Genomic DNA, 288,358 nt, shown 5'->3' with positions numbered 1-288,358 from the left:
TTTCAAACTTAAAAAAAGGGCTATCAGAATAATGAAAGGGGTTCTGTGCAGAGTGTCATGCAGGGAAATATTCAAAGAATTTAAAATAATGACTGTTCCTAGCTTATACATCTATCAATGTGTATGCTTTCTAAAATCTGACCAGGAATTTTCAACATTAAATAATCACGTTCATAACCATGAAACAACTAGATTGGACAAGAAGAGAATAGAAGCTTTCGAAATGTGGTGCTACAGAAGAATGCTGAAGATTAGATGGGTAGATAACGTAACTAATGAGGAGGTATTGAATAGAATTGGGGAGAAGAGGAGCTTGTGGCACAACTTGACTAGAAGAAGGGATCGGTTGGTAGGACATGTTCTGAGACATCGAGGGATCACCAATTTAGTATTGGAGGGCAGTGTGGAGGGTAAAAATCGTAGAGGGAGACCAAGAGATGAATACACTAAGCAGATTCAGAAGGATGTAGGTTGCAGTAAGTACTGGGAGATGAAGAAGCTTTCACAGGATAGAGTAGCATGGAGAGCTGCATCAAACCAGTCTCGAGACTGAAGACCACAACAACAACAACTACCGTAAAACAAGGAATAGGGATGATTTTCACAGAGACACCCACAAAGGAGCACTCTACCAAAAAAGTGTAAACAACCAGCCCAAAATACTTTTTAGTGCATTGCCTTCTACAATAAAGAAAATTAAAGAACTTCATAAATTAAAGGTAAATCTTAAACAATTTTTACTAACACATAGTTTTTATAGCATTGAAGAATATCTGAACATGGAAAAGTAATATTATTTATATATACTGATATAAAATATTTGTATTTATTATCAAAGTTTTTGAAAGACATTAAAGATAAGAAACTATATTGTAATTGACTACATCCATAAATGTATATTGTTAATGGATGAATAAAGAGATTGATTGATTGACTCAATCACAACTTGGTAATATCCTTATTTGGTGGTACTGTATAAAAAAATGTTTCTCCTGCTGCTTTAATATAATACTTCTACATCTTTTTTATGTGTATAGATTGAAGTGGCAAGTGAAAATTTGTACAAAGGCCAGGAATCAAACCCGGGTCTCCAGCTTACTAGGCAGGTGTGTTAGCCATAAGCCACCCTGGCACAGTTGTTCACACATTACCCTGTCATTCCTCCCACCTCAATTCAAATTCACACTGATGCTGGAGTCTACTTTAAATTCCCCATTACACATGAACAGCATTGCTAAGGGTCTCCATGTTCTAGAATAGCACATCAGAATCGAATGTAAATGGGGGACCCAGCCTGAAACTCAGGTGCAGGTACTTATACAAATGAAATGACACAATTTCAGAGTCTTTACTGGATTTAGATAGATGTGGCCAGCCTTGGTACAAATTTTCACTTGCTGCTTCAGGCTACGTACAAAAAATCGTATCTGTGTGAGACCAGTAAAGTGTCTGAAATTGTGTCATTTCATTTGTATAACTACTTCTACATCTACATGGATACTCTGCAACTCACACATAAGTGCATGGCAGAGGATTCATCAAACCATCTTCACAATAACTCTCTCTTATTCCACTCTCAAACAGCATGAGTAAAGAACAAACACCTACATCTTTCTGTGTGAGCTCTGATTGCCTCTGTTTCATTATGATGATCATTTCTCCCCATGTGAGTCAGCATCAACAAAATATTTTTGCATCTGGAGGAGAAAGGTGTTGACCAATACTTCATTATATGATCCCATTTCAATGAGAAACATCTTTGTTTTAATGATGTCTACGCAAAATCCTCTATCATGTCCATGACACTCTCTCCCACATTTCTTGATAATACAAAATCTGTTGCCCTTCTTTGAACTTTCTTGATATACTCCATTAATCCTATATGGTAAGGATCCCAATTCATGCAGTGGTAATCCAAAAGAGGACGGACAAGTGTAGTGTAGGCAGTCTCTTTAGTAGATCTGTTACATCTTCTTAGTGTTCTGCCAATAAAACACAGTCTTTGATTTTCTTTCCCCACAACATTTTCTATGTATGTATTCTTTGAAATTTAAGTTATTTGCAATTGTGATTTCTAGGTATTTACCTGAATCTGCAGCATTTAGATTTGACTGATTTATTTTGTAACCAAAGTACTGAATTCCTTTTACCACTCATGTGGATGACCTTACACTTTTCTTTATTTAGGTTCAATTGACAATTTTTCTACCATGCAGATATCTTGTCTAAATCACTTTGCAATTTGTTTTGATCTTCTAATGACTTTACTAGATGATAAATGACAATATCATCTGCAAACAACTTAAGACAGCTCTTCAGATTGTCTTCTAAGTTCTTTAGATTAGATTAGATTAGATTAGTACTTGTTCCATAGATCATGAATACAACACTTTGTAATGATGTGGAATGAGTCAGGTTAATAAAAGGTGTCTATACAAGATATTACATTGCACAAAATATTACATGACACTTAATATTTTTAATTTTTTTTCTGCTGGGGGTTGGGGAAATTACCCACTTACTATATCCAAAAATTCATCTAATGAGTAGGAGTTCCCATTAAGAAATTCTTTTAATTTCCTTTTAAATGCTATATGGCTACCTGTCAAACTTTTGATGGTATTAGGTAAGTGACCAAAGACTTTTGTGGGAGAATAATTTACCCCCTTCTGAGCCAAAGTTTGATTTAACCTTGAGTAGTGAAGATCATCTTTTCTTCTAGTGTTGTAGCCATGTACACTGCTATTACTTTTGAATGCATTCAAATTGTTAATAACAAATTTCATAAGTGAATATATATAAGAAAATAAAGATGCTGTAACTTACCAAACGAAATTGTCGGTATGTTGATAGACACAAAAAACACACAAATTTCAAGCTTTCACAACCCAAGGTTGCTTCATCAGGAAAGAGGGAAGGAGAGGGAAAATCAAAAGGATGTGGGTTTTAAGGGAGAGGGTAAGGAGTCATTCCAATCCCAGGAGTGGAAAGACTTGTCTTAGGGGGAAAAAAGGACAGGTATACACTCGCACACACAAACACACACATCCATCTGCACATATACAGACACAGGAAGACATATGTAAATGCAAAGAGGTTGGGCAGAGATCTCAGTCGAGGCGGAAGTACAGAGGCAAAGATGTTGTTGAATGACAGGTGAGGTATGAGCAACGGCAACTTGAAATTAGTGGAGGTTGAGGCCTGGTGGGTAACAGGAAGAGAGGATATACTAAAGGGCAAGTTCTCATCTCTGGGAGTTTTGACAGGTTGGTGTTAGTGGGAAGTATCCAGATAACCCGGACGGTGTAACACTGTGCCAAGATGTGCTGGCCGTGCACCAAGGCATGTTTAGCCACAGGGTGATCCTCATTACCAAGAAACACTGTCTGCCTGTGTCCATTCTTTTGAATGGACAGTTTGTTGCTGGTCATTCCCACATAGAAAGCTTCACAGTGCAGGCATGTCAGTTGGTAAATCACGTGGGTGCTTTCACACGTGGCTCTGCCTTTGATCGTGTACACCTTCCGGGTTACAGGACTGGAGTAGGTGGTGGTGGGAGGGTGCATGGGACAGGTTTTACACCGGGGGCGGTTACAAGGGTAGGAGCCAGAGAGTAGGGAAGGTGGTTTAGGGATTACATAGGGATGAACCAAGAGGTTACAAAGGTTAGGTGAACGGCAGAAAGACACTCTTGGTGGAGTGGGGAGGATTTCATGAAGGATGGATCTCATTTCAGGGCAGGATTTGAGGAATCCCTGCTGGAGAACCACATTCAGAGTCTGATCCAGACCTGGAAAGTATCCTGTCACAAGAGGGGCACTTTTGGGGTTCTTCTGAGGGAGGTTCTGGGTTTGAGTGGATGAGGAAGTGGCTCTAGCTATTTGCTTCTGTACCAGGTCGGGAGGGTAGTTGCAAGATGCGAAAGCTGTTTTCAGGTTATTGGTGTAATGGTTCAGGGATTCAGGACTGAAGCAGATTCGTTTACCATGAAGACCTAAGCTGTAGGGAAGTGACCGTTTGATATGGAATGGATGGCAGCTGTCAAAATGGAGGTACTGTTGCTTGTTGGTGGGTTTCATGTGGACGGATGTGTGAAGCTGGCCATTGGACAGATGGAGGTCAACGCCAAGGAAAGTGGCATGGGAATTGGAGTAGGACCAGGTGAATCTGATGGAACCAATGGAGTTGAGGGTGGAGAGGAAATTCTGGGGTTCTTCTCCACTGTGAGTCCAGATCATGAAGACCTCATCAATAAATCTGTACCAAACTTTGGGTTGGCAGGCCCGGGTAACCAAGAAGGCTTCCTCTAAGCGACCCATAAATAGGTTGGCATACGAAGGGGCCATCCTGGTACCCATGGCTGTTTCCTGTAATTGTTGGAATGTCTGGCCTTCAAAAGTGAAGAAATTGTGAGTCAGGATGAAGCTGGCTAAGGTAATGAGGAAAGAGGTTTTGGGTAGGGCGGCAGATGATCGGCATGAAAGGAACTGCTCCATCGCAGCAAGGCCCTGGACATGCAGGATATTTGTGTATAAGAAAGTGGCATCAATGGTTACAGGAATGGTTTCCAGGGGTAACAGATTTGTTAAGGATTCCAGACATTCGAGAAAATGGTTGGTGTCTTTGATGAAGGATGGGAGACTGCTTGTAATGGGTGGAAGGTGTTGATCAACGTAGGCAGAGATACATTCTGTGGGGGCTTGGTAACCAGCTACAATGGGGCGGCCGGGATGGAACCACAACGCCATAATTCAGTAGTTAACCTATCCTCCAAACCTCTCTCCCAATCCGAAACCTCTGTCCTATGCAAAGGCCTCACCTTCAGCCCTACTCCCAGATTCAACCAAACAGCCCCCGTCAAAGATTTACTGTCCTACACTCGTACTCTCTGCTGGAAATATCACTTTGCCATGAAGAAAAATAATCCTAATCCTACTCCTAATGATCCAACTCCTGAAGACACTATAAAATTGAACCCTGCCTCGAACAGTTCTGTCCTCCGTCACAGCGGGACCCACCTCCTCTTCCTCAAAATCACCCTCTCCGAACCTTCCAGGAATTTCTCACTTCCAGCCTTGCCTCTCAATCCTTCTTAAAAAACCTTAATCCTCCTCCAAACATTACCACTGCTGAAGCCCAGGCTATCCGTGATCTGAAGGCTGACTGATCCATCGTCATTCTTCCGGCGGACAGGGGTTCCACTACCGTGGTACTTGATCGTCGGGAGTATGTGGCTGAGGGACTGCATCAGCTTTCAGACAACACTACATACAAAGTTTGCCAAGGTAATCCCATTCCTGATGTCCAGGTGGAGCTTCAAGGAATCCTCAGAACCTTAGACCCCCTACAAAACCTTTCACCTGACTCCATCAACCTCCTGACCCCACCAACACCCCACACCCCTGCCTTCTACCTACTTCCTAAAATTCACAAACCCAATCATCCCGGCTGTCCCATTGTAGTTGGTTACCAGCCCCTTCAGAACGTCTCTCTGCCTACGTAGATCAACACCTTCCACCCATTACAAGCAGTCTCCCATCCTTCATCAAAGACACCAACCACTTTCTAGAACACCTGGAATCCTTACCCAATCTATTACCCCCAGAAACCATCCTTGTAACCATTGATACCACTTCCTTATACACAAATATTCCACACGTCCAGGGCCTCGCTGCGATGGAGCACTTCCTTTCACGCTGATCGCCTGCCACCCTACCTAAAACCTCTTTCCTTATTACCTTAGCCAGCTTCATCCTGACTCAAAACTTCTTCACTTTCGAAGGCCAGACATACCAACAATTAAATGAAACAGTCATGGGTACCAGGATAGCCTCCTCGTATGCCAACCTATTTATGGGTTGCTTAGAGGAAACCTTCTTGGTTACCCAGGCCTGCCAACCAAAAGTTTGGTACAGATTTATTGATGACATCTTCATGATCTGGACTCGCAGTGAAGAAGAACTCCAGAATTTCCTCTCCAACCTCAACTCCTTTGGTTCCATCAGATTCACCTGGTCCTTCTCCAAATCCCATGCCACTTTCCTTGACGTTGACCTCCATCTGTCCAATGGCCAGCTTCACACATCCGTCCACATGAAACCCACCAACAAGCAACAGTACCTCCATTATGACAGCTGCCACCTATTCCACATCAAACGGTCCCTTCCCTACAGCTTAGGTCTTCGTGGCAAACGAATCTGCTCCAGTCCAGAATCCCTGAACCATTACACCAACAACTTGAAAACAGCTTTCGCATCCCACAACTACCCTCCTGAACTGGTACAGAAGCAAATTACCAGAGCCACTTCCTCATCCCCTCAAACCCAGAACCTCCCACAGAAGAACCCCAAAAGTGCCCCTCTTGTGACAGGATACTTTCCGGGACTGGATCAGACTCTGAATTTGGCTCTCCAGCAGGGATTCCTCAAATCCTGCCCTGAAATGAGATCCATCCTTCATGAAATCCTCCCCACTCCACCAAGAGTGTCTTTCCGCCGTTCACCTAACCTTTGTAACCTCTTGGTTCATCCCTATGTAATCCCTAAACCACCTTCCCTACTCTCTGGCTCCTACCCTTGTAACCGCCCCCGGTGTAAAACCTGTCCCATGCACCCTCCCACCACCACCTACTCCAGTCCTGTAACCCGGAAGGTGTACACGATCAAAGGCAGAGCCACGTGTGAAAGCACCCACGTGATTTACCAACTGACATGCCTGCACTGTGAAGCTTTCTATGTGGGAATGACCAGCAACAAACTGTCCATTCAAAAGAATGGACACAGGCAGACAGTGTTTCTTGATAATGAGGATCACCCTGTGGCTAAACGTGCCTTGGTGCACGGCCAGCACATCTTGGCACAGTGTTACACCGTCCGGGTTATCTGGATACTTCCCACTAACACCAACCTGTCAAAACTCCCAGAGATGGGAACTTGCCCTTTAGTATATCCTCTCTTCCCGTTACCCACCAGGCCTCAACCTCCACTAATTTCAAGTTGCCGTTGCTCATACCTCACCTGTCATTCAACAACATCTTTGCCTCTGTACTTCCGCCTCGACTGACATCTCTGCCCAAACTCTTTGCCTTTACAAATGTCTGCTTGTGTCTGTATATGTGCGGATGGATATGTGTGTGTGTGCGCGAGCGTATACCTGCCTTTTTTTCTCCCTGAGGTAAGTCTTTCTGCTCCCGGGATTGGAATGACTCCTTACCCTCTCCCTAAAACCCACATCCTTTTGTCTTTCCCTCTCCTTCCCTCTTTACTGATGAGGCAACCGTTGGTTGTGAAAGCTTGAATTTTGTGTGTATGTTTGTGTGTCTATCAACATGCCAACACTTTCGTTTGGTAAGTCATAATTGGAGTGGAAGCATTGTAGAACTAGCACCTGGAAGGGGAGTGCTGTCATGAAGCAAGAAGTTGTAGTGATCACTGATCACTGCTGGATCATACTCATGGTATTTAATGCACAGGAGGTGCAAAACAAAGTGAAACAACTATAGGAAGCATTCCATAGTGTGCGTCACGGTGCAGAAAATCATGGAATGCTTAAAGGAGTCACAGGAGCACTTATGAGGATACGTGGGACTTAGTAGAAGTTGAGGGATTAGATGACACATATTCTGGGGTTGTGCCATATAAAGGAAGAAGGAGAGTTTGGATACATGCAGGAAGCTGACTTCTGAAAACTCTTATTTGTGACAGCTGTCAAGGAGGACATCAGGAGGATGAATGGCATGGTGGAAGTGGTGGGTAATAGGCAACATGTATTCCATCCCATGGGGGTAGGAGGGTGGCAACAGGAAGGGTATCTCGCCATCCCATAAACTAATTGTGGCATATCCTCTGGCCATCCCTTAAACTAAATGTGGTAAATCCATTAGTAACTGCATTGGCCCAGCACCAATGCAGCACAAAAAAAGGGAGAATGAGAGAGACATATATCTGTCAATTTTGTTCTGTTAAGAATGACATGTTGAGTGCTGACTGCAAGGAAGTTCTGAATACAGTCACAAATCTGATCTCATACTCAGTAGCATCATATTTTGTTCACAAAATGACAGTGCAGGCTTGTATCAAATGTCTTCCTGAAGTCAAGGAACATAACATCAACCTGGATGCTGATGATGTATTTTGTGCTCTGTATTTCATGGACAAACAGAGTGATCTGTGTTTTGTGAGATCGCTATTTATGGAACCCCCATCGACTTTCATAGAAGAGATTTTTTTTCCAGAAATGTCAGTGGAATAGGCCTGTAATTGTGTGCATCTATCCCATGACCTTTCTTCAAAATGGGAATGACTTGCACCTTTTTCTAGTCACCAGGTACCCTTCATTGCTCCAGTGACCATCAATAAGCTGCTGCTGGAAGTGGAGCAAGTTCTTTCATATCATCTCTCTAGAACCTCAAAGGTATCTTATCCAATCCAAAAGCCTTTCCAATATCAAGCAATTTTTGTTGCTTTTCTATTCACTGATCACTTATCTCAACCGAGCGAGGTGGCACAGTGGTTAGCACACTGGACTCGCATTCGAGAGGATGACAGTTCAATCCCGCATCCAGCCATCCTGATTTAGGTTTTCTGTGATTTCCCTAAGTCACTCCAGGCAAATGTCGGGATGGTTCCTTTGAAAGGGCATGGCCGACTTCCTTCCCTGTCCATCCCTAACCCGATGAGACCGATGACCTCACAGTCTGGTCTCCTCCTCCACAACAACCTCAACCTCAACTTATCTCAATACATGGCATTTTGGCATTAATTTGATGATGAAGGAGGAGCCTGTAAGGAACTATGATCATATCCTTGCCAGAAAACTACTTAGCAGCAGGTGCTAGCTGGTGAGCCTTAGTTTCTAGAACTTTCTGCAGTCTCCCACCATTTCTAGTGCACAGGACACTGTCTTGTTGTGATGACAGTGTGAGATGTTAGTGAATACATGAGTCAATACTGGAGCAGACTAAGTCAAGTAAAAAGCAATGAAAGAGTTGTGAGCCAGAAATATGTAAACATGAATTATAAAATGTTTAACCCTTTAACTGCTCAGGACGAGTTAACGCATGTGCCTTTGCACCTGTCCCTGTGTGTTCTGAATGTGTTTACATGCACCACCAGTCCTTCTACCTTGTACTCTGAACATGCCTACCCATAGACACATTCAGAGAACCAGGTAGAAGGACTGGTGGTGCATGTAAACACATTCAGAACACACAGGTACAGGTACAAATGTGCGCGCATTAACACGTCCAGAGCAGTTAAAGGTTTAATAGTGCACTGGGGAAATATTTCATTGGAACAGAAATGTTGAATTATGTGTGATTTTTTTGAACTGAATAAAGTTTTAAATTTATCATCCTTCTGATGTCCTACTTGTCAGCTGTCCCAAATAGAGTTTACAGAAGTCAGCTTCCTGCATCTATCAAAACTCTTCTTCTTCCTTTATATGGCACAACACCAGAATATGTGTCATCTAATCCCTCAACTTCTCATAAGTCCCATGTATCCTCATAAGTGCCCCTGTGACTACTTTAAGCACTCCATGATTCTCTGCACCCTGCCAGACACTGTGGAATGCCTCCTCTAGTTGTTGCACCTCCTGTGCATTAAATACCATGAGTATGATCCAGCAGTGATCAGTGATCACCACAACTTCTTGCTTCATGACAGCACTCCCCTTCCAGGTGTTGGTTCTACAATGCTTCCACTTCAGTTATGACCAATAGCACAGCTATGACTAGCAGCATTTTGTCTCCTGAGGACAGGGATATCCAATACCTTTTCCTTCCTCTCAAGACCGCTGCTGTCCTGCAGCATTTCATATTGCCTACACTATACATCAGAGGAATGAGTGTGATACAATTAGGCATACCTTCCACTGTCTGAAGTTGAATAAATTAAGTTAAAGGATACCTGGCACATATTTTATGTCACAGGTATCTTACAATAATTTATGAATTAGTAAATAATTACAGTTACACCAAAGGACAGTTAGGTAGTAGTTTAATGTTTTGTGTGATCATGTCTGGAATATGTCTGATAGCCAGCTATTAGGATCACAGTCATATCTCTTAAGTCTTACAAGTGGTATACCATGTCATGTCATGATTTGCAGATTTAATAAGTGCAGAAAGAAACTGTAGTGAATTATGCAAAGCAACAATATGGTATGCACACCATGTGTGTGCAGTGATGGTTACTGACATTTGCAGGAGAAATATCATATATTTGAAATAGTGAAAACCATCATCAAGTAGAAAAGAAGGTGGATTACACTGGTTTGAGAAGACACATCACAACACAGCACCAAGTTTTGTTCTCAAGCAGAAAAATGTGTGTCACAAAAAGATTTACTGGCATGGTGGGTTGCATGTGGCTTTGTTACTGTAGATGTTGAGCAGAAGTGTATTTTGTATATGAGCTGTGAATAAACTAACTTCCTACATTACAAAATGAGAATCAGTGCAATGAGGCTACAGTAGCAAAAGTCATGTGAGAACAGGCCAAAACAGGTAGTGAACAGAATTCTAAGTTATTTAAGTTGGGAGCAGAAATGAAAAAGGTAGATGCTGATTCAGGAATCATGTGAAAACGTCAGGGACTAGGATAACAGTAAGAGTGGATGAAACAATAGGAGTGGAAGACAACAAAATAGAATAGATAGCTATACAGACAAGTAATGGAGGCCAAGGGCATTTAGACATGAAGTTGTTCTTAGCAATAATGAGAAACATGGGAGAGAACATACGCTACTTGAAGGAAATAGAGAAGAAAAGAGACAAAAACATGGGTGATATGTGATAAGTAAAAACTCACCAAGCAGAATTCATCACTAAGTGGAATGAGCAGATCAAAAAATACGAGGAATGTAGTCATGTGCATGAAGTAAGAACTCTGCAGGTTGAAACAGTTGTGAAGGTTTGTGCCAAAAATTATAGTTAGCTCAGTAGTAATCTACACACAAGTAGAGGCCAAAGAAATGGTAGTGAAAAGGGCAACTGAAAGTTATGAAGAACTGAGGCAGAAATCACTAAGGTCAAGACAGAATTATCAATGTCTACTAGCACAGTGAAAACTAACCACAATAACTTGTGTAACTGCATAATGGATATTTTACAGAAAGAAGCTGAGAACATCAATGCAGTAGTAAATAATATAGTGTTAACTGGTTTGGAAGAAGTACAGGCTTTTGATAGAGATTGTAACATATTATGACTGGGAGGAAGACTACACCAATGGCATTTTATGCACAAGCTTCAAAGTGTGATACCTGGGAAATGGGCAGACATAAAAAACATATATTTCACAGTGAGGTAGATGCATGAAGAAGTAGCCAACTGAGCAGATTCCTTGAATATAGACAGAGTATATGACAAGTTTGAAGAAACTTTCATAGAGTAATATTAGTAGCAGGAAACACAAAAAGTGCTTAAGTATGAACTGAGACTATGAGCATATGGTAGACAGACGGACGGGTCACTAGCTTCCTTACCAGAAAAGTCAATAGAATTGAATAGTATTCAGACATGCTAGTGGGAGAGAAAACATTAATAAAATGGGCAATGAACAGATTATGGACATTGTATGGAGATGTGTCATATACTCTTATGATCAAACAAATATTACCCATTTCCCTCCAATTTGTCAATTTCCAGATTTGGTGCCACTAAACTAACATTTCTGCCAGCTTGCAGACTATATTATGATGCCATTATTTTATACTGTCAAACTATCTTATCTCACCATTTTTTTTAACTCTGCTTCTCACTACAGCAAATGATGAAACTTGTGTAAATGGAATAACAATAAAAAATAATTTATTTTAACGAATACCCATGCCTTGATCCTCTTACTACAGAGCAGAGAACTAAGAAGGAGAGCATATTGCCCAAAAGCAATGGGCATCTTCATCCTCTCAACAACATGAATTGCAGACAGCAAATGATAGTGCTCAGCATAATCAAATTATAAAGATTAAAATTTCTTGTTGGGGTGAGAGATTGAGATTACATGCCATTGGCTGAAACATCGATACCCCAGGGCCCACAGAAATTGGCTGAGAGTGTGATTATGCCAGGTAACACTATTGCCCACAGGGGGAGGGGGGAGAGGACTTACAAGAAAATAATTCCACTGACATTGTGATTTCAGGAATATTGATGCTGACATCAGAAATTTCCAGGAATGCTAATGCTGATGACAGCAAATTTCTGCCAAAAACTCTGACTAATACCCAAGTGTCAAATTACTGAGGCAACCCCCATTCATGTCTGTATTCATGATTTCCCATTATTCCTATTACTATCATGGTCTTCCTGTTGCACTCTTTCTTTTGTGCATTTTAAAATGAGTTTTTCTGGGACTTCTTTCTTGAGGACAATTAGCAAATTGGTATGATGCCAAATCTGGAAACTGGCTGTAAAATTGGCAAACTGGTAGGATTCCAAATTTGAAAATTTGTAATATTGGTGGGATAGGCCAAAACACAGATGTACCAGCCAAAGGAATCAGGCACTTTATGCAGAAAAAGATGGCATGCAATGCAGATGCACATGTACAATAAATATTCGAGTCCTGTGCATTAATGATTGCCAGGCAAACTGAACTGCTGTTGTCCTTATGTTGAAGTATGACTTTATAAAATATTTGTTCGGTGAAATACAATGCACATATCAATTAGGTAGCAGCAAGCCTAAACTTGCATTTTTGTGAGTCTTAGCCTTCGTAAGAAACACTTACATGCATTTATACAGAGTTAGTGATAGCTAAAAGTACTGACTCACTGACTGAGACCTTTTGGAACCCCAGCTTGACAGGACTTACCAGTATGAAATTGTAGACAAACACTGCATCTACTGGTCAATTCAGATGTCATGTATAAACAAGCACTTATGTCACTGCATAAGTAATCCACTAAACTACAGGCCCATTTCTTCTTCTTCTTCTTCTTCTTCTTCTTCTTCTTCTTCTATGGTGCTACAGTCCAGGATGAACCTTGGCCTTCCCAATGAGCTTCAACCATCAATCTTGGGCACATGCTATCCTCCTCCAATTTGTGCATCCAAGCTTCCATAGATCTTCTACCACTCCACCTAGCCATCTTGCTTGAGGTCAACCTCACCCTCTTTGTCCTCCTGGATTACCGAAGAGAATCTTCTTTATCACCTCAGACTCCTCCATTCTTGCCACATGACCTGCCCATCTTATCCTTCCTGATTGTATGATTTTTGTTACAGGAGTATTAGCATATACAGTGTATAGTTCTGCATTGTACCTTTCCCTCACTTGTTCTGTGTCACACACAGGGCCAATTATTCTCCTCAAAACCTTCCTCTCAAATCTGTCAAGCAGCCTTGCATTGGTTTCCATCAAGGGCCATGTTTCTGAAGCATAAGTGAGAACCGGTGTAACAAGGGTTTTATAAATTATGAATTCTGTTGGGCAGCTGAGGAGTCTTGACCAGAATAAATTACTCAAGACGAAATATGCCTTATTTGTTGATATCAACCTAATCTTAATTTCAGCTGAGATGTCATTAAGGCAAGTGACTATGGATACTTGAAGCTATCAACTCTTTCAAATGTGTATCCATTCACACTGAAAGCTGATGGCATATTGGGTTGATATGCTTTCCCACAGGCCATGTATTTAGTTTTATCTTCATTTATCATAAGACCCATCTTCTTACTCACTTGACTTAAGACTGTAAAAACTTCTTTCACTGCTGGTACTGTCCATGCTATGATGTCTACATCATTTGCATATTCTAAAACCTGCACTGACTTGTAGAAGATGGTGCCCTGATCTGTAGGCCTGTTTTCCTAATCACCTTCTTGAGTGCTACATCAAATAATAATCATGCTAATACATCTCCTTGACGTAGCCCATTTTTAATTTCCAGGGGGTCTGAGTAATTTCCTCAAACTCGAATGCACCTTCTTACATCAGACATCATTTTAACCATTCTCAGGAGTTTTTCATGTATCCACATCTACTGTAAGGCATGAAACAACTGGTGTCTATTGCTGCTGTTGTATGCAGCCTTAAAGTCAATAAAGATGTGATGTGTTCCAATTCTATATTCAACAGTTTTCTCCAAAATTTGGTGCTGGTTGAAAATCTGATCTGTTGTTGACCTTCCTCATCAAAATCCACTTTTGTATACTCCAATTTCTTTATCCACTGGTGGGAATAGCCGATCAAAAATAATAGTACATAACACCTTGTACCCCAGGTTCAGGAGGGTGATTCCACAGTGGTTTCTACACTCCATTCGGTCACCCTTTTTATGTATGGGACATAATATTTCTTCATTCCATTCATCTGGTATCCTTTCCTGTCCCCATATGAGAGTGATAAGTTCAAACAGAGACTGATCTAATGTTGCTTCTCCACATTTCAGCAATTCTGCAGGAATGCTATCAGTGCCAGGGACCTCGTTATTCTTCAGTTTCCTTCAAGCATTTTTAATGTCCTATAACCCTAGGCCATCCTGTAGCTGTTCATCATCCAATCCTTGCTCACAATCATTATAGATATTCTCTGCTTGCTCTTTCTCTTGATTAAGCAGGTCATTAAAGAATAGTTGCCATATTTCCAGAGTCTGTTTACTCTCACTTACTATGTTTCCTTCTTCATCTCTAATTAAGCTGGTTATTGGGGCAAATTGTCTTCTAGCATTGTTTACTTTTATAAGGAACTTGCTTGTTTCATTCTTCTTCTTGGAAAATTCCATACATTCTATTTCAGCCTTAGTCCATTCCCTTTTCTTTCAGTGATGTTCATCTTTTCGATCCTCCTTTTCTCTCGATAATCCTCCAACAAGCTTCTTGTGCAGTTCGCCTGCAATGTCTTTTGGTTCTTTTCTTCAGTCACCCTCTTACACTATTCATCAAACAATGTGGGCCTTATTGATTTCCTCTCCATCCCTAGTGTTCCCTTAGGTGAAATGTCTGTAGCTCTTTTTATAGTCAGACATTTTTGTTCTACGTCATTACTGTCTCGCATTGTTCCTTGTTCTTGTTCTATTGTTCTGACAATATGATTCACACGTTTCTGTTAATTGCAGTCCTGCAATATTGCTGTGCTGTGCTTATATCTAACATACATAAAACATAAATCTACTCTTTCTTCTAGGTCTTAATGTATATGGACTTCTTAACACTGATTTGTCTACAACCTCTCACTCACTCCGACACACTTTCTCTTTCACTTTTTCTTTCTAGCCTGACTCCCAATTTTTAAGATAGCATTTAGACTCCCCCAAAATTGTTTCAAACATCCCACAAGTACAACTGGCATCCTTGTCGGCAACTGAATCTTGACAGTTACTGGTGATGTGGTTTCCATACCATGCAAAAAATTTCTTCGCCTTCCTGTTTGGAGTGAACTTGATAACATTGCCCATTGCTGCCTCCTTGTCGTGTGGCTCACAGCTTCTTCTTGCTTTTCCAGTGCCTGTATATTAGCCTTGTGCACCCTATTCCATATTTCCTTTATCACTCTTGCAGACTCTTTAACCATTTCTCCTGTCTTATCCCTCTTGATTTTAAATATGTTGAAAACTGACAGCATCTTATGACACATACCACCTCGTATGCTGACAATCCTGTATTCATGTGTTGCTTTGAGTTGTATACTGAGACTACACACCTTAAATACCATAGTTCTATGCTTCCTTCTGTTCTTCCGCTAGCCTGAGAATGCAGGGGACACATTCTCAATTTCTCTCCTGTCTTATCCCTCTTGATTTTAAATATGTTGAAAACTGACAGCATCTTATGACACATACCACCTCGTATGCTGACAATCCTGTATTCATGTGTTGCTTTGAGTTGTATACTGAGACTACACACCTTAAATACCATAGTTCTATGCTTCCTTCTGTTCTACCGCTAGCCTGAGAATGCAGAGGACACATTCTCAATTTCTTCACTCATAACAGCTTACACAATTCCTTGAACACATTCGATGTAAAGTTGGTTCCTTGATCTGTCACTATAATTTCAGATATTCCGAACATCAGTATCCAATTGTTTACTAGCACTGGCACCGCTGTTGCTGCCTGTTTGTTGTGCACTGTGACCATTTCCATGTATCTTGAAAAATGATCTACGCTAAAGTGTCAAAGAAACTGTTATAGGTATGCATATTCAAATACAGAGATATGTAAACAGTCAGAATACGGCACTGTTGTTGGCAATGCCAGTTGTTAGATCAGTTACTGCTGCTACAACGGCAGGTTATCAAGACTTAAGTGAGTTTGAATGTAGTGTTATAGTTGGTACACGAGCAATGGGACACAGTGTCTCTGAGGTAGTGATGAAGTGGGGATTTTCCCTTACGACAAATTTCATGAGTGTTTTGTGAATATCAGGAATCCAGTAAAATGTCAAATCTCTGATATCACTGCAGCCAGAAAAAGATCCTGCAAGATTGGTATCATTGATGACTGAAGAGAATTGTTCAATGTGACAGAAGTGCAATCTTTCCACAAACTGCTGCTGATTCCAGTGCTGGACCATCAACAAGTGTCTGCATGCAAACCAGTCAACAAAACATCATCAAGATCAGCTTTTTGAACTGAAGGCCCACTCATGTATCCTTGATGATGGCATGACACAAAACTTTATGTCTTTCCTGGGCCCATCAACACCAACATTGGACTGTTGATGACTGAAACATGTTGCCTGGTGAGACGAGTCTTATTTCAAATTATATGGAGTGGATGGACATGTACAGGTAAGGGGACAACCTCATGAATCAAAGGACCCTTCACATCAGCAGGGGACCGTTCAAGCTGGTGGAGGCTCTGTAATGGTGTGAGGCTTGTTGGAGTGATATGGGACCCCTGATACATCTAGATGTGACTCTAACAGGTGACATGTACATAAGCATCCTGTCTGATCACCTGCATCCATTCATGCGTGTGCAATTCCAGCAGGACAATGCGACACTCCACACATCCAGAATTGCTACAGAGGGGCTGCAGGAACAGTCTTCTGAGTTTAAACACTTTTGCTCAATCATATCTGGGATGCCTTGCAATGTGCTGTTCAGAAGAGATCTCTCTTACGGATTTATGGACAGCCCTGCAGAGTTCATGGTGTCAGTTCCCTCCAGCACTACTTCAGACATTAGTAGAGCCCCTGCCACATCACATTGTGGCACTTCTGCATGCTCGTGGGGCAGGTGTGCCAGTTTCTTTGGCTCTTCAGTGTATAGTTGTGAGGAAATATTTATTCCTTGAAACTATTTTGTTGAAAAGATCTAAAACATCAATCTCAAGCAATTGAAATTGTGCTCATGCTCCAGGTAGCCTCTGCAGTGGCACTCATCCAACTCAAACATACTCCCTGTCCACACAGCTACTTTCATACTCAAACCATCTGTGTTCCCATGTTTCTTTCTGTGCTAACGTGTAACCTAAAAATCAAACTCACTCAACTGGACTGCCCATTGTGTCAACCTACTGGATGTGTCCTTCAACACCAGCAACCATTTCCATGTTACATGATCTGTTATTATTTGAGACTTTTTATCATAGAGAAACACTTGAAGTAGATGATTGAATAAATAAGGCTCAATATTTTTTTTCCATCATGGAGTAATTCCTTTCTGCTGAGTTCATTTGTCTTGATGTGTAGGCTACCATGTGCTCTAGCAACCAAGTGGGTGGTTGGATGTGTTACATGACAGAATGAATTCTTTTTCAAATTTGGAAACACTAAGATTGGACTTTAAGTCAAAACTTCCTTCAGTTTCTCAACATCTACATCATACTCTGTAAACCACCTAATGGTGTGTGGCAGAGGGTACTTTCAGTCTCACTACCTGATCCCTCCAACCCTGTTTCACTCACAAATAGTGCATGGGAAGAATGATTGTTGGTATTGGTCCTAATTTCTCAAATTTTCTCCTCATGGTCAATACACGAGATATATGTGGGGGGAGAGTAATATGTTGTTTGAATCCTCCTGAAAAGTCCTGTCCCAAAATTTCAATAGCAACTCTCTCCATGATGCACAGCCCCTCTCTTGTAACATCTGCCAGTGGAGTTTGTTTAGTATCTCCATAATGCTCTCTCACCAGCTAAACAATTCCATGACAAAATGTGCCACTCTTTGTTTGATCTTCTCTATCTCCTCTATCAGTCCTTCCTGATAGGGATCCCAGATAGATGAACAATATTCAGGAATCAGGCAAACAAGTGCCTTATAAGCCACTTCGTTCGTGGATAAGTTACATTTCCTTAAGATTCTTCCGATGAATCTGAGTCTGGTGTCTGCTTTTCCCTCTATCTTTTTATATGGTCATTCCACTTAAGGTCACTCTGGATAGTTACACCTTGACATTTTATGGCCAATGCTGTCTCCAGTTGTTTGACATCAATGGTGTAGCTGTACAGTAGTGGATTTCTTTACCTATGTATACACAATATGTTACATTTATTTATGTTCAGGGTCAACTGCCAGAGTCTGACCAATCATCAATTCTCTGCAGGTCATTCTCCAAATTCTTACTATCTTCTGGTGTTACTACTTTGGTATAGACAACTGCATCATCTGCAAATAGCCTTAAGGAGCATTTAATGCTTTCTACTAAATCATTTCATATATTGTAAACAGCAATGGTCCTATCACACTTCCCTGTGGTACTCCAGATATTACCTTTACATCTGTCAATTTTGTTCTGTTAAGAGTGACTTATTGAGTTCTATCTGCAAGAAAGTCTTGAATCCAATTGCAAGTCTGCTCTGATACTCTGTAAGCTTGTATTTTTTTTCATTAAATGGGAATGCGGGTTGTGTCAAATGCCTTACTGAAATCAAGGAACACAGCATCAACCTGAGTGTGTTGTCCGCTGCGCTGTGGATCTCATGGAGGAACAGAGCGAGTTAAGTTTCTCTGTTTGTGTAACACATGATGATTTTTACAGAGGAGATGTTCATTTTCCAGAAACGTCATAATTCTTTAGCATATAGCATGTTCCATAATTTTACAATAGATTGATGTCAATCGTATAGGTCTATAATTGTGTGGATCTGTCTTACAGTCTTTCTTAAAAATGAGAATGACCTGCACTCTTTTCCAGTCATTAGGTACCTTTCATTGCTCAAGCGATCTATGATAAATTACCACTAGAAGTGGAGGAAGTTCTTTCACATAATCTTTATAGAATCTTTTAGGTATCTCATCTGGTCCTGACAACTTTCCACTACTAAGCAATTGTAGCTGCTTTTCAGTTCTGGATTCTGAGATTGGTTATCTCAATACTAGCCATTTAAATCTTCATATGATGATTGAAAGGAGGGACAGTGTTACAATCTCCCACAGTGAAACAACTTCGGAAGACTGAATTCAGTATTTCTGCCTTCTCTCTGTTATCTTCCATTTCAGTGCTGGTGTGGTCACTGAGAGAATGAATAGATGATTTTGACCCACTTACTGATTTTACATATGACCAAAATCTCTTAGGGTTTTTACTCAGGTCGGCTGACAACATCTTACTTTCAAAATCATTGAACACTTCTCTCATTGCTCTCCTTACACTCATTTTTGCTTCATTCAGCTTTTGTTTGTCAGCTAGGTTTTTACTTGTTTTAAATCTGAGATGAAGTGCTCTTTGTTTATGTAGCGCCTTTCTAACATGGCTATTAAACCATGGGGGATCATTCACACCCCTTAAAACCTTACTCGGAACACACTTGTCTAGGGCATATTGAACAATCCCTTTGAATTTTTTCCATTTGTTCTCCACATCTTTGTCCTCATCACTGAATATTTGATGGTGACTGCTGAGGTATGAAATTATATCCTGTCACCCTTGCTGAGCAAATATATCCTCCTATCTTTCTTAACATTCCTTGTAAGACCCGTCATCATATATGCTGTCACAGCCTTATCATCACAGATACCTTCCTCTACATTAACTGATTCGATAAATTCAGGTCTGTTTGTTACCAGGAGGTCTAAGATGTTAAGCTGTTGAGCTGGTTCTCTAATTATCTGCTCAAGGTAATTTTAGGACAAGACAAACAAATCACATTGACAGTCCTCTGACCAGACAAAGTTTGAACATCTCTTCAGCAGTTGTGTCAATGGTTTGGCAACATTTGCAAATCCCTTTATGAATCTTCTATAATAATTTTCGACACCAAGAAATGATTGCTGTTCCTTTGTTGATTCAGGCACCAGACATTCATTTATAGCTGTAACCAACCTTGAGATCTGTCTTAATTGCATCTCTGCTAATTATATGACCAACGTATCCCACCTCTTTTAACATAAAATTACACTTCCCTGTACTTTGCAGCACTGAGTCTCAGAAATACTTCCCCTGAGCAACTTTTAGCTAATGGTAGCCACTCCTTAAGTCCAGCATTGAAAAATACTTGCACTGGCCCAAGTAATCTATGGTTTCTGTAATGTTCGGGAAAGGGTAGGAACCAATTACTGTCTTAGAAGTCAGGTGTTGATAACTGCAACCAAACCTATATTTCTGTGATCCAACTACTGATTTCTTAGGTATAACAACAATTCCTGCCCCCCCCCCCCCCCTCCCGCCATGGGCTATTACTTTCCCCAATAATTCCATCCTTCAGCTGCTGATTGATAAATTACTCCAGAATCAGCTGCAACCACCTCCGTACTCTATATGGTTTGTAGTAAACCAGTGATTCCTTTCCTTTTGGTATTTGGTGCTGCATAATATGCATTGCTGGCAATGGCCCTCTCAGAAAAAAACAAATCCCAAAAACCTCACAGTAACTCTTCTATCCATTCCTTATCACTTCCCTTTAGGTGTTTCACCTTCCCTCATAATGCAGTTTCATTGGTGTTTGGCAATCGTCTGTGGCCAACTTCCTTTGTGTCCCACTCTTCCTTCTCTAGGATATCCATGTTAAATTCTTGGCACTAAAATTATACACAGACGCAGGTACCATTTTCTCACCATTTATCTCTTGTACACATATAAAACTTCTTTCCACTATGCATCCTGTCTGATCCAGTGCTTCATTTACTTCCAACAGTTCAACCATACACAAAATCCCTATTGTTAAATCAGACTAACATTAACTCAAAGTGATTATCTGGTACCCTTTGGTACACAATTATGTGAATCGAGTCTTAGTATGATTGCTGATGGCTTAAATGGTTGGTTGTACATGATAGACTCTACTTGTGACATCAACACATTGGCAACACTTTCACCCAAGTGAAACGTTTTTCTATCAAGCTCCACCGTGTGGTGCTGAAGATTGATTATGGCACAATGCTGATGCAAGAAATCCAGCCCCAGAATAGTGTCATAGCCCTTATTCACATGTGGAACAATCTCCACATATTGTCTGAACTGAACCATATTCACACAGAACTCTTTGCTCACCCATCCCAATGGTGTGACATCCCTCTCTCCCACTTCACACAATCTATATTGTGGGAGGTTGCTCTGCTTATGTTCTATCAGATCACTACTGCCATCTGACACAAGTGCCTCTGTGTCCAACAATATACTGTAACTATTTTTCCCTGCTATTCCATTGACAGCTCAATTTACCAATGCATATGGCTCTGAACATCTAATTTTACTGGAAATGACTGTGGATAGAATTCAGATTCAAAGTTTCTCTTAGGTGTTTAATGTCTACTTCTTTCCCAGTACCCAACTCCTAACACTACCATTACTGTTATGTTGACCTCTGCCTCTACTTCCTCTTTCATGTGGCTGGTGACATTGCATCTGCACATCCCATCTGTCCACGTCTATAACAACTTATTTTGGTTGAAAACACTGTCCATCTAACTTGCAGTCCAGTTGACAGGTCAGTTTCCTCAAACTCACCACTACTCTGACAGCTGCAGAATCAGTTAGAACCCCTTTCTAAATTCTTCAAATGTTCCAGCTCCTTTGAGAGCTGCTATGTAACTGCTGTATGACCCACATGAGCTTGTGGTTCTCCCATTAATTTTAGTTTTGATACTCTCAAAAGTTCTGCATGAGATAACACTTCCACCTCTGCCAAATTCCTAAGATCCTCCACAGATGCTTACACATTCAGTGAAAAGAACAACAAAACTTGCAGCTGACAAATCTATACTTCCCTGTGATGACTGTGGCTCCACTAGACCATGTAACTTCGTATTGTCAGCTGTAAATAGTGCTATCTTTTCCAATAATATGCAAAGTTCCCCTGGTTTTGATACATTTTGCGCCTTGGCCTTTTCAGCATTAATTTTGAATCACCAATAATTACAAGACACATAAAATAAAATACATTAACTTAGTTCTTACAACCAATCATTAAACATTTGGATTCGTGGCACTGTTTATGCAAATGCCCATAACGCTTACTTGCAAAAAACCCTACTGATACTGATTCTGCTGAATGACCTTAAAATTACACTGTGTACATCCGACATGCACTAGCCAATTGTGACTGTCATTACCTCCAAAGGGTGACAAATCCACGACTCCTACTTTTAACAAAATTCATCTTACAAATAGCATAGCAGTCAAGCCACTTTTCCATGACCATAACACTTTGACAACAACAATAAAATTTCTTGATTCATCATACCATAGGCTGTACATTCAGACCTTGTGCTGAAAATATAACTCACATTAACGGCCGGCGTGCTACTTCCCAGGGCTGGGCAGGCCAAATGTGGTCACAGCTCTGAACACTGTGATCTCAGAGTGGGCTAATTAGACACAGACTAGAGAGAACAGCATTTGGGATGGTGCCCCAAGTGTCACAGCCCCTGTGGTGTTAGAGCTGTGATACTAATACAAATGGCTTCAGCACAAAATGTCTAGGTATTTATATGCTTTCAGAAAGTGCTTGCTTGGAGTTTGCTATGTCTTGTGGCAAATGTACTGAAAACTTCCACAGATGCATATGTGGAAAGGCATCCACCTCCTTCTTGCTGGCTGAGCGGTTCTAGGCGCTTCAGTCTGGTACCGCGCGAGCACTATGGTCGCAGGTTCGAATCCTGCCTCAGGCATGGATGTGTGTGATGTCCTCAGAAGTCAAGTCCCATAGTGCTCAGAGCCATTTGAACCATTTGAACCTCCTTCTTAGGCACTGCTGTGTCAACTGTTTCCACACACACTTTGCTAGGCTGGCTGACCTTGCAAACAATAATAGAATGACAGCTTCAAAAGTCACTGCAGAACTAATGTCACACCCAGAAACCTTGTGACTATAAAACAACACTAAGGGAGCTCCTTAAGCAGATACTTACAGGACAAGCTGTAATTCCAAAAACCAGTCAACAGTGAAGAAAATACCTGTAAAAGGAAAATGTGGTGTCACAGCCATAAAACCTGAACTACGGAGCAATGGAAGAAAGTCATTTGGTTTGATGTGTCTTGTTGCACACTGTTTCCAACTTCTGGTTGGTTTATGTGTCTAGAGCAAAACACGTCAAGAGTTGGTAGTATTTATGTAGCCATATTATGGTTTCCATAGGTCCCATGGCTATCCTGCAAAATCACATTACAACCAAGGATTAAGTGACGATTTTGGCTGATCAGGTTCATCCCACAGTACAGTGTTTGTTACCCAATGATGATACTGTGTTCAAAGAGGAAAGGGCTCCTATTTAAACTGCTTGCATCATTCAGGGTTGGTTTTGTGAGCATGAGGGTGAATTGTTGTATCTTCCTTGGCCACCAATCTCTACATTTTAAGCCTTTTTGGTCTACTTTGGAGAGAATGGTGCTTGATCACTATCCACCTCCATCATTGTTACCTGAACTTGCCACTATTTTATGGGGAGAATGATATAAGATCCCACTAAAAACTATACAGGGCCTGCAAACTGTTGTGTTTAGTATTTTCAAATTTTCATTCATCCCCTGTATTTTCCCCAATTATATTTTCATCATTGGAGGTGACTTTAATTATCTTACTTTCTTTCATGTGTGCATGTTTGTTCTCCTGCTGCTACTTGGTGAGTAGGTTTCTTTATCTATCCAGTTACATTATATTATCAACAATCAGTTGGGATTATTACAGTTTTCTGAGTGGTGAGTATGACAAAACACCTTGTGAAACAATAATCAATGCATTCATTCAAGATTGCTAGGAACAGATAATTTGAAAGCCCACTCATGATGGAAATTTATTGGATATAATAGCAACAACTGTAGCTGATCTCTTTGAGGATATCATCATTCAAAATTTGTAATCAGAGGCTCATGCAGTTGCAACAATAGTTATTAACAAAGTTCAAAGGGCAGACAAAGCAAACAGAAAGATTGCATGTTCAATAGACTAAATAATGCAGCAGTATGACATCTCAAGGTGGAACTTGAACTATCTAGATCTGAACAGGAGAATTTAAAGGAATTATATTTCAACCTTAGAAGAATAGTTAACGAAGTATTGGATAGGTATGTATGTAGTAAAACAGTTCACAATGGGCATGACTGTCCATGGTATACAGCCTCTGTAAAGAAAGTGCAACTACTGCACAACAGGTTTAAAACGAAACAGAGGAGGTTAAACAGACAGATGCTAGCTGAAATACATTAGGCTATCAAAAGGCCAATGCATGAGGCCATCAATTGCTGTAGCAGAGTATTACCACAAGACTTCTCAAAAATTTCAAAGAAAGACTGTCAGTTGCACCAAAGTTAAGGTCCAGACAATCATAGATGACACAGGAACTGAAACTGAGTATAGCAAAGCAAACACTTAAATTATGAACTCCTTTTTGAAATGTGCCTCAACAAACACTGATCTAAGAGTACTACTGCAGTTTAATTCTTGCACCACAACAAAAGTTAGTTTTACAGTATCAGTATCAGTAATTTTGAGAAACAGCTGAAACTGCTAAAATTGAATAAGGACCCACAGGCTTAACAGTTGTTTCATTCTGGCTGTATTAGCACACTTGTAATTTTCAGCTGTTTGCTACTTGGAGACTGTGTCTGCAGGTGGACAACATTTATCCCTCTTCTAGTTTATCTGTGTTAGTAGTTAAGTTATTTTTTACTAGTTTCCACTTCTCCAATTTTATGTGGTGAATATTTGCGACTTAAGAGTTTCCCACTTGATACCATCAGACAGTTAATGATAGCCTTTGATTTCAAAAAGCAAGCAATATGTAAACAATTTGAGCTCCTGTCCTGGCTGTTTAGCTCACAAGTTACCATGGAATCTATTCAAGTGCCTGCAGAAGTTAGTTTGCTTTCTATTTTGATTTCTTAGTTCTTTGTTATCAGCTTTTTTGTTTTGTGTTAAACAGAAAATTTGAAGATGAATTGAAATACTCAAAAACAGGTATTAAATTATTCCTGTTACCCAAGACTGTAAGATACAATAAATGAATTTCATTACATGGTTTTACTGTCCAAGATGTTTCATATAGGTAGAAGCCAAGGAATTTATGGCCTTCCTTGTCTGTAAGTGAAATCCCACACATATTGTATATGTGTACAATATGTGAGTTGCATGCTTTGAACTCTAATAACAGGGAGTCTGTCATTTACTACATTTTCAAAAAGTGCTATCTCTTTCTCCCTGTCAACAATAAACAGCAGAGACTTCATCTCTGTGAATAACCATATGACTCTTAGGGGACTGTAGAGTGTCATTTATACACCCCTCAAATATAAATGACTGTTTAAAAATTAAGTATGTTAGAATTCCAGCAGTGGACTGGACATTGATTTCAGTTGCATTGACCTGATGGCTAATATATGGATACTGATCATGATTATTTAAATAAATAGACTGGACTTCAAATGGCATGAGTCAATGTATCAAGCCCTTACTTTCTCCAACAGAAATGTATGACTGACATGCTCAGGTGCCTTTGTGAGCTCTAAAAAGAGGCACACTGTGTTCTTTCCTTGATCATGTACTTTAAGCAGAAATTTGGTAAGATTTGCAGTACTACTGGGACTTTTCTAAAACCATGCCGTGTTTCTGCTAGTAGACTGTTTCTCATGAAGAAAGCACTGATCTGAAACAGCATCACCGAGATCTTACTAACTAAGGAAATCAGTGCTATTGGTCTGTGTTGAGATTTCATTCTTTAAATTTTCATGTGACAGTCTATATTCCTTTTAGAGGGCTCTAGGAAAGATGCCTTTTTTAATGCTCAAATTTATATTTTTATTTCATCCATTATGAAATGGTTGTTGAAACTTATAAGATGTGTTATTGGTTGAATCCCTTCATCTCACTATTTTTAATTATTGCACTGATTAATCCCAATAACTCTGATGTTTGCCGTGCGGGGTAGCTGAGCGGTCTAGGGCACCTCGTCATGGTTCGCGCGGCTGTCCCTGTCGGGAGTTCGAGTCCTCCCTCATTCGTGGGTGTGTGTGCTGTCCTTAGCATAAGTAAGTTTAAGTTAGATTAAGTAGTGCATAAGCTTAGGGGCTGATGACCTCAGCAGTTTGGTCCCATAAGACCTTACCCCAAATTTCTATTACTCTGATGTTTGTTTGTAGCAGTTTCACCACTTTGCGTAAACCTTACTATATTACTTCCTCAAATTCAAAGCCCTCAGCTGCCATGCAGCCATGTATTGTCTTGCTATGTACTTCTAAGTTCAGAATTATGGTAACAGTTGGAGAGATGAAGTGGTGGTTGAGACATTAAAAACTGTTCTTTGGTCTTGTATCAGTTACCATTGAGCCTCTAGTTTCAGGATGCTTTGTTGTCTCTTCATTGTATAATTAAATAAGTAGGTTAGATAATGCAACTATTGTTCCCAATCAGTTTGGTTGTATTTTACTTGCAATGCATTATTAATTGCATAATTTTTTATTATAGTTCTCAGCTCTTAAGCACTTATAATCACTTCCTCTATTACACCTGTTATCTTGAAATAGATCATACAGTTATGAATGCTGACAGTTCACTGAAAATTTGGTACAGGAAGTGCCTTCTGTTGACTTACTTGTTTATGGTATATGTAGTACAAGGATTGTTCAAAGTCCTTTGAAAAAGCTATAAAAACAGTTTTTTGGGAATTTCTTTTTATTTTTCAACCTAATCTGGTCAATGGCCTTGCCACAGTGCTAACACCGGTTCCCGTCAGATCACCGAACTTAAGTGCTGTTGGGCTGGGCTAACATTTGGATGGGTGACCATCCAGTCTACCGAGTGCTGTCGGACTGAGTGTACCCTTACACTCAGTCCTTGTGAGGCAAACTGAGGAGCTACTTGATTGAGAAGTAGTGGCTCTGGTCTCGTATACTGACTTATGACTGGGAGAGCATTGCGCTGACCGCATGTCCCTCCTTATCGCATCCAGTGACACCTGTGGGCAGTGACATCTGTGGGCTAAGGATGACACAACATCTGGTCGGCACTGTTGGGCCTTTCAAGGCCTGTTCAGAGAGAGTTTAGTTTAGTAATCCTCTTTCAACTCTAAACTCTAAAAAGTAGGAATTTGGAGCATCTACAAAATTGGTATCTGTTTGAGTGATGACCTCCTTGTTCAATGTTAATTTCATCTGCTGAGCTATTTTTACAAGTTTGGGAAAAAGAAACAGTCACTGGGGGCAAAATTCAATTGATGTTGTAATAATTTGAACTTTTATTCCATAACATTGGCCATCAAAACTGCTTAGGTGTACCCTTGTGCATGTTCGTGATGGAAGAGTGTCTTTTTCTTTTTCAAATGACGACTTTTTCTCTGATTTCTTCACACAACCAGTGCCATAATGATGCATTATACTCTCCAGTTGTTGTTTCTCCTTTTTCAAGTAATTGACATTAATGATTGCACATGCATCCCAAAAAACTGTGGACATCACCTTGCTGACCAATACCACCATCTTTGCCTTCTTGGAGCCTGTTCACCTTCAAAAACCCATTATTTTGATTTCTCTTTAGTCTCTGTACTGTAGTCACGTTTTAGCCATATGTACATATCAGTGCATAAACTTGGTAGGATTTCGATGGAGAAGTGCCAAACCAGCCTCATCATCAACCACATAGTTGTGTTTATCCTCCACTGACAAGGGAACATCCCCATCGCACCCCCCTCAGATTTAGTTATAAGTTGGCACAGTGGATAGGCCTTGAAAAACTGAACACAGATCGATCGAGAAAACAGGAAGAAGTTGTGTGGAACTATGAAAAAATAAGCAAAATATACAAACTGGGTCGTCCATGTGTAAGATAGGCAACATTAAGGGCAATTTGAGGCGAGGAGCGCCGTGGTCCCGTGGTTAGCGTGAACAGCTGCAGAACGAGAGGTCTTCGGTTCAAATCTTCCCTCGACCGAAAATTTTAACTTTTTATTTTCAGTTTATGTGAAAAACTCTTATGTTTTCATCACTTTTTTTGGAGTGATTATTACATCCACAAGAAAACCTAAATCGGGCAAGGTAGAAGAATCTTTTCACCCATTCGCCAAGTGTAGTAGTTAGGTTGGGTCGACAACATATTCCTGTCATGTGACACACATGCTGTCACCAGTGTCGTATACAAAATATCAGACATGTTTTCCTGTGGAGGAATCGGTTGACCTATGACCTTGCGATCACATGTTTTCGATTCCCATTGGAGAGGCACGTCCTTTCGTCAACTAATCACACAGTTTTGCGGTGCGGTCGCAAAACACAGACACTAAACTTATTACAGTGAACAGAGACGTCAATGAACGAACGGACAGATCATAACTTTGCGAAAATAAAGAAAGCAAAATTTTCAGTCAAGGGCAGATTTGAACCAAGGACCTCTTGTTCCGCAGCTGTTCACGCTAACCACGGGACCACGGCGCTCCTCGCCTCACGTTGCCCTTAATGTTGCCTAACTTACGCATGGACGACCCAGTTTGTATATTTTGCTTATTTTTTCATAGTTCCACACAACTTCTTCCTGTTTTCTCGATTGATCTGTGTTCAGTTTTTTGAGGCCTATCCACTGTGCCAACTTATAACTAAATCTGAGGGGGATGCGATGGGGAGGTTCCCTTGTGAGAGCAAACGTGGCACTCATCTTACTGAGATTTTTTTCACACTCAATTTTTTGTACAAAACTGAAAACACTGTATCTTGTGAAATGCCTGTGGCCTCAACTATTTTGCACACTTTGATTCATTGCTCATTCAAAACCATGTACTTTTTGTCAACAATTTCAGGAATGGTTATTTCTACTGCAGTCCTGATTGATGTTCATCTTTTGTGAACGTGTGCCTATGTTTAAATTCATTTACCCAATTGTAATCAATTACAAAGATAGCAGCAGATGTGCTGTGAACTTCATCCAACTCAGCTTTGATCTGTTTCAATGTTAGATCTTTTAATTAGATGTAGAAATAAACCCAAATGTCAAGGATGAAGTTAGTAACAACTTCCTGAACATTTTGAATACTGTTACACAGCAGAAACAGTAAATACTGCTCCAAGATCAACCAAAAATTCAGCATCAGTCTTGAAACATGTACTTGCCAATATCAGCAGGGAAAACTGCAATGTATAATAAGATCTTGGTCCCTCAGAGCATTACTGCCAAATAACAAAGCTGCAGGCCAGCTTGGAAAATCCCACAACACTGCATGCCTATAAGAGAATATTCTTTAACCCTAAAATACGTTCCTTTTCAAGAGCACTGGCAAACCAAACTTGGGTTCGAACTATGATGACCCCTTCATCTCAGATGGCCATTACACGCAATGTACTCAGTTATTTGTTCAATATGTTCCAATTTCTGTCTGCCACCACAGTTTTTACACTGTAAAACTACTTCTAGTACCATGGAAGTTATTTCCTGATTATATGAATGTGTGGTGTCTTTTCGAACATGTCAAAAAAAAACAACACACACTACACAAAATCCACAGCTGTGACACATATTATCTAAACTGAAGATGTAGGGGGCAAAATGAAAGGGAAGGGAAGAAACTCATGATGTCAGCTGCATCAGGACTTTATGTAGAGTCAGCAGAGAAAATGTGCACTGGACTGGGATTCAGACCTACGATCTCCACTTGTTAGGCAGTTGTGTTAAGTGCTGCACCACCCAGACATAGTGTTTACTGCAGTTGTATGGGTGTGATACATATTATGTAAACTGACGGTGGAGGGGGGGAGAAGGCTGTGGTCTCTCCATGGTATCTGTTCTTTTGGACATGTCTGAAGGAGCAGACACCACACATTCATATAATTGAGCCACCTGGATGGGCTATGAATCCACCACCTTCAGTGCAAATACACAATCATGTTCAACTTCCAGCAGGAATCTCAAAGTAGCAATCATGGAGGGACATGGACAGGGACTGCAGATAGTTGGCACTAGGTAGGAATGCGGGTTGGCTGGGGGGGCATACCGAGGTAGTCCACGCAGTTGCAATGAACACTGTGTCTGGATGGTGCAGTGGTTAATGCAACTGCCTAGTAAGTGGGAAATCCCAGGTTCAAATTCCGGTCTGACAACAGTTTTGCTCAGGGCTGCTGACTGAACATAAAATCCCAATGCAGCTGACATTAAAAATTCCTTTCCTTCTCTTTCCTTTCTCACCCCTCCACCTTCGGTTTCTGTAAAATTATTCCCTGATGACTTAACACGTTTCCTATCCTCCTGTTCCTTCTAATTCTCAGCACTTCCCAAATATTTTTTCCCTCATTAATTCTATAGAGAACCTCCTCCCCCCTTATTTTCAATGTCACTATACAGCATCAAATCTGAAAGGCTTTGATTCCTTGCTTTTCTGCTTTTCCTACAATCTATGATTGACATTTAAATGAATGTCTCTGGTGCCTTTACCTTCCCCAAGCCAAAACTGATGGTCACCTAAGAGATCCTAAATTTGTTTTTCCATTCTTCTGTATTTTAGTCTTATCAGCAACCTAGGAGTGTGAATTGTTAAACTGATTGTGCAATAATTCTTGCAATTACCTGTTGCAGCTGTCTACATAATTGTGTGGATGATATTATTGTGAGGATCTGATGGTATGCCTCCAGTCCCATACATGCTATACACTAACTTGTATAGTTGTTTGCTCACAATTTCCTCAATGATTGTAGAAATTCCGAAGGACTGTACCTTTTGTGTTATTTGATTTTAACTATTCCAAAGCTCTGTTGAATGTTGGCTGTAATAAATGATCCTTTATGTGTTCCATACCAAGATCAATTTCTTTTTCAAATGTCAGCAGACAATTTTCCACCTTTGGTATAATCATTCCTTCTGTCTTCTCGCTCCTCTGTGCTCAACAGTGGAATTTCTCCTGCTCTCTTAATGTTTATACCTTTACTTTAAATAATATTAAATAGAAAAACACTTCCTAATGTTCTGCGTAATTGTATTTATTTGCTCATGAATTTATGTTTGCCTTCTTAGATCGTTACCAGAAGATAATTACTTTTAATTTTACTGTAGTGTGTTTTGATTTTTCTATCCATTTCTTTTTTTATTTCTTCACATTTTTCCTGTAGCCATTTTGCCTTAGTTTCCCTACACTAACTATTTATTTCATTCCTAAATGATTTACATTGCTATACTCCAGAGCATTTTTGTACTTTCTTCTTTCATTAATCAGCTAAAGAAAAAAACAGAACGCCTTGAATGACTATAGATAGGACGTTCGTATTTACAGGACCTGTATATTAGTATGTTCTGCAGAAATGGTTAGCATTTTAGTCACCTCATTTCAGCTCGTGTGCTGTTGCCTAGTAGGCACAGGGTCCACCATGGGCCATGATAACTTGTTCCATGCATGATGGCATCAAAGCATATGAACTGTGAATGGTGTCCTGTGGTATAACGAACATGCTGCATTCACCTGGTTCCAAGGTTCATCTGTGGTGGCTGCCATTGGGTCACAGCACTGCACACATTGTTTCACCATATCCCACATGTTTTTAATTGTCGGCAAGTCATCTAGTGGGCTAGGGCAAAAGGGCTGACATTCTGTGACACCAAGAACACATGTGTTTTTGCAGCAACTTGTGGTTGTGTATTGTCTTCCTGAAGAATGGCATCTGGGGTGCTGTGCAGAAAAGGCATGGCTATGGGTCACAGGATGTCATTCATGTAGGTCACACTGATCACAGTGCCCTGGATACGCACCAACTGAGATTAGTGGTGGTACCCAGTAGCACCTAACACCGTAAGGCCTTGAGCTGGCACTGTATGTATTGTGCAAATGCAGTGACTGTGATGCTGCTCCCCCTATCTGTGACGAACCAAAATGTGACCATCATTTTCAAACAAACAGAACATGGATTTGTCTGAAAACACTATCTGATGCCATTCCTGTCCACAGTAACATCGCTACACACACCATTGCCATCTAACGTGCTTCTACACATTTTTGAAAGGTAGGTGGAGTAGTGGACGATGTGTACTTAATGCTTGCCATAATAAATGGCAAAGGACTGTCACCTCTGATAGTGTACGATGTGTTCCAATCTTTTGCCAGAGCTCTTATCAGAGTGAGGTGGGGCAGGGCAGGGTCTGGGTGGTGTGACCTGACCTATCTCATGATGTTCTGTGGCCTTCTGTGAACCATTTGGCACACATCTGTTGCACTACCAAAACATTTTGTCTCACATTAGCAGCAATTTCTCAGATGGATCCATTACATTCACTCATGTCAATAATGCGCCATCTTTCAAACTCACTGATATGATGGTATGGTTTGCACATACATCTGCAATGCATTCTGCACATCTAATCCAGTCCCACTAGTCCATGATCTCTGGTTTATAGCAACAACAAGAGCCGCAGGCATATTTTACCAGTAGGTGATGTTGTGCCACAATATTGATGTTGACCTTGAAACTGCAGGCCAATATGGTTCAAATCCTAATCATTTCTGCAGAACATACAAATGTACTTGTCCTGCTCATATGAACATCCTATCTCTAGTACTTCAAGGTATTCAGTTTTTTTTTCTGGACACGAGTGTATATCTCCAGTTACTCAATGTTTCTTCCCTTTATCTTCCTTGTGCCTCTATTTGTCTGTTCAACTTTGTCTCTCTCATCATGATATAATCCAGCTGGTATCTTTCCATGTTTAACTCCTGTGATTATTGAACAGTGTATTTGCTATTACCACCTGAAATTTACTGCAGAACTCTATTCATCCTTCACCTCTCATTCATACTACAGAGCCCATTTTCTCTGTAACGCTATCTTTAATTCCTTCTCTTACCACAGCCTTCGAAACATCCATGATTATTCCCCCTTCCGCCTTATATTTGTTATGTCAGCATGTGTTCCTGAATTATTGTTGTTGGTATTGATTTTCTGCCAATTTTTTTTTTTTTTTTTTTTTTTTTTTGAGAATAATCCTGTCATTGAACTGTTCAAAGTAATTCTCTTCCTGACCTAAGACTCTATTCGCAGCAAAGCCTAAATCTACATACATACACTGCAAGCCGCTATATGGAGCATGGCAGAGGTTATGTTTCGCTGCTTCTAGTTTTCTTTCCTGTCCCATAGCAAATAGAATAAGAGGAAAACAACTATTTATATGCCTCTGTACAAGCCCTAATTTCTCTTATCTTATCTTTGTGATCCTAATGTGAAATGGACATTGATAGCAGAATTGTTCTGCAGTCAGCTTCCACTGTCAGTTCCCTAAATTTTCTCAATAGTATTGCATGAAAAGATAGTTGTCTTCACTCCAGGAATTCTGATTTGAATTCACAAAGCATCTCCATAGCATTCATGTGTTGACAGAACCTTCTGCTAGCAAATCTAGCAGCCTGCCTCCTTTAATATGACCTGGTGGGGATCCCAAACACTCAACCAGTACTCAAGAATGGGTCACACTACTGTTCTGTACATGGTCTCCTTTACAGATGAACTACACTTTACATCATAAAAAAATCCATCATTACTTGGGAACATGGCATCCATGAATGGCTGCAAATGGTCTCCAAGTGGCTGAATATTCAAACGACCCGGTCCATTCCATGTAAACACAGCCCACACCATTATGGAGCCACCACCAGCTTGTACAGTGCCTTGTTGTCAGCTTGGGTCCACAGCTTCCTGGGGTCTGCATCACACTCAAACCGTAACCGTCAGCTCTCACCAAGTGAAATTAGGACTCATCTGACCAAGCCACAGTTTTTCAGTTGTGTAGGGTCCAAACGATATGGTACGGAGAGGCACTGCAGCAGCTAGAAAAGGCATCCATGTCAGTTGTCTGCTGCTATAGCCCATTAACACAAAATTTTGCCATGCTGTCCTAACAGATATGTTCTTCATAAATCCCACATTGATTTCTTGATTTCTGTGGTTGCCGTTGCTTCACACAGTGTTGCTTTTCTGTTAGCGCTGACAACTCTACGCAAGTGCCGCTGGTCTCAGTCATCAAGGGAAGGTCAGTTTTATTGTCTGTGGTAAAAGATATTGCCTGCAATTTGGTATTCTTGGCACATTCTTGACAGCATGGATCTCAGAATACTGAATTCCCTAATGATTTGCAAAATTGAATGTTCCATGTGTCTAGCCCCAACTACCATTTCACTGGAAAGTCTGTTAATTCCCTTCGTGCAGCCATAATCACGTAGGAAACCTTTTCACGCAAATCATTTGAGTACAAATGACTGCTCCAACAATGCCCTGGTGTTTTACACCTTATGTACATGATACTGCTGCCATCTGAATGTGTGTATATCGCTATCTCACAACTTTTGTTACCTTGGGGTATTTCAGATCACTCTGCAGTGTTACACTTAGATATTTAACGGGTTTGACTATGTCAGGCAGCACCCTACTAGTGCTGCTTTTGAACATTATAGGATCAGTTTTCCTACATTTAGAGTAAGCGCAGCAACAAGACATTTTCTCTAAGTCATCTTCTATACTCATACAGACACTCAACAACAACATATTGTACACCACAGCATTGTCAGCAAACAACCACAAATTGCTGCTCACCCTGTCTGTCAGATCATTTATGAATATAGAGAATAAGAGCAGTCCCATCATACTTCCCTGGGGCACTCCTGATGATACTCTTATCTCAAATGAACACTTACCATCAATGACAACATACTGGTTTCTGTTACTTAAGAAATCTTCAAGCCACTCTCATATCTAGGAACTTATTTTGTATGTTCCTACCTTTAACAGTCTGCAGTGGGGCACCATATCAAAATTGTGTTTCCATGTCCGGTAACCTAGGAATACAGAATCTGCCTGCCTGTTGCCCTTCATCCGTGGTTCTCAGGATACCATGTGTGAAAGGGAAAGCTAAGTTTTGGGCTAGTGATGCTTTCTAAATTCATGCAGGTTTATGAGATGTGTACAACAAATTCTGTTGGTGCAGAGTGAGCTGAACGCAAACAAATTGAGAAGTTTGTACTTACCTTTCATTGTGTTGTTGTTCTCCAGTTGTAGAACCACATTTTGTGTTCCCAGGTTCTAGGTTCTGTCTAGATTTTATTTTAATGTCCTCTGTTATCTCTTAAGCAATAATGTCACAGAAGAAGCTGAGTAGGAACATGATGTAGTGGATATGATACTAAACTGTTGCATGGAGGGTTGTGAATTCAAAACTCACCTGGACTGTACAGTTTTAATTTCTATATTTTGTGTGAGTATATTCTAGAAGTATCCACAAATGTCAAGAATCATTGTACTGGAATGTTCTGTAGCTGTATATATACTATATGTGTTCTGGCTGGAGGCAGTTTGCTCCGTGCTCTTGTATATGCAAGTGCTGAATAAACCTTTGTTAAGTGAACTTAGTGTTTGTCATTCACCTAATTACACCTTCTACGTGACATTATTCTGGTGGAGATGCTGGGTATTGGAACTTGTGATAGTGCACATTATCGACAACACAATGGCTCCTATCAGGCCATGACAGAGCCGCCATTTACGTGATGAGAAATCCTAGTTCAATCCATATTCAAGAGATTGCAGTCCATCAGAAACAAAGAAGAAGATGTTAAAATGACAGCAACTATGTGACACCACGTGAGATATTCTTCTGGGTTCTCTGGTGACGATGGCCAAGATCCAAACAAGTGGATGAAAGTATATTAGCTTGTAGCGAAATTTAACAAATAGCATGACACCAGGTGTGGATCCTAGAATGAAGGAGGAAGATAATGTTGCACATCTCATGAAGGGTGTTGCTGAGGACATGTATCAAGCCCTACTCCTGAAGGAAGTTTTGACAGCAGATTACATCATAAAATGGTGCCAGTATATTGAGACAGTGCATCAAAAAAGAGTTACATGCAAGAAGTTTGAACAGCTTCCAAACTTCCTATCGATGTCTGTGATGGTGGAAGCAACTGATTTCACAAGTGTTCTTTTTAAGATAGTCAGAGAGGAAGTTCAGAAAGCACTTGGATTGCACAGCAAGCAAAAAACCGATACGCTTCAAGAGGTCATAAGGGAGGAAGTGGAACAGACATTAAATCCAATCTCTCATCCTTAATTTTCCTTTAAAATGGTGAAAAAGTCGAGACCCAGGTGGAGTTACATTCCTACAATGCTGCATGAGGAACCTGTTTGGGCACCAAGGATGACTGGCATCTGGAGAACCCAAGATAACCAACCAGTATTTTTCCACTGTGGACGACATGGACATATGGTGTGCTATTATCAAGAAAGGCAGCGGATTTTTGATGACGCCTGTGCCAGAAGATGGCAGACCAATCTTAGCTGACGCCAACTCTGGGACAACGAAGATGAACAAGAAAATGTGGGAGCAGGACCCACCATCGCTGCAAGCTAGCCGCTGGGGAGGACGCTCCCCAACATGCTGATCAAGGTCTCCATCACCATTTAGAAGCTCCAGCCAATCACGTAGCCACTGTAACCTGGAAAACTAATGGGTGCAACCTTCTTTGAAGATGAGGCCACTGAAGAGAAAAATCCTCTGCACCTGATCACTACAAAAATGATAGGAAACTAAGTCGATATCCTCATGGATGGCTGACCAGCCCAAGCTCATGTAGGTGTAAGTGGCCATATACATCCCTTAGAATTCATCATCATACAAGAGTGTAGTCATGATGTTATTCTCAGATGGCACTTTTTGAAAACTTCTCAGGTATTTATAAATTGTGGTTGCTTGAAGATTATGATAGACTAGTGGAGATACTGTGGACAGGAAGATGCGCATCCGAGTGTGTGGAGACTATGTGTGCTGGATGAAGTGATCATTCCTGCAGTCAGCACTAGAAAGGTAACTGTCATGTGTCAAGCCATGCATCAACCCATGGATCTTGTAGTGGAATGTAAGAGAAGCATACCACTGAAGAATAACTTGGTAATCCCAGCCTCTGTCATCTCATTTAAGAACGGATTTGGTGAATTGTGGATAATTAACTGTCACCGAGAAGTGCAGATCCTTCCAAGACCCATGTGCATAGCAAATGCTGAGCCATTAATTGAAGAACAGCTAAGCATCATAGAAACCTCCCGTGCCACGCATGTGGGCAAAATTAGTGCTACCACTACTAGACAAGATCTTCTAGCGCGACTATCACCAAATCTCACTAAGGAACAACAGACGAAGCTACTTGCCATTCTTCAAGAGTTTTCTGAATGCTTCAATCCACAGGTGAAGAGCAAATTAGACAAATTGACGGTGAAGAACCGGATTAGCACTGGGGACCATCAGCCAATAAGCCAGAGAGCATATCGTGTGTCAGCAAAGGAATGTCGAATAATTTGTGACAAGGTAGAGAAAATGATGAAGAATGACATCATTCAGCCTTCACATAGCCTATGCTCATCACCAGTGGTCCTAATCAGGAAGAAGGATGGCAGTTGGTGCTTTTGTGTTGATTACAGGCAGCTTAATAAGATAACTAAAAAGGACATTTACCCTCTTCCACGAATTGACAATACACTGGATTGTCTGAAGGAGGCTAAGTTTTTCTCAACTGTGTACATGTACTCGGGATACTGGCAAATCAAAGCAGATGAGGCTGATCATGAGATAACCACATTCATCACCCCTGAGGGCCTGTATGAGTTTAAGGTAATGCCATTTGGTTTGTGTAACGCACCAGCAACTTTTGAAAGGATGATGGATAATTTTCTAAGGCATTTGAAGTGTATGATGTGTCTTTATTATTTAAATGACATTATAGTGTGCTCAGAGACATTTGGTGAACACATAAAAAGACTGAGGGCCATTCTTAAGTGTCTCCAACAAGGCAGACTGAAACTTAAACCAAGAAAGTGTCCCTTTAAAGCAAAAGAAATCAAAATACCTGGACACCTTGTGTCAAATGAAAGTGTGCGGCCAGACCCAGAAAAGGTGAGATCTATAATGAAATTTCCTAATACTAAAAGTGTTAGAGATGTGAGAAGCTTCCTCGGAGTATGTTCTTATTACTGCCGTTTTATCAAATACTTCTGTATTAAAGCCAGGCCACTCCAAGAGTTGTTAAAAGCTGATGCTAAGTTTATCTGGGGTGGTGCTCAACAAGATTCTTTCGATATGCTGTAAAGTCTCTGATGACTGACCCTGTACTTGGTCTGTATGATGAGAGAGCACCTACAGAACTACACGCAGATGCCAGTGAGTATGGGATCGGTGCTGTTCTGGTGTAGATTTCGGATGGAAAAGAGAAGGTTATAGCCTATGCTTCTAGGACACTTACAAAAGCTGAGAGAAACTACTCAACTACAGAAAGAGAATGTCTTGCTGTGATCTGGGCAGTGCGCAAATTTCAACAGTAACTCTGTGGAAGGCTATTCACAGTTGCTACGGACCATCAGTCACTTTGTTGGTTGACAGGTCTTAAAGATCCAACAGGATGACTCGCAAGGTGGGCACTACATTTTCAAGAGTATGACATTACCACAGTGTACAAAAGTGGAAGAAAACATCAAGATGCCGACTGTCTCTCAAGAAACCCTGTGCAAGAGTATCTAGACTTTGATGAAGATAGTGACTGCTTGCTGCACTCCAGGATTTCTCTGCTGAGCAGAAGAAGGACGCCAGGATATCTCAAATTATGCTTGCCTTAAATCAGTCAGAGGATGTGAAAGGACAATTTTAGGTAGTTAATGGATTACTTAGCAAGAAAAACTTTGATCCATTTGGAAAGAGGTGGTTCCTGAACACATGCACTTAGATGTTCTACAGAAATTCCATGACACACCTGAGGCTGGACATTTAGGATTTATTAAGGCATACGATAGAATCCGCAAGAGATTTTTCTGGCCAGGTTTATTTAGGAGTGTCCATCACTATGTGTTGCACTGTCGAGAGTGCCAGAACTGTCAAGAGTGCCAGAGGAGAAAGGCACTTCCTCAGAAACCACCTGCCCGACTCATACCAATTCCATTAGATGAAACGCCTTTCCAGCATGTTGGGATTGACCTCCTCGGATGATTTCCAATGTCTGCTAGTGGCAATAGATGGGTTATTGTTTGCACTGATTATCTGACACACTATGCCATTACAAAAGCCGTGAAAACAGCCAAAGCATCCGAGGTAGCCAAATTCATCATGGAAGATATTGTATTAAAACACACTGCCCCAAGGTTGTTAGTTATGGATTGAGGGAAAGTTTTTCAATTGAATCTTGTGACAGAGATAAACCGTTGGTGCAACATTACTCATCACATGATGACTGTCTACCATCCACAAACTAATGGGCTTACTGAACGCCTTAATAAGACCTTGGCCAACATGCTATCAATGTTTGTCAATGCTGAGCAGAGCAACTGGGATGAGGTGCTACCTCTCATGACATTTGCCTACAACACCGCCAAACAATACACCACAGGATTTACGCCATCTTTCCTGGTGCATGGGTGTGAGGCGACTATGACAATGGACACTGTGTTTCTGATACATCCTGATGACGTGAACGATGACTACATCAGCCAGGTATTAACCAGAGTTGAGGAAGCTCAGCAGTTAGCTCGACTCCGCATGCTGCAGGCTCAAGAAAACAATCGCTGAAAGTCTGACGCGAGCCAATGCTCTGTTGTCTACCAGTATGGTGACCTTGTCTGGATCTTCACTTCTGCTTGGAAGGGTGGCCTCTCTGAGAAGCTCCTCAGGCACTGCTTTGGGCCTTATATGGTTGTCTGATGTTACTTATGAAGTTGAAGATTTCAACCCTGACACAAGATGATAAAAGATCAGAGATACAGTCCACGTCCTTCGAGTGAAGCCCTATAAGAGTCCTGCAACCCAGGGTAAATTCGAAGCTCCAGCGACAGGCAACAAGCGGAAAGGTGACCAAGAGCATAGCGGCAAAATAAGTTCTAAGAAGTTCACCGCCAGGGTGAGAATCAGTCATCAGGAGCCACAGTATGCAGGACTGATGACTTGTTCCCTGACTAGTATGACGTAACACCAAGACGCTGTTCTCTTAAGGGGGGAGCAATGTTGGAGAAGAGGCTGAGTAGCACATTGGTGTAGTGGATATGATACTAAACTGTTGCATGGTGTGTGGTGAGTTCAAAACTCACTTGGACTGTACAATTTTAATTTCTATATTTGGTTCAAGTACATTCTAGAAGTATCCACAAATGTCAAGAATCATTGTACTGGAATGTTCTGTAGCTGTATATATACTTTATGTGTTCTGGCCAGAGGCAGTTTGCTGCATGGTCTTGTCTGTGCAAGTGCTGAATAAACCTTCGTTAAGTGATGTTAGTTTTTGTCATTCATCTAATTAGCACTTCTTCTATGTGACAATAAAACAGAACATTGACTTTGGTAAATATCTTCATTTATTCACTGGTTGATTAGTATTTACCCTGTATATACAGTGCAACACTTTCATCATTGTTGTGCAATAAGTCAATTTAGACAGCGCAATATTAACATGTCTGCACTCTAGAGCAAATGTATTACAAGTCAGTTTCACTTCAGAAAAATTTAAGGTCATGACAAATGCACAGTGTCAACAGATCTCCTACAAAATTACTTTCTTACACAGGTATTTGTCAACAAACAGCATTAGTGTTGAGAATACGACAGATATTAGCAATTCTCTTAAATTAATTAAATGTTGTTATATTGGTGCTTAATTATGGAAGCATCTTTTTACATTTTATTTGTTAACAGTACATGTAATTTGATGAGACAGTGAAATGTGCTACGAGCTCAACAAGATTAGAATTCATAGTTAAATTTCTTAAAGCTGTGTGGAATTTTAATATTGACATCAAGATGAATCAGTTGTGTTTTGAATATGTTATTTGTGGTGCAATTTAATTCTTATTTATTTCAATAAATCCTCAGACCAACAAGTTTGATGAATGTGGAAGGTTTCCCAAATTCTCTGTCACCTGATCTTATTAGTGATATACAGATTTCAGAAATGGTAAACAATTTTTGTAATACAAAAATTTCATAAATTAAGGGTGCATGAATTTCTGTGTTGCTTCCATTTTGTGGTTACTTTAAAGGTTATCTATGAGTTGCAGTCAATAACAGACTAACTTGAGAATCTTTGCACACTAAATTGCTTTGCCACCAATTAGTGGTGTTTTATCACATAATTTCAATCATGGTAGGAATTTAGGCTTGTCACCAAACATTGGTAATCAGAAAAAAAATTAAACTGTTTGTTATGTCAGTAAGCACATGTCAACATCCCAGATAGCATATAGAAGGTTGTTATTCCAATTACATATGTTATTTGTAGAACTATAGCACAAACATGTCAACCGAACTGCTTGATACCCAGCCCCGTCCTCCCAATGATTTGGTTCTCAGCAACCAGTGTGGTTATAAAATGAATTTGTCGATACTATGCACAAAGTGTTGCAGTCTAAAGGAAGTTTACTGTACCCAAACACAGAGCATGTGAAAGAATTCTGCAGCAAAACTTATGTTAAGAATATTGGTCTGTAATTTTGTGGGTCCATTATTTTACCCTTTTTGTGTACTGGAGTCACCTGCAATTTTTCCCAAGTGTTTGGTACTTTGTGTCGGGTGAAAGATTCAGCATAAAAGCAAGCTAAGTAAGGGGTCAAAGCCATACGAGGTGCATTCAAGTTCTAAGGCCTCCGATTTTTTTTCTAATTAACAACTCACCCAAAATCGATGAAACTGGCGTTACTTCTTGACGTAATCGCCCTGCAGACATACACATTTTTCACAACGTGATGCCGTGATTCCATGGCAGTGGCAAAGGCTTCTTTAGGAGTCTGTTTTGACCACTGGAAAATCGCTGAGGCAATAGCAGCACGGCTGGTGAATGTGCGGCCATGGAGAGTGTCTTTCATTGTTGGAAAAAGCCAAAAGTCACTAGGAGCCAGGTCAGGTGAGTAGGGAGCATGAGGAATCACTTCAAAGTTGTTATCATGAAGAAACTGTTGCGTAACGTTAGCTTGATGTGCGGGTGCATTGTCTTGGTGAAACAGCACACGCGCAGCCCTTCCCGGATGTTTTTGTTGTAGTGCAGGAAGGAATTTGTTCTTCAAAACATTTTCGGAGGATGCACCTGTTACCGTAGTGCCCTTTGGAACACAATGGGTAAGGATTATGCCCTCGCTGTCCCAGAACATGGACACCATCATTTTTTCAGCACTGGCGGTTACCCGAAATTTTTTTGGTGGCGGTGAAGCTGTGTGCTTCCATTGAGCTGACAGGTGCTTTGTTTCTGGATTGAAAAATGGCATCCATGTCTCATCCATTGTCACAACCGACGAAAAGAAAGTCCCATTCATGCTGTCGTTGCGCGTCAACATTGCTTGGCAACATGCCACACGGGCAGCCACGTGGTCGTCCGTCAGCATTAGTGGCACCCACCTGGATGGCACTTTTCACATTTTCAGGTCGTCATGCAGGATTGTGTGCACAGAACCCACAGAAATGCCAACTCTGGAGGCGATCTGTTCAACAGTCATTCGGCGACCCCCAAAACAATTATCTCCACTTTCTCGATCATGTCATCAGACCGGCTTGTGCGAGCCCGAGGTTGTTTCGGTTTGTTGTCACACGATGTTCTGCCTTCATTAAACTGTCACACCCACTAATGCACTTTCGACACATCCATAACTCCATCACCACGTCTCCTTAACTGTCGATGAATTTCAATTGGTTTCACACCACGCAAATTCAGAAAACGAATGATTGCACACTGTTCAAGTAAGGAAAACGTCGCCATTTTAAGTATTTAAAACAGTTCTCATTCTCACCACTGGCTGTAAAATTCCATCTGCCATATGGTGCTGCCATCTCTGGGACGTATTGACAATGAACGCGGCCTCATTTTAAAACAATGCACATGTTTCTATCTCTTTCCAGTCCGGAGAAAAAAAATCGGAGGCCTTAGAAATTGAATGCACCTTGTACAGTACTCCTTGAAAAAACAAATTTGGATTCCATCCAAACCTGGTGACTTATTTGTTTTCAACTCTTTCAGTTGCTTCTCTCTGCCAGGGATGCCTATTCCCATATCCTCCTTATGGGAATCTGTGCAATAGTCAAACAACTGTATGTTTGTATGACTTCTGTTAGAATGATTTCTTAAATGTGAAACTTAAAACTTCAACTTTCCTTTTGCTGTTTTCTATTGCCACACTAGATTTGTCAATGAGTGACTGGATAGAAGCCTTTGACGTACTCAGTGATTTTACTTAAGACCAGAATTTTCCCAGGTTCTTGGCAAGATCTTTATCTGAGGGATGATGGTGGAAGTTGTTGTATACCTCAAGCATCAGTTTTTTACAGATGCACGTATTTCTAACTTTTGCCTGTCATCATTTGCACACTCTTATTTTAAGCTAGAATGCAACAGTCTTACTAGACCATGGAGGGTCTTTTGCATCCTTAATCCACATACCTGGCACATGCTTTCTCTAGACTAAGGTATACAGAGTTTAAACTTTGCCATAATACTGGAATTAGATGAAATTTTTCCCCTGTGTCCATAATATTGGAATTAAATGATGTTCATTCATTGAATAAGTGAGGTGTTGACAACTGTTTGTCTGCTTTTTATAGAAAAAATGCTCTCCTTGCATTCTTGATGGATTTATAAACTTTAGTAACCATTGTCACTATGAAGGCATCATGATCACTAATCCCTGTCTCTATACAAACTGAAGGTCCCTGATTGACTCTCAGTACAATTCTCCAAATTGTCAGCACTGTGGATAGGATGAACATCCATGGAGGAAGTGAATCTGTCTTGGAGACAACAACTAAAGCAGCTGCAGAACCACAAATTTCTACAGCATCACGATCAAATTCAGTAACAACTGCAGCACCAGAAAAACCAACAACATCTGAACCAGCTCAAGCAACAAGACCAATAACAGCAGCAGCACAAGCAACAGAAGCAGAAATGGTGTCAACAACTGTAGCAGTTCCACTACAGTCACTGGCAGAAAAGAGGAAGGAAACCACAGGCATCAGCAATTACATGGCAAAACCAACAGATACTACAACAACAGATCCACCACCAACAGAAATAGTGCCAATAAAAGAATCAAAGGCAGCAACAGCACGAAGAATCCTGTCAGCACCACCACCACATCCACTACCACTACCACCACCACCACCTCCGGCCACAGAAGCAGCAGCAGCAACAACAGCAGCAGCAACAACAGCAGCAGCAACTGAACCAACAACAACAGTAGCAGCAGCAACAAAACCATCAACAACAGTTGCACCAACACAACACTGCCTAAGGAGGAGTCAAAGACAAGGTACATCTACATCATTAAATAAGGATTTTTTATGGCTTCAGACAAAGAAATGGAAAAGATTGTGACAAATCAGCAAGAAAATTTGCAGATAAGTCACAACTACTATGGAAAAAGCAGCACATTACCAGGTAATGACAAAAGAAAAAATACTTGCAAAACAGTCAGGATAATGTGTCAGAATATTCAATGCCTCAGAAACAAAGTACTAGATCTAGAAGTAGCTTTAAATAATCTTGCTGATGTCTCTTGTATTTGTTTATCTGAACACTGGTGCAAGGCTAGTGAATTAAGTCTCATAAATATAAGCAAGTTTAATTTAGCATCACATTATTGCCGAAGTGTTTTTAAAAATGGTGGGGTATGCATTTACTCTAGAGTAGGACTGCAGTTCAAAGTGAAAACAGAATTGGACCATCTAAATATAGAAAAACATTTTGAATCATGTGCCATAGAGTTAAAAACTGAGGAGAAGAGTGAAAAACTAGTTGTCATTACAGTATATAGATCTCCACCGGGTGACAAAACCATATTCTTCAAAAAAATAGAAGCAGCATTAAACACTTTTTATAGTAATGAAGTGAAATTATTTTTATGTGGAGATTTTAATATTAACCTGTTAATTGAAAGTGATGAAAAAAGACAGCTTTTGAGTATACTCAGCAGCTTCCACATGAAACCACTCTTTACAGATGCCACCAGAATAACAGAACTGACATCTTCTCTTTTAGACAATATTTTCTCAAATATGGAGAATGGTATCGCTGAGCCACTAAACGTAAACTTAGGTCTTTCGGATCACAATACATTATTAACATACATAAATTACTCTATCCCCAAGGCAGTAAAATATAAGTGGGGATACAAAAGGCACTTCTATACAGAAAAAGTAAATACTTTCATCCAGTTGTTAGCTAATGAAACCTGGGAAGATGTCTTTGCACAAACAACAACCGAGGAATCTTTCGATGCTTTTTCTAGTACATTCATGTCCCTATTTGACATGTGTTTCTCAAAAAAGCTCACAAAGATCAATGTCATGCTTAGGAACACAAGCCAGTGGATAACACCTGCTATTAGAGTATCTAGTCAAACACTAAAACATATCAGTCAACTCAAAAAAGATAACAAAGATGAACACTTCACAGATTATGTTAAGAGATACAAGAAAATTTACAGGAAGGTGATCAAAAAAGCCAAGACAATGCACAATGACAGTGTAATTGCTGGGTCAGCAAACAAATCGAAAGCTATATGGAATGTAGTAAAAAAAGAAATAGGCCCAAGCAAAAATGTTAGAAATCCAGATGACTTTGTTTTAAAAGATGATCAAGGTGTGCTAGTCAGAAATCTTACTTTAGCAAATTACATTAATGACTACTTCATAAATAGTCCAATCAATCTGAGTAAAAATTGTTCTAAGATTAGTAGAACATCAATCCCAGAAGAACAAAGTGTTAATTCATTATTGCTACCTCCCACGAACAAATTGGAAGTTAATCGAATAATAAAAACAATGAAGAATAAAATGTCCTCAGGGATTGACAAGATACCTTGCTCAGTCATGATGAGATGTGCTAGTGTCATATCAGACCCACTCTCACACATCATAAACATATCATTTTCAGAAGGTGTCTTTCCACAACGATTAAAAATTGCAAAAGTAAAACCATTGTATAAAAAGGGCTATATACATGAAGTGGGAAACTATAGACCAATAGCTTTATTATCGGTATTTTCAAAAGTAATAGAGACAGTCATGAAAAACAGAATTACAAATTACCTCGAGAAATTCAATCTATTGTCTGTAAACCAACACAGCTTTTGCAAAGGAATGAGTACAGAGTCAGCCATCACCCAATTCATTGAAAATATTGTAACGGGGCTAAATAAGAACAACAGTACAATAGGAATAAATTTGGACCTCTCAAATGCATTTGATACTGTCCAACATGATATCCTGCTAGACAAATTAGAATATGTCGGTATACGAGGAGTAGCTAAAAAGTGGTTTCAGTCATATCTCCATAATAGGAAACAGGTAGTAGAAATTGCAACAACAAACAGTAAAAACCAAAGTATTGTTTACAGATCGGATATTCAGACTGTGCCAATTGGGGTACCGTAGGGGAGTGTTCTAGGACCTCTCCTATTTTTTCTTTACATAAATGATATCAAGATTCCAGTAAATGGTAATCATATAACCCTGTTCGCAGATGACACAAACATTGTAGTAACTGACATAAACTGGGTATTGCCAACATCTGCAACCAGAGTTATAGAATATATTCTGTATCTCTCGCATAAGTTAAGCTCTGCTTGCTTTGCTTTACGCGTTATTAACTTTGTATGTAGTAGGGAATGTAGCAGAGCTGTTTACTTTGCTTATATACATTCTGCAATTACCTATGGCCTCATCTTCTGGGGTCATAGTAAGAAAAATCTGAAAACCATCTTCACTCTACAAAAACGAGCTGTTAGAATAATTACCAACAGTTCAAGGCTAACTCCTTCAAAGCAATTATTTAAACAGCTGAATATTCTACCCCTACCGTGCCTCTATATACAGAAAAGTGTAATTAATGTAAAACGAAATATTAACAATTTCCAATCCAACTCGGATCTACATACTTACAACACAAGAAAGTGCAATGACATTCATATAAAAAGAGTTAACAAGGCTTTGGCGCAGAAACAAACAAACATACAAGGAAGCAGATTGTATAACAAACTACCAGTAAAGATAAAAGAAATAAAAAAATTGTCTTCATTTAAAGAAGCAGTATTCAAATTTTTAATGAACAACTGCTATTATAGTGTAAAATAATACCTCGAATAGCTTCATACTAAACAATTATATTTATGTACTCTGTGTCAACAGTAATTTTTATCTGACTATTGCTAAGATCTAAATAAATAATATGTACAAAAGTGCTAGAATTGTATGTGTTATATCTAAATATCAACTGTGTATTCCATGTAAAAAGTCTTTCTCATACATCAATGTAAATAATCAAAGTTGTACATGCTATTTCAATGTGGTCTGGTGTTACGTAGTCTACTATGCACATCTGTATTTCGTATAGTATTGTTCACCCTATATGTGTGTATATATATACTATATAATAGAAGGAAACATTCCACGTGGGAAAAATTATATATATAAAACAAAGATGAGGTGACTTACCGAACGAAAGCGCTGGCAGGTCGATAGACACACAAACAAACACAAACATACACACAAAATTCAAGCTTTCCCAACAAACTGTTGCCTCATCAGGAAAGAGGGAAGGAGAGGGGAAGACGAAAGGAAGTGGGTTTTAAGGGAGAGGGTAAGGAGTCATTCCAATCCCGGGAGCGGAAAGACTTACCTTAGGGGGAAAAAAGGACAGGTATACACTCGCACACACGCACATATCCATCCACACATACAGACACAAGCAGACATATTTAAAGACCCATAATTGTTGGATTCAAATTAATGATATCAATATAATAGAAGGAAACATTCCACGTGGGAAAAATTATATATAAAAACAAAGATGAGGTGACTTACCGAACGAAAGCGCTGGCAGGTCGATAGACACACAAACAAACACAAACATACACACAAAATTCAAGCTTTCCCAACAAACTGTTGCCTCATCAGGAAAGAGGGAAGGAGAGGGGAAGACGAAAGGAAGTGGGTTTTAAGGGAGAGGGTAAGGAGTCATTCCAATCCCGGGAGCGGAAAGACTTACCTTAGGGGGAAAAAAGGACAGGTATACACTCGCACACACGCACATATCCATCCACACATACAGACACAAGCAGACATATTTAAAGACCCGTAATTGTTGGATTCAAATTAATGATATCAATATAATAGAAGGAAACATTCCACGTGGGAAAAATTATATATAAAAACAAAGATGAGGTGACTTACCGAACGAAAGCGCTGGCAGGTCGATAGACACACAAACAAACACAAACATACACACAAAATTCAAGCTTTCCCAACAAACTGTTGCCTCATCAGGAAAGAGGGAAGGAGAGGGGAAGACGAAAGGAAGTGGGTTTTAAGGGAGAGGGTAAGGAGTCATTCCAATCCCGGGAGCGGAAAGACTTACCTTAGGGGGAAAAAAGGACAGGTATACACTCGCACACACGCACATATCCATCCACACATACAGACACAAGCAGACATATTTAAAGACCAATATATATATATATATATATATATATATATATATATATATATATATATATATATATATATATATATATATATTTTTTTTTTTTTTTTTTTTTTGACGAAATCCATGCAATGTAAATTGTCTCTGGATGAATAAACTACTACTACTACTACTACATCAATCTGCAACTGTTTGCTGATAACACATCAGTTTACAGGAAAGTGTTATCTCTCAGGGACAGTAGAAGGATACAAGATGACTTGGACAGAATTCCTATTTGCAATGTTACATGGCAGCTTGCTCTAAATGTGGGAAAATGTAATTACTGAACATGAGTAGGAAAAACAATCCTACAGGGCCACAATAAAGTGTTACTGGTGTGCTGCTTGACAAGGTTACACCTACTAAATATCTATGCATAACACTGCAAAGTGACATGATGTGGAATGAGCATGTAAGGTTGGTTGTACGTAGGATGGATGTTTGACTTTGGTTTATTGGGATATTTAACAGAAGTGTAGTTCATATGTAAGAGTGGCCATGTACTGAAGAATGCTTGAGTGACCCATTTTTGAGCATTTGGGATCCCCAGCAGATCAGATTACAGGAAGACATTGAAGCAATTGAGAGGTGTGTTGCTAAGTAAGTTAGATCAATATGCAAGTAATATGGAAATACTATGTGAACTCAACTGGCATTCCCTGGAAGGAATAAGATATTATTTTGACTTGACACTATTGAGAAAGTTTAGAGAACCATGGTTTTCGACAGACTGCAGATCGATCCTACTCCCACCAACATAGATCTTGACTAAGGGTCATCAATGCAAGATGAGAGAAATCAGGGCTCATATGGAAGCACACACACACACATTCATTTTCCCTCTCTCCATTTGTAAATGGAACAGGGAACAAGGTACCCCCTGTCATGCACTGTATTATGTCTTGTAGAGTATGTATGTGATGTGGATGTAGATGTTGTAATCATTATAACAAGGTGTTTGAAAAGATTACTCAAGTGGGAAGTATTCCCACGTATTATTCTAACTGATCTTTTCACTGCTGTGAAGATTTTGTTTGTGCTGACACATAGCCACAGAAAATGGTGCAATAACACATTCTTCTAATTTCAGAAGTCACATCAATAACATATTGTCAAATTAAAACAGTTGCGTGCTGGCAACTGTTGTAGTGTCTGAAGAACATGAAGTTCTCAGCTCAGCCTTCCCAATATGAATACCCAAGAATTTTAAGACGCATACTTGCTTTATTACCTGGGTATTATGTCCAATAACCATTTCTTCTGGTTTCTAGCAGTTTGTATGGAAGATAAAGAAACTAATCTTCATTAAATTTATAGGAACAGAGTCAAATGTAAGTTGCTACAGAACCTCAAGTATTCTGTTGACACCAGACACTAATTTAATAGCTAGTTTATTATTCCATTAAATTGTCACCTTTCCCTCTCACACTGTTATTGCATTAGCACTTTCTGATACATTCTTGTACTATACATTCCAAGTTTAAATACAGCTGTAGCGAATATTATATGTAACCTTCCTCTCTATATGTCTCTGAGTGCAAGAAGAGCAATTTTCTCATAGCTGTTAATGTATACATTTGACAAAATCTTACAACTTCGCTTGCACAAACATAAATTGACAGTGTTTTTTTTCTTTTCTGATTAAAAGGATGTGAATGTAAAGTACAACCAACGGGGAAGCAATGTAACGATTGACATCCATAAAACAAAAAAAGAAAAAAATATTATTATAAGAAGAATAATGTGGATAGCTCCATAATGCTTGCACATGTGATGTGGTGCAGAGAGGACGTCATTGTTTTGTAGAACTGTGATAGTTATTTTTATGCTGAACTGTTACTTGTATTTTCAACGTATACTGGAACAAAATGGCGCACAATCATGTAACTGTGAATTGCAGTTTATATGCTATCAATAAATACCTGATTAGCTCTTTTAAATAATAAAATAATAATAATATTTAATTGATGTTTTTCACTCTCTCAAATATTATTAACTGTGTAAGCACCAGTTTATTTTGTTATTATACAGCAATATGGACATACTCATAAGTCTGTGAAACATTTAAAAATATTCCACACAGAAAGCATGCAACAAATTATGATAAGGCTCATTTCAATGGACAAGCAGTTATCCAAGTGTTTATAAGGCCCTCAATAATGCACTGAGCTGTTTGCTGTTTGCACAAGGAAGCATCAGTAGTGAGCTAGATATGAACAAGTGTTTTGCGAACTCCGATACAAAAGAACTCTCTCCATTGTGACAGTGTACTGGCAATTTCAAGGACAGTTTCAGAAGGCAGCACTTGTGTTCAACAGTATCAAGATATGATACCTGAAATTCCATGATGAAAGTGGTTTGTGCACAGTTCCTCTAATGGCACACCAAAATGCAAGTGTGGTGATTCTGGAGGCTGTCCATATGGTAATATTTCTTAATTGACTTCCATATTATTCATGGGTTCTTTTAAAAATGCTATTTGGGGTCTTCCAAGTTCTTTCTTTCCTTGTGTTGCTCATTCTAGGATGTTTAATAGGAACTGGTTGTGGCATATTATGTGACTCATCCATCATGTCATCCTTGCTTGACTGTTTTCCTTAATTTTAGTTTCTCACCAGTTCTATGAATGAGTTCCTGGTTGTTCTATCCACTCATTTTATCTTTAACATGCAGCTCCACTACCACACCTCAAACATTTCATGAGTTTTCATTTCCTTCCTTCTGATGATCCATATCTCACACAATTAAAGTGCTATGCTCAACATACAGGTTTTGATCAACTTTTTCCTCACTTCAACATTTCATGTTTCCCAAGCAAAGCATTTATCTTTTATTCATAAACATTGTTTTGGCCCTACTAATTCTTTGTTTTATACCTTCATAGCTTCTTCCATCGTCTATTGTCTTACTACCTACATGATCTTGTTTGTTTTATCTAGTTTTCTCAAACTTTTCTAAATAAAAGCCTTAAATATATGGCTTAAAAACTAATGGCACCAATCCTAAACTGGATCAGCATCTGTGTTTAGGATGAGTGTCTGAACTTCTGTAGTTAAATGAAGCAGAAGTTTGTGAAATTGATAGCTTCAGAGAGTCTGCCATTATTAGTGAAATAGCTGTCTGTTCTCCATTTATTTGAAAAGATGTATTAGGCACAATATGTGAATTTGGGGGACCAAAAATGTTTGTGCAGCCTTACAATGTCTGTGAGATTCATAAGATTAATGTCTTCAGGATCACTCTAAAACAGAAGGTATTTTTTAAAGAGTCTTCAGCAATAGAAATGACAACTACAACCTGATAAGCAGTCTGAACAGGTAATAACATTCATCTGTACTGAGGCTGCAAAATGTAAAAAATAAATTTAATACATAAATTTAATTTACAAGATGGTAATAACTCTTTTCTACTGTGACAGTGCCTACTCTATGTAAGAAATGATTTATTTGTTATAGGTTGGAAAAACGACTAACAGTTGTATGAAGGCAATGATAGCAACATAATAGCTGAACAAGAGTGACAGTACCTCAGTCATAATTTGCCACAGAATTGACTGGACATAAAAGATGTACAGTCTCATACCATAGGAATCAAGGGACAAGATATTGTCTGGTGGACAGTACCCTCTTTCTACAACACAACTCCACATATGTATTAACAGGGATCATTATTTACATGAACAGAAAGCTACTTATCTTTGAAAGAGTCCATGTGTTGTGGTATAAACTCTTCCATAATAGCCTTCTTGCAGACAATATCAGTGATCTTGCTATAATCTGATGCTTTGTACTGTCGTAGCCTATGACCACTATGCAATGAATGACAGATGCCAGTCAGTGACCTAGTGCCTGAGCTAGTGTCTGAGATAGTGAGCTGGTAACTGAGCTAGGAGGCAGGACAGTGGATGTAGAGATAAGCCAGGAGCTGTGACTGTGGAGGACAGCATTATTCTGGCTGTACCCTGCCATCTGGCTTGCAAGGCAACAGGAACATCCTCTGGAAAACTCCTGCCAGTGCGCACATCCAGGCCTGAGGACGTGCCCCAGGGCGATGACGGCAATGGCAATGACGGGTCCACATCCATTGGGATGGGGAGCGAGAATGGTGGGGGCGAGGGCACATCATCCGTCTGCTCTTCCTGCAGTGGCCTGGTGGCACCAGTGGGCAGTTACAAAGGCCATGCGGTCCCATGAGGTCATGAATCTGAGGGAAGAAAAGCAGCAGAATCAGGGGCAACTGACACAGATGAATTTGGTTCTTGTGGCTGCACTGCAAACTATCAGGACCTGCAATGAAGTACATAAAAGAGCCAATGCATTCCTGGATCACGCATCTTTCCCAGCATCCATGGTTACCATAAACCCTGAAAAGTACAAGATCATGTGGTGCAAAGTGATACTTGCAGACCATTGTTGGCACCAGACGCTGTGGCAGGTGTAGCAAGTGTTGCAGCATCCGATGGCAGTGGTCATGCAGAAGTTCTGCTGGTGGTCTGTCTCATGGATGGAAGCAATAGGAGGTGACAAAGAGTTGCAGCACCTGTTCCCATGTGTGGGTGTCACAGAGCTTGGTCATTTGTTGTTTAAAACTGCATACAAAGCATTCTGCTTCTCCATTGGACTGGGGGTGAAACAGAGCACTGGTTGGATGATGAATGTCATTTCGTTCACAAAACTGTTGAAAATTGCATGAAGTGAACTGCGGCCCATTGTCCGACACAAGTACTTCGAGTGAACCTTCCTGCAATATATGGAGGACAATACTTGAATGGTGCTATGTGATGTGGTAGAAGGCACAGGCACCATAAATGGGAACTTGCTAAAAGAGTCTACCACTACGAGCCAACAAGTGTTCAAAAATGGTCCTGTAAAGCCCAATGTGCACTCGCTGCATGGCGATTGAGTGTTAGGCCATGCTGAGAATGTCTGTGGTGGAACGGATTGATTTTCTGTGCACATGTGACACTGTGACGTCATCTGTTCAATATGGGTGTCCATGCCCTACCAAGTACAGTGCCATCGCACTAACTTTTTAGTGCGAACAATTCCCCAATGGCCTTGGTGGAGTAATTGCATCACGACCTTTTCAACACTTTGGGAATAACCAAACATGATTGTCCTTTCCACTTTGTTGAATGGAAAGGTTAGACTGATGTGCAAAATATCGGTCCATCACTATGTTCTGGATACTGCTCAATGAACGAGGCCAAGACGTACAAATGTAAACCAACAAAATATTGAGGTCTGGGTCTGCTTCTGTGGCCTGTGCAGTTTGTCTGTAGTGCAAGGGAAAAGCTTCCAGTAATTCAGAGTCCTGTGTGTTGATTTGGCATCAAGATGCAGCAGACACATCAAAACCAGAGTCTGGGCCAATCGGAAGGCAAGATAGGGTATCTGCATTGCCATGCTTTGCTGTACATCTTTACACAATGTCATACTGATGCTGTGAAAGTTACAAAGCCCATTGTTGCAATTTTTGAGCAGCATATGTAGGAACCGGCGTTGATGAATGAAACAAGGACTGCAAAGGCTTGTGATCTGTCACTAAAAAGAACTTTCAACTATACAAATAGTGATGTAACTTGGGTGTCACACCATACAAAATAGCAAGAGCTTGTTTTTCAATTTGTAAATGATTGCACTCTGAAGCAAAGACAATAGGCAGGTCTTGAGCAGCAATTCTATGCGCAAAGCACAACACTGATCCCATAGGAAGAAGCGTCGACTTGCAAAACTAATGGCTTGGCAGGATCAAAATGTACTAAACATCTGTCACTGAGCAAGGCATTTTTGAGTTTCTGAAAGACATCTTGGCAGTCTTTAGTCCACATGAAAGGTACTTTTTTGCAACACAAGTGATGCAATGGAGCCATGATCTGAGTGGAATTCGGTATGAACCGAATGTAGTGTGTGTTCTTGCCTAGTACGGACTGCAGTTCTGACATGCTGCGAGAAACAGGCAGGTCATGAGTTGCAAGCAAATGTGATTGGAGGGGGCACATACCCTGAATGTTTATGACATGACCTGAGTACAGTAGTTCAGTTTGAAAAAAGTCACACTTTTTGAGATGACACTTGAGTCCTGCTTCTGACAACATTTGAAAAAATGGTTCAAATGGCTCTGAGCACTATGGGACTTAACTTCTGAGGTCATCAGTCCCCTAGAACTTAGAACTACTTAAACCTAACTAACCTAAGGACATCACACACATCCATGCCCAAGGCAGGATTTGAACCTGTGACCGTAGCGGTTGTGTGCTTCCAGACTTGGCCACCCCGACCGGCCAACATTTGAAAAAGAGTACGAAAATTGTCAATGTGTTCCTCTACTGTATAATCTGAGATGACAATATTGTCAAGGTAGTTTGAACAAAATGGAACTTTTGCAGTCAGCTGTTCCAAGCAACACTGAAAAATGGTCAGTGTGGAAGCACTGCCGAAGGGCAAACACAAATACTTGAAAAGTCTTAAGTGTGTATTTACAACAAACACTTACTGTGATTCTTCATCCAATGGAATTTGCAAGTAGGCATCATGCAAATCTATTTTAGAAAAGTACTGTCCTGCACCAAGCCTGTCCATGAGTTCCTCAGGGCAAGGTAATGGATAAGTGTCAACTACTGTCTGTGGGTTGACTGTAGACTTGAAGTCAACACAAATGTGAATGCAACCAGAAGGCTTAGGCAACAAAACTAGTGGACTTGCCCATTGAGTAGCTTGAATGGGAGCAACTACATCATTATCTTGCAATTCTTTCAGTTCACTGTCTATGTGATGGGCAATTCTGTCTTTTATGGTGAGCAAACTGTGGTGTCACCACCAGACACCACACTTGCTAGGTGGTAGCCTTTAAATCGGCCGCAGTCCATTAGTATACGCCGGACCTGCGTGTCACCACTGTCAGTGATTGCAGACCGAGCGCCGCCACACAGCAGGTCTAGAGAGACTTCCTAGCACTCGCCCTAGTTGTACAGCAGACTTTGCTAGCGATGCTACACTGAAAAATACGCTCTCATTTGCCGAGATTATAGTTAGCATAGCCTTCAGCTACGTCATTTGCTACGACCTAGCAAGGCACCATTACCAGTTTATATTGAGATTGTTATTAATGTACCGTCAAGAGCGATGTACACCAATTATGGATTAAAGTTAAGTATTCCAAGATCTTCGTACTTTATTTGCAATTCTCAAGACATTGTCCTGTTCCAGATCTCACGCCAGTCTGCGTGAGCTTAAACGCCTGCCTTTCGGCTACCTCCGAGTAGCTTGGCTGTCTTGCCAAGTCACTACACAAACCATCTAGGGCAAGACTTCACTAAGTTCACAGGCCTGTTTACTTGTCTATGTGACTGTCCACCTGGCTGTGTATGTGCTCATTGTTGTAACTGCTTGGATCATGAACAAGGGGTGACTCGACCCAACAAATCGGGACCTGCTCAGACTTATTGGCCACTATGGCACCCAAATCATATTGTTCTAAGATTTGCAATACTTTCTGGTTTAACATTAATATACTTTTAATAAAAATTACACTCTTGTTTAGTATGGACTTTCTGTTCAAATTAGTAATCCTGATAATATAACTATATAGTAATATGTGCTGTCTTTTCAGTCCATGACTCATGTTAATTATCAAGTTTACATCACGCTTGCGTAGTTTGAGCTGGAATGGACTTTTAAATATCCTGCTCATTACACTGCACAAAGTTTGACAGGGAAATAACAATTTATATTCAGTAGACAACTCAACAACATCAGCACCAGTTGTGACACTACTGGATGTCTGCTCAACAGTAGCTGCTAGTAACATCTCACATTTGAATACCAAAAACCTGGTCTTGCAGAATTATACACACAAACACATCTATTGAGAGGAAGATTAGGGGCCCAAGACAATCATGTATAAGTAAGTTTTCAATGAAACCTTTTCACCCCCTGATCAAAATGTGGGGTGGAAAGCTCTGACAGAACGTAAATAATTTAGGAGTAAGGCATAGGGCATTGAGTTATCGACAGGCACACAAACAAGAATGAAAACATTGCTACATTTTGTTTTGGAGGAATCTTTTTTTCAGCTAGAGGACACACACACACACACACACACACACACACACACACACACACACACACAGAGTTACATGTGCTGGCTGAATATAAAATGCCGTTGTACAAGTGTGTGTGTGCGTGTGTGTGTGTGTGTGTGTGTGTGTGTGTGTGTGTAAGGTTGGTTGGTTGGTTTGGGGAAGGAGACCAGACAGCGAAGTCATCGGTCTCATCGGATTAGGGAAGGACGGGGAAGGAAGTCGGCCGTGCCCTTTGAAAGGAACCATCCCGGCATTTGCCTGGAGTGATTTAGGGAAATCACGGAAAACCTAAATCAGGATGGCCGGACGCGGGATTGAACCGTCGTCCTCCCGAATGCGAGTCCAGTGTGTAAGTGTGTGTAAGAGAGAGAGAGAGAGAGAGAGAGAGAGAGAGAGAGAGAGAGAGAGAGAGAGAGAGAGAGAGAGAGAGAGAGAGAGGGGGGGGGGGGGGGGGGGGTGAGGATTTCTCTAAAAGTTAGCCATATTTTCATTCTTGTTTATGTGCTTGTTGAGGTCTCAGCACCTCTTCTGTTCGGAGAGGTGTTATTTTTACTCCTAAGTTATTAATATTCTGATCAAATGTCTGTCAGTCAAAAATATATATACACCCATACAATACACCAATGAAGATACCATTGGAATTTTGTATTTTTTTGGGGTGGATATAAGTCTATTTATTTAACATTTTGTTTGGAATTTTTCTTGAGAATGGTCTAATTCTCTGCACTGGCCAATCATATATGTAAATTAAGTAATTTACAGCCATGAGGGTGGTAAAATTTCTTCATTTAAACATTTTACTGACACCGTGAAAACATATGTAGTGAAAATATAAACAAGCTATTACTTGCTGATAAACTTTCTGCAGGCCATTACATACTACACATCAGGTACACCACTACAAGCTATCCAATTTGTTTTGAAAAATTTTGGATCACACTTTTAACAGACAGCACCAACTGGAGAGAACAAGGGTTCCGTGGAGCATGCAATACATTGTGCATAGATTTCTCCTGCTGTTGCCACATTTATTTCAACACATGTTCCAGAAGACAAAAACCAAAAGTTGGAAACTGATATTCACTGGCTAATAAAAGCCAAAATTGATTTTCTAGCCCAGTGTAATATCATTTTTCTCACTGTTAGTTATTTTACACAAATGTTGTCTGCAAATCAGCTGTTCTGGTTTTCAATTTAGTCAGCACAGTGGCTGTTTCTCTTAAGTTAAAGAGAGGAGATGGATAACTTCTTGTTCAGTGTAATATTTCTTCTGCTTCACTGCACAAAAAGTCACTGCCCAGACTAGCCAACATTTTTAAAAGCAAGAAGGAATATGACAACCCAAGTGTACTTAAGAAATGGTAGCATTTCATTGGCAGTAATTATCACCCCAGCAGCCAGTGTTTACATGAAAAACCAGAAACAGTATCACAGAAATCGTTTTATGAAAACTGGGTCTGAGAGTCCCATAGAAATGCAGTGTGACAGACTTTAACACACACAATAGGGCTCCAAATCTGAGTAGTCAGCAGCCTCAGTAGAGTGGAGGAGCCCTGTGCCAGGAGCCTGCAACCTGAAGTGCTTTTGCTCATCAGTGCTCTCGGGAGCCATCCATCCAGCCAGGTACTGAACGAGGCTGCACAGTAGGAGAGGCACAGTGGCAATGATGTCAGGTAGCTGTGTCACAAGAAATTCAACAATATTCATTCACATGTGCATTCTGCTTCGGATTAACCAGACGATAACTGACTGGGAGAAATGAATGCAAAAATTAAACTAAGCAATTGCAGTTTAATTAATGGTGTGCTTTGGGGTGTTCATCCAAGAAGTCAATTCCATTTTTCTGCAAGACATTTCAATGACTGAGCCGATCATCTTCTTCAGGTGCTGTGAGCTATGTCAATAAGCACACTTGCTGCCTGGACTCCGACCAGTCAATAAAGTGTTGTTGGTATTGTGCTGCTGTATACAGAAGAGTTTGCATCCTGGAGACCTCTATGCCCTTTGATGCTCATTTGTTTTAGGAGTTAATGCAGTTACTCCAAGCACGCTTAAAAAAACAGCCCACAGCACCTGAAGAAAATAACTGTGTTGGTCATAAAAAATGGAACTGACAACTAAGCTGAACACCCAAAAGTGCCATCAACATATGACAACCCTTTTGTTAATTCTCGTCAACAAGAAATGTGTAAAATTATAGTTCAACATGTTGACTTTACCACTTGTGAAAGAAGTTTTTAATCTTGTGAGCAAGAGACACACATTCCAAACACTTTTAATTAATCACAAAAAAGGCATTAGAAAGTAAAATCCAAATTAAATCTAAAATCTAGTACACAAATATAAGCCAGGAAGAACCAAGCCACCAATAAACCTAGCTGAAATTAACATTTTACAGCAGCACATCAGGAATTAGTAACAAAACTGCAGTTATATAAACAGCAAGCCAGAAAAATTGAAACTACTTACCAATTGAGACATTTAAAATACCCTGAAAGCAACTGCACACCATAAACTAACTGAAAAAAATATGTCACTGATTGAAACGGAACATCTGGAGGAAGATATACAATGTTTATCTTAAGTTGGTCATGAAATTAAAAAGGCACATCACCAATGTCAATTTCCTGAACAAGAAAATAGACTTCAGTTATGTGTAGGAATGTAGATCACTGAATTATCAAAACATTTGTGTGGCAGAGTATACTTGCCCAGTCTGGCCCAAATCCGCCAACGTAAAAGCAGTAGATAAGATGCTAAATGAAATGTGTAGGTTTATCACACATTGTCTTATACCCATGCCACTCATAAAACTCCACCAACTCACTGGCATAGCATCACCAGGGATATTTATTGTGAAGTAGCTGCCAACTCAGTGAGATCAAATCAGGCTCATCAGGAAAACAACTCACTACATGGGCACAGTTCAGCAGCCCCAAGGTTGAGATCCAGAAGATTACTCAAGGCCATATCAGTCTTGCAAACAGCAGCAGTTACAACAAGAAAAAAAGTTGTGGATCTCTTGACTTTAGAACAACTCTTTTCCCTTTCAAAACCCTCTCACCGGGGCATGAACAGAATTGGATGATGTGGATGTTACTCAATCATCTTTGTGCTGGAGTTGAACAATACAGGAGTAACCTCCAGAAATGTCACTTCCCTGGGGATACCACCAACTGTGACTCTAGAGAACCACAGACCACAAAGCACCTACTGGGTTGTCAACCATGCCTGCATCTTGCACAGAAGTATCTTCTGCTTGAGACACAGGGTCCAACAGAAGTTGCAAGATTTTGGTCAGCATTAGTGTAGATTGGTACTACTTTCTTTTATTTGTAGTGGTAATTATCATGTGTTGTATTTGTTTTCTGACTCAAATAAATAAATAAATAATGTAGGAATGTTTGACACATTAATTCACAGATGTACTAATAGACACAAAGGTGATACGTGGAATTGCCTCTGCCAAAAAATGACAATGACTGACAGGCCAGACCCAGGAAATGTAGATGAAAATGAATTGATATGGGTAGAAAGACTCAGATACCTGAGAACAAAGAACAATGCTGCAATCTACAGGCTTGCCCATAGTACTACATATATAACACATCTTCAAGCAGTAATTTAATATGATTATTTATCATAGGTTGAAAACAATCACTGAAAAATCACAAAATATGCCAAATATACAGACAGCTTTGGCATTATGCTACAAATAATGACCATACAATAAACACAATATAGCCGAAGGCATGACTACAATAAATGGAATCAAGTCTTGTCACAAAACCTATGCCGCACGGGATTAGCCGAGCGGTCTAGGGCGCGAAAGTCATGGACTGAGCGGCTGGTCCCGGCGGAGGTTCGAGTCCTCCCTTGGGCATGGGTGTGTGTGTTTGTCCTTAGGATAATTTAGGTTAAGTAGTGTGTAAGCTTAGGGACTGATGACCTTAGCAGTTAAGTCCCATAAGATTTCACACACATTTGAACAAAATCTACGCTCTTTTATGACTTCTACTTCAACGAACGATACTCTTTTCAATTATTATTTTTAAATACTATCTAAAGGAAGAGAGAGACCAGGCATAAAATTTTCCTTTACATGTTTAATATTTAAAACTCTTGTGAGTGAAAAATATTCATTTTCGTTGAGGAACAATGCACTATGTTTGATGTGCATGCCAAAGAATGAGAAACTCTATGTTTTTCTTAACATTATCCACGTCTGCATGGTTACTCTGCAGATCACACTTAAGTGCCTGGCAGAAGGCTCATCAAACCACCTTCACACTAATTTTTCATCATTCCACTCTCAAACAGCACACAGAAAAATAAACACCTATATCTTTCCATATGAGCTCGATTTCCTATTTTATTATGGTGATTGTTTCTCTCCATGTGACTCAGTGTCAAGAAAATAGTTTCGTATTTGGAGAAGAAAGTTGGTGAGCGAAATTTCATTAGAAGATCCCACTGCAATTAAAAATGCCTTTCTTTTAAAGATTTCCACCTCAAATCCTGTATCATGTGCGTGACACTCTCTCCTATATTTCTTGATTATACAAAATGTGCTGCCCTACTTTAAACTTTCTCAGTGTACTCAGAGGTGTCTCTTTAATAGATCTGCAGCATCTTCTAAGTGTTCTGCCAATAAAATGCAGTTTTTGGTTTGCCTACCCACAACATTTGCTGCAGGTTCTTTCCAATTTAAGTTGTTTGTAATTGTAATTCTGAGATATTTAGTTGAAATTATGGCCTTTAGATTTGATTGATTTATCATGTAACTGGAGTTTAACAGATTCCTTTTAGGTCTCATGTGGATGATCTCACACATTTCATTATTTGTGGTCAACTGCCAATTTTTGAACCATACAAATATCTTTTCTAAATCGTTTTGCAATTAGTTTTGATTGTCTGATGACTTTATTAGATGATAAACAACAGCATCATCTGCAAGCAACCTAAGATGGCTGCTCAAATTGTCTCCTAAATTGTTTATATAGACAAGGAACAGCACTAACTTGTGGAATGCCAGAAATCACTACTGTTTCACTCTATAATTTCCATCAGTTACTAGGAACTGAGACCTCTCTGACAGGAAATCACAAATCCAGTCACATGAGTGAGACGACATTCCCTAAGCACTCAATTTGATTACAAGCAGCTTGTGTAGTATGGCATCAATAGCATTCTGGATATCTAGAAATACAGAATCTATGTGAAATCCCTTGTCAATAGCTTTCACTTCAAGTATGTAAAGAGTTAGTTGTGTTTCACAAGAATGATTTTTTCTAAGCCCATGCTGACTGTGTGTCAATAGACCATTCAAATTGAGGCGATTAATGATGCTCAAACATAATACATGCTCCAAAATACTGCTGCAAAGCAACATTAATGATGCAGGCCTGTAATATTGTGGATTACTCCCATTGCCTTTCTTGAATATTCGGGTGACCTGTGCAATTTTCCAGTCTTTGGGTATGGTTCTTTTGTGAAGTTAGCACTTGTATATGATTGTTAAGTATGAAGCTACTGCATCAGCATACTCTGCGTGGGGTTCTGCCCATTCATCTCTTATAGAGTGCCTAAAGGATGCTGCTTTCTCAGATAGCTACACAACAATTCAAGCAAATCACATTAATGGTTTTTTATTACAATAAAGTAGAATGACAATATTTAACTTTGGTTTACATAGTCGTGTCGCAAGCTATTGGCGAGATGCAAATAATCAATGTCTTTCACTCTATAGAATGCCCATGCAAGTAATGGATATGGGTCACAAGTGCTCTCTTCTAGTCCTGATCTTCTATGTCCATCTTCTACTGTCCAGGAGCAACACTTATATTCTATTTGCCTAGAGGCTGTTCCTGTCGTGGTGTGGTCCTAGTCAGCGAACTATTGTCTGTCATCATCTCTCAGCCTTTTCTGCTCCTGCATTCTTCATCTTCATGCTGTCGCTTGTTGTTACACCATAACACACTGAAAGGAACTTAATTGGTATACAACCTGGACTAGACGACTTGTTTTTATTAAGTGACTGAAGTTGCTTCACTACACAAAGGATATCTACTTCTAAGTTACTCATGTTGGCAGCTGTTCTCGATTCGAATTCTAGAATATTCACTTCGTCATCTTAAGTGAAGGTATTTCAGAAGGCTGTTTCTTTGAATTCAAGCCACATTGGGTCTATACTTACATTATTAATTTGGAAGAAGAAGAGATTATCTCTCAGGAATGTGTCAAGTGAATTTTTATCTGATTTTTTGAATAGATATATTTGTCATTTATTTTTTGTGGATTTGGGAGTTATTCAGTCTCTCTACAACAACTCTGTGTTCATTAATTCCTGTATCCATTTTGATGCTCGTTATTAGCTCATGATTATTTGTTGCCAAGAAGTCAAGACTGTTTTCACAACCGTTCACTATCTGAGGGGGCTCCTGAAATAATCACTTGAAAAATTTTCAGAGAATGTGTTTAGCGCAATTTTGGATGATGTTTAATGCATATCTTTAGATTTAAACATGTATTTTCACCAGCATATCAAGGGTAAATTGAAGTCGGCACCAACTACAATGGTACGAGTTGGGTATGTGTTTGAAATTAAACCCAAGTTATCTCTGAATCTTTTGGCAATTGTATAAAAGGATTCAGTTATTATTTTTTTTTTCTGATTTCCAGATAAACTACTTCTAACAGCAACAAACATACCACTGCCAAGTGTATTTATCCTCTCCTTTCTGAACACCATTAGGTTCTCCGCAAAAATTTAAGCTAAACTTATCTTTGGCTTTAGCCAGCTTTCACTGCCTATAATGATTAGAGCATCAGTGCTTTCTATTAGCACTTGGAGCTCTGGTACTTTCTCAATACAACTATAACAATTTACAACTGTTACATTGATGGTTGCTAGATCTACAGTCTTCCTGTGGTTCGACCTGCACCCTTTGAGACTGAAGCCCTTTTTGCATTTCCCCAAGTCACTCTAACCTAAAAAACTGCCCACTTCATGCCACACAGCCCCCACTACCCATATAGCTACCTCCTGCATGTTATGGACTCCTGATTATTTAGCAGACCTTGAAACCCCACCACCCTATAACGCAAGTTGAGGAATCTGCCATCTACATGGTCGCAGAACTGTCTGGACCTCTGATTCAGATCCTCCACTTGGCTCTGTAACCGAGGTCTGCAGTTGGTCCTGTAAGTGATACTGCAATGGTGAGCTCGGCTTTCATCTCAAAAGCATGACTGGCAGTCTTTACCATTTCAGATAGCTGCTAAAAATCTGAGAGGATCTCTCCTGATCCAAAGCAACACACATCATGGGCACCTATGTGAACCACTACATGCAGATGACTGCACTCTGTGTTCTACATGACATATGGAAAGACCTGTTACACATCTGGAATGACTCCACCAAGTATGCACAGAGTGCACACTGGCTTTCTTAGCTTCCTTGGAAGCCATGCCCCCAGGGGGTCCCATAATGCATCTGACTCTATTTAAGATGGCGCCGATAGGAAAGTGTAGTGACGCTTCTCTCTCGTTAAAAAGGCAAAAAATGAACAGTTCTTCGTGTAGAGAATGTAAAAAGCGTGTGATGAAGGGTATTCTGTGTATCAAATGCAACTTCTGGTTACACGAAAAGTGCGCGAAAGTAAATCTAAAGTTCGTCAGCGATGATTTTCCGTGGACATGTCACGGTTGTTTACGTGACGAAACGGCTGATCTTGTAAGTGCAGTTGATACAAAAAACGAAATTATAAAGTTACTACGAAGTGACATTGAGGCATTAAAAACCGAACTTTCAACCATCAAGAAAGAAAACGATACATTAATACAAGAAAAGAAGTCCTGTGTGTGTAAAAGCCATCAAACGGAAAAGCAAGAAGATCGCGAAAATACGAATGACCGATCGTACTTTAAAAACAACATTTCAAGTGTTCCCGTTGATGTCTCGGTAAACTCAGTAAGCCAAAAACTGGAAGATAAATATAAATGGAAGGTGGTGACATACAGCAAAAGGAAAAACAAGGCGACAGATACGCAACAAAAGGAAAATGACTTTTTAATAATTGGCGATTCGCTGCTGAAGAATATCGCTGTCCCCAATTGCAAGATCGACGTACGACCTGGCATTAGAACGCATCAACTCGGTAAACATTTTAAAAATATGGTAAATGCAAGACAAGATACTACAGAACCAGATTCTGAAACCAGACATAACTATAATGGGGTGTTTATACATGTTGGGACGAATTCGTTAAGGAGCAGCAGTGAGGAAGAAATGGCAAGCGAAACAAGAAACATGATTCGTACTGCAAGAAATATGTATGCAGGATCTCGTCTGATACTTAGCGGAATCATAAACAGAAGGTCGGTGAGTGAAAAATATATCGCCAAAATAAACTGTGCTCTTAAAGAACAATGTGATCGTCTTGGGGCAATTTTTATAGACCCAAACAAATTCCTATGTAAAAACTCACTAGCGAAGGATGGCTTGCATTTAAATAGACTGGGGTCTGTAACGTTCAGCAGAATGTTTGCAGATGTCTGCAAAATCATTAGATGCAAGGGAAACTAATATGGCCTGAAGGGGATGAAAAATCATACACTCCAGCTGGAAAAGAAAATTATAAGCACCATACAAAAAAAGACGATACTAAAGAATTTGCCCCAGAATACAGCTCACAACATGTAAACCAACAAAATAAAAATTACATAAAAGTACTTCATCAAAATATTCAATACTTTGGTAACAAAAAATTAGAAGCAGAAGTACTCCTGAGTGAAGTAAGACCAGACATATTATGCATAAGTGAACATGGACTAACTGAAAGTAAAATACATAATGTGGCAGTAAAGGACTACAAACTAGCTAGTTACTTCTGCAGATCTAAATATAAGGGTGGTGGCGTTTGTATATATATTAAAACAGGTACTCTTTCAAAGAATGTAAACAGTGAAGCTGCTACATTTCCCATAGCTAGAGAAAAAGACTTTGAAGTTACTGGTATAGTGGCAGAAGATTTTAGAGTGTTTTGTGTGTACAGGTCACCATGTGGCAATATTAGCATCTTTCTAAAAAAAGTTGCTAGCTTATTGAGAATGAATATGAAGAGAAATCTTATTATATGTGAAGACTTCAACATTGACATGGGAAAAGACACAAAAATAAGACAGGATTTTGAATTGTTAATACAGCATAACATGAAAGTGACAATAACTGCACCAACAAGAGTGACTTCACAAAGTGAGACAATTATTGACAACATAATTACTAATATGTGTAACTATGAGTCACATGTAGTTCAGACAGAAATATCTGATCATCATGGACAACTAATCAGCTTTTGCAGAAGTAATGACACAGTATCAGAACCAAAACAAACAACCAAAGAAATTAGGATCATCAGTGAACAAAATATCAACATCTTTAGAACAATGTTAAGTAAGGAAACCTGGAATGAAATCCTACAGGCCCAGAGTGTAAATGAAAAATATGATGCATTTATTTCAACAATTAAGTACCATTTTAATGTAGCATTTCCCAAAGTAAAGAGACAAGAAAGGCATCAAGATCAAACACAGTGGATTACGAGTGAAATACTAGAACAGCGAAGGAAGCTTCAGGATGTGAGACGGATGGGCGAAGCTGAAAACTATAAAATGTTAAAAAAGAAGTATAGAAAAACAATAAGAGAAGCGAAAGCAAGAGCAATTGACACCACTATAGCGAACTCAAAAAACAAGGCAAAGGCAGCTTGGAAGGCAATCAATGCTGAAAGAAAGGAAAAAGATGGGTCAAACAAAGAAGAAGGTATTAGGTCAATTAAAGTAGACAACACAGTGGTCACAGATGGTATGGAAATAGCAAACATACTGAATAATAACTATATCAGTGTAGTAGAAAACCTAAAATTGGAAAGAAATAGTCAAAAACAGAAGGGTATTAAGGTACCAAGAAGATCATGCAGTACTATGTTCTTAAGACTAGTCACGGAAGATGAATTGCGGAAAACTATACAGAAACTGAAGTCCAAGAAATCAGCTGGTGATGATGAAATATCAAATCATGTAATAAAGCTGGTATGTGAGGAGATAATAACACCACTGCTGAACATAGCAAACTGTTCTTTCAGAGATGCAATTTTTCCAGAAAAACTGAAGATAACGAAGGTAGTGCCAGTGTACAAGAAAGGGTGTAAGGATGATCCCAACAACTACAGACCAGTTTCACTGATATCAGGTTTCTCAAAAATCCTAGAAATGCTTATGTATACCAGATTAGTTAACTATTTGGACAAACATAACATTCTCATGACCTCACAACATGGTTTCAGAAAGGGTAAATCTACAGAATCAGCAATTGTCAGTCTAACAGAATACATTTTACAGTCCTTAGATGAGAAAAAGGTTGTCTCTGCAATGTTTCTGGATCTTTCAAAGGCATTTGACACCATTGACCATGAAATGCTGATACAAAAATTAAGCAACTATGGCATTCGGGGGCAACCAGGTGAATGGATAAAATCATACTTGTGCAACCGCAAGCAGTATGTATCATTAGGAAACTCATACCAATCAGAAACCCAATCCATCAAATATGGAGTGCCGCAGGGTTCGGTAATGGGGCCATTGTTATTTAATGTATTTGTTAATGATATAGGTGTTGAGGAGGAAGAAAAGAAAATATTGTATGCTGATGACATGACAATACTAAATAGTGACCAAAATATGGAACAGCTTGAGAGAAGAGCATACATATCTGCAAATGTCACAGCTCAATGGCTGTTGGAAAATGAACTGGTTATAAATCTAAAAAAGACTATGTATGCAGTGTTTAAAAACAAGGAAAAGGCTGTAGACATGGATTTAGAGGTTGACGGAACAAGGCTGGAAGAAGTAGAATCTGCTAGATTCTTAGGTATTCTTGTGGATAATGAACTGAAATGGAAAAAACATATTAATAATGTCTGTAAGAAACTGAGCTCTGTCATATTCTTAATGATGCAGCTATCACAGTATTCAGACAAGAACCTTCTGTGTACAGTGTATCATGGACTTTTCGAACCATACTTACAGTATGGAGTGACGGTGTGGGGAAACTCAAACAAACAAGAGACAAAACGAGTGTTCACATTACAAAAAAAAGCAATTAGGACCATTTTAAGAAGAAAGACCTCTGAAACATGCAGAAACTGTTTCAAGAATTTAGGTATCTTAACTTTTTCATCATTATATATATACAAAACAATAATGTACATCACAAAAGGTAGTGAGGACTGGATTACAAATGCTAGTGTACACACCCACAATACAAGAAAGAAGAATGAAGTACGGAGCATACCCCACCGACTGGCAATGCTAGAAAAAGGACCCCAGTACTCTGGTATCAGACTACTAAGAAGTCTGCCCAAAACCTTGCAAGATAGTGTACTTCACAATGAATTTACAAAGAAACTTAAAGACTATCTCATTGAAAAAGAGTTTTACAGTGTTGCAGAATACTTATGCCATTAAATTTGTATATATTGTTACTCATTATCAGTGATGTAAAAATGTAAGCTAAAGGTGTAGAAAAATAATTGATAAAGAATTTTAATACTTTGACATGTCCTATATTACACGTACATTTACTGTACATGATGTAATCTTACAGGATCAAATAAAATTCAATTCAATTCAACACTGCAGCTCCCAACTACCAATAATCCAACCCTCTATGACTGCCCAGATCTTGCAAGCTGAGAGGTTTCCTCTGAAACAGGACAAGTGACTACATCTAGCTGAGGGGCTTTGTCAGCCACAGATAGCATCTGGAACACGTTTGTCATATTAACCAGGGAGGTCTTACATCTACATCTGCATGGATACCCTGCAAATCACATTTAGGAGCCTGACACAGGATTCATTGAAATATCTTCACAATAATTCTCTATTATTCCAATCTTGAATAGCGCACAGAAAAACGAACACCCAAATCTTTCCATGTGAGCTCTTATTTTATTATTATGATTGTTTCTCCCTATGTAGCTCAGCATCAACAAAATATTTTCCCTTTCGGAGAGAAAGTTGGTCATTGAAATTTCACGAGAAGATTCTGCCACAAAGAAAAACGCCATTATTTTAATGATGTCCACCCTAAATCCTGTATCGCATTCATGACACTCTCTCCCCTATTTTGGATTAATACAAAACGTGCTGCTCTTTTTTGAACTTTCTCGATGTATTCTGTTACTCCTATCTGGTAATGATCCCACACCATGCAGCAGTTCTCCAAAAGAAAGTGGACAGGTATAGTGTAGGCAGTCTCTTTAGTAGTTCTGTATATCTTCTAAGTGTTCTACCAATAAAACCTAGTCTTTGGTTCACCTTACTCACAACATTTTCTGTGCATGTGTTCTTGCCAATTTGTTTTTATTTGTAATTCCTAGGTATTTAGTTGAATTTAAGGCCTTTAGATCTGATTGATTTATTGTGTTGCCAAAGTTTAATGGATTCCTTTCAACACTCATGTGAATAACCTCACACATTTCACTATTTATGGTCAATTGCCAATTTTTGCATCACACAGATATCTTTTCTAAATTGTTTTGCAATTTTTTTTATCATCTGATGACTTTACTAGATGACAAATAACAGCATCATCAGCACACACCCTATTATGGCTGCTCAGATTGTCTCTTACATCATTTATATAGATACGGAACAATTCCTTGTGGAATGAGGAATCACTTCTATGATCAGTTATTACAAACTGATACCTCTCTGACAGGAAATCACAAATTGAGTCACATAACTGACACATTATTCCACAACCAAGCAATTTCATTACAAGCTGCCTGTGTGGTACAGTGTCAAACGCCTTCTGGAAATCTAGAAATACAGAATCAATTTGAAATCCCTTGTCAATAGCACCCAACACTATGTGTGAGTAAAGAACTAGTTGTGTTTCACAAGGACGATGTTTTCTAAACACGTTGACTGTATGTCAATAGATTGTTCTCTTCAAAGTAATTTATTATGTTTGAACACAATATTTGTTCCAAAATCCTGCTGTATATTGATGTTTATGACATGGGCCTGTAATTTAGCAGATTACTCCTACTATCTTTCTTGAGTATTGGTGTGACCTGTGCAACTTTTCAGTCTTTGGGTACGTATTTTTCATCTAGTGAGCAGTTGTATATGATTGTTATGCATGGAGCTATTGTATCAGCATATTCTGAGAGAAACATAATCGGTATACAGCCTGGTCTGGAAGACTTGCTTTTATTAAGAGATTTAAGTTGCTTCACTACTCCGAGGATACCTATTTCTAAGTTACTCATGGTGGCAGCTGTTCTTGATTCAAATTCTGGAATAGTTATTTCATCTTCTTTGGTGAAGGAATTTCGGAAGTCCGTGTTTAATAATTGCTTTAGCAGCACTATCAACTATAGTATTTCCTTTGCTATCGTGCAGAGAATGCATTGATTGTGTCTTGCCACTAGCAAAATTTACATACAACCAGGGTCTCTTTGGATTTTCTGCCAGGTTTCGAGACAAGGTTTTGTTGTGGAAACTATTATAAGCATCTCGCATTTGAGTCCACGCAAAATTTCGAGCTTCTGGAAAAGGTTGCCAGTTTTGAAGATTTTGAGTTTGTTTGAATTTGGGATGCCTTTTTTGTTGTTTCTGCAAAAGTGTTCTGACCCATTTTGTGTATCAAGGGGAATCAGATCCACTGTTTGTTAATTTATTTGGTTAAATCTCACAATTGCTGTCGATACTATTTTTTTGAATTCAAGCTACATCTGGTGTACACTTACACTCGCTCCCCCGTGAAATCTCTTGCAACCTGTTATGCCCCGAGGCAACCTCCCACTCGATAATGGGTGAAGGGGTAGCCTCAATGCTGGCCACTAGTGTGGACCGATCGGCAGACTCGTGGGTTGTGGTGGATGTCCATTGGATAACCCAGACTGGTCTACAACAGTAATAAATGCACATCTGCTGCAGCCACTAGCTGTGCAACTGAAGCCCACACAGCCTGAAGATGAGAGCAAAGCATCACCAACTCAGTTTACATCTGTACACAACAATCACAGTTTCTATCCATGCCTAAGATGGTGGAAAACTACACTCCACAGACAAACAACAGGCTGACAACACCAACACAGCAGAGAAGTGAAGTGACAAAGATAATAAGTAGTAGTAGTAGGAGGAGGAGGAGGAGGAGGAGATGATCAAACTGCTTGCCTATAAAAGAAAGAAATGATAATTACTGTGATAAAAACACCTGAAACTTATATGATGTGCCCATAACAAAAGATATTTTTGTGTCCTACCTGATGTTAATGAATTCAGCAACAGAAAATCCAGGATGGAATGTAACAATATTATGAAAAGGATAGTTGCTACTCACCATAGAGGAGAGATGCTGAGTTGCACAAAGGAAAAACAAAAAGACTGTCAGGAAATTAGCTTTCGGCCAACAAGGCCTTTGTTGGAGATATAAAGCATGCACTCACTCACTCCTCTCTCTCTCTCTCTCATTCATGCAAATGCAACTCACATACAGGCCGCAGTCTCTGAGTGTGACCTAAGCAGCCAGAGACTGCCGTCGTGTGTGTGTGTGTGAGTTGTGTTTGCGCACATGCATGTGTGTGTGCATGTGCAAATGCATTCGCATGCTCAATCTCGAAGGCCTTGTTGGCTGACAGCTCATTTTGTGAAAGTCTTTCTGTTGTGCCTATCCGTGACTCAATATCTCTGCTATATGATGAGTAGCAACTATCCTTTTCATAATATTGTTCATGTGAATATGTCTGTGTTCTGTTGAAAGACAGTACATTTAATAATCATAAATTATTTTTAGGAAAAAAGTACACCATTAATCAACTGTGCCAAAAAAACCCGAGGCATTCCACAATGTATGCAAGTTGGATAAGCTCCAGAAGAAAAGTCAACTTCTCAGTAGGCTGATCGTCCCGACGAGGTGTTGAGATGAACACGAACATAATGTCACCAAAATCAGTCAACATATTTATACACTGGTGGCTTATAGAGAAAATTTGTGACAGCCAACAACACGCTAGATGTCATTTCAAAAGAGCTTCTTCGTCTCCATATTTATGTGGTGGCTACACTCTCTGCAGATTCTTGGGAATGGGCTGATGATACAACACTGCCACAAGCAGACACTGTTGTAACCGCGACTGTTCTGGTCGCAGGGTTGCCGAGAATAAAGCACAGTGGGACCAAACGGGAGGGGCTCATGAACAAACAAAGAACGGGAAAGGATGGACACAGACAACAACAGATGACCGAGCAATACCTGATGAACAACAACACAAAAGAAGCAATGGGGTCACAAGCGACAACCTCATGAATCCACAACGTCCACTCGTACACGGAAACAAAGTAAACACGCTGTCTGTAGGTGAGATGTCGATAGACTCACGCAAATATCAGACTGCCTTGCTGAGCAAGAGGCAGGCGCTTAAATACAGAATAGGGTACATCGCTATTGGCTGCTGGGACCACGTGATCCACCATGGCACCCTCACATTATACACGGGCCAGGAACGCGTGCAGCCACAACTTATGGCATGACGGCTGCGAGGTCCATGCCATCTGGCATGGCTACGAAACCCGCAGCACTCGGTACCTGATCCCCCCATCCTGAAACCTACGTGTAGGGGCAGAAATGCCCCAGACGGTGCTGAGGTGATTGGCAGATGGGAGAAGACCCATGCTCATCAACCACCATTAGTGGGCGAGGAAGGGACATCGGAGGTGTCCATGACAGCCGATCCAGAGGCCAGGGCGGCAGAGGGAGCCGCCGATCGACCTGGGGGCGGGGAGGGCTGGTGGCAGGTCCATGGGAAGGTAGCAACGGGGGCAGTGGTGGTGACTCGAGGACCAGGTCTGTACCTGAAGGAGGTAGCAGAGGAGCGGGCGGCAGCAGGATTCGCACGGGGGCATGCGGTGGAGCTGGTTATGATGGCGGTGCTCCAGCCCTTTCAACGTCTGCACCGACGTCACATGCCGCCCATGGGGCACAATGACCATGGCGGGCGTCCAACCCACCTTGCTCCCGTACACTTGGGTTCACACGGCCACACTGTGGGAGTAATGCTAAGAGGGCCGGGAGCAGAGGCAGGAGACGGATGGCATCAGCAAATGGAGCAGGGTCCAAGGCTGTCACCTGTGGAGGAGCTCCACTGGACTACGCCAGTCAATTGGCGTGGTGCGATAGGTGCTCAAAAACAGGGTGAGGGCCAATGTGATTGGGGATGTGTCGACCACTTTTGTCAACTGTTGTTTAAATGTGCGGACAAGCCTCTCTGCTGCGCCATTGGAGGAAGGGTGGAAATGCGAGCTACGGATATGTTTGATACTGTTGGCCTGACAGAAGTCATGGAAGGAGGATGCCACGAATTGGGGGCCATTATCGTAGACCAATGTGTGAGACAGGCCCTCTATGGCGAGAACCTGTGATAGGGCCATGAGTGTGGCCTCCTTGGTGGTGGACGTCATGTGAAAGACATATGGGTATTTGGGGTAGGCATCACCGATAAGTAACCACATGGACCCTAAAAATGGGCCCGCAAAATCGAGATGGATGAGATCCCAAGGCCGGCGAGACACAGGTCAGGGTGCGAACGACTGGGGGGGGCTTGTCTGGTGACTCGCACACACAGTGCACCCGCGGATCAGGCGGTCAATATCGCCATCGATGCTGGGCCAATACACGTGTCGGTGAGCCAAAACTTTCGTGAGGGACATACCCCAGTGCCCGTGGTGTAAAAAACTGAGCACTTGATGCCGGAAATCCGGAGGGATGACCACCTGATGGGCAACCGACTCCAGGGCCAATAGAAGGACATCACCGACCACGGAGAGCCTGTGGGGCAGGTGGCACCACGGGCTGAAATCGGTCCGCATCTGGTGAGTGATATAGGAGGGCCACCTGTGGACCACATAGCGGAGAACCTGCCAGAAGATAGGGTCTCGGTATGTAGCCATGGCAATGTGAGCAGCCATAAGAGGCAGACCATCGAGCGCATCTCGACAGGCGGAATAAATGTGAAAGCAGAGGACCTCCTGTTGGTCAAAACACATGTTAGCATGTCAGCTGGTGGGCTTATACCGGATGGTGTAAGTGTGATTTCATAAAAATAATGTCCAGAGCTGAAGACATTGAGCCATCCACTCTGGAAGGTGAGAGTGAGGTCCGAAAAGCACAACTAAGTGTTTATGGTCCATCAGGAGGGTGAACTTAGCCCCAATGAGATAGGTGTGAAATTTTTGGATATCGAACACAATTGCCGGGGCCTCCTATTCAATCTGGGAGTAGTACCGTTCTGCTGGGGTCAATGTCTTAGATGCATAAGCTGTTATGAGCCATCGGCATTCCGATTTGTGAGGACAGCCCCAATGCTGTATGCTGAAGCATCAGCCACCACAACCAAGGGGTGGTCTGGAGAGAATGGAGTAAGGCAAGGGGCAGACATCAGCACCACCCTTAAATGGAGAAAAGTCTGGTCACAGGCAGGAATCCAAGCAAAACACACGCCTTTGTGACACAAGTGATTAAGGGATTGAGCAATGCAGGCAGCCTAGTGTAAGAACTTTAGGTAATAATTAACATTGCCCAAAAACACCTGGAGTTCAGATAAGCCCTTGGGATGAGGAAAGGCCTCCATGCCCACGACATTATGATCCGAAGGGCGAATGCCATCTTAGGTAAGCCAGTGGCCTAAGTATTCCACTTCCGGTTGAAAACAACAATGCTTGTCCAGCCGACAACGTAAACTTGCAGATTGCAGAGCATGAAATAAGGTGCTGAGGTTTTGCAAATCTTCCTGGCGGGAATGCCCGGTGACTGAGATGTCATCCAGATAATTCACACAGGCAGGAATAGGCTATGTAAGCTGCTCCAGGAACCGCTGGGGAATGGCTGGCACTGAAGAGACACCAAATGAAAGGCGCTTGTACCTGTACAATCCGTAAGGTGTATTGATAACCAAAATGTTCTGGGAATCGGCATCCAAGGGTAGCTGGTGGTATGCCTCAGCCTGGTCAATCTTTGAAAAGTAGTCTCCCCTGGCAAGCTTAGTGAGAAGGTCTTTCTGTCGGGGAATGGGGTAAGTGTCTACAAGGGACTGAGCATCGACAGTAGTGCCGAAGTCCCCACAAAGCCGAATGGACCCACTGAGTTCCCGTATGACCACCAATGGTGTCACCCAGGCACTGTATTTCACAGGGTCCAGAATGCCAGCGTCCTGGTGCCGATCAAGTTCCTGCTCGATTGCCAGCGTAAGGCCACTGGAAGGGGTCGGGCCTGGAAGAAGCGAGGCTGCGCATCTGGCCAAAGTGTGATGTGCGCCTGAAAATCGGAAGCACATCCGAGATCTGTTGCAAACAACAATGCAAAAGAGGAGCACAGATCATCCAAGTCCTGAAAAGGAACAGCCGTGGAAACGACCTTAACTTCATCAGAAATTGAAAAGCCAAACAGCTGAAATGCATCCAGGCCAAACATGTTTGAAGCTGATGGATGGTCAATGACAAAGAGGGTAAGGAGCCGGGGAACACGTTTGTACATCAGTTGGACAATGAACTGCCCATGAAGGGGAATGGAACCATCTCCGCAGGCTACCAAACACTGAGAGGGAAGTGACAACTCAGGAGAGCCCAGTCGGGTATATTTCACCATATTACTCAGGGAGATGGTAGCCCCAGTGTCGGCCTGACAACAGACATCCTCAGTGAAAAGGTAGAGCACGAGGTACAGCTTCCGTGCTGATGGGTCATCCTGTGGAATGACTGATTGCAGAGCATGGACAGTATCTTGAGGCCTAGGAGGGGATGGACTGGAGCAAGTCGAGCAACTATGACAAACCGATTGGATGTGGCCCTCCTTGTTACACAGCACGCATGTTTTCCAGCAGTGGGGACAATCAGCTTGAGAATTTGTGGTGAAGCACTGTGGGCGAGATGGAAGTGGGTTGCGTGACCGGCGACAAGGGGTGACCGGAGGTGCCGATGCCGTAGAGGCATCGGGCAGAGAGGAGTCCTGACAGTGCTGGCCTCTGTCGGCTGGGCCAAGTCGATGTCGCGAGGGCGTAACTGCCGAGATGCATCACTCGCTGCCACTTGCGGCCGCACCATAAGATGCTCTTTAGCCACTTGAACAATTTCAAAGGAATGGGCAATGCGGAGAATCTCTTCCAAGGAGGGGTTATTGAGTTTCAGTGCCACAGAGTGGGCCTCAGAATCAGAAGCCTGCTGAACCACCACATCCCGGATCAGGGAGTTTGCATACGAAGACCTGCACTGCTGACTGGTGCACATAAAACTGCATTGACGGTTGAGACCCTGCAAGACTGTGACCCAGGAACGATGCGATTGACTGATCTGTTTATGGTACTGGTGGAACTCCAGTCAAGAGGCAACCACATGGTAGCGTTGGGAATAAGTTTGTCAGCAAAAGGCATATCTCCTGGAAAGAGAGAGCCACAGGATCGGACAATGATGCCAACTTGCGGAGAAGAAAGAATGTGTCTGGTGAGGCCCAAGACAAAAACAATGACCGCTGCAAGGACTCATCTGTGACTTGGAAAGCTGTGAAATGTCATTTCAGCCGGTGTAACGATGTTTCCCAGTCTTCTTTAGTGTCATTAAATTGGGAGAATAACGGCGGAAGTGGGAAAGCATTGGACACCCGAGGACTTGGAAATTGCTTTAGCAGTGTGTCCCTTGCATCAACTTTGTCCGTTAACAACCACAGCAACTCCTGTAAGATGTCTAACTGGAGCTGCTGCTGCTGCTGCTGCTGCATGAGCTACTGCTGTTGCTCCGGAAGACAGACCAACTTCGCCTCCGTGCTAAAAACGGCCACCGTTTACCTCGTCACCAAAATGTAACCACAACCGGAATGGCCACGGGATTGCTGAAAACAAAGCACGGTGGGACCAAACGGGAGTGGCCCGCGAACATACGACCGGGAAAGGACAGACACGGACAACGATGGATGACCGAGCAAGACCTTATGAAAGAAGCAACGGGGTCACAAGTGACAACTTCACGAATCCACAACATCCACTCGTACATGGAAACAAAGTAAAGTAAATATGCTGTCTGTAGGCGAGATGTTGATAGACTCAGGCGAATATCAGATTGCCTTGCTGAACGAGAGGTAGGTGCTTAAATACAGAATAGGGTATGTTGCTATTGGCTGCTGGGACCATGAGCTCCACCGTGGCACCCTCACGTTATACGTGGGCTAGGAGCGTGTGCAGCCACGGCTTACGGCGTGACGGCTGCAGAGACCTCTATTGGTAATTGAGGTCCATACCATCTGGTGTGGATTCGAAACCCGCAGTGCTTGGTACCAGAGACACTATGCAGTTGAAACCACCTGCATGCCAGAAAGGTAAATTCGGTCATTTACACAATACAGGTTGCAGGAGCCGTACAGTGATTAATCTAATTGGCAAACATCTGGACACCAATACAGTTAAGATTGATTGTAAAAGGTAAATTTCATGATCACTCCAAAAATGCTGCCAATAATACATCAACTACATTGAGCATGTTTCATCTTTGTTCACACCAGAAGCAGCAGACGAGATTTGCTGCGAAATATATAGAATGCTTACCAAAGTGCCAATGTGTCGGAGAAAGAATTAGAAGCACTTAGTAATCTGTGAGAGGACAAAGATACTGTAGTTCTGCTAATCAACAAGGGCAACAATAAGGTCCTAATGTCACACGTGAACAGCAGCAAGAAGATGTTTATAACAATAGTGGAAACTCCTGGTTGGAGGAATACATAAAACAAGGGAAAGGCAACGACTCACTTCTAATGGACTGATGCACGGAGTACAGATGAGTGGTTGTCTTTCCCTTATTTGAAGAAGACTTTTCATACTTTTGATCTTTTGGAGAACGTTGCCTACAGATGCTGATCCTAGGAATAAAATAAGGAGGGAGGATGGTGACTCTTCTCAGTGAGTCATGGCTGACACGTAACAACATTAAAAGTCTTAGAATATAAACAGCTGATCCAGCACAACTATGTGGGCTTCCTTCAGTTCATAATGCATACCTTTAAGTCTCACAGTTCATAATATTGGTGTTTCTACATACCAGCTGGAACAATACCTGAAACACATTCTCAGTGGATATATGGGGAAGCTTCCTGGCAGATTCAGGACTTGAGTCAGGAATATGTGCCTTTTGCAGACAGGTGCTCTACTGACTGAGCTATCCAAGCACAATGTGTGACCCACCCCCCACAGCTTTTCCTTTTAGCTACTCCTATCTCCTATCTGATGCTGAAGGAAGTAAAGCTTTGAGACAGGGTCACAAGCTGTACCTGGATAGTTCAGCTGGTAGAGCACCTACCTGTGAAAGGCACAGATTCCTGGTTGAAGTCCAGATCTGGTATACAGTTTGAATCTGCTAGGAAGTGTCAAATCAGCACGCACTTTGCTGCAGACTGAAAGTTCATTTTGGTAATGTGGGGAAGTGTGAATACATTTACAATTCCACTCAACTACTACTCCATAATACAATCATCCACAATGCAGCCTTCCTCTTTATGAGAGTCCAACTTTCTGGATCCTAGTAACTCGTTGCCTAAAAGTTAAATGATTGTTTCACTTTTCTCTTTTCTCATGTCAACTTATTTCCCGTTTAATGGAAAATAATATGAACCAACAAATGGTTTGGTGATGGCTAGTTCCTTATCACCTTCTTGGCAAACCTACACATGGAACACTTTAAAGCAAATGCACTAGAATTCAAAAAGTTCAAACTAATGTTTCTATTGATATATGGATGGCACATTTTGTTGTGGCCACGAGAAACTGAAAATCTTAAGAGTTCCAGGAAGATTTAAAATTTATCTTACACAGTCCAGTTAATGTGATCACCTGTCAAAAGCCTGAATAACCACTTTTGCAGCACAGACATGCAGGAAAAAAGTCACTGAGATTCTAGAAGGTACCAAAGGGCTGTGGAGCCACGTTGAGTTCAGTGCAGTGGCCATCTGTGCTGGATTTCACTGTTGAAGATCCATGGTGTGAATAACCCAGTCAGGGTGGTTCCATTGATTCTTGATTGGGTTTAAATCTGAGGGGGTTTGGTGGCCAAGGGAGTTTGTTAAACTTGTCCTGATGCTGTGTGACATGTTGCAGTGCCTTACTACTACAGGCTATTGTGCTGAAGAAAAACAAACTGCATGTAGGGGTGAATATGGTCCACAAGACAGATGCATACATGTATTGGCTGACAGCCTTCCAGAATGATGAAATCAAGGAGGAGGAATCCCACAAAATCATTCCCCAGACCATAACACTGCTTCCTCTGGCCTGAATCCTTCCAATTATTGCCACGTGGCCATACACAAAAAACGTCATCTGCCCATTGGAACTTAAAATGTGATTCATCTAAAAAGGCTACCTTTCACCCTCAGTGGATATCGAGTTGGCATGCAAATTCCGGCCTTCGTCGCCAATGAATAGCAGTTAGCATGGGTGCATGAACTGGGTGCCTGCTGCAGAGGCTCATTTGCAGCAACATTCGCTAAACGATCACCGAGGAGAAACTGTGGGTAGCCCCTCTGTTGACCAGGATGGAGAGTTGCTCAACTACTGCATAACTATTTACCCATACACATCACTGCAGCCATCATTCAGTCCTGTCATTTATGGCCCGAAGTGCACCCAGTTGCCTCAGTGCCAGTTTCGGATAGTGAATTTTGTCATCATGGTTTATTTTAACTACACTGGCACACAAACAGTTGACAGCTTAACTGTTCCCAAGGTGCTTCCACCCTTGAGCCAAAAGCCAATGATCGTGCTCCTTTGGACGCTGCATAAATTGCTCCATTTATGCATTACAACAATGACTGTACTGTCTTCTAAGTCCACCCAGACATGCTTTGCATACCTTTAACTGCTAGTGCTGCAGCTTGTAATTGAGTGGTTGTTGCATGTTGACTTTGAACAAAGGCAGCGGTTACACTAATGTGTAATATAAATTCACAATGGAACTTGAAAAAGAGGGCAAGCTAGAGCCCTCAACATGTTCGATAAGAGAAAGATAGGTAGATGCCCAGGTCACAGTGTATATAGAAAACCCACACACAAACCTTCTTGGGTGATGGAGAACGTTAAATGTATCAATTTGAGGTAAGGGATATTGGTCGAGAAATGACAGACTTGAAAGTTGTAAGCAAAAATTGTTCTGATGCCACTGACAGTGGATCTCTTCTATGGCAAGCTCTTTGCTTTTCATATTTTTGGAGAAGAAAGTATGGATCAAAACAAGATTAAACTTTCTATAAACATGGGCTCTAAAATGCATAATTTAAGAGCTATGTGCACTACTACATCTTTTGTACTGTGAAACACACCTCTTTAATTAAAGAAAGTGCTCATAGTTCTTAAGGCATGCCCATGTTTACCAGACATTCTTTTCTTGCCTTGGTCCATATTACTTCCTTCCAAAATGTGGAAGCAAAGAGCTTGCCATAGAAGACGTCCACTGTCAGAGGTATCAGAACAATTTTTGCTTACGACTTTAGACTTGGTCGTTTCTGGACCAGGGTTTCTTACCTCAAATTGATACATTTAACCTTCTCCAGTATCTCTGAAAATTTGTATCAACATCACAGAATCACCTTGTATCTCCATATAACAAGCCATCACCATCCATCAGAAATAAATTTCATGCTTAAGACTCTGGTGGAAAGAGCTCAAACACTTTCAGACAAGGAGAGCCTCACTGAAGAATTACAATACCAACAATTATGTTCTGGAAGAATTAGTATAAAGTTAGTGAAATTAAACTGCTGTTGAAGTCATAATCATGAATGTCTGAGCAAGAGGTTGAGACTGATACAAAGAAAGTGAAGCCAAGAATTGCTTATTTACTTTATGATGGTCCAGTCTCTGAAAATAATGGTAGACTCCCATCAACAAAGATAAGGTCTTCTATGTTATTTCTGGAAAGATTAAAGATAGTCTAGGTCACTGACTGCAAGACATGTACAGCACAATCCACATGAATGAGGCATGTCTTACAAGGGATTGACTATTAGAACAGTAGAGGAGTTGTCCAAAAACATCACTGACACATTCATGTATGTTATAACATCAAGTTGGACACATGCTATATTTCAAAAATGACACAACACATGTAAGTCACAGAGCTAGTAGACGACGTAAGACATGTGTACACGGTAACATTCAAATCAGCACTGAGTCCAAGTCTAGCGGCCGCTGGCTGGCTGGCCGCTCAGGTGGCGTGGCTGCTGCATGGCTGGCAGACAGCGCCGCATGTAGAAGACACATGTAACTGCGCGGCACCACTTTGAAAGATCATCGAGTCACAACACATTTCCCCCCTTTGAATTTTTTGCACTGATCTTGATGGAGGTGGCCTGTAGATTGCTAACGTCCATAGGTGGTGTTTGACCGGCCATAAAGTCCCGAGGAGGAGGCTTCCTGTATGGACGGAAGTGTCCCTGATGATAACGGGTCGAGATGACAGGAGACCTAGGGGTCGAATCTGCGGGGGGGCCGTGCACCAATCTGCCCGTTGCGGCAAGTCCAGTTGTTATAACAGGAGACATGGGTGATGTGTCGGCGTCCGTAGGAGACGGAGGCAAGTAGAGTTGCTCCGTCAGATGATGGTCATCCAGTTCCTGCATGAGCACTTCTCCTGGTGGCGTCCGTTCTTGTGCTGGCACCGAGACGATGGTGAGAGGGCTGCGTTGTGAGTAATGGGAGATGCCAAGATCCTGAGTGTCCGGTAGAGCCGAAGGTGGTGTAGTGGCATTCAGAACAGGCGTTGCTGGCACACGAGGCTGAAGCTGGTCCGAATGACACACTGCAACACCCGTGTCCGTCTGGATTTCATACAGGCATCGGCCCCGGTGTCGTAAGATGCGGCCAGGACTCCATTTTGGCTGCCTCCCATATCCCTGTACCCATACAAGGCACGGTTGCCAGCGGTGAACTGGCCAAGCGAAGGCACCCACAGCCGTGAGGTGGAAGGCCGCAGAAGATGAAGTAGCGTGTGGGGCTGTCGGCCATGTAAGAGGTCGGCCGGGCTGCGGTCGCCCATGGGGGTGAAACGGTAAGAAGCCAGACATTGGAGAAGCACATCATCAGCAGCAGAAGAAGTCAGGAGTTTCCTCATCCGAGCCTTAAATGTGCGGACCTGTCATTCAGCCACACTGTTTGACTGTGAACAGAACGGAGGGGCCGTGACATGCATGACACCGTGACGGGCACAAAAGTCCGCAAATTCAGAAGAGGCAAATTGCGGACCATTATCAGTAACAAGAGTAGAGGGAAGGTCTCCCAAAGAGAAAATGCGGCTAGAGGACTTGTGGTTGCCGCGTTGGTAGGCGACGTGCAATGGACAATGAAAGGAAAGTTAGAGTAGGCGTCAATAACGAAGAGCCAATAAGTACCCAAAAAAGGTCCCGCGAAGTCAGCATGAATACGCTCCCAAGGCTTCTCAGGTGAAGGCCACGGTGACAAAGATAACTTCGGGGCGGTGACCTGTGATGCACAAGGGCCGCAGGCAACGACTATGTATGGGATTTCAGAGTCGATGCCAGGCAAGTGCACATGACGGCGCGCCAGAGATTTTGTGTGAGAGACACCCTTGTGCCCTTGGTGAAGTAGGCGCAAGACCAAAGCATGCAAAGGCGCAGGTACCACAACACGTGGTGATGCATTATCGGTGGAAAGGAGGATAACACCATCCCTAGCCGTGAGGCGGTAGCGCAAAGCATAGTCGTTCCGCAACGGATCAGACGTCTTAGCGGATGGACGATCTGGCCAACCCTTCTGAATACAGTGTAAAACCCAGGAGAGGGTAGGATCAGAACCCGTAGCAGCCGCCAGCTGGTCCCCGGTGATGGGGAACCCGTCCACAACCCGCTGCTCGGCAACATCCAGGTGGAAAAACAAAAGTTCGTCCCTGTCGAATGCCAGATCAGAACCCATGGGAAGGCGAGACAGTGCATCAGCATTCGCATGTTGAGCCGTCAGCCAGAAATGAATCTCATAATTGAAACGAGACAAGGAAAGAGCCCAACGCTGGAGGCGGTGTACAGCCTTGTCGGGAAGTGACGTTGATGGACGAAACAAGGAAACAAATGGTGTGTGTTCCGTAACAAGATGAAATTTTGATCCATAAAGAAAAACACCAAACTTATGAAGAGCATAAATAATGGCCAAAGCGTTTTGGAGGCATAAGCAATGGGTTGTTCAGAACTGTCAGAAAAACGGTGCACAAGGACTGCACCAACCCCGTATTGAGAGGCGTCCCTGGCAAGAACAAGATGTTGGCAAGGGCGATAAGTAGCCAGGCACGGGCCCTGTTTCAGCATAGTCTTCAATTTCTGGAAAGTTGCATTGCAGTACGTGGACTAGTGAAAAGGCACATTTTTATGCAACAGGTGATGCAATGGCTGAGCCACCGAAGCCGCAGACGGTAAAAACTTGTGATAGTATGCTGTTTTCCCCAAGAAGGCCTGCAGTTCCTTAACAGATGTAGGGCGAGGAAGGGTATTGATCGCAGCGACAGTTTGCTGAAGGGGACAAATACCATCCCAAGAGAGTTGGAATCCCAAGTACGTGATATATGCCTGAAACAATTGTGATTTCTGAAGATTACACTTAAGACCGTCAGTCTGTAAGACATGAGAAAGTGTGCGGAGATTCTGAAGAAGTTCTTCAGTGGTGGAGCCAGTGACAACAATGTCGTCCATGTAATTGATACACCTAGGGACAGGGAGCAATAACTGTTCCAAGAAGTGCTGAAAGAGAGCAGGGGTGCTGGCAGCCCCGAATGGCAATCGTTGGTATTGATAGAGGTCGAAAGGTGTGTTAAGGACCAGAAACTGCCGGGAAGCGGCGTCGAGAGGAAGTTGATGATAAGCTTCTGACAGGTCAATTTCAGAAAAATACTGGTCTCCAGCAAGTTTAGTGAACAATTCTTCAGGTTGAGGCATAGGGTAAGTGTTGATGAGGCACTAAGCATTTACAGTGGCTTTGAAATCACCACAGAGACGAATATCACCATTGAGCTTAGCAACGACAACGACAGGAGAGGACCACTCACTGGAAGTGACAGGAAGCAAGACCCCTGAAGCAGTGAGATGATTCAGCTCCAGTTTGGCCCGATCACGAAGGGCCACCAGAATGGGCCGAACCCAAAAAAACTTAGGTCGAGCAATGGCTTTGAATGTGATATGAGCTTCAAAGTTGTTTGCACGGCCTAACCCAGGAGAAAAAAGGGACGAAAATGTCATTGACGAGGAATCCAATTGAGCATAAGGAATAGCATCAGAGACATTATTGACAGAGTCATCTATGGAGAACCCAAAAACACAAAAGGCATCAAAACCAAAAAGATCTTCCGCGTTACTATGGTCGACCACAAATACGGTAACAGTGTGAACGACGGATTTGTAAGATCCCTCCGCATTGAATTGTCCCAAGAGAGAAATCTTCTGTTTATTGTACGTCCGTAATTGCCGAGTGACAGGTGATAGGATTGGAGAACCCAACTGAAGATACGACTGAGAGCTGATGATGGTGGCAGCAGAACCAGTAACCACCTGCATGCAAACATCCCGACCACGGATTTGGACAGTGAGGTATAACTTCCCTGAAAGGGAAGAAGTACCATTGGCAGACAACACAGAGGCAGAATCAGCGTCACGGTCGTGAACATCAGGCATGTGGTCGGATTTGCAAATGGATGACACATGACCCTTCTTTTTGCAATTGTGACACACGGCCCAACGTTGGGGACAATCCTCCCGTGAATGTTTCGTAAAACACCGCGGACATGTAGGAAGTTGCCAGGGGTTTTGCTGTAGTTTCTTAGAGGTTTGTTTACGGTTAGGCCGAGGCTGCACTTGGGAGCATACTGCGGCCACATCGGCCGGTGGGGACACGCCGCACGCTTCGTCAACAGCGCACAGAGGTTGTATTTCCCCGACGTCACCCCACACCTCTATTCGCGCTCCAGCGGCGCAAGAAATTTAAACGACTGTGCGATGGCTAGGACTTCATCTAGAGTCGAATTTGCCAACTGAAGGGCACGTTGCCTACCTTCTTTGTTGGGTGCCGACCAGATAGTAGCATCCCGTACCATTATTTCAAAAACAACACAAGACATGTAAGTCACAGAGCTAGTAGAGAACATAAGACATGTGTACACGGTAACATTCAAATCAGCACTGAGTTCAACTCTAGCGGCCACTGGCTGGCTGGCTGTTCAGGTGGTGTGGCTGCTGCATGGCTGGCAGACAGCGCCGCATGTAAAGGACGCGCGTAACTGCATGGCGGCACTTTGAAAGATCGGCGAGTCACAACAATGTAACTGAGAAAATTATATGCCACCAAGCACTGCTGCAAGCACAATAATGAAATAAAATACAAAAAGATCAGTATTATGGTGCAAATGCAAGTTTTTGGGACAGCATAATTAAAGTGTCTATCAAAATAAGAATATTGAAAAACCTAATCAAGCAGAATGGAGTTTCCAATGTAAACAAAGCATAGGGTCCAACACACTATTTATTAAGGTCTCATTGATCAGATCATCCAGTAGAGCTATAAAATACCAAAATAAACTCATGGAAAAACAGGGTTGGCTCTGGAAAACAAGTGAGGCTCAAAGGACGTAGCAGGTGCTGAAAGTTGAACTTTGCTATAAAAACCAGTGCGAGATCAAAATTACTCCATAGTCCGGTTGCAGTTGAGACAGTGAGTATGTGTAATATAGCTTGAAGCAAAGATGACAACTATGTTGATCATTAGAAAAAGAAAATAATAAAAAATAAATAAATAAATAAATATGGAATGAACAACTCAGGTGAAATATGGAAGCACATTGTCAATCATACTGAGATACCATGAGAGAGAGTGATAGCAGTTTAATATTGTATATCTAACTGCATTAATTATCAATCAGTTTCTTGTCTGGACTTTTTAAAATAAAAACCCGAAGAACACAATTGCAAAAGAACTTTGTGCCTCATTGGAGTCTTATCCAGCTAAGTGAACTACAGTCAGTTTGATTCTTGATTCTTCTCACATTCAGTAATAATGTAGTCAACAATAAGAAATCCAAAGATAAGTAAATATCTTTTACAAACAGTTGGGACAGAATGATGTAATATCTTCCATCAACTACATTTTCTGACATTCGGAAACTCCATTTGATAGGCTCTACTGGTTATTTGAACATGACACTGTGCTAAGTTTTTGGAGTTGACCTTCCTGTAAACAAAATTTCTGTTTGTGGCACTGTTTAAATATACATTATATCTCATACTTTTGATGTTTTGTGATGAGTTAAAACTGAGTTTTGACTTTTCACAAATTATCAACCTAACATATATTTTGGAAATAAAAAAAAAATTTTTTTCCTCTTTTATTTTTAAACTTGGACTCCACTTTCTGTCTTTTCCAAGATGGGATTCCAACTCTTTTGCAAAAGTTCACATCTCTGATATTACAGACATAGTTTGAAATACAGAATGATCCACAAGACCACCACCATTGAAAAACTATTCTGTTGACATCTCCAGAGCCTGAAATACTCAAGTAGCACCAAAGGGAATCCATAAAGGTGAGTGTAAGCCAGCATAATGTCTGAACATCTCAGGAACCATGCAACGGATTTCATACGTTACAACAGTTATGGGATGTACTTGGTGACATTGCAGGGTAGAGATAATCAAGGGGAAACCCAAATCGACTTCTGCACATAAGACTAGTGTCTTGAACACTGCAATACATTGATAGGTGAAATAAATACAAATTACAGAGGGTTTATAAAAACGATTTTAATAGAAAGTAATTGACCAACAATAAAACACAAAATTAATCACTTAAATTTGAACATCTGCTACAAACATACAGTTTTGTTTACATATTTCCTTGCTCTATTAACTTCAATACAACATTTATTTAACAACACTACAATCAGGCTCCAAATTTCCATTATATATCACTGCAACATTGATAAACATTCGCGGCGAGCGCGCACGGAAACACACACACACACACACACACACACACACACACACACACACACACACACATTTTCTAACTGAATAGTACTTGGAGTGTTTTTATTATATATTATTATTCTATTAAAGGCAACAAATAAAGTGATTATCAATGATTCAGGTGACTTATTATTCTCTATTATTGAGAAATGCAGAATCACTTGTATTTCATGAAAACAGGTATCACTGTTTTTCTGGAGAACACAGTAATTCCTAGTTTTCAACAAAATTTTATTGTTCTGCATCATCACTATCGTACAATTACTGATGAGCATTTGGCTTGACATGACAAGTGTTATGGAAACTGACAACCTATTGTGTGAATTGTACTGATAGATCTCAAGATAGTTTTTATAAGAAGACTGCAGTGAGTCATCAGAAACAAAGTAACAATGATCTTTGCAGACAAGAAAATTCCATTTCTAGTGACATGGTTAACTTGATTTTTTATTGTGATATCATAAATAAAATGGGCTTATAAGGTTTAACTTCTTTTAAATATTTATTATGACAAATGAAAATAACAATAATATTTATCACCTGTATGTATTCATATTATTTCATCAACACTGTGAAAAATCCAAAATTTTCCTTCTTCAGCCCACAGTAATTTGATACTCTCTGCTGAGAAGAAACAGACTAAAAGAATGATCTTTACACTGACTAGTCAACTATGCATGCCAACATTTTCCAGAACATACCACAATCCACAGATAATGCAATATGAAAGTAATATATTAAGATTACAAGATGTTCTTCTAATGTTCACTGATCTCTTTCCTCAGGCCGTCGGTAAGGCAAACCGAGATGCAGGAAAACTGACTCTTCTGTAGGTGTGTCAACAATATGTCCATTTATGATTTTTGAGCCCTGCAACAAAAGCAATTGTACTATATATTTTTTAAATTATTTTAGTAATTTAGTTTCATTTAAACTATACATGTATTGCTTTGAAATATTTATAGCATTCAGGGATACAGGCCAGCAGTATACAAACAGCATATGGTAAAAAGCTGTACAGAATGGGAGTGGTCAGAAAGAGTTAAAATTGTTCACAATCTTAGAGAGTTATACGAGGCAGGGAGAAGTGGTTAAAAGCACTGACAGATCATAACTGCAGAACTTATATACAACTTGGCAGATGATGATGTACACGGGGGGAATGCAGTAAACGAAAATGAAAAGTACTAGTGTTTCAAAAAAAGTGTCCAATGTGAGCACTTTTTGACACGACTTGAACAAAAATTTATTCTAAAGCATTGAATAGCACATTTAGAGTAAGTGATGCTACTATCATGAGATTAGACAAATGGGGAGCTAACAAGAAAGTTCTGGAAACCCAGTTCTTGCAGCCAATCCAGACATTGGAAATGCCATTTAACTTCTTCCACATAGATATGTATGCTAATGAGGTGGTGCCAAATAAAGGCCTTTGATTTATCGTGCAGTCGACACAAAGATCTCCATAGTTACAATATACGATGATGAGCTATTCTGAATATACTTACTTCATTGAAGAACAAGCCTTGAACCTTCTCTATGAAAAATGGCACAAAAAACATTAACATAAATGTCATCATGGTGAAGACAATGCTGTCAGGTTTAAAGTCTCCTTCATGCACCTACTTTTAAACTGCAATGTCAGCATGCAAACCATAGTCTGTCAGTCCTTTTTTATTTTAGGTGCAGTTATGCAATTTGATAACTGTTATAACTGGTTTTAGCCACATGCTGGTGATCTTCAGATTCCATACATCATAGGTAGCATTTGTTCACCAATTATTAGGTTGGTGCATAACTTTGCAGCATTTTTATCTTGCATGTTGGTATTCTGGTTGCTATGAATTTATTTACTGATTGTCATTTTTCATCTGTAGTTCACTGTTGCTATTTGAATTTACATATTGTCATTTGGAGATAATGAGTGGAGCTGTGGATGCTAGGAAATGCAGTGCTAAATGAAGAAATTGGAACATTTCCAACATATCCTCCTGTTTGAGTTCAACTGAGGGGTGACAGCAGTGAAGGCAGCCAGAAATATTTGCACCATGAATGGGGATAATGCCATTGGACAGAAAACAGCAAGAAAATGGTTTTTTCTTTTTGAAGAGGATCATTTTGACATTAGTGACTCTTTACATTCAGGAAGACTTTCAGGGTTTGATGAAGATTGTTTAAATGTATCAATCCACAATGATCTATATCAGTGTACTCAAGAACTGGTAGATGTGATAAACTGTGATCATTCTGCCATTGTGCAACTTTTGCTTGCAATGAAAAGGGTTCGAAAATTGCATGTATAAGTACTGCGTGCTCTAAGCCAATATTACAAAAATCAGAGGATGGTCATATGTGCATCTCTGCTTGCTTGTTGTCAACTGGCTCGTGAACAACATTCCTATCCTGTATCATTACTATTGATGAGAAATTGTGTCTTTATGCTAACATCAGGAAAAGAAAGGAATGGTGGAGCTCAAACAAAGCAACAACTCTCTATACAAAGAACAGTGGGCATCCATAAAAGATGATGTTTTGCATCAGATGGAACTGCAACGGTATGGTGTATTACGAATTGCTTCCCTGAGGCATAACCATCACCGCTGATCTTTATTGTCAACAACTGAGATGTCTTGCAGTCGTAGCACAAGAATAATAATCAGAAAGATTGTATGAAGGGAGGCTACTCCTCGATAATGACCAACCACCTTCTGGTAGACTGACAAAAATGCTATACAAGAGATGGGTTGGGAAGCTAATCTGCACCTACCTTATTCATCTGATCTTGCACCCTTGGATTTTCACCTTTCCTGCTCTCTATCAAACAACCTTCAAGGAAATTTCTTTTCAGATGAGAATGTGCTCCAAACATGGCTTGATGAGTTCCTTACCTCAGAACCCCACGATTTCCACTATGCCGGAATCAAAAAGTTACCCCGAATTTGATTACAATCAAAGTATTAAAAATATTTTTCCACGTCTGTGAATATTAACTTCTGTTTACTGTGATTTACCACTTGTCATGCAGCTTGGTAGCAAATGATGTTACTTGCCATGTAGCTAACAATACATTTCCATCCCTCAAAACCGAATTTCACATAATCCGTAAGAGCAGCTAATGATTTATGCTTTTAATTTTGTTTTGAATTGGTAAAGATTCCCAATTTCCTGCTTTACTTTAGATATAAGCTTGCTGAATATCTACCTGTCAACGTAAATTACACCATTATGAACCATAGACAAGAAGGCAAAGTCTAAATGAAAATTATTTTTTGTGTCTCGTATTGCAAATGTGTAAATCACCGTTCAGATGAAAAGGTTTTTACTATCAACAACAGAACCCATTAACGAGTAAATGTATTTGGAAGTGAGTGTCAGAATTCCAAGACCCTGAAAATCATTTCTGTAATACTTACAGTTATCTGCTTTACACAATGTTCTTACTACTTCCTCCTGCTGAATGCGCATTAACAATACCAGGAGAAGAACAGATTGCTACTCAGCATAAAGATGACTCGCTGAGTTACACACGGGCACAACGAAAAGGCTGTCACAAATTACAGCTTTCTGCCAGAGCCTTCTTCAACAAGGAAAACACACACATTCACACAAGCAAGCAAGCACACCCCATGCACACATGACCACTACCACTAGCAGCTCCTACTGGAATGTAACTGTCACATGGAAAGCAATCTGGATTGGCGTGAGGGAATGCAGGATACAGGTAGGGAGAGAGAAGAGAGCAGTCTGGTGGGGTGTGCAGGAACTAAATGGTGGCCTGACAAGACTGCCAGGGGGAGCATCAGGAGGTGGAATCTGGAGGAGGGGAGGAAACAGGGAGTGGAAGTGGAGAGGAGCAGAGATGGTGAAAGGATGGGTGGGCGTACTGGTAGAGGGCAGTGAACAATGAGGGTGAATGACTGTGAAAAGGTAGAAGATGATAGGGCAGAGAGGGCGGAAATTGTTGGGTGGAGGATGTGCGGACAGTAAGTTACCATAGGACAAGGGCGGGATAATTTAAGAAATAGAGAATGTGTTGTAAGGATAACACCCACCTGCACAGTTCGGAAAAGCTGATAGTAGAGGGAGGATCTAGATGGCCTAGGTTCTGAGGCTTTAATTTATTTCATTAAAATTTAATAAATAATAATAAATAATTTAATTAATAAATGTTCTGCAGCAGCCATTGAAATCAAGCATGTTATATCCAGCTGCATGTTGTGCCACAAGGTGGTCTGCTTTGCTCTTGGCCACAGTTTGGAAGTGGCCATTCATCCTGATGGGCAGTGGGTTGGTAGTCATACCAATATAACAAGCAGTGCAATGGTTGTAGCAGAGCTGGTATATGACATGGCTGCTTTCACAGGTGGCCCGGCCTTTGATGGTGCGGAATAGGAAGTGCTGGGTGGATGGACTGTGCACAGAGATATGATCACTGCAGCAAGGGGTTGGGCTTGTGATGGGGAATGACAGGATTGACCAGGATGTTGTGGAAATTCACTGGACAACAAAACACCAGTTTAGGAAGGATGGGAAGGATCTTGGGTAGGATGTCTATCATTTCAGTGAATTACATTAGATAATCAAAGCCCTGTCGAAATATGTGGTTCATTTGCTCCAATCCAGGGCAGTATTGACGAAGGGGGCACTCTTTTGTACTTGGCTCTTGGGGGTGGTGGGAGCACTGCGGGCGCATGGGGAAACGGCATGGGAAATCTGTTTGCAGGCTATGTCAAGAGGACAGTGCCTGTTTGTGAAGGCCTCTGTGAAGCTATCAGTATACTGAGAAGGGAAATCTTGTCCCTGCACATACGCTGTCCTTGGATGCTAAGACTGTGTGGTAGGGATTTTTTGGTGTGGAAGTGGTGGCAGTTGTTAAAATGCAGGTATTGTCAGTAGTTGGTGGGTTTAATGTGGAGTGAGGCATGGATAGAGCCATCAGAGAGGAGGAGGTCAACGTCCAGGAAGATGGCACATTGAGTTGAGGAGGTCCAGGTGAAATGAATGAAAGAGAAAGTGTTGAGCTTGTGAAGGAATGAGGATAAGATGTCTTGGGACTGGATCCGTATCATGAAAGTATCATAACTGAACCTGAAACAGACCAAAGGTTTGGGGTTTTGGGAGGCTAGGCAAGTTTGTTTCAGATGGCCCATAAATAGGTTGGCATACGAGGGTACCACATGGGTGCCCACGGCTACACCGCAGATCTCTTTGCATACATTCCCTTCAAAGAAGATGTAGTTACACACTAGGATACAATTAGTTAGGTATATGAGGAATGAGGTAGTGGGTTTGGAGTCTGAAGGACACTGGAAATGGTAGTGTTTGACTGCAGCAAGACCTTGGGCATGAGGAATGTTGGCGTACAGGGAAGTGGCGTCAATAGTGACCAGTAGGGAAACAGGTAGTAAAGGAGTGGGGATGGTGGAGAGTCGGTGAAGGAAGTGATTGGAATGTTTCACGTGGGAGGCTAGATTATGAGCAATTGGTTGGAGGTGTTGGTCAATAAAGGCCAAAATCCTTTCAGTAGGGACACAATAACCAGCTACAAGGGGGTGTCCAGGATTGCTGCATCTGAGAATTATAGGCTGTATCTTGTAAAGGGAACAGAGGTGGTTCTGGGATTCCAGTGCCACGGAAATGTAATTTTGTAGTACCAGGTTTGTGAAGGACAAGGACTGGAGGACTCTGAAAATGTGAAGGTCATTGTGAAAAGAGGAGTGGGATCCAGAGAATGGAATTTTTGTGGCTAGGCCATTGGGGGACATTCCATGGTTTAGGCAGCATTTACGTGACAGGATGTGGGACTGAATTTTTGCCAGGAAAAGGGTTGCTTTTTTGAAGTGGTGCAGAAAGATGGTCCAGGAGTTCGTTGTGGCAGTGATGGCATTGGGGAAATGTGAAATGACATAGGAAATGGGCAAATGAAGGTGTCAAGTTGGGGTGAGAGCTGGACAACAGTAAAAGGTGCATAAAGATGCTACAGGCATGCAGTAACACACAGATTCACAAAACATGTACAACAAGTAAAAATACACAAAGACGCATGGAAATATGCACAAAAATGTGAAATTACGTAAAAATATATCTAAAAACAAAGATGTTGTAACTTACCAAACGAAAGTGTTGGTATGTTGATAGAGACACTAACAAACACAAACACACACACAAAATTCAAGCTTTTGCAACCCACGGTTGCTTCATCAGGAAAGAGGGAAAGATGAAAGGATGTGGGTTTTAAGGGAGAAGCTAAGGAGTCATTCCAATCCCGGGAGCGGAAAGACTTACCTTAGGGGGGGGGAAAGGGACAGGTATACACACTCGCGCGCGCGCACACACACACACACACACACACACACACACACACACACACACACACACACACATCCATCTGCACATATACAGACACAAGCAGACATATGTAAAGGCCTTTCAAATGCCAAAATCGATGCAGCCGTTTGGCCACAGTCGACTGTAAAATTTCGTTCATTTTTGCCAACTTGGCTAAAAATCCGGCTCCAACAACTATAACTCAAAAACAGCTACTCCAAATAAAAAATTTCAAGTTATCAAACTTGTAGAGTACGAAATTTCATGTTACAAAAGCATTTAGTTTTACAGCTTCTGGCACTATTATGCGTCCATACACTTGAAAGCCAGAGTAATTCCATTCTGTTGTTGTTCTTTTTAAGTCAAAATTATTCAATGAAATGAAATTTCCAGTGGGAAGACTGCTCTTTAATGAGCACATATGTGTTCTCTATGTATATCTTTCTAATTTTCTTCATTCATGTGTATCTATATTCGCTTTTATCCCTGCCTTAATTGGTAAGAGTGGAATGCTAAAATGAAAACCAAATACATGGTAATGGCCAATATGTATTTACGTACGAGTAATATAAAATTTGTATGAATGGAACAAATAGAAGGAAACGACAACATCAAAAAAAATTTCAATATCAGAGATCAACATTTTATCAAATTACAGTTCCATCCAGGTCATTTGGAAGACTACAGCAGGTCCTGGTCCAGCATCTGTTCTTCAGGATTCGTAGTACCACCTTCACCAACTTCCCCATCCTCGAGTGTACCTTCTATCTCCTCCTCATCCTTGTCGAGCACAATTTCTGAAGCACGTTGAGGGGCAGTTCAGTCCAGTTTTGCTACATCAACGTAATACTGTTCATCCTGTTTTGCATGAGCACGAAACTGTCTTTGGTAGTGTGTGTGGTGCCACACCTATTTTCATCCTCACAGGAAACAAGAATGACAAGCTTTTCTTCCAATACCACTGGCATGGATCAGTTTTCTTCCCCAGCCAAGATTGCACATGATGGTAGAATTGCAATGAGTGCCACCATGCTGTGTTCAATGTTGGAGGTAGCCTTTCATGTTTGAAAGACTTTCTCAGAGCAGACTTCACAAGAAGCTTGTACCTGAAGTCATACAACGTAGTGCAGTTGGAATTTCCATACAGTGCTAACATCAGTTGTTCTCCAGCCTATGCTATTAAGTCTTGAAAGACTGAGTGTTTAACAAGAACTTTGAGGTGCAGTTGTTGCTCCATAAGGTTTAGTAATTTCCTTATTCCTTGGCCAAAAAAAGAGGATATGCTATCACATCCTGTGAAGGCATGACTGAAAAAGGGTAAATGCAGGATAAAAATTAAAAGAACTACTAGAGTATCACACTCCTGCTGATTCCCTTCTTCCCGGTTTGCAGAAGTACAGGTTGTTGTAGTTGTTTCCTCGACCCGTTATGAGAACAAGCATGCCAATGTCCTCACTTACGATTGCTGCACTGTCAGACTTAGCAACTTGGAAAATAGATGTTTCCACAATTACTGAATTGGCATCATCTTCTGCCTGCAGTACTTTAATACCTCTATCCTCAAATTTCCTCAAGAGCTTAAAAATCAAGTGGTTCTTGGCCTCTTATTTGCTAGTAACTTCTCTTGTGTGACTGCAGCATTTATATCTTCATCAGAAATGACATCTGATGAAGAACCTGGTGTCTTTAAGCAACAAGATCTTTGAGAAGCCTTTGTTCCCCTTTTGAAGCATCACTTGGATAGACAAAAATTTAGACGTTGAATGTCTTCTTTCCCAACCAATGTTCTCGTCAGACTAAACAGCTGTGTATGGAGAGACTGCTATGATTTCTCCCACAAGATGGAAAGTTATCAACCCATTAATCATGCAGATGTTAAAATCGGAATTGTCAGAGATGAAGTGGATGAAGCCTTCACAGTTATCCTAGGCTGCTCAGGTTGTAGAGTCAAGGATGTCTCAGGCAGGGAAGCTTCCATATATGGAGCTGCGAATCCAACTGCACTAAGAGTGTCGACAATAAATCTTGATCCAAATCTTTGTACATGAATGTACTGAAGGCAATCAATAGTGAAGATAGAAATGACTGTGACCTTACTGCAGAAATCCCTGCATGTGATGAAGCAACACACTTTTTTTCATTTATATAGTGTTCTTTCTTACTTACAAAAAAACAACAAAATGGAATTACTTTGACTTTCAAATGTATGAACGCTTGAGAGTGCCTAAAACTGACAAGCTATATGATTCTGTAACATGAAATTTCATGCTCTACAGCTTAGATAACTTGACATCTTTCATTCGCAGTAGTCGTTTTTGAGTTAGGCACTGGAGCCAACTTTTTAGCCAAGTTGGTAAAAATGAACGAACTTTGATAACTGTTTATGGCCAACGGCTGCACAGTCACTTGACACCAAATTTAATGTACTTTCATTTTGGCAAGGGCAACATTTTCAGTAGGATGCATAGTTCCCAAGAAATAGGAAAAATCTGAAAAAAAGACCCTTTTTTCTTTTTGGCTTCAAAAAGTTGTTCCATGAGTTCTGGAGGTCGAAAACTTGGATTCAGCATACTCTCAACTACATACACAAGATAAAAAAATAAAATCTTCTACCTCATCTTTTGCAAGCAAAGGGCCTTTTTTGTGATGCTGTTACTGGACTACAGTCCACACAGTCACGTGGCCGTGTGTTGTGTGCAGGCGCGATTGTTGATAAACTGGGGCTCGGGAGTCGGGGTGAGTGCAGTTTGGAAGGCAATGAAAAAACACAAGAAGGAAGAGAATGAATGAATACTGAGAAGAGGAAACCTTTAGGAACAGTAACAAAGGAAAATCCGTCCTTACACCACTCCCAATCTCAAACCATTGCCACATTGATCACACCCTTGTGGAAGATCCAGGTGTGAGATCTGTGCAATCCATCCACCCAGCACTTCCTATTTCAGTCCTGTCACAGGCTTATCCTACCCTGTCCTAGGCCAGGCTACCAATGAAAGCAGCCCTGTTGTGTACCAGCTCTGCTGCAATCATTGCTCAGTTTTTTGTATTGGTATGACTATCAACCAGCTATCCACCAGGATGGACTGCCACTGCCAAATTGGCGAAGAGCAAAGTGGACCACCCTTTGGCAAAACATGCAGCTGAACATAACATGCTTGATTTCAATGGCTGCTTCACAACCCAGGGCATTTTGATTCTTCCCCTCTCAACTCTCATTTGTGTGCTGCCCCCTCCCAATGCCCAATTGCATTTGACCATCCTTTCTCCTTCCCTGCTCCACTCTATTTCCACACCCGTTTTTTTCCCCACACCCCACCTACCAATGCTGCACATGGCAGTCTTGTCAGGCCACAATCTAGTAAACTGTACCCTGCTATACCTTCCCCTTTCGTGCCCCACTCCAGATTGCTATTTTTGTGACAGCCGCATTTGGGTCAGATCTGCCAATGGTAGCAGTCATGTGTGCATGAGATGAACCTGCTTGTGTGAATCTGCATGTTTGTTTTCCTTGCTGAAGAAGGCTTTGGCAGAAAGCTATAATGTGTAACATTCTTTTTGTTGTGCCTGTTTACAACTCAACTGGTCATCTTCATAGTGAGTACCAATCTAACCTTTCCCTAATATTGTTCATATTCCAACCTAGAGCTTCCATTGTTCGATTTTTGTCTAATGGCTTTTCTTCCATCCCACAATCCTGTGTTATTTTCCTTTGTTACTATTCTCTAACACATTATTCTTCTCAGTGTCCGTTCATCTTACTTCCAGTATTTTTTGATTGCCTTTCAAACCATATATACTCTGACTACTCTGACTTCCAGCCCCACTGTATCAATGATCTCGTCTTCACACAACGCATGGCTACGTGACCGTGCAGATAGTTACTGCAGCATCTCATGCCCCAAATTCTTCCTGCTGACAATTATAATTATTCCTATTGACCATATTTCCTCCTCCTCCATTGCATGTTTTTGCATTTTATTTTCCTACCTGCCCGTGCCCAATGAACTCGCATTTCTCATTAGTTCCTTTTTACCATATTTTTTTATGTTTCTTACATATTTGTGGATATTTTGACATATTTTCATGTATCATGGCATATTTTTATGTATCTGTGCATGTTTTGGGCATCTATGCATGTTTTTGCATGTCAGTATGTAGTTTTATGCACCTATCACTGTTATCCAGCTCCCTTCACAACCACCCGATTCCTTCATATGCCCATTTCCTACATCATCCCCCCTCCCACCAATGCTGACCCTGAGACAATAGGCACCTACTCCACCTTTTTCCACCAGTTCAGAAAAGCATCCCTCTCCCTGGCTAAAACCTAGTCCCACATCCCGTTCCTTAAATGCTCATAAACCACTGAACTCCCCCCCCCCCCCCCCCCCTACACACACACACACAATGGCGTAACCACAAAAATTCCATTCTCTGGATCCCATTCCTCTTTTCACAATGACTTTCACCTTTTCAGATTCCACCAGTCCTTGTCCCTTACAAACCTGGTGCTACAAAAATACATTTCCACAGCATAGGCATCTGAGACTCAAATCTGCTCCCTCTGTGAGATATTGCTACTGTGCAATCTCTACTACATATATCACATCTCTGAAATTGAATCCCTTGCTTTCCAGCACCTGCAAGAGCATTCCACATGTCATCTTTATTAGTTATCTAACCTGCTGAGATCTTGGGACATCACTATTCGATCCCTGTCTTACCCACACTGTTCCTCCTCGTCAGTCCTTCATAGCACCCAGACCTGCTTAGAGGACCTTTCCAACATACCACATCCCCAAAAATTTCCTACCAGCACTCCATCAAATGCACAGCCAAAACAATCCTGGAACACTGTTGTTAACTTTTCCACCAAAATCCACAGCCCCACAGACGTTTTAGTCCTATCCAAAGGCTTCATCTTCAGCTCTTCACCAAATTTTAAGCATGTTGGACTTGTCTAAGATCTACTCTTCCCCAGGTTCCTTCCCAAGCACACCAACCTTTCAGCAGAGGAAAGGATAGCAATAATCAGTCTCAAAACCCCGATCTAGTCATCGTACCTGAGTTGCTACCTCTGCCAATTGCCTGACTCGTCCAGCTATAAACTGTGTCAGATCAATTTCATCCCAGAAGTCCAACCTAACCTCCCATCCCTGCTTAAAGTCTTAGGCTCCTGAATCCATTTTCTTCCTCACACTTGTGACACCCTGCACAGCCACCTGCTACGTGCTCCCCAAAATTCACCAACCCAACAATCCCGGATTCCCTATTGTAGCTAGTTATTGTGCGTCCACTGCAAGGATTTTAGCCCTCACTGAACAGCAACTCCAACCAATTGCCCATAATATAGCCACCCATGTTGAAGATACCAATCACTTTCTTCACTGACTCTCCACCATCTCCATCCCTTTACTTCCTGGTTCCCTACTTGTCACTGTTGATGCCACTTCCCTATTCACCAACATTCCTCATGCTCATCTAACTAACTTTATACTGACACAACTACTTTTCCTTTGAAAGGAATGTATACAAACAAATATATAGCACAGCAATAGGTGCCGGCATGGCACCCTCTTATGCCAACCTGTTTATGGGTCATCTGGAGGAAACATTCCTAGCCTCCCAAAACCCTGGTCTCATTAAGGTTCTTTATGATATCTTTATGATGTGGACTCAAGGCCAAGACATCCTAGCCTCGTTTCTTCACAACCTTAACACTTTCTCTCCCATCTGCTTCACATGGTCCTCCTCAACACAGCATGCCATCTTCCTTGACACTGACTTCCTCCTCTCTGATGGCTCTATCTACACCACTGTCACCATTAAAGCTGCCAACCACCAACAGTACCTGCATTTTGACAGCAGGCATCCCTTCCACACCAAAAATTCACTCTCCTACAGCCTGCATAGCCAAAGACAGCATATCTGCAATGACAATTACTCCCATTCCCAGTATACAGAAAGACTCACAAATGCTTTCACAGACAGGAACTGCCACCCCCCCCCCCCCCTCCTCACACACTCCCAAACAAACCTCCCACCACCCCCCAAGAACCAGCTACAAAAGAGTGTCCCCTTTGTCATTCAATACTGGACCAACTCAGCCACATCCTTCGTCAGGACTTTAATTATCTAGCATCATGGCCTGAAATGATGGACACCCTATCCAAGATCCTTCAAACACCTCTCAAAGTGGTGTTCTGTCACCGATCCAACCTCCACAATATCCTTGCCCACCCCAATGTCAGTCTCAATCTCACTCCTTGACACACGGATTGTATGTCTGTGGAAGGCCCAGGTAGGAGATCTGCCCAATCCACCCTCTCAGCACTTCCTATTCTGCCACACCAAAGGCCGTGCCACCTGTGAAAGCAGCCATGTTGTATACCAGCTGTACTGCAACCATTGCACAGGTTTTATACTGATATGATTACCAACCCGCTGTCCACCAGAGTGAATGGCCACAGCAAAACTGTGGCCAAGAGCAATGTAGACCACCTAGTGGCACAACATACAGTTGAACACAACATGCTTGATTTCAATGGCTGCTTCAAAACCCAGGCCATCTAGATCTCTTCCCCATTACCAGCTTTTCTGAACTGCACAGATGGGAGTTATCCTTATCACATTCTTCCTCCCAAAGTTATCCCATTCTCATCCTACAGTAATATAATATCCCCACACCCTCTACCCAATAGTTTCCACCCTTTCTGTCCTACCACCTCCTCCCTTTTCACGGTCCCTCACCCTCATTGTTTGCTGCCCTCTGCCAATGCACACACCCATGCTTTCACCTTCCCTGCTCCTCTCCACTTCCACTCCCTTTCCCCCTCCCCTCCCCTCAGATTCCATCTCACGATGCTGCCTCTGGCAGTCTTGTTAGGCAACAATCTAGTTCCTGCACACCCCACCAGACTGCTCTCTTCTCTCCCCCTACCTGTATCCTGCTTTCCCTTCTCCTTTTTCACTCCCCTCCATATTGCTTTTCACATAAAGACTGTCTTCCAGTTGGGGCTGCCAGTGGTAGTGGTCACATATGGATAGGTTGTGCTTCCTTGTGTGAATGTACATGTGTTTTCTCTGCTGAAGAAGGATTGGCTGAAAGCTATTATGTGTAACAGTCTTTCTTTTGTGTCTGTCAGCAACTCAATGGATCATCTTTAATGTCAGTAGAACACTATCCTTTTCCTGATATTGTTGATTTTCTAAAGTGGAGCTTCCATGTTTCAATAAGCATGTTATATGCATCAGGTGCATTACCCTATAAGGTAATTTATTAAGCTAATAGAAACTGAAAGTACAGAAAATAAGCCAACACTTGTGGCTTTAGATCGACTCAATGAGAGTTGCTTCTCAGGACAGAAATGCTGAACTGAGTTACTTGATTAGTTTATCTTAATGTTGACTCCTTTTAAACCAGTCCAGTTAGACACCAAGGAATTTTTCATGGGATGTTTCATTTAGTGTAATGGACATCAACATTTATTCCTAGTGCTAACAGATCTTTATTGCTTGTCTGACATTGAGTATTCGTGAGACTGAAACAAGCTGTTAGCTGTAATCATTTGTAGGCATTTCCAGCTAACATTCACACAATCAAAGATGAGGTCACAGATTATATCAAAACAATAATTTCCCTCATTGACACTCTTCACAGACATGCAGTTAGATTTCACTATCCCGAGGACACATTATTTCAATGCTCCAACTGTCTGCCATCTTCAGGTGAGATTTCAGGTTCACAATCATGGCAGAACTGAGGTAACATCAGATATGGTTGTTCCTTTATACCTTGGGAAAAGGCTTCTGTGCATGTGCGAGAAGTGGGAGGGCTGCCCTCTGTGAAGTGAAAAATTACAGTACCACTGGCAATATGTACTAACAAAAGCAGTCGCAAACAGTATGAATAGTCTGTCCAATACCCTTTCCACAATGACATGAAATTTTATGTACTCCAGACTTCCTCAATCCCAAGTCACTTTTACCAGATCACAAAATGGCTCTAGTTTTGGCTAGAGACAAAAGGACACCTTTAATATCATATTTACTGAGGATTTTGGAAATTTTCATAGAAATACTCTCTGCAAATGATAAAAAAAAGCAACCAATTTATAAGTTTCCATTGCTGGATCAGATGGTAGTACAAATGGGATAGCACGAACAAAAACTTCATCCATGGCCGGCTGTATCTCCAAGGTTGTATGGTGTACCCAAGGTTCATGAACCTGTAAAACCACTTCTTCCGATTATCAGCAATTTGGGCATTCCTAATTATAATATGGCAAATACCTTGCTTCTATTCTTAGTGCCAGGGTGGGGAAATATGAACATCATACATCCAACTCAACTGATTTTATTTGATGCTTGGAGTCCCTATGCATTGCAACATCTGACCAACTAGTTAGTTTTGATATTTTTTCACTTTTTACTTGGGTACCTTTGGAGGTTTCTTTTTGCGAATTGGTCAGTTTTTGAATGATACAGCTACTGAGCTGTGTCGCTGTGTATTGACATCGATTATTTTTTATTTAATGGTACATTTCTTGAACAAACTGACAGTGTGGTAGGGAGAGTACTCTTTCCTCTGTTGCCGTCAATCTTTTGTGGAAGATTTTGAAGATACCCCACTCACGACTTCTTCTCATAAACCCACATGTTTTTTGAGATACATGGATGATATTTTTATTGTTTGGCCACATGGAATGGAAGTACTTCTTCTGATTTTAGATCATTTTAACTGCCGTAATCCACAAATCAAATTTTCAGTGGAAACTGAAAAAGATGGCACATTATCTTTTTTGATGTTTTTAGTACACATAAAAGATTATGGGACTTAAGGACACACAGTATACCATAAAACTATGCAAATGGACTGCTACCTCCATGCTACTAGTTGTCATCCATCACCACAATGCATGGGTGTTTCATGTACACTGGTCAAGAGAACTTATTTTGGAATCTCATAATTTGATGCAGGAACTCAATTACCTTGAGGTTGTTTTCAGGAAAATGGATATATTGATCATCATATTGTTCATGTTTTCCAACCATATGCACCAACAATGGACACCTGTAAATATGGTTGCTATTTTACCCTTTGCAGGGAGCATTTCTTTGAAAATTTCAAGAATCCTCAGAAAATATGACATGGAAAGTGTCCTTTTGGCTTTGGCCAAAACTAGAGCCTTCTTGGATCTGGTAAAGATGTTTGGTATTGAGGAAGTCCGGAGTATATCAAATTCCCTGTCATTGTGAAAAAGACTTGTATTAGACACACTTTATGTATGGTTTATGACTGATGTGTGGAACATCAACATCACACACATTTGCTTCAGCCTAACAAACCAGTCATTGTTGAATATTGTCTCAATGAAGGGCATAAAATGGTGTTTAAGGAAACACAAATTATTTCTCTGGCTTTCCATTATTGGGACTGTGTACATAAAGAATCCATCGAAATATGGTTATCCAATGACATTATTAATATAGATAAAGGTTTTGTTTTGAGTATGACATGGAATCCTATTTTGTTAAATATAAAATTATTAGTTTCTACTGCCAACAGCACTGAAAGTCTTTGCTTCACAAGAGAGCAGTTCTTCTACTTCTTGCACAACTGCAGCAGCCTGTTCCACAGGTATAAATCTGATGTGATTGTGCACCAGCATTCTCACTTAAAGTTGGTGGCCAATTGATCTGTCAAAACATTGTGTCATCAGGATGATAAAATCTAGCTGCTTACCTGTAAAGAGCATAAACATTTATTACACTGGGAAAGTCTATGTAATCACCATAATTTTTCTTCTTTAGTTATGCCAGTACTGTATTTATGAGTTGTTCTGCCTTCCCTGTCGAGAATCCTTTATGAACACCAAACTGAGAGGCACTGTACAAGTTCTGTTTACATAACTCAGTTAATTGAGTCAGTGTTTTACCAGAAGAGGGGACTGATGACCTTAGCTGTTTAGTCCCCCTTAAACATCCCAACAACCACCACCACCATCACCAGAAGAGACTTTCTCATAATTAGAGATAGTTTGCTTATTTTCAGTTTTGTATATGGGTGTTACTACAGCATATTCAAGGCTGGCAGGAAATTATGCCTCAAATCATTCATTGATTACAGACAGATTAGGATACTTTAATCCTAGAAATTATTCACTTCTTATGTTTGCTTCTGTTCAACTTTGCTATTACGGGTTTTAGGGGAATACAACAAAAATTTCTCTAGGAATATAAAGTAAACATGATTTTTATATTACATTAATAACAAACAGGAGTAAAATTTGTAGAGGGAGAAAAAAAAATGTGAATACAATAAACAGATGCTGACAGATGTAGGTTCCAATAGTTATTTGGAAATGAAGGCACTAGCACAGGACAGAGCAGCCTGGAGAGCTACATCAAACCAGTCTTTGGATTGAAGAACATAACAGCAAAAATGACCTGATAACTTCTGTACTCTCCTTAGAGGTTCTATCTTTGAATCTATGTCTGTTTGTGGTGCATGAAATTTTTGCACAAGTAACTAAACTGCAGCTGTATCTGTTTATCACTAGGTGCTGTGTTTGCTGCCTTTTTGAGAACCTAATAAATGAACTTGATGGCCAATGATTTGAAACTGTTCCCATTTCTGAAAGAACTATTTCCTGGGGACCATATTTCATCTGAATTACTATTTTTGTTTGTCTCTAGTTTAATAGTGTTCCAAATAATTTTTGCCTTATTCTTCAAGTGATTTATTTTTTAGCATACTACAGGCATCTGGCCTTTTAATGTAGCCATGGCCTTTCACAATATTGGTGGTAATGGAGTTTCAAATCTTCATTAGTGCTTGTTCTCTGAATTACGTAAAGAGCTCCTCCCAGCACAGGATACTTCAATACTACTAGTTATTCACTCCCTATCTTGTTTCTGTTCAACTTTGCCATCATGAGTTTTAGAGGAAAACAACACAAAATGCTCTAGGAATATGTTTAAGAGACAGTTAAACTCTCTATCAATACTGCTTACTTTATAAATTTCTACCCAGAATTCTTCTCATAATTTCTTTTTAAACTTGTCATGCAGTCATTGTTCACTTTTATGTGATACAATACTTCTCTTCTATGATCTGTACCTAACCAGCCAGTAAATTTTACTGCCAACATTTTCCTGCCATGGTCAGACAAACCACTGACTATTGCTTTTAAAGTTGAATCACTGCAGATTGTTAGGTCTTAAAACAAAATGTCAGTAGCCATTGCATTACATCCTTCAATCCTCATTAGTAGAAAATTTTCTGTGGAAAATAATACAAAGCTGGCGTTCACAAAATAGGATTCTCCAGCTAAGTCTGCATAACTTTATTAAAACTGATTTTAGCTGCTTTATGAAGTTTAATACTGCTGTAGCCACCAGAAAGATCGCGGGAGGCGCACATTGGCACGGCGCGTTACGGACGGTAGTTGCTGCAAGTAGAGTCCCGTCCACCAGAGGGCACGCGAGAATTCGGACGCGACCTCTGCCGGCACAACAACAACAACAACAACAACAACAACTCCGGCAGCACAGCCGGGCCCAGTCAGTTCACATCGGGCAGGTCTAGCAGACAGTTCCCGGTCTACACTAGGTGAAGTGCGACAGAAACGTGAATCGTGTTACTACACAATTTGGCGACGAGTAGGGTTGTTCTTTCGCGGGTTGCGTCGTTGTTCTGGTTTCACAGCTTCTCCACGGCATGGAGGATTTGGTGCAGGTTGCGCAGCAGACGGAGCTCATGGCCGCCATGAAACAAGTGCTTCCGGCGTTGCTCTCCACGCCGTCTGCTCTGGCGCAGTTCCCTCCTCCCTTTCCCCCGTATGACGAGACGGCGGAGGATTGGGACGCATATGAACATCGCCTTCGGCAGCATTTCCAGGCGTTTCATGTTGCCGATGCGGAGGTATGTCGTGCTCTCTTCTTGTCTTGGATATCTCCCTCGCTGTATCACATTTTGTGGCAGCTAGCGCCATTGCAGGAACCCTCGTCCTTGTCTTTTGACGCATTGTGTTCCTTGCTGTCTTCATATTATCGCCGCCGCACGCATGTTGTGGCGGCTAGGGTCGAGTTCTATCAATGCAAGAAACAGCCCCATCAGTCTTATCGGGCGTGGGCAGCTACCCTGTACGGTCTTAGTCGCAAGTGTCATTTTGTCACGGAGCAGTCGCGAGAGTCGTATGCCCACATTACAGTACGCGACGTCATTGTTCGTTCGGCCCCTGATAGGGAGGTCTGGCTACGGGCCCTGCAGTTGGAAGACCCTTCCCTCGAGGAAGTCCTGGCCATTGCTCAATCGTATGAAGTCTCTCACGCAGCAGGTCAACAGCTGGAAGCGTGGTGCGACGTCGCGGAGGTTCAGGGCGGCGCGGCCGCGTCCACTGTGTCCGGGGTGGACGACGTGCGAGCGGTACAGTCCGGCCGTTACGGCTGCTCCCGCATGGCGCGTAAACATAATTCCGGCCGCCGGCCCCTGTTGCCATCCTGTGCGTCGTGCTATATACATCATGATCGGTCAGAGTGCCCCCAGCGTTGGGCCGTTTGTCGCAAATGTAATAAAAAAGGTCACATTGCTAAAGTTTGCCGCTCAGCCTCAAAAGAATCGAAGGAAGCAGGTACAGCGGACATGGACGTCGACATTCAGGAAGTTTCATCGGGCCAGGCCCCTGACGCATCGGCACGCATACTCTTTACTGAGGTGTCGGTTCAGTCGTGCCAGTTACAACTGCAAGTAGATACAGGCGCAGCAGTTTCGTTGTTGAATGCACAAACTTATTCCGACCTTGGATCGCCCCCGTTGGCGCCAGTTTACTGGCGTCTACGCAGTTATGGTAAACAGTTCATTCCCCTGTTGGGTCAATTCACTACCGACGTGACTTACAAATCAGTCACTCGGCCTATTACTTTTATTGTTGTCAGTGATGCGAGCTCCGCTAACCTTTTTGGCCTGGATGCCTTTCAAGCTTTCGGTTTTTCTATCACTGACACCATACAGCTGGTCTCCGAAGACGTTCCCTATCAATCATTGGAATCTTTGATCTCAGACTTTCCAGATATTTTTGAGGAGGGCCTGGGGCGTGTTTCAGATTTTGAAGCTCACTTAACGCTGAAGGCGTCGGCTCGCCCGCGTTTTCTACTCACGAGGCAGATCCCCTTGGCTCTCCGCCCTCAAGTAAAGGAAGAGCTCGACCGGCTGACAGCCCTAGGGGTCGTTTTTCCCATTTCTTCCAGTGAGTGGGCTTCACCCCTTGTTATTGTAAGGAAGCCCTCGGGAAAATTATGTCTTTGTGGCGATTTCAAGGCCACCATTAATTCACAATTGGTGGTGGACACCTATCCTTTGCCTCGTGCTGATGAATTGTTCTCCGCTGTGGCGGGAGGCCAATATTTTTCGAAAATCGATCTGTCGGAGGCTTATCATCAGATACCACTTGATGAGGACTCCAAACGGCTGGCGGTCGTCAACACTCCGTTTGGCCTTTACCAATACCAGTGGTTGGCCTTTGGAATATCCAGTGCCCTGGCGATATTCCAGTGTTATCTTGAGCATGTCATGTCTACAATCCCTCATTGTATTAATTACCTGGATGACATAATTGTCACAGGCCGCAGCACGAAGGAACACTTGCAGAACCTTCGCATCCTCTATCTCAAATTCAGGTCTGTGGGCTTGCGTTGCAACCTGCATAAGTCAAACCTTCTTCCAACCGTCCATTAAGTATGTGGGCTACACGATATCTCGGCACGGCATCCAGCCACTAGGAAGTTTGGTCCAAGGTATCGTCAACCTTCCTCGGCCCGCTTCGCTGAAAGAGTTACAAGCTTTTTTAGGCAAGATAGCCTATTACCACCGGTTCATTCCCAGGGCTTCCACTACAGCCCACCCCCTGTACTGCCTTCTGCACAAAGGTGTTCCTTTTGATTGGTTGCCTGCATGCGAGCGAGCGTTCACCTCAGTGAAGGGCCTCCTCACGTCAGCCCCTTGTTTGGCTACTTTTGATCCCCATAAGCCGTTGGTCCTGGCTACAAACACTTCGCAGTATGGGGTGGGGGCGGTCCTGGCCCATCGCAACGCAGATGGTTCCGAGCAACCACTGGCGTTTGCGTCTTAAATGCTTAGTCCCGTGCAGGCCCATTACTCCCAGGTGGAAAAGGAGGCTTTGGCCATTGTTTACACTGTTACCAAGTTTCACCCTTTCTTGTACGGCACGAAGTTTCAGTTAATCACTGACCATAAGCCGTTAATATCGTTATTTGGCCCCGCCTCTCAGATTCCGGATAGGGCGGCCCACAGACTACAGCGCTGGGCCTTGTTCCTCTCTAAGTACCATTATGACATTCATTTTCGCCCTACAGGACAGCATGCCAACACCGACGCTCTTTCCCGTCTTCCGGTGGGCCCGGATCCTACGTTCGATCGAGAGGAGATTATGTGTTTTCATTTGGATGTGGCGTCCCGCCAAGCGGTTGATGGCTTCCCGATCACTAGTTCTCGAGTCGCCAGGGAAACGGCGGCTGACCCGGTTCTCCGGCAAGTAGTTCGCCTCATTCAGCAGGGGTGGTCTTCCCGCCCACCGGGCCGGGCCTCAGACCCTCTTCGTAATTATTTTCTTCTACGAGACCACCTCTCGGTCTTGGAAGGAGTTCTCCTTCTGGCTACTGATGATACAGCTCCTCGCGTGGTTGTTCCTGCGGGTTTATGAAGGGAGGTCCTCACGTTATTACATGAGGGGCACTGGGGTGTTTCCCGTACTAAAACCTTGGCTCGCGGACATGTGTACTGGCCCAGTATTGACAGAGAAATTGAGCACTTGGTGGCCGCCTGTTCCCAGTGTGCGAGCCAACAAGCATCTCCCAGGGCAGCATTCTCTTTATGGCCGCCGGCAACCCAAGCATGGAAACGTGTTCACATCGATTTTGCGGGCCCGTTTCTCAATGGCTTTTCGCTCATTGTCATTGATGCTTATTCCCGATTCCCATATGTGGTTCGCTGCTCCTCAACCACTTCAGAAGTTGCAATCCAGGCACTAGCAAAAATCTTTTCTGTGGAAGGTCTGCCAATCACCCTGGTCTCGGACAAAGGACCGCAGTTTATTTCGCAGACCTTCCAGGATTTTTGTAGGCGCTTCGGTATTCGGCACGTTTGCTCTCCCCCCTTCCATCCACAATCGAATGGGGAAGCCGAGCACATGGTGCGCACATTTAAGACGCAGATGAAAAAGTATGTGCACGAATTTCCTGCGGAGGAAGCATTGACGTTTTTCTTTACGGCATACCGGACCACACCAATGGGAGAACGCAGCCCCGCAGAGCTTCTCCACGGGCGTCAACCTCGGACTCTGCTGCACCTCCTCCGGCCTGGTCCTCGCCAGTCTTCACAAAACGGAGTGCCTGGCTTTCCACTGGGTACATCAGTCTGGGCCCATGGGTTTGGTCGCAATCCACGTTGGATACCGGCGGTGGTCCTGCGCCGACATGGCTGCCGGCTCTATACCTTGCAGGCGGGGGACCGGGTGGTACGTCGTCACCAAAATCAGCTACGTCCACGTTCGGGCACCCACCCTCCGACCTCTCGGACACCGGCTTCCCCATTGCCGGCACCTGTGTTGGTTTCACAGGGGACATTACCTCCTCTCCCCGCTGTGACTCTGCCGCACTGCAATGGTTCTCAGCCTTGGCAGCCTCCAGTAGCCCCAGCACCGGCATCACCATCGTTCGAGATGCCACAGCGAGAGCTGGCCCCCCTAGCAGGCCCGGTTTCTCAGGAGGCTGGTTCACCTGGGGTCGTCCCTTCCCCTTCGTCCCCGCCACTGGGTCTTGACCCTCCCGAGGTGGAACAGGATCCGGCATTCAACAGCTTGTCGCCCGTTCTGTCCTGGGCTCTGGTTGTGGGACGACGGGGGCCTCTTCGTGTGGGTCACTTCCAGCCGTATTCGACGGTTCCGGCTCGAGGGTTGGCAGATCCCCTCGCCTCCGGCCATCCAATGGATGTGGAGGTCATCGCTCCGGCCCGACGCTCCACTTTCCCCCGAAGGAGGAGGAGTGGTGTAGCCACCAGAAAAATCGCGGGAGGCGCACATTGGCACGGCGCGTCATGGACGGTAATTGCTGCAAGTAGAGTCCCGTCCACCAGAGGGCACGCGAGAATTCGGACGCGACCTCTGCTGGCATAACAACAACAACTCCGGCAGCACAGCCAGGCCCAGTCAGTTCACATCGGGCAGGTCTAGCAGACAGTTCCCGGTCTACACTAGGTGAAGTGCGACGGAAACGTGAATCGTGTTACTACAAATACATTTCCTGCAGGTAGTCTGTTAACTGTCAGAGGTACATGCTTGTGTGTTTTCTGGTCCACTATCAAGGACTCAAAAATCCATTCAAAACATTATTTATAAACTTGGAGGGCATGTGACTTAACTCCATTTCTTACATTTATTGGTTTACCTTCATTCTTCTAATTGGTTGTATGATTTTAGAACAACCACCTTCCTGGTCACCGTGATCAACTATATATTTACCCAAAATTACTTCTCCTTTGAAGGCTCCACTTACAAACCAATCCATGGTGTGGCCAGGGGAACCCATGTGTCACTATCCTATTCATGGCACATCTAATGAAATCCAGAATCCCTAACATCTCATATGGTTCAGATTTACTGATGACATCTTGATATTGACATCTTCATGATCTGTACTGAGGATGGGGACATCCTATCCACATTTCTTCATAACTTCAACACATTTGCTTCATCTGGGCCACCTCAACCCAATATGGCATCTTCCTTGATGTTGACCTCCACCTCACAGTGTTTCCAGCAACATAAACACCACAAACAATACCTTCTTTATGTGGTGAGTTCCAATCTATCCCAATTGATACTCTTTTTATTGTTAACATCTGAACATTATGGCAACATACACCACTGACATTGGTTTTACAGCTAAATCACTGTAGGTCAATATCAAGATATCAAGATGTCATCAGTAAATCTGCACAGTCTATAAGTGAAATAAGGTATATGGACAAAAAATTAGAGACTGCAGACTGTGTCAAATTCCTTGGCGTGTTAGTCAATAAAAACCTGTTATGGAGTTGCCATGTGGACAACATACTGGGTCGACTAAATAGCCTTGTATATATTATGAATATCTTGTATAGTACAGGGCGTTTCAAAAAGAAAGAGCAGATTTCAAACATTTATTTCTCAAAAACTACAAATGATAGAAACACAATTCCAACGGTCCTTCACTCAATATGAGTACCAAATGTTACACAACAAATATCAAAACTGTACCTCAATATGAGCACCATTTGTTACACGACAAATATCAAACCGGTATCTCATTTCTTGCCACACACGACGCAACTGGTCTTTAGTTACCGAATTCACGGCCGCAACAATTCGATGTCGTACCTCTTGAAGAGTAGCGGGCATAGGTGGGACATAAACACAGTCCTTTATGTACCCCCACAAATAAAAACCGCAGGGAGTAAGGTCTGGTGACCTGGGAGGCCACAGACGATGACATTGATCTTGTGCTCCTGCTCTTCCAATCCACCGTCCTGGAATGGTGTTATTTAGGTACCGTCGTACAGGTTCAGAGAAGTGTGGTGGGGCGCCATCTTGCATGAAGATGAAGTGATTTGAATCTTCCTGAAGTTGAGGAAATAGCCAGTTTTCTAACATGTCCAGGTAAATGGTTCCTGTGATAGTTTTCTCCATGAAAAAGAAAGGTCCATAAACTTTGTTTACCGAAATTGCACAAAAGACGTTAACCTTTGGTGAGTCTCTTTCATGTTGAATAACGTCCCTCGGAGTTTCACTCGCCCAAATTCGTACGTTATGCCGATTAACTTTACCAGAAATGTGAAACGTTGATTCATCTGAAAAAATTAATCGTTCGGCAAAATTGTCCTCTTCCATGTCCTGTAGAATTGCAGTTGAAAATTCGAACCTTTTGTTGTGGTCGTCAGGACGCAATGCTTGCAATAACTGCAGTTTGTACGGCTTCATGTGCAGACGGTTACTCAGAACGCGCCATACCGTTGTTTTAGACATGTTTAGTTCGTGACTTGCCCGTGCCGTGGATTTTCTAGGGCTCCTTTCGTAAGCTGCACGGACACGCTCGACATTTTCATCCGATGTGCGTGGACGACCCGTGCTTTTTCGCTTGCAGATGCAACCATCTTCTACGAATCTGTGATGCCACTCATAAATTTGCTTATGACGAGGCGGCTGTTTGTTGAATTGACGGCGGAATGCACGTTGCACACCAACAATGGACTCTAACTTTGCAAATTGCAGCACACAAAATGATCGTTCCTGTGGTGTCGTCGCCATTTTCCTACAAACAAACGCCAGCGCCACTGCGGATTTGCATGGAACTTCTGCGCGGACCATTGAAAAACTTTGAACCTTTCTCTGACAAGAAACGTTTGAATTGTGTTTCTATCATTTGTAGTTTTTGAGAAATAAATGTTTGAAATCTGCTCTTTCTTTTTGAAACGCCCTGTATTACTGATTTAGCTGTAAGAAAAACTGTATATAATGCATATTTTGTTTCAGTCATTAGGTATAGTATAATTTTCTGGGGGTCTGAAAAAACAAATTTACTTAGAGCTTTTAGACTACAAAAAAGAATCATCCGAGCAATGGTGGGAGCAAAACCAAAGCAACACTGCAAACCTTTATTTGTAAAACTGGATCTAATGAGCATTCCAAGCATATACATCTATGAAACTCTCACTTTCACGAAAAGAAACCCACAACTTTTTGAGGGCAACTTCTTCTTGCATCAATATGATACAAGACATAGAACGAGCTACATGTTACCTACCCACCGTTTAAAATCATATGAAAAAACCCCATACTATATGGGCATGAAATTTGTAAATAAAATATGGAAAGATATGGATGACCCAAATATAAAAGGCACCAAAAGAGACCTGGAAAAATATCTGAAAGATAAATGTTACTATAGTGTAGAAGATTTCATGAATGGTAGCAATGCATTATAATTGTAATTAAAATACCTCTTTGAAGATGTTACACCATGTATATTATTAGTTTATTGTCTATTTTTAGTATTGTTACATATAGTGTAAAAACTGACAAGTCACCTATGTCACAATCTTTGATTGTATAAGGCATGTTATGTGATAATAAAAATTGAATTGAATTGAATTGAATAGGTTGTCGAATCTGAAACCAAACTGTCAACAGCTATGCAGAATGTCCTTTCACTCCATGTAGGGAATTTGACTGTAGCAATTGAACCAAATCTGGACATCAACAACTCTAGGTGCCCTCATCCAGTACTGTCTAAGAGAAAAATCAACATTAAAGAATGTACAAGCAATGATTTTTAAGTTTCCGTATCTCACGCAGTAAAAACAGAATGTTTTTAGGATCTTGTTGTCTGTCTGTCTGTCTGTCAAGATCCCTTTTAATCAGGAATGGTTAGAAGCATCAAGTTGAAATTTATGTTAGGTACTACAGTCTACGGTCCCTTGGCAGTGTAAAAAATTTGAGCTTCTAAGTCAATGCAATGAAAAGACCTGAAGGGTCTGGACTACATTTTTGGTACTGGTATGTATATAGCGTCCCCCGCCCCCTTCTTCTTATTGGTTCTACATCAGTATGAAATTAGCCTGTCTCCATCAAAATGAATCTGTTCAGTTTCAGTGATTTCAATGTGACACTCTCATACACACAACAAGTTGGCTGAAATTTCATCTATCCTTTCATTTTTCTGGATGGATGTGAGAAGTTAATCAGTTCTTTTTATTTTAGGCTTCTGATGTTTTGATGGAAGGCACTAAATGTATTTTCTTTAATATTCTTGGTTTTGTCCAAGCTGCAGTATTTTGTTGAGCTAGTAGCTGTTTCAACTGTGGGTATATCTACTCTGCAGCTCTATCTTTCAGATGAGTTTAGCCTAAAAAAGGCTAGAGAACACACTAAAAAACCACTGGATGCAACTGACACTGACCTGTTAGAACTAGATGCTCCTCACAATTGATTGTGCAAATAGCCTCTTACCAGGAGCACTCAGACGTGAACCATGCCATGTACGATGCAACAGAGGGTGGAGCGACACATCAATCATATCCATGCCTTTTTTTATTTGTGTTATTTACACATCAAGTTCCATAGGACCAAACTGAGGAGGAAACCTCCAAGGTCATGGAACATATCAGTACATGAAATTACAACATAAAAGTAATAACAGATAAAAATAAAATGTTTATGAACCCGAAAAAAGTCAACCCATAAGTTCAAGTAAACGCAATCAATAATGCAGCAAGAATCAGCTTAATTTTTCATGGAACTCCTTGACAGAATAGAAGGAGTGACTCATGAGGAAACCCTTCAGTTGCAACTTGAAAGTGCGTGGAATACTGATAAAATTTTTGAATTCTAGTAGTAGCTTATTGAAAAAGGATGCAGCAGTATACTGTACACCTTTTTAAGGATGTCTGATCCAAATGCAGGTTTGATTTCTGGCAAGTATTAACTGAGTGAAAGTTGCTTATTCTTGGGAATAAGCTAATATTGTTAACAAGAAATGACAGTAAGGAATATATCTATTGATAGGCCAATGTCAAAATATTCAGACTCGTGAACAGGGGTCAACAAGAGGCTCGTAAACTTACACCACCTATTGCCCGAACCACCCGTTTCTAAGCCAAAAATATCCTTTTACAATGGGAAGAGTTACCCCAGAATATAATACCATACAACTAAGCGAATGAAAACAAGCAAAGTAGACTAATTTTCGTGTCAAACAATCACTCACTCACTTCAGATACCGTTTGAACAGTAAAAATGGCAGCATTAAATCTTTGAACAAGATCCTGAACGTGGGCTTTTCACAACAGTTTACTATCTATCTGAATACGTAAAAATTTGAACTGTTCAGTTTCACTAATCATATGCCCATTCTGTGAAATTAAAATGTCAGTTTTTGTTGAATTGTGTGACAGAAACTGTAAAAACTGTGTCTTACTGTGATTAGCTTTAATTTATGTCATGATCCACACTATTTGAAACTAAGCCAATGTTGCACACAACATTCTTTACAGCCAAGCTAGTTTCATCAGGAAACAGAAATATTTCAGAGTTACCCTTAATACTAAAGAGCATATCGTTTATATAAATAAGGAACAGGAGTGATTCCATTCAGACCCCACATCATGGCCATTCTCAACACTTAGAATAATGACCTTTTGCTGTCTGTTGCTAAAGTAAGAGGTGAACCAATTGTGGGCTACTGCACGTATTCCGTAATGGTCCAGCTTCTGGAGCAATATTTTGTGATCAACACAATCGAACACCTTAGTTAAATCAAAAAATATTCCTAGCATTTGAAACCTTTTGTACCTCACAGAGAAAAGAGAATATAGCATTTTCAGTTGTTCAATGACATCTAAAGCTGAACCGCACATCTGATAGAAAATCATGTGATATAACTTTAGCAAGCACTGATGACATAGAAATAGGTCTAAAATTGTCTGTATTATCCCTTTCTCAGTTTTTATAAAGCAACTTTACTACTGAGTACTTTAATCGTTCAGGAAACTGATCATTCCTAAAGGAAAAATTACAAATATGGCTAAATACAGGACAAACATGTGCAGCGCAGTACATTAATATTCTGCTAGGCACTCCATCATATCTATGAGAGTCCTTAGTCTTCAGTGATTTAATTATTGACTCAATCTCCCCCTTGTCTGTATCACAGAGGAATATTTCAGACATCAATTTCAGAAAGGCATTTGCCAAGAGAGTGAATGTCTTTCTCCCCTTATTGATTTCCGAAGCTCTGTATTAACACTTTCCACTGAATGCAACGTCCAGAGGATACCATACCGCTCAAAGAGTGAGCTGTTCACACTAGTGTGAGAAGCATTCTCAGAAATGGACCAGATGTCACCCAAATCGTATAATTAAGGTTATGGCCCTTGCTATTATTACATGATTATCTTCACCAAGATCCTTCCTCAAATAACCTAAATCACAGGAGATATCACCAAGCCCTGCATTTGGCTCAAAAATACTAGTTGCCTGGTAATCACTTTATTCTGACACTTCTCCCCCATGACTATTACCCAGCAATAAGACTTTCTCGCTATTCTTTACACTTTTCTTTCTACACTTGGCTTGTTCCTTATGTCCTGCACTGTCAGTATACTTCAGAAATTCTTGAGATGTCTGAATGTTATATTGCTCAGTCTCCAAAGCATTGAAGCTATTTCACTCAGAATTGGAATGTTTCTTCCATCTTTTCACTGATCTGAAACGCTTGACCGTAATCCAGTCTTATGGCCTAGTACTAACATTACTACTGCAGACAGCAGCAAGCAAAACTGCCAATTCTTTTTGCTCCACAATCAAACCAGCTCACAGTTACAAGATCTCCAGAAATGACAAGCATCATTCCTCTCATAGGCCGTATTACCACACTTGTTATGAAAATAATGTTTGCAATTCTCACACTGAGGGCCATTCCTGATAATTCTGTGTCAATATGCACACTTGTCCATTGTGATAGTTAATGCATTTACTTAAAAAGTTTTGCTCAAAGAAAAACCTATTATTTACTGTAATGAGAGGATGAGGGAGAATAATAATGAAAAAATAAAATCACAAAATCAAATATACAATGAATGGATTAGTCAAATGGATAGTGAGCATGTAAGAGAGAGAGAATAAAAGGAGAAACTGGTTAAAAATTACCTCTCTCACAACATCACTCATCAAGCAATGTTCAGAAAGGTACATTCCCTTTTCCACAGCCAGAAGCCTAATTGCACGATTGAATAATGCAGAACCTGTGTAGTGCATCAAAGCTGTTGCAGTTTCAGACTTTGGGGCAACAAATATGTCAAGACGACGGTGCTGAAACAAAAAAGGTAAATTTTTATGACCATTTACCAATAATTTATGATAATTCAGTGCAGCTATAAATAAGTAACATACATACTGAGAGTGTAGAGAAAAGGCTTTACACTAAGGTCAGAGCAGGGCAGGGGGACATTTAACCAATCAAAATCTGCCAATAGTCACAACTCCTTGTTAACGCACTGTTTTGGAGCTCCAGCCATAAAACAGAACCAATCAGAAACAAGCAAGTGGAACTGTGTGCTTCTATCCTGATTGTCTCCAGCCAGTATCTGCCATACTAAAGAGCACAGTAGTTATATGAATTAGCTCAAGCTTATTAATTGCTTATGCTGAATAGTAAAAATCAGGGAAATTTCAGAGTTATAACCAAGGCTGATAGTGTGTCAGTTATTTTTCTGTGATGTTTAGTGACTTGTTTATTACATTAACTACACGAGGAGTAACACAGTACCATCAATTTACTGGCCATTGTGTTGCAGAAACAGCACATAAATGAGACAGTCAACACAACTCACCATAAGGCACAATTTTCTCAACAGTTGAATGTAAAGACCACATTCAGTAATTTTTGTTAATATACTGACAATGACCCCCCAACGAACTGTCGACATCACTGAGGTGGAATGGCTTTCATGTTTCAATGGTAGTGAGACTAGCAAATGTTTCCTGAAGATGAGCAGCAGTCATTTGAATAGTTTTAGGGGCAACAGTCTGGATGACTGACCTAACTGGCCTTGTAAAATAAGCAAAAATGACCTTGCTATGCTGATACTGCCAAAAGCTGAAAGTAAGGGTAAACTGCAGTCGTCGTATTTCCCAAGGACATGCAACTCTACTGTATGGCTTAATGATGATCCCATCCTCTTGGACAAAATATTCCAGATGTAAAGTAGTCATCGATTCAAATCTCCAGCCGGTGGCTACAAACGAGAATAATGACATGAGGATAAATGAGACTGGCATTCTACAGGTGAGAGAATTGAATATTAAATCCCTTAATTGGGTAGGAAGGTTAGAGAATTTAAAAAGGGTAATGGATAGGATGAAATTAGATATGGAAAGAATTAGTGAAGTGCAGTGGAAGGATGAACGGGACTTCTGGTGAAATCAGTTCAGGGTTATCTGCACAAAATCAGATATAGGTAATGCATGAGCAGGTATAATAATGAATAAGAAAACAGAAATGCAGATAACCTACTATAAACAGCACAGTGAATGCATTATAACTGCCAAAATAGAAATGAAACCAACATTCGCGACAGTAGTAAAAGTTATATGTCGTCTTTCTCTACAGATGATGAAGGGACTGAAAGAATCTGTGATGAGATAAAAAATATTCAGATAGTTAAGAGAAAGAAAAATTTAATTGTAATGGGGATCTGGTATTTGATAGTAGGAAAAGGAAGAGATGGAAAAATAGCAGAGGAATATGGACTGAAAAAACTGTCTGGTAGAATTTTGCACAGAGCTTAATTTAATCAGCACCAAGACTTGGTTTTAGAGAAATAAAAGAAGATTGTGTATGTGGAAGAGATGTGAGTACACCGGAATGTTTCAGACTGATTATATAATGGTAAGACAGAGATTTCAAAACCAGATTTTAAACTGGAAGACATATGGACTCTGACCATATTTTACTGGTTGTGACCTTCAGACTGAAACAATTGCGAAAAAGGTAGGGAATTACAGAGATGATACCGGGAAAAACTGAAGGAACGAGCTGTTATTGAGAGAACTGGGGAAATGAAAACAACAGAAGACGAATGGGAACCTTTGAGCAGAGGATCACATAGGCAAAAAGGCAAACCCTAATAGAAATCCCTGGATTACTTAAGATATATTAAATTTAAATGAGAAAAGGAAAAGATATAAAAATGTAGCAGATGAAGGAGGCAAATGGTAAAAAAAGGACATGTAAAAAATGAGACTGACAGAAAGTGCAAAGTGGCTGGCAAGGGATGGCTAGAGGACTATGCATGGCAGTAGCAGCATGCACAACTAGGGTAAAGATAGATACTAGCTACAGAAAAATAAGAGTAGGCCCTATCCCTTCGAGACAAGTGAAGCAGCTGTGTGAATATCAAGAACTCAGATGGCAAGACAGAACTGGGTGAAGAAGGGAAAGCTGGAAGGTGTAAGAAAAATATAAGGAGTATGTAATGGCCAAAAGAAGACACATCAGGTTGCAGACAGGCACAATTAAAAGACACTTACAGACAGCTTTTGGCCACAGCTTCCATCAGTAAAACACACACACACACACACACACACACACACACACACACACACGCACACACACACACGCACACACAAAAGCAAGCACACCTCATGCACACCAACTTCAACATCCACCAGGGCCCGAATGCAACTATCAAATGGGATGCAAGCAGCAATCTGAAGGGGACAGGGAAGGGGAAGGGATAGTAGCGTACGAGCTGGGAGAGAGATGAACAGTGTCTGGTGGAGTGTACACGGACTAGCCTGCCCATACGCACAGCACTGGGAGATTATGGGGAAAAGGGGTGGGGAAAAAAGAAGCAGAAAGGGAGAGGAGTGGGAAAAGACAGGCAGATGCATTGGCAGAGGCCTGCAAATAAATAGTGTGGTAAATGAGAATGGGGAGGAATTACAGGACAGAGGGAGTGGAAACTGTTGGATGGGGGGTGTGGGGACAGTATGTTACTGTAGGTTGAGGCCAGGATAATTATGGGAGTGGAGAATGTGTTTAGGGGTAACTCCCATCTATGCAGTCCAGAAAAGCTGGTGATAGATAAATGGATCCAGATGGGTCAGATAGTGAAGCAGCCATTGAAATGAAATGTGTTATGTTGCGTTTGATGCCGTGCCACAGGGTGGTCTACTTTGTTCTTGGCTAAAGTTTGGTGATGGCCATTCATCCTGGTGGACAGCTGGTTGGTAGTCATACAAATATAAAATGCCGTGCAATTATTGCAGCAGAGCTGCTAAATGACATGACTGTCTTCACAGGTGGCCTGGTCCTGATGGGGTGGGATAAACTTGTGAGAGGACTGTAATAGGAAGTGCTGGGTGGGTGGATTGGGCAGGTTTCTGCACCTGATTATTCCTCAGCGATATGATCCCTTTGCAAAGGGATTGGGATTGGGAGTGGCTTAGGGATGGACTAGGGTGTTGTGGGGGTTGAGAGGGGCGGCGGAACACCATTTTAGGAGGAGTGGGAAGTATCTCGTACACTACTACCCCTTCCCCTTCCCTGCCCCCTTCAGATTGCTGTTTGCATCCTATCTGACAGTTGCATTCTGAGTGTAGATGCTGAAGTTGGTGCGGTGCTCATGTGTGTATGAGGTCTGCTTGTGTGCGAGTGTGTTAGTCACATTACGGCCCTAGATGCTGAAGTTGGTAGTTGTGTATCCTTGAGGTGTGCTTGTTTGTTTGTTTGTTTGTGTGTGTGTGTGTGTGTGTGTGTGTGTGTGTGTGTGTGTGTGTGTCTTTTAGTGAAGACAGCTGTGGCCAAAAAAGCTTTATGTAATTGTCTTTCAATTGTACCTGCCTGCAACCTGACGTGTCTTCTTTACGGTAAGTAGCAATCCATCTTTTCCTACATTGCCTATACTTCAAGAATAATATGAAAGAGCATTGTAAGTGGAAACAGGGCCCTGGAAGTGGACAACATTCCCTCAGCTCGAACAGTCCACGGGTGTACTGCTGGTCTATAGTGTCCAACGGGCACAATATTTCGGTGATCAGACATGTTGCCATTGTCAGGTGTGCTGACGATGGTGACATGTCTGACCACTGAAATATTGTGCCTACTGGACGCTATGGACCAGCAGTACACCTGTGGACTGTTCCAGCAAGAAATACACCAGGAGAAACTGAAGAAACACAACATTCCCCCAGAATTATTGGGATTCTTAGAAGAGCCAGCTACGGTAAAGTAATCCACTTAGTGTGCAACATATATGACAGGTGAATACCCTCAGACTTCAGGAACAATGTTGTTGTTGTGGTCTTCAGTCCTGAGACTGGTTTGATGCAGCTCTCCATGCTACTCTATCCTGTGCAAGCTTTTTCATCTCCCAGTACCTACTGCAACCTACATCCTTCTGAATCTGCTTAGTGTATTCATCTCTTGGTCTCCCTCTACGATTTTTACCCTCCACGCTGCCCTCCAATACTAAATTGGTGATCCCTTGATGCCTCAGAACATGTCCTACCAACCGATCCCTTCTTCTGGTCAAGTTGTGCCACAAACTTCTCTTCTCCCCAATCCTATTCAATACTTCCTCATTAGTTATGTGATCTACCCATCTAATCTTCAGCATTCTTCTGTAGCACCACATTTCGAAAGCTTCTATTCTCTTCTTGTCCAAACTATTTATCGTCCATGTTTCACTTCCATACATGGCTACACTCCACACGAATACTTTCAGAAATGACTTCTTGACACTTAAATCAATACTGGATGTTAACAAATTCCTCTTCTTCAGAAACGCTTTCCTTGCCATTGCCAGCCTACATTTTATATCCTCTCTACTTCGACCATCATCAGTTATTTTGCTCCCCAAATAGCAAAACTCCTTTACTACTTTAAGCGCCTCATTTCCTAATCTAATTCCCTCAGCATCACCCGACTTAATTAGACTACATTCCATTATCCTTGTTTTGCTTTTGTTGATGTTCATCTTATATCCTCCTTTCAAGACACTGTCCATTCCATTCAACTGTTCTTCCAAGTCCTTTGCTGTCTCTGACAGAATTACAATGTCATCGGCGAACCTCAAAGTTTTTATTTCTTCTCCATGAATTTTAATACCTACTCCGAATTTTTCTTTTGTTTCCTTTACTGCTTGCTCAATATACAGATTGAACAACATCGGGGAGAGGCTACAACCCTGTCTCACTCCTTTCCCAACCACTGCTTCCCTTTCATGTCCCTCGACTCTTATAACTGCCATCTGGTTTCTGTACAAATTGTAAATAGCCTTTCGCTCCCTGTATTTTACCCCTGCCACCTTCAGAATTTGAAAGAGAGTATTCCAGTCAACATTGTCAAAAGCTTTCTCTAAGTCTACAAATGCTAGAAACGTAGGTTTGCCTTTCCTTAATCTTTCTTCTAAGATAAGTCGTAAGGTCAGTATTGCCTCACGTGTTCCAGTGTTTCTACGGAATCCAAACTGATCTTCCCCGAGGTTGGCTTCTACTAGTTTTTCCATTCGTCTGTAAAGAATTCGTGTTAGTATTTTGCAGCTGTGACTTATTAAGCTGATAGTTTGGTAATTTTCACATCTGTCAACACCTGCTTTCTTTGGGATTGGAATTATTATATTCTTCTTGAAGTCTGAAGGTATTTCGCCTGTTTCATACATCTTGCTCACCAGATGGTAGAGTTTTGTCAGGACTGGCTCTCCCACTGCCGTCAGTAGTTCCAATGGAATATTGTCTACTCCGGGGGCCTTGTTTCGACTCAGGTCTTTCAGTGCTCTGTCAAACTCTTCACGCAGTATCATATCTCCCATTTCATCTTCATCTACATCCTCTTCCATTTCCATAATATTGTCCTCAAGTACATCGCCCTTGTATAGACCCTCTATATACTCCTTCCACCTTTCTGCTTTCCCTTCTTTGCTTAGAACTGGGTTTCCATCTGAGCTCTTGATATTCATACAAGTGGTTCTCTTATCTCCAAAGGTCTCTTTAATTTTCCTGTAGGCGGTATCTATCTTACCCCTAGTGAGATAGGCCTCTACATCGTTACATTTGTCCTCTAGCCACCCCTGCTTAGCCATTTTGCACTTCCTGTCGATCTCATTTTTGAGACGTTTGTATTCCTTTTTGCCTGCTTCATTTACTGCATTTTCATATTTTCTCCTTTCATCAATTAAATTCAATATTTCTTCTGTTACCCAAGTATTTCTACTAGCCCTCGTCTTTTTACCTACTTGTTCCTCTGCTGCCTTCACTACTTCATCCCTCAAAGCTACCCATTCTTCTTCTACTGTATTTATTTCCCCCATTCCTGTCAATTGCTCCCTTGTGCTCTCCCTGAATCTCTGTACAACCTCTAGTTCTTTTAGTTTATCCAGGTCCCATCTCCTTAAATTCCGACCTTTTTGCAGTTTCTTCAGTTTTAATCTACAGGTCATAACCAATAGATTGTGGTCAGAGTCCACATCTGCCCCTGGAAATGTCTTACAATTTATTACCTGGTTCCTAAATCTCTGTCTTACCATTATATAATCTATCTGATACCTTTTAGTATCTCCAGGGTTCTTCCATGTATATAACCTTCTTTCATGATTCTTAAACCAAGTGTTAGTTACGATTATGTTGTGCTCTGTGCAAAATTCTACCAGGCGGCTTCCTCTTTCATTTCTGTCCCCCAATCCATATTCACCTACTATGTTTCCTTCTCTCCCTTTTCCTACACTCGAATTCCAGTCACCCATGACTATTAAATTTTCGTCTCCCTTCACTATCTGAATAATTTCTTTTATTTCATCATACATTTCTTCAATTTCTTCGTCATCTGCAGAGCTAGTTGGCATATAAACTTGTACTACTGTAGTAGGTGTGGGCTTCGTATCTATCTTGGCCACAATAATGCGTTCACTAAGCTGTTTGTAGTAGCTTACCCGCATTCCTATTTTCCTATTCATTATTAAACCTACTCCTGCATTACCCCTATTTGATTTTGTGTTTATAACCCTGTAGTCACCTGACCAGAAGTCTTGTTCCTCCTGCCACCGAACTTCACTAATTCCCACTATATCTAACTTCAACCTATCCATTTCCCTTTTTAAATTTTCTAACCTACCTGCCCGATTAAGGGATCTGACATTCCACGCTCCGATCCGTAGAACGCCAGTTTTCTTTCTCCTGATAACGACATCCTCTTGAGTAGTCCCCGCCCGGAGATCCGAATGGGGGACTATTTTACCTCCGGAATATTTTACCCAAGAGGACGCCATCATCATGTAATCATACAGTAAAGCTGCATGCCCTCGGGAAAAATTACGGCTGTAGTTTCCCCTTGCTTTCAGCCGTTCGCAGTACCAGCACAGCAAGGCCGTTTTGGTTATTGTTACAAGGCCACATCAGTCAATCATCCAGACTGTTGCCCTTGCAACTACTGAAAAGGCTGCTGCCCCTCTTCAGGAACCACACGTTTGTCTGGCCTCTCAACAGATACCCCTCCGTTGTGGTTGCACCTATGGTACGGCTATCTGTATCGCTGAGGCACGCAAGCCTCCCCACCAACGGCAAGGTCCATGGTTCATGGGGGGGAGGTGGAACAATGTAATAATTCTAATTCTAAAGAAGGCAGGTGTTGACAGGTGTGACTGCTACTGAAACACCAGCTTAATTAGTCATGGCTGCAAAATAGCGACAAATTATTTGCAGAACAATGGAAAAACTGATAGAGGTTGACTCCAGGGGAAGATCAGTTTGGGTTCTGAAGAAATCTAGGAACATGCGAGGCAATACTGATTTACCTTAGGAGATAGGTTGAAGAAAGTCAAACCTATGTTTATAACATTTGTAGATTTAGAGAAAGCTTTTGACATTGTGTACTGGGTTGCACTCTTTGAAATTTTAAAGATAGCAGGGATAAAATGCAGGAACTAAAGGTTTATTTACAACTAGTACCATATTCAGATTGAAGTTATATGAGTCAAAGCGCATGAAAGGGTGAGAAAGGAGTGGAACAGGATTGTAGCCCCTCTCCCACATTATTCAACCTGTACATTAAACAAGTTGCGATGGAAACTGAGGAGAAATTTGGAAAGGCAATTCAAGTTCATGGAGAAGAAATAAAAAGTTTCTGGTTTGCTGATGACATTGTAATCATGTCAGAGATGGCTAAAGCCTTGGAAGTGCAGTTGAAAAAGATGGTTAGTATTTTGAAAAGAGATCATACAATGAACATCAATAAAAGGAAAGCCAGGGTAATTGAGTATAGTCGAATGAAGTCAGGTGATGCAGAGGAAATTAGGTTATAAAATGAGACACTAAAAATAACAGATGAGTTTTGCTATTTGGGTAGTAAAATAACTGGAGATGGTTGAAGTAAGAGATGACACAAAATGAAGACTGGTAATAGTAAGAATTTCTGAAAATGAGGAGTTTCTTAACATCCAATAAACATCTACATGGCAGGTGTTCTTTTCTGAAGGTTTTTGTCTGGAGTGTAGCCTTCTGTGGAAATGAAATGTAAACAACAGGCAATTCAGACAAGATGAGAATAGAAGCTCCTGAAACACAGTGCTATAGAAGAATCTTGAAGACTGGATGAGTTGATTGAATAACATATGAGGTGTTACTGAATTGATATGGTGAATGGGGGGAAGGAGGGCGAATTGCCACATATCTTGACTACCCCGAGCACACTTTCTGAGGCATCAAGAACTTGCCACTTTGGTAATGGAAGTAATTGTGTGAGGCGGAAGGGGTAAAAACTGTGGAGAAAGACCAAGGCTTGAATACAGTAAGCAAGTTCAAATGGGTGCAGATTGCGGTAGCGGTTGCAGGGATAGGGAGACCTGCCCAAGAACTGCACCATACGAGTCTTCGGTTTGCAGACCACCACCACCACCACCACCACCACCACAACAACAACAACAACAACAACAACAACACAGACAACTAAAGTGAAACTTTATTCTTACAAGTTGGTCAGTGGCTGTAAATTTAAGCAGTGATGATGGTAGAAACTTCCCAAATTTGTGTTGTTATTTTCTCATATCACTTGTTTTAATTGATTAATACATTATAAAGCAAATCAAAGAGCACAATGTGGTCCTTGTGGAAGCCCTCACTTTGAAATATAGGCTTTCTCTTGCATTAAAACACATGGTTAAAAGGACACAGTGTAAACCTGAACAAATTAAATGTCACAAATCCTAACATGAAAAGAAACTGTAGGAAAGAATGAAATGCTGAATTCCTTGACAGAAAGTATTCAAAAGTGGACACTTTCAACTACACGTTGTCTCAGTTCTGAAATGTCTGTTTCCCAATTGCAAAGAAAAAATTGGGGCTTACGTAACATCAAATTCCACAGCTGTTGACAGTAATACTTAAGGTGTGGTGTTAAGCTGGGGGAAAAATCATTAATGAATAGCTTTTCAAACTCTTTAACAACAAGTGAAAACCAAATGGTCATGCCCCACACAAAGCATACATTGACAGAAAAAATCTGTGATTTATTGACAAAGTGAGAGACTTTAATGGCATGCTATGAGAGCACACAATGTACCCGAACAGTAAGCAAACATTAGCACAGATACAGAGAATCCAGCTAAGGAGTACCCAATTTCAAAATTCAATATCTCAAAAACTATGATCAAACAATGGAAAATCCAGGATGGAATGTATCACTATTATGACAAGGAAAGTCGCTACTCACTATATAGTGGCAGATAGGCACAACAAAAGACTGTCATAAATAAAATTTCACACACACACACACACACACACACACACACACACACACACACACACTATACACACATGACTGCAGTCTTGTGTAAGTGTGTGTGTGTGTGTGTGTGTGTGTGTGACGTATATTTTTAATGAAGGCCTTGCTGGTTGAAAGCTTATTTGTGACAGTGTTTTTGTTGTGCCTGTCTGCAACTCAGCATCCTTGATATACGGTGAGTAGGAACTTTCCTTTTCATAATATTGGAAAAAACTAAGATCGACAGACGAGTGCAAAAAAAGGTAAGTCTACTGTGAAGGCTGTAATAATTTTACACAGAAATTATACAGACATTTAAAAATAGTTCCAAAAGCTGCTAACAGACAGCACTACACACTCTTCAGTTCACAGACAGTGTGCACACATAAGCTTGCCCTCTACAAACAGTCTCTGCAGTCACATCACAATTCTTTTCAAAATGTTCACCACTTGCACCAGAGAGGTGGCACAAATGACCCATGAATTTGGCATCACATCTTGTAGTGTATTAATGGAAATGGATTAGACAGATTGCTGACACAGTGGGACGATTACAGTTAGACAGTGTCTTTTGATGTGCCCCACTGAAACTAGTCACGAGGAGTCAGATTGGGTAAATACAGGTGTTGATCCATCCCTGCACCAGCAAATGTACAATTATCTACTGCAACAACTCTATTCTCAAAGATAGCAAAACACCTGTTCGGCGCAATGTGTTCTGGCCCTATCTCATGTCAACTTCTCGGCATCTGGTCAATCCTCCAACACTAGCCAATGGTGAAAAATTGTTCCAAAATTGCTATGTAATGTTCTCCAGAGATCGTTTGTCACATGAAAAGGGCCAATGATGCCTCTGCTGCACTCTGGGAGAACACAGTGGTTTTACTTTTCACAAAAGTGGATTTTCAGAACCCCCTCAAACCACCAGTTTCATTTACTCGTGATGCCATTCAAGTGGAAGTGTGCTTCACCTGTAAATCAGGTGCAGCCAAAATCAAATGCTTCATTATTAATCAGTGTGAGAATACAGTTCGCAAACTGAGCTTTCTGTCACACAGCTTGTAAAGGTACGGCCTTGTGGCTTTGGATTTTGAATGGAAATGTTTAGACTCTGTCTCACTATTTTGCGGATGCTGGAACACTTGAAACCGGTCCATTCTGAAATTTGCTGGATGGATTTCGTCGGGTGTTGTGGAATAATTAAAGAAACCATGGTGACATGTTCAGGAATAAAACCATGCTGACATGTTCAGGAGTAACTACAGTTTGTTTGGAGCCAACATTTTCTACTAAATCATCAGCCACGCTGTCTGTCTGTCGGAATTTGGTGAAGAGCTTGAGAATAGTTTTTGCATCGGGCCCTTTTAAAACATTAAATTGCTGTTGCTGTAGGACTATGTTCTAACCTATGGCAGTCCAGTACCAGAAAAACATGTCATTCAATGAAACGCATAATATCAATCGGTACACAAATCTTTCACATTTTATTGGTGGAGCTGATCTCTCTGAGCTGTGGCACACTATTTATTGGAATAATGAATTACAATTACAGCAGCATGTTTCAGAAAATTTTTGAACTATTTCAAAACTTTTGTATGAATTTCTTACAGTTTTCACAATAAACACGCCATTTCTTGCACTTGTAACATTCCAGGATTATGGTTAGCACCGGCATTGTGTATTACTAGATCAATACTCTTATATCTCCAGCTATAATTAAATTCAATTACTTTTCGATAATAGGAAAAAGGCTTTTAGAAGAATAATAGCGATACCAAACAATAGTAGTTACAATACCCTTTGTACCATAAACAATAAAAATCAGATTCAGGAAATTAATATATAGAAAATGTTTAGATAAAATAATAATATATTTCGTTCTCATCATCTGTAAGTGGTAGAAATTAAATCTCAAGCCTAATTAACAAAATATAGATAACTGATTGTTTAGCATTGTTAGCAAGCTTATTTCTGCAATTTCAATACTAATGTGATTTTTATGTGTTTAGAAAATGTCTTAAACTTGTTCTAGCAAAGTAGGGAATATTATAGAGTGTTTGGTAATGTTGTTCAACTAATTCATATTATAAATTATGTTTTGCATTATTATAAACAGTAGTACATTGTAGGAAGAGTATAAATTCTCGGCCTCGAGTACTGTTAAGGGCAGATGAGTGCTGGACCCACTAGAAGACAGGTCTGTGCATACAGTTGAGATAAGTTCTCAGTGCATGATTCAGGTTTTGATTTACAATGGAGCAACTCGTGTGTTGGACATTGTCGAAAACAGCATATTAGAACAGTGCAGTGACGGATTATTTTGGAGTGTTAAACAGTTTGATTTAATATCACAAAAGGCAGAATGATGTGTGACTTTATATTTGTAATTTGTTGAGTATTAGTGTTGAACAATGCAGTGGACCTGACACACCCATTTCTACCAAATTACTGCATCTGGACTATTTAATATCACCAGTGTAGTATGTGCTACCATCAGTTAGCTGTAGTAGTAACAACGGGGCTTATTACACCGAAGATTGATCATGAGCTCATAAGATACAGGTTTTGAAGTGAACAAATCTATGTACCTACTTTACTTCAGTTGTGGCCTACGTCACTGTAGTGAAATCCATTATGGTGTCCTGTATTTATTGAACAAGCATATTTTAGCTCATGTATGCAGTCGTCGTGGGACACCGAAGACAAGATATTCACACCATTTGTAACTACTCACTAACTGGTGGGACATTACACACTCATCTAGTGATCTTAGATTCTGATATTTAATCTTGAATACAAGGACTCCTCTTCCAGACACCTAAGATGTACAATCATGCCCAGATGAGTTTGAGGAGCCAAGCTGGAGAATCAAAGTGTTTCAGTGCAAATTTAAGGATTAAAGGCATGCATGCAGCAACTTATGTGGACACCTGTAGGTGCCACCAACTAGGAAACACTGACAAACTGCTCTCATCAGTACAGGTGGATGCCCATCACGTGGGCGTGCGCGCAATCATAATCTGTATTTGGGAATAAATTGGTGATAATTACTTGTTTGATGTTCATTTATTTTTGCACCTCATGAACCTACTTCCTACGTTGCCTAACAAGAAGCAGCGATGTCCTCAGTCGAGGGTAATGCATTATAGAAGTGGGGTCAACATGGGATAAATTCTGGAAGTCCTACAGGGTCATTCCATATCAACTCACGTAGGCCTTCCTGCTCGACCATCACGGATTTGATTGAAATTTCGTGTGAACATTCACACCTGTCCCCCAATGAACAGTAGTAAATTTTAACATTCGTTGAAGCAATAATGGCTGAGATACAGTCAGTTTTTTCACTCCACGTGTGACTTTGCGCAGAGCAAGTGAGAGTTTCTGGTGACACTGAGCTGTTATATCTTTGGCTATATTTTGCTGAAAGAAATGCAGTTTGGCAGTCTTGTAAAATTTTACTCATTCTCTTAAGAATAATAATGAAAAAGAATTTTACAAGTCACATTCAGCAAGAAAATTTTAGGCAAATTCATCCCAAAAAAATTAAGAGTTTCGCTTCTTATGTGTCAGTGACTAAAGCTATGATGAACATGGAATTTATTAACCTAACAACACAAGGTTATCAAATATAAAGTTTCATCAATGTACCACTTTCCAATACTGAATAAATTAAATGCAAACTTGGAGAAAGGCAAAAAAATGTGGTATTTTCAACATGGTTCTGCAAAAAAAACAACTTATGTTCTATAAAATTTTCAAATCTGGGTTCATTTGAAAGACCATGGTTTTAACCAAGGAGGGCTAACAATGCTAGATAATCTGAATTAAGATTTGGCGCAAAAATTGCAAGTTAAAAAAAAGAAAAAAAAAAAAATATTAAACTTTGGGTTCTTATATCTGCTAGAGTAAATGTATGCTGAACAATTAAACTTAATACACAATATGATACTGCAATGCCTGTGGTGTTCAGAAGTATGATGCAAAGTTCCTTTAAGGGGATTTGTATCTAAATAACTGTCAAAAAAACATTTTTTTAAATTTTTGACTTAAAAAATTATCTATAGTTTTCTGAACAACAAAAAGGTTATTCCAGGAAAATGGACCACAGAAAGTACCAAAATTAGAGTAATTTAAAAGTGACTGCATGCACCATGACATCCCCATTGCACACAGTCATCTCTGTTAAAAATAAAGTTTTGCTCTCATTTGTTTTGTTTCTAGGACTTTTTGGTCCCTTCAGTTGGCTAACATGTGAAAGCTTTACAGTTGCTTATCTTTTGCTCATACAGAGAGTTTAGTCATTGTCTGCTATTGCTTTGACATGAATATTTTGTTCACAGTGAAGTAATTGTGTGCGTTTCTTATTTTATTTGTGAGTTTCTTACTCCACTTGAAAGCAGTGGAAGGAATTAAGAAGCTCGTGTTAAACTGTGGTGTCACCGCCAGACACCACACTTGCTAGGTGGTAGGCTTTAAATCGGCCGCGGTCCGCTAGTACACATCGGACCCGCGTGTCGCCACTATCAGTGATTGCAGACCGAGTGCCGCCACACGGCAGGTCTAGAGAGACTCACTAGCACTCGCCCCAGTTGTACAGCCGACTTTGCTAGCGATGGTTCACTGTATACATACGCTCTCATTTGCCGAGACGAGAGTTTAGCCTAGCCTTAAGTTATGTCATTTGCTACGACCTAGCAAGGCGCCATATTCAGTTACTATTGATATTGACATTGTGAATCATGTACCTTCAAGAGTGACGTTCATCATTAATGGATTAAAGTTAAGTATCAAACTAATTACGTCCGCTTTCTGAATTATCATTCCTTGTCATGTTCCAGACCTCACGTCAGTATAGTTCTTTGCCCCTCACGCTAGCCTGCGTGAGCTAAAATGCGTGCATTTCAGCCTCCTCTAGTAACACGGTGTTGGTTCTTCAGCCAACACAACATAAACAACATAAATTTCATGGAAATTGGTTTGCCAAATGGATTAACTCTGCTAATACTGAAATACAGTATGATACAACACTTGAATCAGCTTCAACTACTCCAAGTGCTATGGAGCCAAAACTGAAATATTTGGACAATGGGCTTGACAGTATTAATGTTGATAATACAGAGACACCAACTATTGATTCAGGTTGTGCTATTGCTGAACTCTCTGCTCTATCTGAACTAATAAACAAAGCTTTGCAGTGTAAGGAATGTGGCAAATAGTGGTGTGAAGACAGTTGAGGAGATACATGCTAGAAGAGGCTGTGCATCAAAATTAAGAATTGTTTGTAATTTTTGTGGTTTAAGCAAATGTCGTTATACTTGTGGCATAACTAAACAGAGAGGCTGTAACATAAATATTAAACTTGCTTATGCTATGAGGTGTATAGGCAAAGGGTACAGAAGTGTACACATTTTCTGTGTTCTTATTGATTTACCTCCCCCTACAAGGTTTGACAGGTACAATAAAATTATTCTACAGACTTTAGAATAAGTATCAAATGATAGTATGAAAAATGCTATTCAGTAAAGTGTAGACATGAACGACAGCAAAACATATATGTCTACATCCCTGGATGCATCCTGACAACAAAGAGGCCATAGTTTTCTAAATGGTGTAGTGACAGGTATCTCCTTGGACAATGGTACAGTCATTGATGTGGAACGTATTACCAAGTACTGTCATGTCTATACTAGTGGAACTGAAATCAGAAATGTTTGATTAAGTTTAGTGGTTATAGTGTAGAGATGGAATGTGATGGTGTTGTGAGGGCATTTCACAGGTTAGTGGAGAAATATGGTTTTATGTGTACATCTTACATAGGAGATGGAGACTCAAAAGAGTACCAAAAAGTGCATGAATCCAAACCGTATGCTGACACAAAAATTGAAAAAATGGAATGTGTTGGACAGTCCACAAAAGGTTAGGTACAAGATTGATGAACTTGAAGAGGAATTTGTAGGGAAAGAAATTTGCTGGTGGTAAGTGCATTAGTGGACGTGGTCGGCTTACAGACGAAGAAATAGACAGGTTGCAGTATTATTATGGACAAGTGCCATAAGATAAAATAAAAATGACCTTGAGGGAATGAAAAAGGTAGTATGGGCTGCCTTCTTTCATAAGGCCTCCACAGATGACAACTCATGTCATGCACTCTGCCCACCTGGCAGTGATTCATGGTGTGGCTACCAGAGGGCTGTTACTCAAGGTGAGACCTACAACCATTAAGATTTTCTGCCATTTGCTATAGGGATCTTACTGACACAAAATTATCAGAGAAATGTTTACATGGTAGGACTCAAAATCCAAATATAAGTTTCAACAATTGTATATGGGAAGTGTTCTAGTAGGACTAAATACTTTGGAAATAGGTGCACTGTTCTATGTTTCAATAACGCTGCAGTGTCAATGCATAATGCTGTGGAACTGATGGGAGTGTCTGGTGGACTAAATATGCATAGAGCTCTAACAGCCACTGACTGAAGGAGGCGCTTTGAAGCAGAAACATCAGTGTTGGAAGCCACCAAAGAAGCAAGAATAAGAAGTGTGAAAAAGTGAAGGAAGGAAGAACAACACAGGAAACAAGATGAATATGGACTTGGGATGCATTAATGCCATTCAAATTTAATAGATAAAGCAAGTTTTAACTTCAACTTTCCGAAAGTTAAATTATTTCATGTTCTGGTACACTTTTGAAGATAAAGGGCTGACATTTTTTTACAGTGTCTTAAAATATGCTCAACTAAAAAGTAAGACTACTCTTGTGGCTTAACTTTGAAAATAAAATATTGTTTTGAAGAAAAACCCTGAATTCATTTCCAAAATTTTTGATAATCATACTTAAAATTTTTTTGTACTACCGTTTATGACAGCAGCATCTTTTCAGTAATCTGCTTTAGAGATAATAGTGTAAAGAACTTACAGGAAAAGAACAAACCTTCTACTTTGTTTGTATTTTGACTAATGTGTACCTATGATGTACATAAATAATTAGCATGGCTTACTTCACTTGCAACAAAGAATACAATTAAGTGTTAGAGCTAAAGCTGTGGCTCATACATAAAAATGTTCCCAAAATATGACTTAAAAGATAGTAAGCTTTATATGGGCTTACAAATCTTACTCTTTGAGTCACACTGTTTAGAAAACTGACAATTTTTTCAAGGTTTCCCCTGGTATTCATGGACTAGGCCCCTTAAACATGCATGCATGTCTGAAGGTACAGGCATTGTTATGAAATACATGAAATGTATTCACAGTTGTAAACTTGGACAGCTGTGAAGAAATTTCATGTACTACAAAAATGGTGAGCAGCGTAAGAATGGGGACTACAAAACTCCATTTATCTACTGTTTTCCAATAATCTACGAATTCATCAAAAAGATGGTTTTTGTGAAAAGGTGCAAACAGGGTATGTTCGACACTTCTTTACAACTACTGTTCCCTATTAAAGCTTCAAAATCAGTCTCATTCGATACAACATGTTTTAAGGTGGCCCCATCCCCCCTTCAAAGAATAACTTTAATTTCCAATATGGGCTAACAATACCAAATAAATTGAAGCAAATTACCCAGAAAAATCATACTGCAAACAAACTTTTAACTTTGGCCTATTATATTCATTGATTAAAGGCATGATGAACACTAAACTTTGGACACGTACATTAGCAACACAAGGTTTCCCAATACAAATATCATTCACGCACTCCTTCCCAAATTTCTGCAGAATCAGTTCAAACATGATTTTCATAAAAATTACAAAAATACACTCCTGGAAATGGAAAAAAGAACACATTGACACCGGTGTGTCAGACCCACCATACTTGCTCCGGACACTGCGAGAGGGCTGTACAAGCAATGATCACACGCACGGCACAGCGGACACACCAGGAACCGCGGTGATGGCCGTCGAATGGCGCTAGCTGCGCAGCATTTGTGCACCGCCGCCGTCAGTGTCAGCCAGTTTGCCGTGGCATACGGAGCTCCATCGCAGTCTTTAACACTGGTAGCATGCCGCGACAGCGTGGACGTGAACCGTATGTGCAGTTGACGGACTTTGAGCGAGGGCGTATAGTGGGCATGCGGGAGGCCGGGTGGACGTACCGCCGAATTGCTCAACACGTGGGGCGTGAGGTCTCCACAGTACATCGATGTTGTCGCCAGTGGTCGGCGGAAGGTGCACGTGCCCGTCGACCTGGGACCGGACCGCAGCGACGCACGGATGCACGCCAAGACCGTAGGATCCTACGCAGTGCCGTAGGGGACCGCACCGCCACTTCCCAGCAAATTAGGGACACTGTTGCTCCTGGGGTATCGGCGAGGACCATTCGCAACCGTCTCCATGAAGCTGGGCTACGGTCCCGCACACCGTTAGGCCGTCTTCCGCTCACGCCCCAACATCGTGCAGCCCGCCTCCAGTGGTGTCGCGACAGGCATGAATGGAGGGACGAATGGAGACGTGTCATCTTCAGCGATGAGAGTCGCTTCTGCCTTGGTGCCAATGATGGTCGTATGCGTGTTTGGTGCCGTGCAGGTGAGCGCCACAATCAGGACTGCATACAACCGAGGCACACAGGGCCAACACCCGGCGTCATGGTGTGGGGAGCGATCTCCTACACTGGCCGTACACCACTGGTGATCGTCAAGAGGACACTGAATAGTGCACGGCACATCCAAACCGTCATCGAACCCATCGTTCTACCATTCCTAGACCGGCAAGGGAACTTGCTGTTCCAACAGGACAATGCACGTCCGCATGTATCCCGTGCCACCCAACGTGCTCTAGAAGGTGTAAGTCAACTACCCTGGCCAGCAAGATCTCCGGATCTGTCCCACATTGAGCATGTTTGGGACTGGATGAAGCGTCGTCTCACGCGGTCTGCACGTCCAGCACGAACGCTGGTCCAACTGAGGCGCCAGGTGGAAATGGCATGGCAAGCCGTTCCACAGGACTACATCCAGCATCTCTATGATCGTCTCCATGGGAGAATAGCAGCCTGCATTGCTGCAAAAGGTGGATATACACTGTACTAGTGCTGACATTGTGCATGCTCTGTTGCCTGTGTCTATGTGCCTGTGGTTCTGTCAGTGTGATCATGTGATGTATCTGACCCCAGGAATGTGTCAATAAAGTTTCCCCTTCCTGGGACAATGAATTCACGGTGTTCTTATTTCAATTTCCAGGAGTGTAGATGACATTCAATTTTCTTTTAGCAAATCTGTTTTCCATAATTTCAAACTAATTACGGTTGGGAAGAACATGTTTTCAAGCATCCAAATAATCATGTTTGATTTTCCAACGTGTGCTAACAATACTGAAAATGGCGGATAGATCTGAGGGAATGCACAATGGCTGTCATCCATGTTTTGTTTCATGTGGATTTTATTTTTAAATTGACAAGTAATGTCTCGCTATATTGCGCTGGTCCATGGTGACATTGTCACTACTGCTTGAAGAACATGAACCAGCAACCCCATTGCCACAGGGGCCATGCCTGATAGCTTTGAAATACCAGCCATGCGGGTTTTCTTCATCCAGGTTCCCAAGCCTGTAATTTGGTTTCTCAACCTAGTTTACAAAGTTTTGTGGCAGTACCTGTCTGCTCACAAAGCCATTAGCTATGTACATTATCTCCAATTCTCAGATCTGTAAGTGTATCTCACATAGGTAGCAAGCAAAAAGTAATAATTTTGATTTTCAACTTCTTAACATTTCAAAATTTTTGACCACTTTCTGCTGTTCATTTTCTGGAAATACATACTGTCAGCCAGATGATGGCACTGAAGGAACAGAAAGTGTGAAAATTAGGTGTTGTTCTGACACCCAACAAGCATCCTGTCTTTTGAGCCAATAAAATCGATGAAATGTGGTAGGCAGCATGCAAGATGGCGTAAACTGTAAGCAGTGTCACCACAGACCAATGTAATACAGTGAGACAGTACTTGTCAATATACATATAAAAAAATACGTGCAACAAAATATGGTCAACGGGTTGTTGAAATGTAGCCCATTGCCTTGATAAATACTTGTAAATTTCTCCATCATTTTCAAGTGTTGTTAGCATACATTAGAAAACTGAACAACATTTTCTGGATGCCTGAAAACATGCGATTTCCAACTGTGATTAGTTTGAAATCAATTAAGGACACAGATTTGCTGAAAGTAGACTAATTGTAATTGTTACTGGAAAACCTTATGTTGGTAAGTTGTTGTGTTCAAAGTTTCATGTTAATCAACGAGTATAAGAAGCCAAAGGTGCAGTGCAATTTTTCCAGCTGAATGTTTTAAATTTTTGTGGCACTGTTAGCCCATATCGAAAATTAAACCCACTGTTCTAGTAGGGCACACCCTGAAATATGTTTTTCGAATGTATAATAAAAAATGGTTTATGTAAAAGTATCAAAGATGCACTGTTTTTACCTTTGCACAAAATTCGTCATCTTTTCAGCAAATTTGAGACTAATGGAAAAAAGTAGTAATAGAATGAAATTTTGTAACCCACACCCTTGTGCTACCAGCCTGTTATGCATTTAGTTTCATCACACATTTTCTCTATGAGATATAGGTATCCGAAGTTTACAATTTTTCTCTCTTTCCTTTTTTTCCCCTCAATGCTGTAATTAATTGTTTCAAATTATCTAGCATTTTTAGCTGGCATTGAATAATCAAAAACATCTTTTTTGTGGTTAAAACCATGTCTTTCTACTGAGTTCAGTTTGGAAAATTTTTATAGAACATAGGATTTTTGAGGTAGCAAGTCAAAAACCTTTGACTTTGCACATAATTTATGCAGTATTGGACAGTGGTACATAAATGTTGTTAGGTTACTAAATGCCAAGTTTCTCATTTTCATATCTTTAGTCCCTGATGTATAAGGAGCCATACTTTGTGAAATTTTTTTGGGTACTTTTCTTTTTGGGCGATTTTGTCAAACATTCTGTGGTTGAATATGGATCGTAAAATTCTTTTCATTATTACTCTTAAGATAACGCATAAAATTGAACAAGAAGGGCAAATTGCATTTCTGTCAACAAAATATTGCCCGAGATATAATAGCTCAAAGTCGCCAGAAAATCACACTCACTCTGCGCAAATTCAAGCACGGAGTCAAACAAGTGATCATATCTCAACCAGTATTGCTTTAATGAACATTACTAAATTTTACCAATGATCACTGGAGATGTGAAAATGTTCACATAAAACTGCATCAACACCCATAGTGGCTGATCAGGAAAATGTTCCAAAATTAGGCGATTTGAAATGGAATGACACTACAGTCCTGAGGAGGTGCAGAAAATTATAAATTTCTGAGCAGGTCCAAGTCCCTGTGAGAGAGGTGGCATAATAGTGGACTGTACAGTCCACAGCAGGAGCAGCAGCAGGACCCAACAATATTGGGATGTCCAGCACTTGAATTAAGGTCGGTCTGCTCAAATTTGGACATAATATGCAAGGCAGAGAAAACACCTTTATTGTTTGCGTATGCAGTATGAATAATTTACTGAGCAGTTTGCACATACAATTTCAACACACTAATGCTCAACATACAAGGTGATAGAAGATGATACTGAGAATCATGTTCAGCTTTTTGAATTTGGAACTTTGGACACATTCATCCATGGTTAGTGTGGAAAGGAAAGATACAAAGCACTCAGACTGGTAGCTGTTGCTTAGTGGAAGCATTAAAGTGGCCAAACGGCATTCAACAAGAAGAGCACCTTGTCCTCAACATAAATGCAGAACATTACAGAAGTAAGAAGCTGGGTCACAAATGTGAGGACCTTAAATAAAAATGAATGTGTTACAGTTGTGGGAAACAGGGATGCATACTGAGTAATATTATCAGCACATAATCAGGCACATAGGTGAACAAGGAAGGAGATGTATGGTCAACACACCAATTGTTCCCTGCCTAAATTGCGGATTGCTGTTAGTTCACCGAAAATGTCATTATGATAGGGGAAGGGGCGGGGGGGGGGGGGGGGGGGGGGGGGGAAGAGGAAGGCTGCTGGGCACTTGGCTGTCAACAGCACGAAAGTTTGTGAGGAAGGTGGGTCTGGTTGAACAAGATGAATACCAACAAAGGAAATCATACCCCAAAATTAGAAATCCTGACCCCCATGTAATGAAAATGTGTGAGGAGGAGGAGGAGGAAGAAGAAGAAGATAAAATGCAAAAATTTGACCCTGAGCTTCCTTAGTAAATTGACATTGCTGTATAAATTATTGACACACCCTCTTAAAAACTCCTAATGTGTTGCACACAATTCCCACTACCTCAGCAATTTATCAAACACAAAAATAGTCCTGTGGCGTTTAACAGCATAATAAAGTCAGCCACTTCACAGAGATGTTGTCAGACTGCTTGGCCCCAATGTGGCACAGCACCATCCTGTCCGCACAAGATATGGAGAGTCTTCCAACACTACCACCAACAGCACTCACAACTATTGTAAATAGTTATGTCTAGTCAACCAACGAGATAGAGCAAAATGTCCAATCAGGCTATCTATCCAAGCATTTACCAAAAGAATGTTCCTGATGAGCACATTCACGAAAGTAATGAGACTTTTCACATGCCAACTGGTAACAGTTTTAGATGCTAAATACTCCGTGTCTAACAAAAATAGCTTCATCTGCAGACACTATCAATTCACACTGTTTAAGCTCTGGCACTCACTTGGAACAATCTTATATTTTCAAAATGTGGATCTTTTATTTACCTTAGATATGCAAGCTGTTTTTATCTGCATGATTCCAGGTGAACGAATGAGAGACACACAATTCACAAGATAGTGTGCTGATGTTGGTGGAAGACATTGTTTTGAAACCATGAGTTATCCCTTCATCAGATACTGGGATTGTCTGTTAATTCCCTTCTTATGTTGGTCTATACAAGTGTAAACAAGGAAATTTCTCCCAAACACTGCTTAGGAACTAGAACGTGTTAACTGCTGGTACCCATGGTTTTGAGAAATGTTGAGCTCACTATCTTCTTGCACTCCCAGAATTTCATCATTGTACTCTGCAAGTGATGTGTTAGACTGTTAGACAACAGTTTGTGAAATTGTTCACAGTACATGACAAAATCTAGTACACATGCAGTTAAGTGTTGCCAAGCAGAACAACTACAGCACAGCATAACAGCAGCTCAGTAAGGTAGAACACTGCCAGACCCATATGGGCCAGTTGGTTTACCACACAGTAGTAGCAGATTTTTGTCATTTTATAGCTGTGGTTCAATAACAGCAAATTTCCAACCAATGGTTAATGTACAAATTGAGCTCAGTTTGACATACTTACTCAGTTACGCCAAAGTTTTTTTTTTTTTTTTTTTCCCACACACACAATTTGTATGAATCTCAATCAGAAACCTGTCACTCACCTTTCCACCTGGTAACTGACAGATGCCAAGGTATTTCTTATGTCCTCCACTCTCTTCTATATTCATAAGGTCATCTGTAACCAGTCCTGCACAGAGAAATGTAAACATATTGTAACACAGGGACAGACATGGTTTCATAAGTAATTTAGATTGACCTATCTAAAACAAGGAGGTGATAGATGTTGAAAATTATTAACACATGAAAATGGATTCTGCTGTATATCATGCAAAAGCAAAGTGCAGGAGTGTGTCACAAGATAGTACATAAATAAATACAATGAAATAATAAGCAACCAGTTGCATAAAAGAAAGTTAATTTCTTTACTGGTTTCAGGCATTTAGGGCCCTTCTTCAGAAGGTTGTACCTGTCACATTATTTGCGAGTGCCAATAATAAAGTGCATACAGCAAAATCCCATGGTCATGTAATTCACAGTACCTACATGCTAGTTTTGTGCAGATACTGTGAATTACATGACCATGGTATTTTGCAGTATGCACTTTATTACTGACACTCACAAATAGTGTGATAGATATAACCTTTTGAAGAAGGGCACTAAGTGCTCGAAACCAGTAAAGAAATTAAATTTCTTTTATGCAACTGGTTGCTTATTATTTCATTATATATGACTACAATTGCTGAAGATGGATTAAATACTAGATAAATAAATAAATAAATACACAAAATAATAGCATTATCAATTTGGTAAACCAATATTATGCAATGCCTGATGCTAAATTCTAAATTGTTTATCCTGAAAAATTTGGTGTTCATTTCTTAAATGCTTTTAAAAAATTGCACACTGAGTGCACACTTAGGTGTCAATGGTCAACTTTATTTCTTATTTTATACAGTCTACTACTACACAATTCATTGTTTAATTTTTTGTATGTCGCCAAAGAAAACATGTCAAGCATTATCTCATACCAGTATGAATGTTTCTCCTTCTCTATAATATTTTTGACATTGTTGTTGTTGTGGTCTTCAGTCCTGAGACCGGTTTTATGCAGCTCTCCATGCTACTCTATCCTGTGCAAGCTTCTTCATCTCCCAGAACTTACTGCAACCTACGTCTTTCTGAATCTGCTTAGTGTATTCATCTCTTGGTCTCCCTCTATGATTTTTACACTCCAATGCTAATTTTGTGATCCCTTGACGCCTCAGAACATGTCCTACCAACCGGTCCCTTCTTCTTGTCAAGTTGTGCCACAAACTCATCTTCTCCCCAATTCTATTCAATACCTCCTCATTAGTTATGTGATCTACCCATCTAATCTTCAGCATTCTTCTGTAGCACCACATTTCAAAAGCTTCTATTCTCTTCTTGTCCAAACTATTTATCGTCCATGTTTCACTTCCATACATGGCTACACTCCATGCAAATACTTTCAGAAATGACTTCCTGACACTTAAATCTATACTCGATGTTAACTAATTTCTCTTCTTCAGAAATGCTTTTCTTGCCATTGCCAGTCTACATTTTATATCCTCTCTTCGTCAACCATCATCAGTTATTTTGCTCCCCAAATAGCAAAACTCCTTTACTACTTTAAGTGCCTCATTTCCTAATCTAATTCCCTCAGCATCACCCGACTTAATTCGACTACATTCCATTACCCTCGTTCTGCTTTTGTTGATGTTCATCTTATATCCTCCTTTCAAGACAATGTCCATTCCGTTCAAATGCTCTTCCAAGTCCTTTGCTGTCTCTAACAGAATTACAATGTCATCGGCGAACCTCAAAGTTTTTATTTCTTCTCCATGGATTTTAATACCTACTCCAAATTTTTCTTTTGTTTCCTTTACTGCTTGCCCAATATACAGATTGAATAACATCGGGGAGAGGCTTCAACCCTGTCTCACTCCCTTCCCAACCGCTGCTTCCCTTTCATGTCCCTCGACTCTTATAACTGCCATCTGGCTTCTGTACAAATTGTAAATAGCCTTTCGCTCCCTGTATTTTACCCTTGCCACCTTTAGAATTTGAAAGAGAGTATTCCAGTCAACATTGTCAAAAGCTTTCTCCAAGTCTATGAATGCTAGAAACGTAGGTTTGCCTTTCCTTAAACTTTCTTCTAAGGTGAGTCCTAAGGTCAGTATTGCCTCACATGTTCCAACATTTCTACGGAATCCAAACTGATCTTCCCCAAGGTTGGCTTCTACTAGTTTTTCCATTCGTCTGTAAAGAATTCGTGTTAGTATTTTGCAGCTGTGGCTTATTGACTGATTGTGCAGTAATTTTCACATCTGTCAACACCTGTTTTCTTTGGCAGTGGAAGTATTATATTCTTCTTGAAGTCTGAGGGTATTTTGCTTGTCTCATACATCTTGCTCACCAGATGGTAGAGTTTTGTCAGGACTGGCTCTCCCAAGGCTTTCAGTAGTTCTACTGGAATGTTGTCTAATCCCGGGGCATTGTTTCGACTCAGGTCTTTCAGTGCTCTGTCAAACTCTTCACGCAGTATTGTATCTCCCATTTCGCCTTCATTTACATTCTCTTCCATTTCCAGAATATTGTCCTCAAGTACGTCACCCTTGTATAGACCCTCTATATACTCTTTCCACCTTTCTGCTTTCCCTTCTTTGCTTAGAACTGGGTTTCCATCTGAGCTCTTGATATTCATACAAGTGGTTCTCTTTTCTCCAAAGGTCTCTTTAATTTTCCTGTAGGCAGTATCTATCTTACCCCTAGTGAGATAAGCCTCTACATCCTTACATTTGTCCTCTAGCCATCCTTGCTTAGCCATTTTGCACTTCCTGTCGATCTCATTTTTTAGACGTTTGTATTCATTTTTGCCTGCTTCATTTACTTCATTTTTATATTTTCTACTTTCATCAATTAAATTCAACATTTCTCATAATTTCTTCAATAATTAGCAAAATGGCTAAGCAGGGATGGATAGAGAATAAATGTAAGGATGTAGAGGCTTATCTCACTAGGGGTAAGATAGATACTGCCTACAGGAAAATTAAAGAGACCTTTGGAGATAAGAGAACCACTTGTATGAATATCAAGAGCTCAGATGGAAACCCAGTTCTAAGCAAAGAAGGGAAAGCAGGAAGGTGGAAGGGGTATATAGAGGGTCTATACAAGGTCCATGTACTTGAGGACAATATTCTGGAAATGGAAGAGGATGTAGATGAAGATGAAATGGGAGATACGATACTGCGTGAAGAGTTTGACAGAGCACTGAAAGACCTGAGTCGAAACAATGCCCCGGGATTAGACAACATTCTAGTAGAACTACTGAAAGCCTTGGGAGAGCCAGTCCTGACAAAACTCTACCATCTGGTGACCAAGATGTATGAGACAGGCAAAATACCCTCAGACTTCGAAAAGAATATAATAATTCCAATTCCAAAGAAAGCAGGTGTTGACAGATGTGAAAATTACCAAACTATCAGTTTAATAAGTCATGGCTGCAAAATACTAACACAAATTCTTTACAGACGAATGGAAAAACTAGTAGAAGCCGAACTTGGGGAAGATCATTTTGGATTCCGTAGAAACATTGGAACACATGAGGCAATACTGACCCTACGGCTTATCTTAGAAGCTAGATTAAGGAAAGGCAAACCTACGTTTCTAGCATTTGTAGTCTTAGAGAAAGCTTTTGACAATGTTGACTGGAATACTCTCTTTCAAATTCTGAAGGTGGCAGGGGTAAAATACAGGGAGCGAAAGGCTATTTACAATTTGTATGGAAACCAAATGGCAGTTATAAGAGTTGAGGGGCGTGAAAAATGGTTCAAATGGCTCTGAGCACTATGGGACTCAACTGCTGTGGTCATAAGTCCCATAGAACTTAGAACTACTTAAACCAAACTAACCTAAGAACATCACACACATCCATGCCCGAGGCAGGATTCGAACCTGCGACCGTAGCGCTCGTGCGGTTCCAGACTGTAGCGCCTTTAACCGCTCGACCACTCCGGCCGGCGAGGGGCGTGAAAGGGAGGCAGTGGTTGGGAAGGGAGTGAGACAGGGTTGTAGCCTCTCCCCAATGTTATTCAATCTGTATATTGAGCAAGCAGTGAAGGAAAGAAAAGAAAAATTTGGAGTAGGTATTAAAATCCATGGAGAAGAAATAAAAACTTTGAGGTTCGCCGATTACATTGTAATTCTGTCAGAGACAGCAAAGGACTTGGAAGAGCTGTTGAATGGAATGGATAGTGTCTTGAAGGGAGGATATAAGTTGAGCATCAACAAAAGCAAAACGAGGATAATGGAATGTAGTCAAATTAAGTCGGGTGATGCCGAGGGAATTAGATTAGGAAATGAGACACTTAAAGTAGTAAAGGAGTTTTGCTATTTGGGGAGCAAAATAACTGATGATGGTCGAAGTAGAGAGGATATAAAATATAGACTGGCAATGGGAAGGAGAGCGTTTCTGAAGAAGAGAAATTTGTTAACATCGAGTATAGATTTAAGTGTCAGGAAGTCATTTCTGAAAGTATTTGTATGGAGTGTAGCCATGTATGGAAGTGAGACATGGACGGTAAATAGTTTGGACAAGAAGAGAATAGAAGCTTTTGAAATGTGGTGCTACAGTAGAATGCTGAAGATTAGATGGGTAGATCACATAACTAATGAGGAGGTGTTGAATAGGATTGGGGAGAAGAGAAGTTTGTGGCACAACTTGACTAGAAGAAGGGATTGGTTGGTAGGACATGTTCTGGGGCATCAAGGGGTCACCAATTTAGTATTGGAGCGCAGCGTGTAGGGTAAAAATCATAGTGGGAGACCAAGAGATGAATACACTAAGAAGATTCAGAAGGATGTAGGTTGCAGTAGGTACCGGAAGATGAAGAAGCTTGCGCAGGATAGAGTAGCATGGAGAGCTGCATCAAACCAGTCTCAGGACTGAAGACAACAACAACAACAACAACAACAACATTTCTTCTGTTACCCAAGGATTTCTACTAGCCCTCGTCTTTTTACCTACTTGATCCTCTGCTGCCTTCACTACTTCATCCCTCAGAGCTACCCATTCTTCTACTGTATTTCTTTCCCCCATTCTTGTCAATTGTTCCCTTATGCTCTCCCTGAAACTCTGTACAACCTCTAGTTTAGTCAGTTTATCCAGGTTCCATTTCCTTAAATTCCCACCTTTTTGCAGTTTCTTCAGTTTTAATCTACAGTTCATAACCAATAGATTGTGGTCAGAGTCCATATCTGCCCCTGTAAATGTCTTACAATTTAAAACCTGGATCCTAAATCTCTGTCTTACCATTATAAAATCTATCTGAAACCTGTCAGTATCTCCAGGCTTCTTCCATGTATACAATCTTCTTTTATGATTCTTGAACCAAGTGCTAGCTATGATTAGGTTGTGCTCTGTGCAAAATTCTACCAGACGGCATCCTCTTTCATTTCTTTCCCCCAATTCATATTCACCTGCTATGTTTCCTCTTCTCCCTTTTCCTACTCTCGAATTCCAGTCACCCATGACTATTAAATTTTTGTCTCCCTTCACTACCTGAATATTTTCTTTTATCTCGTCGTACGTTTCATCAATTTCTTCATCATCTGCAGAGCTAGTTGGCATATAAACTTGTACTATTGTAGTAGGTGTGGGCTTCGTGTCTATCTTGGCCACAATAATGCGTTCACTATGCTGTTTATAGTAGCTTACCCGCACTCCTATTTTTTTTATTCTTTATTAAACCTACTCCTGCATTACCCCTATTTGATTTTGTATTTATAACCCTGTATTCACCTGACCAAAAGTCTTGTTCCTCCTGCCACCGAACTTCACTAATTCCCACTATATCAAACTTTAACCTATCCATTTCGCCTTTTAAGTTTTCTAACCTACCTGCCCAACTAAGTGATGTGACATTCCATACTCCGATCCGCAGAATGCCAGTTTTCTTTCTCCTGATAACGACGTCCTCTTGGGTAGTCCCCGCCCGGAGATCCGAATCGGGAACTATTTTACCTTCGGAATATTTTACCCAAGAGGACGCCATCATCATTTAACCATACCATCATATTTTTGACATGGAAGTTGCAAAATAATGTTTGAGAAAATTACACCAAGAGAAATGCACATTACTGAACATTACTTATATGAAATATTAAGAACAGAGAACATAAGGTATTATTTGGATTACAGAACAGACAGAGATTTCCAATGGAGAAATCAGTCCAGTCATTAACTGCTCCAGTGAGGGTCTGTAAACATAATTGAATAAAATAACAAAAGGCCTGAATATATTCCTGCACAATTTATCTCTGCACATTTGTAAGAGGGTCCAGAAACTGCAAACAGTTACCTCAGGCTCTAAGATATCCCCAATGTGGCAGCTAACACTCACAACATCAACATGTTGTAGTTTGATTGCATCTCGTACTTGATCCGCAATGACAACAGTTGGGATACAAGCATGATGCTGCTCAACAGAGCAGGCTGTAAGGTCTGAGTCATTGCGTGGCCATAGTTTTAGGACAGAGTGATGTTGGACCTGTTTGAAAGCATCAAGCCTTGCTACTCAGCACATGAGTGATGGCATTTATCTGTGTAATAGGGGTTTCTCTACAATGCATTTAGCCAGTGCCATGCCACACAATGCACAGTATTGAACTGCTGAAGGTCCACAACAGCTGCAGTGGTCCAGCATAGAGCCAATATTCTGGATGAAGCTGTACAGTTCATTACACCTGTGTGGACATGGTAATGGTCACTCTAGTTGTGCCCACACTGTGTAGACTAGAATCCAGCAGATCAATCTTCTAGTGGTGACTGCCATTACATTTTCACTACACCTTACTGGTTTCCCATGACTGAATGAGGCATAACACTATTTTTTCCACAGCTGGGCACACACACCTCTGCAATGTTGGTCACTTACACCTTGCACTTGGTTCAAAACATTCTGGTAGCCTGGATCTATTTTGGTGTTTTTGGGTCTTGCAGTTTTCACAACTGGTAGTGCATAATGGACAATGAATACATCAGTGTGCTAGTTACAGTGTGTATTTACTACAAAGAATAAACTTTTAATCATTATGCATGAAATATAAAATATCATCTTCAGAAAATTGACTTGGTGAATGAGCATACAAAAGTAATGAAGTATACATAACAGCAAATAACTACAAAAATGAAATACTATAATATTTTAGAAAAAAAAGCTGACATGAAAATCATATGTTTATAATCATCTGAGAACGAAAAAAAAAAAAAAAAAAAAGGTTGTTTGGAGAGTGACACTGTTGTCTGGGCAAAGACAGAAGTATTACACTTGACAAAAAAACTTTAAATTTTTGTTTGTGACTGGTTTCTTTCACATGATTTGTTTTCATGGTAAACGATTTTTTATAGACTTGTTTTGTTCAATATTTAACCAAAAAGTGGAAAGTCTGTTTCAGAGAGAAAATTACACAAAAAAATCACCATACATCAGGTGAGGTGTAAACTTGGGAAAAAATCTCAGAAGAAAATCCCATAAAATCATGAAAACTCATGTCCTGAGCACAAAAAGAAATGAGGAAAATTGTGTCAAACGGAACAAGTCACATATCAAAAACCAAGTTGCAATAATCAATTTATGGAGCAGCCTTTTAAATAGTTCACGGTTAGTCACAACCATTTTACACCACAATTTTGTACAAAATTTAATTTACTGCAGAAAGTAAAACCCTTGCGCTACAGATGAACATATTTGCATTTTGTTCAATCCCGCGTCCGACCATCCTGTTTTAGGTTTTCCATGTTTTCCCTAAATCGCTCCAGGCAAATGCCAGGATGGTTCCTTTGAAAGGGCATGGCCGACTTCCTTCCCCATCCTTCCCTAATCCGATGAGACCAATGACCTCGCTGTTTGGTCTCTTCCCACAAACAACCCAACCCAACCCATTTGCATTTCACCACATGAAGGGATTATGTATAAAACACACTGTGGTTCAACACACCTGCCTCTCTAACTAAAATATTGATAATTTCCATCCTACTTTTGTTTAGCATTTACAAACTCTCAAGAGCACACATGCACATGAAAAATCAAGTTCCTGACCACAAAAGCACAACAGAACCATTATACTATTAATATGTTTCATCCTACAGCAAAAGGAACCACATGATTTGGACATACTGGTAAATCTTTATTTGTGGGTTTAACCTGCAAACTGAATTTACAATAGATTATGAATAAGAAATGCATTAAAGTAGCAAATTATTTTATTTGCACACATTACAGATATTTTTGATATTAAAAAAAATCATTCTGTGTATCACTGTATGTCTTTGTGGACGGTATTTCTTGTGTGTACGAGTACTCCATGCTTCTCAGTACTTTGTTTTTCCTTATGTTTGAAAAAAAAAAATGTCTTGTAAAGTCTAAGTGTAAGACAAGTCACTTTTTGTGTTTGAGATGACCATTCAGCTAATGAGCCTTGTGGTGGAATGATTACTACCAAACATTCACTGTAACCAATCATGAAATTCATTCTTCACAACTGTGTTTCTCATGTAGAATATGTGCAGAGAAGCACTCAGCGGCCAATAGATGATGAGAAAGCTTCTCATAATATGAGTATTTCTCAATTAGCTTCAACTTTGCACCTGGGGATAAATTATATCCAGCTTCCAATATTCTGGTTATAATCGAAGGAAACAAATGGCTTATGCATCATGTGACTCAAATAATAAAGGAAAACTATATTGTCCTGTTTTTACAAGATAAAAGAAGTAGTCCATCTTGAATTTAATTCCCAACCAGTCATAGTTAACTGACATTTGAATGATAAACAAATAAGGTGAGGTACTACAGAAAAACTGGCCTACATTCTGGCAACCAAAGGCTTAGATTCTCCACCACGAAAACTCTCCTGCTATCCTAGCAATGGGTTCTGATAGTTTCTGGCCAAAAACAAAAGCCAGATAGCTTTGCACTCACAGCACTTACTAAATCTACCCCACCCTCCCTCCCTTGGTTTCCTAAAATGACAAAGGAATTATTTCCAGAACATTGGAGGCACTGGCACTGTGCAGTGGACCTTTGGAAGGATTTTAGAAACAATGTGCATCAGGAAATGAAGCAGCGTGACAAGTGAGTTACAATTACACATTATGGTCAGTGTCAGAGGGTATAAAGAAGAAAATCCAAGCAGCCCCAATATGAGCCTTAGTTTTTCAGATGCTAGTGGAATGCATATGACAACCTTTCTATACTTTATTTATTCATTTTCTTTGGGTGGGGGGGAGTAGGGTCACATATCTTCTGTGTCGTTTACATTTTAAAACAGATGACCAACTGCTCCTCTTCTTTCTACAATTTCTGTAGTAAGTCCCCCCCCCCCCCCCCCCAGATGTTAAATCAAGCACACAATCATAAAAACTTTGTATTGACATTGTCCTGTGTGCCTTTGTTGTTCATAAACAAGGACTGGTTACCGTAAACCATTATTAATTACAACTGACAAGAGCTGTTTACACCAAGACTGACATCAGTACACTAACTAAATAGTCACATAGTTCTCTTACCGGTTGCTGAGCAATTCTCAGTTCTCTAGTGTTTTTAACATTTCAGGCCAGGTCCACTGCAGGAGTCAAAATATGTAGTACACACTGATTGCAAACATTCCTTCTCAGATACCTCTGAAGCTTAGTTTCTAATTCTCTGCTCAACCTAACAACAGCACTCAAGGATGATATAAAAAGTCATCAATTGCTTCTCGGGTTTTATTTGATTACACATTACTTTACTCTACTATAACTCAATTTTTGGTCCACTTTGAAACAAGCTCAATCAGTTGTTCTTATTAACTGTTGAAGCTCATCTGCACTAGAGGCAAAAAAATAGTGTCATCACCAACTAATGGTGGATCAGATATCTTCCATATACAAGTATTTGTTAATCTCTTTCGTAGAATACAGATCTGGAAAAATCCATCTGATCTGCTAAGAATAATTGTTGTGATGTGGAATCTCACTGTCTGACATATCTTTCAATTGTGAATCATCCACTATCCCACTGAAGACTAACAGAAGCTGTGACACAGATATATACTTTTTTCAGCCCACTAACACAGGCCAAATCAGTATTATGTTTCTCAAGGGATGAGAGTACAGACTTTGTTGAAACTGAGTCAAAAGTCTTCTCAAAATATATAGATCCCAGAAAAAGATGTAGCTCATACTCACTGCTCCATTTTATAATTTCAGTCATGATTTGCAAATTGTCACTATGCCATATTGATTTTTAAAGCTTGATTCCTGCTTTGGTTTGATAAAATCCAAAGTCTTTTCTATGCAATTTGTAAAAACTTTAGGGAATATCTTTTAAACTATGGGTAGGTTAGATCTGTTGTTGATTTGGTCTTGTCTGACTGTCTTCTTTCTTGTGAAGATGAATAGTTGTAGCACTTTACCAGTTTTAGAGAAACTGGCTACTTTCATAGACACCAAGTACATAATGAATAGGAAAATAGGAACGCGGGTAAGCTACTACAAACAGCTTAGTGAACGCATTATTGTGGCCAAGATAGATACGAAGCCCACACCTACTACAGTAGTACAAGTTTATATGCCAACTAGCTCTGCAGATGACGAAGAAATTGAAGAAATGTATGATGAAATAAAAGAAATTATTCAGATAGTGAAGGGAGACGAAAATTTGATTGTCATGGGTGACTGGAATTCGAGTGTAGGAAAAGGGAGAGAAGGAAATGTAGTAGGTGAATATGGATTGGGGCTAAGAAATGAAAGAAGAAGCCGCCTGGTAGAATTTTGCACAGAGCACAACTTAATCATAGCTAACACTTGGTTTAAGAATCATAATAGAAGGTTGTATACATGGAAGAACCCTGGAGATACTAAAAGGTATCAGATAGATTATATAATGGTAAGACAGAGATTTAGGAACCAGGTTTTAAATTGAAAGACATTTCCAGGGGCAGATGCGGACTCTGACCACAATCTATTGGTTATGACCTGTAGATTAAAACTGAAGAAACTGCAAAAAGGTGGGAATTTAAGGAGATGGGACCTGGATAAACTGAAAGAACCAGAGGTTGTACAGAGTTTCAGGGAGAGCATAAGGGAACAATTGACAGGAATGGGGGAAAGAAATACAGTAGAAGAAGAATGGGTAGCTTTGAGGGATGAAGTAGTGAAGGCAGCAGAGGATCAAGTAGGTAAAATGACGAGGGCTAGTAGAAATCCTTGGGTAACAGAAGAAATGTTGAATTTAATTGATGAAAGGAGAAAATATAAAAATGCAGTAAATGAAGCAGGCAAAAAGGGATACAAACATCTCAAAAATGAGATCGACTGGAAGTGCAAAATGGCTAAGCAGGGATGGCTAGAGGACAAATGTAAGGATGTAGAGGCTTATCTCACTAGGGGTAAGATAGATACTGCCTACAGGAAAATTAAAGAGACCTTTGGAGATAAGAGAACCACTTGTATGAACATCAAGAGCTCAGATGGAAACCCAGTTCTAAGCAAAGAAGGGAAAGCAGAAAGGTGGAAAGAGTATATAGAGGGTCTATACAAGGGCAATGTACTTGAGGACAATATTATGGAAATGGAAGAGGATGTAGATGAAGATGAAATGGGAGATACGATAATGCGTGAAGAGTTTGACAGAGCACTGAAAGACCTGAGTCGAAACAAGGCCCCCGGAGTAGACAACATTCCATTGGAACTACTGACGGCCTTGGGAGAGCCAGTCCTGACAAAACTCTACCATCTGGTGAGCAAGATGTATGAAACAGGCGAAATACCCTCAGACTTCAAGAAGAATATAATAATTCCAATCCCAAAGAAAGCAGGTGTTGACAGATGTGAGAATTACCGAACAATCAGTTTAATAAGCCACAGCTGCAAAATACTAACACGAATTCTTTACAGACGAATGGAAAAACTAGTAGAAGCCTTCCTTGGGGAAGATCAGTTTGGATTCCGTAGAAATACTGGAACACGTGAGGCAATACTGACCTTACGACTTATCTTAGAAGAAAGATTAAGGAAAGGCAAACCTACGTTTCTAGCATTTGTAGACTTAGAGAAAGCTTTTGACAATGTTGACTGGAATACTCTCTTTCAAATTCTAAAGGTGGCAGGGGTAAAATACAGGGAGCGAAAGGCTATTTACAATTTGTACAGAAACCAGATGGCAGTTATAAGAGTCGAGGGACATGAAAGGGAAGCAGTGGTTGGGAAGGGAGTGAGACAGGGTTGTAGCCTCTCCCCGATGTTATTCAATCTGTATATTGAGCAAGCAGTAAAGGAAACAAAAGAAAAATTCGGAGTAGGTATTAAAATCCATGGAGAAGAAATAAAAACTTTGAGGTTCGCCGATGACATTGTAATTCTGTCAGAGACAGCAAAGGACTTGGAAGAGCAGTTGAACGGAATGGATGGCGTCTTGAAGGGAGGATATAAGATGAACATCAACAAAGGCAAAACGAGTATAATGGAATGTAGTCGAATTAAGTTGGGTGATGCTGAGGGTATTAGATTAGGAAATGAGACACTTAAAGTAGTAAAGGAGTTTTGCTATTTGGGGAGCAAAATAACTGATGATGGTTGAAGTAGAGAGGATATAAAATGTAGACTGGCAATGGCAAGGAAAGCGTTTCTGAAGAAGAGAAATTTGTTAACATCGAGTATAGATTTAAGTGTGAGGAAGTCATTTCTGAAAGTATTTGTATGGAGTGTAGCCATGTATGGAAGTGAGACATGGACGGTAAATAGTTTGGACAAGAAGAGAATAGAAGCTTTTGAAATGTGGTGCTACAGAAGAATGCTGAAGATTAGATGGGTAGATCACATAACTAATGAGGAGGTACTGAATAGGATTGGGGAGAAGAGGAGTTTGTGGCACAACTTGACCAGAAGAAGGGATCGGTTGGTAGGACATGTTCTGAGGCATCAAGGGATCACCAATTTAGTATTGGAGGGCAGCGTGGAGGGTAAAAATCGTAGGGGGAGACCAAGAGATGAATACACTAAGCAGATTCAGAAGGATGTAGGTTGCAGTAGGTACTGGGAGATGAAGAAACTTGCACAGGATAGAATAGCATGGAGAGCTGCATCAAACCAGTCTCAGGACTGAAGACCACAACAACAACAACAAGTACATAATTTACTTTTCCAATCATGTATTACTTTCATTTCCTGCTAATTTGAAAGTGAAGCAATTTTATAAGTGTTCCATGAAATATAACCATTGTAACTGAGTAATTCTCAGTAGCTATGTATGCCCTTCGTATTTATCAGTAGTCTGAGTTGTGGTTAAGACCCTGCTTCTACGAGCATTTATTGACCATTACGTGAATGGAAGGACTTACCACATGCTCTGAGCCTCTTCAATAATTCCACTAAAAAATTGTTTGAGATCACTTCCACAAGCAGGAGAACATCTATGTCACCACATGTTGGCTTTCCGCGACGGTAAGAACCACAGAGTATGACGGAGATGTCTGTCTCAATTGCTAAGGCATTCTCCTTTACCTACAAATTAATTAATCCTTTTATTAATATATCACTACCTACTAAAAACTACAAGTCTTTTTACACACAACTAGAAATTACAGAGAGGAATATAAACAATGATGCAAGAAGAAATAGCCAATGATCATCTATAGGTAGTACTACAGTAAATTCCTCTTTGACATTTTTTTGTCTATATGTGAAGGCTAAAATCAGGATCTACTGTACTGATATTGACACAGTTTTCACTAATAGACATACTGATTCACATGGAAAGTTCATGTACAAGTGTAAGTCAATAAATAAGTTGCAAAAAAGGATAGAAACAATAATAATCAAAATAACTTTCTTACATATATATCACTTTTCTACATATTCAGCCCATACAGTCACACACTTTTCCCATCTTCCTACAAGTACTTAATAGCTGACGGCAAAGAAATCTTTTGGTTGGTGCCATAGCCCACATGTAACTCCTTCGGTTTTGGCATCATCACTTTCAAAATGTTGGCCATCCAAATGAAATTTTAGGGGCTCAAACAGATGAAAGTCACTGGGGGCTACGCTGGGACTGTAGAGAGGATTTTTCAAGTGTTTTCCCTGAAGTTTTCATAACAGCTCCTGTGTTTGTCTTGCTGTTTGAGGGTGGTCATTATCATCTCGAAGGATCACTATATTTTGTCAAGAGGCCAGAAGTTTGCATTGAATGGCCTGTTGAAGTTCCTGCTGAGCAGTGCAATATGACGTGGCATTAACTGTCTCACTGTGATGCTGGATTTCATCAGTGAGACCCTTGGCAAGTGCCAAAACATGATGAGCATAAACTTGCAGACTGATGGAATGGTCTTGGACTTTTTTGTTGTTGGGCACTGTAATGTTTCCATTCCATGGACAATCATTTGGTTGTCCTCCATCTCAACTTGTGCCATTCAGTCCTCTCTTTCCTCCGAGTACAGAACGAAATGCTGCAAAGGCAGGTACTATGTTCATTTTGTTTTCCTTAGTCAACATGTATGCATCCAGTGAGCACAAACTTTATGAGACTTCAGCAGCTCATGTATGATAATGTAAAAGGTTCCATGTGAGCAGTCTACAGCACACACTAACTCATCGATTATCAAAATTTGGTTATTACAAATGATCTGTTGCACACACTACACTGTGGTTTCAATTGCTACTGCCACAGGATGACTAGGACATTCCTGATCTCTGACGCTTTGCCCTCCCTTAAGTTTTGGACCCATTCGAACACAGCTTTCTATGATGAACAGCTGTTGCCACATATGGGACACATTTCGCGATACACTTATCCTATAGTACGTCATTTGGTTCACAAAAATTGCACGATCACCTTCTGTTCTACAGTGTATATTCCTGCAGCATACCAGCTGTCTCACAATGGCTGCCATGTGATGCCCCACAGTCTCTATGACAAGAACACATCTGCTGCCGAATGTGTATCTATAATTTAAAAATGATATGGTAAACTGATTTTGGAGCATTCTATTGACTTATCCTCATATCTAATTTATTATGCCAGACAAGTTGTCTGGCTGCAGATACTTACTGCTAGCCCTGCGAAACCAGGGCAGATCACTAGTACACCTAACAAGAGAAGGAAAACAATATCTCACTTTACAAACATTTTTTCCCCTTCTGTGCAAATAAATACAGTCATGCACACACAACTATACTATGCCTGCTGCTGTGGCCCACTTTTGGTTAGGGCTCTATTGGAGGAAACAGAAAAAGTGAACAAGTGTAAGGGGAGCAGGGACCAAGGATAAAGCTATGTTGGGGAAAAGGGAGGAGATGAGTGGGGGGGGGGGGGGGAGGGAATTGGAAGGGAGGGCAGGTGGATTCAAAAGAATGAAGGGTGACTTATTCCTTTGAGGGAGGAGGAGTGTTTGCAAGGTAAGGGAGAGACAAGTGAAAACATTTTAAAGTGATGGCAATAAGGGACCATACAAAGAGAGACCAAAAGACTGCTGAGAAAACTGTATATGCGGAGTCTGTGCCTTTAACAAAGAATGTCAATTCATACCTTAAGTACCTACACTCCTGTCTGCACTGTTCTCTCAGAAGTTTCCGCCCCTCCCTCTCAGGACTCTGTACTGCCGCCTGCCCCTTAAGATTCACCCCCTGTAGCACAGTGTGACCCTACCTGCGAACACTCTTTGTTGGCATATTTCTATCCCCTCTTATGGTGTTACACACTCCTTTTTGAGAAGCTGTACTTATGTAATGGCCCTGGTACAGCATGATAATGCTTGGAGCCACGAAGAACACAATGTCTGTGTTTGATCTTCACTCAGTTGTATAACATTGAATAACATTATGGAGTTGTCTTAAGTGCATAATCCATGATATACCTGTGCTGATTTAATTAAAGCCAATTAATTAATCAGTTTCTCCTGTTCTCAATGTGGATAGAAAAGACCATATTAAAATAATAATAGATAATTTATCCACAGATATTCTATTGTGGTTTTTGTCATTTCCTAGCTCTACATCTACTTCCATATTTTGCAAACCACCATGAAGTGCATGGCAGAGCGTTCGTCACATTGTACCAGTTACTAGGGTTTCTTCACATTCCGTTCCATATGGAATGTGGAAAGAATGACTGAGTGCATCTGTGCCTACTGTAATTATTCTAATCTTGTCCTCATGATCATTATGTGAGTGATACACTGGGGACTGCAGTACATCCTAGAGTCATCATTTAAAGCTGGTTCTTGAAAATTTATTAGTAGACTTTCTTGGGATAGTTTATGTCTTACTTCAAGAGTCTGTCTGGTCAATTTCTTCAGTATAAATGTAACACTCTCCCACGGGTCAAATAAAACTTTGACCGGTCATGCTGCCCTTCTATGTATATGTTCAGTATCCTCAGTTAGTCCTATTTCACATGAGTCCCACACACTTAAGCAATATTCTAGAATGGATTGCATGAGTGATTTGTAAGTAATCTCCTTTGTAGACTCATTGCACTTCCCCAGCATTCTGGTAATAAACCCAAGTCTACCACTTGTTTTGCCCATAATTGAGCATATATGATCCTTCCATTTCATATCCCTAGAAAGTGTTACTACAAAGTATTTAAAAGAGTTGGCCACTTCAAGCTGTGACTCATTGATATGGCCCTGGAACTTTGGTCACTACGAATATCTATAAAAATTAATGAAATAATTTTTATAATGGTAATTTGTAACATATTGATGTATCCTTTAAAGCTTTTTCTTTACTTTAATTGACTGTAAATTTCAATTAACTTTATTTGTCCAGGACTGATAGGGAACCATTTTCAATTATACTGTTAAATCAGTTCTTTTTTAAATACTGCTTCATCTCTTTCAGCGCACATTTTGTACCATTTCTGTCAGTGTATTTCAACCTGATTAAAAAATATACCGTCAAATGGGGTGATTTCAGACAGTATGGCTTATTTGCTCTTTGCCACTGCATAGAAACAAAGAGTTACTTATTTTAATGTCCGTGCGCCAGTTATTTTAAGTGCAAGATTGCATTTATCACTTTCCACAACTTTTATTTTGCATCAATTGTTTTACTAGGTGAATAACCTGACGAACAGTCTCAGTGTTAAAAATCCATGCACTATCGTAAAGTGGAAACTTTCTATTGTTGCACCGAGTGGGAAGTTATTGTAACCATAATTGTCGACGACTCAGTAGCTAACAGCATTGAGACAATTTCTGTACAAGTTTGTCGAGTTTCTCATGCAAGGTTATAAAATAACGACAGTTTTTGTAAAACTGTGTACTGTGTGGGGTGGTTTCAGACAATGCCAAGAATGTATAAGAGCAGGAGAGGTGCCACAGTGAAATGTAATTATGACCAGGAACTATTAGATAAAGCTGTTCATGATATTCAGAGTGGTAAATTATCATACAGAAAAGCATGTGATTTGCATGGTGTACCTAAATCAACACTACAAAATGAAGTGCAGGAAGAACATCCGAAAAAATGGGAGGACAGCCAGTGCTAAATAAAGAAGAAGAAGAAATGTTGAAGCAAGGTATCTTGAGGGCTGCACATTGGGGATTTCCTTTCACCAAATTGCATATTAGATATTTAGTTAAAGGCTACCTTGATAAATCTGGCTGAAAAGAGAAGAAATTTCGTAATAATTTGCCAGGAGAAGAACGGGTGCATTTATTCCTCAAACGACAGTCAGAAGATCTTTCTGTTCGCTTAAGTGAAAATATTAAATGAGCTCGTGAAGACTGTTAAGATGTTTTTCTCCAATATCAAGGCAATGCTGGAGAATCTCCCACCTAGTAACATGATCAACTATGATGAAACCAACATGTTGGTTGATCCTGGCAAGCAGCACATAATTACAAAACAAGGGTGTAAGCATGCTGAAAAAGTGATGGACTCATCAAATTCCAGTGTCTCAATCATGATGGCAGCTAGTGCCGATGGTAAACTGTTTCCTCCGTATGTCCTTTACAAATCAGAGCATTTGTGGGACACGTGGCAAGAAGGTGGACCAAAGGGAGCCCATTTCAATAGGAACAAAAGTGGATGGTTTGACCTGCCAGTATTTGAAGACTAGTTCTTTACAATCACTTTGCCCTATTTGAAGAGGCAAAACAGGCCAACAGTCATGATTGGAGACAACTTATCCAGTCATGTGTCTTTACGTGTTATTGACCACTCAGTTGCTGAACAAGCTGCCCAACACAACATGCTTCACTTCAATGACTACTTCACAGCTTGTGGCATTTGGATCATTCTTATCATCACCAGCTTTTGTGTATTCTGCAGATGGGAACTGTGGTGTCACCGCCAGACACCACACTTGCTAGGTGGTAGTTTAAATCGGCCGCGGTCCATGTAGTACATGTCGGACCCGCGTGTCGCCACTGTGATCGCAGACCTAGCGCCACCACCAAGGCAGGTCTCGTGATACGAGAGTGGACTCGACCCCAGTTGTACGAGAACCAAGCTACCGCCCAGTTGTACGCGAACCTAGCTATCGCCCAGTTGTACGAAGCCTTTCTCTCTCATTAGCCGAGAGACAGAATAGCCTTCTAAGTTAATGGCTACGAACTAGCAAGGAGCCATTTGTATCAGTGCCTATAGCTTCGAGTATTCAAGAGAGATGTATTCCAAGGAATCAATAAAAGTTAAGTAAAAAGCATCTACATACTTTTCTTCTTATTCATTCATAAGTTCTCATGTTCCAGACTTCACGCCCGTCTGCATTAGTCTAGCGTGCCTTTCTTTTGGCTACTACCGTGTGGCGTAACAGTCTTGTTACGTCACTACAGATTGGCGACGAGGATGGGATGGCCGGGTGCGGGTGGCACAGCCTCGCCTGTTGTTAGGCTCCCCACCTCATCGCATACGTCAACATGTGGTCCTCCCCACGGCGGGCGGAAGCCTTATTACACGACCGTTCGCCGATTTGCGGGGGAGGAATGTGGTGTCACCGCCAGACACCACACTTGCTAGGTGGTAGTTTAAATCGGCCGCGGTCCATGTAGTACATGTCGGACCCGCGTGTCGCCACTGTGATCGCAGACCTAGCGCCACCACCAAGGCAGGTCTCGTGATACGAGAGTGGACTCGACCCCAGTTGTACGAGAACCAAGCTACCGCCCAGTTGTACGCGAACCTAGCTATCGCCCAGTTGTACGAAGCCTTTCTCTCTCATTAGCCGAGAGACAGAATAGCCATCTAAGTTAATGGCTACGAACTAGCAAGGAGCCATTTGTATCAGTGCCTATAGCTTCGAGTATTCAAGAGAGATGTATTCCAAGGAATCAATAAAAGTTAAGTAAAAAGCATCTACATACTTTTCTTCTTATTCATTCATAAGTTCTCATGTTCCAGACTTCACGCCCGTCTGCATTAGTCTAGCGTGCCTTTCTTTTGGCTACTACCGTGTGGCGTAACAGTCTTGTTACGTCACTACAGGAACTTTCCCTGCTATATATATATTCTACATTCCCGTAACCCCTATGGTCTCAACCTTCACTAGTCCATGTCCTTCACCCACCTATCTCATTTCCTATTCCCACTCCACCACTGCGAAGACTTCCATTCCATCAATGCTCCCACTAGTCTTTTTACTCTCCTCTGTTTCTCTCATCTCCACCCCCTTGAAGAGGGCATATATGTAATATTAGTAAATTAATGTGGCATCAAGAAGCAGCACCCTCGATTACACAAGATATGTATTATTAATTTTGGTGGAGGCTATCCATAATAAGAGGTGGTGTATGGTTTTTCTTGTGTTAAGCAATGATATACAACCCAAACTTCACCACAAAACCATTTTTGCCATGTTATATTACAACAAGGTGGAGGAGCGGGGATGTGTATAAAACTGCATGGCATGCTAATGGTTATTAAGTTTCAAGTGAAAAAATTGCTTACAATATATTGTGCCACATAAGGCCGTTGCAGCATCCCTGAATATGGAAGTTAATAGGAATATAAAAAAAGGGAGGAAGGTTTATCTGTTTAGCAAGAGTAATAGAAGGCAGATTTCAGACTACCTAACAGATCAAAACGAAAATTTCTGTTCCGACACTGACAATGTTGAGTGTTTATGGAAAAAGTTCAAGGCAATCGTAAAATGCATTTTAGACAGGTACGTGCCGAGTAAAACTGTGAGGGACGGGAAAAACCCACCGTGGTACAACAACAAAGTTAGGAAACTACTGCGAAAGCAAAGAGAGCTCCACTCCAAGTTTAAACGCAGCCAAAACCTCTCAGACAAACAGAAGCTAAACGATGTCAAAGTTAGCGTAAGGAGGGCTATGCGTGAAGCGTTCATTGAACTCGAAAGTAAAATTCTATGTACCGACTTGACAGAAAATCCTAGGAAGTTCTGGTCTTACGTTAAATCAGTAAGTGGCTCGAAACAGCATATCCAGACACTACGGGATGATGATGGCATTGAAACAGAGGATGACACGCGTAAAGCTGAAATACTAAACACCTTTTTCCAAAGCTGTTTCACAGAGGAAGACCGCACTGCAGTTCCTTCTCTAAATCCTCGCACAAACGAAAAAATGGCTGACATCGAAATAAGTGTCCAAGGAATAGAAAAGCAACTGGAATCACTCAATAGAGGAAAGTCCACTGGACCTGACGGGATACCAATTCGATTCTACACAGAGTACGCGAAAGAACTTGCCCCCCTTCTGACAGCCGTGTACCGCAAGTCTCTAGAGGAACGGAGGGTTCCAAATGATTGGAAAAGAGCACAGATAGTCCCAGTCTTCAAGAAGGGTCGTCGAGCAGATGCGCAAAACTATAGACCTATATCTCTTACGTCGATCTCTTGTAGAATTTTAGAACATGTTTTTTGCTCGCGTATCATGTCATTTCTGGAAACCCAGAATCTACTATGTAGGAATCAACATGGATTCCGGAAACAGCGATCGTGTGAGACCCAACTCGCCTTATTTGTTCATGAGACCCAGAAAATATTAGATACAGGCTCCCAGGTAGATGCTATTTTTCTTGACTTCCGGAAGGCGTTCGATACAGTTCCGCACTGTCGCCTGATAAACAAAGTAAGAGCCTACGGAATATCAGACCAGCTGTGTGGCTGGATTGAAGAGTTTTTAGCAAACAGAACACAGCATGTTGTTACCAATGGAGAGACGTCTACAGACGTTAAAGTAACCTCTGGCGTGCCACAGGGGAGTGTTATGGGACCATTGCTTTTCACAATATATATAAATGACTTAGTAGATAGTGTCGGAAGTTCCATGCGGCTTTTCGCGGATGATGCTGTAGTATACAGAGAAGTTGCTGCATTAGAAAATTGTAGCGAAATACAGGAAGATCTGCAGCGGATAGGCACTTGGTGCAGGGAGTGGCAACTGACCCTTAACATAGACAAATGTAATGTATTGCGAATACATAGAAAGAAGGATCCTTTATTGTATGATTATATGATAGCGGAACAAACACTGGTAGCAGTTACTTCTGTAAAATATCTGGGAGTATGCGTACGGAACGATTTGAAGTGGAATGATCATATAAAATTAATTGTTGGTAAGGCGGGTACCAGGTTGAGATTCATTGGGAGAGTCCTTAGAAAATGTAGTCCATCAACAAAGGTGGTGGCTTACAAAACACTCGTTCGACCTATACTTGAGTATTGCTCATCAGTGTGGGATCCGTACCAGGTCAGGTTGACGGAGGAGATAGAGAAGATCCAAAGAAGAGCGGCGCGTTTCGTCACTGGGTTATTTGGTAACCGTGATAGCGTTACGGAGATGTTTAATAAACTCAAGTGGCAGACTCTGCAAGAGAGGCGCTCTGCATCGCGGTGTAGCTTGCTCGCCAGGTTTCGAGAGGGTGCGTTTCTGGATGAGGTATCGAATATATTGCTTCCCCCTACTTATACTTCCCGAGGAGATCACGAATGTAAAATTAGAGAGATTAGAGCGCGCACGGAGGCTTTCAGACAGTCGTTCTTCCCGCGAACCATACGCGACTGGAACAGGAAAGGGAGGTAGTGACAGTGGCACGTAAAGTGCCCTCCGCCACACACCGTTGGGTGGCTTGCGGAGTATCAATGTAGATGTAGATGTAGATGTAGATGTAGATACCAGTACTGGGATGTGAATAGAAACAAGGATCTGTATGGAAAAACTGGATCTGCGAATCAATGGACTAACAGCCAGCAGCATGGGTTGTCAGATGAGTACCAAAACATTATTTATGTAACAGAGTAGTAAAATAGTTAACTGTTAGGAAGTGAAACTGCATACCAAAGTCAGGCAAAAATAGTGGTGTGTGACGTACTTTGAAAATATTATAGGAAAGATAATTTTCGGAAGTGTTTTCTTTTTTATCATCTCATCAAGTTGTGCAAAATTAGTTAAAATGAATAGAAGAAATATATTTTCTGTACGTGACCAAGACGGAATCACAACCAGATTGGATTGGCAGCTGCATGCATCAATGCCGAATCTAAACACTCAAAGCCACGATAATTCATCAAGTGATATAGTTTCACATTTTCATGCATTTCAACAATCAGAAGACATATTAGAAAAATTTTCTAAGTTACTGGACAGTACACTAGGTAGTAAACTGTTGAGCAAAATAAAAAAAATAAAAAAATAGAGAGTACATTGAAAATAATTTCAGAAAAAGAGACAATATTCTTGTAAAAATGGACCAGAAACTAGAAGCAATCACGGAAAATGTTAGTAAGGCAAACAGACAAATAAACATTGTAAATGAAAGAGTAGCCAATGTAGAACCCGAAGTAGATCATTTGAAGAACTTTGCTGTTACTGAATTACAGCCAGTTAACAAATGTGTTGACATAGTCGACGAATGAGTACGAAGAACAGAAAACATTGTCATTGAGAAACTCGAGAGATGAAAATCAGAATTGCATAACATAAAAACTTATATTGAAACTGAAAATAATTCCATTAATGAGAAACTAAAATTAAAATCCATACTTGTTTCAGAGCACATTTCTTCAGTAAACAGCAAAGTGAATGAAATATCAAATAATCTTTAAACAGTTAACTCTCAAGTTGTAAATCTAGAGACTAATATGTTTAGTAGCATATATAGTGGCAATAACATGTTGAAAAACAATTGCAATAATGTTATTATGAAAATTACACCGTGTAGATTACTTGTACCAGTGCAAGGACAGCTTTGCACTGGGCATGCGAGAACATATGAAAGTGAAGTGTGCTAAACGATTTTTAGACGGAGAAGCTTTATCATGTGCTAATCAGCATTTTAACCCACAAATGACAATTGCAGAGTTTGAAAAATTATTTGTAAACAAATTTTGGTCGGAAAGTAAGCAGTTATGAATAAAATCAGAATTTTTGAATGGAAGTAGATTTCACATAGGGGATATGAGAATGTGAGTATTTTGTGAAAAGCAGCTGAGGACTTTAGCACACTTAGATAACCCACTTGACGGATTAATCCAAACTGACGTGCTGTCGTAACACAGTACCATCTGGGACTGGAGCAACTGAATTACATTCTCTGCCAGGGTTTCAATTACCTCTCGTCATGCCCTGAAATGAGAAATACCCTACTCACTACCCCTCCCACCCCTCCTAACGTGGTGTTACACCATCCACCGAACTTACACAATACGCTCGTCCATCCTTACACAACCCCTGCTCCCAATCCCTTACCTCATGGCTCATACCCCTGTAATAGATCTAGATGTAAGACCTGTCCCATACATCCTCCTACCACCACCTACTCCAGTCTGGTCACTAACATCACCTATCCCACCAAAGGCAGGGCTACCCCTGAAACCAGTCATGTGATTTACAAGATAAGCTGCAACCACTGTGCTGCATTCTATGTAGGCATGACAACCACCAGGCTGTCTGTCCGCATGAACAGCCACCAACAAACTGTGGCCAAAAAACTAGTGGACCACCCTGTTGCTGAACCCGCTGCCAAACATAATACCCCTCATCTCAATGACTGCTTCACAGCCTGTGCCATATGGATCCTTCACACCAACACCAGCTTTTCTGAACTGAGCAGGTGGGAACATTCCCTGCAATATATCCTACATTTCCATAACCCTCCTGGCCTCAACCTTCGATAGTCACTGTCCTCACCAATCCAGCCCCCTTCCTGTTCCCATTCCAGCACTACACAGTCGTCATTTCACCACCACAACCAGTCTTTTAATTTCTTTTATTTTTATTTCTCTCCTTTCCACTACTTACCCCCTTCCCCCTCTGCACCTTCTCTCCTGCCCTCTGTCTAAACTGCAACACTTCACTGTTCGCCACTGCCACCATACTATCCCTCCCCCTCCCTGCTCCAGCCTCCTCCTTACCCCCACCCAGTCGCCACTCCCATCATGCACTGGTGCTGCTGCTCACAATGTAGTTTCAGCTCTCTGAGACTGCAGACATGTGTGCAAGTTGCATTTGTGTGTGTGTGTGTGTGTATGTGTGTGTGTGTGTGTGTGTGTGTGTGTGTGTTGCTGACAAAGGTCTTAATGGCCAAAAGCTATGAGTGTGTGAATCTTTTTATTGTGCCTATCGCGACTCAGCATCTCCGCTATATGGTGAGTAGCAACTTTCCTTCTCTGGTAGTGTTACATTCCATCCTGGATTTTCCATTGTTTGAAATTAAGAAATAGATTAAAGAACACTGAACAGTATACTGAATTTCCAATTACTGGTGTTAAAATAAAAGGAGCCACTGGGAAACTTTGTAAATTAATCAGTAGGTAGGCTTTAATTTCATTTACTGTCAATAATGTTGTTTGAGCAAGGATGTCTGCTAATAACTGACCTGACTCCCTAACATGTTGTTAGGGATGGATTGGATACTGAAAGTTAATGCTAGGTTTCATTGGTTAAATATGAAGCTAAATTTTATTGGTCCAAAATCTGGTGTTCAAGGTGAAACTAAATTACACATAATGTATGATGAGGATTGTAGCAATAACTTACAAGGAGTAGACGTATTTGACAACAGAAATTACTAGGCTGAGGATAAGGAATACCAGGTGGTTAGTGAAGATTTTTCAAGTTAACTCAGCAGACAATTTAAGTAGCCATGAAAGGAGTGACTTGGAGGGATTCCTGTGGGAATATAATAGTGTTTTCAGTGACAAGCCAGGCAGGGTAAAAGATTACATATGTAAGTTAAAACTGAGCTACATGAACCATTTTTCATTAAGCCTTACAGAGTACTTATTAGTAAGAGGAAGGTTGTTCAGAAGGAGTTGTAGAAACAGCAGAGTTGGGGGGTAATAGAAAGGAGTAGCAGTCAGTACAACAATCCTATGGTTGCAGTGGCTAAGAAAGATGGTGGGTTTAGAATAGTTCTTGACTGTCGACATTTAAATAAATTTCTGGAGAAGGAAACTGACCACACAGAATCAATGGAGGAATTGTTGTACACATTTGATGATGCAAACTATTTTACAAGTTTGAATTTGACAACAGGATTTCATCAGATTACTTTAGGGCCCAATTCTAGGCAATATATTGCATTTTTGCATAATGGGAAAAGTATTCAATACTGTGTAGTACCTTTTGGATTAAACTTATCAGTTGCTGAATTTATCAGGGCTTTGGATTTTGTTTTGGGAAGTGAGTTATTTTCAGAATTAATCGTTTATGTGGACGACATTCTGGTAGTCAGTAAAACTTAGGATGAACATATGGAAATCCTGAAAGCAATTGCAATAAAACTTAGGCAGGGGGGTATGGCATTAAAATTGTATAAATGTAAATTTGGAGTAAAAGAGGTGAAATTTCTTGTGCACACTATTAATAAGGAAGGAATTCTGCCTGATAAAGACAAATTGTTGGCCATTGCAGATTTCCTCAAACTGAGGTCAAAGAAGGAACTTGGATCATTTTATGGTTTTTGAAATTTCTATGGGAAATATATAAGGACACAAGCTTTAAATGCTCCATGTCTTCTTGTGCTCTTGAAAAATAACAGTATTTGGGAATGGGCTGACAAATGTCACACAGCTTCCGATGAGATTAATAGACAGCTTGTCAATAGTGAAATCTTACATAGACCAGACTTAACTTTACCATTTTGTATGATGACAGATGGATGCGATCATGGCTTAGGAGTTTGTTTATTACCACAGAAGGAAGTTGAGGGAGATATAATGCACTATGCTATTAGTTTTGCCAGTAGAAGTTCACCAAAGAATGAAAAAAATTATACAGTCACCGAGAAGGAACTTCTAGCCATTGTTTGGGGGTTTAAAAAATTTCAAAATTATTTAGTTGGACACAAAGTCATTGAATACAGTGGCCATAAAGCTTTGAGCTACATTCAGGAGTGCAAAATATATCACACTAGAATTACCAAATGGGCAGTTTTCTTACGGCAACTTGACTACTCAATCCAATAGATTAGAGGTGATCAGAATGTAGTTGCTGATGCTCTGTATAGATTACCAGTAGGAGGCAACCTGGATAGTAAGAATATTCCAGAGAACAGGGATTTTAGGATCAAAGGGATTAAAGAAGAGAAGAAATTGGGAGAGTCTGTAGACAACTGAGATGGAATCAAAATCAGGATGAGACATGGAAACTAATCAAAAGCTACTTAGGTAAGAAAGGATGTGATTAGGTAAAACAGTGTTACCATGTGTTTAAAGGAATTTTATTTAGAACAAGTAGTTCCAATTTGGATAAGCGGAAGGTATGTTGGCCTAGACAATACATTGACACTTTGATTAACTATATACATATGCGTTGCGGCCATTGCGGACCCATGAAGTGTATCCAAAAGATACAGAAAATGTGTGCTTTGATAATATCTCCAGGAAAGTAGGGAAGTGTTTGAGTTCTTGCGATTGATGTAAAAGAGTAAAAGTTACCAACCAGAAGCATAAAGGTTTCATGCAGAGCATAATTCCACAAGGTAAGTCATAACTAGTGGGAATTGACTTATTTGGTCAACTTCCCCACACTAAAGAAGGCTACACATATTTATTTGTTACTGTTGACTTGTTTTCAAAACTGGCAAAGCAGTACCCTTTGAAAAAAGCTACAAATAAGAAAATTATTGAGTGTTTCACTAATGACTATTTTAGGAACGTTGGCAAACCACATGCTTTACTGTCAGATAATGGAAATCAGTTCACATCTCATACATGGAAAGAACTTATTAACAATGAGAACATTAAACACATTTTAATATCTCTCTATTCCCCACCATGTAAACCTATGGAGAGGTATACAAGGGAAATTGGTAGGCTGTGCAGAATGTACAGTTCCAAGGATCATACGAATTGGTACACTTATGTAAGTAAATCTGAAGACATTCTAAATAGTTTGCAACGTACTACAACTAGATTCACACCATATGAAGTTCATTTTAAGTAGAAATCTGCTAACTTACTAAGTGGATTGATTGAGTTTCAAACTTGTACAGAGTTAAATGCTGATGAGAGGGAAGAGGTAGTGAAGAAAAATATGGAGACATATCATGGTAAAAGGAAGAAGCAGCATGGCAAAAATCTTAAAGTTACACAGTTTTAAGTAGGAGACCTCATGTTGACTAAAAGTAACAAAAAGTCAAAAGCAATTAACAAAGAAACAAAAACGTTCTTCAATACATACATTGGACCACTCAAGATCTTAGAGATACCACATCCAAATGCACTCAGGTTAATATATCCAAAGTCATGTAAGGTGTTTGGTTTAAGAAACGTATGTTCAAATATGATCAACTCTCAGGTGGGTACACTTTCTGTGTGTACCATGTGTCTGGCAAGCACAAGGACCCCAGATAATGCAGCATCTGCTTCAACACCATTATACATCAGTACTACATTTGCACACATATTCATACACACTTCTATCCTTTGGATTTATGATGACTTTGATTGACTATTTTGATTGATGATATTGGTGTTTGATGATGTGAGGTACAATAATTTGCTTAATACACTCTACTTTGATGTTATTTTCTGAAGTTTAATATGATCAACACCCACACACTGTGCATACCATGTGTCTGGCAAGCACAATGGCCCTAGCCATTGTAGTATCTGCTTCAACATCTTTATACTTCAGCACTATATTCCTCATTTACACCATTTACACTTAGTTCCTAGTCACATGTCTAAATCAATTCTTGGTACATGAAATGCTTCACTGATTTGAAAATAGTATGTTACCTCATCTATACTTACACGAACTAACAAAAACATAAATTTTGAAGAGAAGTATAGCCAACTGGATAATACACATGTGTTCGTCTACTTAACACTCTAGCTGGTCAGCAAGAACTATGACATAATCTTGGTCACTTCTATAACATTAGGTATTATTTCATATCTTTACGATTTTATGATTATTCAGCATCATGTGAATCTGAAATACTTTGTTCATACATGACTGAATGTTCAGCATTATTATTATGGAGTTGATGACCGCTACCAACAGATTATGGCTTGGAGGAACACTGATAGCAATGCCATCATGTTGAACAATGCTTTTTGTGCAGCCACAGGACATTGTGTTATGACTAAAACTGTGTGCAATAGGCTGCATGATGCACAACTTGACTCCTGATGTCCTTGGTGAGGCCCATCTTTGCAACCACGACACCATGCAGTGCAGTACAGATAGACCCAATAACATGCCAAATGGACCGCTCAGGATTGGCATCATGTTCTCTTCACCTATGAGTGTCGTATATGCCTTTAACCAGACAATCATCGGAGACGTGTTTGGAGGCAACCAGTAAGGCTGAATGCCTTAGACACACTGTCCAACGGGTGCAGCAAGGTGGAGGTTCCTTGATGTTTTGGGATAGCATTATGTGATGCAAATGTACACCGCTGGTGAGCATGGAAGGCGCCATAACGGCTGTACAATACGTGAATGCCATCCTTCAACCGATAGTGCAACCATATCGGCAGCATATTGGCAAGGCATTCATCTTCATGGATGACAATTCGCACCCCTATCATGCACATCTTGCGAATGACTTCCTTCAGGATAATGACATTGCTCAAATAGAGTGCCCAGCATGTTCTCCAGACATGAACCCTATTGAACATGCCTGTGATAGATTGAAAAGGGCTGTTTATGGACAATGTGACACACAAACCACTCTGAGAGATCTACACCAAATTGCTGTTGAGGAGTGGGACTATCTGGACCAACAATGCCTTGATGAACTTGTGAATAGTATGCCATGATGAATATGGGCATGCATCAATGCAAGAGGACGTGCTACTGGGTATTAGAGGTACCGGCGTGCACAGCAATCTGGACCATGACCTCTGAAGGTCTCGCTGTATGGTGGTACAACATGCAATGTGTGGTTTTCATGAGCAATAAAAAGGGCAGAAATGATGTTTATGTTGATTTCTATTCCAATTTTCTGTACAGGTTCCGGAACTCTCAGAACCGAGGTGATACAAAACTTTTTTTGATGTGTTTATATAAACAGAATAACTCTTTACATTGTACAGTTAACTGTACTTCTGAATTGAAAGTTACACTGTGATTACATTAATTAAAAATTATGGGATATATGTATATATATGAGTAAACTAATAATGATTTTGTGCTGATGCAAATTAGAAATGAACTGAGGAAGGAGTTGGAACAAAATAATGTGAAATGAGGTATGATAAAACACAACACTTTATACTGATATACTGTTTACTGCTTTTGATAAACTCATGAAGGTAAGAGGAACAGTGGTTGCAATGACAGGAAAGTTATTCTGAGAAACAATTAATTCTGTTTACTGAAGTACAGTCACATTTATTTGAGGACACTGGTATAGAGGTGATCATTCTGGCCATTAAATTTGGAAGATGATACATTTCTTTAGTCTATTGAAATTTTGACATTGAAATCGGTTTGATGCAGCATCTAATGTCTGGCACTCTGGTTGACACATGTTCTTGTCTGGAAAAATGAAAGTATGACCACAATTTACTAATGACTGCATATTTAAAAAATACTAATAATAATGTGATACTATATCCATAAATTGACATCCAACTCACATTATCATTTTTTTGGAGGTAGGACACAATTTCTTAGGTAATAATACATGAACAATTGAACGTAGTGATAAGGAATCTTATAGAGCATCAAAAGGGCACCAAGATGATAAAACTGAAATTTTATATGCTTGTATTTTTCTTGTTTTTTACTGTAGTGAGAAAAAAATTTCATCTTGTATATGAGAAAGTTGACTGACTAAAGTTTATATATAACAATTATTTTTCACACACACTAACTGTCAAATTGTTTTTTTGTTTCAGTAGTCATGATTATATTCCCTTCATTTTTGCCAGAGATTTAGAAGAGATTTGTCTCTCTGCGATAGTCAAACCTCTTGAGGGGGGGGTTATTGTAATACTACAACCGCATTTGGGATCCTCTATCCTATTCCAGTCTCATCTCCACTCTCCAGAAGAGGGCATATATGTAATAATAGTAATTTACACCAATTTAAATTGCTGCTTTGACTTTGCTATCTGGATCTGAACACATCGAAGATTTTTAGTACAGAAAGTTAGTAATTTACACTAATTTAAGCTATTGTTTTGACATTGTTCACATTGGGCCTCACCAGTATATAGAATGAAGGAAACATGTTGGATTAAAAGCTAATGTACCATCACAATTTACACACAATAAAAACTACAGGCATGTGGTAGGAATAAAATTGCTATTGTAATTAATGATTAAAGTTCCAATATTTCAAGTCACCGAGAGAGAGCTATTTTTATGTATCATTTGTATCCCTAACAGAAATATGACATGATGCTTTTTCAGTCAGGATAAAATATGGTCATGTTCTGATTGGTATTAGTTAATAGAACTGTAATTACGACCATATAGAAAATGTAAAATTTACTCATACAAAATTTAATTAATTGAATCTAGGACTTTCATTCAATAAAACTAATTTCTCTGAACACCTGTAAATGATAGGATAATTCTCCTCTTAGTTAATAAAATAATAGATGCAAATTAATGAAATATATTGTTGCAATGATGAAACATGTAATTTATAGTTTAAATAGGTACAGATTTTTTCCTGTTTTTGTATGAAATTATTCAATGTTATTCCACGTAATTTTCTATGTAATTTGGGAAGACGTATGTAACAACTTTAATTGTTAAATATGCAAAATTCAGTATGTAACAATAACAGCAATTGTTTGAAATCATATAAATAGAGGCCATTTGTACACTGCGGGCAGTCTTAAGGCAGTTTTCAGTCAGTCTTCAGATCAGTTTTACGCATGTAGTCAGACTTTGTACGTTTGCCGCTGAACATCTAGTGAGCGAAATAAAATTCTTTGTGAACAAGAAGTACTGAAACATATTTTCACCATTGCATAACACCCATGTGGCGATGCAGTAACATCAAGATGAACCTATGGCAGCATCAAGAAGCAGCAGCCCATATTGCACAAGATACGTATTATTTATTTGGTGGAGGATATCCGTAATAAGACATGGCATATTGTTTTTCTTGTGTTAAGCAACGATACACATCCCATGCTTAACCACAAAACATTTTCACCACATTATATTACACCTTCATGCTCCTACAAGAAGCACCGCACCCACCTCTATCCCCACCCCACCTATCTGTCCCAGCCTCCTCCATATCCTCACTACCCAGATTGGTTCTCCCATCAGGTGTAGTTGTTTGTAGTCTGGGTCATGTGTGTCTACGAGTTGTGTTTGTGTGTTTTCTACTTTAGAAGTAGTAGAGATGTCCTCGTATGCATAGCAGTCTGAGATGCACTGCTAAACCCTCAGGGCAGGACAGATAGTTTAAATTGTGGAAAGAGGCCAAAATAAGTGGCTGTCAGTTACACTCAAACATACAACTTTATTTATTTGACCAAACATAACAACAGCCAAGAAAAACACAGCATTAATTTTTGGAACTTAATTAGCAGCTAAATGTACTATACAATCTCATGCCTTAAGGGCAAGACCACTTTAATTTAAAATTGGCTTAAAGCCAATAACTTAAGACTCAAACCAAAATCAGAAATCTAAAGGCAGAAGGCCTTATATTAAAACAGTTCTTTAAATTAGGCTGCAGGCCCAAACAATCTTACGCCTTAAGGCAAAACAACCTTAATTTAAAAATCGGCTAGAAGCCATACAAATACAAACAACAAGAACAAACAAGAAAAGGGAGTACACTCAATGGTGCTCAGGAGTTTCTGAGGGTCGGCCTGGAATTCAAACGCTAATGCTCGCTTAGGTGAGACAGGCAGTCGGCCCAACCATTCTTGATCCAACTACAACCCAACTGAGAGACAGTCAATGGACCCACCAACAACATAGCTTCCGCTCCACCTGACCAGCACACAAAAGGGAGTTCAATGGAACAACGTAGAAGCTATTGGCGCCCACAACCAACTATACATTGAGTTGTCAAACTACACACCGTGCTGAACAGCGACAACACGATGAGGAAACTACACTGCCTGAATTTACATCAACGGCCAGGGCAGGTAACCGGAATGTTAACAGCCACAAGGCAGAAGATTCCGCTGGTGAACTTCAGTTCAAAATAACCATGAACAGTTAAACTCCACCAGAGGGTGGCTAAAATTTGCCAACTTGAAAACACACTTTGTTGCTCGCAGGAGTGTGACTTGCTGGTAGATTAAGTCAAAACTCAACTTCTGTGTCCAGGATCAGTGAGCCACAGACCTCGTAGCAATGGAAACAGTACCACACACTCCGGCCGCACGTGGACACTGCTCATGGCCTCAGCCAAACTACATGCTGTGGATATTTCCTCGCTGTTGCAAACCGACCTACTCATGGGCCCAGAAATGGTGAAAGGACCAAATATACGTCGGCCGATGAGATGACCAAGCGAATGACCAACCAACAGTCACTCCGCTCCAACCTCTCTCTGTTGGACAGTTCATGTGTGTTGCCAGCGGTCGGTGAGCACTGGCTGTCGACACCTCGCCGGCGCTCCATCCCCAACTTCACTGCTGTTGCATGCCGACTGCACTGCTGGTCTGTCTCCAACTGACTGGCAGACACACAACGACCCGGAAATACTATCAGTCCATCCAGAGATGGTACGACAGTGCACTTATCGATATGTGCTGCTGCTGCCACTCACGGGCAAGTAAGGCAGGAATTTAGTGACGCCAGTAAATGGATTAAGAAAATGAGGTGGCAGAATCATAATAGAAGATGACAAACAATAAATGGCATGAACATGAGCCGTGCACAGCTCACAGTCTCTTGTTGTGCCTGTCTGCTACTCATCATCTTCCCTGTGTTTTCAAAATATAATATTCATTTCCCTGAAAGAAGATCTGATTGCAGTTTCAATAATCTTCAATTGTATTTTCAACTACAGCATCATAACGACAAAACACCCAAGTATCCATCTCAAATTTTGCAAGATAGCACCTGAATACAGCTGAAATAACACATTTTACTTTTAACAATCAAAGAACAACATGCAGTGACATTGCAGTTTGCTGAAGTCAATCTTCTTGCGATTGCAAACCCACACTATGCACTCATCTACTGGTCAGTGTTGTGGACTGTCAATGATTGCACCAGATGGACTATTCAGCCACATCATTTTATAATTTTATCTGAGTTCAAGAGTACATGCTGAGTTCGGTTTGGAGCGGCCTTTACACACTGAACAAATGCAAAGTAGGATGGTCAAGAGTTACAAGGAGACAGCAATGGTAGTTCCTGCTGTGAAGCTGCCTCTCTGCATTCCACGGAGTTAACTTATGATCATGTGGCAGTGTATGGAGGCCGTGAACAACCTTGTGTGCTAACCTCTGGGAGTTCTCCAGTCTGTCACATAGGAGGAGTGCACTGTGCTGGGGCATGGAGTCCGTAAAAAGTCTTAAGAATTTTATTAGATTTTGTAACTTTGAATTGATATGTTATGCAGCAGGCAATATGGTAATTCAGCTGGCATTAATGTAGGAGCAGACACTGTCATGGAGTACAGCTGTTTGATCAACCAACTTGTACATTCCCTGAGCATCACGATGTGTTACCTGGGACATTTGCTGTACTTTACTGTAGCCCATATTCTCTGAAGCAAATGTCTTGACTTGTAAAGCAGAGCTGAGACACTTATTGGATGCTACACACTGTAAACTCTGTTTTTGTGTTCTTGTTTCTTTCATTCAGTCCAATATGAAAGATGTTTCTAACGTCATTATTAGAAATTACGACATGTCTTAGAAAGTACTTCTGGCCTGTGTCAACTCATGGGGAATAGGGGAGGAGCTGGGAAGTTAGAAAAAATTGATGAAGATGGTTTTGGCATAAGGTCTATGCAGAAGGTGGTCTAGTGGCAAAGTCGGCTACAAATGTTCATGGAAAGACACCAAAGGGCTGGCCGACACGCTACATAGTGATCCAAATCAGACCTGCCCAGGAGGTGGCTAGGCGAGCGTGAGTACTTGTGCCCCATCACTGCCTGGGTGGTGAGCACTCACGGCAAAAGAGGGCAGTCAGATGTCATTACATAGAGCAGGGGTAGTGCAAACTGTGCACTGCCTTCAGAGGAATAAACATGTGTCAGGTTCACCATAGCATTAGATGCAAGAATATATACTTAATGTAGAGAGTAGCTCATTTTAAATCAATGTAACGTGGCATGATGGCCGGGTTAGGAACTTCAAAGTGAAGGGTGGACACACCAACGCAATTTACATGTCAGTGCAGGATATTTACCCACATGTTGACGATGATGATGATCTTTGATACAGGGTGCTCAACAACATAGTCATGGTCACCAGTGCCATGACAAAAAGTCAGCATGCCATTCTCGGAGGGGGCTGAGGGAGAGGGGTGGACAAAGGCTGTCTCCACATGTACAGTAGTTTATATTGCTTTAAATTCTGCCTGCCCTTCCCAGCACTTTGGAATGAGGCCTGACACAAAATTTCAAAACCCAGGTAACACCGGTGTCAGTGTTGACAAGGATGGTGGGCAGATCTCCAGCCAAACCAAGGGCTGCCTTGATGTCAGCAAATAAGGTAAATGTAGCCAAAATATGCTTAACCAAAAGTAGCACACCACAAACTTCACAGAGTGGTGTATCCTCCTGCCAGTGGAAAAAATCATGTGTTGAAGAGCTATGTCCTATGCACAGTCTGGTGAGCAACACTTCCTCCCATTGTTGAGATTGGCATGACGTCCATCATGCCAGTATCGTGGGTTTGAGTGACCACAGTTTGTTTTCTGCCACTTCCAACTATTCAGTTTCCCACTGACTAACGATTCGCCTATTAGACAATGAGATGACAGCATGCAAGTGGATGGCACATCGATATACATCATCATCCCAAAATACTTCTTTGGCTGCTTTGACAGTATGTCATTTTCCTGTATCACAATGTTTCCAGGTATCCAGCACAAGACCAACACCTTGCCATGGTGTTGGGCCACAGTAAGAAGTCATAGATGAACTGAATCAACTGGTTTACCAGATACATTTGGTGGACTGCTTATAGTACATTGAGTGAGCCAGGACAGACAAGAAACTTTGTCCTGTGATGCCTGTGAAAACACTCCAGTGCCATCACAATACCAAATAACTCCCTTTCATAATTTTTAAATCGTTCCAGAAGGTGCACTTTGAAAACCCTAACAGCTAAACAACCATGTGCATTTTCATGCTGGGACCCATCCATAAAAACAATGATAAACCTATGGTACATATTTAAAACTGAAGGAAATAGAGTTGTAAAAATTTAATCTGGAGTAGTAGTTTTCTTCTACTGTGCCAAGCTTAGAAGGACTTTGGGCCTCTCGAGATGCCAAGCTGGCAATTTGTTCTACCTCTGGTTGCGTATTTGGAGGTCTGACACATTAAGTTCTTTGAGACAGACAGTTGCACGTATCCTGAATGGCTCGCCTGCATGGAGCCAGTATCTGAACAGCCGCTCAAAGCTGGGGTGGCCAGTGGCACTAAATGCCAATGGATGAGGCAATGCCGAGATTTTCAGTGCCTTCTGAGCCAGAACGAGGTGCTGTTGAATCCAAAGTGGTGGTTTACTAAGGAAGGACTGGACAAGAAGTGCCAGACATCCACAGTCCCCATTCATGAAGTTGACATAGGATGTTGTACCTTTGAGTGGCATCATACGCTTTTTCAAGGTTAAAAACACACCAACAAAAAATGACTTCAGTGGACAAAGGAAGCCTGTATCACCATCTCCAGCACAATTAAGTTGTCGAGGGCACAATGGTCTTGGCTGAAAGCACACTGGGAGTGGCACAGGTGATCCCTAAATTTGAGCAGCCATACGAGGTGGCAGTTGACGGTGTGCCCGAGATTCTTACCTGTACAACTGGTATGGGCTGCACTCCAGTAACTGTTAAGATGGGTACAATTGTTTCCTGGTTTCCATACTGGAATTGATATTGTCTCCTTCCAGGCCATAGGGTACTGCCCATCAAAACTGTGATTTTAACTGGTACAAGAACTTCCACTGTAACTGCCTGTATAGTCATGGTAAAAAGGACTAGAGAGAAGTGGCATCCATCATCGACAAAAACAGCCTCTCCACCCTTAACCCTGTCTCCAATAATGTCATCCTCCCTGTACTGGTCATAGCCCCTTAATGCAGGTGTGTTGGTGACTTAAGAATGAGTTTCTTGTAAGTTGATGCAGAACTGTCTCTCCTGGGCCAGATGCTCCAATTCTTTCAAGTCCGACTGGTGTCCGTTTAAGTTTCACTGCAACAGGGAAGTCACTGTGGGAGTCACTGTTTAGCGATGACTGTCCTTGCCCTCCATCGTCGGTGGTGGTGATTTATGTGTGAGGTCAGGTGAAACATTAGACAGTGTCTGGCTTTCCTGTTCTCCATATGGATATCACATCTGTGTGTGTGTGTGTGTGTGTGTGTGTGTGTGTGTGTGTGTGTGCACGGCAATTACAGGCACTCAATGTTATCAGGGCCATTACACGTATTAAAAGAAACAAATGTGGACAGACTGACTGAAATTGTTGTCACACAGTGAGAAGGAAATCTATAAAATGACAATCATTCACCACCACCTCATTCATGTTGACCCACAAAAATCACTCTATCTCACACACCTTAAGACATTGGAGAAGGGTGAAAGGGGATTAAAACAGAAGTAAAACCACAGAAGATCCAAGCAAAAGGCACTGGGAAAGGTGACTGACTAAATGCTGACAAAAACATGAGTAGGCACCTCACCCTGTTAACACTTAAGAACATCTCCCTAAAATTTTAGGAAATAAGTTGGGCAAATCACAAAATCTTAAAACTCTCATCACACTTGTTTGAACATTACTTAAAATACAGGACAGATCAGTCAGCAAATCTGATGCTGGCCCTTGTTTGGGAAATAAAACACAGTTTAATAAAATGTGGTGCAGTGAGCTATATGTCACAGGCACCAGCACAAGGGGCCTCTTGCTGAACTGAGAAGCCATGTGACATAGGGCTGTGACCTATGCAAAGATGTGTAAAGAGGACCTCATCCCATCTTCATGGCTGGAAAGAGGTAAGCTCCCTGGGAAAATCACAGCCATTCCTTTCCTGAGTAATGGGACACACTTCGTCAGACCCCTCTGGCTTGGGTGACCCAGCCAGTAGCTATGCTAGCACTGGCATAGCCCTCAACATCATTGTGACACATAAACCATTCCAACTGGTACTAAATGTGCCTATGTGAAGGCAGTGTTCCCTGGCAGGAGCTTAGCTACAGATACAACTTACGGACCGGGCAGTTGCATGGCAAGTTTCATAATAAAATAAGTCTCACAGAGTTGTATAATAAAATTTTCTCAACATAGATTTTCACGGCTTTACAAGCTTTTAGTTACAATACCTGGACTCGCATACTTGTACATGCCACATTTTTTTCTGCAATGAAGAGAATGAAATCTACCCCCACACGCTCACTGACAAATTTCAACTTCAATTCTTTGAATAAGCAGTGATAAGAAAGTGGTACCAGACACTGACGCTGTGTACTGAGCCATGCCATTCAAGGAAGGGCATATATCACATTTGTCAAATATAGAGCTCAGAGTAAAGATGTGTGTGATCACAATTAATTTGTAAACATCAGGCCACATACTATGGGAAATTATTACTCAACAGGAGCATAGTTCACCTGGAGAGCATTTGTAATCTCAGTGGAGAAAGCAGAATGAAGGAGCTCTGGTACCATGGAAGATCTCTGACACCAAGGAAGATGAATATGATTCATAAAGCAATTGTTGTTATACAGGGTGTTACAAAAAGGTACGGTCAAACTTTCAGGAAACATTTCTCATACACAAAGAAAGAAAATACGTTATGTGGACATGTGTCCGGAAATGCTTACTTTCCATGTTAGAGCTCATTTTATTACTTCTCTTCAAATCACATTAATCATTGAACGGAAACACACAGCAACAGAACGTACCAGTGTGACTTCAAACACTTTGTTACAGGAAATGTTCAAAATGTCCTCCGTTAGCGATGTTACATGCATCCACCCTCCGTCGCATGGAATCCCTGATGCGCTGATGTAGCCCTGGAGAATGGCGTATTGTATCACAGCTGTCCACAATACGAGCACAAAGAGTTTCTACATTTGGTACCGGGGTTGTGTAGACAAGAGCTTTCAAATGCCCCCATAAATGAAAGTCAAGAGGGTTGAGGTCAGGAAAGCGTGGAGGCCACGGAATTGGTCCGCCTCTACCAATCCATCGGTCACCGAATCTGTTGTTGAGAAGTGTACGAACACTTCGACTGAAATGTGCAGGAGCTCCATCGTGCATGAACCATATGTTGTGTCATACTTGTAAAGGCACATGTTTTAGCAGCACAGGTAGAGTATCCCGTATGAAATCATGGCGGTGAATCGAGGAAGCACAGTACATACTGACGAAACTAAAATGAGCTCTAACATGGAAATTAAGCGTTTCCGGACACATGTCCACATAACATCTTTTCTTTATTTGTGTGTGAGGAATGTTTCCTGAAAGTTTGGCTGTACCTTTTTGTAACACCCTGTATACTATACACAGAATATTAACGAGAAGTCTTTGAGACAGTAATATTAGTTGGATCCCATGTAATGTGTACCCTTTTGTGAAAGTTTGTGATAATGTACAGAGTTAATTGGAATCAATCTACACTTTATTTAAGTAGAGAAGCGGTGTTTTGTTTTATAGCCACTTCACTTTTAGAAACCTGCTTGGAAGAAAGAAGTTTGATGTCGAAAAGGAACAGGGCACAGCAAACTGGACGCTGAGGTTAATCACTAGAGTTGCAAGGCTTAATATCTACACCAATCTAAGGGAGTGTTAAGGCAGTGGTGTTAGGTGTAGCTAAAACAAATGTTGCTCAAGCTGTCAAATCATCACCACTTTAGCTAAATATAGCATTCATCAGGCACTAACAAACAGTCCATGTGGCGACCACATAGTTATAAGTAAAATGTGGCAGATAAAAAACAGATTGAAAGGAAGAAATTCCATAAGAAATCAGCAAAGAGAAGACATTTCGCCAAGGGTAACAGGAAGCATGAACAAGAACTTGTATGCACTTGGTCTAAGAGCATCCATCGAAAATGATGAAACATGCAGCCCTAGATGACCTGCCAAAAGTAGGCATGCAGCCAGCGATGCCCAGCCATCAAGCAGCCATCGGCGACTTATCCAACACACAGTGTACACCATCATGATACCATCATGCTGTCAACACCATCGGTGACTCCTGCACGCAGTCTACACCACTGCAACACCATAGTGTACGCCGCCTTCATGCCGAAAGCAGTCTAACCCACTGCATCGTCATCATGCAATCGTCAATGACCAGATGATTGGCAGCATGCAGTATGACTATGGTGAACTACTCCAGTATTTCATTTCAAAATTGTTTTTGTAGGCATAATGCGGTGATTTGTTAATATTTGTGAGTTTGTTCACATTGGTGAAGCCATGGAACATGAGAGAAGTTAATATGGAAATATTATTACAAAAGCTGTATGAAAAGTTTTCACACTTGGGAAATCAGATTAAAGATACTCATGAGCAAGTAATGGAAAACCAAAACAGACTGTGACAAGAATTAGACACTCAGATTAAAGACACTCCCGAAGCATTAGAGGTGCATTTAGGACATAAACAAGATCAAAGACTCAATTTTTTAGAAAAAGAAATACACATCGTATTCTTGAAACAATGTTACTTACTTAAAGAAGAGATACATGAACATATTAAAGATTTGCATCCAAATGTGGATAGATTACGTAACTTTGCAACAACAGAAGTAAGTTGGTCAAAGGTCAGATGTCAGATGCACAAACACAAACACAAATTTTGGAGCAGAACAAGAGCGATTTTGTATATATGTACCACATTCATTCAGGTTTGGAAGAAAAAAAATACAAGCATTGTAAGATCAAAAGTTTCAGGGACCTGCACACACTTTAGGGAATGGGCAGCTTTCCGAGAAGGAAACCACTAACACCACCAATCATTTTAAAAGGCTATGGGTAAATTAAGTCTTTCGATGCAGCAGGTGTATTAGATGAATTACAGTTGGGAAGTGGAATGAACTTTTATAAGCATTTTCCAAAGTGTAAACCAGATGGGGAAGTACATCCTATATACTTACCATGAGTGTTTTGCATGTCATTACCACAAAAGTGGGAAGACTCTAGAAAAATAGATTTGTTTTGGAGAGTAAATAAAATTAGACTCAAATGGAGACTTTGTACACCAAAATATGTAGAATTTGATTTAATTATGTTTATTCATCAAGGGTATGGTCACTTTGGGTTACAAAAATGTGTTCAACATATGGTAAAATTTTACTACTTTCAGAACTTAAGTAAAAATGTACTGTCTTTACCACATTCAGGTGAAACTTGCCAAAAGATGAAAGACAACAATCAAATGATAATGTATAAGTTATACCCAATAATACATAAAGTTTTATATGACCTCATGGCTGCTGATTTCTTTGGCCAGTTACCAATGAGTAGACGGGGTAGGTACAACTTACATATTTGTACTAGTTAAGTGCTGGTCTAAGGATGTTAAACTATCCTGTTAAATATGTCAATACAGGGATGGAGATTAGACATCTACATGAATATTTCTCAGAGATAGGCAAGTCATGTAGAATGTCGACAGACAATGGCCCACAGTTTGTGAGTAAAGCCTTTAAAGAATTTTTACCATGGGAAACTCTTACACCCATTGCAGTCTCGAAATACCACCTGAAAAGTAGCCCTTGTGAACATATCATGAAAGAAATCAGCAGGTTATGTACTGTTCAGACAGACATACAACTTGGGCACAGAAAATACCAGAATTGCAATAATATTTAATGAACTGCATGTTTACCCAGAGGTTTATCTTCCATTGAAATAATGCAAGGTAAATTCGTAGGTGAGCCACTGTTGGAATTGTTTAAATTGCCAGACAAATGATAATAACATACACAGGGACAACTTGGACGATGTTATAAAAGAAAATTTACAATGAGCAGCAGATAAATGGCTGCATAAATATAATGAAAAATCTAAAACATCTACCTATGATGAGGACGACTTGGTATTAATTAAGGACATACACCATAGATCAAATTTGAAGAAAGAAACACACAAATTTTTCTCTCACTACAGCAGTCCCTACAAAGTTTTAAATGTACCACATCCCAAAGTAGTTTTCTTGGTTGGTCCATAGACTGATCAAGAACAAGATTTATATAATACTGGTTTTTGAAAGCAGTATAAGATACCATTAAATTAAACTAGGGAAAGAAACACAGTAACACCAAAGATCGTCCTTAACGGTGAAAGTGTGTAAACAAAAACCGTCAACTGTTATTTAATCAGCTGTTAACTATTATTTTAGTGTAAGATCACTGACCAAAGAGGCAGGTTACTTACCACCATATAGTAAAAACAAGGGTTTGGTTTGTATGGGAATTTTGTCTCTAATGGAGATTAATCAGTGGTAGTGATTTCATGTATTATGACAACAATGGACTACTCCCATGACACAGTAAAAGATGTGTGGTGTCAGGATCATCGAGAATATAAATGATGATTTTTAAACTTTTGTAGCAATTTGATGTGTTGGGGGTGGGTTTGTGTTTAGCTTTTATAGGGGAGGTGTGGGATTTGTGCGTACTACACACACACACACACACACACACGCACACACACGCACACACACCTAAAGACTATGCACACACAAAAATGATTTAGGAAAATTCTTTTGCTGAGCTAGGTGAGGGAGGAATAGGCCAGGATGTCAACAGGCCAATGCTAAGAAGGAAAAGGAGTTTTGGAGTGAGGAAAATACACAGGAGAATTCACAGTGGAAAAGCGGGAGGCAGCTGGAGTTTCATGGAGGGCGCAGCCTTAAGGTGAGGTGAAGTGAAAGGAGAGGAGTACTGAAGTACTCAATAAAGTGGTGGGAAAGGAGAGTGAGAATCTTAAAACCAGGATGTGTGCATAAGCAATCCCCAAAGAAGAGAAATTATGCCAGGTTCAAGCAACCCCAAGGAAGGGAGGACACCAACCACTTTATAGGTAACTACTTCCCAAAGAAGGGAGTTCATACCAGGTTCGGGTGGACCCGTGGAAGGGAGGACCCAACCACTTCAGAAGATAGGAGAGGTAAATCACACTGACCAGGCATATGAAATAAGAGGAAAAGAGTATTGAATCCCTGGAAAGATAGCCTTCAAGAAGAGAGACATGTTTAAGGATAATATTCGTGAAGAAAAGGAACAAGGACCCTGCTTAAGGGAGCATCTCTTCCAAATTGGATAATACACTGAGAAAGTAAAAATTAGCTAACACTATAATTTATCATGAGCATTCAAGTCTCTGCATAATCTGATGTTTGATCTTAAAACTGTGTAACAACTGCTTCCTCCAAAGGTGAGAATACCAAATTAATGGAATTAATGGTAAAGAGTTGAAAGTGCTCTGAAAAATTATGGGTAATTATGGGTCCTGTATTTCACTGTCCGCTGCTGTAGCGTAGTGGTAGCATTACCATCTACCAAACAGGGGGCCCAGGTTCAATTCCTGGCAGGGGACTGGGTGTTGTGTGTCCTTCATCATTATTTTCATCATCACATCATTGACTCTCAAGTCACCGAAGTGGCGTCAACTAGAAATGACTTGCAATATGGCGGCCGAACTCCCCCAAATGGGGCCTCCCGGCAAACAATGCCATACAATCATTTCATTTCATACTGTTTTTCACTATACTAGCCAAATAGAGGAGCTATTGAACATCAACCAACCAAATCAATGAAAATTCTAATCACAGAATATGTATGTTTGTGGTGATTGATTGTTAAGTGTATGACTATATCTTTTCTCTTAATGAAGGTATATCTACAGATACATCCCATTCATAGAAGGGCATATATCACATAAGTCAAATATAGAGCTCAGTGTAAAGATGTGCGTGATCGCAGTTACTTTGTAAACATCGGGCCACATACTGTGGAAAAGTATTAATAAAGAGGAGTGTAGTCCACCTGCTGGAGAGCATTTGTAATCTCAGTGGAGAAAGCAGAATGAAGGAGCTCTGGTACTGTGGAGGATCTCTGTGACCAAGGAAGATGAATATGATGTAGATAAGCAATTTTTGTTATATACTATACACAGAATGTTAACAAGAAATCTTTGAGACAGAAATATTAGTTGGTTCCCATGTAATGTGTAACCTTTTGTGGAAGTTTGTGATAATGTACAGAGTTAATTGGAATCAATCTACACTTTATTTCAGTAGAGAAGCAGTGTTTTGTTTTATAGCCACTTCACTTTTAGAAATCTGCACGGAAGAAAGAAGTTTGATGTCGAAGAACGATAGGGCACAGCAAACTGGACCCTGAGGTAAATCACTGGAGTTGCAAGGCTGAATATCTACACCAATCTAATGAGGAAATGTTACAGCAGCAGTGTTAGGTGTAGCTGTGTGAAGTAAAAGGTCGAGAACAGACGTTGTTCAAGCAGTTGAAACATCACCTCACTAGCTAAATACAGCAGTCATCAGACACTAAAAAACTTTCCAGTTGTAGTGAAAAGCAAAATGAATAGCACCTCTTCACATCTAGTGATTTTATATTTAATGTATGAATAAAATAGTCACAAGTTGGCAATTTAAACTTCATTCAAAAAAGACATTCATCATCATAAGGTTGCGTTTGTCATAAGAAATGTCATATTCTTCATTTCATCAATTAAAAGAAATGTAAATTTCATTTCACTGTCATTTCTCATCAGTGTGACAGTGTTAGAAAATAAATTTGGCACAAAAGGCATTAATTACCCACCATGAAGAGATACATCTCTGTAGAACCAACATTTGCGATCACACAACAAATCTGTCGCAACTATTTTTTGTACTGAACTAATGTTTTCCAATTCTTCCCTCCCCTACCCCTACCTGCTGTGGGCCAGCCAGTTGCTTACTGTTGTCGCAAGAGCGCAGCCAGCTCGCATGAACAATTCAGATCTCAAGACTACAAAAAAGCTTCTCACAGATACAATTAAGTTGGGAACTAACAAACTAAACATTAGGGTCTATATATGTAAAGAAATTTGTAATTGTTGAGACCAGTTCACAAAATGACTAACAAGTTAGCTGAAGTATGAACAGCCAAAACGACATAAATACTGGCAATAATTCGCCCAGCTGCAACAGAACTGCCCAGTGAGGGGCTTCTAATATTTGTCTACAAACAAAATTTGGCATAGCACTAGGACAGAAAAAATTTGAAACTTAATTTAAATTGAGTTCTTGAACTAGGCCTTCTGCCACACACATTGTAGAAGCTAGTCCGAAACCCAGTTACTCTATACTGGCAGCCAAAAACGGTTATGTGGACTATTCAGTTCTGTTAATAAAGGACAACGCTGTAGAGTGTAGGTAGTTTGAGGGTTGAGTATACGGTACATCTCTAAGGTCTGCACCACTTTAAACCCATCTTGTGGATGTTGCGCAACATCTGAACATAAGAAACAAGACTTTAACAAGCTCAATGAACCTGTCAAATGTGTACCGAACTGTAACTGAGAGGAACAATGTACTATATTAGTGGTCACAGTGCTACTTACCAAATGCTACTAGAGTGAGAGGCCTCACACACAGATGCTGCTAGAGAGGGAGATCTCATGCATAGATGATGGGTAGGGGGGATTTGAGTGGATCTAATGGAGCACTACGGTCCTTTACAACACAGCTTATAACACCTTTCAACAGAAGCTGCTCTGTTGGCAATCACTCACTGAAACTAACAGGATGATAAATTGGTAGTGAGCCATTGACTGGTGCAGTAAATTAGGGCTACGGCATGCTTCATCCATGCTATTCAGCCATCTAACAGATTACAAACATTCTTCTTTACAAACACTAAAATATGAGTGTTACAGAAGGATCACTCAGCAGAGTGAGAATTTGGTAGTGAGAAAACAGTTTGTTGAGTAAGGACGCTAAATCTATCAAACATAAGACATTTAGATGGTTGTTATTTCGGACACAACTGAGGAAATGGGATCTCAAATTAATATAAACTTATTAGCTACCATACAACTTCAACTGAATATGACAAACACGATGATCAGTAGTTCTCTGGCACTAGTAGATGCAAGAATCCAATGTATGATGAAAATTTCTACTATAAACGATAGAATAGTGGAATAGTTTGGAATGAAATGAGACCTGCACAGTTTATTAAAGAAGAGACCAAGTTCAACACCACTGATAATTCACAAATTTAAAAAAAAATGATTATGATTATTGTGAGGAAGCAAACCAATTAAAGGATACATTTGAGATTGTACAGATACTGGGCAATTAATTAAGGTCAAATCATGCACAGTGCAACCCTTCACACAGTCCACAAAGGGACAAAGGCAACAAGCTGTCATAATTCATTAAGGACACTAAAACTAATCAAAATTCTGAATGTATTTAGAAAACTTTTGAAAACAATTTACCACTCATCAGATTGGAGAAGTGCATACTGCTCCAAGATTTTCAATTCTGATCAAAACTTTTTCATCTTATATTGAAAATGGGAAGTTAACCACTTCCCTGCTCTTTCTATTAGGATAATGGGTAGACTAGTATCTTTGCATCGCATCATCCTCACAGCAGGTGGGTCTTCAACCTAGGGTCTCAGTGACCTGCCTCCAAATTTTTCCTACTCTCTCCTTGAGGAAGAAAACAACAGTTCCAAAAACTGGGTGACAGAAGATAATAGTTTTAGAAGAATATTATGGCTTCAGGTCAGGAAGGTCCCCAATAGGTCTCATATTTGCAGTGAGACAGTTGCAGGAACATCACTATTAGTATAGGAGACATATACTAATGGTCTTCCTGGATTTAGAGAAAGCATATGACACTGTATCCAGAAGTTAAGTTTGGGAGGATAAAATAATTATACCAAGGAAGTGTAATATGCATGAGTGTGGGAAGAGAGAGAACCGGGAGGCTGAAGCAGAGAAACAGTCTGAAACAACGAAGCGCACCATCCCCACTACAATACTTTTCATAGTGGTGATGGACAATACGATGACATAAGTGGCAAGAGAGATAGAAGAGAGGATGACAGTGTTGTTATTTGTTACTGATTTGAAGATGTAGGGAAACAATGAGGAGGAAGTACAGAAATAATTAGATGTATGGGAAGAAGCTGTACAAGAGTATGACTTAAAATTTCATGCACAGAAGTGTGAGCGACTAATCACAATGAGGAAAAAGGACACACTTGTAATAGTAAGCATGACACTGAATAACAATCAGTTGGATATAGTGAAAAGCTGAAAGTACCTGTGTTATAAAACAGAGAAAAGGAAGAAATGACAAACAGGTAAGTGAACATACAAGGCAATCTGACAGCTTTCTGTTCAGTGTGAGAGGAATGACAGAGAACAAAGAAAAACTGCACAGAAATAAGAAGGTGATACACCAAACATATTACATACAAATTCTGTTGTACACTGTAGAAATCTGGCTCACAAAATAAAGGGAAAAAGTAATATGTGGGCAAGTGAAATGAGGTTTCTGAGAAGTTGAATAGGTGTAATAAAAATGGAAAAGATGATAAATAGAACTGCTAGGTTTAGTACTGCATGGTGCAGATCTTGACATGGACGACAAACTGGAGATGATACACGTGTCCAAGTTGACAGCATGCAGCAGTGCACTTGGTCAGGCGAATGTTTCTGGGCAATGCTGCCGAGTAGTCGAGCATGGTGGCCTGACAGTCGTTTTCCACTCCTACATGAAACTAGACATCGTGCACCATTCAGTGTCTTTAGAATCATCCCATTAATGGCTCTCTCTCTTGCCCTGGACCTGCTCTTCGGATATTCTGTGTCTGGCTGACAATGACACGTGCTTTGTACCACTTTTCATTTAGCATGTTACTGCATTTTTTGCATTAAGAGTGTATGCTATTCGTGAGCTCACTTGCAGCCACACCACTACCATTTCTGACCACTTCTGTGTGACACTATCTCAACAAATAGTGCATTAGGGAGACAAAAAAAATATTTGTGAGCACAGTTCGGAGCCGCGCCATAGATTTTTTGTGAAAATGTCAGAGCAAAATCGCAACAAGTATTTCGTATTAACAATTATCCGTGTGTGGATCTCTTGTGGGTTGATCAATAACATCACAGTCCACAGTAGCAGCCTCCATTGATGTAGTTGCATTAGTGCCCGATGTGTCAGTGTTGGCTGACATGATGATATTTGATGGTGGCAGTACACACCCACTGGGCACCGTCACACTGCCATCTACATCTATATTATCATTGTCTTCTGTATTACCTTCCAACAGCATCTGCACATGATGGTCTGCAGATGTCTCGACTATTGCTGGCAATGGGCCAGTTATGTAATCACTTCATGCCCTTTTTTCATTTCCTTTTTGATACTGTCATAGCTCTTGCTCTTCCTCAGCACTGGCCTTTTTAGGCTTTTCAGATTGCTTTTGATGCGATGCTAACTTTCCTTGACTTGCGCTTTCTATAATTCAGAGCATATTTATGAGTTGTACAAGACAACGTCTTCCTTTATTTTGTAATTTTCAATTTAATACTGATTTTCACTTATTTTCTGGCGAATATTATTATTGTCTTACTTTGGGTCCTAACAGTGCTCTTCGAGCTCTTCACAATGCCACCTGCATCAATGTCCTTGGTTGGTTGGTTGGTTGTTTTGGGGAAGGAGACCAGACAGTGTGGTCATCGGTCTCATCAGATTAGGGAAGGATGGGGAGGGAAGTCGGCCGTGCCCTTTCAGGGGAACCATCCCGGCATCAATGTCCTCCCAAAATGTGTTTCCACAATACACCAATTTACAACTTTAGACAAAGCCAGTTCATAACAATTACATGCATGCACTTGTACTGGCACAATGCTACCACAGGCAAAACAAACACTGTGTGACATACAGACACAATCTATCTATTGTCGGCTCAACCATTGTTTATGCACTATTACTCTCGTAGTTATTAGTGATTCAAATCTGACAGTATTTTGTGATACGAGAAAATTCCACTGACAATCGAACAGACGTTTTCCCAGCAAAAAGATTAAGATGGTACGGTCATGTGAAGAGAATGGATGAGAATAGGATTCTCAGGAAGACACATGAGATGAAGCTGTAGAGAAAGAGACCAAGACGTAGGCCAAGGGACATGTGGCTGACACAAGTGACAGAAGGCATTCAGAGGAGAGGAGAAGACTGGACATGGTAGTGACAGCGAGGTTGTGGGATGACGAGGGAAGGCCAGCTACTATCAAAACATATGTGAAAATTAAGACACCCAAAGAACTGTCCAATCCTATCTATATTAACAGTATGTGTAGAACAGAATACCAAAATCTGTTACTAATGTTTACACAAATGGCATAAAAGTGAGGCAATAGACAGAAAGGCCAATGTCGAATCAAGTTACTGAGGAGCTGTCAAACAAAGTCAAAGTTGACGTGCCAGTATACCTGGTTAACGCAATGGCTGATAGGATTCTGGGAAACAAATTTTATCATACTGATAGACTTGTACAGAGTGTGCTTCTGAAGTGGTGGTGGTGGTGGTGGTGGTGGTGGTGGTGGTGTGTGTGTGTGTGTGTGTGTGTGTGTGTGTGTGTGTGTGTGTGTGTGTGTCAATGTTGCCTTGCCACTGCACCTTCTGCATTCTGCATCAGCAGCACATACACAAAATCATCAAAAGCCATTATCCAGAGACCAGAGGCACTTCAGACTGCAACCCGCACATAACTTCTGTCTGTGGCAAAACAGGTCGTCTTCTAAAGAGGAGAACTTCAGTCTGTCCTACATACATGCAGGTTGAAACTGTTGATGATGTCAATCCAACAGCCAGCAATGTTTAGCAGTGCAGGGGGGAAACGCTGAGAGTGATGGCTTAGAGTGATACTTGATATGAGCTACTAACGTGACAGGAAAGCAACTTCACATTATGTAGGTTTTAGAGCCTCAGGTACAGCCACTCCTTTAGTTAGTTTCCCACATCATGTTTCAACAAGACACTGTGGTTATGAATTTACAAGACTCTTGAAAAACGAGTTTCTCTTACATGTTGAACACAGAATGTGTTTGGAATATGGGTCAAGTTGTCTGTCACAGCCTTCTATTGAAGGTTTTGATTCACACACTGTTTTCTGGCATCCTGTAAAACAGTGGAGGTAAGTTGACTTTAGTTTCTCGCATATTCCATGGCTCATATCCGTATTAATTTCTCTTTTGACATCACTAACCTATCTTCAGATCCTCAAGTTGCCCAATTCATTGTTCCTAAATAAAAAGTTTTAGGAATACTTAACTTACTAAGGTCTATGTTATTTACTACTTAGCCAATTTTTGTGCAGCAGCAACAAATACAAAATTCTATTAGCATTCCAAGATTTATTTGAATGTTTAATTGTTCAATAGATGAATCAGAAATGCCTTTCTTAGCAATCATATATAACCATTCCCTTGACGAAAGGTCTGTTTCTAAAGACTGGAAAGTAGCACAGGTCACACCAATATTAAAGAAAGGAAATAGGAGTAATCCATTGAATTACAGACCGATATCACTGACCTCAGTTTGCAATAGGATTTTGGAGCATATACTGTACTCTAACATTATGAATCACCTTGAAGAATACTTATTGATACATAACCAACACGGATTCAGAAAATATCATTCTTGTGCAACACAGCTATCTCTTTATTCCCATGAAGTAATGAGAGCTGTCAGCAAGGGATCTTAGATCAATTCCATATTCCTAGATTTCCAGAAGGCTTTTTGATGCCATTCCTCACAAGCGACTTTTACTCAAATTGCACGCATATGGAGTATCGTCTCAGGTGTGCGACTCGATTCGTGATTTCCTCTCAGAGAGGTCACAATTCGTAGTGACAGACAGTAAATCATCAAGTAGAATAGAAGTGATATCTGGCATTCCACACGGTAGTGTCATAGGCCCTCTGCCGTTCCTGACTTATATAAATGATCTAGGTGATAATCTGAGCAGCCCCCTTAGATTGTTTGCAGATGACACTGTAATTTACCGTCTATTAAAATCATCAGACAGTAAATTCCAGTTACAAAATGATCTAGAGAGAATTTCTGTATGGTGTGTAAAGTGGAAATTAGCACAAAACAAAGAAAATGCGAGGTCATCCACATGGGCACAAATCTAAGGGCTGTCAATTCGACTAAATACCTAGGAATTACAGTTACAAGTAACTTAAAATGGAAAGACGACAGATAATATTGTGGGGAAGCCGAAACAGACTGCGCTTTGTTGGCAGAACACTTAGAAGATGCGACAAACCCACTAAAGAGACAGCCTACATTATACTTGTCTGTCCTCTGCTGGAATATTACTGCATGGTATGGGATCCTTATCAGGTAGGATTGACGGAGGACATCGAAAAAGTGCAAAGAAGGACAACTCGTTTCGTGTTATTGTGCAATAGGGGTGAGAGTGTCACTGATATGATACACGAGTTGGGGTGGCAGCCATTGAAACAAAGGCGGTTTTCTTTGCGGGAAGATCTATTTACGAAATTTCAATCACCAAATTTCTCTTACGAATGGGAAAATATTTTGTTGACACCCACCTACGTAGGGAGAAATGATCATCATAATAAAATAAGAGAATTCAGAGCTCAAACAGAAAGATTTAGGTGTTCCTTTTTCCCATGCGCCATTCAAAAGTGGAATGGTAGAGAAGTAGTATGAAAATGGTTCGATGAACCCTCTGCCAGGCACTTAAGTATGAATTGCAGAGTAACCATGTAGACATAGATGTAGAATTGTGAAAATAATGATAATCTGAAAGTAGTGGCAGATAAGATGTGTCAAGCCATTTGAAGTACAAAGAAAGGGAAGAAACCTGGAGATGAGAGTGTTTCAATAGTAACAGTCAATGCTGCAGGCAAAGTAATACAATAGGGAAGTGTAAAATGGTTTATAAAATGTCTGCAGAGAAAGATAATTCCTCAGAATTGGAACAAAGCTGTAATTATTATTCTTCACAAGGAAGGATACCGACAATCTCTCTCATATATGTATGTTGGGTTATTATCATGTTCAAATAATTATTGTTTTCATAGGACAATAATGTACAGTTTAAACTGTTTCAAGAGCAATATCAATTAAACAGCACAGATCAATGATTTTTAGTCCATTTCAGACTGTACATCTGCTTGTCGGCAAGCTGCTTCGAAATCACATATAGCTATTCTTGGTGCTGACAGCATGCAGCTATTTACTGAAAATGGGCATAGAAGTACATTATGTAAGTAAATGTACTTTTGTCAAATAACTTCAGATTGAATAAACAGTATGCAGTTGTAATTTGTTGTCATCAATTATGTCCCATCATATAGTCCCACTCTCTATTAAACATGATGTGAATTTGCTCACCTAGACCTTTGGTGGCCTTGCATAGGGAGCTTCAACAACAAATATAAGAGGTTCCAAACTATTTCCTACATAATCTACTGAGACCCAAGTTTGACCAACTTATTCAACCCTGAAACCAAACTGGATTATCATCATCAGTAGCACAGACATGGCGTGTGGCAAAAAGCTGAGAATCCCACACACATTTGGCAGTGGGGCAACATGCCACAGGATTAAGTTACATTGCGTCAGCCCAGTTCCACATTTTATGGACTATAAGACACTTTTTTCTTCGAAAAATTCTCCAAAATTCAGGTGCATCTTATATTCGGAATTAATATAAAAATGTCCAGTGTTTGATTTAAAATTTCTGCCAGTCTTAAAAATGACCATACATTCAATGCCATGGGAAACCTATCTCTATCTGGCAACACTGCATTCAACTGGCAGCAGCAGTGCACAATGTGATGAACGCAAGTTGTGGGGATTCACAAGCTTGCAGATACCGTCTCCCTCCTGCCCCACCATCGCAAGTCCAGAACACTGTCTAGCCTATGATGCCTCATCACAGTGCCAGTGAACTTGAATTGAGACTGATTTGTATTATCAATAGCAGTACAACATTTTTGTTAGTAGCTAGTTTCATAATGGAAAAAATAAAAAGTATTCATATGCTGCAGGTTATAAACTGGTATGAAATTATGGATTAACAGAGTATGGGACAGAATGAAAAGCGTTTTATTGAAGAAGAATTCTCTTCTTATACTAAATCAGTTTAGTAGTCATTTGAAGAATACTGTGAAAGAGAAACTGAGACAGGAAAATACAGAGCTTGCTGTTATTCTGGGAGGACTTACTTCACAACTGCAACCTCTTGATGTCTCAATCAATAACCTATTTAAAGTGTATGTGTATATGAGAGACAAATGGAACAAATGGACAAAAGTCAGTTTGGTTTTATAAACTATGATCTTTTTTAGTCTGGCTTTGAAATCTAACACTAAAAATGGTAAAATGTTACTTTTTAAAAACTGCTTACAAATTAAGGTGCATCTTTTAGTCCATACTGATATGTTGAGGTTCGAGACATCGAAATGCTTACTGTGCATTCGTAACCCATCCTCTCTTCTTGTACTTAGTGGAGGGGGCGAGAAGGCGACTGCTGCGCGTGTCCACCTCAGTGCGATTTCCACCCCTTATTCATCAATTTCAGCCCGGAATCTCCTTCTGTTGCTCCATCATCATCACCTGGGGTGCCTGCCGAGATGCCGTGGGTATGTGAACGCTTGTCCTGACACTCACTTTAGAGGAGTGCCACTTCCCCAGAGGTATACACTACGGTCGTGGCCACTAGCACACTACATTCAAACACTCCGCCACTGGCATCTGTGCGGGTCAGCCACTAGAGGCTGCACGAGATTTGTACACATGGCACGGCACTCGCTGCTCCATCTACCATGGCTCTTCCCTTTCCAAGGATAGCAAGCGGGGTAGGCACTCATCCTCACATGTGTTCTACCGCTTACTGTACCATTTCTATTCTCCTGTGTACTTGAATGTGGATTAATAAACTCTTCTTCTTCTTCTTCTTCTTCTTGGCTGTACTATTACTTGAGACTTACAACAGTTTGCAGATGTGTTCTGTATGCAGTTTTTTTTTAATTTTTTTTTTATATAAATGAGCTACACTTTCCTATGAAATTCTATCAATTTACCTAAATCAACTATTTGACCTCCCTACAACTGACATAACTTGCACATTCCATTTCATGCTGCTTTGCAATGTTATGTCTAGATTTTTAAATTCCTACAAAGTCATCCAGTATCCTCCTACAGTCAATCAATGATGACACTTTCCCATACATTACAGTAGCATCAGCAATCAGTTGCAGACTGCTATTCACCCTACCAGCCAGTACTGTTTATGTACAGTCTTAGACATAAGACCCAGCTGCCATCCAGCTGCCGCAGAGACTAAGTCGGAGTTGTTCACTTATGGTGGCCGATATAACTGGCCACCTCTCAGAATTCTATGTCCAGCCATATGCACAATATGACAGCACCGCACAACGCAAAAGTGTATGGAGGAAGTTCTATCACTCTTCACAAACTGTTATGGTGCTGTACCTGCTCATCATCTAATGGTAAGCACTGTGTAACATACGTATGATGTCGGGAGTTTGAGACCTCTCAATGCCTTATTCTTTTAAATCGAATTTTGGGTGTCTCTTAAAGTTCTGCCTGATAGAATGTGAAAGATAATCAGGATCACTGGCTAATACACCGGCAACAGCAAAAACTTCCAGAAACAATTCTGCCAAACAGCTCATGGCTGTGTCACAATGAGAACAGTTTACGCTCGAGTGTTTCCTCGTACTACAATAGCCGCTGGGCACTGGCTACTGGCCATATGCTACCTGATGTCTAAGTCAGGCATCGTGCGAACAGCCAAAAGTGGCATGGCACTATGAATGCATTGTCAGTTGCTGTTTTCATACTTGTAGTTCTAGGATTTATCTTGTAGTTCATATGGGATTTTGCATTCTCAAAACTTATGAACGTCATTAAAAGAATTGTAAAACAGATTTGTAAATGCGAAAATGTGAACTGTGATCATTTAAATGTCATGCAAAATTTGCATTCAATAGGCAAGGTCCAGAAGTCTGAAGCAGGACTACTGGATGCTCAAACTCAAAGCACCAAAAGTCAAAGGGATGACTATTGCTGCACTGTTGCTTGGATGTCATCAGTTCGCTAATTGAAAATTTCTATGCAATATTGTTAGTGGCAGTGTGTGATGCTGCCTTTGTGTAAACTTCTTAAAAAGAAATTAATGGACGAGTCCTAACAAAAGATATATACCAGAGCAAAAGTCAGTCTGAACATAATATTTTGCCTGTGATGGCCTAAAAAGGATGTTGCACACTATGAGCTCCTCCAAGGGGCCTGCTATCACAGCTTGCATTTGTTGCCAACTACTAACACACCATTCAGTATCAGATGAGATTAGTTGCAATTCCCACTTGGAACAACTTTCCTTAACTCAAAACCATAAATTTATACTCTTATTTCACATCTTATGTGCCAATCACTAACATTATTCAATGAAAGTGGTATGAATAGATCAAGTGAATTTAGCAGGTTCACTCTGTGCCATCCAGGAAGTGACTCATCATTCACAGAGTTGCCAAACATACCCAGCAATGTTGCCAAGATTCAATTATACTATTAGCAGGCAGAATACCAGCCAATGTGTGCCTTGAGTCAGCTGTGAAATGACTATAGATTCTGTCTCAAAGAAACGACTGCCGAGGGTCAGAATACCAAAAGTATGTGTCACTCAGTCTTATTTGAATTTCTGTAACTAGGTTTAGGAATTAGATTATAGTTATTAATAATTCTCAGATCCTCTGACTGCAAGCTGCAGATCACACATCAAGAACTGTCACAATTATTTGTGTTTTTCTGTCTTAAGCATACCGAAAAGTATAAAGCTCATCACCAGACATGGTTCACATTTCTGGAACATCTCCGGCGTTTATACTATCAACGTTATGGGTAGACACCACATCTTTTTTATAATTACTAGAATTACAAAATTTTTTTTGTGAGATCACGACCATTGGCGCTATCCCTACATGTGGGAAATGTACAGACAACAACAAAGCATTAATTGCAGAACATGAACATCCACAGGGAGACTTTATAAGCTATAAATAACAAAGTTCCAATCAAGAGAGGCTACTGTACGTGTAACCAAATATAATGATAAAAAATTTAGGAACAAAAAGCCATTGAAAATTAAACCAGTCACAACTAGAAAGGCATAAAAAATGTGAACATTCTCTCATTGCTCTAGTAGAAGCAAAGGTAGAAAGAAGCAGGTTTCCTACAATGTAAATCACAAGAGACATTGTAATATGCTCATAAAATAATCTTCTTGCACTCAAAAATGCAGCTTTCTATCTCAGTGTCTCTTATTACGCATGAACTGTTCACAGTATTTCATCAAAGTTAACACATGAAAACACAGTAGGACAATGCTGACACGAAACATTTTCTAGGTGCCATTTTATATATAACCGCCTCCCCCCCTTTTTCTGACAATGTGATTTGCAAACATTTGTGTTGCTATCTGTGTAATAACACTTTAAAAGCATCCTTTCCTTAATCATAGTTTTGTGATGCCCTCAATTCTTGTCAAATACATGTGAATCAGAGTGTAGTATCTATATAGTCAAATAACGTTTCAGAGCAGTGGAAGCAAGAATGCAGTGAGATTATTACTTAGTTAATCATAGCATATAAAACATGCGTAGTGACGGTCACTTGAGTTGCATAGCACAGGTAATATTTATTAAGAAATTATCTACAGAGTTAATGTAATTACCACAAGAATGAACTCTGTGCCTACTTGGTGCTACTGAAAATGTGCTTATATACAAGACAAAATAGATTGATGGGAATTTCCCTTCTCTGCATTTTCTCGAGAGAACATGAGGTGGCGTAGCAGGGCAGCTGTTCCTTGTCACAAATCAGTATATAGGGTATACTTGCTCATAGAGCAGGATGAAGTAAGTAGAGCTTAATCAAAGTTGTTGCCCATAAGATGTGGCAAATACCCTGTATTATCTTTACTTAGGTAGTCAGCGATTCAGTAAATGTGTCAGCACTAACATTGTTCAAACCAGGTGGACAGCATAACACAACCATATTTCACCGAGCACCCATTCCATTCTGGTCACACAGCTGTTACTACCATCTACTTGCAATGATTACAATATAATTGCTACTGATGCTTTGCCAATAAAAGTGAGAAGTGCCTTATGAATGAGAAATTTTTTTGTTTTGTTTTTGCAGTATGCCTAAGACCAAGATCCAAAATAACATGAGAGGTTAACAAAATGGAGCGATCGGCAGATCCTCTACTTTTTTAATGAATTCTTGCATTTTGATCTTAATTAATCCATGAAATCTGTGTGGTAATAAGTCCTTTTGGTCATGAAAATATTTCTTTAGGTATTATCACAGTTTACTTGCTTTAAACCTCGATTACCTTAAACAAGACTCTCTTTTGGTTCAATATGATTCTGAATGTGATGTTAATTTGACTTTAACTCTATCTCCTGACGGTGTATGAAATGATGTCTGAACTGTTCTGACAGTTGTGTTATCTGAATTCTGTAAGGAGTTGTGGAACATGGTAATCAGTGCTGAATGCAGCTGCGCATAAAGATCTTCACTGCTGTGAGGGGTACTCTCCCTTGCTGCATGCTCCCCATACCATAAATAGTAAAACAACAAAAGGTTCATTCTGCTGAAAAATTCAATGTCCACAAGTCCTCAAATAAGAATTTGCATGCGGTACTAATGCATTAAAGGGAACGGAGATGCGGCATAGTACTGACATGGCACTGTGCACACACAAGCTGATAGCGTCCATTCAAAGATGGTGCAAGATGTAGCAAACCACAGAGAATGGCTAGGCAATGGTGGAGTGGTTACATTGAAACAGGCTGCATGAAGTGGAAAAGTGGAAGTGGGGGACATCAGGTGTCCATGCCCAGTGGAGATAAAGATTGATGTCTGTCTGACAACATAGTGCCAATCCATTTTTCAGTTGTGTCAAATGAGAGAGACATCTCAGTTTTCCTGGAAGTCCAACAACTTTGAGAAGAAAACTGAATGATAATGGACTTTTAGCCCAAAGAGTTGCTATAAAGCAATGCTTGACTGTTTATCAAAGGATCGAGCACATGGCGTTTGCAGAAGGGCATACTGAGATTGCCTGGAGCGGAGTCATATTTTCTGACTAGACAATATTTTTAGCCTTTACCAATGCACCATTTCAATTGAAATATCAGTAGATTGCATTTACAATACTATATACAATCAATCAATTTGTTTATCTCTTAATTTATTGTCTAGTTGCATTCCTTTGTTGCCAATCCTTCTTACAGTCCGTGTAGCAATTTTCATACTGTCGGTGATGCATAATTGTTTTTCCTTTACTTGCCTAGTTTGTCACCTGTCTAGGTTGTCCCCAAGAAATGACAATACTAGGAATGAATTCGATATTTATAATATTAATGAAAAGATTTGACTAAATAAATAATATGGAAACTTGCCTACAAAGAATGAATGCAGACATAAGTTCATGTCTGGCCATGCTGTACCAACCAGGAGGAAGAAGGGATGTAGGAAGGCCCAGAATGAAGTGGCAGTGAAAAGTAAAGATGGATCAGGCACAAGTGCCTCAGCTTCGAAGTGCAAAAGGAGAAGAAAAAGAAGAAGAAGCACATAAATGAAAATGTTTTGGATAAAATTGGCTTTATGTTATTGTAGTGTAGAGAACTTTTATAAAATCTGATTCCCTTGTTTTATAGTTACACTTCGTCCTCAATGGAGAAATCTATTTAATATTATAGAATACATAATGAAGCCAAACACTGAGTTGCTGTATACTCAAGGAGGCGTATATTTCCTGCAGATATGAACAGCAAGCAGCAGTAAAGATTTTTGATAGTTTTCAAATATTCACCCATTCATTTTCCACATGCTGCAACTTGTCAAAGTAAGCATCTTACTCTGTTAGTTTGGTATTCTCTTGATGCTCCAATATTGTTTTTGCATTTTGTTCTTGTCATGATGTCCAGAAAGTAGCTTCCTCTCTTGCTCTCATAGCTTCTATCTCATACATTGCCGCTAAATATATTGATGAGGAGGAGGATGTGTCTAAAGGTGTGACAAATGATTTTTCATCTTCATTTTCTATTTTATCCATTTGCCTTCTTTGTTGTGAATTCAGATATAAAATATGTTGATCTAGATTGTTCTGTTCTTTGTCCTCTGCATGTAAATTGCTATTCATCCAGCCCATTCTCTGCTTGATTCCTCAGGGTTCATTGAGACGTAAATCACATACAGTACATTGTCCATTGGAGATTCATACACTCCTGGAAATTGAAATAAGAACACCGTGAATTCATTGTCCCAGGAAGGGGAAACTTTATTGACACATTCCTGGGGTAAGATACATCACATGATCACACTGACAGAACCACAGGCACATAGACACAGGCAACAGAGCATGCACAATGTCGGCACTAGTACAGTGTATATCCACCTTTCGCAGCAATGCAGGCTGCTATTCTCCCATGGAGACGATCGTAGAGATGCTGGATGTAGTCCTGTGGAACAGCTTGCCATGCCATTTCCACCTGGCGCCTCAGTTGGACCAGCGTTCGTGCTGGACGTGCAGACCGCGTGAGACGACGCTTCATCCAGTCCCAAACATGCTCAATGGGGGACAGATCCGGAGATCTTGCTGGCCAGGGTAGTTGACTTACACCTTCTAGAGCACGTTGGGTGGCACGGGATACATGCGGACGTGCATTGTCCTGTTGGAACAGCAAGTTCCCTTGCCGGTCTAGGAATGGTAGAACGATGGGTTCGATGACGGTTTGGATGTACCGTGCACTATTCAGTGTCCCCTCGACGATCACCAGTGGTGTACGGCCAGTGTAGGAGATCGCTCCCCACACCATGATGCCGGGTGTTGGCCCTGTGTGCCTCGGTCGTATGCAGTCCTGATTGTGGCACTCACCTGCACGGCGCCAAACACGCATACGACCATCATTGGCACCAAGGCAGAAGCGACTCTCATCGCTGAAGACGACACGTCTCCATTCGTCCCTCCATTCACGCCTGTCGCGACACCACTGGAGGCGGGCTGCACGATGTTGGGGCGTGAGCGGAAGACGGCCTAACGGTGTGCGGGACCGTAGCCCAGCTTCATGGAGACGGTTGCGAATGGTCCTCGCCGATACCCCAGGAGCAACAGTGTCCCTAATTTGCTGGGAAGTGGCGGTGTGGTCCCCTACGGCACTGCGTAGGATCCTACGGTCTTGGCGTGCATCCATGCGTCGTTGCGGTCCGGTCCCAGGTCGACGGGCACGTGCACCTTCTGCCGACCACTGGCGACAACATCGATGTACTGTGGAGACCTCACGCCCCACGTGTTGAGCAATTCGGCGGTACGTCCACCCAGCCTCCCGCATGCCCACTATACGCCCTCGCTCAAAGTCCGTCAACTGCACATACGGTTCACGTCCACGCTGTCGTGGCATGCTACCAGTGTTAAAGACTGCGATGGAGCTCCATATGCCACGGCAAACTGGCTGACACTGATGGCGGCGGTGCACAAATGCTGCGCAGCAGCGACGGCCAACACCGCGGTTCCTGGTGTGTCCGCTGTGCCGTGCGTGTGATCATTGGTTGTACAGCCCTCTTGCAGTGTCCGGAGCAAGTATGGTGGGTCTGACACACCGGTGTCAATGTGTTCTTTTTTCCGTTTCCAGGAGTGTATTTTTTCTTTTGTGTTAAATTGTTGGAATGTCTTAACCATAAATGCTTGTTTTGTTATTACTGTTGTTCTATTCACTTGTATTAGGCATCTGTTATAATTACAGGACTACTTACAAGCTAGTTGAACAGCTTGGCTTGATTACCTTTAGTATCCAATGTTTTCACGTCTATGTTGATCTTTTTAGTCTTTTTTTCTGAATTCGCAGCAACTACTATGGCATATTCTTCAAATTTCCTTGTACATTTGCTGCTTGTTACTCCATCAAGGGACAAAGCACTGTTGCAATGCAGAAGTTAAAATCGTCTAATGTTTTATATATCTCAGTTTGATACCTCATCATTCACATCTGATTCAGGCAATTGGTCTTAATGTGGCTCTCAGCGAGCTATAAGTCTCACCGTATGATGGACTTAGTAAACCACATTCCTAATCGGACTTTACTTTAGGTCTCTCAGCTATGACATGACCTGAATTCTTAAATACTGTAGAAGATACTAATACAATGTGCCAGTTACAAATACTTTTTTAAAAATACAAATAGATGAAATACACAGACAACAATTTATTTACAGGACCACAGCCCCATCCATCATAGCAGCGTTGCTCAGGATTGGTTTCAGGGCTAAGAAAGGATCAAGCTAATGGCATTTGTTCCACGATCACTAGACCTCAACCTCATAGAGAATATGTGACTGGTGCTATCAATTTCATTGCCTTATGGACCCACAAACCCAAGTGACATTTGAATAAACATATAAATGTGTGCTGGGAATAAACCACTGTGCAGTTAGTGCAATCAATGCCACAGCACCTTCAAGAAATACTATGTGATGAAGATGGAAGGATTTGTTATTAGAAGTATACTCTTCCACAAAAGCCAAGCAGAGGATCATCTGATAGTCAAGTGTTGTTTTAACCCAGCTCATCAGAACAAACGTCCGTTATCTTTCAGTCTCCTCCTCCCAGTTCTTGCGCTGCCAGGAAACTGAGAAGCTCACTCATTTGAAGGCAGCTAAGAAATGGACTGGTGCAGATGTTGTCGAACTGACGTTGGTCATCTCTCACACTAAATACAACAACTGCAATGACAGAGAGAGAGAGAGAGAGAGAGAGAGAGAGAGAGAGAGAGAGAGAGAGTGTTCACATTTGCACAGTGCATTAATAGATATGATTAAGATTTAAAATATGAGCAACAATAAAAATTGCATTAAATACTATTGTGAAGCACTTTAATGCAATGGCAAGTTACAAAATTCATTTTTACCCAACCTGTGTCCTGAATGTTACGTTAACTAAGTTTTTAGTGCAGGTATTACGTCTAAAATATGTTTAGCACCAACAGCGCTGAATTTGTTTATGATAACTGACCGACTGACACTACAGCAGATCTACACCTACACAGATACTCCAAAAACCACAGCACGGTGCTTGGCAGAGGGTACCTTGTACCACTACTAGTCATTTCCTTTCCTTTTCCACTCACAAATAGAGGAAGGGCAGAACAACTGTCTCTATGCCTCCATTTGAGCCCTAATTTCTTGTGTCCTATCTTCGCAGTCCTTACATGCAATGTATGTTGCCGGCAGTAGAATTGTTTGGCACCCAGCTTCAAACAACAGTTCTCTAAATTTTCTCGATAGTATTTCTGGAAAAGGTCGTCGCCTTCCCTCCAGGGGTTCCCATTTGAGCTCCCAAGACATCTCCATAACACTTATGTGTTGTCCGAACCTACCAGTAACAAATCTAGCAGCTTGCCTCTGAATTGCGAGATGCCTCTGAGATGCTACAATATAAACACAAAGACATCATCTTGGCTCTGAATGCAGTGTGCAGACATCCCTTTCTGCATGTTAGTCAAGCAGCCAACATGAAACTCTATTCACAGATTTGATGGAACAAGTGGAATAAATATCTCATCATTAGTGATCAGAATATTACCAGTGTTAGATGGTCCAATTGCTCTGAATCCTAAGAAGAAGTAAAATGGAGTGAAACCAAATTTACACACTACTCAAATCAAAATTAAAGACATTTTCTACACTCAGTATTAGCACACAAGAAAATAATATTGCTCAGAAGGATATAATTCATTCACTCCTCTCAACCAACAGCATTTGTTTTAGTATGAAATGAGAAAATAAAAATTTTAGCATTCTGAAACACAGTATGGCACGAGATTCTTATCATAGTCCAAATGAGAAATGTTGCAAAACTAAGGGGTTCTCCATTCTTTTGTCTGACAGTCTGTTTCCCTTAACGCATTACTGTTGCTCACAGATACTTAATTAAGAACTTGTGCACATTGGATCTTTCAGCAACACGAGCATTTTGTTATTGTAATAATTACAGTATGGGGAACATGCAGCAAAGGGGAGTACCAATTAGAGCAGTGAACATTTTGTGCATATCTGCATTCAATACTGACTGCCAGATGCCATAACTCCTTCCAGAATTCAGATAACAGGCAACACAACTGTCAGAACAGTTCAGATATCATTCCATGAGTTGTCAGGAGATGGACTGAAAACCAAATTAAGACCATGTTCCGAATCATATTCAACCCAAAATGGAGTATTGCCTAAGGTAATGAAGTGTTAAGGAAATTAAACTGTGATAATACCCACACAAATATTTTGATGGCAGAAAGGACCAGCTAGTGTGCAACTATCATGAATTAATTAAGATCAAACTGCAAAAACTCTATAAAAAAAGCAGAGTCTCTGTCCTTTGTTCCATTTTGTTAACTTTTTATATTATTTTGGATATTAGTCTTAGGTGTACTGCAAATAGAAATTCTCATTCATAAGTACTTTTTGCTTGTTTTGGCAAACAATCGGTAGCATTTATATTGTACTCATACTGAGTAAATGGTAGTAACAACTGTATGATCGGAATGGAATGGGTACTAAATGAAATACGGCAGTGTTAAGTTGTCCACCTGGTCTGAATGACATTAGTGGTGACACACTTACCCTAGCACTGGTTACCTAAGTAAAGGTAGAACAGGAGAGTCGGCATATCTTATAGGCAACAGCTTTGATTAAGCTCTACTTACTTCATCCTGCTCCATCAGCAAGCACAGACTACACACCAATTTACAACTAGCAATAACTGCTTTGCTACACTGTCTCATGTTTCCCTCAGTAACAAGAAGATAATTGAACAAGAAACTGTTAACATTTGAAGGAAAATTCCCATCAATCTGCTGCACCTAATATGCGAAGCACTTGTCTCAATAGCACCAAGCAGGCACAGAGTTACTTCTTGTGGTAATTTCATTTACTCTGTAGATAATTTCTTAATGAATATTACGGTTTCCCATGCAACTCAAATGACAGTCACAACACAAGTTTTATATCCTACAGTCACTTAAGAAATAAGATCACTGCATTCTTGTTTCCACTGCTATGAATCATACTGGCCATTATTTATTTGACTATATGGGCTACACTCTGATTCACATGTATATGACATGAACTAAGGGCATCACAAAACAATGAATAAGGATGGAAGTTAAAATGTTATTACACAGATAACAACACAAATGTTCGCAAATCACTTTTATTGTCTCAAAAAGCATTTATATATAAAATGCCATCCAGAAAATGTTTGGTGAGTGAGTGATATTTGGCAGACTTCCAGGATTGGATCTGAATTATCTTACTACATTTGCTATATTTTTATGTGTAGCTTTGGTGAAACATTCAAACAATCCTTGCATGATAAGTGACAGTAAGTTGGAAAATTACTTTATGAATACATTACAATGTCTCGTCATTTATGTTGTGGGAAACCTGCTTCTTTCTGTATTTACCTCTACTACAGAAATGGGAGAATGTTCACATTCTTGATGCCTCACTAGCAGTGACTGTTTAATTTTCAACAGCTTTTTGAGCCCACATTTTCTTTCATTATGTGTGGTTTCCTGTACAGTAGCCTTTCTTGATTGGAACTTTATTTCTTTTCATAGCTTATAAGGTCTCCCTGAGGGTGTCCACATTTTGCAATCAATGTCGTGTTGTCTCTACATTCCTTTCTTATAGGGATAGTGCCAATGATAACAACCTCACAAAAAATTTATAATTCATATAATTATAAAAAAGATGTATTGCCTACTCATACCATTGATATTATAAATGCTGAAGATGCTCCAGAAAAATGAATCAAGTCTGGTGATGAGCTTTTTACTTTTCATTAGATTTAAGACAGAAACCCACAAATAACTGCGACAGTTATTGATGTATGATCTTCAGTTTGCAGTCAGTGCATTTGAGTACTATTAATAATTATGCTCTAGTACCCAAAACCTAGTTACAGAAATGTGAATAAGACTGAGTGACACATACTTTTGGTATTCCGAATCTCAGCAACTGTGTCCTTGGGACAGAATCTGTAGTCACTTCACTGCTGCTCAAGGAACACATTGCTGGTATTCTTCTTGCTAGAAGTATAATTGAATCTTGGCAACATTGCTGGATATGTTTGGCAACTCTGTGAATGATGAGTTACTTCCTGGATGGCACAAAATCAACCTGCTAAATTCACTTGATATATTCGAAACACTTTCATTGAATAAACTGACTGAGCTGTACAATAGTGTGAAATAAGGTTATCAACTTATAGTTTTGAGTTCAGTTTAGTTGCAAATTCCATGTGGAGATTGAAACTAACCTTGTCTTTCACATTATTATTTAGCTGTTATTGCCACAAGTGGGGCAATAAGGGAAGCAATAATACAATGGCTCTTCGATAGCTCAGAAGTAACATGCTCGCCTGTGAAGCAAAGGCTGCTTTGGCTCATGTTTTGAGTCTCACTGACATCAGTTTTGTGACAGAGCTATAGCCAGGCAGATCTAAAATCAACATCAACAAGGAAATATTATTTATTTTACATGTGAACTACCACGTATCTATACTACTTAAGAGCGACACAGGAAAGCAAGTAACTGTAGATCATTTCAAAATCCAGTGTGAGTAATATCTTGCTAATTCATGCTGATACACGCTCATTCATGTTACAGATACTTTATGTTTTATTACAATATAATTTAGGTACATGGTTTTTGTGGTAGCATTTCATTTCTCTTAGTACAATGTCTAATCTAATAACATTTTCCATTACTTTATACATCAGGTACAAATTATTCATCAACAGACTATTCTTTCACACTGTCTAAAACAGTCTGACAATGCTCAGATAATTTACCAATTCCACACCTGTAGAATTCTACAGCATCTGGGTTAAAAATGTCATCAAACCACGTTTGAATTATATTTTCATCCAGAAAGGTTCTTTCATGATGGTTTTTCGATAAGGAGTGAGAAAGGTAAACATTTGAGGGTGTAATATCAGAGGAATAAATGCATGAGAGATGACTTTAAAAAAAACTCCTGGATAGTTTTGTTTGTGAAATCAACAGAGAGCATTATCTTATAGTAGCAACACAGGAAGCAGGTATGTAGGTTGTCATTCTTATGCTGCGAGCAAAAGGTGTGTTAGTTATTGGCAACAAACAACAGCTGTGATATGCACATTCCTGGGGAGGGGTTCTTGGTGCAAACACATTTTTGACCAACTCCATGCAAAATATTTAGTTCAGACTGACCTTTGCTCAATTATATGTCTTTTGCTAGAGGTCAGTCATTCATTTCTTCTAATAAGTTAACATAAAGGCATCATCACCAGTAAATACATTGCACAGGAATTTTCAATGAGCAAATTGATGATGTGCAAGCAAAACTGTAGCAATAGTCATCCATTTGACTTTTGTTGCTTTGACTTAGTGCACTCAGTACTCGTGCTCCAGACTTATGAACCTTGACAACTGAACGCAAATTTTGCCCAATGTTTAAATGATTGCAGTTCACTACATATGCCTGTTATTGAGACTTCCCAAATGTGAAAAATCATTCATGCAAGAACTATCTTTTTTGAAAGAAAAAAATCTTTTTCCAACATGTTTTCTGAAAAGGACACACCCCACACAAGAGCTGCCTCTGTTACCTTCATCCCTTTAATAAACTCATAGCGAATAGTATGAATCAAATGTTACACCTTTTTTCACATAGTGCCATGCCACAATCGGCTGGTTGCATGGCACCTGACTTTAGGCAGTAGATGGTGTATGATCGGTAGCTAGTGGCTGCTGTAGAGTGAGGAAACTCTCGAGCATGAACTGTACTGATCTTGATGCAGCCACGAGCTGTTTGGGGGAATTGTTTTGCAATGCTTACCACTATACCATGAACACCATTAACAGTCCGTGAAGAGTAATAGCACTTGCTCCATACACTTCTACATTGTGCAGTGCTGCCATATAGTGCATATGGCCAGACTTAGAATTTTAAGGGGCGGCCGGTTATATTTGCTGCCTTAAGTGAATTACCTCAACTTAAGTCTCTGCAGAGGTCAGCTGCCAGCTGGGTTTTATGTCTAAGACTGTACATAGAGAACAAGAATGGTTCTATCACACTTCCCTGGGGCACTCCTGACAATACCTTTGTCTCTGTAGAGCACTCATCATCTAGTATAATGTACTAGGTTCTATCACTTAAAAAGTCTTTGAGACACTCACTCACATATCTGAGAACATATTTCATACACTACAACTTTTATTAAGAGTCTGCAGTGTGCCACGTGTCAAACACTTTGCAGGTATCTAGAAATATGCAATCTGCCTGTTGCTCTCCATCCAGAGAGCCGGCGCACCATCAGTCTGTACCCTTGCCATGAAGTTTGTTGACCCGAGCACTGCAGAAAATAGTGGGAATGTCAATGATTGGCCCATCCTAAGAAGGGAAGTTTGAGTTGGAGATTGGGCATCATTTTTCGAAGAAAGACAGCAAAGTTGCTACTTGCTCTGGCTGTCACTGAAACTTTTCTGAGAGTGGGATATTGTTGCCGATTGTTAATAATTTGCCGACTTCAAAAATTAGGAGATTGGCCAGCTTTTTTCAGAGGATAGAGGGCAAGTTTCATCACGAGTTTTCCCACTGGGAAAATGACTAATAAACTTTATGATTGATAAGCAACTGCGTTTTGAAAGAACTGGGAACAGAGAGGATTTTGCGGACACTGTGCGTTCAGATTCTGGATGAGGAAATACAGAGATTTCAGAAGTATCAAGACTTAGCTTTGGACATGGGACTGGGGTGCAGTGATATGGAGGAGAGAGATATTTGGAGACTGAAATTTTCAGACGAGGCTCATATCCAGCACCTAAACAGCTGCCACAAGTGACAAGGCAGCATATGCAGTTCACATTGCAGCAAAGAGGAAACATGGTAAGCTCTTGCTGCCAAGGCAAAGGGCAGCTGAGAGCAGTTAGGAACATGTATGTGTGTATTCATTAACTTAACGGGATCTTGTTTCAGTACTGTTCTAACAAGGGAACCTCCCCATCGCACCCCCCTCAGATTTAGTTATAACTTGGCACAGTGGATACGCCTTGATAAACCGAACACAGATCAATTGAGAAAACAGGAAGAAGTTGTGTGGAACTGTGAAAAAATAAGCAAAATATACAAACTGAGTAGTCCATAGGTCACACAGGCAACATCAAGGAGTACGTGAGGTCAGGAGTGCCGTGGTCTTGTGGTAGCGTGAGCAGCTGCAGAAGGAGAGGTCAGAGGTCCTTGGTTCAAGTCTTCCACAAGTGAAAATTTTACTGTCTTTATTTTTGCATAGTTATTATCTGTCCGTTCGTTCATTGACGTCTCTGTTCACTGTAATAAGTTTAGTGTCTGTGTTTTGCGACCGCATCGCAAAACCGTGCGATTAGTAGACGAAAGGACGTGCCTCTCCAATCGGAACCAAAAACATTTGATCGCAAGGTCATAGGTCAACCGATTCCTCCACAGGAAAACACACTCTGATATATTCTATACGACACTGGTGACGGCATGTGGGTCACATGACAGGAATATGTTGTCGACCGACCTAACTTGTACACTTGGCGAATGGGTAAAAAGATTCTTCTACCTTGCCCGATTTAGGTTTTCTTGTGGATGTGATAATCACTCCCAAAAAAGTGATGAAAACATAAGAGTTTGTCACATAAACTGAAAATAAAAAATTAAAGTTTTCACTCGATGGAAGATTTGAACCAAGGACCTTTCGTTCCGCAGCTGCTCACGTTACCACGAGACCACGGCGCTCCTGCGGTCCCAGTTCCTTGATGTTGCCTATCTTCCCATGAACTACTCAGTTTGTATATTTTGCTTATTTTTTCATAGTTCCACACAACTTCTTCCTGTTTTCTCAATTGATCTGTGTTCAGTTTTTCAAGGCCTATCCACTGTACCAACTTATAACTAAATCTGAGGGGGGTGGGATGGGGAGGTTCCCTTGTAAGTAACCAGTGGCTCAGTAATAATTCAGGCATTCTGGGCAGTAGGATGCAACATCCTTTAACCATGATTAGGTTGAAGAAATGTCCCCTTCAGAATCACATATTTGTTTGTTTGATAAAATGAGAATAAACAATCTGATCCTTCCTTTACCCAATGTCCACAGGTTTTATCAAACATTTCATTAAGTCTTTTCATGGTTGGTCAGTTGCTTTGGGAGAGGGAACCAAATAGCGACATCATCGGTCCCATCCGATGAGGGAAGGATGGAAAGGAAGTCGGCCAGGCCCTTTCAAAGGAACCATCCTGGCATTTGCTTGAAGTGATTTAGGAAAATCATGGAAAACCTGAACCAAGATGGCTGGACATGGGTTTGAACTGTTATCATCCCGGATGTGAGTCCAGTGTGCTAACCATTGCGCCACCTCGCTCAATCTGTCTTTTCATGATTGTATGTTATAATTTCCTTTATATTAGCAATCATAAGGAGTTAATTTTGTGCTTCTATCAAATCATGTTTTCACCCTTGATTGAACTTTTGCACATAATAAGCCTGGGTCACTCTGTACCACTCTTTAATTTCAGTAGCTAGACAAACCCCTCCTCTACGCTGTTATTACTATTGCTTTTTATAATGACAATGCCCTAGATTCATTTATTAGGACCATTAATTTTACATTTCCACTGTATAACAGCTTCTTGATTTCACATCTAAGTCTTGGGGAGTCATCTGCACATCAATAGCGTTCAGTTGAAGCAGATCAGTGTGGCATCTACTTAACAGGCCACAAGGCCGGTGGGGTCTTACATGTTCCATGCTCGTATAACTCTGGATTGAACTGCATTCATAAACTCTCAGTTTTATGGTCCAAAAGCCACTTTAAGGAAGAACTGAAATGTTATAATTAAACAGGCAGCATTCCAAGTGCTGCCAAGTGGGCTGCATACATCACAGGATAATGTAATAGTGTAGATATGTTCATTAATTGGTGTACTTGCAGTATATGTTTACTGCCACCAGATGAAAATATGGTGCTGTAAGTAGTCAGGATGGGATGTGGGTGCAGGAAAAGAGGAGGAACAATCAAACACATGATAGTGGTGGAAATGGCATGTTTATTAGGATATGGTTACAAGTTACAACATGTGTTCAATATGACCACCTGACTCAGCAACACGCTGCATCCATAACACGGCATAGTCAACAGTTGTTCATACCATATCCGGTGGAATAAGAGCACTATGTCAGTGTGTGCTATCCTTCAGATCAGAAAGAGTGCAGATACATCCCTGATAGGCACAATCTTTCAGATATAGCCAACACAGCAAGTCACATGGATTTAAGTCAGAGGATCTGGAAGGTCGCACTTTCTGGAAACTGTCGAGAGATGATGCAATCGTTACCAAAGGATTTTTGAAGCAACCTTTCACAAATGGTGTTGCACCACCTTGCATGAAAACAGTGGTGTGGACACAGTTGCATCCTTGCAAAGCTGGAATCATGTGTTGCACATGGAGATCCTTATAAAGTGCAGAAGTCACTGTACACTTAACAGGCCTGCCAGGTGTCATCCTGAGAGAGAGAATGAGAGAGAGAGAAGAGTGAAACCATACTACACAGTCACATAAGTTCAGTGCAGTGCATGTTCCTGCGCAACATGTGGCAGAGTAGAACCTCATATGAGACAGTTCTGTGCATTCATGGCACCATGCAGAGTAAAATGTGCCTTGTCCATCCAATGAAGATTACCCGGCCACATCGTATCTCATTCATTTCCATGTGTGCCAAAAAACAAAGGGCAAAGTCACCACAATGTAGCCTGTCTTGAGGCTTCGTTTAGTGCACATTCTGAATCATGTACAGATACCAGAGTAAAATGCAATGCAAAATTTATTGAGCTGTTGACCAATGGAGAGTCAATTCCTGTGATACAACTCGAGCACTAGGTGCACAAATTGAGGAAGTGACAAACAGTATACTGACGCAAAAACAGGAAACATTTCACTTACTGACTGCTTACAGTACCATATTTTCACCTGGAAAAAAAAAGAAAGCGCACAGATTAATGAACATACTTACGATGTTTCAGCATCATGTGATGTATACAGCCCACACTGCAGCACTCAGACCAGTGTCAGCTTAGTTATAACCACGCAGTATTTTTGGCTCATTTAGAAGTTAGGGGAACTTTGCATACAGAATCCTTTCTTGTCCTGTCTGTCATTTGACAATTCAGCTTGATGCGATTATGAAGGCAAATGAGGTGGAGTATAGTTGTCATACTCTACTAATTTACTTTGTGGCCCACACAACTTCTAGAATTTTTTGCTTCACTTGTATTTTCCACAGTTCTGCAATGTTTAAAGATGATACATCAACAGGAACGCACACACTCCTCTTTGATATCAAAACAAAAATTCACAGATGCACAATTTTGACATCAGAAGAAAGGTTCTCAAACAAGAATGGAAACACTGATGAAGAATTTGTGACTTTGAAATGTACATTGGCATAGTCAAAATGCCACTGAAAACACATTTCTATAATATTTTATTATTACTATGTTTTCCACTGACTTTAGTTTCTAGAATACTAATTTCACATTAAGAGAACACTGCAATTAAAAAAAAGAAAGTTACATAATAAAATTCTCTCTTCCAATATCACAGCAGCTGATCATAGTATTCTTTTAAAGAAAATAAGGCAGCTATTACAGAATGCTTACAATGTTTCCAATACATTCCACTTCTTCACGAGGGATTCTACACTGTAGCTCTTCAAAGTAATGAAGTCCTATTTTCTGTTGCTTTGACAGATTGGCCTTAGAAGGAAGATCCTCTAAAGTCCGAAAACCCTGCAAAGCAATTTTTTTTTAAATGCACAACTATGTTTTATTTAAATAAAAGTGTTGCAATCAAAAGACTGTTTAGTAAAGAAAATGTAATATTAGACTTGCATTAATTAACCTACTTACATACTAATAAAACAGAAGCTTGCAACTATATTCTGCACTTCATTACACCATGAAAAATGTTGTCATTAAAGCTACTGGCCTGTTTGAGTTCTGATCAGGAATCAACAACTTGCCAGAATACTTGGAAGCACATTATCAATCAGTCATGTCAAGGAAACCTGATAGATCACAGCACTTGGTATCAATGTCAGAACCTGTCTTTCAAGGACTCTGCATTGTTTTAAATACAATAGCACTTTCAAAGAAAGTCACATGTTATGCAGCATATTGCATTATAACAATTAGATTCAGCTTCCTACACATTTCCATTATTTTTTATATTCATACTTACAGATCTAGTTACTGGGATTTTCTAATAACACAACTATGAACAGCAGCAGTACCTGTGCATACCAACTCTGTGCTATTGCTGGTCCAACACCCCATATTTGTGTAAATAAACTGATAATTTTTGATTTTTCGCTATTGCAAACTTCATCAACTTTCTGAAGCTTTCCAGTTTCGATGATCTCCATAATTTTTTCTGCCATTTTCTTTCCAATTCCTGGCAAGGATATAGCTTCCTGTAAAATTAAACGTGTTATATGAGGTCCTCAACAGCATCTAGCAGCATCAGCTGTAAGTGTAATTACCTCATAGGTGTTAATGTTTTTTCCATGTGACTTAATAGAGGCAATTGCTTTATCATATCCATGTGCTCTCCATTGGTCTCCACAGCTTCTGAATGTGCTCGACAATTTCTCTAACTCAGCAATAATATTCCCATTATACAACACCTCTTTATCACGTGTTTGTAAAGCAGCAAATTTCTGAAAAGTCATAAAATACACATTAGGAAAATTTTATTCCAAATGCACTTTAAAAAACCACAATAGTCCAGTTGTAATGGCAAGATAAGGTCTTAATGAAGAGTTAACAAAGGGAAAGTCTTATTTCAGGCAATGTTTCAAAAATAATTGGCTCAGGAAAATATCAAAATGATATGTGGGAACACTGATTCTGTAAACGTACATTTAGCTGTGGCTCTCTTACCATGAAATAAACATGTGTAAACCTACTTGTCACTGTTGTGACACGCACGTATAATGGATAACTCATAGTTACAAGTACTGTTGAGATATCTTACTTGTAACCTATGCAATATGATTTTCATTATATATAGCCTAAGAGCACGACACTCCACACTGCTACTAATATTCTGTTTTATTAGGAATGGTTCTAGTACAGTACTACCTTTCATGATGTCCTGTAAGCTGGACTACGGTAATTGATCTGGAAAGATAAGTGTTTACATGTCAATACGAAAGGAATGAACGAAGAACTAGAAACTGTGCATACTGGAAGAAGAAAAGACAGTAGCTCCAAATACAGATGCCCCTTCAAAGACTGCCATAGAAGAACTTGTTCTATTACCACAGATAAGAGGCATACACCAGCCTGCAGAATGGTTGGTGTTATTTTTCTATTACATATAATCAAAATTAATATTAAGCCCTGGTTACTGTAACTGGATTGCTGATGATTATATGACTAACACTAGCTTGTCAAAGGCATAATGCAACTCATCTTTCATTCAATTCAATTTAGTGAAATATTATTCTGCCATACTGCATAGCCACATAGCTTGCAACTATTATACATAATGGATTTAACAGATAGCAGACATTTGGAGTTGATACACTACTTAGATACAAAATTGTGTAAAATGCCTTTCCAAAGCACTACCAGGTGAAGAAGAGTGAAACTAGAATTTGGTTGCAATAATTACATGCCTGTTGTTTGAAACTGATAAACAATATTTTATTCAAAATAATCTCCATTGCTATTTATAAATTTCTCCCACCTCTCCAACAGGCTATGAATGCCATGCCACAAAAACAGTTCTTCTTTTGAAACGAACTACTCAGCAAGCCATTTGCATATGAATTGAAGCATTGTTCAGCAAGAGTGTGATAATCAGACAGAGTCAAGTCTGGAGAATAAGCCACATGCCCTAGTATTTCCCAACTGACTGCCTCTCAACTGTTTCCCTGACTCGTTTCGCTGTGTTTGATGGGCGTTATCATGGAGCACTATTGACTGTGCTGCCTTTTCCATATTCCAGTCATTTTTCATGTGATGCTTGATTTAAATCGATCACTTGCTGTTGGTGGCGATCAGTTTTAACATTTTCCCAGGTTTCAGCAGCTCATAATAGATGCCACCCTTCTGATCCCACCAAACACAGAGCATTGCCTTCTTTCCACAGCAATTTGGTCTCTCAGTGGATGTCGATGGTTTGTCTGTATTCAACCATGATTTACGATGCTTACAATTCTCAAAATACATCCTTTTTCATCACTTGTCACTATTCGATGGAAAAAAGACTTTCTTTTGTATCTGACAAACAGCATTTCTTAAGTGGTCTTTCCATTTCCTTGCTGACTTCCATTCAGTTAATGAAGAACACATTTTCCCACTTTTTGCACCTTTTCCATAGCTTTAAATCAAAGAGAAATGGCTTTCTGCATCACATTCAATTGTTCTGTGAGTTCCTGTTGAGTCTGAGTATCATCTTCGTCCAATAAAGCATGCAATTCATTGTCTTCAAAATTTTTCATTAGTTTTCTATGCTCATCATTTCTCATGTCAAAATCACCACTTTTGAATTTTGAACCACTGTAAACACAGTAATTTCCCAAGAGCATGTTTGCCGAAAGCTTCAACAAACATTCGATGCGATTCTGCAGCAGTTTTCATCATATGATAACAGAAAACCAATGCTGGCTGCAAATCATAGTTTGCACGCAAAAAACTCTACATGTTTCCATGTTTGAAACAGACACCAATATGTGGAACTTGGGTTACTGCGTGTTGATGTTCGTTGACAGCCATTACAGGAAACAGATGGCACTGCAGATGTGGCCTCACCGGCCCTACACTGACAGCTAGCACCATCTATAGTGAAATTCTGGATTCATACTTCTACATCTGGCATAGAGAGCGTGACAACTGCAGAAACTCTTCAAATATAAAATCAGTCTTCAGCAAATTCCAAAACTGTTGGAGAAACTCTGCAGAAGCTTAATTCCTTCTGCAGTCACATAACACTGCTCTACAAACAGTGGGCTATTGTTGTTGTTGCGGTAGTAGTCTTCAGTCCAAAGGCTGGTATGATGCAGCTCTTCCTGCTACTTTATCCTCTGCTAGCCTCTTCACCTCTGAGTAACTACTGTGGCCTACATACTTCTGAACCTGCTTACTGTATTCATCTCCCACTACAATTTTTACACCCCACACTTCTGTCCAGTACTAAATTGTTGATCTCTTAATATCTCAGAATGTGTCCTACTGACTGATCACTTCTTCTAGTCAGATTGTGTCACAAATTTCTTTTCTCCCCAATTCTATTCAGAACCTTCTTATTAGTTATGTGATCTATCCATCTAATCTTCAACATTCCAGTACCACCACATTTCAAAAACTTCTATTTTCTTCTTGTCTAAAATGTTTATCGTCCATGTTTCATTCCACACATGGCTACACTCCACACAAATACTTTGAGAAAAGACTTCGTAACACTTAAATCTATACTTTATGTTAACCAATTTCTTTTTTTCAGAAATGTTTTTCTTGCCATTACCAGTCTACATTTTATATCCTTTCTACTGCGATTATCATCAGTTATTTTGCTTCCCAAATAGCAAAACTTATCTACTATTTTCAAATAGCAAAACTCAACTACTATTTTAAGTGTCTCATTTCCTAATCTACTTCCCTCGGCATCATCTGATTTAATTCGATTACATTTCATTTTTCTCATATTGCTTTTGTTGATGTTTATCGTATATCCTCCTTTCAAGACAATGTTCATTCTGTTCAGCTGCTCTTCCCAGTCCTTCGCTGTCTCAGACAGAATTACAGTGTTATCAGCAAACCTCAAAGTTTTTATTCTTCTTCCTGGACTTTAAATCCTCATCACAATTTTTCTTTTGCTTCCTTTATTTCTTGCTCAATATACAGACTGAATAACATCAGGGATAGGCTACAACCCTGTCTCACTATCTTTTCAACCACTGCTTCCCTTTCGTGCCCCTTGACTCTTAGAAATTCCATCTGGTTTATATAGTTTACTCCTGCCACCTTTAGAAGTTGAAAGAGACTATTCCAGTCAACATTATCAAAAACTTTCTTGCTATAAAAGTAGGTGTGCCTTTCATTAATCTATCTTCTATGAGAAGTTGTAGGGTCAATATTGCCTCATGTGTTCCTATATTTCTCTGTAATCCAAAATGATCTTCCCCAAGGTCAGCTTCTACCAGTTTTTCCATTCTTCTGTAAAGAATTTGTGTTAGTAATTTGCAATCATGACTTGTTAAACTGATAAGTTGGTAATTTTCACACCTGTCAGCACCTGCTTTCTTTGGAATTGAATTATTATATACTTCTTGAACTCTGAGGGTATTTCATCTGTCTCATATATCTTACCCAGCAGATGGAAGAGTTTTGTTATGGCTGGCTCTCCCAACTGCAAACAACACATTGCTTACCACTCACTGGTGCCATTCCTAACCTGGATTACAAGAGTGCATTTACAACCAATTTTCATCCAACTATCCTTTTTTAAAGCCTCATCCCCTTCACTCTCGCTTCAATTCCAAATACTTACTATCTCACCACTAAAGATACTGTCACCATTCCACTTCTGTGCTGTGACACACCATCAGCATTCCACTGCCCTACTGTTTAGTTATTTACCATATGTCACAACACATGGTATAATTACACACATATAAAACAACGGTAATAATGAAAATCAGATAAATCATATGTAGTTTATAATGCTGAATTTAGTATCCCAATACAGCCAACAGCATACAAGTTCAGTATCAAGTAGTCTTTTGCATTACCCAGATACAATGTTAAAGTAGACTCCTGCACAACATGTTATTCGGTATGGGGTGTCTTGCAACAACTACAAAATGGATTGGGCACTCTTCGCCATTTGAAACGATAGTCTCTGCATACTCCATGGTTCACACGGATTCTATTTGCTGTTTTCCATGTACAGTGGGGCAAATCAAAGACTACTGGTTTATTGCGGGTGTTGAGATTTTGTATTACTGGTGGTTTTTTCTGGATCCATATTTGCTCCCATTTGAAGTATTATATATACTATATATCAAATCCTTCATCAAGAAGTCCTGCCACAGTTTTTACAGCTGGTTGCCTGGATTTATTCTGTTAAACATGACCCCATTTTCAACACTTCATCACAGTATCCTTTTTTTTTTTTTAACAAAGTGTAATACTAAACTGCTGCAGTCAAAATTTGTAGTCCTACGTACCATTAATGTTCAAAGAGTCCAGTGGATAGCTTCTATACTTGTAATTTTGAAAGGATATCCCTTGACTATTATCTGCTCCCCCCCCCCCCCCCCTCCCGTCCCCAAGAATAATCTGGACATCAACCGTTGTGGCTTTGACTGAATGAAGGCAAGGGAAAAAAAAGAGACATAAAGAAGCTAATAAAGACCAAATCTGGAGAAAAATAGCAAGAAATATTGAAGAAATATGTTATGCCAGGGGCAACAGCAGTAAATTGTTACAGAACAACAAGGCTTATACAGGGGAACATGTTATTCAGTGTCACTGAAGAAATGTTTAAAATATGAAAGAAGAAGATATCTAATGATGTTTTTGTGAGAAAAGGAAGAAATCTCACAAAAGCCAATGATACATAATGTGGTTGAATACAATAACTGAGTCCACTGCAACAGTACTGTGTGTGTGTGTGTGTGTGTGTGTGTGTGTGTGTGTGTGTGTGTGTGTCAGAAAATACACGCTGTTTTGTCAGTGGGTGAGTTGTGATTATTACAATTTAAAGCACTATTTCTTTGTGTTGTGGTAAAAGGAGACTAGAACAACTAGCTAGTAATGTGGTCAGGAAGCAATAAGACTAATTACTAATTAGCAGTATACGCCTGTGTGTCCAGGAAAATGGCCATGGAACCACAAGGAACAGATATGAAAACTTAATTTGCAAAATTGAAGGAGATTTTTAAGACCCAAGAGGATAGCACTGAAGCAATTCAGAGGTGGACTGCTAGATTTGTTACCAGTAGGTTCATGTAACATGTAAGTGTTATGGAGATGCTACAGGAAGTCAAATGGGAATTCCTGGATGGAACACTATTGACAAAATTTAGAGAATCAGCATTTGAAGCTGGCTGCTGAACAATTCTACTGCCGCCAACATACATTGCACATAAGGATCACAAAGATAAGATATGAGAAATTAGGACTCATAGGGAGGCATATAGATAGTCAAGTTTCCCTCGCTCTATTTGGGAGCAGAACAGGAAAGGAAATGACAAATGACTAGTAGTGGTACAGGGTACCCTCTGCCACGCATCATATGGTGGCTTGCACAGTATCTATGTGGTTGTAGATAGTATTAATAAGGACATAAAAGACAGGAATGACAGGATTAGTAATGAATTCTCTTTAGTATGAGACAGTAATAGTAAGAACAATAATGAGTTATCAGAAATGCAGGACAATATAATCAACTCACAAAGAAATAACAATGAATTAAGAGAGGAGCTTAAACTCAATATTCAGGAAGCTCACAAGCTTCTGCAGTCAGATCCTGAAAATGTGGTAGGTAGTAAAGTCACTGCTTTGAAAGAGGAGATTCATGCAGAAATTGTGCAGCACTGTGACTTAGTAAGTAAGGACTTACATGAACATATTTAAGTACTGCATAAAACATAGATAATGTCTGTGAGTTTACAGAAAAGGAATGTGACATTGCGAAGGATCAAACCACAGAAGCAAAAGGCAGTAGTGAATTATTAGATGAGAGAGGAAATGGGGACACTGCTCACACCATATGATTACTGGAGGAAATGGTACAGTCATTGGTAGATCAAAAAACTTCAAGAGTAGGCAGAAAATTTGAGTCATGTCAAACATTCCAGGGAAGAGATCAATGAGTTGAAATGGTTGTGGGATGAGTTGGCTAAAACACGCCATGGATTTAAAGAAAGTCAGTGCATGGGACAAGCTAGTGTCACAAGTACACTGTTGGAAGAATTGTAATTAGGGAATGGCAATCTATATAAACATTTTCCAAAATTCAAACACTACTTACTTCTTAAGAGTATTTTCAATATCTTTACCACCTAAGTGGGAAGATTCGGAAAAGACAGACTTTGCTTTAAGTTATTTTGTGGGTGACGCTGTCAAGTGGGGAAATGCTCATTCAGAAGAATTTGCATCTTGGGACAACTTCCAAGAAAATTTTAAATGACAGTATTGGTCTGAAGGTATAAAGAAGAAATTAACATTCGAATTGCTTGGGCCTAAATATTATGATTGTTTATGGGGCAGCTTTAAGAAGCACATAGAATGACACATTACTTGATCAAAATACTTAGATGATTCATTAGAAGTAGTACATTTAGCGAAAGTGTTTGTTAGAAAACCATCCTATTATGTTTGTAAAGAGATTTTATTGGAGGATAGACAACAGTAAATGATGTGACTCTTCAGGCTTTCCGGGCGGATATGTTGTAAATAGTCTTCACGGGTGTGCTGCCGGATGATGTTTTGCAAATCCCACATATGTTTTCAGAGCAACTGTCCGACATCATCAGCTCTTTGCTGTTAAATCACGACGAGAAAGCAAAGAGCTTTCGATAATAGACCCGTCATAACTTTGGCAGCATGTTAGTAAACACAGCATCAGCACACGCGCAGAACGGCCACTCTCCATTTCCCGGCAGAGGACGTTTGAGTCTGGTGCCATCTATCTGCAAATTTTTGCGCATGCGTGGTTCCTGCGCCTGCGCAATCTTCACGCGTGTGCTATATATACAGTGGCGTCGACATGTGGATCTTGTCAGTCGTACCTAGCCACCAGTGAGGTTCAACCACCTGATGATGTCGGACAGTTGCTCTGAGGAAATATGTGGGATTTGCACAACGTCATCTGGCGGCGCACCCGTGAAGACTATTTACAACAGTAAATGAGTTATTATCGATTACAGAAAGTTTATATGCAATGAATAGTGAGAGAGGGAATAACTTTCTTTCATTTATTGAAATTTTCCTCTAGACAAAGGCTTCCCTCCAACATACCTGGAAATTATTACATCTGTTACATACGACCTTAATTTATCTCCTCAGGATGTCCTTCTGGGTGTTTCGCTCTTACTTGTTTTCTTCCTCTGCAGCAAGTCATCTCATTGTTAGTCATACATTTTGGAGCCAGGTGGTCATAGGGCATCCTCTTCTGTTCTTTCCCTCCAGTTCTGGGATCACTTTTAGAATTTTGGCTTCCTCCATTCTTAAATGCCCATATCATTCCAACTTCTATCCATCAGTCATGTATTCTTTCTCTTACTTCCATCCACTTTATTATTTCATTGTTTCTTACTATCTCTTTGCTAGAAATTCTTGTTGATCTTCTCCAGAAGTCCATTTCTACTTCTTGAAGTTTTTTTGTGTGTTTCAGATTAGTAGTCCAAGCCTCCACTCCATATATAACTATGCTCTCTAGTATCGATTTATGTATGGTTTTTTTGGTTCAGTTTATTATATTTCTGCTCCATAGGATTGAGTTGAGCATCCCAATGACCTTTCTTCCACTGCTAATTCATTTATTAATTTCTGCTCCTGATTTTTCCTCCATCTCTAAAATGATACCAAACAACAGAAAGTATTGACCTTCGTAATTTTCTTTCCCTCTATGTACAGGTCATCTGGATCATTAGTGAGATATTCTATTTTCTGCTAATTAATCTTCAGTCCCCAGTTTCTGTATTCCATTGCTAATTGGTTACATATGTAATTTGCATCCTGCCTGTCTTATGCTACAACTACTTGATCATCAGCAAATAGTAGTTGATGTAAATAAACTCCATCTATAATTTGTAGCACCTTCCCTTTGCATTTACAAGAACATGTCTTAAGACTGGTATCCATATAGATTTTAAATAATGCTGGTGACATGTGGCAACCTTGTAACAGACCCTTGCTTGTTCTAGATTTCTCTGAAAATGTACTACCAATTTTCACTTGACATATGTTAGCTCCACATATGTCTCATATTGTTTTAATTAAAGGGCCCTTTATGTTTGCCATCTGAAATGCTCTCCAAAGTAGTTTTCTCGGGACTGTATCATACGCTTTTTCTAAATCTTTGAAAATTAGTCCTATGTTTTTTGATTTTTTCCATGTTTCTCTAACAAGGGAACCTCCCCCCCCCCCCCCCCCCCCCTTAGATTTAGTTATAAGTTGGCACAGTGGATAGACCTTGAAAAACTGAACACAGATCAATTGAGAAAACAGGAACAAGTTGTGTGGAACTATGAAAAAAATAAGCAAAATATACAAACTGAGTAGTCCATGCGTAACATAGGCAACATCAAGGATAGTGTGAGCTCAGGAGCACCATGGTCCTGTGGTTAGCGTGAGCATCTGCAGAACGAGGGGTCCTTGGTTCAAGTCTTCCCTTGAGTGAAAAGTTTACTTTCTTTATTTTTGCACAGTTATGATCCGTCCGTTCGTTCATCGACGTCTCTGTCCACTGTAATAAGTTTAGTTTCTGTGTTTTGCGACCGCACCGCAAAACTGTGCGATCAGTAGATGAAAGGACGTGCCTCTCCAATGGGAACTGAAAACATTTGATCGCAAGGTCATAGGTCAACCGATTCCTCCACAGGAAAACACACTCTGATATATTCTATATGACACTGGTGACGGCATGTGCGTCACATGACAGGAATATGTTGTCAACCCACCTAACTTGTACACTTGGCGAATGGGTAAAAAGATTTTTCTACCTTGCCCGATTTAGGTTTTCTCGTGGATGTGATAATCACTCCCAAAAAAGTGATGAAAACATAAGAGTTTGTCACATAAACTGCAACAAATGAATGCAACAGTTTCACAGTCGCACAATTTTCACTGTGCTCTGTCAAAACATATGTTTTTAACGTTTTCAAATTTTTCTGTGTGTACACCGTCAAATCCTGCATATGTCCAAGCAAATCTGAACATGTCCTGGAATTTTGGAGAGCGAAGTTGATTATGTGTGAGTGCCTGAACTTTGATAATTCACACACGATCACGTAAACAATACTGTTCTGTTTACCTGTGCAGCTTTGCAAAATCATAGAATCTTTTCACAAAGTATTTCACTTGCCGAAAACCAAACACATCTAGCGGTTGCACTAGAGGTGTACAACCTGGAGAAATGGTAATCACGTCTACTCCCACACTAAAATTGTACAATGCCTGATCCTTCTGTCCTGTATAGCTGCCAAGGAGTAAGGCAAAATCTTTGTCCACGTAAGGAGCAATCACACGTTCATTAAAGTCTTTCACTAGTCTTTTCTCCATTTTTCCTGATGCACTGCAATTCACAATGACATTCGGCATTTGCACAAGTACCCCATTCACCTGTTACTGAACTTGCGGTCCAAATACACCATTTTTTTCCTGCAAACATAAATAAAATGTAGGTAAAAGAAATCCTGCTTTGTTCAGAGCATATTGTATGGTATAACTATGTGAAGTGGCATGCAGCTGGTATACAGTACATTCTGTGCCACCTTTTCCAACTAACAATAACGTGCGGGTCGATTTCATTTCATAGTAAAAACCGGACTGATCTGTGTTGATAATATATGCGTCTTCATACTGTTGGAATCTGACATTAGTTTCTGTAACAAACATCTTGGAACACTCTAAAAGTTCTTCCAGTTTATTCGTGTAGTTCTTGCTTATATATTTCGTAATCTTCCTGCTCATAATTTTGTATTTTCTTTTGAACGTGACAAGCCAATGTGATGAAGTCTTGAAGTTTAGGCCGATTTGTTTAGCGTAATGCAAACCCCAAGTCTGTAGGTCTGTATCATGCACTGCACTTAATTCATTTCTGGCTTTAATAAATTGTCGGTATACATGATTTTCTTGTTCACTGAACTTCTGTCTTCAGGTTCCACCTTGTTCCATGATTTCTTTGCAATATTTAATTGTGCTTTTTTCCTCCATCCCTTTAAATGTCTTAAATGTATTTGTTACTTCACTCCATAATCTATATTTGTGTCTTTTAATTGGTTTGGACAGTAACCTGTATTGGAGCATTTCCTTCATGTAACCCAAAGAAATACCATCAGATTGAAGTCGCAGTATTTCCTCTTCATGTTCTTCATGCGGATCGTCAACAATCTCATCATCTGGTACATACAGCCCGCAGCAATCAGCAAGGTATCGTCATCACCACACGTACTGTTTGTCAACAAATGCAGGAAATAATCATACAAATGTTCGATCCCTTAAGGAACTTTCCAATTCCTTACAGTTCGGAAAATATTCATTGACCTTGTTATTGAAGTCACAAGCTATATTTGCTGGATTCATATTGCCCACAGAATACATCTCACGTATTTAATGTACTCTCGTCCAAAGTAGCGAACAGTCAACTGCCAGCCAGGGAGCCTCATTAGCAGGAATACTCTCTCTTCTGTGCGCTGTAGTCGACTGACGTCGTGTGTTTCGATGTTTGTTTAGGTGTAGCGTCCCCATACTATGACACAGTTACCTCGGATCAGACGGACGGACGGACAGATAATATTTGTCTGAAAATAAAAAATTAAACTTTTCACTCGAGGGAAGACTTGAACCAAGGACCTCTCGTTCTACAGCTGCTCACGCTAACCACGGGACCACGGCGGTCCTGAGCTCACACTTTCCTTGATGTTGCACATGGACTACTCAGTTTGTATATTTTGCTAATTTTTTTCACAGTTCCACACAACTTCTTCCTTTTTTTCTCGATTGATCTGTGTTCAGTTTTTCAAGGCCTATCTACTGTGCCAACTTATAACTAAATCTGAGGGGGTGCGATGGGGAGGTTCCCTTGTAAGATCTGATACAATGTGAAAATATTGTCCACACCTGATCTACCAGCTGTGAAGCCACATTGTTCTTCCTGGGTTTTAAAATTTATTTCCACCTTATTTTTAATTATTTTCCCAAAAATTCTCATTAATGTGTTTATAACACAAATTCCTCAATAATTCGAGCAGCTTTGGCAATTGTCTTTTGTAAATATAGTATTAAAATAGCCCCATTTTATTTCCTTATGTACTGAATCTCCATGTAACATTTTATTGAATAACCATGTTATTAGTTTCACAATTTTTTCACCACCATATTTTAAGAGCTCCAGATTGTTTTATTATTCTTCCCTGTTCTTAATACTTCACACACCTTGCTTTCTAAACTTGGGTCTCATCCCCTTCCTGTTCCTTTTCTTCCACTGTTCCTTCCTCCAGATACTCTTCTCCACCCTCATTTAATAATTTCTGAAAATATTCTTCCCATTCTTTTGGTGGTATCAGTTGATCAGTTTTGGCTTCCTTCTCTTGTCAAAGTCGTTTTAATACTGACCCCACTTTTTTCACTCTCCCAAAAACCTAATTTGTGATTGACATTGGCACATGTCCTTTCCCATGCTTCATTCTTTGCTATCCGTATTTTTTTATCACTTCTTTCTTCTTTTCCTTGTAGATTGTTATTGTTACTTCTGATTTATCATTCAACCACTGGTTGAATGCATTCCTGTTTTCTTTAACTGCCACCTCTACTTCCTCCGACCACCATTCCCCTTATGTCCAGCATCTCTGTTGCTATACTTATAATGTTCGAGTCTATGTATACATATATTTTCTCTGTACTTCCTTCAAATGATTCTGGTGGTACAGTTTTAATATGTGATCATTATTTAAGCTCTACTATTAAAAGAAAGACAAGTAATTTTTTTTCCCTAAATACATGGGACCACATCGGGTAAATGGTATACCACATCCTTAAGCACTGTTCTTAGTAGAGCCAGAAAGTCGTACAGAAAGGGAATTATATAATGTAGAAATGGAGAAATTATTTCAGCCCAGAATATAACTAGCTAATATACATCAATATGGCATCACTATAAATAATTTTAATTGTTATTTGTTTGGAATAAATATATAAATCAGTCAAGATAAAAATACTCAGGAAGAAATTTTCTTGACGGTGATATGTAAAGGAAAATAAATGACACAGTATTGAGAACTCAAAGGTTAATGAAAACACACACACACACACACACACACACACACACACACACACACACACACACACACACAAACAATGGATGTCAAGTTAACACTGAAGAGATGTTGGGCAGTGGTGAGTTCTGAAGGGAAACAGTACTTGAGTACTCATTACTAAGGTAATGGAAGGATATGATGTACCTTGTTGTTGTAGGGTATGCAGTTGTGTTGGGTAGGTTATCCCTCGCTGATGGGAACCTATACCATATTCAGGTGGACTTGCTGGAGGGATGGCCCCATTCATATTTTCTGTTGATGAGTGAAGGAGGTAGAGGGGTACATTCTATTTTGAGTAAACAGTGGAAAGAGTACCGGTTTCTGGAAAGATCGAAAAAAGAATAAGTTGAAAGGAAATGAAATGGCAAATGCCTGAAATAAGTCAAAAAAGAAAAGTAATAAATAATTTATGCGATTTAGCTGTTCTGAGCTTCATCAGTGGGATACTGTCACATTTTGAGGTTTGATCCTCATATTTGGTTACTACAGGATAATCTTTAAAGAAGTGCTAAAGCACAAGCACATTCCTGAGTTCTAGAAATAAGTAATATAAGGCAAAAATTATATGTGTTTGTTAGCAATCTAGAGATAAGAAATGATTAGAAACTGTAAAATTGTAGCATGAAGAACCTGGGTGAAAGATTGGATTCTTGAGTAATAATACAAATTTTAAACAGTAAAAGTAATTTATTTAACAATAAACGATGGCAAAAATATAGAGCCCACCTAATTATATAGGAAGGATAGACGTGAACTATCACAAACAATGAAGGTAATAGGAAATTTCTTTACAGGAAGTGCAGAAACTATGCAAGGTTTATTTTTTGTTTCTTTAGGTTATGGTTTTAGGGTGCAAAACAGCTATGGTCATAAGCACCCATTCTGTGGCTTAGTGAAGTGTAAAAACGAATTCAAATCAGCAGCAATGAGAGCGAAACTCAAGGAGGAGGGAAACTAAAAATGGAAGAAAATCTTAGAAAAGTGCTATTCAAACGGAAGATATATGAGGCAACAGCTGTAAGCAGGTGTGTAGCAGATTAAAATAGGGGCACTGAAGTAAAAGGTATCTCACCATTCATGATTGAGAGCAGTGGGGACAAAGCGGGGGAGGATCACCACTTAAAAGATGTTGATGGCTAAAAAGACAGTGCCCAACCTGGAGTCTAGTCAAAATTACCTCCACCCGACGAAGAGGCCGAGAGGAAGAGGTCCAAGCACAGGGAAGAGGTTTTATGTCCCATAATTTATCATCCTGAAGTGCAGACCAATGTGTGTGCCATAAAAGAGCAACATGACCACATAAAACGCCCTGTAAATCGGCAAAGGGAGCCATGCGAACAGTGGGGCCAAGGAAGAGAGACAGCAGCCTTTGCTGCTATATCGGCCGCCTCATTTCCGCGTGTACCAGCATTCCGTGGGATCCAGAGGAATGCCACAGAGATGCTCCCCAAGTGGAGCATGTGGAGGCAGTCCTGAATCCGATGGACCAGAGGGTGGATGGGATAGATAGCTTGGAGGTTGAGAAGAGAGCTGAGTGAATCCGAGCATATAATATACTGTATCCACTGTTGGTGATGGGTGTATTGAACAGCCTGGAGAACAGCATAATGGTCCGCAGTAAAAACCGAACACTGGTCGGAAAGTCGAAATCTTACAGGCATGTCAGCAATATTATAGGAACTCCTGACACCAAAGATGGTCTTGGAGCCATCAATGTAAATAAATGTGGGATCCTCCATTTGTGCACATAGAGCAGCAAATCCTGATGATAAACTATATGGGGGGTACTATCCTTGGGAAGCTGACAAAACTAATGGAGGAGGCAGGTCCAGGGGCGAAGCCAAGGTGGCATCTTATCCCCATTTGTCAAGCAAGTTTTAAGAAATGGGAAGGAAAGTGAATGTAGCAGTTGACGGAAGCAGACTTCCAGTGGTAGCAGAGAGGAAGGGCTGCCTGAATACCCTGAATCCAAGGAGGTGTCAAAAAAAAAAAAAAAAAAAAAAAGGCGTGGGTTGGATAAGCAGGCATAGACGACAGATGACTAGCATAACGACTCAGGACAGCTTGCTGAATGGACAGCGGAGGTTCTGCAATCTCAGCAGAAAGACTTTCCACACGGTTAGTGCAAAAAGCTCCAGACGCTAAATGCAGTCCAAGGTGCTGGACAGAATCTAGATGCTAAAGAATACAGGGCTCTGCACAGGAGTAAACTATGCTTCCATAACCCAATTTTGATCACCCTAAGGCGTTACATAGGTAGGGGAGGACCACTCGGTCCGATCCCCAGGAGGTACCACTCAGAACACAGAGGGTGTTGAGGTACTGCACACAGCGAGCCAAAAGATATGAAATACGGAAAAACCAGAACAGTTTTCAGTGAAACGTAAGTCCCAAGAATTTTGCGACATCCACGAACAGAAAGTCAACAGGACCTAGAATTAGAGAAGGTGGATAAAGCTTCGTATGACTCCAAAAATTTACAGACGGTCTTATTGGTTGAAAATCAGAAGTCGGTTTTGATGCTACATGAGTGGAGGCGACTGAGACTTCTTTGAAGATGTCATTCAAGAAGGCTGGTCCGTTGAGAAGTGTAATAGATTGCAAAATGATCGACAAAGAGGGAGCCTGAGACATCGGGAAGGAGACAATCCGTAATTGGATTTATGGCGATGGCAAATAGTACAACACTTAGCATGGAGCCCTGGGGAACCCTGTTTTCTTGAGAGAGTAGTGTTCACCTGCATCTTAAATGTGTGCTCTTTCATAAATTCATGGATGAAAAGGGGTAGCTGACCTCGAAAGCCCCAAGAGAACAGGGAGCAGAGGATGCCTTTCCTCCAACAGGTATCGAACACCCTCTCCAGATCAAAAAACACAGGTACCAATTTGGCGTTCCCTGAGAAAATTGTTCATGATATAAGTGCATAGAGCAACAAGATTGTCAACGGCGGAACGATGCTTTTGGAAACAGCATTGGGCAGTTGTTAAAAGGTTTCGGGACTCCAGCCACCAGCCTAAACAGCATTATACCATATGCTCCAAAACCTTACAAACACGACTCATCAGAGAGATTGGGTGATAAATGGAGGGGAGATGTTTGTCCTTTCCAGGTTTTGGAACAGGAATGATGATATCTTCTCACCATCTTTCAGGAAAGGTACTGTCGATCCAAAGCAGATTATAAAGGCGAAGGGTATGATAGATACAGCAACATTTGGACATGGATACCAACCATTCTGGAACAGAAGAGCGAGAGGAGGAGAGTTCCCGCACAGAAAAAACGGCATTATAGCTTTTGCGATTTTGACAGGAAAAAGCAAGAGTTCGCTCTTCTGCTACCTGTTTCTTTGGGAGAAAGGCTTGTGGGTAATCAGAGCTTGAAATCTCAGAGGAGTTTTGACCCAATGAGTTAGAGATTGTGACTGCATCCACCAAGGTATCCTGCATAACAGTTAGCCCAGAGGTCGGGGGAAAACTGGATGTGCTGGATATCCATCAGATTCAACTCCAAACAACTGATGCGGGAGTGAAGGTATTAAAGGAGCTGATAAAGAAATCCCAGCTTGCCTTCTTGCTACTGTATATGATGCGACGGCATCGTACACATAACTGCTGATAGTGGATACAGTTTGCCAATGTAGGATGATGGCAGAAAACGCGCATATTGCATCACGGCATGCCATGTTCCACCAAGGAACTGAGGGCGTTGGGGAAAAGGAGAGGTACGAGGTGTTGACTGTTCCACATCTGTAAGAATAACTTTCATAACATGAGTGACCTGATTGTCGATGCTAGGAAACTGACAGTCATCAAATGTAGCTAAACAGGAGAAAAGTGTCCAATCGGCTTGGGAAAACTTCCAGCATCATGAGCGCACAAATGGCAGTTGTGGCTGGAACTGAAAGACATACGGAAAATCGTCACTGAAGTGTGTATCAACAAGAGCGAACCATTCGAAATGCTGAGCTAGTCGACCAGTACCAAGCGCAAGGTCCAAATGAATGAAGGTTGACGTGGAGGCAGACAAAAATGTAGGTTCCCCAGCACTGAGGCATACAAGATCCACTTGGTGGAAGAGGTCAATCAAGAGGAAGCCTCTCGGACAAGGACACGGAAATCCCCAAAGCAGGTGGTGGGCATTGAAGTCCCCAACCAGCAAATAGAGAGTTGGAAGCTGACCAAGGAGATGAAGGAGATCGGCTCTTGCCATTTGTGTGGACGATAAGAGCAGGTGAATCCAGAAAGGGAAAGACGTACAGTGACAGCTTGGAAGTAACTGTGTAAGTGGATTGGGTGATAATGGATAGTATCATGGAGAAAAATCACAAGTCCCCCATGTGCCAGAATGCCAGCAACAGAGGGCAGGTCAAACTGGACTGATTGGAAATGAGGGAAGACAAAGCAATCATGGGGGTGTAGCCTTGTTTCCTGAAGACACAAGATGACTGGGGACTAAGATCATAAGAGGATCGACAGCTCATCCTGATTGCAGCGAATTCTGTGGATATTCCAATGGATAATTGACATAGGGTGGACAAAAAAAGGAAAAATATCACCAAAGTTGCCGTCAACTCAGCGACTGCTGAGAGCCGGTGGCTGATGACATGGAAGGGCATTCAGCCAGAGGCAGAAGATCCTGATCCATAGATTGTTTGTGGGCAGCTCCTGTTGCCAGTGATCAGCTGCCAGCGATGTCTTTCGGCGACATGGAAGACAGCCAAGGGCGGCAACTGCTGCGTGGCACTGTAGAAGAGACACACTGTGGTGGAGAAGGAGAGGAACTGTTTTTCTTATGAGTCTTCTTTGAAGCAGGACGCTGAGACTAAGGAGGAGTTGAGAGTAGTGAGGTCTGGGTACATAAAAAATCTTCACGAATAAGCTCTTTTTTGGAAGAGCCGGGTGTCTGATTTTGGGGCCTGAGGCAAGGACAGCTCTATATTTACCCACTGGCAGCACAGTAGGCTTTTTACTGGCGAATAACTTACAAGCAGCAAATGCAGACACCTTTTCCTTCACTCAGATTTCCTGAATAATTCATTCATCTGTAAAAATAGGGCAAGGCACACACCTTTTTCTTTACTCAGATTTCCTGAATAATTCATTCATCTTTAAAAATAGGGCAATCTCTAAAGGAAGCAGCGTGGTCGCCAATACAGTTGATGCAATGAGGGATGGAAGTGGACAATCACCCTCAAGGGGAACCCTGCCACAGATAATTCATTTGGCCATATTGGAACATGACTGGCTGATATGATTAAACCTCTGACACTGATAACAACACTTAGGGTTGTCAATGTAAGAGCAAACTGAAATTATCTCATATCCTGCTTTAATGTTTAATGGAAGTTGAACTCTGTCAAATGTCAAGAAGAGAGTGTGTGTGTCGGTACCAAGTCCTTTTCAATCCTTTTCATTATTTGAAGTACAACCATTACTCCCGGATCAGATGAACAGACAGGTAATTTTGAATGTCCTCATTTCATAGTCTGTCGAGTGATCTTGTGCGCAATGAGTTTAAAGTATGGTGTGCTTCCACCTGGACAGGGAAGGTGCGCAGCAGTGCAGTTCGAAGTAATTTTTGTGCCTGGACGGCACTGTTTGTTTCTAACAACAATATGCCATTTCATAACTGGAACAAGACTTTACAGGACCTGCAATTGTATCGACACCTTTCTGAATAATGAAAGGGTTGACTGTTGAGAAGTCTGGACCTTCATCAGATCAAGAAACAACTAGGAACTTTGGTACTGATGGAAGAGTTTTCTGTTGCTGAGACTCATCTACCTTTCTCTTGTGGACAAAAGTTGTAGAACTAGAAGTAAGAATTCTGGAAGTATCCCCCATAGTTACTTGGTTCTCCGATGGGGTGCTCCTTCCTAGTGGAGACACTCTCTGAGGGCACTCCTGCCTTAGGTGGTTGTCAACACCTCAGATCACACCTCCAGAGAAACGGACCCAGGGACCAATCGGCATGTTCGGAAGGTACCAGCTCATGTAATCACCGCTTCCTGGGCCTGGCCTTTACTAGGGGGTATGTACATGTCCAACTTGTCTAGCCGAGGTGGAGAATTACACGTTACCCCATCACCAGCTATGCATGGGAATGTGTGGGTCAGCCTTCAGACAGGCACATGGAGGAAAGAAAGAGAAAGGGAGGAACAAAGAAAAGGAAAGAAGAGAAAAATTCTTAAGTGCCGGAGAAGAAATTAAGTGGAAGAGTCAAGGAAAAGAAGGACAAAATATGGACAGATACTTTACATTGTATAGATAAAAGAAGAGAAACCACTTCATTCATTCACAAGCATCCATCTCCGGATGTAGGCGTAAAACATACTGCCAAAGAGAGGCAGAAGGGGAAGGGAAGGGTCGGAGGGGGAGGGAAGGGTCGGAGGGGCAGGGAAGGGTCGGAGGGGCAGGGAAGGGTCGGAGGGGCAGGGAAGGGTCGGAGGGGCAGGGAAGGGTCGGAGGGGCAGGGAAGGCTGTGGAAATGAAATTATGCTGCCCAGAAAGGAAAGAGTTGCACTAGCTAGGGGTCCGCGCTCACCACGCACATATCCACAAAACAGTTGTGGACCCCCTGCGGAAATCATGCAAGGTATTGTAGTACGGACAATATCTTCCATTCGAATTGGGAGTATGTAGTGTAACATGACATTTCATTAGGAAATACAATGGTACAATCTTAAGCTCTTCGAGAAATGGAAGGTAGTTACTTGAATAGACAGAGAAAAAACTAATGTTTTAAGTTAACTAAGCTACAGTGGAGCAAAATACTGTCATCAGGCTTCTGTTTATGCAGAGCCATGAATATACACAGAAGTTGCACCTCCAGTGGGCATGAGTGGTGAATGGACATTGTCACTTGCTGTGGGACATATTATTCTGTGCAGCCACTGATGGGGAGGTGTTATGGTGGCCCACCAAGGAATAACTAAAGAACTTGAATTAGAAATGAACATTATTTAGAATGTAATGTATTTGACTTACTCTAGTGTATAAAGACCAGAGAGGAGGAAGAGCCTGGTGCTCTTTGTAAAGTACACTCTATTAATGGTTAATCTGACAATATATGGTTGAAATGACAGAACTCTGGTTATGAATGCTTTATGCTATTTGAGGAGAGAAATGAGCTCTTTTTCCAGCTGATTCACCAAATCTTCAGGCTAGAGAGGCTAAGCACAATGAAGAAGATTATTAGCTGGGACTGAATAGCAAGACCAGCTCTACAAGTTAAATTTATAGGTGACTGTAATTTCCAGAAGATCTTAGCAAACAATTGTGTGCTATTCTGGAAGAACGTATGTAACTGGTAGGTTTGACATCTCCCTGCAAGCAGTATACATATGACAAACCTTATAAGCTGCTGGCATGAAATACCACTATGGGTCCATGGATCTAAGTGGGTAATTCTTTTATGCACATACGCATCGTATGTATCTACATCTACACACCGTAAGTCAAGATGCTGAGCCACTAATTAAAGACATTTTTCTGTGGAGATGTATGTAAGTGACAAAATTTTATATTCTAATGGATATTAATTGCAACTGTAATGTTATGTTGCATGTGTGTTAAGGTGTTTGAGAAAGTATAGGCAACAGCAGGGGCATCTGGCACGAACAACAAGACTATGGACATCAATGCAATCATGTAATAGTAGAGGGTAAGGTGGGGTGAGGAAGAAGGGGGGGGGGGGGGGTTGATACTGAGATGGCCAGTAATATTCAGAGGCCTCCATCAAGTATAATGGTATATGAGAATCTGGACTTGTATATTACAACATGGTAATGTATGAAGGAGCAAGCTTTGTATCTCCAATGTTGATGTGGGGGCTGAGTCTGAGTTATGACATATTTTGGAAAGTAATAGCGAGAGTTTTGGATACAGGCTAAAAGGCAACACTGGAAAAGGACTGTTTGGTTGACATAAAAGGTTGCAGAGCCATATAGGATTTGCTACCATTTTCCCCCTTTTGAGCAAGAAGCTTAGCTTGGACATGGTAGACACTTTGGGGAATATCAAGATTTCTTTCTGTGACTCCACACAATGTCTACCAGCGCATTTATTTTGTAGAATAAAGCAAACAGTAGGTTAATTCTGTATGTGAATTTAAAATGAGTGTATTACTAACAAACATTAATCAGTAACTAAATAATAGAAATCTGACGAATCTAAGACTAAACTATCTAATGAAAAAGTAACTTTACTGTTACTAAAAGTTGGGTTCAGAAGATAAAGTAATATTTTTTACCAATTTTAATATAGAAGGTTTCTTTTTATGTGCCAAAAATATAACTTAATGTATGGTCAAGCAACATCATTAATTCAAGACAGTCAGATGCAAATTAATTTTAAAATATAAATTAAAATATTTATATTTTTATTGGAAGTAAAATAGGAAAAGTTAATCCCTTTCAGCCTTTAATTATGCATCAATATCACTGATGCAAAGCTAATGCTCTTCTAACTACTGACACACAAAAAATTATTATTATTATTATTATTATTATTATTATTATTATTATCTTGAGTCAGAAAATACATTATTCCAATTAAATCCAATTAAAAATGTAATCTATTTGCCATTAGTAAGAGAATAGTTCCACAGTTGTACAGGACCCAGTGCTACTAAAAAGATAAGTAAATGCTGTAGACACCTCTACCTTTGTGAATGCTGTCTTTCCCGGTGTATACTGCTGATGAAATCTTCTCGGGCTTCCATCCGGGTAGCTGCGTTGGAAATCCGCAACGTTTCGATGAGTGTCATTCTCATCATCTTCTGGCGAAGTGTCGATGGACTGCGGTCGTCTTCTATATAGTTGGTCAGAGGCATGCGATGGCCGTCCATCCCCACCCCTCCTACCAGCGCTGGGCCAGTGGTGGGGCGGACCCCGCGGGGCCGGGCTACGCCACTGCCTACCACATTAGTCTAGCTTAGAATCGCGGGACGTTAGCAGATGAGCACAGTCCCGGTGTATAGCTGCTATTGCGGGGTTCCGTGCCGAACTTAAATGGTAGCCCTCGTCCCTGTTCATGAGATTGTCATGTAATCTTATTTCGACTGCTTCCTTGATGATGCTCTCCCAGAAGCCACTGGCTCAGCAAAGCATTTTCGTTTCTTCAAATTGGAAGGTGTGTCCCTCATCAAGGCTGTGTTCTGTCACGGCCGATTTGTCCTTGTGCCACAGCCACATGCATCTAATAAGTTCCTGGCAGCATTGCAAGATGCAGCGTTGTGTTTCACCTATCAACTGGAGCCCACACTTGCATGATATACTATATATTCCAGGAACTTGTAGCTGCAATTTGTCCTTCACCAAGCCTAGTAACTCTTTCGTTTCTGGAGGTGGTCGAAAAATTGCTTTGATGTTGTTTTTCCCCATTATTCTTGCAATTTTGGCTGACGGGGGGCCAATGTAGGGGATAAAGGCGAGTTTCTTTTCCTCTTCCTCTTCTTTGTGGATGGCTGTGTCACTCTTCTTCTTCCTCAATGCACGTCTAATGCGCGCTTCGCTGAAACCATTCTGGCGAAACACATCCTTAAGGTGCTGCAGCTCAGCTGGAAGGCTGTCTTTGTCACAGGTGGCTCTTGCTCTGTGAACCAGTGCCGCTAGAACAGTGTGCTGCTGCACTGGGTGATGGCGGATCAAAGCATGGAGATATAGGTCTGTGTGGGTCTTCTTTCTGTATACTGCATGTCCTAGCATGTCGTCTGCAGAACACAGCCTCGATGAGGGACACACCTTCCAATTTGAAGAAACGAAAATGCTTTGCCTAGCCAGTGGCTTCTGGGAAAGCGTCATCAAGGAAGCAGTCAAAATAAGATTACACGACAATCTCGTCAACAGGGATGAGGGCTTCCATTTAAGTTTGGCACGGAACCCCGCAATAGCAGCTATACACCGGGACTGTGCTCAGCTGCTAACGTCCCGCGATTCTAAGCTAGACTAATGCGGTAGGCGGTGGCGTAGCCCAGCCCCGCGCAGTTCCCAACCCCCCCCCCCCCCCCCACCACCACCACCACCACCACCATCGGTTCAGGGCCGGTAGGAGGGGTAGGGAGGGATGGCCGCTACACGCTGCTGACCAGAAGACGACCGCGGTCCATCGATACGTTGCCAGAAGATGATGAGATGACACTCATCGAAACATCGCGGATTTTCGACGCAGCTACCCGGATGGAAGCCCGTGAAGATTTCATCACCTCCACCTTTGTTTCCTGGTTTTGATGAAATAAACCTCAACTGGGCATGTTATCAGAGTTGGTAAAAACTGCACTTCCAGTCATGTATGATTTCTGATTCTTTTGTGAAACGAGTCTAGTTGTTGTTTTCTACCCCACAGACTTTCGAAATCATCTGTGAATGAAAATGATAAGTGAACCACAGTATATAGTTCCCACTCAGTTCATTGACAGTCACACATATAGTGGTGAGCCAGTTGATTTAGAGGGTATCAGGTAATATCTTCAGTTTTCGAAAAATGAGCAGTGCAATAAATAGAATGCCAGTTTTTTCACATAATGTACAGCCGTTCACTTAGCCTCTGATGAAGAGGTTTGGGCACATGGCCCTCAAATTATCTGACCTGTCACTGGAGGGTGTGGTGAAAGGACTCTCTCTTCTTTTGTTACCTTTCTGCATTGACAGTGAATTAACTATATACTCAGAAGCGAATTTTTATTGATTTCAAATAATGGAAACTCCAGGTTGGAATATCAACAATATAAAGAAAAGATAGATTGCTACACATCATACAGGTGGCACATTAAGTTGCAGAGAGGCACAATGAAAAGACACCTGCACATCAGCATTCGGCCAAAGCTTTTGCCAGAAAAGGAAACACACACACACACACACACACACACACACACACATTCATTCACACAAGTGAGCACACCTCACACATACATGACTGCCATGTCTGGCATCTTGGACTGGAATGCAACTGTCATGTAGAATAGAAGCAGCAATCTGGAGGAGGCTGTGAAGGGGAGAGGATAGCAGTGTATGGGAGTGGAGGGGGAGGCTGTAGGAGGAGGGGATGGGAAGTGGAAAATGAGAGGGGAAGTGGAAAGATGAGTGGGTGCATCGGCAGTGGGCAGTACACACAACCGGTGCAGATGAGAAAACAAAGGAGGTGATAGGCCAGAGGGGGAGGAAACTGTTGGGTCCAGGGTGTGGCAACAGTAGGTTGATGCAGGGATAATTTCAGGAGCGGAGAATGAGTTCTAAGGATAACTCCCATCTGCGCAGTTCGGGAAAGCTTGTGGTAGTGAAGCAGCCACTAAAATCAAACATTTTACGTTCAGCTGCATGTTGTGCCACAGGGTGGTCTGCTTTGCTTTTGGCAACAGTTTGGTGGTGGCTGTTCATCCTGGTGGACAGCTGGTTGGCAGCTGTGCAATGATTGCATCAGAGCTGGAATATGATGTGGCTGCTTTCAGAGGTGGCACAACCTCTGATGGGGTAGGATTAACCTGTGACAGACTGGTACACAAAGTGCTGGATGAGTGGATTTGGCAGGTCTTGGCAATCAAAGCTCTGGCACAGGATGTGGTTCAGTTGGTCCAGTCTGGGGCGGTATTGGATGATGAAGGGGGCATTCCTTTTTAGCTGGTCCTTAGGGGTGGTGAAAGGATTTGGGTGTGAGGGGGAAATGGCATGGGAGATCTGATAGCGGACTAGGTTTGGGGGACAGTGCCTGTCTGTAAAGGCCTTGGTGAGATCCTCAGCACTGTCGAAATTCAGGTACTGTTGGTGGTTGGTGATTTTAATGTGGACAGCAGTGTGGATGGAGCTATCAGAGAGGAACAGGTCAAAGTCTAGGAAGGCAACACACAGGGTTGAGGAGTATGGCTGAAGCAGATGGCAGAAAAGGTATTGAGGTTGTGAAGGAATAAAGATAGAGTGTCTTCACCCTGAGCCCAGATCATGAAGATATCAGTGATGATCCTGAATCACATTAGGTGTCCATAAACAGGTTGGCATAAGAGGATTCCATGTGGGTGCCCATGGGTGTGCTGTGAAATTATTTATTGTGAGTTAGGATAATGCTAGTAAAGTGTATGAAGAATGACACAGTCAATCTGGAGTCTGAAGGACACTGGAAAAGGTAGTGTTTTACAGCAGTCAGACCATGGTGGTGTCAACAGTGATGAGTAGGGATAATGGGGGTAAAGGGGTGGGGATGGTGGAGAGTCAGTGAAGGAACTGGTTGGTATCTCCTCACACATCAAAGGTATAAAAGACTTTCTCAGCAACTCTCCACCATCCCCACCCCTTCACCTCCTGATCCCCTACTCATCACTGGTGATGTCGCCTCCCTTACACCAACATCCCTCATGCCCACGGTCTCATTGCTATTGAACACTACCTTTAAGCCATCCGACAAGTATTTCCCTCCTTTTTTAAATGTTTTGATAAACTGAAATTCCGTTTCATTTCTATATTTTTTCCTCTTGTAACATTCATGTTTCACTATTTCAGTGGTACTGCACCTTCCAATGGAGGTATCTATGACCACAGCTACTGGTACTGGTGGTACTCCCCCTCCTCCTCCATGATTATTTTCCTTTTTCTTTTTTTGTTTCCTCAATCTGGAAACATTACTAATGAAATTTTATAAATGAAAATATTTTAAATTTCATCTATCCCAAGAATTTATATAAATAAGTAGTTGCAATTTTTACCACTGACACAAACAATGCCACAGTTATGTGTCAGGGTTATCAAACAATATGCAAGTGGTATAATCTGCTCATAAATAGCACTGCTCCTGTGTCCAGCCATAGGGACTCAGCCCCAAGCGACTGCTACTGACAATATCAGTGAACAATACGGTAATTAATTTCAAACTGGTATGGGAGTCTTAATGTTTATATTTGAGAAAATACACATATACTGTCATTGCTTTGCCATCAATAGAATGAATGCATAAGTAATTTGTCAGTTACAATAGTCAGGTTACTCCCTCAAAATGCCAAAACATGATGTCTGACATTTATTAGAATGTTACAAAGAGTCTGCTCTTCAATCAGTATCATTTCCACTGGCAACTAAAATATTTGGGTTTGACACCTTAATGGCTTCTGTATTCCAAAAACTGAAATTCAACCAACGTGGTCCTGAACACAGTACTACTTTCTGACTTCGAACTATTACGCAAAGAATAAACACACATATTTAAATCTTGTGAAGGATTCATAAAAAGTGTTTCAGCTCACATTATGGTAAAAGCATTGTATCTCTCTTGTTTTTCGAGGTTTGCCACATGCTTTTCTCCCCAAAAGTACATGTAAAAGATGAGTTAGACTGGCTGTAGAATGAAAACATCACATCAGTTACCTATAGCTGACAGAGAGTAAAGAAAGCAGGCAGTACATTTTACATATGCAGTGATTCTGAGGTGACGATAAATGAATAATCTGAGATAGATGCATATCTGCTACTGTGGCCAGAAAAGCTATTGGTAGAACTATCTGGAAGTCGGTACATATCCAAAATGATTTGCCTTGCACCATGTCTACAGAAACTGAGAAAAGAGGAATAAAAAATTCTGATATGAAATAGAGAGATGGGAGAAGGTGGTACACGATCTGAAGGGGAAGGAGTGGTGTGGGCAATGATGAAAGAGCAAATGGAAAATGTAGTGTGAGAGAGTGGGAAACAGATTAGTGAAGGTTTATGGGAAGTGGATTGCACGAAGGCAGGAATGCTGGTAGGACAATTCCCATCTGCACAGTTCAGAGAAACTTCTGCTGGAAGGGAGTATCCAAAAGGCCCAGGTAGTGAGGCAACTCTTGAAGTCATGAGTGTTGTGGTGCACAGCGTGTTCGGCAACTGGATGGTCAGGTTTGCAGACGGTCAATGTTTGGTGGTGGCCATTCATGCAAGTAGACAGTTGGTTACCTGCCATGCCCGCATAGAATGCTGCACAGTGACTACAGCACAGCTGACACATAACATGGCTGCTTTCACACATCATCCAATCTTCCACTGGACAGGAAACGCCTGTGACTGGACTGCAGTAGAAGCAGGCAGATGAGTTTATGGGACAGGTCTTGCTCCTGAATCGTCCAGAAGGGATGACCCATGAGCTGCACAATTGTGAGCTAGAATGCAATAGGTACAGAGAAGGATAGTCAGTAGGATTGGTGGGTGGTGGAGCACTAATTTGGGCCTGGAGGATTTTGAGTAAAATATCCCCCATTTCAGAGCATGACAAGAGGGAGTACAAGCCCTGGAGAAGGCCAGGGGATACTGGGTGAACAGAGGAGTGCTGATCGGTGGCTGATTAACAGATTTAATGGTGTCAGAGGAGATGGCACGGGAGACCTGTGTACAGATGAGCTGGATAGGATACTGTCTGTCAATAAAGGCTCAGGTAATGTTGGCAGTATATCTGGAGAACTCCTGCTTCCCACTCCAGATGCAGTGCCCACAAGTGACGAGGCTGTAAGGAAGAGGCTTTCTGATGTGGAATTGGCACAGCTGTCAAAGTGGAGATACTGTTGGTATTTTGATGTGCTTGATACGAGCAGATGTATTTATGGAACTTTATGAGACATGGAGCCTGACACCTAGTAAGGTGGCTCCTGAGTTGAGAAGGGCCTTATGCTGCAGATTTGGAAATAGGTGTCGAGGTTATGGGGCAAAGGGCAAAGGGCAAAGGTTCTTGTTTCTTGAGCCCACATCACGAAAATGTCGCCAATTAATCTGAACCAGACATGAGGTTTCAAGTGGCTTAACTGGATAGTAAGGATTCTTCCAGATGGCCCACAATTAAATTGGCAAAGGATGGTGATGTGTTAGTATCCATGGCTGTATCATAGATCTGATTACAATGAAAAACAGCAATTTGATTGTCTTAGATCTTTGGTCTATCATTCCAAATTTTTAAGTTACTGGATACTCTCTCTCTCTCTCTCTCTCTCTCTCTCTCTCAAAAGACATACAGAATGTGCATGTAAAGGAAAATAAAGGGAAAACTTACCAAATATACTGTTCACAAAGTATTTTTATTCATACAGAGGCTATATATAGTTACTGCAAGTTAAATAATGTTCATCCAAACATTCTCCTCCAATTACAAAGCTTTATTAAGTTGTGCTGTCCCACATACACAAATAACACGGATACATCTTATATCTGTGTTGCTGGCAAGGAGGAAGCAGAGCATTTAAAAATGAACACAGGTGATACATTGATGCAAGTGATATTCCAACAAATCAGTGTCTCTCTTCCCACAAACAAACTGAATGGCCTACTGGGACAGCATCAGATAAATTTTCATTGTGGAGGAGAGAGACTTCAAGCCTCACTTTGCATTTACAATGAACAATTGTCATTCAGTTGCTTTATAGATGGAAATTACCAACAATTCCATTAAACCATGTGTGTTATGGTAATATATAAAACATTACCATCTCAAAAGTATTGCAGAAACACACTTTCTCTTGTCGAAAATAGATACTATAGCTTGCTTTTTCAAGCAAGTTTTTCACACACAGCCTTGATGATATAAGCTCTGAAGTTTATTTGGATAATCTCAAATCTAGTACCAAATCATGCTGCTCAAACCACTTATGAACAAAATCATCTGCATCAGCAAAAGCTTTCTCTTTGGGATCACTTCAAACTTCACCAGACTTGAAGAAGCAAACAGTCTTGGTCACAGTGTTAAAATTTTTTATATTTTTTCCCAACTGGGAAATAAGAAAATTTAACACTGCAACCCAGACTGCTTGTTTCTTCAGACATACTATCATACATACTAGTTGCTGTACCTACCCCGTTATAAACCAGATAAAGGTTCACCAGACTTGTACTCATGTTTTTAGAAAGAGGGTAATTCTCTTAAAACTGGTATTGGGATTTCAGCTGAATGAACCACTGGATGTATGGCTGACGTTAAACCAGAATACTCTACTTTATATTAGTTTTTCTTGTTGTATCTCAGCAAATCATGTTGTTGTTGTTTTTATTGTTGTGGTCTTCAGTCAAAAGACTGGTTCAATACAGCCGCCCATGCTACTGTATCATCTGCAAGCCTCTTCATTTTTAAACAACTACTGCAAACTACACACTTCTGAATCTGCTTACTGTATTCGCCTTTTGGTCTCCCCCTATGATTTTTACCCCCATGCTTCCCTCCAATACAAAATTGGTGATCTCTTTATGTCTCAGAATGTGCCCTATCAACCAATCCCTTCTTCTAGTCAGATTTTCCCCAGTTCTATTCAGCACCTCCTCATTAGCTACATGATCCACCCATCCAATCTTCATCATTCTTCTGTAGCACCACATTTCAAAAGCCTCTATTCTCTTCTTGTCCAAAATGTTTATTGTCCAAGTTTCACTCCATACATGGCTACACTCTACACAAATACTTTCAGAAAAAGACTTCCTAACTCTTAAATCTATATTCTATGTTAGCAAATTTCTCTTCTTCAGAAGCACTTTCCTTGTCATTGTCTGTCTACATTTTATATTCTCTCTACATTGCCCATTGTCAGTTATTTTGCTGCCCAAATAGCAAAACTCATCTACTACTTAAAGTGCCTCATCTCATAATGTAATTCCCTCAGTGTCACCTGCTTTAATTCAACTAATAATCTATTATTCTTGTTTTGTTTTTGTTAATATTGATCTCATATACTCCTTTCAAGACACTGACCATTCTGTTAAACTGCTCTTCCAAGTGCTCTGCCGTCTCTGATAGAACAACAATGTCATCGGCAAATCTCAAAATTGTTATTTCTTTTCCCTGGACTTTAATTCATATTCCACATTTTTTGGTTTCCTTTATTACTTGTTCAATGTACAGATTGAATAACATCAGGGACAGACTACAACCCTGTCTCACTCCTTTCCCAACCACTTCTTACCTTTCATGCCCCTCGACTCTTATAGCTGCCATTCTGTCTGCGTACAAGTTGTAAATAACCTTTTGAACTCTGTATTTTACCCTTGCTACCCTCAGAATTTCAAAGAGAGTATTCCAGTCAACACTGTCAAAAGCTTTCTCTAAGACTACAAATGATATAAACACCGGTTTGCCTTTCCTTAACCTTCCTTCTAAAAAATGTAGTAGGGTCAGTACTTCCTTGTATGTTCCTACACTTCTCTGGAATTCAGACTGACCTTCCTCAATGTTGGCTTCTACCTGTTTTTTAATGTTAGTATTTTGCAATCATGACTTATTAAACTGACAGTTCTGTAATATTCACACATTAGGAACTGCTTTCTTTGGAATTGAAATTATTATATTCTTCTTGAAATCTGAAGGTATTTTACCCATCTCATACATCTTGCACACCAGATGGAAGTTTTGTCATGGTTGGCTTTCCCAACACTGACTGTAGTTCTGAAGGAATGTTTTCTACTACTAGGACATTGTTTTGACCAAAGACTTTTCACTGTTCTGTCAAATTCTTCATGCAGTATCTTATCTCCTGTCTCATCTTCACCTATGTCCTCTTCCATTTCTGTAACATTGGCTTCAAGTACACCTTCCTTGTATAAAACCCGTATATGCTCTCTCCACCTTTCCTTTTTTTGCTTCAGACTGCTTTTTCATCTGAGCTCTTGATATTCATAAAGCTGCTTCTCTTTTCTCCAGAGGTCTCTCTGACTTTCCTGTGGGCAGTATCTAGGTTTTGCCTAGTGACATATGCTTCTAAATCCCTACATTTGTCCTTTAGCCATTCCTGTCAGCCATTTTGCACTTCCTGCCAATCTCATTTTTTAGACATTTATATTCTCTTTCGCTTGCTTCATTTACTGCATTTTTATATTTTCTTCTTTCATCAGTTAAATTCAATATGTGCTTTGGGAGCTCCAATGTCAGGCACGTAATGGGGCCCCTTAGGGATATGGCTGCAAGGGAGAGCTCACCATCTGCAGCATTGTCGACAGGACTGACTGCAGACCTTTGGTACAGAGCAGAGTGGAGAATCTGAATCAGAGGCTGAGACGGTTCTGCAACCGTGTGGGCTGCAGATTCCTCAACTTGTACCATAGGGTGGTGGGGTTTAGGGTTCCACTGGATAGGTCAGGAGTCCACTACACACAGCAGGCGGCTACACAGGTAGCAGGGGTTGTGTGGCATGGACTGGGCAGTTTTTTTAGGTTTGATGGCCTCGGGCAAGTACAGAAAGGGCAACAGCCTCAAAGGGTGAGGGGCAAAGTCAGGACATGTGGAGACCAAGCAGCAATTGGTACTGTAATTGTAAACTGTTGAAGCTGCACTGGTAAAGTGCCGGAACTTCAAGCGCTGATAGAAAGCACCGAAGCTGGAATCGTTATAGGTACGGAAAGCTGGCTGAAGCCAGAGATAAATTCTGCTGAAATTTTTACAAAGGCACAAACGATGTTTAGAAAGGATAGGTTGCATGCAACCGGTGTGTTTGTTGCTGTTAGTAGTAGTTTATCCTGTAGTGAAATAGAAGTGGATAGTTCCTGTGAATTATTATGGGTAGAGGTTATACCCAACAACCGAGCTAGGTTAATAATTGGCTCCTTTTACTGACCTCCGACTCAGCAGCATTAGAGGCAGAACAATTGAGAGAAAATCTGGAATACATTTCACACAAAATTCCTCAGCATGTTATAGTCTTAGGTGGAGATTTCAATTTATCAGATATTGACTGGGACACTCAGATGTTTAGGACAGGTGGTAGGGACAGAGCATCGAGTGACATTATACTGAGTGCACTATCCGAAAATTACCTTGAGCAATTAAACAGAGATCCGACTCATGGAGATAACATCTTGGACCTACTGATAACAAACAGACCTGAACTTTTTGACTCTGTAAGCACAGAACAGGGAATCAGTGATCATAAGGCCATTGCAGCATCCCTGAATATGGAAGAAAATAGGAATATAAAAAAAGGGAGGAAGTTTTATCTGTTTAGCAAGAGAAATAGGAGGCAGATTTCAGACTAGCTAACAGACCAAAACGAAAATTTCTGTTCCGAAACTGACGATGTTGAGTGTTTATGGAAAAAGTTCAAGGCAATCGTAAAATGCGTTTTAGACCGGTACGTGCCGAGTAAAACTGTGAGGGATGGGAAAAACCCACCGTGGTTCAACAACAAAGTTAGGAAACTACTGCAAAAGCAAAGAGAGCTTCACTGAAAATTTAAACGCAGCCAAAACCTGTCAGACAGACAGAAGCTAAACGATGTCAAAGTCAGCGTAAGGAGGGTTGGGTTGTTTGGGGAAGGAGACCAGACAGCGAGGTCATCGGTCTCATCGAATTAGGGAAGGATGGGAAAGGAAGTCAGCCGTGCCCTTTCGAAGGAACCATCCCGGCATTTGCCTGAAGCGATTTAGGGAAATCACGGAAAACCTAAATCAGGAAGGCCGGACGCGGGATTGAACCGTCGTCCTCCCGAATGCGAGTCCAGCGTAAGGAGGGCTATGCGTGAAGTGTTCAGTGAATTCGAAAGTAAAATTCTATGTACCGACTTGACAGAAAATCCTAGGAAGTTCTGGTCTTATGTTAAATCAGTAAGTGGCTCAAAACAGCATATCCAGACACTCTGAGATGATAATGGCGTTGAAACAGAGGATGACACGTGTAAACACCTTTTTCCAAAGCTGTTTCACAGAGAAAGATCGCACTGCAGCTCCTTCTCTAAATCCTCGCATGAACGAAAAAATGGCTGACATCGAAATAAGTGCCCAAGGAATAGAAAAGCATTGAAATCACTCAACAGAGGAAAGTCCACTGGACCTGATGGGATAGCAATTCGATTCTACACAGAGTACGTGAAAGAACTTGCCCCCCTTCTAACAGCTGTGTACCGCAAGTCTCTAGGGGAACGGAAGGTTCCAAATGATTGGAAAAGAGCACAGGTAGTTCCAGTTTTCGAGAAGGGTCATCGAGCAGATGTGCAAAACTATAGGCCTATATCTCTGACATCGATCTGTTGTAGAATTTTGGAACATGTTTTTTGCTCGTGTATCATGTCATTTCTGGAAACCCAGAATCTACTCTGTAGGAATCAGCATGGATTACGGAAACAGTGATCGTTTGAGACTCAACTCACTTTATTTGTTTATGAGACCCAGAAAATATTAGATACAGGCTCCCAGGTAGATGCCATTTTTCTTGACTTCTGGAAGGCGTTCGATAAGGTTCCGCACTGTCGCCTGATAAACAAAGTAAGAGTCTACGGAATATCAGACCAGCTGTGTGGCTGGATTGAAGAGTTTTTAGCAAACACAACAGAGCATGTTGTTCTCAATGGAGAGACGTCTACAGACATTAAAGTAACCTCTGGCACCACAGGGGAGTGTTATGGGACCATTACTTTTCACAATATATATAAATGACCTAGTAGATAGTATTGGAAGTTCCATGCGGCTTTTCGCAGATGATGCTGTAGTATACAGAGAAGTTGCAGCATTAGAAAATTGCAGTGAAATGCAGGAAGATCTGCAGCGGATAGGCACTTGGTGCAGGGAGTGGCAACTGACCCTTAACGTAGACAAATGTAATGTATTGCGAATACATAGCAAGAAGGATCCTTTATTGTATGATTATATGATAGCGGGACAAACACTGGTAGCAGTTACTTCTGTAAAATATCTGGGAGTATGCGTACGGAACGATTTGAAGTGGAATGATCATATAAAATTAATTGTAGGTAAGGCGGGTGCCAGGTTGAGATTCATTGGGAGAGTCCTTTGAAAATGTAGTCCATCAACAAAGGAGGTGGCTTACAAAACACTTGTTCGACCTGTACTTGAGTATTGCTCGTCAGTGTGGGATCCGTACCAGGTCGGGTTGATGGAGGAGATAGAGAAGATCCAAAGAAGAGCGGCACCTTTCGTCACAGGGTTATTTGGTAAGCGTGATAGCGTTACGGAGATGTTCAGCAAACTCAAGTGGCAGACTCTGTAAGAGAGGGGCTCTGCATCGTGGTGCAGCTTGTTGTCCAGGTTTCAAGAAAGTGCGTTTCTGGAAGAGGTATCAAATATATTGCTTCCCCCTACTTATACCTTCCGAGCAGATCACGAATGTAAAATTAGAGAGATTCGAGCGCGCACGGAGGCTTTCCGGCAGTTGTTCTTCCTACAAATCATACGCAACTGGGACAGGAAAGGCAGGTAATGACAGTGGCACGTAAAGTGCCCTCTGCCACACACCGTTGGGTGGCTTGCAGAGTATAAATGTAGATGTAGACGTTATCCAAGAATTTTTACAAGACCCTGTCTTCATACCTACTCAACTCACTGCTGCCTACACTGTTTCATCTCTCAGAACTCTCTGCTGTTCTTGAGTCTTGCCTAATGCTCCCTCTGAAACTACATCTACATCAATACTGCGCAAATCAACCTTATGGGATGTGGTAGAGGGTGCCTGTACCACTACTAGTCATTTCCTTTCCTGTTCCACTCACAGATGGAACAAGGGAAAAACGACTATCTATGCGTCTCCGTATGGGCCCTAATCTCTCATATCTTATCTTCATGCTCCTTGCATGCAATGTATTTTGGAGGCAACGGAATCATTCTGCAGTCAGCTTCAAATGCCTGTTCTCTAAATTTCCTCAATAGTTTTCCTCACAAAGAATGTTGCCTACCCTCCACGAATTCCCATTGAGATCCTGAAGCATCACCTTAACACTTGCATGTTGTTTGAACCTACCCATAACACACCTAGCAGCCTGCCTACGAATTGCTTCGATGTCTTCCTTTAATCTGAACTGGTACGAATCCCTAACACTCGAGCAGTATTCAAGCATAGGCCATACTAGCATCCCATATGTGGCCTCCTTTACATATGAACCACAATTTCCTAGAATTCTCCCGATAAACTGAAGTCAACCATTCACCTTTCCTGCTACAATCCTCACATGCTCGTTCCATTTTAAATCGCTTTGCTGTGTTATGCCCAGATATTTATACAATGTGATTGTGTCAAGAGGACACTACTAATGCTGCATCTGAACATTACGGGTTTGTTTTTCCTACTCATATGCATTAACTTACTTTTTTTATATTTGGAGCCAGGTGCCTTTCATCGCACTAACTAGGAATTTTGTCTAAGTCAGCTTGTATTCTCGTACAGCCACTCAAAGACTACATCTTACTGCACACTAGAGCATTGTCAACATTGCTGCCCACCCTGTCCACCAAATCATTTATGTATCTAAAAAGAAAGATGATGAAACTTACCAAACAAAAGCGCTGGCAGGTCGATAGACACACAAACAAACACAAACATACACACAAAATTCTAGCTTTCGCAACCAATGGTTGCCTCGTCAGGAAAGAGGGAAGGAGAAGGAAAGACAAAAGGATATGGGTTTTAAGGGAGAGGGTAAGGAGTCATTCCAATCCCGGGAGCGGAAAGACTTACCTTAGGGGGAAAAAAGGACAGGTATACACTCGCACACACACACATATCCATGGATGTTTCCTTCTATTATATTGATATCATTAATTTGAATCCAACAATTACGGGTCTTTAAATATGTCTGCTTGTGTCTGTATGTGTGGATGGATATGTGTGTGTGTGCGAGTGTATACCTGTCCTTTTTTCCCCCTAAGGTAAGTCTTTCCGCTCCCGGGATTGGAATGACTCCTTACCCTCTCCCTTAAAACCCATATCCTTTTGTCTTTCCTTCTCCTTCCCTCTTTCCTGACGAGGCAACCATTGGTTGCGAAAGCTAGAATTTTGTGTGTATGTTTGTGTTTGTTTGTGTGTCTATCGACCTGCCAGCGCTTTTGTTTGGTAAGTTTCATCATCTTTCTTTTTAGATATATTTTTCCCACGTGGAATGTTTCCCTCTATTATATTCAAATCATTTATGTATATAGAGAATAACAGCAGTCCTGTCACACTTCCCTGGGACACTCCTGACAATACCCTTGTCTATGACAAAGACCCGCCATCGAGGACTACATACTGAGTCATATAAGAAGCCTTCGAACCACTCACATATCTGTAAATCTATTCCATATGCCCATACCTTCTTTAACAGCCTGCAACGGGGCACCGTGTCAAACATTTCCCAGAAATGTAGAAATATGAAATCTGCCTGTTGCCCTTCATTCATAGTTTGCAGTATGTCACGTGACAAAAGGGCAAGGTGAGTTTCACATGAGTGATGCATTCTAAACTTGTGCTGATTTGTGGACATAAGCTTCTCGCTTTCAAGAAAATTTATCATATTTGAACAGGGGATATGCTCAAGGATTCTACACTAAACTGATGTTATGGCTAATGGTCTGTAAATTTGTCATTGGTTGGTTTGTGGGATTAAAGGGACCAGACTGCGATGGTCATCGGTCCCTTTTACCAAAACAATTAAAACCGCCCAAAGAGAATAAAAAACGAACAGCAGGAAAGACGTCAGACGACACAGGACGAGAAACACTCCGACAGAGATCAGACAAAACAAATTAAAACACACAGAGTGTGACGGTGGTTGGCTGACCATAGAGAAAAAAAAAGAGGAAAAGCCAACCACCAAGAACACATTAAAAACTCAGTTTAAAATCAGAGGCTAAAAACCAGAATCAACACTAAAAAACAAACACTCAGGTTAAACTATAAAAACCCCTGCCCGAATAAAACGCAAAACCAAGTCCACCATGGCAGAGTCATCTAGTAAAAGGGCAGGGTGCGTATCAAGCAGCGCAAATGTCTGCCTGAGCACAGTTAAAAGCAGACAAGTTAATAAAATGTGCACCACCGTCAAAACCGCCCCACAGCGACAGGGAGGCGGGTCCTCACGACACAATAAATAACTGCGAGACAGTCGGGTGTGGCCAATGCTGAGCCGACAAAGAACAACTGAATCTCTGCGAGTGGCTCGCATGGATGACTGCCACACATGCGTCGTCGCCTTTAGAGAACGGAGTTTGTTTGGCGTGGGCAGATTGCGCCATTCAGTATCCCAAAGCGAGAGAACTTTGCGGGGGAAGACTGCCCGCAAATCAGTCTCCGGGAGGCCAATGCCCAGGGTGGGTTCACTGGTGGCCTGTTTGGCCAGGCGGTCAACACGTTCATTGCCCGGGATACTGACGTGACCAGGGGTCCATACAAAGACCACAGAGTGGCCGCAACGCGCAATAGTATGCAGGGACTCATGGGTAACCATCACCAGACGAGAACGAGGAAAACACTGGTTGAGAGCATGTAAACCGCTCAGGGAATCGCTACAGATAACGAAGGACTCACCTGAGCAGGAGCGGATATACTCTAGGGCATGAAAGATGGCGACTAGCTCAGCAGTGTAAATGCTGCAGCCATCCGGCAAGAAACGTTGTTCGGAATGGTCCCGTAGAGTTAGCGCATACCCGACACAACCAGCAACCATTGAACCGTCAGTGTAAACAATTCCACAGCCCTGATACGTGGCCAGGATGGAATAAAAGCAGCGGCGGAAGGCCTCTGGAGGGACTGAGTCCTTCGAGCCCTGTGCCAAGTCGAACCGAAGGCAAGGGCGAGGAACACACCACGGGGCTGTACGCAGAGGTGCCCGGAAAGGAGGTGGAACAGGGAAAAACCCAAGCCTGGAGAGAAGCTCCTTGACGCGTACGGCGATCGGACAACCCGACCGGGGCCGATGTTCTGGCAGATGGACGACTGACTGCGGGAACAGGACACGGTAATTTGGATGCCCGGGCAAGCTAAAAACATGGGCAGCATAAGCAGCCAGTAATTGTTGGCGTTGTAACCGCAGTGGAGGGACACCTGCCTCCACTAGTAAGCTGTCCACAGGGCTGGTGTGGAAAGCACCAGTGGCAAGGCGTATCCCGCTGTGGAGAATGGGGTCCAGCACCCGTAACGCAGATGGGGATGCTGAGCCATAAGCCAGGCTCCCAAAATCCAGACGGGACTGGATTAATGTCTGGTAGAGCTGCAACAGGGTAGATCGGTCGGCGCCCCAGTGGGTGTGGCTCAAGCATCTCAGAGCGTTTAGATGCCGCCAACACGCCTGTTTAAGCTGCCGGATATGAGGCAGCCAAGTCAACCGGGCATCGAAAACCACCCCTAAAAACCTCTGTGATTCCACCACTGAAAGAAGTTTGCCGGCAAGATAAAGCCGCGGCTCCGGGTGGACAGTACGTCGCCGGCAGAAATGCTTAACGCAGGTCTTGGCTGCCAAAAACTGGAACCCATCAGCTACAGCCCAAGACTGCGCCTTGCGGATAGCGCCCTGTAGTTGACGTTCAACATTTGCAATGCCAATAGAGCTGTAGAAAGGCAGAAGTCGTCAGCATACAGGAAAGCGGTGACAGAATTTCCCACGGCCGCAGCGAGCCCGTTAATGACTATTAAAAACAGGCAGACACTTAAAACAGAACCCTGTGGCACACCGGTCTCCTGGACGTGGGAGGAACTAGATGAGGCCGCGACTTGCACGCGGAAGGTACGACACGACAGGAAATTTCTGATAAAGATCGGCAGAGGGCCCCGAAGACCCCATCCATGAAGCGTGGAAAGGATGTGATGACGCCACATCGTATCGTACGCCTTCCACATGTCGAAAAAGACAGCGACCAGGTGCTGACGGCGGGCAAAGGCAGTATGGATGGCCGACTCCAGGCTCACCAGACTGTCGGCGGCAGAGCGGTCTTTACGGAACCCACCCTGAGATGGAGCCACAAGGCCCCGAGACTCCAGTACCCAATTCAAGCGCCGGCTCACCATTCGCTCGAGAAGCTTGCAAAGAACGTTGATGAGGCTAATGGGGCGGTAGCTGTCCACCTCCAAAGGGCTCTTGCCCGGTTTCAAAACGGGGATGACAATGCTCTCCCGCCATTGCGACGGAAACTCACCCTCAACCCAGAGACGCTTGTACAGGTCGAGGAGGCGTCGCTTGCAGTCCACTGAAAGGTGTTTCAGCATCTGACAGTGGATGCTATCTGGCCCAGGAGCGGTATCAGGGCAAGCGGCAAGGGCACTGTGAAATTCCCACTCACTGACTGGAGCATTGTAGGATTCAGAAGTGTGGGTGCGAAAAGAAAGGCTCCGACGTTCCATCCGCTCTTTAATGGAGCGGAAGGCCTGGGGGTAATTCGCAGAAGTGGAACTCATAGCAAAATGCTCTGCTAAGCGGTTTGCAATGACGCCGGAGTCTGTACAAACTGCTCCATTCAGTGAGAGCGCAGGGACGCCGACAGGGGTCCGATAGCCATAGAGGCGTCGGATCTTGGCCCAGACCTGCGATGGAGAGACATGGAGGCCAATGGTGGACATATACCGCTCCCAGCACTCCTGCTTGCTTTGGCGGATAAGGCGGCGGGCCCGCGCTCGCAGCCGTTTGAAGGTGATGAGGTGTTCAATGCAGGGATGTCGCTTGTGACGCTGTAGCGCCCGCCGGTGATCTTTAATCGCTGCAGCGATCTCAGGCGACCACCAAGGCACAGTCCGCCGCCGAGGGGCCCAGAGGAACGGGGAATGGCAGATTCGGCGGCAGTAACGATGCCGGTGGTGACCGATTGAACCACCGCATCAATGTCGTCATTAGAGAGAGGCTCAATAGCGGCAGTGGAGGAGAACAAGTCCCAGTCAGCCTTATTCATAGCCCATCTGCTAGGGCGCACAGAAGAGTGACGCTGTGGTAGTGACAGAAAGATTGGAAAGTGGTCACTACCACACAGGTCGTCATGCAAACTCCATTGGACAGACGGTAAGAGGCTAGGGCTACAGATTGAAAGGTCAATGGCGGAGTATGTGCCATGCGCCACACTGAAGTGTGTGAAGGCACCATCATTTAAAACCGAGAGATCGAGCTGCGACAATAAATGCTCAACGGTGGCGCCTCGACCTGTTTCCACTGACCCACCCCACAGAGGGTTATGGGCACTGAAGTCGCCCAATAGCAAGAAAGGTGGCGGCAATTGGGCTATCAGCGCAGCCAGGACATGCTGCGAGGCATCACCATCCGGTGGAAGGTAAAGACTGCAGATGGTAACAGCCTGTGGCGTCCACACCCGAACAGCGACAGCCTCTAAAGGTGTGTGGAGAGGGACAGACTCGCTGTGCAGAGAGTAAAGGACATAGAGGCAGACACCACCAGACACCCTTTCATATGCTGCCCGGTTCTGATAATAACCCCGATAGCCACGGAGGGCGGGGGTTCGCATTGCTGGAAACCAAGTTTTCTGAAGAGCAATGCAGAAGAAAGGGTGAAGGCTGATAAGTTGGCGGAGCTCAGCTAGATGGTGGAAGAAACCGCTGCAGTTCCACTGGAGGATGGTATTGTCCATGGCGGAGAAAGGCGTGACGGGACTGGGAAGGCAGATTACGCCGCTGGGTCACCTGCTGCCTCCGATGGAGCACCCGTGCAAGTGCTATCCATTGCGTCTGAGGGACTGGCGAGATCGAGGTCCTCAGTGGACGCAAGGATCTCCACCTCATCGTCAGACGCAGAGCTTTTAGGTACCGGTGGAGTAGGTGCCACCGCAGGGGTCTTGGTCTTACGGGTCTTCAAAGTCGTTTTCTCTCGCTGTTCCTTTGGTTGCCGTTGTTGAGAGGGCTTGTTGGAGTCAGTCTCCGGGACCGAAGAGGATCGCGAAGCCGGTCGACCAGCGACCTGTGGCGTCTGCAGCCACTGGTTGGTGTCTGCTGTGCCGCTGGTAGGAACCTGGGAAGGGAGTGACCCAAGGGATCCCTTCCGAGCGAGAGAAGCCGAAGAAGACTTACGCTTCTCCGGCTTAGAAGTGGGGACTGGTGTCCCCAGCGGTTTAGTGGGTGCTGCTCCCGAGGTAGATGGTGTGGGAGCAACAGCGAGAGAAGGGGCCCCCATCGTCAAGGGGGCAGGTGAGGTCCTCTGACTCTGAGAGCTGATGGTATGACTTGCAGCTGAAGGAGCTGGAGCAGGAGTGACAGTGGAGGCATAAGAAGACATCATGCGCACGGGATGTAGCCGTTCAAATTTCCGCTTAGCCTCAGTGTAGGTCAGTCGGTCCAGGGTCTTATATTCCATGATCTTACGTTCTTTCTGGAAGATTCTGCAGTCTGGCGAGCAAGGTGAATGGTGCTCCCCGCAGTTGACACAGATGGGAGGCGGGGCACATGGAGTATCGGGATGAGATGGGCGTCCACAATCTCAACATGTGAGGCTAGAAGTACAGCGAGAGGACATGTGACCGAACTTCCAGCACTTAAAGCACCGCATCGGGGGAGGGATATAGGGTTTGACGTCACATCGGTAGACCATCGTCTTCACCTTCTCTGGTAATGTATCACCTTCGAAGGCCAAGATGAAGGCACCGGTAGCTACCTGATTGTCCCTCAGACCCCGATGAACGCACCGGACGAAATGTACACCACGGCGCTCTAAATAGGCGCGCAGCTCGTCATCAGACTGCAAAAGTAGGTCCCGATGGAAAATAATACCCTGGACCATATTTAAACTCTTATGTGGGGTGATGGTAACGTTAACATCCCCCAACTTGTCACAAGCAAGTAACCTGCGTGACTGGGCAGAGGATGCCGTTTTTATCAAAACTGACCCAGAGCGCATTTTGGACAAGCCCTCCACCTCCCCAAACTTGTCCTCTAAATGCTCTACAAAGAACTGAGGCTTCACGGATAGAAACGAGTCACCATCAGCTCTGGTACAGACGAGATACCTGGGCGAAGACACGTCACTGTCATTCATTGCCTTTCGTTCCTCCCATGGTGTGGCCAGGGAGGGGAACGATTTGGGGTCATAAACGTTAGCTTTAAAATGAGCCCTCGAACGCTTAGAGACTGCTGGTGGCTGGCCGCCAGCGAGAGATGATGTACCACGGTTCATTGCGGGTCATCCGCCCTGATGCCACCTACTCCGACCAAGGGCCCTCCCCACGGGCGCCACCCAGCCGCAGCAATGGCCACCTGGCAGGATGGCCGTTGCCGGGAGTCCTCATGCCCCAGGGAGATGGGCATCTACTCCGTGGCATACGTGAGGAGTTAACGGCACAGGCATCAGTAGAGCGATCCCTGTGTTGTCAGGGGGCTACAACCAACAGGGTACATGGCGGCCCCACCACAACAGACTGGCTACCGTGCTGGATCTTAGGTGCAAAAATGTCCAAGGTCGTCGTCGCAGTTAAAAGCAACACTGCAGAGTGCAGCGTGGGAATCGCACCCAGGGACGGATCCTCGCCCAAGAGATGGAAAACAAGCGGGACACCATTGCAACGACGAAAAAGCCGGCTAAAGGTCTCAATGCACAACGGATACAGTGCACCATGTAAGGCGCCCGTCCCCAATTGGCTCGCTCTTCGGAATAATTTAGAAAGATGGAGGTCAAACCCGAGAGGGGACCATCACATAAGGCCGAAACATGTGAGACTCCTTTTAGTCGCCTCTTATGACAGGCAGGAATACCGCGGGCCTATTCTAACCCCCGAACCCGCAGGGGGGGGGTAATTTTGTGGATCCATTGTTTTGCCCTTCTTACACACAGGAGTCATCTGTGTTTTTTTTCCAGCTGCTTGGAAATTTGCACTGGATGAGAGATTGATGATAAGTGCAAGCTAAATAAGAGGGTCAATGCCACAGAGCACTCTTTGAAAAACTGAGTTCGGATTCCGTCTGGAACTGGTGACATTTGTTTTCAATTCCTTCAGTTGTTTCTCTATTTCAAGGATGCTTAATTCTATGTTGTCCATATGGGAGTCTGTTTGATGGTCAAACAACAGTATGTTTGTGCGATTCTCCTGTGTGAATAATTTATTGAACATGAAATGTTTTTCGTTTTGCAATTTTCAACTGCCACACCAGGCTGGTCAACACATGACTGGCTGGAAGCCTCAGACCCACGTAGTTACTGTACACAGGACCTGAATTTTCTCAGGTTCTTAGCCGGGGGGGGGGGGGGGGGGGGGGGTAGGGAATTATATGATCTTCAAATGAAAGTTTATCACAATCACATGCTCTCTTCGTTCACACTCGTAAACGCTTGGCACACTGCTTGCACATTTTGTGGGGAGCCCATGATTGATCATCACCAATTTTCACATTAAAATAGGTTTGCCTGACAAATGTACTGATGTTTGTCCTTTGACTGGGAATAGTAAAACTGGCAAACGTTTAACAAAATGAATTGAGGCTGTTTAGTCATTAAAGTGCAGACTGCCAGAGGCAGACATAAGGAAAGGTTCCAGTTCAACTAAACACTGCTAACCTATTATACAAACACGAACTCTGACTACACATCAGAATGTGCTTCACTATATCAGAGTGATACATATAGTCTCACTACAGTAGCTCAACTGTCATTCAACTGGTCTAGACAACGCAAACCTGTCACTAGTCTAAAATTGTGTCATTCATCCCTCCCCTCACCAGCAACCGTGCTCAATCCTGCAGAGAGGGACCACATTCACACAAGGTGTACAGAAGAAACTTGCCATGTTAGAAGAAAACTAGCTACAGTTTTGAAATTATCATGCCCATTTAACTCTGCAATAACTCAAAATTCAAACTCAACAGAAGTTGTGTTACAAACTGTTCTCCATTGTTATAGATTGGGCCTTCAAAAGTGAAACAACTGTCAATCTGGATGTGGCTGGACAGAAGGATAAAGAAAAAAGCGGTGGGTTTGCTATAGGATGACAATGGGAAAGGCTTTTTCCCCCTGCCCACGAATGCACGACAATGGGCTTGGACGATGTTTGTGACCTACGATGAGTCTGGTGGTAACAGGATGTGACCTACGATGAGTCTGGTGGTAACAGGATAGGGACTGTGGAAAGTTGGTGAAGGAAATGAGTGGTGTCTCGGATGTAGAATGAAAGTTTACAGACTATAGTTTCAAGATGTTGGTCACCAAAGGTAAAGGTTCAGTCTGTGGAAGCACTGAACCAGCTGCAATGGTATGACCTTGGAGGGAGGGGGGGGGGGGGGGGTTTGTGGAGTAGGTTAAAATGTAGGAGAGTGGAGACTGGGTTGCTAGTGTGATGAGGCAGGTGTATTCAGGTGTTTGGTTTTGCGATGGACCTAAGACCTCGAGGAGCTGCTTAAGTCATACTGGACTCGTAGGATTCGATCAGGTCTTAAGGCTAGTATGCAGAGGGGTCAGCTACAGTCATTGCCGTTCATGACCACACTGGTGGAGCCTTTGTCCACAGGAAGGATGATAAGGTCTGCATTGATTTTCATGCAACAGATACCCGTGTGCTCCATATCAGTGATGCTGTATTCTGTGGGGAGGATTTTACGAAGGAAGGCTGGAAGTGAGAAATTTTTAAAATATTACCTGGGGGTGACTGGATGAAAGGGGAGGAAGATCACAGCTGGAGATACATTAGAACTGTTTAAAACAAGGGTCTTCCTTGAGTTTTTGGCTGGCTGTTGTCAGCGGGGGGCACGATAAAGAACTAAGAATCCGTAAAGGAAAATTGGCCCTTTGGAAGTTCAGCATGACTGTACTTAGGTTTTGGGCTACAGATGAGGTGTTTCAAATACACTAAGGATTCTGCAGGGGTCAGAGTTTCAGCTGAAAGACTGACAATAGTGTTGGGGGATGGGTGTTCAGAAGCAGTGTGTCACAGAGGTTGGACAAAGTTTTTGGCATTGTGGAAGGTGAAGTTAAGTGAGCAAGGCATAATCAGACAACTATGAGGGATTTGATGGGGGGAGGTATCAAAATGACTAGAAATAACTCCAGGCTTCACATCCATCCCAGTAGCAGACACCTGAAACCATCTTCCTCTTCATATCAGCAACCCCCCCCCCCCCCCCACTCCTGCCTTTTATATACTCTCCAAAATCCACACAACTCTGTACTGGTTGTCCCATCATGGCTTGTTACAGTGCTCTCATAGAAAGAATCTCTGCCTCTGAAGACTTTCACCCCCAAACTGTTGTTCACAAGCTCCCATCCTACTGCCAAGACACTGCTAACTTTCTTCACCACCTTTCCACTGTTCTTGTCTCATTACCATCAGATTCCTTGTTGGTCACTGTGGATACTGTTCTGTTTTGTTTTGTTTTAGGATGCAAAAACAACTAGGGCCCATCACTGTGGATACGAAACATTGTACACCAACATTCCCCTCATCCATGGTCTTGCGGCCTTGGAACACTACCATTCACAATGTTCTCCTGATATGGAACCCACCACCTCTTTCTTAATCCTCTTAGCCAACCACATCCTGATCCACAATTATTTTACTTTTGAAGGCAAAATCTGAAACCAAAGCAGTATGGATGTGTAGGTCTACAGAGGCAGAGGTTCACTCTGTGGGAGCACAGTAGCAAGCCACAATGGGATAACCAGTAAAGGAGTCCTATAGGGTACCTAAAATACAAAAATTAAGTAACTTTGAAGAAAATTATATGCAAACAAATTAAAAAAAACTTTTAAATTCACATTTCAAATAACAAAGATTAATGGAGTACCTGATTAAAGGGATACCTTGACAGGGTAAATTAAGTAAATAAAATTACCTGATTTGGAGTTTGAATAGCACTAGAGATCATGATACTCTTGTGTATGCTCCTATTAACAAATAATAAAAACATAATTGCAGATGAATTTATGATACAGAATTAAGAGAGGAAACAGCATTTTGGACAACATGACTACTGGAATCAGGGACAGACAGTGCTTTTACCACGTGACCGTAGCTGAGAGCTATTTCTACTGTGTCATGAAAGCCTACTTGCCTATCTGACTCATAGTTACTTTAGTCTCAGACTGCCTGCATATAGTGAAGCTGTGGTACTGTTGTGTACATAGTTCCGCGTAGTCAGCGCATACACCACTTTCCCACTAGAGCGCACCCCGCTAAGCACAACAGCGCAGGCGCAGGGCTCGTCCGTCTCCGCACTACGAGATGGCACTATTTTAGAGACGGATCAAATTCTGCTTCTGCTGATCCGCGTATTAATATGTAATGCAGCCAATGAGATCACTGCTAACGTAGAACCTTTTCTCCTCGCGGATCACACTCGCGCAGTGATACCTGAATGCTCAAGGTATTACAACGAGTGTACAGACCTCCGATGAGTCAGTCTGCATTAGTCTATAGTCAAGTTTCAGTCTGCGCATAATAAGATTATCATATTCCTGTACATAGCCATGAAGAGAAATGTATAGGCACTTTGTCAAGTATCAGAGCTATGTGAGAATAAGATTAACGTACCAAGACCAAAGGAACTTCAGATTGTCAATTGTAAATAGCATCCAGAATCAAGTTAAGTAAGGTCTATGATTTTTATTATTTTAATAAATGTGTGTGAAAATTAATCAAGTTCTGTTTAAAGTTGGTGACCGTCAATCTGCTACTCTAAGCGTGCAAGTGGCATTTCTATCGTCTGACCTAACGGCAGAAGATAAACACGCCACAATAAGACCACGAGACATATTGCTGACACTCACCTACTTCATTAGAGCGACAAGTCAAATAATCTGATGGTGTGTGTACCGAAGGTCTTACAGTACGCACACCACAGGTACCAAGCAGACATCCACTTACTGTCAAAGAAGTTAAACTAGCTACTTGGTTTTCATTATAAACTCATTTATGCCATCAACACCTTTCTGCATCTTCATCTGATACACAAGGAGCAGTCAAATGAAAGTGAAACAGAGAGAAAAAAAAGTAAGGAAACTGTTTATTATTTCAAAACTAATTTCAAAATACCATAACTGTCAATAAATTTATCCAAGAGACAAGATAGTTGGCATCTTCATGGAAAAGTGTTTGCGGCTGTGTAGGGAATCATGATTGTACCCAGACATGCACCTTTTGATGGGCATGAATGTTTTTCTTCAGGGCTCCAAAAATATGGAAGTTGTATTGGGAATGATTGGGACTGTAAGGAGGATGTTTAGGGGCTTCTTAACAGAACTTCTGCAGCATAATAAAAACAACCTTGGCAATATGTGTGCCTGCTCACATATTGCCTGTGTTACTATAAGCTAAAAGACTCCAGTATGCTGGTGATGTGTGCCTTTTTGCTAACCATAGCTTCACTAGGTGCGGTTAGCTGGAGAATGGATGTAGCTACGACTGAAATATGTGAGTGGTTTATTCACTACAAATCAAAAACTGTAGCAGTAGCTTGTACATCACTTACCCAGAAATTGGCGGCATTAACTAGAATTTCCTGTTGGGTCCGCATGTCTAATTTTTAAGAGTTGATTTTCAGTTTATAGATTTAGTTGCCACCAGCATATTGAATACTTCATACAAAATGTCCCACAATGGCTGAACATTTTGAGAAGTATCACAACTGCATGGTGGGGAACTGACTCTAAAATAGCAACAAATATTTATATAACATTTAGGCCTATCAGGTCAGTTTTCCATTATGGGTGCTTCATTTTTCAACATGTATAAAACATTGCTGGTACAGTACTTTGACTTTGTGTTGGGGCCATGAGAGCTTTTTAAGTCAAGACTTTACTTACTGAAGTAAGAGACGTGCCTCACCAACTCTGTTAATAAATGTCAACAAACATGTTTCTGACAGGCCAGCTATCTGTTCACCAACAGTGCCTGCTATGTGTGCTCCACAGCCTTCAGCATCTTCTGTGTACCAATTGTCAGCACATTCAGGAATAATAGCCTTTTGTAAAAAATGATCCTGGAAATGGCCACACAAGACACCACCGCTACCCTCACATTTGGAGTACCATAACTCCCTCCATCTGAGCATTTGCTTCGTCGTGGAATTGCACACGAATGGAGATACCCTCAGCTGGGTGTCAAGGTTCATAGAAAAGATGGTGTTTCTTTGGGTCACACTGTGTTTCATGAACCTATGCACACCAACCTGTACTTACAAACTACTACTGCTATCGTGCAAACAATGCAGCAGTGTATTATGGACTCTTGTTCACAGGGTTAGAGCTATCTCAGATTCAGAGAGCTTATCAGCAGAGCACAACCATCTCCACTCTGTGTTTGTTCAGAACACGTACTCTGATAAACAGTTTTGCAATGCATTTCGACTATCACACACTAAACCTCAAGAGAAATCCGAAGAAACAGTAAACTCCATGAGGATGATTTTTCCTACCTTATGTTGATGGTTTTCCCTTTAAAATTGACAGACTACTCAAAAAACATTGGATTAAGTATGTTCCACCCTCGACATCAATGTAAAGATGACCTATGTCTAAGACCAGGAATATATAAAATCCTGTGTCAGTGCGGTATATCATACACTGGCTAGACATGTCACACTGTTAAGGATGGACGCAATTAACATAGAAGTCACACCAGACTATGTCAGCCAGAAAAATCTGTTGCTGCTGAACACTGCCTTAACATGGGATGCAGAAGGCAGTATGGAGAAACCACGATCCTCTCTCTCATCCCCTCCACATACTGGGACTCCAACATTAAAAAAGCTGTCAAAATACACATAACTAACAGAGATATGGGATTTCAACTCTGGAAACCATTAGTGGCACTAAGACATCATCAGCCACAAACAAATGAACGCAATTTGTTAAAACAGATCAGAAATCACAGCCTGGGCAGCGAAGCTGGATAGCAACGCCTTGTCGGCATAAACATGTTGGGTCCGTGGCTTGCAACTGGGTTTTTTCGCAGCATGGGTGCAAAGATCATGGCCCATTTCTTGGGCGTCATTACCGCCCCGCCCCTGATGTCTGCACTTTTCTAGTGGGCCAGCACATGAATTTGTGAGCCACAACAACAATGTATCAGTCACACCTGAAAATACAAGCAGCTGTCTCTTAAAAATACTGCACCATCCAGTGCACAGGCATTCTGTGAGCCATCAAGAAAATCTGCTCTCCTTAAGACTAACTGAAATGTGCCACATTTTGTTCTACTTACAATTACAGTAAGTCAGGCATTACAGTTTGCCAAAAGCTGCCGCCATATAAAAATCAGAAGCTGCTGCAATACGGGAAGCCCTTTGATTTGGCCGACAGGCAAGTTGGGACACAATATCAATCACTACAGACTCCTAAAGCACCTTAATTCGACTACCCTCACGTGTAAAAGACTCCTTCAACAAGCTGTGAATCAACTAACAACCTACACAATTCCAGAAGCAATCAACTCAAATGAGAAAGTTCGTCACTCATATTTTTAAGGCCACATAAAGAGAAATGTGGCAATCTGTCTGGAACACTACAAACATTGTAAATGGCAGACATCACATCCTCTCCAACAAGATACTGCAAGCCAGTGTTGTTGCCACAATGTGAGAGAGAGAGTACATGTTTCTTCACAACGGTGTCAACTATATTGAGTATAACTACAATCTTCCTCCACATCCCTACCATGCAAATTTTAAGGGAACCCAATAATGTCAATGTAATTAAGTCTCTTTTGGGGATGCTAATCACATGCTGTTTGTGTGTGGGAAATATGAAAACTCTTATCAGTTATTCATTTTTTCTTGCATATTTTGCAAGGAGAAACATTACTGCTTTAACCAGCAGGACTTTTTTCTAAGCTAACTTTCCCTTAAATATTTTAAAAGCAAATTTCTTTTTCCGATTAACCATGGGACTCGAAGTATCTGCATCAAAATTAGTTATTTTGTAAAAGTTTTATTCCTGTTGTCAGCTAAGTCCCCCTATGACCCAAGGATCTTGCCGAAATGGGGTGGATTGCGTGTCTCAAAGATACGGATAGCTGTACTGTAGGTGCAGCCACAATGGAGGGATATTTCTGCAGAGGACAGAAGTCAAACAGCAGTCTTTCAGCAGTTGTAGGGGCAACAACCTGGATGACTGACTGATCTGTTCTTGCTATGCTGTTACTGCGAATTACCGAAAGCGAGAGGAAACTACAGCAGTTATATTTCGTGAGAGGCGGCAGCTTTGGTTAAATAATGATGACATCCTTTTGGGTAAATAGTCCCCCATTGAGATTTCATGTGGGGACTCCTCAAAAGGATGTGCTCACCAGGAAAAACATAACCGGCATTCTACAGCTCAGAATGTGGAATCTTAGGTCTCTTATTCAGTTAGGCAGGCTAGATAATTTGAATAAGGAAATGGACAGACTGAAATTAGGTATACCAGTGGGAATTAGCAAAATACAGTGGCAGCATGAACAGGACTTTTGGTGAAGTGAGTAAGAGTTACAAATACAAAATCAAATAGGGGTAGTGCAAGAGGAAGTCTAATAATGAACAAGAAAATAGGAATGCAGATAAGCTCCTACGCACACCAAAGTGAACACATTATTATAGCCAAGATAAACACAAAGCCAACACCCACCACATTAGTACAAGTTTATAAGCTGACTAGCTCTCCATATGATGAAGAAATTGAAAGAATGTATGATGAGAAGAAAAAATTATTCAGATAGTTAAGAGGAATAAAAATTTATATACAATCTGAACTTCAAATTAGAAAAAGGTGAGAAGAAAAGTTGTGGAACATGGATAGAGGAAAGGAATGACACATTTTGCACTGAGCATAATGTAATCGTCACTAACACTTAGTTCAATAATCATGAAAGAATTCTGTATACGTAGAAGAGACCTGGATACACAGGAAAGTTTCAAAAAAATTATGTAATAGTATGACAGAGATTTCAAAATTATATCTTAAAACTTCAAAACACTTCCAAAGGTAGATGTGGACTCTGAACCCTAGATTAAAAATGAAAAGATTGCAAAAAGGTAGGAAATTAATGAGAAGGGATCTGGACAAACTGAAAGAACCAGAGGTAATTGGGTGTTTCAGAAGCTAACAACTGAAACTTCCTGGCAGATTAAAACTGTGTGCCAGACCGATACCTGAACTCAGGACCTTTTGTGGGCAACTGCTCTACCATCTGAGGTACCCAAGCACGACTCACGAACCATTTCCACAGCCTCATCCCCATTAGTACCTTGTCTCCTACCTTGAGGCTGTGGGGACGGTTCGTGAATCGTGCTTGGGTAACTCAGATAGTAGAGCACTTGCCCGCGAAAGGCAGAGGTCCTGAGTTCTAGTCTCAGTCTGGCACACAGTTTTAATCTAGGGTGTTGTGTTGACCTCATCATCATTTCATCCTCATCACTGGCGCGCAAGTCGCCCAATGTGGCGTCGACTGAAAGAAGACTTTCACTTGGTGGCCAAACTTCCCCGGGTGGGGCTTCCTGGCCAACGACGCCATACACTCATTTCTAGGAAATCGGAGTTGTCAAGGAAAAACTTTTTTAGTCTGTTTTCAAATTTGACTTTGCTCTTTGTCAGACATTTCACTGAATAAGTGATCAAAAGTTTTGGCTGGGGCAGTGTTCACTACTTTTTGTACTTAGGACAATGCTAATGTGCAGAAATGAATGTCTTTTTTTCTTCTGGTAGCGTAATTAAGTACATCATTGTTCATTTAGATCCATAGTGGATTACTTACAACGTACTTCATGAGGGAACAAATATACTGTGTGAAGGAGTAGTCAGAATGCAGAACTTCTTAAACTGATGTCTGCAAAATGATCTTGGGTGAGCACCACATAATATTATTACAGCACATTTTTGAGCAATGAAGACTTACTTTCTTGGAGATCAGTTTCTTCAGAGCATTATTCCATAGGACATTATTGAATGAAAATATATAAAATATGTCAGTTTACTGGTTTGTTTCTCCCCAAGAATTGCAATGATTCTAAGTGCAAATGTGGGTGAAGTACATTGTTTTAAGAGTTCTAAAATGCACTCTTTCTGGTTTAAATTCTCATCAATATAGACACCAATTTTTTTTTCCACCCTACTTATTATTTCCTCACTGTGTGTTACACTCATATTTAACACAGTACATCTATATGTGCAGAACCGAATATGTTCTCTCTTTAAAAATTGAGAATGAGACCATTATCAGAAAACCAGTCAATAACACAGTTGAGAATATTGTTTACCACTTCTTATCTTGCTGTATGTGTGCTTGAGTGATTACAATACTAATGTATTCTAAAAAAAAATCTGCTTGTTGTATATTAGATGGAAGATCATCTACATATATGAGGAACACTGATGGATCTAAGAGTGATGCTTGGGGAACTACATATGCGATTTCTCCTCAGCCAGAGAAAGCTCCCCATATTGGTTGAATTACAAAGAACAACTCTCTGTATTCTCTCTGTTGTATATGACATTATCCACAAATTGGGTATACCATCAATTCCATAAAACCTCAGTTCATCTAGGCAGATATTGTGGTTCACACTGTCAAATGTCTTAGATAAACACACAAAACACCAACCAGTGCTGTTTTGTTACTTAATGCTTGCAAAATTTGGTAAGTGAATGTGCAAATCGTATTCTCAGTTGAATAACTCTCCTGAAAACCAAACTTTGATTTACTGAGGATAATACTGTTGCTCAGTTGGAATACTGTTCTACAATACACCACCTCAAAAATTTTGAAAAATGGTGTCAGTAGCAAAACAGGTTGGTAGCTGTTGACATCTCTCTTATTACCTTTCTTAAACAGAAGTTTAACAATAGCATATTTCAATCTCTGTACAAACATGCCTTGAGTTAAGAGATGCATTGGCCTACATATTTCGGATAAGGCAGGGCTTATTATATAGGAACAAATCTTTAGTACTCTGTTGGAAACACCCTCAAATCCATCTCAGATTTTATTTTTGACTGAATATATAATTAACCTTAATTTCAGAGGCAGCAGTTGGTCATACATTCATATGATTGAATTTCATGAGATTTGCGTTTTCAGCATACTGCTATGCTTTTTCACTTAAACTGCTTGTCCCTATATTTTCCACTACATTTAGGAAAGTATTATTAAAACACATTTTCTACCTATGAGTCATCATTTCTACCCCTTCTATTTAAGTCAATACTGACGTTACCCTGTTCTTTGGCTGATTGTTCTGTCTCTCATTTCACTAGATTCCATATAGCCGAAAGTCTGTTGCCAGAATTACTGATTTCTGACATGTGCATATTTGCTTTGGCGTAATTAATTATTCTATCTGATTTTCTACGAGGAGTATCTATACTGCACGGCACAGTCTTACTTATCCTACCTGTGCATCGAGCCACAGTTATTTCCTTGCTTGACCTTCATCAAATAAAATATCTCTTAGGGTCCTACCTTCTTTATCTACCCTGTTGGAAAGTCAACCACTGAGATTAAATTTTCCTAATGAAGATCTACATGCAATTATAATTAAAAATGAACTCTTTTTGAGTATTATTTCACAAGTGCACTATTCTCTGTGCTCATCACTACAAAATCTACTTATCTCGATGTTTTTGAACTTGTGTTGTCCAAATAGCCTCCTTTTCCCATATTCTACAGTGTAATCTCTTATATTTCACTTCTCTAACTCTGTGGCTGTATATCTATCTTTTCACAGCTCTCTAAATTTTCCAAACAGACAAGAAGCTCTTCTACCTTATTACTCAATCCTCTAACATTCTGATGAAATAAGCTAACCTTACTATTCTGTGCATTCTCAAGCATTTTAACTTCCATCATAACAGGATGCCCAAGTGCTAATTCTTGACTAAAAAAAAAAAAAAAAAAAGGGGGCACCTCTGTGATACCAGTAGCCACAAGGTGTGATTGTCTCCCTCCCCCCACCCCATACTATTTCTACAAGAAGCTCAGCCAGCTTATCTTGTACTGAAGTGAAATGTGGACAAAAGAAGAAGGCAGTAGTAACTTTTGAAATATAGAACTAAGAAGAATGCCGACGGTTAGATGGGTAGACTGTGTAACTTATGGGGATTGGGGAAAAAATTAATTTCTGGCACATCTCAAGTAATGAGGGATCGGTTAATTGGATACATCCTGAGGCATAAAGGAATCATGAGAGAATCAAGAGTAAACATTGTAGAGGAAGACAGTAGCTTAAGCAAATTCAAATGGATGTAGGTTGTTGTAGTTATTTAGAGATGCAGAGGCTTGCACACGACAGAGTAGCATGAAAAGGTGTTTGTGCTGAAACTTGTCCTCACCATATTTCCAAATAGAAAGAAGTTTAAGATTACTCTGAGTTGAACAACTCTCTGCAACTTTATAAATTTTCATACATATGGTAGCTTAAGTTGTTTGTTTCGTGTGTTAAGCATCATCGAACTTATCCAGCAGAAATACAAAACGATGGGCAAAAGATGAAAGGTACACAAATAAACGAACTAAATTACAAGATTAAACTACTTGCTTCAGTGTTTGTCTTTTGCTTCTTCGGTGGTGACGACTGCGTGGCTGGCTCATCCATGCACCGCTCATCACTTGCTAGATTGGTTCTCAGTGCCGATTCACGTTCGATACTTGGTTGATTCTGACTAATGTTGGAACCTCCATTGTTCTTTTTTTCACCATGTTCGGGCTCTAGATGTAACATAAACGGTTCTGTGTCTAGTAATTTGCGTTCCTTCAAACAGCTGCTGAGCCATTTCGTAGTCACTATTTCCACATGAAAGCAGTCTACATGCATACTTTTCAGAATCTCGTAACACTTATCTGGTTTATTAAGGAAAGATTCGTCAACAATTATAAGAATACGAGAACTGTCCATTTTTTCTGCACACTTTGTCACAGTTCCCCCCATTTTTTGAATGTTATTTCTCAATACAGTTAGTCTTGTGTTGCCGATACGGGCTGGTAATATGTAATATGTACGATCTGCAAATATTTGTTGGGGACGAGACTCCATCTTTCCCTGTTAACAGCATTCCAAGGTTAGAGACGATACTAATGTTCACGTGTACGATATTAATTTGGCATCACCAACATTGCAGAGAACATTTACATGAAATACCTAATGTCTCCGTCTTTCGATATATCTACGTGACGCCCTTGCAGTGTTATTTTATATTTTTAACAGCAACGTCCCGCAAATAACTAACGCCCACAACATCGTTGGCACCTTGTCTCCCTTACAAAACAACGTATGTAATATAGATATACAAATCACTACAGCAGTACAGCTGACGCAGGTCAGTTTGAATCTGGTGGTGCATTTGGCAGTATTGCCAACTGGCGGAAGCTGTCAAACTCTAATTTAGTAATGTGACATTTAAGGTCGATCTACGCTACACGTAACGTCACGCCACGGACCGGCAACGTCACGCAAAAATATTCATAATATGTTTTGAATGGTATTATGCATAGAGAAATTATCTCTGGAGTGAGCATTGCGTTCTGCGCATGTTGTCAACATTAAACCAGGATTGTCACGTGTTTTCGGGACTTCGCTGTGCGTGTGTGCATTCCGCAGCGTTTGAAGTTTATAATGTTAAGAGTTTTTGTTGTGTTTCACGTTTGCTGATAGTGTAATAGCGATGATGAATTACTGTTGTTGCTACGGATGCAAAGAAAAATATGTGAATGTAGGGATCGTAACTTTTCATGGGTAATACCATGTAGCTCTAATTATAGTTTTCATATTAGTAAGAGACACTGTTTATGTTTAAAAATTTCGAGACGCATTATAATTAAGGCTTGATTCTGTAGACCTATTTTTCTACGATTTTATGACTATATAATAGATATTACGACTCGTACAAAAGCTTACAAACAATCGCTTCCTCTCGTAAATTTGCTAGTGGAATAGGAAAGGGAATGGTTAGTTGTTTCAGCAAATACTATCCTCCATGCATTTATCAGTGACTTGTCGATTATGTATATAGTTTACTCAGTCTACTATTTCTTTAATAAACTCGGAGCAAGTACGTAAAATGCGTTAAATAAATACTTACAAGTGTCACCAGTAAGAAAAATTGTGCTTTAGATCGCAAAAACGAGAAAATAAATACGCAGAAATAGCAGAAAAAGGACGAATTAGCAGGGATATAATCGCTAATGTGTGACAAATTCGGTGTTTTTCGGACACTTGCAAAAGTACTAGCGTACTATCAAGTCGTTTTGCAAGACTATCACTGCAAAAATGTACGTCAGGCTCTGCGATACTACAAAGTGCCGTATCATACCGAAAACTACCAAAAATCGAATGCATCTGAACTGTGACACCTATCGCAAAAAAGCAGAATGCAATATCACTTGCCCTTAAAAGTTACGTAGCTGGTTTATTCCGGGTATCAAATGGATACTGTTAAAATGTCTGCGCAACATATATAAATAATCCACGACACGTACGAAAAGAATCCGTCTGTGCTAGGGATGTAGTGACATTCTAAATATACAGGACGCTATACGTACAAACACACGACGTCCCGAGAACACGTGACCAGGTCGGCAATGTATGTTGACAACATAAAATCTGTTCTGCGCATGTGAATGCTCACTCCAGAGGTATTTAGTCTATGGTATTATGGTGATGTATTACAGTGACAGCAGTCCAGAGACGATAGTTGAGACAGCAAAGAAGTTCGTCGTCGTCGTTTATTCTTTGTAATTTACTGGTTGTTATAATTTAAGCACAGTCTAACATAACAGTCGCGACACTTCGCCTCGATTTTGTTGCCTATTGCGCCAGCAGCGCGCCAAGCGGCCAGTAGGTTAAACTGCTAAGTTCAGCGCGCTCGTGAAACTGAAAGCGAACAGTAGTTGCTTATTTTGGTTTTGGTTTTTACAAATGGGAGCGTAGCTCAATAAATTGCAGTAAGAAGATGAAGAAGACACTACTTCTGTCTTTTTCAGGTTTCCTAAAAACCATGAGAGGTATATACCATCATGTTACTAAACTGCAACATCAGGATTCGCTTGCAAATTACATGTATCTTGATGCTTAATGTTTTGTTTTAGGAGTAGAAAATGGTTAGTGAATAGCAGACGAGAAGATCTAATGAAAAAAACACACTGTTTACCTTTATGATAATGTTAAGTTTTGTACGCTTGATGTCAAAGAAAACCAGTACATAATTGCGGACAATAATAAACCTGTGTGGAATACAGTTAACGACATTGTTTTACATTCCAAATATACCACCTCGACTGACGATGATGAGGAAATTGCCACAAAGGTTCGACAATCTGTCTAAGACTATAAAACACTCCTACAGCACAAAAGCAGCTAGTTCAACCCTCCATATCAGTGCCAGATTCATCCGAATCGTCAACACAGACCTGCTTTGACGATGAAGTGGTAAACTTAAGCGCAGTTACTCGTGTTCAGAGAAAGCATGTGGTGCATCAGAATGTGCAGACAGCTACACTTCGTGAAAAACTGTTATGGGAGGAGGAAAGTGCCCATCATTTTAAGTACAGACAGTAACAGAAACAGTATTAGAAAGATCAAGTGAAGAAGGACAAAAAAATTTTGAAGACTATAAGATGCCAACATTTTAAAAAAAAGATGCCCTTGGCTTGTTGTTAAACTAGATCAGCATGCCATCTGCAAGATGGAAAGACAAAACAGAGCTGTTTGTTCTCAATTTATTATATTACAGCACTCAGGCATACAAGTTTTGTCAGAATGTTTTATGTTTCCATCAGTAAGTACATTACACAGCTATGTGGAAGGCATACAAATAAAATGTGGGAGAAGTGACACAATACGTTACACCTTTTAAAGCAGTATGTACAGCATTTCTCTGATATTGATAATCTAGTGCAGTGGTCGTCAAACTGCGGCCGCATACGGTCCAGATCATGTTTACGTGTGGCCACGACCCTCCTCGGCTTCGCACAGGTAGCCTTAGTTATCTACTTGTCTGGCGTAGCGCTGTTTTGTTTACAGAAACGGCGTAGAATTGTGATTAAAGTCGGCGAAGTAATTAGGTAACTGAAAACCATCCATCACTTTCATTTAAAGCGCCACTTGCCGGTGCTCCGCAGCGCTAAAGTCGTGAGTGGCCTGCTAGCCAACAATGTGAGCTGTGCATAGGTAATTTCCAAGAATGATTGCCTATCGAAGTCGCGAGTTCAAAACGATATATATCGAACGTGCGACTTAAATCGATCATGCGACTCTGGATGGCACGCGTTAGGATCAATTGTTTGTGATAGACAGTTTTATTTGTTTTCCGTCTTTCCATTAGTTGTTATAAATTACATACCTCTGCGAATTGTTTGTGAGTTAGTAGGGAAACCCAGACGATTTCTGTCGGTAGTGAGTGGGATGTCTGGTGCTCTTGACGTTTCTTAGACGGATTCTCTCACATGGAAAAATGTAATTGAGTGCTAATTCAGCGTAGAAAATGGTTTGATATTTTATGGCAAATATGGAGTACTACCAGCCAAGGAAACGAGGGACTGTGTAAACTATGGTGATGCGAAGTGTCTACAATTTCGTAAGAAGAGTTTCGACTCTGAAATACCGTTACAATTTCATTGCGGACAGTGCGGAAAACGAACGAGTATCAGGAAGAATACGTGGTTCGACTCTTCCGAATTATCCATCCAGATCAGCGTGATTCTTCTATCTTGTTGGATTCAAGACTGCACCTTGCAAGCAACAGCACCGGAAATTGATTTATCTGCTAATACCAACGACAAGTAAGGTAAGTCATCTCCTTTGTAATTAAAAGTAATTTTGTAACGCTCTTCTTTTGTCGTTGCTGTAGAGACCACCGTAAACATACTCATAATGCCCGTCAGCAGTGGGACTGAAGAGACACAATTGATTTCGCCGCTACACAAGTAAGCACAATTCATTTACAGTATGTTTTCCTTTCAATTCAAATGAAAGAAAGGAAAAATTGCTCATCTAAAATCTACCATTCATCGTCAACAAAACGTTATGTTAGCAGCAGCTGGACAAAGTGAGGCTGTCTCAAGAGCATCATGCCAAGCATGTAATATCCTGGCAAAAAATATGAAAGCTTTCACTGATGCTGAATTAGTGAAGCAATGTATGATGACTATTTCTGAAGCTTTGTTTCAAAATTTCTCCAACAGTAAATAAATATCAGCTGAAATAAATAAGCTCACACTTTCAGAATCTACCTTTCGACGTCATATATAAGATATTTCAAAATATATGTTTGTGGCAGTAATTAATAAGGTCAAAATTATGCAAATACTTCAGTCTTGCATGTGATTACAGTACAGATTTAGCTTCGATGTATCAGTTTTCATTATTTGTGTGTTACTGCACAAATGATGGGGTAATAGAGGAAGACTTTTTAGCAACTATAACCATGCAAGTTCATACAAAAAGATGTGATTTTGTGGATGCAATTAAAGAATTTGTGAAAAAAACGACTTATCTACGAGTGAATTAATATCAGTATGTACAGATGGTTGTCTATCAATGACAGGTGTCAGCAATGTTTTGATAGTAATGATTAAGAAGGAATGGAATTTGCCAAATTTACTCTCCATTCACTGCTTATTGCATCAAGAAAGTCCGATTTCAGATACCAAATTGAAGAATGTTATGCAAGCGGTTATAAGTGTATTAAATTTCGTTCTTGCCTGTGAACTTAATCATTGAAAATTTAAAGAACTTCTGCAGGAATTGCAAAATGTTACAGTGATATTCTCCATATACTGCTGTCAGATGGCTAAGCAAAGGAAAAGTGCTGGAACAGTTTGTCAATTTGAAATCTGAAATTATTTTATTCTTACAACAAAGTGGCAAAAACTGTCCTGAACTTGATGATGATGATGAATGGTGGATACTTACAGCTTTTTTGACCGATACAACACAAAAATTCAACACACTTAACTTGGAATTACAAGCACCAAACAAGATAATTGGGCAAATGACTAACAAAATATTTGCATCTGAAGCCAAACTGCAATTATATATAAATGAACTCGAAGTAAGAGACCTGTCTAATTTTTCAACTGTTGCTATGCTCCAATCAGGCTTCACTATCGCCTAAACTATTAACCAAAACATAAAAGAATATTGGGAAGCATATTTGGAAGAAATGAAAAACAGATTTGCAGATGTTAAAAATATTCGAAGCTGTTTCATTCTCGTAGAGAATCCTTGGCATGTTGGACATGATGATCTCAAATTATTCTGCCAATTTGGATTTCCTAAAACTAATTTGCTAAATGAAATAATCGGACTTCAGCATGACACACAGATTAAAGCTCTGTTTGTAGAACATCATGAAACACAACAGCACACAAAATTTAGGAAATGTGTGCCTAACAAATATAAAAATTTACAAGAATGTGCACAGTTCAGTGTAACACTATTTCCTGCAACTTACCTTTGTGAAGCTTCATTTTCAAAAATGGATTACCTGAAAAATAAATATCATAATCGGTTGTCCAGTCATTTATAAGATGCAATGAGGATTGCATGTAGCCCAAATGATGCAGATATAGACGACATAGCCAAAAAAGTTCAACATCACAAGTCACATTAATGAAAAATTATATATTTGTATTTACATTTGTTTTGCAATTGTAATGAATAAAAACCAGATTCAATAAGAGACCTGTAGCTTTCTTATATAATCTGTTGCATGTGCAGTGCATCTGTCCTTTTCTTATTTTTTAAATTTCGTATTTATTTCTACATTTTTGAAAGTTTGAGATTAATGCAATTATAATAAAGTTTTTGTGGCCATTTGAATAATGTCATATGATATTTAAATAATACATCTATCTAGTCTTGCATGAAAGTACCTTAAAATAAATTTCAGGAACAAGAAACACTGATCCCAGATTTGTTTTTAGTAGTGGCTCAAAATTACTAATGATTCCCTTCCTTCCCTTCACCCTTCATATGCTCCTGCCTAGCTACATGAATATTGTAAGATTATGCAAGACATGTGAATTTTATTTTCATAGAGATAATTAAACTGGAATGAATTAGTCAGATGCATTGTATACTTTTTCCAGTTTATTGAAATTTGATCAGCAGGATTTTATGCACTTTTCAACACTTGTAAACATGGTGACAGTCATTCTGTGAAAGTCTATGAATGGCACACGTCATCATTGACTCATGCTACCTCAACGATTATTCCAGTTGGCCTCAACACTCGACTCCTGTGAAGACTGACTAAAAATGTAATTGTTGACAACGTGACACAGCTACTTGTATGCCTCCTATGAATATATCCCTCATAATCTAATAGTTGTCAAGCTGGTGGAAGGGTATTTAAAAATCTTTTTCCCTGTATTGCAGAATTTCAGTGTCATAAACATAGCATATTGTTGTCAGCAACTGCACAGCAATGTTATTTGGCGAAGGAGTCACATACATTCAACAGTTGTGAGTGGCTTGTTTCCAAAAGTACTGTTTCATCTTAAAAGGTGCTAATGTTTACAGTTTCTGAAGAACGATAAATGATATATATCCCAATCCAGTTAAGAATAAATGGTTTGCAGCTGTCGGCTGTACCTGTCTCCTTCGTCAAATGAAAAATATACAGAAGAATTGTAAGTAGGAGCACGTAAAGTTGTTCTATCATCTTTACAGGCGTCACTTGGTACAGGAGCATATAGATTTGTCGTTTTGGTGGGAGGGGACGTAATAATGGAAATGTTTTTTTGTTTCTTTTTCAGTGCTGACAACAAATGGGTGCATGTGCCTCATACCAATTATCTGCTACTGTATCAAGGTTAAATGAAAGTGTGTTGGATTCATGAATACGCATTACAGAGATGGTCATATGTGGTACATATTTGTTAAAAGAATTAATTAGTCATTAGCTCTTAAAAATGTATGTGTGTGTGTGTTTATCCTCCACTTCTCCTCCTAAGCCCTTGGAACGATTTCAACCACACTGATACATATATTATTTTCCATCTATAGAGAAATATTGTGGGGTAAACAAAGGCAACATCTTATTCGCGTGGGGGATGGTAATGTGGAGGGAGCAGGGGTAGGAAGACATGGACACATACAGGTGGAGTGTGAAATGGACAGTTAAAGGGGTGAAGAGATGGTGAGTGAGGGGAAAGACGAGATGGATGACAGAGAGTGAGGGAAGGAAGAGACAGAATAACGTAAGATTGGAATAAATACATATCTAGCCACTGCCAGGTACCTCATCTAGTATGAAATAAAATTAAGGCTGTTGTAGTTCAGTCAAGTGATTTGAAGAAAAATAACTTTCAAAACATGTAGAAAACAGCTGTCATCGTGTCTCATGTCACATAATACATTTAAGTATAAGTCCATTTGCTGTTATTAACCATTTGTTCACAAAGACAACGCAGCAACATTACGTTGGGCAATTACAGTGTTACAATTTACGAGTCATTGAGGGTGGCAACAATCTGAAACAGAGAACATTCTCAACTTTTGTAGTCCTGTCTTCCTCAGTTGCGTGTAATATTACGGTATATTGATAAATTTTACTTATGGGCCATCTGACAGCAACTGAATAAAACACAATTTTTAGTGCCATACGCGTTTCGCCTTTATTTTCTGCAATGCATCATCAGTGGCAGGTTGCATGGACAATTTCTTACATATTGCGCTCCTGTTGCACTTTTGGTGTTGTTCTTCTTCTTATGAATGCCAATTTGCGGTTTTTTTCTACATTCCACAGCACTATGCACTGAACGCTTGTTTTAATGCAATGTGTCACTTTGCATCATTAAAAAACCTGAAAATACGTGACAAAAAACTTACTGAGAATGTGCAATAGTACAAAGAGTTGTACAACAAGCCACACAAGACAGACAGTGACAATTTTCACAAAAACAAGATATGGCAGACAGTAGCAGAAACATTAAATACAACAGATACTTTGTAGTTACATGATATATTATTATTAATATGCCAGAGATCATTTGTATTCCATATAGCGTAGTTATGACAAATGACTAGATTCTGTCAATATATAGATAATAAATCATTACCAATCTGCTGTCCCATTATTGTAGCTGTAAAATGTTTTATACTCCTCAAGCTCGCGAAACGCCGATCTGTTGGCATTTCCTCCTTGTCTGTGTAGATGTCCTCAGTTAGGTTTTCCCTCAGGGGGATCTGGATGTCAAATTATCAAGATGCAGGTAGTCGATATTATGTGGTTCACACTTTCAGGAAAAGAATTAATGGCACAGAAGAAGATTCTAAATTTCTGAACCAAATATCCAAAAGCAGTTTTTGAAACATATGCGGCATGGGGTAGCCTGTGGTAAAACTTTTCTTTACTTGTCTCTTACTGTAGAAAGAGGGTAAGGCCTAAAGTAGGTAGGTTTTTAATGGAAATGCTTGGTCTCCTACAATTACATACAGTATGGACATTCAGTTACAGGAAGAATTTTATCCTGTTGTACATTTACTCTAATTTTTCAAATAATTTTCCATAATATGATTTTCCAAAATTTCCATCATCTCTGTTTCTTCCATAAGAATCAACATCAGCTGCAATAAACTTCTAATTTCCAGCTATCAAAGCTAACAAAACAACTGAGTTTGCAATTAAACAATTGGGAGCCACTATTTTGGAAACAAAACTTTCTACATACATGCTGTTGAGTGCTCCAAAACAATTTGGATAGTTCCATATCTTCCAGAATTCATCAGAAATTCTCTTCCAATGTTATTTTGTCAGCAATGGCATTGCTTTTGGCAGAAATTGATTTATTACAGTTTTCTATACATCTTTTACTGTAGAGTGCACAGTGGTAACCAAAGAAACTATATTAATGCTTACCTTAATCAGAAATGCATTAATTGTTAATGTGGTGAATAATTGGTAGTTCTGGAAGATATAAAATTATCCAACCATGCAATATTTTAATAGTTCTGGTTATATTTGATTTGTAATTATATGTTTCAAAATTAAGATAAAGATACTCCCCCAAAAAATTGTAACTGTAAATTAAATTTACTCAATATATCTGGGTATTAAGCTATTAGGCTTTTTTTCTTTTTTTTAAAAAAAGAATTACAGCAATGTTATACTACTATCAGATTCATTTTCAGGGCCAAAATGCAGACTTAGATCGATATATCTGCAGGATCAACTTAGGAAGCCAATAAAAAAATTATGAAAAGTGGAGAAGCAGTAAACACAAAGAAACAATGCAAATATGAAGAGTGCACCTCCTTTGTTCTCCTCTTCTTTAAATAAAGAGAAACCCATAGCGACAAATCAGACCCAGAAAAAACGTGAAGACTCTAATGATGGTAAATTTATGAAACAAGACTGGCAGCGAAGAGTTATTGGAAAATGTAGGAGAAAACCAACCACAAAATACTCCCAAACATCAGTCTGTTCTGCCACCACTGTGAACATTCCCATCACGTTACATCATGAAAAACAGACATGAGTGACTTAATGGAGTATTTACTTAAAAATGGGGAAGTATCTCAATATGCAGCTTCTCAATCCAGAAAATTTTATGTTCCTCTAATTCCTCAAATAATGTGTGGTATTCTTCAGCAAGATCTTTCACATCCATAGTTTTTTTGGATTGACTATAGTTCCCTCTTTCTCCATTTGAAATTAATCCAATCATTGCTAGATTTTATGTGGTAAATTTCGACATTTGGAGAAATGGCTATACTAACAGTTTCGAGTAATGAAGGAGCTGAATATGGACAAATTGCAAAGTGGCAACTCTTTCTGCCAGGTTATGATGGTGTAGTGTAAATAGGTAGCAGAGCTGACATGGTGTTGCCTGTCCATGATGAGATGTTGATGTCAAATATAGTGTGAATCGATCTTTACTGAAACATGCCAGGTTTCGATGTGATGTCACTGAGGCTGCATATGGGAACATGCTGATTCCTGTGGTACCGCGTGAGTGACACCACTTTCAGCCATGCCACTAAAAAGGTGTCAAAATGTCAGCAGATGTAGATGAAGTACAATTCATACTGCTTCACATGTTGCAAAGCCCTTGGCTCACATTGCTAATTTATCATTCACTGTGGTAATATTCCCCCACAGATTAGAAATTCTGAAAACAATACTTTCATTGAAAAGTTGTAGAGTAATAGGAATAAATTTTTTTTGAAACATCAGTGGTCTAAAAATTCTATCAAAAAATGTAATAAACCGCATAAAAATGCAATATAGACTGTTTTTATTGTGTTTTTTAATAATTTAAGTACTTTAATAAAAGTATTTGAGAGATTAACAAAACAACAAATCAACAAGTCCTTCAATAGCCACAAGCTACTGAAAAGCAATCAATGGCTTTTGAACAGCAATAATGGATTACACGGATCAAACAATTAGAAACTTAACAGAAGAATAGTGTTGTAGGAGATAATTTAGATCGTTCTAAGGCTTCTGATACTGTTAGTCATTAAATTCTCTTAGATCAGCTGGAAATATTCTGCACAAATGATATTAAACAAGCAGTCTCAGTCACATCTGCAAAATAGATCAGAGTTTGTGGAACGCCACATATACCTGGTACACACAGTCGAAGAGAAAGATTGGATGTCATGAAAGCTCAAAAAGTAGGAAGACTCATTCACACAGTCAAAGTAAAATTATGTTGCACTACAAGTTCAAAAGAACAGCTTCAAATATTTACCGAAGTGTGAAAAAAATATCATATAAAATAAAAATATCTGCCCTCGATATTGCCATTTTGATATCGATACATTGCGAGGAATGGTACAGCAGATACATATCGACATCTTTTGAATATTATCGATATTTTATCAACAGCCCTACCCAACGCCTCTGCCGCGGCAAAGAATGCGTCACTGGTGACGGATCGTTGCGACTTCCTTACACAGTGCTCTTCATTTCTCGATCGGTATAGTATCAATACAGAGAAAATTAAATACGTTGCCTTCGAAATCACTGATATAGTTTTATCACGGTTCTGGGGGGTTCTAGAGGTTCGCAGAACTTTTTTAGTAGTCAAGGGAACGGGTACTCAGAAAGATTGAAAAACAACGATTTAGAGAAAAATCAATGTTTTGTATCTCACGGTAGCGGCTCGTGCTTCGAATAACGTCTGTGTGGTGTGCGTCAATGCGGCGGGGAGTTTCCCGAGCCGAGGACGCTTCTTGCTATATAAAACGACACTGAGTTTCACACGACCGTTCGAGACATGTTGTCAGAACGGGCAGTGTACAAAAGCGACGTTGTCCCATTTTCGATTGACGATGCAGCTATGCATTTGATGAGAGTGGACAAAAATAGTTTTCGCGCAGGCTATATGTAGGGATATGAAGCGGAAAGACCGCATGGGTTGTGTTTTACGTAGGACCAACGATAGGGAGCGATCAGTTGATAAGAAACTGCAGATTGCCTACATATGAGATTGCATAGAGAACACTTCTGTGGCCTCGTACTTAAGTACTTCTCAGGTATAAGCTATGCACACTAAATCAGATTAAGAGAGATAACCAGGCGTATGGGAAGAAGGGTGTTGTGTATGGTCCCAAATGTTTGACTGGAGACAGAAAATCAAAGAAACTTTGAAAAATTTTCACTGACAGAGACTGGAAGAATGGCGCTGTACACGCCGCGAGAAACTCTCCAGAGACCTCCAAGAGACACCTTTCAAGGCCTTTCCAACGTATCGACATTACAGGAGCAGCACAGACAGTGTCAGCTAGACAGCATATCGCACGGAGGCGCGCAGTCAGCCATTGGCCTTGCACTCCACCTCTGGATGGAACAAATGAAACGCTGGAAGTACCCTTAGCCGCACGATTCAGAGCGATTCCTAGAGCGCAGGTGTAGGTCTACACACTGGTTCCTGTTGTCTTGCATAGAAATATAGTCATTTATTTGGATACTGCTCGAAGGGTTTTCTACTTACAACACTCACTTTTGGCAAAGAGATGTCGAGAGAAATGCGAGAGACGTTCAATAAGTAATGCAATATAATTATTTTTTTCTGTAATCAGGTTGTTTTTATTCATGATTCCAATACGCCGTATTATTCCCTACTCTTCTGGCTCCAAAACTCTGTTTTCCAGCATAACTTACATTCAGTGCGACGGCGTTACGTAACCATGCTGGGAGGGACTGTATGCCGGCGTGATATCATTCGACTAGACGACCTCGGAGCCAACACCTTGCTGCACCAGTATCCTTTCCGTCATCCACTTATTGCTTCCTGCAGAGTGCATCCTTCATCGGGCCAGACAAACGGAAGTGGGAAGGTGCGAGATACGAGCTGTGCGGTGGATGAGGAACAGCAGTTCAGTGAAGTTTTGTGAGCTCCTCTCGGGGCGCAGGCTTACGTGAGGCCTTGCGTTGTCATGGAGAAGTTCGTTTGCGTTTATGTGGCGGGGAACACTCACCAGGAGTCACAGCTGTATGCTGCCGTCTCGCACGCAGGTCGGACAGGTTTGCAAGACCTTGTTACTATGACGACAGGTGCTCGGCTTCAAGGACTCACCGTGCTTTTGCTCACTGGTAGGTCTCTGTAGACGTTCTGCAACCACCTCCGTATATCTGCGTTGTTCTGGATTCCTGCCAAAAGAAACTCAATGACAGCTCTCTTCTTGGCACGAACCTCCGTTATAGACGCCATTTTGAAGGCTACATTTAGCACCACCACCTATTGGAACTTCTTGAAACAATAAGGCCTAAAGCGGGAATATTCCACTACGTCACACAACAGATTCCGCATTTTTTCAAACAAAATTGGTTGAGGAAAGAAATATGTTGTGTTACGTATCAAGCGCCCATCGTACTTTCAGAAAAAAATGTTAAATTACTTATTTAAGTCCTCTAGTTCTTTCTTTGATTCTGAATAGACTGCATTTCGGTGTCACCACCCCAGCATCTGGTAGCACATATTTTTTAAAATACGAAGTCTGAATGATGACTATGTCGTAGTCACCATAGAACTATTTCCTTGTTTAATAAATCACCGACTGAATAAAGTGGTCTGTTCATCAGCTGACAGAGATAAAGAGCTGAACTAGAACGTGCCCGCCGTCTTAGCGACCGTTGACACGTTTCCACTCAACAATGACCAGCCTTCTAGCTGATTCCCTGCAGTGTTCTACACTCATGTACGGAAATGCCGGGGTAGCTCAACAACTTTCTAACTTATATCAAACGATTTTTGCGCGATTGTCTGACGTCATCTCACAGCCTTCTCTGCTATAACGATCCAGGCCGACGTGCCGGCGTTTGATGTTACGCCGGAACAGTATTCTTACTCTCATCGTATATAGGAAGTCCGAGAAACATGCACGAATATATTCAAGATGTTATGACCTACATAAGAAAATATGAACGACCTTACCTCTTCATAACATTCACATGCAACTCGTCGTGGTCAGTAATCAAAGAACAGCTAAGATATGGGCAAGCCCCAATCCATCGACACACCACAATAGATGGAGTTTTCCAACAAAAACAAATGAGATTTATTCAAGTCATCACAAAATACAACATCTTTGGAACCGTCAGTTGCTGGAAGTACACAATCAATGACAAAAACGAGGACTGTCTCACTCACAGAATCACACATGGCTACAAGACAGAATCCGATGAATATTGATAAAATCATCCAAGCTGAATTTCCAAACTCACATGAAGGTCAGGAACTGTACGACATAGTAGTGAAAAACAAGATTCACGGACCATGAGGGCCATTAAACCCAATTCGCCATGTATGAATGACGGAAACTGTGCAAAAAAAGTACCCAAAACCTTACTTGGAGACACATAAAGCGGAGTTGATGGGTATCCCAAATATAGAAGATGGTCACCCAAAAACGGTGGCCTCACAACAAAAATACGAATACGAAGCAGCCACGAACTGGAAATAAATAATCAATGGGTAGTACCATATAACACACTACTTTCCAATATATTCCAAGCACACATAAATGTAGAATACTCCAGTTCAGTGAAGTCCATCAAGTATGTGAACAAAGGCATTGACATGCAGTATTTCAAATAGCCAAAAACAGCGATCAACGAAACAAAGACGAAGAGATCCTCATGTACCAAATAGGAAGATCCGTCAACAGTAAAGAAACACCTTGGAGGATTTTCCGTTTTCCCATACACGAACGTGAACCAACACCTAGCAGTATATTTGGAGAATAGACAGAGAGTTTACTTCGCAAAAGACACCGCCAGCAAAATTGCAAGCAGACCTCTTCAGAACACAGCATTTACAGTTTTTTACCAACTGTGCCAAACGGATCCATTCGCGAAAACATTACTATATGTCAACGCTCCTACCTGTTATACGTGGAACACAACGAGAAAAATCTTTCAATGACGAAAAGAAAATTCCTTTAGAAGATCATCCAGGAATCATGAAAACTTGCGCACTAGGTCGAGTATACACGCTATATCCGAACAACACTGAGTTGTTGGATTGTGATACACGAAATAAGGGGACCAATATGTCTGACAGATCTCAAGACTGTTGACGGTTACGTATGTTAAACGTACGGAGAACCATACTTAGGAGTATTGGAAAAGTCTTTCCCATGTCTAGAGAACAGGCATACCTATCTTCGACATACCACATGCACATAACACAATCGATCTTCTCTCAACTAAATAAAGGCGCGAAATGTGCAGAAAGCAGTCAACTGAACAATTTACATGGGAGTGAATAACAATCCAGCACAAACGCACTTGCATACACAATCTTCTCAAATTTCCACTTGATCACTAAACCCGCCCAACACATACTGAGTATTAGTTCGCTATTCGGTCCTCTAGAGGGCGGCAATGTTAACTTAACATACATTCCTACACTCCAACAGGCCTCTGCATTCGGACAGTTGATGCCATTAACGGGAAACGGGAAACATTCCCACCACAGGTCATTCATACAAGGAATTATTCCAGAAAACCGGTCATATATATCTTTTATCATTATAGTTACAATTAAATATTATGCTCGCGGTCTCAATTGAATGGCATTAGACAATGAGCTAAGTATCGCAAATACACCCGGCTGTCGGCAGTGGCTCTGGTAATACAAATATCACTACCTTTCTTATGACTTGATGTACTCTTCACTTTGCTATCACAGTACTCCAAGTCAAATCCATACCACCTTATGACTGGACACAGTTATTTCCGTTCCACAAACACATGCTTTATAAACCTGATGCTCAAATATCTCTCATCCCCTAGTATTAAGCATAATACTTCATCAATAGATGATTACCTATGATAGGAAATAATAGTGACCGGAAATCAACGATGGGTGTGCATGTCTCTTACATTTCTTCCTGCGAGTGCTACTACCACTATGTTTTAGAAAGAGAGACATAATCGATGGGTTGATTGATTGAGATAGAGCTGTAACGAGGTACAATATAATGGTGGACTGATTCATTCTAGAGAAGGAGAAGTTGCTGCAGGTCAATTTTTTCCCAGTGTTCTGTCCGGATGCATCAGTCACATGACATAGCCTGCGTTCTACTCGTATACAGCCATGTGTTGTGTATGTGGTTTAAAGAATTGTCTACTTTTGATCGTTAACTTTAAACCTGTCGGTCATCAGAAGACTTCCATCTCTTGTATGATGAAAGTTGACACAGTCCTCTAAACGAATTTTGATTTATGACATTCACGCCCCCCCCCCCCCCCTGCCGCATCTTGGTTGTAAAATAGAGACTTCAGCATCATAACTAAGTTAGCAATAGGAGCTTGTGAGGCGACGCTATAGGAGCCAGCGAGGCATTGCAATCCCTGTGTACACATTTGCCTGACAGATGTCCTGTTTACAGAGTTAGTGATTGTGTGAGTTATAATTTTCACATGTCGGACACTGCTGCTATGCGTTTATTTGTTTCCTTGTAGGATGTATACCCTGCTACTAACGATCATTTTATATAGGTCTGATGCAGGCATAGTATAATCTCTGAACTGTGTTCGGATGTGAATAGTGAACACTATACATCTCCGGAATGCTATATTATTGTGCTCGTATCACGCAGGGCCAGTGTTTTACGGTTCGATAACATAGTTTTTCGTTGAGAAACCGGGAAGGAGTATGTATGTCATGCGCCTGAAATATATTTCTCACAAAGGAATGTTAACAACGCTACATTCCATACGTCTGATAGGTCGGAAACACAGGTGATCAAACATAGGTCCGTTTTAAGTGCAGAACGTTGTAGCCTTCGGAGTGCATGTGTGTATGCTCTCTCTTATCAGTACCTTCCAGGTACCAATCTTAGACTCTAGATCAACTCTGGTTGATTTACGTAAAAATGCGTCGAACTCCAGCCGTCTGGAGCCCCATCGCCTATAAAAATCATTCAATTCTTGTTCTTCTTAACTGTCCGCTATTACATCACGGAACTTTGAAATCTGTTACTATACATCGATAACGAGTGCGAAGCTCCTCGACATGGTCACATCTCGAAAAATCTCATGCACTCGGACGGGTTAGGGCTCGGAAAGCTCAATTCATTCACGAGAAGTGGAGTGCAGCCATCTTCTTCTGGTCGGTTGCAGATTAATTCGCTAACGGTGCTGCAGGGCTGGTTGGTCAGTGACAGTGTGAGGAGGGTCTTTCACACTCTAATTTTACCCTAAGACAGCGAGAATGCTCTGTGACACCAATACACAGAGAGCTAGATTGTAAATTAAACACTATGCTCTAGGTGATAAAAATATGTGGAGCGCTGTCTGGTATACTTTGATGATTTATGTGTTCGAGAATTAACACTGAATGGATGTACTAAACAGTCATCAATCCATGTTTGCAATTATAACAGAACGTAAAATCATGTATGTCAGTAATTTCTTTACGTGTAATGTTTTATGTAAATATAGCCTTTGACTGCGAGTTTAACAACCAAGAGACTGTTATCTTTGCTCATGCGGGAAGGAGGTGGATCTTTGGAAGAGGTGGTTGGCGGTCTTTTGGTCTGGAGCGTGGTTTGGAGGAGGTGGATGTGGTGGAAAACAATGTCTTATTTCGTATTAGTGTAGAAGTGTTAAATGTGAATAAATGCATTAAATAGTGATGTGCAAAACTAATGTAACGCTTGCTCTCTAAAAATCAAAATACCACGTCGCCCTACAAACCAGTTAGTCTCATCCAAACACAAAGAAAACGGCGGGAACTTCGTAGTGGAATCATTTCTAGACTTCACGAAGACAACAACGCAGTCATAGATATGAGTTAAGTACCAAACTGTTCGTACTTATTAACGATCTCTGACTATAAATTTCAATCTCCTGTAGTTCCTGAAGTCACCATGTGGACAAAGGAGTAGGACAACTTATAGACTGTCGAAATCTTAGGAAGAGGTCTGTTGAACTTGGGGGCTCGTCCAGGATATTACAGTTAAGTGCGATGAGACTTATTGTGCTTTGTTTGCAGAACAGTATCAACTTTATAATTCGTAAAACATGAATAACATTTTACACGTTTCCTGGACCAGAAAAAGTAGTGTGAGAACCAAAAAAGTGCTGGCTTATCGGAGAGGTGGACCTGTGATCGATGTTGTGGTGTGAAAAGATAAGTACAATTCTTCTATGTTTTAAACTTTCCGTCAAGACTGTGTCCAAACACGTGGTGTCATAATGACACTATCAGAAGAAATTAAAAAGGAAGTGGGAGAAATGTTAGACTCAAACGTGTGTGGTGTAAGTGACGATCCAGATGACTCACAAACCGAAAGAAAACCGGATCAACAGGACTGGGTAAGGTTACTCTTTGCCAGAAAGGGACAAATGCAGTCCGAATTAACAATGACAATGAATTCAAATAATGAATTCCTAGAATCGAAAATAAATGCATCCAGTGAATCGCTAGAAGCGAAATTAAGCTTAACTAGTGAATCGCCGGAAGCAAAAATGAAAAGCAACGGTGATGTACTGAAAGAAGAGATCTCACATTTAAAACTTCAATTAGGAGAAAGTTTGAAGGGCGTTAACTCCAAAATTGTGGCTATAAAAAATAAGTTTGTGATCTTAGAAAATAAATTGGCCACAGTTAGCTCAAGTCAAGAGGAAGAGATTGAAAGGTTAACCACAGCTCAAAGAACTGTGGAGGTAGACAAATTAAGTCTCGATACAGAATAAAAAGTTAATTCCTTAGATTCTGAATTAAATAAGATACAAGAGTCTGTAACATGTAATTTAAGTGTAATAAACAAGAGATTCACTGAAATGCAAGATAATTTTGTGTCTAGAAATGTATGTATGAATGGTGGAAGTGCGTGGAGTAATTCACCTGAAAAAAGTTTTCCTTGTGATAATTTACACCCTGTAGACTTTTTACAACACTGCTCTGACAATCTTGTTCCTGGTATGTCTGATAATCTAAAGATTAAATTTGTCAAAAAATTTCTTGAGGGAGAAGCTTTGTCTTGGGCAAACCAACATTTTGATGAGTGGAAAAGTCTGATGATTTCAAGAAGAGTTTCTTAAATAAGTTTTGGTCTGAGACTGAACAGGGTAGGATAAAAAGTGAATTTTTAAATAGGCCTAGTTTCAGGGGCAGAAACCCCTCAATGAAAGACTTTTGCATGTATCAACTTAGGAAATTGGTGCATCTAAATAAACCCTTCGATGAAATGGCGCAAAACCTTAAAAGAAGGTTACCTGAAAGAATACAGTGGGAATTGATGAATGGGCCTGACGACTGTTTAGACCAGTTTCTAAAATATATAAACAAATTAGGCAGGGCAATGGAGAGAAATGTGCAACAGTTTAGTAATGGAAACCATTACAGAGGTAGGTGGAATTGTGATTATTGTGGGGAGAACCTTAGAAGGGACGATAGGGATTTTCGGAATGAACACCAAAATGATAGAACAAGAGAGTGCAATGGTAATGGGAGAGGGAGAAACTGGGAAAACAATGGTGTAACTAGGAATGACAGATGGAAGGTACAGGCTGTTTCAAAAATGACCGGTATATTTGAAACGGCAATAAAAACTAAACAAGCAGCGACAGAAATACACCATTTGTTGCAATATGCTTGGGACAACAGTACATTTTCAGGCAGACAAACTTTCGAAATTACAGTAGTTACAATTTTCAACAACAGATGGCGCTGCGATCTGGGAAACTCTATAGTACGATATTTTCCACGTATCCACCATGCGTAGCAATAATATGGCGTAGTCTCTGAATGAAATTACCCGAAACCTTTGACAACGTGTCTGGCGGAATGGCTTCACATGCAGATGAGATGTACTGCTTCAGCTGTTCAATTGTTTCTGGATTCTGGCGGTACACCTGGTCTTTCAAGTGTCCCCACAGAAAGAAGTCACAGGGGTTCATGTCTGGCGAATAGGGAGGCCAATCCACGCCGCTTCCTGTATGTTTCAGATAGCCCAAAGCAATCACACGATCATCGAAATATTCATTCAGGAAATTAAAGACGTCGGCCGTGCGATGTGGTCGGGCACCATCTTGCATAAACCATGAGGTGTTCGCAGTGTCGTCTAAGGCAGTTTGTACCGCCACAAATTCACGAAGAATGTCCAGATAGCGTGATGCAGTAATCGTTTCGGATCTGAAAAATGGGCCAATGATTCCTTTGGAAGAAATGGCGGCCCAGACCAGTGCTTTCTGAGGATGCAGGGACGATGGGACTGCAACATGGGGCTTTTCGGTTCCCCATATGCGCCAGTTCTGTTTATTGACGAAGCCATCCAGGTAAAAATAAGCTTCATCAGTAAACCAAATGCTGCCCACATGCATATCGCTGTCATCAATCCTGTGCACTATATCGTTAGCGAATGTCTCTCGTGCAGCAATGGTAGCGGCGCTGAGGGGTTGCCGCGTTTGAATTTTGTATGGATAGAGGTGTAAACTCTGGCGCATGAGATGATACATGTACGTTGGCGTCATTTGGACCGCAGCTGCAACACGGCGAATGGAAACCTGAGGCTGCTGTTGGATCACCTGCTGCACTAGCTGCGCATTGCCCTCTGTGGTTGCCGTACACGGTCGCCCTACCTTTCCAGCACGTTCATCCGTCACGTTCCCAGTCCGTTGAAATTTTTCAAACAGATCCTTTATTGTATCGCTTTTCGGTCCTTTGGTTACATTAAACCTCCGTTGAAAACTTCGTCTTGTTGCAATAACACTGTGTTCTAGGCAGTGGAATTCCAACACCAGAAAAATCCTCTGTTCTAAGGAATAAACCATGTTGTCTACAGCACACTTGCACGTTGTGAACAGCACACGCTTACAGCAGAAAGACGACGTACAGAATGGCGCACCCACAGACTACGTTGTCTTCTATATCTTTCACATCACTTGCAGCGCCATCTGTTGTTGAAAATTGTAACTACCGTAATTTCGAAAGTTTGTCCGCCTGAAAATGTACTGTTGTCCAAAGCATATTGCAACAAACGGTGTATTTCTATCGCTGCTCGTTTAGTTTTTATTGCCGTTTAAATATACCGATCATTTTTGTTACACCCTGTAACAACAGAATGAATACAAATTGGAGGAGTGACAATAGAGGTAGCCATCCGGAAAACTCCGGACCGCCTCAATGAGGGTCCACAGCTTTGGGGTGAACAGATTTAAACATAATAGGACCACTAACTCACACAAAACCAAATAGTGTAAATAACTGTACCATTAGCAAACAGGTTAAAAACCAGGACTATCAAATGAATTATATAAGTTTTGATAAAAAATTTTGGGATGCTATGTGGCACAGTAGACCACCACAAAATAAGCATAGGAGAGATCAAAGTTCTGATTCAATTCTGGATGAGGAGATGTTAAGTGATTTTTATAGCTGGGCAAAAAGGGGAGAGCAAGCTAATAATGAAGAGAATAATAAATGTTTTAGTTCAGAATTGGGGGGTTTGTTCACACAAGAAGGTAATAGTGAGTCAGATGACGATAAACCTAAGCAACAGGAAAAAGAACCAACCACAGAAAGTGAGATACAGAGAGAAATAGATGAAACTGGCAGTAAAGTATACCATAGTAGTGATGATGCTAGTATTATTGATGTGAAAAGTACGGCAAGTAAACTAGAAGGTGAGTACAATGTTTTTATTGAAATAAATAATGAAGTGTTGAACTTAATGATAGTTGTGGTGACGAAGCAAAGGAATATGGTAAGAATCAATTGTTACATGTCTGTCCTGATCAGTTCATGGTTAATCAAAGTGGTGATAACAAAAGTGAAAATATTGTGAAAGAATTAGATTTGCATGATATTATTGAAAGTAAAGGAAGCCAATTTTTAGAAACCCTGTGGAACCAGTATAATGAGAGTTGTAGTAGCAAAGTGTTTTGGTATCATCTATGTATAATTAGTAGAATTTTATGCCCACGCTGGTGGCAGAGTAAAAGAAAGAGTCTGAATGAAAGGTACATAAACAGCAGTGAGTTATTTTGTGTGCAGCCAAAGTGTAAACTTGATACTAATAACTTAGAATCTGAAACTCAGGTAAACTTGATGAAGACTGAAAGGGAGGAAGTAGATGGAAATTATAAAGAAATTGAAAAAAATTTATTATATGAAGTCCCCAAAGGGAAGGTAGATGAAAAGGAATTAGGCTGTCCATACATTAAAATAAGAGTAAATCAGTGGGAAGGACATTGTCACATTGATACAGGAAGCCCCATATGTGCAATATCAGAAAAAATTCGAGATAAAATTAGGGATGGTAAGAACTTTGTAGAAATGCCGGTTGTAGGGGTAAAAATCAGAGGTGCCACTGGTAAGCAAAGTAAGGTAGTAAAGAGTCAAGTGTTGTTAACATTTGAAATTGAAAATGTGGAATTTGAGCAGGGTTGCCTTGTGGTCCCAAGGTTAGAAGAAAATATTATTTTTGGCTTGGATTGGGTCTTAAAAGTGGGTGTAAGTTTCTCTTGGGAAGATAAGAGTGTTATAATTAATGAACCTGAGGAAAATAGTATTCTGAAAACAGAAATGTTCATCCTTAACTGTAGTAATTCTTGTAACCATATCAAAGCTGTTGTAAGCGAGGTAGATAATCAAGCCATAAGTGGTAATATATCCTTTGATCTTATAAATGAACAAAATTTCGAAGAATTAGTCGAAGTCAAATTGAAGGAAGCTGTAAATCTAAGCCAAAGTCAGAAACATCAGTTAAGAGAAGTGTTATGGGAATTTCAGGATACATTTAGTGAGAGACCAGGGAAGGTAAAAGACTATCAGTGCAGACTTCAACTCAGAGATCATCATCCTTTCTTCCTAAAACCATATGGCATTCCATTCTCCAGGAAAAAAGATGGAGAAAGGGAATCCAAAAAATGGAAACTTGGGGGATTATAGAAAGAAGTAGAAGCGCATACAACAACCCATTAGTAGTTGTATCTAAGAGAAATGGTGGGGTTAGACTTGTACTTGATTCTAGGCACCTTAATAAGTTTTTGATTAGAGAAAATGACCATCCTGACAATATGGATGAACTTCTGCACAAATCTGATAATGTAAAATTTATGAGTAGCCTAGACTTGACATCTGGTTTTCACCAAATACCACTTGAACTTGATTCTAGGAAGTATACTGCCTTTTTGTATGGTGGCAAAAGTTACCAATATTGTGTTGTCCCTTTTGGATTGAATGTATCTGTGGCTGAATTTATCAGAGCATTTGATTTTGTATTAGGTGATGAATTGTCTTCAAAATTAATAGTATATGTAGATGACATTCTTGTAGCTGGAGAAACATGGGAAGATCATCTAAACCTTCTGAGACAAGTGTGTTCAAAATTGAGGGAAGGGGGAATGACTGTAAAATTGGAAAAATGTTTTGGAGTTAATGAACTGAAATTTTTGGGGCATAATATCTCAGAAAAGGGAATCTTACATGATAAGGATAAACATGAGGCCATTGTAAACTTCCTACTCCCAAGAACAAAAAACATCTCAAGTCCTTTTTTGGTCACACTGGATTCTATAGAAAATTTCTTAGTACCCAAGCTTTGCA

General features: G+C 40.8%; 2 protein-coding genes across 3 annotated transcripts; one reads left to right on the top strand and one right to left on the bottom strand.

The window, feature by feature from the left end:
- The first annotated feature begins 72,614 nt into the window (after nucleotides 1–72,614).
- LOC124620300 (uncharacterized PE-PGRS family protein PE_PGRS10-like) lies at nucleotides 72,615–72,944 on the top strand. Its single transcript, XM_047146972.1, has one exon. The coding sequence runs from the start codon at nucleotides 72,615–72,617 to the stop codon at nucleotides 72,942–72,944; it is 330 nt and encodes a 109-aa protein (XP_047002928.1).
- Nucleotides 72,945–87,476: 14,532 nt separating this feature from the next.
- LOC124619411 (DNA polymerase lambda-like) lies at nucleotides 87,477–265,672 on the bottom strand. 2 transcript variants are annotated; one of them, XM_047145770.1, is made up of 8 exons: nucleotides 264,885–265,671; nucleotides 211,281–211,457; nucleotides 211,032–211,211; nucleotides 210,400–210,528; nucleotides 152,370–152,532; nucleotides 139,070–139,155; nucleotides 116,086–116,247; nucleotides 87,477–87,868 (listed from the first exon to the last, which is right to left on the bottom strand). In XM_047145770.1, exons 1-8 carry the CDS (start codon nucleotides 265,377–265,379, stop codon nucleotides 87,764–87,766), a joined length of 1,497 nt encoding a protein of 498 aa, XP_047001726.1. In that variant the 5' UTR covers nucleotides 265,380–265,671; the 3' UTR covers nucleotides 87,477–87,763. The 2 variants fall into 2 exon arrangements, with proteins under 2 accessions (XP_047001726.1, XP_047001727.1); XM_047145771.1 differs by lacking the exon at nucleotides 116,086–116,247 and having other exon boundaries at nucleotides 264,885–265,672.
- Between the last annotated feature and the right edge of the window lie 22,686 nt (nucleotides 265,673–288,358).

Source organism: Schistocerca americana, chromosome 6 (assembly GCF_021461395.2).
Source record: "Schistocerca americana isolate TAMUIC-IGC-003095 chromosome 6, iqSchAmer2.1, whole genome shotgun sequence".
Taxonomy (NCBI): Eukaryota; Metazoa; Arthropoda; class Insecta; order Orthoptera; family Acrididae; genus Schistocerca; species Schistocerca americana.
The sequence above is the reverse complement of the archived record's forward strand: the minus strand, read 5'-3'. Positions and strand labels throughout refer to the sequence as shown.

Excerpts from the sequence above, each read along its gene's own strand:
- LOC124620300 (XM_047146972.1), top strand. The coding sequence starts at position 72,615 with ATGGGAGAAGACCCATGCTCATCAACCACCATTAGTGGGCGAGGAAGG.
- LOC124619411 (XM_047145770.1), bottom strand. The coding sequence starts at position 265,379 with ATGGAGTCTCGTCCCCAACAAATATTTGCAGATCGTACATATTACATA. Across the intron at positions 211,458-264,884 it reads AGCAAAAGACAAACACTGAA|AAATTTGCTGCTTTACAAAC; the intron begins GCAAGTAGTTTA and ends ATGACTTTTCAG. Across the intron at positions 210,529-211,031 it reads CACAGAGTTGGTATGCACAG|GGTTTTCGGACTTTAGAGGA; the intron begins GTACTGCTGCTG and ends ATTGCTTTGCAG.